The 229170-nt window shown below is 41.3% G+C and overlaps 2 protein-coding genes across 6 annotated transcripts; both read right to left on the bottom strand.

Annotated features, from left to right (window-relative positions):
• Window positions 1-34737: 34737 nt before the first annotated feature.
• Window positions 34738-88871, bottom strand: LOC140726746 (transmembrane protein 182-like). 2 transcript variants are annotated; one of them, XM_073043528.1, is made up of 7 exons: window positions 88760-88871; window positions 56253-56348; window positions 55515-55652; window positions 42314-42410; window positions 39347-39442; window positions 38129-38266; window positions 34738-36243 (listed from the first exon to the last, which is right to left on the bottom strand). In XM_073043528.1, the coding sequence occupies exons 2-7, from the start codon at window positions 56337-56339 to the stop codon at window positions 36008-36010; spliced, it is 792 nt and encodes a 263-aa protein (XP_072899629.1). In that variant the 5' UTR covers window positions 56340-56348; window positions 88760-88871; the 3' UTR covers window positions 34738-36007. The 2 variants fall into 2 exon arrangements, with proteins under 2 accessions (XP_072899629.1, XP_072899628.1); XM_073043527.1 differs by lacking the exon at window positions 88760-88871 and adding an exon at window positions 65318-65761.
• Window positions 88872-108888: 20017 nt separating this feature from the next.
• LOC140726745 (transmembrane protein 182-like) lies at window positions 108889-214083 on the bottom strand. Of its 4 annotated transcripts, XM_073043523.1 has the most exons (8): window positions 213697-214083; window positions 183418-183600; window positions 177542-177635; window positions 171391-171486; window positions 168705-168842; window positions 111750-111809; window positions 111419-111521; window positions 108889-110238 (listed from the first exon to the last, which is right to left on the bottom strand). In XM_073043523.1, the coding sequence occupies exons 1-8, from the start codon at window positions 213850-213852 to the stop codon at window positions 110184-110186; spliced, it is 885 nt and encodes a 294-aa protein (XP_072899624.1). In that variant the 5' UTR covers window positions 213853-214083; the 3' UTR covers window positions 108889-110183. The 4 variants fall into 4 exon arrangements, with proteins under 4 accessions (XP_072899624.1, XP_072899627.1, XP_072899623.1 ...); XM_073043526.1 differs by lacking the exons at window positions 108889-110238; window positions 111419-111521 and adding an exon at window positions 111087-111121 and having other exon boundaries at window positions 213697-214065; XM_073043522.1 differs by lacking the exons at window positions 108889-110238; window positions 111419-111521; window positions 111750-111809 and adding an exon at window positions 156729-157575 and having other exon boundaries at window positions 213697-214050.
• Between the last annotated feature and the right edge of the window lie 15087 nt (window positions 214084-229170).

Raw genomic sequence — 229170 nt, 5'->3', positions numbered from 1 at the left:
CTATACAAACAATCCAATTTACTTCCATGCCCTGGGCTTGTTAAAGAGGGGAATGAATCAAGGTGCTGCAGTCTGATTACAATACAGAATGCAGAACGGCACTCATATATGGATGTTGTATGAGGCCAAATGAACCTTCATCAGCATTAATTCCTTACACTCAATTATACACAATAGTGAGAAGAATGAGGGCTGCAAGTATTTACTGAATGTGACTTCTGGAGAAATGGGGAAAAATTGGAGAAAAAGGGAATTGCAACATGAAAATGCAATTAGAGTTCATCATCACCGACTTTCTCGAATGGCATGGAATACGTTATATTCTTTTTTTTTCTTAGAGCAGTGCATCCAACCTGAAAGAAAAGTAAGCCTGCAAGTATAGAAGCGAATGCACCAATAGGAGCTGCCATGAAGGACCAACCATACAGAACTTTAACCATTGGGTATGGGCACACTTTACTTGGCACAATGATCCGACCCATCACAACGATAAGAGCTTGAATCCAATAGATGTACATAACAATGGAAAATGTGGATAAAATACCTGTAAATAAAATGATATGACTTCAGTACACATATATCCTTAATTTCTCTATAAAGATTTCTAGCAACTACTAATGATGTGAGGATGTGATTACAAAGATCCAAGTGAGTGCCAGCACTTTTTTTTTTATCAAGGAGACTAAATTACTGTTTTGTTTTATTTTCTGAAGACACTCTTACATATACTCAATATCTACATGCCAAAATACATCACACTTTGCTATGCTTGAAATATTCATTGATTGTATAGATTTACACTTTGTAATTTGATTTTTTAGGTTGAATGAAACTAAGTAGACACAATAGATGTGGGGTTTATGCAAAACATTGTAAATATATATATTTTCACTTATGATTTCTGTTCACTGCAGTCTTCACAACAACTATCACTGGCAAGGTGACCGCAAGATCATCAGGGTCTGACTGATAGAATCTGTCTGCTTTTGGTGGGCACCTCATTAACTGATGTACAAGAATAGTGGAGCTGATGTTTAATCTGTTCTATTTTAGAAACTTCTCCTTTCATTCTTGATCAACATATTACCTACTAGTTGGATGTCTGTGGAATCCAAAATGCAATAGTATATCTATATTTTCTCAGATAAAAACCAAAATATGATTAGATTCATGGCTTAAGTACACCAAATAAACAAAAGTCATAAAAGTTCAAACTAGCAGAAAGCTAAGAATATTTCTCAGAGAACTCCAAATCTACTTCTATCATTAACTTCATCCTATTTGTTATTCCTTTAAAATAATCCCAAGGTCACTACTTTCAAATTGATGAGTATTTTGGCATCTACAATCTACATCTATAATAATAATCAATAAGAAATAGCTCTATCGTTGTCTAGGGGATAATGTATTGTCCGATGGAAATATAAAAGTCACTCAGTTCATTCAGGCTGCAGCCTTTGGTTGGAGTCAAGAGAGAGATTTTTAGAAACTTGCCGGCTTTTCCTTTTATGATTTCGATCCTTCGAGAGTTCCGTTGGTGTGGCCGGTCACTTGTGGCCTCTCCTTTAGCTAAAGCCATTCTTCCATGGCGAGCCCACCAATTCCCAGGCAAGGGAAAAGGACGCACACGAGCCCCCCACCGGCTGTCGCTATTAAACTCTGTCACGGGATTTCTAGCATTTCTCCTGGTGCGTCTGAAGGGGTTGTTCCCCAGACCCTCTTTTATCCTTACTCATGGGGTCTCAGATGTCAATCAGGTTGGGATGATGCAATCCCTCAACCAGCCCACTCTGGTCATCCCCTGAGGGCTTCAATGAATAGTACAGTACTCAATACATAATTCCGTCTCCAAGAGACAATGGCTGTTATCCGTGGCTTTGTCTTGCTGAGGCCAGGACACATTCCAAAACGTTGAGGATTCTCTCTCATTTCCTGGGTCCCAAACCCAAATTAATAGCGATCTTGCGATTCTCAAGAAGGAGGGGGCTACTTTGCACCCTTCGGCCCCTCAGAGTTGTGGCACATTTGGAACACCCCAATCTATCCAAGTCTCTCTGCAGACTCTCTGTTTCCTCAGCACTACCGGCCCCTCCACCTATCTTTGTATCATCAGCAAACTTAGCCACAAAGCCATCTATTCCATAATCCAAATCGTTGATATACAACGTAAAAAGAAGTGGCCCCAACACGGACCTCTGTGGAACACCACTTGTAACAAGCAGCCAACCAGAATGGGATCCCTTTATTCGCACTCTCTGGTTCCTGCCAATCAACCAACACTCTATTCACGTATGTAACTTTCCCATAATTCCATGGGCTCTTATCTTGTTTAGCAGCCTCATGTGCGGCACCTTGTCAAAGGCCTTCTGAAAATCCAAATACATAACATCCACTGCATCTCCCTTGTCTAGCCTACTTGTAATTTCCTCAAAAAATTGCACTAGGTTTGTCAGGCAGGATTTTCCTTTAAGGAAACCATGCTGAGTTCTGCCTATCTTGTCATATGCCTCCAGGTACTCCATAACCTCATCCTTGACAATGGACTCCAACAACTTCCCAACCACCGATGTCAAGCTAACAGGTCTATAATTTCCTTTTTCCTTCCTTGCCCCCTTCTTAAATAGCGGAGTGACATTTGCGATCTTCCAGTCCTCCGGAACCAGGCCAATATCTATCGACTTTTGAAAGGTCATTGCTAATGCCTCCACAATCTCCACTGCTACTTCCTTCATAACATGAGTGTGCATTCCATCTGGTCCAGGAGATTTATCTACCCTTAGACTATTCAGCTTCCTGAGTACTTCCTCTTTCATAATTGTGATTACGCATATTTCTCTTCCCTGCCACCCTTGAATATCCGGTATATGGGCGACGTCACGTGATGACGTAGGATCGAGACGTGGAAATCCAGCTCTCCTGTAAAAAACTAATAAATTAATGTTTAAATGAAGAAAATTTAGTAAATATTTTCTAAAAACTATGTCTAAACAACTCAGGATTTTCCTTACATATGCCTCCTAAACAGACGCAGAAGAAAAATACTGCTTCGAAGACAGTACAAGCTGGGCCGGCTGCTATAAAGGAGCCTCGGACTCAAGTGCATCTTACCTCCGGCGATACAGAACAGGAATCGGCGGCAACATCAACAGTCTCCAAGAAGGAATAACAGGAACTGCGTGTGCGCGAAGGAAGGGGCATGTGCAAACACGAGCAATTTGAACTACAAATCCCAGCTAGGATTGGAAGTGGAAATGAAAATGAATCCGAGGTGGATTCGGATTCTCTGGAACATACAGATGAAGATGAGGAGGCAAAAGAAGAACAACAGGAAGAGGTTGGAGGTGGAAGATCTTCTGGAGACATAAGAAAAGCTTTGGTGCAAATAATGCATGAATTAAAAGAATTAAAAACATTAAAAATAATAAAAGAAGATATTAAAAATATGAAGACTATGTTTGATAAAATGGTGAAAAAACAGGAGAAAATGGACAAGAAAGTTAAAAAGTCGGAAGAAATAACGGGAGACACTATTGATAGAGTGAATAAAATGGAAGATAATATTCTTGCCAGGACATCAGAAAGAAAACAACTGTTGGAAAAAATAGACGTGCTTCAAAATCTTAGTAGGTGAAATAATATTAAAATTGTTGGTCTTAAAGAAAGGATGGAGGAAGAGGATCCAATAAAATTTTTTCAAAAATGGATCCCGGAAAATTTGGAAATAGAAGAGGGAACCCAGTTGATTGAAATCGAAAGGGCCCACAGAGCCTTAAGACCAAATCCTCAACCTGATCAAAACCCACGACCAATCTTGATAAAATGCTTAAGATATCAAGATAAAGAAAAGATCCTGAAGGCGGCTGCCCAATGTGCCAGAAAGAGAAATGAGCTATTGATGATAGAAGGGAAAGCAGTTCTTTTCTATCCTGATATAAGTTATGACCTTTTGAAGAGAAAGAAGGAATTTAATCCAGCGAAAAAAGTTTTATGCGAAAAAGGTTATAAGTTTATATTGCGCCACCCGGCAACACTGATAATTTTTTTGGATGACGGAAAAAGAAGATTTTTTACTGATCATCGGGATGCAGAGGAATTTGCACAAGAACTCCCAAATATTCACTAGACACAGTAAAGATTTAAAAGTGAAACAGATTAAAGATGAAGACGGGGACAGTGAAGTGAGTTGATGGACATTAAGGACAGAAGAATATTTAAATATACTTTTAATTATATGATACAGGGGAGAAAGGTAAAAATTTGAGAAATATTAATTGAGAGTAGTGATATTTTTTCTTCTCTCACATACACTTTTTTCATGCTACGGGGGAGCTGGGGGAACTTTGGATCGATCGCTACAGGATTCATGTGTGTAATCATGGCGTTTGCCATGACCCGCACAACAGAGGGGGTAATGTTTTTTTTCATTCACAACATTAGCAGGGGGGTTTTTGTTGTTTTTTTTCTTTATAATCTATTTTTCTATTATCTTTCTTTCTTTGCCTGGATGGTCAGAGGGGAGACACATAGCAACATGGAGAATTTTAAAATAATTCCCCAAGGTACTACGAGAGTTGAAATATTATGTATTATTATAGATTGGAGTAACCCCATTAAAAATAATGACTAATTTAATGAATTTTTAAAGTTTTAATGTTAATGGGCTTAATGGACCAGTGAAAAGAAAAAGAATTTTAACATACATTAAGAAAATGAAAATAGATATAGCTTTTTTACAAGAAACACATTTAACAGAGATAGAACATCAGAAATTAAAGAGAGATTGGGTCGGAAATGTTATTGCAGCTTCATTTAATTCAAAAGCGAGGGGAGTTGCAATTTTGGTTAACAAAACTTTACCAATTAAAATACAAAATGTATTAATTGATTCTGCGGGAAGATATGTAATTATACATTGTCAACTCTTTTCAGAACTATGGACTCTTATGAATATTTATGCACCAAATGAAAACGATGTAAAATTTATACAAGAGGCTTTTTTGAATTTGGCTGACGCACACAATAAAATATTAATAGGTGGAGACTTTAACTTTTGTCTAGACCCAGTTTTAGATAGGTCAACAAAGGTTGTTACAAAACCAAAAGTAGCAAAATTAACTTTATCATTGATGAAAGATTTATATTTGATTGATATATGGAGAAGAATTAACCCAAGAGAAAGAGATTATTCATTTTATTCAAATAGACATAAACCTTATTCAAGGATAGATTTTTTCCTACTATCAGCGAATATTCAAGACAGAGTGAAAAATATGGAATATAAAGCAAGAATATTGTTAGATCATTCCCCGTTGATAATGACAATGATAATGATGGATAAGGAGGAATCGACTTACAGATGGAGATTTAATTCAATATTATTAAAACGTCAAGATTTTTGTGATTTTATGAAAAAACAGATTCAGTTTTTTTTTAGATACAAACTCACATTCAGTTGATGATAAATTTATATTATGGGAAGCGATGAAGACATATTTGAGGGGCCAGATAATAAGTTATACTTCTAAAATTAAGAAGGAATATATGGTAGAAATAGATCAATTGGAAAAAGAGATTACAAAATTAGAAAAAGAATCTCAAAGATATATGACAGAAGAAAAACAAAGACAACTTGTTAATAAGAAGTTACAATATAATACATTTCAGACATACCGAACAGAAAAAGCAATTATGAGAACTAAACAGAGATATTATGAACTAGGTGAAAGATCACACAAGATTCTTGCTTGGCAGTTAAAAACAGACCAGGCTTCCGAAACAATAAATGCAATTAGAACAAGTGTAAATAAAACTACTTATAAACCTTCAGAAATCAATGAAACTTTATTTTTTTTTATTCTGAACTGTATCAATCAGAATCACAAAATGATATTGTTGAGATAGAAAGGTTTTTATCACAAATAACTCTCCCAAAATTGAATTCGGAAGAACAGAAGGGATTAGATATGCCTTTTACATTAAAAGAGGTCGAAGAAGCTCTAGGATCACTTCAGAGTAATAAATCTCCAGGAGAAGATGGTTTTCCACCTGAATTTTACAAAAAGTTTAAAGATTTATTAATTCCTCCCTTTATGGAGCTAATACACCAAGCAGAAAGAATGCATAAACTTCCAGAATCTTTTTTGATGTCTATTTCAATAGTATTGCCAAAAAAAGACAGAGATCTTTTAAAGCCAACGTCATATAGACCTATTTCTTTGTTGAACACGGACTACACTATAAAATAATAGCAAACATGATTTATTTTTATAAATCCAAACAGGATTTATTAAAAATAGACAATCGCCAGATGATGTAACTCGGTTACTTAGCATAATTCATTTGGCACAAAAGAGGGAAGAAATGAGTGTGGCAGTTGCTTTGGATGCAGAAAAAGCATTTGATAGATTGGAATGGGATTTTTTATTTAAGGTATTGGAAAAATATGGATTAGGAGTATCTTTTATAAAATGGATTAAAACCTTAAATACTAACCCCAAAGCTAAAGTGGTGACAAATGGCCAAATTTCAACATCATTTCAGTTAACAAGGTCAACTAGACAAGGTTGTCCATTATCACCTGCTTTATTTGTGTTGGCGATAGAACCATTAGCTGAATTAATTAGAACTGACTCAGATATTATGGGTTTCAGAGTTAATCAGGAGGAATATAAGATTAACTTATTTGCTGATGATGTTCTGATTTATCTAACTAACTCATTGCATTCGTTGCATAAATTATCTTCTAGATTGGAAGAATATGGGAAAATATCAGGGTACAAAATAAATTGGGATAAAAGTGAAATTCTACCCCTTACTAAAGGAGATTATAGTCAATGTCGATTAATAACTCAATTTAGATGGCCGATAAATGGTATAAAGTATTTAGGTATAAGATTTGATAATGATATAAAGAATTTATATAAACTAAATTATTTGCCATTATTGAAAAAAATTCAAGAGGATCTTGACAAATGGATGATGTTACCAATAACATTAGTAGGTAGAGTCAATGCTGTAAAAATGAATATATTCCCTAGATTACAATATTTATTCCAAACACTACCAATACAATTACCACAGAAGTTTTTTCAAGAGTTAAATAAATGTGTGAGGAAGTTCCTTTGGAAAGGTAAGATGTCAAGAATATTGTTGGAAAAATTGACATGTAAATTTGACCTAGGAGGGTTACAATTACCAAATTTTAAGAATTATTACAAAGCAAATCAACTTAGATATATTGCATCTTTTTTTGATGAAGATAAACCAGCATGGATTAGAATAGAATTAGATAAAATAGGAGAAAATATACCAGAAGATTTTATATATAAATGGGAATCTAAATAGATATGGGAAAAGAAAGAATCTCCTATACTAAAACATTTGATTGATTTATGGAATAAGATAAATGTTGATGATGAGATAAAGAAATCTTTATTAGCAAAGAGACCTTTAATTCAAAATAAACTTATTCCTTTTACAATGGATAATCAACTTTTATATAACTGGTTTCACAAAGGGATTAGATATATAGGAGACTGTTCTGAAGGAGGTATATTAATGTCATTTGACAAATTAAAGAATAAATACAAAATATCAAATACCACTCTTTTCTGTTATTTCCAATTAAGGGCTTATTTAAGAGATAAACTGGGTCAAACAATGTTATTGTCGAAACCTAATGAAATAGAAACTTTAATTCAAAGGAAAAATTTTAAAAATTATTTCTGGTATGTATAATTTGATTCAAAAACAGGCAATTAAACAAGGAATTCATAAGTCAAGACAAAAATGGGAAACTGATTTGAATATTAAAATTGATGAAACAAGTTGATCAAGATTATGTCTTGACAGTATGACAAATACAATAAATGTTCGACTAAGATTAGTTCAATATAACTTTTTACATCAAATTGTAATTATATATTACACCACAAAAAATAAATAGATTAAACTCAAATTTATCTGATCCATGTTTTCGATGTAATCAAGAAATTGGTACTTTTTTAAACTCTACTTGGTCTTGTTTTAAAATTCAACCTTTTTGAATAAATTTAAGAGTTTTACTGGAACAAATTATTGGAATACAACTTCCACATAATCCAACATTATTTTTACTAGGCGATATTGAAGGGATAAAATCAAAATCCAAATTGAATAAATATCAGAAATAATTCATAAAAATTGCATTGGCAGTAGCCAAAAAGGCTATTGCAGTTACTTGGAAATTGGATTCATACTTAAGTATAGATCATTGGAAGAATGAAATTTTTAGCTGCATTCCACTTGAAAAAATTACTTATAATTTAAGAGATAAATATGAAATATTTCTGAAAATTTGGTGCCCTTATTTACAAAAGATAGGATTAATTATATAGGTGCTCCAAAGATAAAATTATTGGTTATCTGGGGAAAGAAATAAATATACATATTAAAGCTATTATGAACTCCATGGAGCATGTGGGGATCTTCAGATGCCCAGGCATTCTTTATTTCTTTTTCTTTCTTTCTTTTTTCTTCTCTTTTTTTTCTATAGGGATATGTTAGGGGGGAGGGAGGAAGGATTGATATTTTTTTTTCTTTCTGTAACCTATTTGAAAATTCAATTAAAAAAATTTATAAAAATAACAAAAAAAGAATATCCGGTATATTGCTGATATCTTCCTCAGTGAAGACTGATGCAAAATACTTGTTCTGTTCCTCCGCCATCTCCTTATCTCCCATTACAATTTCTCCAGCATTATTTTCTATCGGTCCTATATCTACTCTCACCTGTCTTTTACTCTTTATATACTTGAAAAAGCTGTTAGTATCCTCTTTGATATTATTTGCTAGCTTCCTTTCATAGTTCATCTTTTCCCTCTTAATAACCTTCTTAGTTTCCTTTTGTAAGCTTTTAAAAACTTCCCAATCCTTTGTCTTCCCACTAATTTTTGCTTCCTTGTATGCCCTCTCCTTTGCTTTTACTTTGGTTTTGACTTCTCTTGTCAGCCACGGTTGTATCCTTTTTTCATTCAAAAATTTATTCTTCTTTGCAATAAATCTGTCTTGCACCTTCCTCACTTCTTGCATAAACTCCAGCCACTGCTGCTCTGCTGTCCTTCCTGCTAGTGTCCTTTCCAGTCAACCTTGCCCAGTTCCTCTCTCATGCCACTGTAGTTTCCTTTACTCCACTGAAATACCGACACATCGGATTTCGGCTTCTCTTTCTCAAATTTCACAGTGAACTCAATCATGTTGTGATCACTGCCTTCTAAGGGTTCCTTCACTTCCATCTCTCTAATCATCTCTGGTTCATTACACAATACCCAATCCAGCACAGCTAATCCTCTAGTGGGCTCAACAACAAGCTAAAAAGCCATCTCATAGACATTCTACAAATTCTCTCTCTTGAGATCCAGTGCCAACCTGATTTTCCCAATCCACTCACATGTTAAAATCCCCTACAATTATCATAACACTGCCCTTCTGGCAAGCCTTTTCTATTTCCTGTTGTAATTTGTAGTCCACATCACTGCAGCTGTTTGGAGGCCTGTAGATAACTGCCATCAGGGTCCTTTTACCCCTGCAATTTCTTAGCTCAACCCATAAAGATTCTGTACCTTCTGATCCTATGTCAACTCTTTCTAATGATTTAATATCATTTCTTACTATTAAAGCCACACCACCCCCTCTACCTACCTGCCTATCCTTCCAATACACCGTGTATCCTTGGACGTTCAGCTCCCAGAGACATGCATCCTTTAGCCATGTCTCAGTGATGGACACAATATCATACCTGCCAATCTGTAACTGTACAACAAGATCATCCACCTTATTCCTTATGCTGTGTGCATTTAAGTATAACACCTTAAGTCCAGTATTTGGCACTTTTTGCATTGATTGCACTGCAACTCATCCCAATGGCTGCAAATTTGCTCCATCTCCTGCCTGTCCTTCCTGACATCCTTACTGCTCACTACCTTAAATCTATTTCTGTTTTCCCTCTCCTCCGCTCCATCATTCCGGTTCCCATCCCCCTGCCAAATTAGTTTAAACCCCCCCCCCCACCCCCCAACAGCTCTATTAAACCTTCCCGCCAGGATATTGGTCCCCCTAGGATTCAAGTGTAACCTGTCCTTTATGTACAGGTCACACCTGCCCCAAAAGAGGTCCCAATGATCCAGAAACTTGAATCCCTGACCCCTGCTCCAATCCCCCAGCCATGCATTTATCCTGCACCTCATTCCATTCCTACTCTCACTGTCGCTTGGCATAGGCATTAATCCCAAGATTACTACCTTTGATGTCCTTCTTCTCAACTGCCTTCCTAACTCCCTATATTCTCCTTTCAGGACCTCTTCCCTTTTCCTACCTATGTCATTGGTACCTATATGTACCATGACCTCTGGCTCCTCACACTCCCACTTCAGGATATCTTGGATGTGATCAGAAACATCCCGGACACTGGCACCAGGGAGGCAAACTACCATCCGGGTCTCCTGATTGAGTCCACAGAATCGCCTATCTGACCCCCTAACTATTGAGTCCACTATTACTACTGCCTTCCTCTTCCTTACCCTACCCTTCTCAGCTACAGGGCTGGACTCTGTGCCGGAGGCACGGCCACTGTTGCTTCCCCCAGGTAGGCTGTCCCCCCCTCAACAGTACTTAAACAGGAGTACTTATTGTCAAGGGGTACAGCCACTGGGGTACTCTCCAGTACCTGACTCTTCCCCTTCCCCCTCCTAACCGTGACCCACCTGTCTGCCTCCCGTGGACCCAGAGTGACCACCTGCCTGTAACTCCCCTCTATCAACTCCTCACTCTCCCTGACCAGACGAATGTCATCGAGCTGCAGCTCCAGTTCCCTAACACGGTCCCTTAGGAGCTGTAGCTCGACTCACCTGGCGCAGATGTGGATGTCTGAGAGGCTAGGATACTCCAGGGCCTCCCACATCCAACACCGAGAACAACAAGCTGCTCTCACACTCATACATCCCCTTTCTTCAAATAACAGGGAAAAACTGAAATCTAAACCTACCTTGCCTCGCCCGCCTCTGCTTAAGCCCGTTGAGCTAAAGCCCTTAAGCCTACACTCTGCTCCCGGCTCACTCCGTTGCCTGCAAATGACGCTGCCCACTGTTTAAGGCTGTGTCCTTTTTAAATCTTCCCCACTTCACTGCCCAACGTCACACACCTGCTCAGTCCCACCTCTCTTAACTCTGATGAGAATAAGAAAAAATCAAAATGGCTGCTGTCGCTCTCCCATTCTGATCCTCGACTTCCTTTTCCGAACGAACTTTGGAAAGTTTAGCAAAGGGGAATTAATATTATGTTTACAATTGATATGTAATTTAGTCAAATTAAATCATCTAATAATTTTCCAGGAAACTTGCAGCAATGAAACAGACCGAGCAGGAAACTCTCTAAATTCTCAGACTACACCTCAGCTTTTGACAATGTAATCTAATGGTCACATCTGGATACGACAGAGTTCCAGTGGTTGCAGGTCACATGCATAAACTCTCACAATTCAGCTGTAGAGAGCAAATATTCAGAGACATTTGCAGTAACTAACACTGAAATTATGAAGCAAGGACCAAAAATAATGAATAAAAACATAAAGAAACACAGGAGTAAAAATATAGTTATAAACAAGTAAATTTTGCCCCTTTATCCTCAGGCTTAGAATCCCAATGAAGCCAGCGTAGTCTCTAATCATGAACTGTCTGATCTGGGAAATCACCTAACAGGCAGTCACTGTGTATAAGACCATACAATGCCTCCTCTCATTCAGTAAGCTCTGGGCTTCTGCAGGTGTCAGTGTATATTCACAGGTCCAAGACCAACTGATAGTCAGTGTCTGGAGGCTGACAGTTCCAGCATCAGCTACTACCCACCAGATTGATATCAGTAAAACAATTGATGCGATATGTCTAAAATCACGAAACGGCCAAAAACAATCGTGGAAGCATCCTTGTGTGTCAATTTGTTGTTTGCGAGTGCTGTTGGGGAGGTTTTAAACTAATATGGCAGGAGGATGGGAACCAACACAGAAGAGGGAAGTGATGCAGAGACCAAAGCTAGAGTTAGTGAAGAAAAAAGTAAGAGTAGACTGCATAAAAGTAAAAAGCAAAAACCGCATAGGCCACTAGATTCTAAAAGGGCAATGAGTATAAGGGCACTTTATCTAAATGCCCATAGTATTAGAAACAAGGCTAGCGCACCTGTGGCACAGATCAGTACCAAGGCATATGATTTACCGGCCATTACAGAAACCTAGTTGAAAGGTGGAGATGACTGGGAATTAAATATCCAAGGGTATCAGGTAATACGGAAAGATAGGCAGGAAGGCAAAGGAGGTGGGGTGGCGCTCTTAATTAAGGATGAGATCAAGCCGATTGTGAGAGACGATATAAGATCTACGGAGCAGAATGTTGAGTCCATCTGGGTAGAAATTAAGAATAGTAAAGGGAAAAAAACACTGGTGAGAGTTGTCTATAGGCCACCTAATAAACATATTGCAGTGACAGAGGCAATTAACCAAGAAATAACTGAGGCTTGTAAGAACGGAATGGCAGTTGTCATGGGGGATTTTAACTTGCACAGATATTGGGTGAATCAGGTTGGTCAAGGAAGTCTTGAGGAGGACTTCATAGAATCATCCGTAATGGCTTTGCTGAGCAGCATGTTAGTGAACCTACAAGGGAAAATGCTACCTTAGATCTAGACCTGTGCAATGAGACAGGTAAGAGTAACAATCTTGTAGTCAGGGATCCTCTTGGAAAGAGTGATCATAGTATGATTGAATTTCGCATACAGATGTAAGGATGAAATATTTAGATCTAAAACTAGTGTATTATGCTTGAACAATGGAGACTACAACAGGATGAGGGAGGAGTTGGCTAATGTGGATTGGGAGCACAGGCTATTTGGTAGGACAGTTGAGGAACAGTGGAATACTTTCAGAGAGATTTTTCACAGTGCTCAACAAAACTATATTCCAGTCAAAAGTAAGGATAGTAAGTGTGGGGAGAGCCAGCCTTGGATAACTAAGGAAATAAAAGATAGTATCAAATTACAAGCTCATGTGTACAAAGTCGCAAAGAGTAGTCGGAGACTGGAGGATAGGGAAAACTTTAAAGAGCAACAAAGAACAACTAAACAAGAAATAAGGAAATGGAAGATGGAGTATGAGAGTAAATTAGCATAAAATATAAAAACAGATAGCAAAAGTTTTTATAAATATATAAAGTGGAAGAAGGTGGCTAAAGTCACCGTAGGTCCCTTGAAAGACAAGAAAGGGAAATTGATATTGGGTGATAAGAAAGTGGCTGAGGTATTGAACGACTATTTTGTGTCGCTCTTCACGGTGGTGAACACGTCTAATATGCCAAAGAATGATGTTATGGATGAAATAGGAGGTGAGGACCTCGATAAGATCACTGTCAATAAAGAGGTAGTGATGAGCAAGCTAGAGGAGCTGAAGGTAGATAAGTACCCTGGTCCTGATGGGATGCATCCCAGAGTGCTGAGGGAATTGGCGGATGTTATAGAAAAAGCGTTGATAATCATTTACCAAAATTCTCTGGATTCTGGGTAGGTCCCGGCAGATTGGAAGACAGCAAATGTCACGCCACTTTTTAAAAGAGGGTGTAGGCCAAAGACGGGCAACTATAGGCCAATTAGCTCAACATCCATAGTCGGGAAAATGCTTGAAGCTGTCACTAAGGAAGAAATAGCAAAACATTTAAAGAGGTGTGGTTCCATTAGACAGATGCGGCATGGATTCAGAAAGGGCAGGTCCTGTTGGACAAACTTACTGGAGTTCTTTGAGGACATAATGAGTGCAGTGGATAGAGGGGAGCAGGTGGATGTCATAAACTTGGATTTCCAGAAGGCATTTGATAAGGTACCACACAAAAGATTTATAAATAAGATATGGATGCATGGAGTCGGAGGAAGTGTACTGGCATGGATAGTGGATTGGTTAACCGATAGAAGGCAGAGAGTTGGTATAAATGGGTGTTTCTCCAGTTGGCAGTCAGTGGTGAGTGGGGTGCCGCAGAGGTCAGTGCTGGGCCGACAGCGGTTTACCATTTACATTGATGACTTGGAAGAGGGGACTGAGTGTAGCGTAGCAAAATTTGCTGATGACACTAAACTGAGTGGAAAAGCAAATTGTACCGAGGATGTGGAGAGGCTGCGGAGTGATATAGATAGGTTAAGTGAGTGGGCCAAGGTCCGGCAGATGGAATACAACGTTGGTAAATGCGAGATCATCCACTTTGGAAGGAATAATAGAAGAGCTGATAATTATGTAAATGGTGAAAGATTGCAACATGCTGTTGAGCAAAGGGACTTGGGAGTGCTTGTGCATGAATCACAAAAAGTTGGCTTGCAGGTACCACAGTTTATTAAGAAGGCAAACAGAATGTTGGCCTTTATTGCTAGAGGGATTGAATTCAAGAGCAGGGAGGTCATGCTGCAACTACACAGGGTACTGGTGAGGCCGCACCTGGAGTACTGTGTGCAGTTCTGGTCTCCATACTTGAGGAAGGATATACTGGCTTTGGAGCAGTGCAGAGGAGGTTCACCAGGTTGATTCCAGAGATGAAGGAGTTAACCTATGAGGAGAGATTGAGTCACCTGGGACTATACTTTCTGAAATTCAGAAAAATGAAAGGGGATCTTATAGAAACATACAAAATTTTGGAAGGGATAGATAAGATAGAAGTAGGAAAGTTGTTTCCATTGGTAAGTGAGACTAGAACTAGGGGACATTGCCTCAAGATTTAGGGGAGAAGATGTAGGATGGAGAAGCGGAGAAACTGTTTTTCCCAGAGAGTGGTGAATCAGTGGAATTCTCTGCCCAGGGAAGCAGTTGAGGCTTCCTCACTAAATATATTTAAAATACAGTTAGATAGATTTTTACATAGTAGGGGCATTAAGGGTTATGGGGAAAAGGCACATAGATGGAGCTGTGTTTACGGACAGATCAGTTATGATGTTATTGAATGGCTGGGCAGGTTCGATGGGCCGGATGGCCTACTCCTGCTCCTATTTCTTATGTTCTTATGTATATGAAGATTAACACTGTTGACCCAGCAAATAAGGTCATTATAATCAATTATTGACCACGGGAAGAAATAGAACTGAACTTGCTAAAAGAGTAGAAATGAATATCGTATTCAAGTACTCAGATGCTACTGTGGTAGAGGACTAGGTCACAACTGGCTACAACAAAAATGCTGGGAAATGTGAGACATGTTTGTGATAGCACAGAGGAGCCATTGAACCAGAGATGCAGCTTCATTCCTGACCGCTGGTGCTGTCTCCATGGAGTTTGCACATTCTCCCTCTCACTCTGTGGCTTCATCCAAGTGATCCAGTTTCACCCACATTCTCAAAATAGTAAGAAGGTTAATTAGGCACCGCAGATTGTCCTAAATATGGAGGTGAATCATAGATTCTGAGGAGGGGGTATGTGAATGAGGGAAAATTAATCAAAACTAATCATGGGATTGATGTAGGATTGTGTAATTGAGTGGTTAATGGTGAGCCAAAGGGCCCATTTCTGCCCTTTGTCAATGAGCTCTGTGACCTATGACCTAAATGGAAGAATGAAAGGAAATCCTACTGTACTTCAGAGTTGAGAGGGTCTGAGAATTATGAAAACTACGGTAATTTCTGAGGATGGAGACACAGGCAAGTGATCTGATTCGTTTGCAGCCTCAAAATAATACCAGGCTAAAGGTATTATTCATCATTCCAAGCCCTGCATTTACCCCACTCAAAAATGGAGTGTCATTAGTAGAAAGGCTGGGAAGGGCCTACTCCTTGCTGTATTGCTGAATGTTCATGTTCGGTATACACCATGAAAGACCAAACAGAAAATTCAGAGCATGAATGGAAGATAAGACAAAGTAAATGGCACAAAGGATGCTAATATGAAGTAAAAGGCATTGATGATATGATACACAGAGAAAACAAAGGAGATAGGAAATTGGAATACCGATATCATTATCAAAATTCTTAAAATTTTTCAATATTTCCAATTATTGTACGGTGCCAGGTTAAAGGATGAAATGAAATTTCTTTTGCTTAAATTGAACTTCACTGAAATAACTTACACAAAAGGATCTAATGCTTTCCTGAATTATATAACAAATAAACTCTTCTCAGGCTTCCAGCCAGGTACAAGTATCGATTATAACCAACGTTTTAATGACAAACTCTGCCATCTTCATCACGGATGATGTTTAGGCACATCTAGTCAGGTTGTATATATACTTGTCCCTGTCGTCCATCTCCCATGCATTTGCAATGGCTATAGGATTGACTTTGACAGCACAAAACTGCTGTGGCATGCCAATAGCTTTTGGGACTACCTGGTGAAGGAAGCCATTGAAATAAGACTAGAGAATAAGAATTTTAACAAAGACGAAGGTCTTGATCTCAGTAAGAACGGAATTTGATTGTAAACAAAGTGGGACAGCTGGAACATGACTGGTTGAGGAATAACCAACCAGGAGGTACTGACAATATATATAAAGCAGAACTGTTTTTATTTTAGGAAGTTAATGCGAATCTTCAGGAAATGAAAACAATAATGAGAGGTAAAGAGAAAAGTTTGCTCCTGAATGTAATGTCTAGAAGTAATGTCCATTTCTGGATTGGATTCCAAACTGGGGTGTCATCAGACAACCAAGCTATACAGTGATGGGGGGTTCTGAAAGGCCTGGCACATTCTTTGAGATGTGTTTGCTTCCACGCATGATTGTCATGTGTGCTTCACAGTGAAAGCTCCCTTCCAACAAAGAGCCAGGTAAAACTGATGCTAGCACTCTGAAGTATTTAATTCACTGAGAATATTCTATTTATTTGAGATGAAATGTGCATTTTACTCTTTGCTTTTAATTAACTGTTAGATGCAACTTAAATTAAAATTTCAGGCACAGAAGTAGTTTAGGTAAACTACAGAAGAAAGTTGGCCAATAATAACATTGACCAGAATAATATTATGTGATGACTATTACCTGTGAATTTGTTCATATGTATCTGTATGATTTAGCTAAAAGGAGTATAATGATGTTTAAAGAATTTGTATCATGATGTAAATTGATATCTACTCCAGTTAAACACTTACAGATTAACAATTGGTTCTTAATCAAATGCACACTGAGCTGTACATAACACAAAAAAACTGTATACAATGGTAAGATCCATGGCATTATTTACAAACAAAGTAATTATGATTACTTCATATAACTTAAATGCCAAGCCCAGGATTCTTTATAAAATATCTCCCTTTCAAAATAGACATGGCCTTGGGAAAAAACACTTCCAAAATGTATCATCTAATACTCTGTCTTCAGCTTCACTTGCCATTCTCCAGCTAAATAAACATCCCATTTCTTTTGCTAACTTATTGATCCAGTCTGTCTTGGTGCTAAGCAACAGCAAGGCTTACTCCTTTTTCATAACAAAGCTGCATTTAACAAGGCTTGTGTTTTGAATTTTAACAGACCAGGCACTGGACTGAAGCAGGAAACTTGATTTCTCCCACCTAACGGGACTGCTGCTGTAACTGAGAATGAGAAAAAATTCCACTTGTGGAGATTGAACTATTGAGGTAATGGTGGTTTTATTATCCTCCTCATTTCCTGGCTTCTACAATAGCTAAGCCAAGTGTACTCACAGTTGTCAGGTGGGGAGGGGTGATGCTGCTTGAGGATAGTAAAATGCCAGAGCCAATATATTTTGGTCGCCAGAAGAACATAAAAATCAAGTGCAAGAATAGACCACCTGGCCCTTTATGAAGACCATTCTACCTCAGTACCATTTTCCCCCAATATTCCCCATCCCAGTCTATTTATTATCCTGAAATCAATTGCTCTCAGCTATAAATGATTCTGTGAATGAGCAGCCACAGTCACTGGTAGACAACTCCAAAATTCACCATCTGTGTGGCCTCTTCTCAACCCTAAGTAGCCTATAATTTAACTGAGATTGTGACCCCTTGTTATACGTTCCATAGCAGAGAAAAATTTCTCTTTGCATCCCCCACCCACACCGATTCAAACCCTGGTATCAGTGAGATCACCCCTCATTTCCCTAAACTCAGGTAAATAAGACCTAGAATTCTCAGTTTTTTTTAATCATTTACAGTAAACCCACCAAATCTGGAACAAGTCCACTGAATCTTTGTTGCACTCCCTCCATGACAAGTATGTCAATTTTTAAAGGAGGAGTCAAAATATTTTGGTACATGCTGATCAAGACACTACATATCCACAATAACTCATCTTTATACTTGTACGTACTCAAACCTATTAAAAAATGGGTTAATATTTGTCTTCCTAATTGCATGCTGCACCAGCATCTTAACTTTCAGTGACCTTTTGACATCAGAATCTGCTTTTCCATTCCACATTATATTCTACCTGCCACATTATTGTCCTCCCACTCAGCTTACCAACTTCCATTTGAATCATTTTGAAATTGTCCTCCCTGACTGCAATTTTATTATCATCAACTAACTTCAAAATTTGACAATATAGTCATTCTTCCCTAAAACCCCCTTAAGGTTAACATTATGTTTATCATGTTTGCTGTTGTGTGCTGGGGCAGCAGGCTGAGGGTAGCAGACACCAACAGAATCAACAAACTCATTTGTAAGGCCAGTGATGTTGTGGGGGTGGAACTGGACTCTTTGAAGGTGGTGTCTGAAAAGAGGATGCTGTCCAAGTCAATGTAGTCATTTACAATATGATAATCATCAATTTAAAAATTTACTGCAAAGTGTTTATTTTGTATTATAGAATATTAAAAATAGAGCCCCTAATGCATTTCACAATGAAGACTACAACTGTATAGTGCACAGAATTCAACTTATTTTCTCGGATGCAATTCATAAGTCCGGACAGTGCATTCAGTCTGTTGCTTTGGATGTCTTTTGATGAGGTATCCAGTTATACTCATTGTTAGAACTCCCTCACTCAACCCAAACACCTCAACACACTGAGGTGCTTTTCAAAACTCTCTGTTCTTTCCATCCCTACACTCTCCAAACTCAGCCACTCTTTGCCCCTCGCCAAGCAACTTACCCCTTTTATATTCCATTACCTATTAAATCTTCCTTTACATCTTCTGGGAGTACATTTAAGATTCAGATATGTTGTTTAATATAAATTTGTTTCAGATAACATTGTATTATAACTGACTTTGTTATGATGCAAACTGTAACTGCAGAGAACAATAGGAAAGTTTTGCCAAAAGAGCCATTCTAGTTTGAAGTCCTGACCTGTTAGAATTCCTGTTGAACAACATAAGGATATCCGCAGGATATATCTCTATGCAATTACAAGGGTAGACAGAGTAAACAAATGGAAACCATGGATATGCAAAAAGTAAAACTGTGAATTCTGAGTCACTCTATAACAGAGGAATGTGGGGATCTACATGCTGAGCCATCAGGTCATGGGTGAGAAAAGGTGATCTTAAACTGATCGTTTTCAGTCATAATGATCCATAATCTACTGGATGCAGTATATTACCTCCGATGGGATCCCACCACCAAGCACATCTTTCCCTTCCCCCCCCCCCCCTTTCTGCTTTCTGCAGGGATCGCTCCCTACATGAGTCCCTTGTCCATTCGTCCCCTCCATTCGTTCCTACCGATCTCCCTCCCGGCACTTGTCCTTGTAAGTGGAACAAGTGCTACACTTGCCCTTACACTTCCTCCCTCACCACCATTCAGGGCCCCAGACAGTCCTTCCAGGTGAGGCGACACTTCACCTGTGAGTCGGCTGGTGTGGTATACAGCGTCTGGTGCTCCTGGTGCGGCATTCTATAAATTGGTGAGACTGGAAGCAGACTGGGAGACTGTTTCACAGAACACCTATGGTCTGTCTGCCAGAGAAAGCAGGATCTCCCAGTGACCATACATTTTAATTCCATGTCCCATTCCCATTCCGATATGTCTATCCATGGCCTCCTCTACTGTCAAGATGAAGCCAGACTCAGGTTGGAGGAACAACACCTTATATTCTTTCTGCGTAGCCTCCAACCTGATGGCATGAACATTGATTACTCTAACTTCCATTAATGCCCCTCATCCCCTTCTTACCCCATCCTTTATTTATTTATTTATTTATTTATTTACTATTTTTTTTCTCCCTTTTTTTTCTCTCTCTCTCTCTCTCTCTGTCCCTCTCACAATCACTCTTTGCCTGCTCAGCATCTCCCTCTGGTGCTCCCCTCCCCCTTTTTTTCTCCCTAGGCCTCCCATCCCATGATCCTCTCCCTTCTCTGGCCTTGTATCCCTTTTTGCCAATCACCTTTCCAGCTCTTAGCTTCATCCCTCCCCCTCCTGTCTTCTCCTATCATTTTGGATCTCCCCCTCCCACTTTCAAATCTCTTACTATCTCTTCTTTCAGATAGTCCTGACGAAGGGTCTTGGCCCAAAATGTTGACTGTACTTCTTCAGTAGATGCTGTTTGGGCTGCTGCATTGCACCAGCATTTTGTGTGTGTTACTTGCTTATTGAGGTCAAAAACACCATTCAAATGAACAAAAGCATAATTAGATGTGCCAAGCCAGGCGAGTACAGCTGGCTACAGACACATAGATAAAAGAGGGTGAGAGGGGTTTGGGCCAAACATAGACAAATTGGACCAGTTGTAGATGGGATTCTTGGTTAGCAGGGACTAGTTAGATTAGAGGACCAGTTTCCATGACTTTATAACTATAAAATGTTACTTAAGCAAAGAGGTAACAGCAATGTTGACTGAAGCGATCCTCCCAGTCTAAGAGATGAAATTACACACACAATTGGAATGCTTGATTAGTGGGAATTATGCTTTTGTTCATTTGAATGTTTTTTTTACTTCAATAAGCAAATAACACACACAAAAGCATTCTGTCTGAGTCAATAGGTAGAGGGCCAAATGTAGTTTGCATCAACCCCCCCAGATTAAGATATCTGTGCTCTGCCTCTGAACTCAGTGATGAATCCAGTGTTGAAATGGAGCTGATACTCAACCTCCTCACTACAATGCACAGATGCAGAAATCAGGGACAGGGTGATCTGGGATGAAGGATTCACTGAAAACTCCCAGCAGAACTGCCAGAGTCAAAAAGTCTGATATTGGAGGGCATGCATTAAAGTAGAACATTTCAAATGAAGTTAAATAACAAAGTCATTTCTCAATATATTCCAGGCATGCCCACTAGAGGGAGCTGTTGCATATCTTTCACAGCAATGGGAGGGGATCTGGAATTTGTTGGGTTGGATTCCACTTAGTTCATAAAAACTTGTAGATCACTCATGCTCCATGCTTCATTACCGGGCTGTGAATTGGAACTACGTGGTACCAATGTGGTAAGTACTCACAAACTGCAGATCTTGAAGAGCTACAGTATCTCCAAACCACAAAGGTGGCCTTTTCTCAGCTCATTACTGATTTTAAAAGTCTCTAGTGATAATAAAAACTTAAAATCATTAAAAAAGATGTAAATAAATGAACAAGTAATAAACATACTTTAAAATACCTTTAATCGTTAGAAAGTATTTAAAATAATAACATTAAATATTAAAGCCAAGGACTTGCTTATTGACGCAAACACGAGGAAATCTGCAGATGTTGGAAATTCAAGTAATACACACAAAATGCTGGTGGAACGCAGCAGGCCAGGCAGCATCTATAGGAAGAAGTACAGTACATCTATAGGAAGAAGACGTTTTGGGCCGAGACCCTTCATCAGGACTAACTGAAAGAAGAGATAGTAAGAGATTTGAAAGTGGGAGAGCGAGGGGGAGATCCAAAATGATAGGAGAAGACAGGAGGGGGAGGGATGAAGCTAAGAGCTGGAAAGGTGATTGGCAAAAGAGATACAAGGCTGGAAAAGGGAGAGGATCATGGGACGGGAGGCCTAGGGAGAAAGAAAGGGGGAGGGGAGCAACAGAGGAAGACGGTGAGCAGGCAAGGAGTGATTGTGAGAGGGACAGAGTGAGAAAAAAGAGAGAAAAATAAGGGCAAAAAATAATAAATAAATAAATAAATAAATAGATTAGGGGTGGGGTAAGAAGGGGAGGAAGGGCATTAACGGAAGTTAGAGAAATCAGTGTTCATGCCATCAGGTTGGAGGCTACCCAGCCGGTATATAAGGTGTTGTTCCTCCAACCTGAGTGTGGCTTCATCTTGACAGTAGAGGAGGCCATGGATAGACATGTCAGAATGGGAATGGGACATGGAATTAAAATGTGTGGCCACTGGAAGATCCCAATTTCTCTGGCGGACAGAGCATAGGAGTTCAGTGAAACGTCTCCCAGTCTGTGTCGGGTCTCACCAATATATAGAAGGCCGCACCCGGAGCACCGGACGCAGTATATCACCTCCAATGGGATCCCACCATCAAGCACATCTTTCCCTACCCCCCTTTCTGCTTTCCGTAGTGATCTCTCCCGACGCGATTCCCTTGTCCATTCGTCTCCCCATCCCTGCCCACCGATCTCCTTCCTGGCACTTGTCCTTGTAAGCGGAACAAGTGCTACACCTGCCCTTACAATTCCTCCCTCACCACCATTCTGGGCCCCAGACAGTCCTTCCAGGTGAGGCAACACGTCACCTGTGAGTCGGCTGGTGTGGTATACTATGTCCGGTGCTCCCAGTGTGGCCTTTTATATATTTGTGAGACCCAACGCAGACTGGGAGACCATTTCGCTGAACACCTATGCTCCGTCCGCCAGAGAAAGCAGGATCTCCCCATGGCCACACATTTTAATTCCACGTCCCATTCCCATTCCGATATGTCAATCCATGGTCTCCTCTACTGTCAAGATGAAGCCACACTCAGGTTGGAGGAACAACACCTTATATTCCTTCTAGGTAGCCTCCAACCTGATGGCATGAACATTGATTTCTCTAACTTCTATTAATGTCCTTCCTCCCCTTCTTACCCCTTCCCTTATCTATCTATCTATTTATTTATTATTTTTTCCCTTTTTTCTCTTTTTTCTCTCTCTGTCCCTCTCACAATCACTCCTTGCCTGCTCACCATCTTCCTCTGTTGCTCCCCTCCCCCTTTCTTTCTTCCTAGGCCTCCCGTCCCATGATCCTCTCCCTTCTCTGGCCTTGTATCCCTTTTGCCGATCACCTTTCCAGCTCTTAGCTTCATCCCTCCCCCTCCTGTCTTCTCCTATCATTTCGGATCTCCCCCTCCCCCTCCCACTTTCAAACCTCTTACTATCTCTTCTTTCAGATAGTCCTGACGAAGGGTCTTGGCCCTAAACGTTGACTGTACTATGACTGTACTATATACTATGCTGCATTTTGTGTGTGTTACTTGCTTATTGAGGTCAAAAACACCATTCAAATGAACAAAAGCATAATTAGATGTGCCAAGCCAGGCGAGTACAGCTGGCTACAGGCACATAGATAAAAGAGGGTGAGAGGGGTTTGGGCCAAACATAGACAGATTGGACCAGTTGTAGATGGGATTCTTGGTCAGCAGTGACGAGTTAGATTGGAGGACCAGTTTCCATGCTCTATGAATTTATAACTATAAAATGTTACTTAAGCAAAGAGGTAACAGCAATGTTGACTGAAGCGATCCTGCCAGTCTAAGAGATGAATTTACACACACAATTGGAATGTTTGATTAGTGGGAATTAGGTTCAGTTCCCTCATTCTGTCTGAGTCAATAGGTAGAGGGCCAAATGTAGTTTGCATCAACCCCCCAGATTAAGATATCTGTGCTCTGCCTCTGAACTCAGTGATGAATCCAGTGTTGGAATGGAGCTGATACTCAACCTCCTCACTACAATGCACAGATGCAGAAATCAGGGACAGAGTGATCTGGGTTGAATGATTCACTGAAAACTCCCAGCAGAACTGCCAGAGTCAAAAAGTCTGATATTGGAGGGCATGCATTAAAAGTGAGTGGGGAAGTTCAAAGGAGATGTGTGGGTCAAGCTTTTCTACACAGAGAATTGTGTGTGCATGGAATACACTGTCGGGGTAGTAGTTGAGACACGATAAGGGCATTTGAGAGGCTCTTAGATAGGTGCATGAATGTGCAGAAAATGGAGGGGTATGAACCAAGTGAAGGCAAAAGGGATTGGTTTAATTAGGCATCATTAGATTAATTAGTTCAGCACAACATTGTGGGGTAAGAGCCTGCTCCTGCACTACACAGTTCTATATGTTATGCTCAGAAGGGAAACATAATAACGGCAATGAAAAAAGCTATTAAACTAGCATCAGATGGAGATAGAATATTGCATATATGGTTCTTCTCACATCACATCTCAGCCAACAGAGATTTTCCCTTTGTCCTTTTTACATTTGTCCCTCCTTCTCTGTAATCTGAAACAAATTTATTTTCTCTCTTTCCCAGTTCTAACCAAAGATCTTCAACCTGAAACATTAGCTCCATTTTCTTTCCACAGATGCTGGCTGTACTTCCAAGATTTTTTTTTTGTTTAAGCAAGTGCAGAAGTACACTTTGTACAATGAACACACAGACTTCTCCCACTGCTGGACATCTTGAGCAGCACACTCAAAGTTCCGGAGAAGCTCAGCAAGTCGGGCAGCATCTACAGAGCGGAATAAACTGTCGATATTTTGGGCTGAGACCCTTCATCAGGACTGGAAAGGAAAAGGGCAGAAGCCAGAATAAGAAGGTGGGGGGTGGGAGGGGAAAGTTCAATCTGAAGGTGATAGCTGAGACTAAGTGAGGGGGAAGGTGGGCGGGTTGGAGGAGGAGGGGAATGAACTGCAGACAGAGAGTCAGTAGACGAGGCTATGGACAGATATGTTTGTACGGGAATGGGAAGATCAACTGAAATGTGCTGCAGAAAAAGTCTACATCAGTAACATTGCCCAACTCTTTATCTGTTGCATTAATGACTACATTGATGCTGCTTTCTACACTCATGCATCACCTTTGCCTCCAATTGCCACCCTGACCTCAAATTTACTTGGTTTATCTCTGATATCTTTCTCTCCTTTCTCAATCCCTCTGTCTTCATCTCTGGAGGGAGAATATCTACTGACATCCTTTACAACCTGCTGCCTCTCACAGCTATCTTGACACTGCCTCAGCCAAACCTGTCACTTGTAAAAATGCAGTTCCCTTCACTCAGTTCCTCTATGTCTACTGCATCTATTCTCAGGATACGTTTCCATTCTAGAACATCTGAGATGTCTTCTTTTTGAAAGACACAGGGTTTGCCTTCCACCATTATCAAAGCTGCCATCACCTGCATTTCCTCCATTTCTTGCACAGCAGACCTCACCCCATCCTCTTTCCATCATAACGGAGATAGGGGTTATCTTCTTACCTACCACCCCACTAGCCTCCACATCCAGGGCATGATTTGCCAAGACTTCTGCCCATCTCCAATGGGATTCTACCACTACGCACATCTTTTCCTCCAAGCTCGTTTTCTCCAGTCCCCCACTGAGAATGTGAAGAGGGGAAGGGGTACGTGTAGAAGGGGTGGGCGAAGGGCAAGTGTAGCAAAATATGTAGACAGGACCAGGGAGAGGATACGTCATTGCGGAAGTGTAGGAGGACAGGGAAGAGGTAGCTAAAATAAGATGCCAGACAGCATGTGGCAACCACAAAGAAGAGGAACCTTGCGACCGCAAGACAATGTGTTCAGCAAAGTATTTTGAGCTATATACATATTTCGAGTGTTTTGCTTGTGTCCATACCCATTCCAAGTAGTACGCTTGGTCCATGCTTATTCCGAGTATTTTGTGTGCTTAGCTATGCAATAGCCAATCAATTGATGAATTTGAATCAGTAACCATATTTGCGAATGTAGTACCCTGCTTTTGGGTATAAGTATGACCTTTGTAAACTGACAAATTGGGAGTTGGCTACCTTACGCCCGAAGTGCGTGGGGCTGCGAACTCCTCTCTGAACAAAAACCGTTTCAGCGGTAATTTCGTGTCTCTAGTGTTTTTCCTCAACTGAGCAGGTTAATAATTTCAGGTTGACACCACCCCCCTCTCCCCACCCCCACAGTGGACCACCCACTATGTTCCTTCTTTGTCCAATGAGGTCAAACTCAGATTGGAGCAGCAAGTAGCCTTCAACTTGCTGGAATGAACTTCGATTTCTCTAACTTCAAATAATTACTCCCTTCTCGCCACTTCTCTCTTTTGTCAATCTGCATTCTGGATAACCCCTCACCCCTTCCATTCTCTTTACTTGTCCATCACCTTCCTCTGGTTCCCCTCCTCCTTCCCTTTATTCCATGGTCCACCATCCTCTCTGATAAGATGCCTTCTTCTTCTGCCCTTTACTTCCTCATCTACCACCTCCTAACTTCTTACTTCATTCCCTCTTGCTCACCCACCCACCTTCCCCTTCATAAGGTTTGCCCTATTGCCTGCCAACTTGTGCTTCTTCCCCTCCCCCACCTTCTTATTTTGGCTTCTTCCCCCTTTCTTTCCAGTCCTGATTATGGACCTTGGCCTGAAACATCAACTGCTTATTCCCTCCATCAATTTTACAGAATAGTCTGGAATAGAAAAAGTTACAACTAGTTGTGTAAACCATATTTGGATCTACATTACTGCTAAAAATGTTAATTTAGTCAAACACTGAGTAATTCTCAAAATATCCCTTGTGTTTCTTTGATATTTTGCCACAAGACTGGATGTAAAGGAAGGCTCGGATGAATAAAATTAAGGCAAGTAAGAAGAACCTGGAAGTTCCTAGAACACAACTTTGTATAATAGATTGGACCCATCTATAAATTAGTGTGACTTTATTCAGAAATAATGTTGGAAATAAACTCCACTGCTGGTCTCCACTGGGTCTCGGCCAACTGGTTAGATTAGTGATCTGTGCTGGCCCATATCCCTGGATAGTGGACATTGTGAATATTGGTTCCTCAGGTGTCTGTGGGTCACCCCTCGGTCCTGATCCCACACGGAGCCGAGGAGGAGGTGTTTGCTGTCATGAGACAAATCGGGTGGATAAATCCCCAGGGCCTGAAAGGGAGTTCCTTTAGACCCTGGAGGAGTCAAGTGCAGAAGCTGTAGAGGAGATATTTAAATCATCATTAGCAATCATAAGATCATAAGATGTAGGAGCAGAATGAGGCCATTTGTCACATTGAGTCTGCTCCACCATTTCATCATTGCTGATCCAATTTTCCTCTCAGCCCCAATTTCCTGCCTTCCCCACATAGTCCTTCATCTCCTGACCAATGCAAAATCTATCAACCTCTGCCTTATATTTCCATAAAGACTTGGCCTCTACAGCTGCCTGTGGCAAAGAATTCCACAGATTCTCCACTGACTGGCTAAGAATTTCCTCCTCAGCTCTGTTCTAAAAGAACACCCCTTTATTCTGAGGCTGTGTCCTCTGGTCTTAGACTCTTCCACCATCCTCTCCACATCCACTCCATCAAGATCTTTCACCATTTGATAGGTTTCAATGTCAGCCCTCGTTCTTCTAAATTCTGGTGAATAGAGGCCTAGAGCCAACAAATGCTCTTCCTCTGACAAGCCATTCAATCCTGAATCATTTGCATGAATCTCCTTCAGCCCTCTCCAGTTTCAGCACATCCTTTATAAGATAAGGGGCTTGATTTTATATTTTATATTCTAGGCCTATTGAAATTAATGCTAACATTCCATTTGCCCTCCTCACAGATTCAACCTACAAATGAACATTTAGGGCATCCTGCACAAGGACTCTCAAGCCCCTTTGCATCTCAGTTTTTGTATTTCTCTGCATTTAGAAACTAGGAAACCCTTTAATTTCTCTACCAATGTGGATGACCATGTAGTTTTCGACACTGTATTCCATTTGCCATTTCTTTGCTCATTCTCCTGATCTGTCTAAGTCCTTCTGTAGTCTCTCTAGTTCCTCAAAGATACCTGCCCCTCCAGCATTTCAGACTGACTGAAACTTTGCAACAAAGTCATCAATTCCATCATCCAAATCATTGACATATAATGTAAAATGAATTGGTGCAAACACAGACCCCTGTGGAACACTGCTAGTCACCGGCAGCCAGTCAGAAAAGGCTCCCTATATTCCCACTCTGTGCCTCCTGTCAATCAGCCACCACATTATCCATGCTAGAATCTTTCTTGTAATACCCGGGGCTCGTAACCTGTTATATAGTCTCATGTGTGGTATCTTGTCAAAGGCCTTCTGCAAATCCAAGTGCACAACATCAACTGATTCTCCTTTGTCTATCCTACTTATCACATCTTCTTCCACGAATTCCAACAGATTTGACAGGCAAGATTTCCCTTGTGGAAACCTTCCTGACTATGGCTTATTTTATCATGTGCCTCCAAGTATCTTTGAGACCTCATCATTAATAATCGACTCCAACATCTTCTCAACCATTGAGATCAGGCTAACTTGCCTATAGTTTTATTTCTTCTGCCTGTCTCCCTTCTTGAAGAGTGGAATGACATTTGTAATTTTCCGGTCTTCTGGAACCATTCCAGTTTCAATTGATTGTTGAAAGATCATTACTAATGTCTCCACGATCTCTGCAGTGACCTGTTTCAGAACTCAGGGGTGTACACCATCTGGTGCAGGTGACTTATCTACCTTCAGACCTTCCAGTTTTCCAAGAACCTTCTCTTTAGTTATGGTAACTTCACACACTTCATGCTCCCTGACACTTGGAAGTTCCGCCATATTACTAGTGTCTTCCACAGTGAAGATTGATGCAAAATAATTATTCAGTTCATCTGCTATTTTGTTGTCCTCCATTTCTATCTCTCCAGCATTGTTTTCCAGCAGTCTAATATCCATTCTCACCTCTCTTTTACATTTTATGTATCTGAAGAAACTTTTGGTATTATCTTTAATATTACTAGCTAACTTACTTTTGTATTCCATCTTTACTTTCTTAATGATTTTTTTTAGTTGCTGTCTGTTGATTTTTAAAAACTTCCCAGTCCTCTAACTTTTCACTAATCTTTGGTCTATTACATGCCCTTTCTTTGGTTTTTATGTTGGCTTTGACTTTTCTTGTTAGCCATGATTATGTCATCTTTCCTTTAGAATACTTCTTTCTCTTTTAGATGTATATACCTTGTGCCTTCCAAATTGTTTCCAGAAATTCCAGCCATTGCTGCTCTGCCATCACCCCTGCCAGTGTTCTTTTCCAATCAACTCTGGACAACTCATCTTTCACGGGCTCCATAATTCCCTTTAGTCTGCTGTAATACTGATACATGTGACAGTGACTGGAAAGGTACCGGAGGATTGGAGGATAACTAATATACTTCTATTGTTTAAGAAAGGCTTTAAAATATAAACCGTGAAATTATAGACCAATAATCCTGACATCAGTAGTGGGAGAGTTGTTGGAAGATATTCTAAGGGACTGGATGTATGAGTATTTGGATAGATATGGACTGATTAGAGATAGTTAGCATGGCTTTCTGCATGGTAGATGGTGTTTAACCAACAACTCAGCAGCAGTGCTATTCCTGGCTCATCCCTTGTGCTCACGTTTGGATCTCCTGTAACCCAACATCAGAAGGAGTATGCAGGACAATCAATTGAATCAAATTGAGGGATGCTTCACTCCTGGGCAGGCAGTCCCGGTGAGAGTCTACAGAGATGATCAACAGTGGGCACTTGGATAAATTAAGGACAGTACTGGACCATTCTGCTACACAGTGGAGATTGTCTCTGATGTCATCTGGAGATGGCACGTCAATCAATGGAGGAGAATAGAGTTAATTGTTTGAGAAGAAAGGGATCCTTTCTGTCAGAACCACTTCCTGCAGTCCCAGAGCCAACTCTACAACCACCATGGAGGAGGTCCCAGAACCTCAGATTATTTTACAGCTACAAGTGAAATAATTTTTCACAGCCAAGCAGAGTGACAGCATTGTCAGGAAAGAAATTATTCAACAAGAGTAAGAAGTACTCCACAGCAATTAAATATTTAGCTCTAAATAAGATAATTAATAACTTACTATGCTGTGGATATTGATATTGTAGCTGTATTATATAGCATACTCATATTTATATAAGTTGAAATGTATTCTATATAGTGTTGGAGTTTTTAGCTAAGCAGGGAAGAGTGTTGTGTATTTAATATTTAAGTAATATTTGAGTATTATTATAAATGTATTGTTTAATTAGGCATTCTTTGTTGTAGGATTGCTGCCTTGCAGTTCCAATGACTCAGAATCATTTCTGACCCTTGTTGCTGTTTGTGCGGAGTCTGCAGGTTCCCCCTGTGATTGTATGGTTTCCCTTTGGATGCTCCAGTTTCTTTCTATGTCCCAAAGGCATGCAGGTTGGTAGATTACATTCCCACTGTAAATTTTCCTCAGTGTGGGTAGGTAGTAGGAAAATCGGGAGAAGGCTAAAGATGTTCATGTGAAAGAGAATATGTTAGAATGAAATGTAAGAGGGAATAAGACTGTTGGCTTTGTTTTGCTAGGAGCTGGCATAGTTTAGGTGAATGATATAATCTGGGAGAATTTACTAGTTGGTTTGTTCGAATGAGTTGCCAGTGGACAACTGGAAGAGAAGAGCATAAAGGAAGAAGGAATTCATGTAGTCAAGAAGTATTATACAGATAGGCATGGTGGTAATAGCCTGTTTCTATGCTGTTCAAGTCTATCATTAAATGGTTGAAAAAATGAGTGGCAAATTGGGTTAAAATATGGGCAAATATTAGAGCAAAATTTAAGAAAATATTTGAAAGCACACAGTATTTACAACAACTTGGATGAATTGATAACTAAATTAGAACTAAGAAGCTATGATCTAGACATTATTATGACTGGGCGGCAGTGTTAGCTGTGAGGAGGATGCTAAGAGGATGCAGGGTGACTTGGATAGGTTAGGTGAGTGGGCAAATGCATGGCAGATGCAATTTAATGTGGATAAATGTGAGGTTATCCACTTTGGTTGCAAGAACAGGAAAACAGATTATTATCTGAACGGTGGCCAGTTAGGAAAAGGGGAGATGCAACGAGACCTGGGTGTCATTGTACAACAGTCATTGAAGGTGCCATGCAGGTACAGCAGGTGGTGAAAAAGACAAATGGTATGTTGGCATTCATAGCAAAAGGATTTGAGTACAGGAGCAGGGAGGTTTTACTGCAGTTGTACAAGGCCTTGGTGAGACCGCACCTAGAATATTGTGTGCAGTTTTGGTCCCCTAATCTGAGGAAAGACATTCTTGCCATAGAGGAAGTACAGAGAAGATTCACCAGATTGATTCCTCGGATGGCAGGACTTTCATATGAAGAAAGACTGGATCGACTAGGCTTATACTCACTCGAATTTAGAAGATTGAGGGGGGATCTTATTAAAACGTATAAAATTCTAAAGGGATTGAACAGGCTAGATGCAGGAAGATTTTTTTCCGATGTTGGGGAAGTCCAGAACGAGGGGTCACAGTTTAAGGATAAAGGGGAAGCCTTTTAGGACCGAGACGAGGAAAAACTTCTTCACACAGAGAGTGGTGAATCTGTGGATTTCTCTGCCACAGGAAACAGTTGAGGCCGGTTCATTGGCTATATTTAAGAGGAAGTTAGATATGGCCCTTGTGGCTAAAGGGATTAGGGGGGATGGAGAGAAAACAGGTACAGGGTTCTGAGTTGGATGATCAGCCATGATCATACTGAATGGCAGTGCAGGCTCAAAGGGCCAAATGGCCTACTCCTGCACCTATTTTCTATGTTTCTATGAAAGGTGGTGACATAGTAACCAAAACTGGGAGCTGAATGCTCAAGAGCTTTTGGCACTTTGGATAGTTGGCAAAAATGATAAAGAGGTAGGGAATTGCAATTAATTGTTGGAACCAGCACAGTAGTGAGACCAGGCTGATCATCATGACAGAATTACATCAACCTATGTGAATGAATCTAATAACAGCAAAGAGAAGAAAACATTGGAGTGAGTTATTTATGGGCATCAAACAATAGTTGCAATATTAGAGCCCACAAAATCAGAAAATCAGGAAGTTATGAACTAGGGATAATGCAGTGTTTATTTTCATTTTAGTGCTGTGGGGAGAGTTGATGTCCTTTCTATCATCAATATCCATGGTTGTTCTATATTTAATGGTTATCCAGAGAAGATAAATATCAGAGTTGTATTGTACATGTGTACTTTGACAATAAAATGAACCTTTGAACCTTTGAATTTATTCAACATAAAGACAGGACAGTTTAAATTTTGGTAACATAGTGGGATGTTTGGGAATAGTTTTCCAGATTAATATGTTGAGAAACAACTAGGAAAATGCATTTTAGATCTAGTGTTGCATAATGAGAATTGATTAATAACAGACAGACAGACATACTTTATTGATCCCGAGGGAAATTGGGTTTCATTACAGCTGCGCCAACCAAGAATAGTGTAGAAATATAGCAATATAAAACCATAAATAATTAAATAATGATGAGTCAATCATGCCAAGTGGAAATAAGTCCAGGACCAGCATATTGGCTCAGGGTGTCTGACACTCTGAGGGAGGAGTTGTAAAGTCTGATGGCCACAGGCAGGAATGACTTCCTATGACGCTCAATGTTGCATCTCGGTGGAATGAGTCTGTGGCTGAACGTACTCCTGAGCCTAACCAGTACATTATGGAGTGGATGGGAGTCATTGTCCAAGATGGCATGCAACTTCAAACTAGAATAGAACATGGCTCTTTTGGCAAAACTTTCCTATTGTTCTCTGCAGTTACAGTTTGCATCATAACAAAGTCAGTTATAATACAATGTTACCTGAAACAAATTTATATTAAACAACATATCTGAATCTTAAATGTACTCCCAGGAGATGTAAAGGAAGATTTAATAGGTAATGGAATATAAAAGGGGTAAGTTGCTTGGCGAGGGGCAAAGAGTGGCTGAGTTTGGAGAGTGTAGGGATGGAAAGAACAGAGAGTTTTGAAAAGCACCTCAGTGTGTTGAGGTGTTTGGGTTGAGTGAGGGAGTTCTAACAATGAGTATAACTGGATACCTCATCAAAAGACATCCAAAGCAACAGACTGAATGCACTGTCCAGACTTATGAATTGCATCCGAGAAAATAATTTGAATTATGTGCACTATACAGTTGTAGTATTCATTGTGAAATGCATTAGGAGCTCTATTTTTATTATTTTATAATACAAAAAAACACTTTGCAGTAAATTTTTAAATTGATGATTATCATATCGTAAAAGAATCAAAGACACATTCAGGATTTCGTAGGATGTATTTTTCGGAAAGAATGATTTAACATAGAACATGGAACAGTACGGCATAGGAACAGGCCTTTCAGCCCACAATGTAGTGCTGAACCAATTAAATGAGTAATCAAATAGCTAACTAATTGTATCTCTTCTGACTACACAGTGTCTATATCCTTCAATTTTCCTCACATTCATGTGCCAATCTACATCTCTCTTAAAAGTCTCTAATGTATCAGCCTCTACCACCACCCAGACAGCATATTCCAGACACCCATGGTGAAAAAAACTTGCCCCTCACAGCTCTTTTGAAATGACCCCCTCTCACCTTAAATACATGCCCTCTGAAATTCGACATTTCAAACGTTGGGAAAAGACATTGTCTGGTGTGTGTGTGTGTGTGTGTGTGTGTGTGTGTGTGTGTGTGTGTGTGTGTGTGTGTGTGTGTGTGTGTGTGTGTGTGTGTGTGTGTGTGTGTGTGTGTGTGTGTGTGTGTTCCCTTAACTCCTGGTGGAGTCGTCGGGGTGCCGTCATGACAAGCTTTTTGCACCGATCTTTTTGGTGAATGCTCATTGTACAGCATGTCTTGGGCATCTGAAACCTGGTGGAGCCCACCCCTTGCTAGGTTGTTTCTTATGAGGTTGAGTTGCTAGCTCGACACTCAATCCAGGCACAGATGGAGAGCGTGCAAGGGAGCCAGCCAGATTCAAAACTCTGGAACTCTCACCCCAAAGTCCAGTGCTGATGCCACTATGCCACTACCTGTGCCTCTCATAATCTTATAAACCTTTATCAGGTCTCCCCCCAGTCTCTGGGACTCTGGAAAAAACAGCCCTCTTGTTATAGTACATGCCCTTTAATCCAAGCAAGGTCATGATATACCTCTTCTGCATTCTCTTCAAAGCCTTGACATCTTTCCTATAATGGTGCGACTAGAACTATATGCAATACTCCAGATGCTGCCTAACTAAAATTTTATAACACCTCAGGGTAACTTCCTGACTTTTGAAGTCAATGCTGCGACTAATAAAGGCAAGCATGCCATATAACTTCTTAACCACCCTATCAACCTGTGCAGCCATTTCCAGGGAGCTATGAACTTGAACCCAAAGATCCCTCTGTTCATCAACACTGCTAAGGGTCTTGCTCTTAACAGTGTACTGCCTGGTTACATTTGACCTACCAAGGAGCAACACTTCACATTTGGCTGAGCTAAACTCCATCTGCCATTTCTCTGCCCATATTTGCAACTGATCCATATCCCGCTGTATTCCTTTCCAAACTTCTATCGACACCACCAGCAATCTTTGAATCATCTGCAGAATTAATACATTAGATGTTTATAATTATGAATACAATTAAAGCTAAATGTTAAATTTATGAAAGTTTGATTCATGATCATGTTTGTATTAATTGTTGAACCTCTAATTTCTATGAAAAGCTCAATATATTGGCTAATCACAGAACAGTGACCATAATGATAATGTGAAAGATGAACTGTAGGTCAGTGGACTGGAACTATATCATGCTACAGAGTGAACCAAATGTAGATAGATAGATAGATAGATACTTTATTCATCCCCATGGGGAAATTCAACATTTTTTCCAATGTCCCATACACTTATTGTAGCAAAACTAATCACATACAATACTTAACTCAGTAAAAGTATGATATGCATCTAAAGTCACCCTCTCAAAAAGCATTAATAAATAGCTTTTAAAAAGTTCTTAAATACATTGAATGGTAACTTAAGCTCAGTCCTAACCCTGGCACTTTAACATATCTTAATCCTGGTGGTTGAATTGTAAAGCCGAATGGCATTGGGGAGTATTGATCTCTTCATCCTGTCTGAGGAGCATTGCATCGATAGCAACCTGTCGCTGAAACTGCTTCTCTGTCTCTGGATGGTGCTATGCAGAGGATGTTCAGGGTTTTCCATGATTGACCGTAGCCTACTCAGCGCCCTTCGCTCTGCTACCGATGTTATACTCTCCAGTTCTTTGCCCACGACAGAGCCCGCCTTCCTTACCAGCTTATTAAGACGTGAGGCATGATTGAGACATGAGGTATAACATGATTGGATTAGTTAAAGAGTGGCCAGATAGATTTCAACATTGATAAAGCAAATAAAATACCTTAAGTGTACTTGTGGAATCTGAAGTATAACAAAACGTGTGAAATACAATAAAGTATCAAAGATAGAGCCTTGAACCTGCCTGCTTCTTTGCATCGGCATTTTGTTCAGTGGTATAAGTAGTAGCCAAAAACGCTTGAAGTCAGAGGACCGGATCTTCAATCAACATCAATGCACATCATAGGAAACCAAAGAGGATTTGTCAACTGAGACTAGTAACAGCTCAGTTTTAAACTAACTGATGATTGTAACAAAAAATTAGTTTGAAATTACCTTGCAGTTTTGATTATTTAAAAGCAACATTCTTTTGGAAATTTGTTACAAACCCTTTGTAGAGTCCCTTATCAATTTATAAATCGAATTGTCACTATAAGAAATAATGTACCACTCTTTGCACGTAGGAAAGTGCAGCATCAAAGTAGTATTTGCATATTGCCCAATCTTTTATATTTCTGAAAAAACAGCAGTTTCTCAGAGTGCAAACCTTTCATAAAAGATGAAAGGTTATGGGCACATTAGAAAATTCATAATGTAGAGATGCAGTTTAAAATTACCTCCGATTATAAATTGATTAATATAAGGGGTCTCCAAATTATAATGTCTCAACATTGCTATATTTTAATATATTTTAATGCATACAATTATGATTTTTTAATTCTTTTTTAGATAGTTGTTTACAAAAATGCTTAAAAGATGTTATCACTTTCCTTGCATTTCATACCTGCAATTTTAATGAAAAGTAAGCCAGAAATTAAAGAGAACAATACTGCAAAAGGAGCTGCCATAAAAGACCAGCCATAATTTACACCAAAATTCAAGTTGGTTATAATGGAAGTGCAATTAGCAATGTTTCCCGCAATCATCTGAGATACCGCTGAAATCCAAACGGCGTACATGATAATTGACACGGTGAAATTCACACCTAAGTACAAAAGTGATAAAATGAACTCAGTTAAAACATTTTTAGTAAAACTTATATAAAATAAAATGTACATTAACTTGAGTTAATAAAATAAACTTATACAAAATAAAACAGGCTGCATCACTGTCTGCTATGAGAGGACTACTGCACAGGATTGGAAGAAGCTGCAAAGGGTTGTAAATTTAGTCAGCTCCATCTTAGGTACTAGCCTACAAAGTACCCTGGCCATCTTCAAGGCGCAGTGACTCAGAAAGGCAGCGTTAAGGACCTCCAGCACCCAGGGCATGCCCTTCTATCACTGTTACCATCAGGTAGGAGGTACAGAAGCCTGAAGGCACACACTCAGTGATTCAGGAACAGCTTCTTACCCTCTGCCATCTGATTCCTAAATGGACAATAAAACCTTGAACACTACCTCAATTTTTTAATACGTATTAGTTCTGTTTGTTGCACCATTGTATTCTATTCAATATACATATTCTATTCTTGATTTACTTATCATCTTTTTTTCTTCTACATTATGTGTGGCATTGAACTGCTGCTGCTAAGTTGACAAATTTCATGACACAAGCCGATGACAATAAACCTGATTCTGATTCTGATGTTTCACTGTTTTTTTAAAGACTTGATGCACCATCAATAACCCTCTGAGACATGAGGCGAGATATCGGCTTTTATTGACTGGAAGAAAGAACAAGCAGTAGTTGACCACCATACTACATCCTGGAGACTGAAGGCAGGGATCAGGCCCCAATCGCCTTTATACCGGGGTCCGTGGGAGGAGCCACAGGAGCAGTCAGCAGGGGGCGTGTCCAGACAGGTATATGTAGTTCACCACAAGACTGCAATTTTTTCTGATAAATTTTAAGCAGCTAACTTTAATCTAGTTGATGTCTCTAGTAAATATCACTCTCATTATTAAAATGTAAAATATATATTTAATATCTAGTATTTGCCACATTATACATTAAACATTGGGAAGTTATTAACCACTTATATTTATATAGGTTTGTCTCAGATGGGTTTGTGTCCATAAAAGAGGGGTCAACCCCAGTCCCAGTGACGATCTGGTGAGATACTGGGGCTTTTCAGTCACTGATATTGGACAGTGTTTTGAAATTTGGTGCCAAGACAAAAACTGACGAAGTAAATATTGTTAAAAGTATTGGAAAGGGGACCGTGTCCGTACCTTTGCATAAGGCGATTTTGAATTGTGGATTGTTATCAGGACCTGTTAAGATAGGGGTACAATCTGAATTACCGATGAAGAATGTGGATGTGCTGTTGGTAATGACCTTGCAGGTGGTGATGTTTCTCCGGCAGTGCAGCTAACAAGCAAGCCTGCTGCTGACGATCCACACCTGGATACTGATATTTAATCCGCATGCGCAGTAACCCAAAGCATGACTAAAAGTCTGATAACGCAGGTAGTTCTGGGCAGGGGGATTTTGATGCCCATGATAGCCAAAATAGGGGTTCAGATCATGATGATTTATCAGAGACTTTTCTACCCACCATGTTTCAACAAGATTTGAGTAGCAAGGCTCATGAGAAATGTTTATGTTTGTCCAGGAGACAATTTATAGCGGAACAAAACCGAGATCCTGAGATTGCAGCTTTAAAAGAAACAGCTCTCTCCGATGATGAGGTTCAGAGGGAGTCAGTAGGCTATTATCTCAAGGACAGGGTTGCACGTACGTGACGAGGGATGCCACTTGGTTCGGCCAAAATGTACTAGTCTCGATGTGTCCCAAGTCCACTGTACTCAAATGTGAAGCGGTCATATTTTTCACTAAAGATTTAGAGCAAACAATATGAACCAATGTGAAAATATTTGAGAAGGTTTGAAGTGTAAATAAATGAGATATATAAGACTTTCAGTTACCAGCAATCAAGAATATTACTCCAGTTGTTTTATACATGTTGTAGTTCTGACAGCATGCAGAGTAGATGATGCAGAGGAATCCAATTGTTACAAATGTTACTCCCAAGAACATCAGTGCACTCCACAATTTACGGTACGCTAGAAAAACAAGCACATGGTGTTAATAATCTAATAAAATTTAGTGCAGCAACTAGCAAATGAACAAACTGACTCATTGTAAAAAGTAAAATGTAGTGGTGAGCAAGATGTTACCTCATGATAGTACAGACTAATTATTTCCTTCAGGTACAGTCAAATACCATCAGCAAGAATACAAGACACATACTGAATCCAACATTGACTGCATTTCTTATCCTGAGGTATTGTGGAGATTCAGCATCAGTACTCAACAATTTAAACAAATTGCAAACCAAAAAATAAATTCTGCCGGGTTTCTTTATGAAGCATCCCTCTATGTGACAATGCCACCAAGTCAATGAGTTATCAGTAAGGTGGCATTGACATCAAAGTGTACACAACAGAAGAAATAGCCAACAGTACATACAGAATAAGCTGGTAAGTTGTAATAAGCTGTTAACAGAATATTTTGATTTTTGCAGAGAGGGGAGAAAGGGGTGGAAGGGGTGAGGGAGGGAGAGGGAGGGTGAGGGAGGGAGAGGGGGAGGGAGAGATGAAGAATGTGATATTTAACTGTAGCAGTGGGGGGAGAGGTCTAGGACTGGAAGGAAGGAAAGAAAATGGGGAGAGAGGGGGAGACAGGAGGAGGGGAGGTGGAGGGGGGTGGGAGATGGAGAGAGAGGAAAGAAAGAGGGGGCAGAGGCAGTAAGACATGTTTTAGCCAATGTTTTATTTGTATTACTTAATTTGTAGCTTTTTTCAGGTTTTAGCAAATGCTTTTTAAAAAACCTGTTTTTTATGCTGTTCTGTGAGGCTAAACCTGTTTTTTGCCATCCAGAGATTTCCGCCCAAACTCAGAGAACAATGGTAGAAGAATCTGCTGGGCAAATGACTAAACCCTTAGCCTTAAGAGTGTGGTAAATAGTGAATGTGTATAGTCATCTTAATTCACATGTAAAGCTCTTTGATTTATGAATGTAGATACCTGAAATATTGCTCCATCTGATAAAGCTGAGCTAACCACAAATACCAGTTGTTATGTAAGAAAAAATACTCCTTATTGCCAGTTATATAATAGTTTGCTTAATGAAAAGTACTTACAGATTGAGGATTCAAATTCTTTTGTGGTTCTCCCTTCAACGTTTGGAAATGGGGAATGAAAGGCGTGCACGCAGCATTTTAAAGGTGGTTGGTAAACTAAACGGAGAAAGCAAGAAATCATTTTCGGAATCACTTAAACAATAAGTCCACAATATCAATGGCATACCACATTAAAAGCAGGATTGGAAGTTGACGTAGCAGCTCATGGTTTCCTTACTATTTAACGGCTTCACAATTGGAAATGTACTGCTTAATTAGAAATAAACCTTTTCCTGGGAATTCTGTCCAAGTTCTGTCGCTGGTATGTGTTTACTGCCAGAATATGTGGCAACACTTGTAGGTTGCCCCAGCATACCCTTGGGATGTTGGTTGTTAACACAAACAACACGTTTCATTATGTACTTTGATGTACACATGACAAATAAACTTAGATATGGAAATCTTGGGTCAATTATCATGTCAAACTCTTAAAAACTCAATTAATAGTGTTGCTTGCACAGTCTGATGCCAATTCCAGTGAAAGCACATATATTTAAATAATTACAACCAGATATTAAAAGCTATTAAAGAAGGCATGACACGGTAACATAGGAGTTAGTACATAGTGTTACAGCACCAGTGACTAGGGTTCAATTCTCATTGTTGTCTGTAAAGAGTTTGTATGCTCTCCCCGGGCATTTCTTCCAGATGCTCTGGTTTCCTCCCACATTGCAAAGTTAAACAGCTAATCGGTCACAGGGGTTCTAATAGGATGGTGCAGGTGCATTGGGCCAGAAAGGACTGTTACTGTGCTGTATCTCTAAATTAAATTAGGTTAAATTAAAGCCACCGCAAGTTTAACAGCGACATGATCTAAATTTGAAAATGATGAAGTAACTGTTTATTTCTTTACCTCAATATTTCTTTGCATTTTTTTCCATCTGGGTGCAAACTGGCAGCGTGAAATTGTCACATTGTTCAAGAAGAAGTTTTGATGCCAACACCTTTCCTACTTTTCCCCTGGTTCCTCACAGGTAATCTGTTGCACACTAGTTGTGGACTGAGATGGATTTTGAAGGAGAACTCCACTAATATGCACTTGAATTGAATAAATGGATAAAAGCTGACTGTTTTATTCATAAGCAGTGAAGATGTATCGAGTAAGTCTCTGTTCATGTGATATCACATGATGTCTGTTCATGAGACAGCCTCTTGCAGATGGGAATATATTCAACTCTTTTGATTTCTGGATTATTACTCAAATATATCTTTACTACAGAATCTGACTGATCAGGAGATTTAACGTGTGGGCTAGAAGATGGATACAGAAAAGAGACATTACTTTGTATTCGACAGCAACACTTTTCAGGGACATTGTAGCATTGATAAGATGACCTACACCTGCACAAGAAATTTTAAAATAAAAGTATGAAGGCTTTTGTTCAGTTACATAGGATGCTCACTAGACCATATTTGAAGTGCTATCTATGCTAGAAGTGGATTCACTTGGTCTAGGACAAGGTCCTGTAAATTGCTGAGTGGAGGGAAGGGGAGACATTAGAGAGGGCCTGACCATAAACATACAAATATCTTTAGGACCAACCTTTTTTATGCCATGGACCAATACCATTAAGCAAGTGGCCCGTGAACCCAGGTTGGGAACCCCTGCATTAGATTCTGGGATGATGCCCAAGGACTGTATATCTCTTCAAGGACTCAGGTGCCATTGAGATTGAAGGCCATGGAATAAAACCCGTTGTGTCACCATCAATAGAAAATTAGTTACAAGGAAACAGAGCAGTAATGCAATTTTCTTCTCAGGATTGAAAGAAGTGTATAGTGCAGTTCCCCAGGGCCAACATTACTCTTAATATATATATGTTTTACGATTTGTACATGGCTACACAGGGTATAATTTCCAAATCTGCAGATTACATAATCCTAGGAGTCCTATTGAAGTAGGAGGTGGCTCATCATGGGCACAGACCTTCCCATCACTGAAAGCATCTGCATGAGGAGCTGCCTCAGCAAGGCTGCATCTATTAGCAATGATCCCCACCATCTGAGGCATGTCCTCACTTGCTGCTGCCACCAGGAATTACAGCAACCTGTAGCCAAGTGGCTAAGGCGTCGGTCTAGTGATCTGAAGGTCGCTAGTTCGAGCCTCTGCTGAGGCAGTGTATTGTGCCCTTGAGCAAGGCACTTAACCACACATTGCTCTGTGACGACACCAGTTCCAAGCTATATCAGCCTAGTGCCCTTCCCTTGGACAACATCGGTGGCGTGGAGAAGGGGAGACTTGCAGCATGGGCAACTGCCTGTCTCCCATACAACCTTGCCCAGGCCTCAGTCAAACATTGAAATTGATGGACAGCCGAAGAAGAAGAAAGACAGGATTAGGATCCGAGAACAGATTTGGAGGCAGATTCTTTTGAAAGAGAGCTTGCTGAAAGTACAGTAGGAAAAGATTTGCAGGGCTTGTTGAGACAGTGTAGCTGAATTGCTCTTCTATAGTTGAATATCCACCCTGCTTAGTCATTTCTACAATTGTGTATTGCCTGAATAATTAAAGTCTAATGGTGACAGTCCTGTGTGAATCCTGTTCCAGTAATCATTACAGAGGCAATATTACCAGTTGACTGGTGTTGAAAGTAACAACTGATGAGATTGCAATGGAAGAGTCCAGATGAGTCCAACAGGGAATTGATGCCAAGATCAGGGTAGAATACTATGGGTAGACAAGCTTTGGACTATTCTCATGGATTTCCCAGTACGTCACTCACCATATACTGGAAATTGAAATGATGAAACAAAATGTTGCAGTTAGCACCTAATCCTGGAAGGTTAGAGCAGCATCATACTATCAGATCCCAATCAACTTAAAGAGATTCTACAAAACATAAATGTTCATCATCAGCACAATTACCATGGGCCAAAAGCCTGTTGCTGTGCTGTACTGCCCAATGTTCAATATTTATATTCACTTACTGTAAATGAATTTTTTAAGTTGATACTTCTCTTCCTTGTCGCTAAATGAACATCTCCAGAAGAAACCCTCATGATGGTAATTTAACCTGTAATCCTTCTGTAACAGCACACAAAGTAAAGATAAGCCATTTATTAGCAGAAAGATTTACAATTTTACTTAAGCTTTTTACTTCAGTATTTTAGTTAAAACAATTAGTTTTACACAGTTTGCTGATTTCCAGTTAAGGAAATATTAATCTGTGTATACAACACTGTCATCTGTAAAGCGTACAACTGATGGCCAAATATGCAGCTGGATTGTATGACTGAGATACTTAGAGGGAGAACAGAGTAAAAACAATATAAACTCCAGATGCTAGAAATCAGAAATTAAAATAAACGTCGGGAAATACCTTGTAGATCTGACATGATCTGTGGAGAGAGAAACAAGCTAAATGTCTGAAGCTAATCCTGTGAGGTCAGTTTCTCTGTCCACTGATGCTAGCTGACCCACAGAGCGCTTCTAATAAGTTTTTCATATGTTGTTGCAGCAAGTGTTTATTGATTCCATGTTAATATGCATTCGAGGTAGCTAAGGTGAAAGCACGTCTCCACAGTTAGACATGTAGAAACACAGTAGCAGTTACAAAATGGAGACTAGTCACTCATTAAATTACAAAATGGAGAAATGACTAGGTATCCTGTGATGCAACCATAATTCTATTTCTATGGTCTGACAGACATAACTGGCCAGCTAAGCATACCTTATCAGTACTGAGGCAATTTGTGCTGGATACACTAGATCATAGAATGCTACAGCAATTTCTGACTCAGAGAGTGAACGTGGCATCTGGTTCAAATAATGGGACAACCCAGAGCCAATCAACTGCCCATCAGGTAGTTGAATCATGGTGCTGCTTGACCTGCTGATTTCCTCCAGTATTTTGTGTGTGTTGCCTTGGATTGCCAGCATCTGCAGATCTGCCTCTGACACCTAAGGCAAGCTCCTGGCATTCACATGTGGCAGCACCATCAAACCAGTCGCTCTAGGCAGATGGAGCTCACCAGCTGTGGTTGGCAGCTCATGTAGGAGAAGAAAGACTCTGATCTCAGAGTTCTGCTGTCAGTCATGAGGAAGGCTTCAGGAATAAACACAGAGGTAACATTTAGACCTGAAGTCCCTAAGGCAGTACTACGCTGAGTTCAATGCTGACTGGCAACTGCTGCAACACTGCTGGTGCCAGACTGTACTGGTCTCTGCTGTTCCTTTGGATTCATCAGCTGCATAGAGAAGGAAGCCTGCTACATGGGCAATAGCTTGCTCTCCATATTGTACTGCCCTGGCTTGTGGATCATGTAGGCAGCTGGGATGCAGCATCCGTGACCGACCCTGACCAATGGAGGGCCTCTCTTCACTTGCAATAAAAATAATAAATCTTTGGCACTTGAAACAAAGCTAAGTAACCATGAGTTTTCAACCATTCAATTTCCCTAACAGTAATTTATAAAACAGATGCACTCCTGGCAAATGCATTGTTAATTGAGATTACGTAAATCAAACAGACTGGCTGAGAGAGTTAGGAAAACCAAGGTTCTGGGAGTTCACATAACAGACAATCTTAGCTGGTCCCTCAACACCACCACGTTGGTGAAGAAAACACAGCAGTGCCTCCATTTCCTGAGGAGATTGAGATGAGTGAAGCTTCCCCAGCACTGCCCCCCCCCCCATTATAACTAACTTTTACAAGAGCACCATCAAAAGTGTCCTATATCTGATACAGAAAATGTGACGCATCTGACCAGCAGTCCCTACAAAAGATTGCAAGGACTGCTGATGGGATCATCTGGGTCGGTCTTCCATCCATCAGAGATATTTATCAGGAGCACCGTGTACACAGGCCACTTAGCAGTGCGAATGTCTTTTCCATCTATCCAACAATCTCTTTGACCACCACACCCCTCCTCCCACCACAATTAGGTAGGATGTATCTGAGCATTAGGACAAGAACTGCTGGATCTGAAACAGCTTTCAATAATACTACTGAACTCCCTACCACTGCCAAGATCTCATCAGGCATGAAGCACCAGTAACTTTATAATATTTACTTTTTAAACTTGTGTTGTAAATGCCTCTTATTGTTGTTAATTTACTTGTGGCAAAATTACTTTATATGTTGTGTGTGTGAATTACATGTACTGTGTTGTGCACCTTGGTCTGGAGGAATATTGTTTCACTTTGCAGCAAACAGGTATATGGTTGAATGACAATAAACTGAACTTCATCTTGGAATACATTATGGACATCTTGGTGCAGTGTATTCCTGTGAATGCACTGTACACTTTAGCCAGAGGGTGGTGAATCTGCGGTATTCATTGTCTGAGGAGGCCAAGTCTTCCTATATAGTTAAAGTGGAGGTTGATAGGTTCTTGATTGCTAGGGGTGTGAAAAGTTACGGGGAAAAGGCAGGAGAATGGGTTTGAGAAGGATAATAAAACAGCGATGATCAAATAGTAGAGCAGACTCAATGGGCCAAATGGCCTAATTCTGATCCTCTGTCTTATGGTCTTATGGAATGGAGAATAACATGTCATAGCTGCAGTATAACTTCAAACTCTACACCATAGTCCTCCAGATGCAAGTCCAACAAGTTCTTCATCTCTTTATCAATCTTTTTATTGATTCAAAAAGAGCATATATACAAGCAAGAGAATTATCTCAAATACATATCAACAACAATACATACAGAAGGTGAAATAAACATTAGCAAAATCATATATAGTATTAATCTGATATAGAATGTATAATCAAGAAAAAGATAATTAATTCTCCTCTTATCAATTCATAAAAAGAAAAAAAGACTTTTTGAATTTTTTATATGAAAAAAACCCGACTATTCTCCACAGACAAAAACAAAAAAAAAAGGACTGGGCAGTCCATCCTGAGAGTAAAACCAAGAAAAGAAAGACTTTCTGATCAATTCAAAAACTTCGAAAAAAAAATAACTGGAAGAGAGGCAGTACAAAATCAATAAATCAAATCATATGAAAATATCGAATATAACTTAAACAGGACATGATGGAGGAAAGCCAATATAAACAGTAGGTGAATTAGGGTCCTTCCATTTAAGCAAAATGGCTCTCCTAGCCAATAAAGTTGAAAAGGCTATCATCCGCTGAGTGGAAACAGGAATATATCCTGTTTCCGATGGAATAATCCCAAAAATTGCTGTAAGTAAATTTGGTTGTAGGTCCAGATCCAAGACTTTTGATAAAGTTTTAAAGACATCTTTCCAAAAATTGTCCACCTTTATGCAAGACCAAAACATGTGAGTTAAAGTGGCCACCTCAATTTTGCATCTATCGCAAACAGGATTGATACTGGGAAAAATACGGGCTAATTTATCCTCTTCATCAATTTGATCATTTAATGTTAATGATATGTTAATAATATTAGAATGTGCACATCCAAACCTCTATTGATCATCAGTGCTTCCAATTTTTGTTAATATTCTGAAGCCTGGGTCGCACTCTTAACTGCAAATGTGCTGCTTCCAATGCCAAGTTTCTAGATCGTTAAACCTGACGTAGTAAAGCCAGAACAGAACTTGCATTCCTTTCCAATTATTGAACAAGTCAGTAAAATTAAATACCAATCTTTGATTATATTTGTTCATGGGTGTACATTTAATAATATAAATTCACAAGGATACTTTTTCGACCTCTACATTTAATTGTATTTCACCAGTTAAGTTATATAATTGTAATCCAAGATATTACTTCAGTGTACGATAGGATGGCTCACTGAAGTAATAACACCTTGCAGTTTCACACTAGTTGTTCTCAACCTTATGATGTTCACAATGTAGTCAGATAGGAAACATGATTATGCGGTTCCTCATCCCATCACCAAAAAGTCAACCATTGCATACACACATGCAAAATACGTTGATAGTCTCTCTCTCCTTTGTGGAATGAGGTTGCTTTCCTGCAGAAGAATTGGAGACAATCTCTGCAGTTATGTTTACTCAGTCAGAGGAGCGTGTGGTACAGTTCATGGGCTCAAACGTCACAGAACCAGTGAATGGAATTCAATGGAATTCACAAGGATCCCAGGGTGCACTCGTATACAATCTCACATCCATCTTCCACTTCTACCATAAACTGACCAAACGGTAGAAAGAGGCACCTCTCACCTGCCCTCCTTCTAACCTGAACATGCTCTTTGGATCATTCCCAAGTCAGGAGCATAACACACACCTTTTGAGTGTGTTCCATCTCTTATCATATGAGTGATTAGATATGAGGATATAAATTGCTATCTTTTGCCCAGGGAAAAGAAATCAACAAACAAGAGTGAATGGTTTAAAGACGAGAGGGAAAGCACTTAAAAGGGATTTGAAGGGCAACTTCACACAGAAGGTGGTGTGTTTATGGAGCGAGCTCCGAGAGGAAGTAGATGACACAGATACAATAACATGTAAAAGACATTTTAAACTATGGATCAAACACAGACAAACTGGACTAACTCAGATGGACATCTTGGTTAGTATGAATGAGTTGGACAGAAGTGTCTGTTTTTGTGCTGTATTACTCTATAACCCCATGACAACAGAGCACCAGTTCATCTGAAAGTCAATCCATAAAGTGTTTCTGGATGGTGGATTTAAAATGGGATCTGTACTTAGTGAATTCGCAGCAGCAAATGGTGCTGGGCTAGGGGAAAGAGTAACCTGTGTGCCATCTCATTGATTGGGAAGAATGTTGTGAGCAATAGATTTGTCCTCATAAAGGGGAAAACTTAGATTGGGGGTGTGAGTGAGGAATTGAGGATATAGAAATAATCATTTTGAACCTATGTAACCTCTGCCTAAAAGAATAATTGGAACTGAATCAGAATTTTTGAATTGAAGTAAACTCTGTCTTCAGCATCCGGCTAAGACAGACTGATTACCAGTTCTCCCCGGCTAGCAGAGAGACATTGAGAGTTTGCTAACATTGTACATTGCACCCTCGAGTAGAGAGGAGGAGGGCTCAGCGATAACGACAGGAAGGAACATCCAGCTGTAATTAAGTCAAGGCCAAGCAAAGGGAATAACTGATAAGGATTAGACAGCACATCCATCTGTAATTAAGCCTTGATCTAGCAGACTCTCTTGTCTGTAACTAAGTTTTGCACCAACAGACTCGGTGGGCTTACCAGTTCAAATAACATCCTGCAACAGTAATGAATGGGGCTTACTATGTATAAATATACGGTCGTAACCTGAGGGAACGGGCCCACTTGTCGAATGGTGGCAGTACGTACGTGCCTTCCCTTTGACAACTGGGTCTCACACTCCTGCAGGAGGGTGCACAATAAACTGTTGTAATTATAAAAAGCTAGTCTCCTGAGTTTTATTCAGATTCGACTTCAACAGGGGAGGAACAAGTTATCAGGAACTGAAAGTACAGGACAAGTACAGAAAAAATGAAATCTAAGGTTTTGCTGAGAGTGCTTCTTGCAATACATTTCTTAATAATATAAATCACATCTCAGCAAATAATTTCCGGATTGTTGCTTGAATCATAAAGAAATTCCAATCTACAAAAAGATTAGCATCTTAAGGAGAATGTTATGGGAGCAGTGATTTCTGTTTCTAGGACAAACCAAACCAAACTGTAGAGTACACCTCTCAATTTTGGCAAACAGAAACTTGAATCCATATTTCATTTTGTACATAATGGCACACAATCTAAGACACTAGACAAATTTTCTCAATTGACCCAACGTTATTGCAAACTGGTGTTAGGTAAAGCAGTGCTATTCCTCTAACTTCTTTCTGAATCTTTCTCCCTGAGGCACTGTAACATTTCTCCAACATACTTCGGTCAGTGTGGAGCTATTCTACAGGGCAAATGGCACTGCTCAACCAACAATGCTTCTATTCCAGAGCTAAACTCATCTCATCCAATACAGAAATGATGCTGGTGTTTGTGTATTTTTGTAGGCCAAGCTCTAAGTCATCAATTTGTTTGCTCAAACAGATGGCAAAATAGGTGTAATATTTAAATCAATGGAAAAAAGTCTCTCCTATTCTGTCAGACCCACCCAGGCAGACACCACCCTGCTGACAGGAGTCACCTGTCACTTGTTTACAACTCATCACTGCAGGCTTTTTAATCCCAGTTCTTATCCACCGTCACTTGTTCACCTATCAAACCAGCCAGCCTCAACCAGTTGCTCCTGGCTTTTAGTTACCCTGTCGGGTTAAATATCTGTTCCCTCTTATTTTGTGCCCCCCCCCCCCCTTTTGGCTTGTAAGATTATACTGTTAAATCATCTCCACTGCTCTACTTTTGGCTCAAGCCTCCCCTACATTTCCTGACAGGATGGGTTGACCCAGCAGAGTACATTCACCTAAAGGAAGTCATCCATCAACTGCAGTACATGATCTCAAAAAAGCACAAAACCATTAACCATCTGTTCCCCACTTTCAACCAACTCTCTGTCTCAATTCAGCAACACCTCACCAGTCAACCACTTCTTGTGGGACCCCGGATTATGGTGCTCGGATGCTTCAATGATCCCCAACCCAATGCCCTAACTTGCTGTCCCAATCCATGTTACAATTTGAGTTTCAGCCATCTCTGTATTCTCCGGACTGAGCCAAGATTGCCTTCGTCATCTCTCTCCTGACTGGGCGAGCTCTGACTGACTGGGGCAATAAAACTACCGTTTGCAAAAAATATGAGGAACTCTCCACTCAGATGTATCAGGTCTTCGACTATACCAGACGTGGAAGGGGGGCAGTAGATCGAACACTTCATCTTCATCAGGCCTCATGCTGATGGAATTCAGGATCCTCGCAGTGGAGAATGGCCGGAATGCAAAAGCGCTGCAGGCTCACTGCTGTTACGGCCTCTCAGAGTGCTTGAAAGACAAGCTGTCCAGCCAGGAAATACCCACCATCTTCAAAAGCATCAATACTCTGCCCCTCTGAATTGACAAGCATCTCACAGAACAACCCTGTCGATCATCAGCCAGAACCCCATTCCTAGAACCCTTTCAGGTGGCAGGACCAACATCATCAACATGACCACAGTCAGAGAGAGCTCCTTCAACACCACCCCCCTCCCCAAGAGCATGAGCTCTTCTAATGTGGCCATGGTGACCATGACAGTGATTGAACAGTTCTCCAAGGCAGCCCGCTTCATTACCCTTCCCAAACTGTATCAGCCACTGAGACAAGGACCTGGTTCTCCTGCATGAAGTTCACTTCCATGGTTTCCCTCAGGACATTGTGTCGGACCCCGGCTCACAATTCATTGCCCATTTCTGGCAAGCCTTCTGCTCCCTGCTCTGCAGCTCAGTGAGTTTGTCCTCTGGCCATCATCCACAGACCAATGGTCAATCAGATAGAGCCAATCAACAAGTGGTGAAGTTTGAATGGTGTTTCGCCAGCTCTAACCCTTCCACGTGAAAGAAAAATCTGTCCTAGGCCGAACTGTCCCCCAATCTACACACCTCCTCTGCCACAGGTGTGTCACCCTTTGAAGTGCTTCATGGCTACCAACTCCTGTTGAACTCCATAGAGGAGCCAAAAGTGCAGGTTCCATCCATCAGGGCCCTGGTTCACCGATGCCAGAATGCTTGGAAGAGGATAAGGGGCATCATCCAAGCTGCCAATGGTGCCTACTGCCACTAGGCCAACTGCCAATGGCATCCCACCAGACTACTCTGGCCTGAGGACCTTGTCTGCTATTCCTCCAAGATCTGCCCCAGCACATCAACTGCTGAAAGCTCTCGCCCCAGTTCACCGGTCCCTTTAAAATTACCCATTTCATCAATTGAGTCACTTGCTGTCTCCACTAGCACCATCCCTTAGGATCACACCTATCTCCCATGTGTCCTGCCTTAGGCCCATTTTCCACAGATCATTCAATCCAGCTGAGTCTGTACCTCCAGAGCCAATGATGCTGTAAGGTGGTCCCATGCACATGATTCACGTCACCAAGGATGGGGTGTGCAGTACCTGGTGAACTGAGAAGGATATGGCCTGAAAGGGAGATCTTCAATGCTGTCCAGTTTAATCTTGCATCCATCGTTCATTGAGGTGTTCCACCAGACCATTTGGATCATCCTGGCCATCAGATGTGGCCTCAGGGGCAGGAGGGGTCCTGTCAGACCTACACAGGCGTGTACCTCCCAGTCTCCACCCAGTTGGTAAAAGTTACCTGCCACTTATTTTTATGAGGCATTTATTTCATTGATTCCTAAAAAAGGAAAAGACCCACTGGAATGTGTATCCTGTAGACCTATTTCTTTATTGAATGTAGTTTTTTAAATTCTCTCTAATATTCTAGCTAATAGTCTTGAGAATATTTTGCCTAATATTATTTCAAATGATCAAACAGGATTTATTAAAAATAGGTACTCACATTTTAATATTTGAAGGTTGTTAAATATCATTTATTCCCCCTCAGTCAAAGAATCTGAATGTATTGTATCTCTGGATGCAGAGAAAGCCTTTGATAGGGTGGAGTGGCCTTATTTATTTTAGGTTTTGAAGAGGTTTAATTTTGGCCTGGGATTTATTTCCCCAAATTCCAACAGTATGTGGACTTTGCAATGAGGAGGGAGAACGCATAGGACCTGGTTTACACAAACATCCCCGACGCGTACCAGGCAGAGCCCCACCCCCACCTCGGATACTCAGACCACATCTCCGTAATGCTAATCCCAGAATACAGACCGCTGGTCAGGCGCTCTAGACCAGTTCAGAAGCAGGTGAAAACCTGGCCAGCAGGAGCCATCTCTGCTCTTCAAGACTGCTTTGAGCACACTGACTGGCACATGTTCAGGGAAGCTGCCACCGATGGCAACTCTACCAACTTAGAGGAGTACAAAGCATCAGTGACCAGCTACATCAGAAAGTGCATTGATGATGTTACTCTGTCCAAGACCACCACTATACGTGCCAACCAGAAGCCATGGATAACCGCAGAGGTGCGTGTGCTGCTGAGGTCCCGTGACTCCGCCTTCAGAGCAGGCGACAAGGCAGCTCTAACAACAGCAAGGACCAAACTGTCCCGAACCATCAGAGGGGCAAAGCGTGCACACGCCCAGCTAATCCACAGCCACTTCCAGGACAGCGGCGACACGCGGCGCATGTGGAAGGGCATCCAGGACATCACCAATTACAAGACAACATCACCTGACTGTGCAGGTGATGCCTCCCTCCCAAATGCGCTGAATAACTTCTACGCCCGGTTTGAGGCGGAAAATGACGTGGCAGCGAGAACGTCAACCCCTCCTACAAATGACCAGGTGCTGTGTCTCACCGTGGCCGAAGTGAGAAGAACCCTGTGCAGGGTCAACCCACGGAAGACTGCTGGACCAGTCAACATCCCTGGTAGAGTGCTCAGAGGATGTGCAGACCAGCTAGCAGATGTTCTCACTGACATCTTCAACATCTGCCTGAGCAGCACCACCATTCCAATGTGCTTCAAGGCCGCCACCATCGTCCCCGTGCCGAAGAAGTCTTCAGTGTCCTGCCTAAATGACTACCATCCCGTTGCACTCACATCCATCATCATGAAGTGTTTCGAGAGGCTCGTCATGAGGCATATCAAGACCCTGCTGCCCCCCTCACTGGAACCCCTGCAATTTGCGTACCATCCCAACCGCTCAACAGATGACGCCATTGCCATCACCCTCCACCTGGCCCTAACCCACCTGGACAAAAAAGACACATACGTTCAAATGCTGTTTATAGACTTCCGTTCAGCATTCAACACAATCATCCCTCAGAAACTGATTGGAAAGCTGAGCCTACTGGGCCTGAACACCTCCCTCTGCAACTGGATCCTAGACTTCCTGACCTGGAGACCTCAGTCAGTCCAGATTGGGAGCAGCATCTCCAACACCATCACACTGAGCACGGGGGCTCCCCAGAGTTGTGTGCTCAGTCCACTGCTGTTCACTCTGCTGACCCATGACTGTGCTGCAACACACAGCTCGAACCATATCATCAAGTTCGCTGATGACACGACCGTGGTGGGTCTCATCAGCAAGAAGGACGAGTCAGCTTACAGAGAAGAGGTGCAGCAGCTAACGGACTGGTGCAGAGCCAACAATCTGTCTCTTAATGTGAACAAAACAAAAGAGATGGTTGTTGACTTTAGGAGGGCACAGAGCAACCACTCCCCGCTGAACATCGACGGCTCCGCAGTAGGGATCGTAAAGAGCACCAAATTTCTTGGTGTTCACCTGAAGGAGAATCTCACCTGGTCCCTCAACACCAGCTCTTAGCAAATAAAGCCCAGCAGCATCTCTACTTTTTGTGAAGGCTGAGGGAAGTCCATCTTCCATCCCCCCCATCCTCATCACATTCTACAGGGGCTGATTGAGAGCATCCTGAGCAGCTGCATCACTGCCTGGTGTCTTGATTTGACTTGACTTGACTTGACTTGATTTCCTGGATTAAATTGATTTACCATGCCCCGGAGGCTGCAGTTATAACTAATAATCAAAAGTCACCTTATTTTAGATAATATAGAGGAACCCGTCAGGGTTGTCCTCTTAGTCCTTTATTATTTAATTCGGCTTTAGAACCACTTGCTATCACTCTTAGGGATTCTAATTCTGTGCAGGGTATTAAGAGAGGGGATAAATTACATAAGGTTTCATTATACGCGGATGATTTATTAGTTAACATTTCAAATCCTAGGAAATCTATTCCTTTTATGCTATCTATATTTATGGAATTTAGTATTTTCTCTGGATATAAACTTAATTTATACAAAACTGAATTCTTTTCTATTAATAATTATTCTGATTATTATGATCAAAGACTTTTTAATATTGCTAAAAACCATTTCACTTACCTTGGTATCAAAATTACTAAAAATTTTAAAGACCTATATAAGTATAATTTCTCCCCTCTAATTGAATATACTCATAAGCACTTTCTAAATGGTTGCCTATGTCGATGTCATTGATAGATGGAATAAATGCTATAAAGATGGTTATTTTACTGAAATTTTTATACTGAAATGTTCCAAAAACATTTTTTGATAAGATAGATTCTATGATTCTGTCTTATGTTTGGAATAACAAAAGCTCTAGAGTGAATAAACTTTTATTGCAAAAATCAAAAAAAGATGGAAGACTGGTCTTACCAAACCTTAGATTTTATTACTGGGCAATTAATATTCATTATATTACTTTTTGGATTTATAATATAGATAACCAGGATTGCCCTTCATGGTTACATTTGGAGGAAAATTTGGTAATGGGGTTTTCTTTAGCTTCTTTATTTAGAACTCCCCTTCCTATTTTGTTCTCCAGAATAGGTAGACAAGCTCTCAACCCTATTGTTAGACATACTTTAAAAATCTGGTTTCAGTTTCGTAGATTTTTTGAATTGAATAATTTTCTACTCTAGTAATATTTATTCTAATTATTTTTAAACCATCAACTCTGGATAAGGCTTTTTTAACATGGAAAACTAAGGGAATAAAAACGTTTTTAGATTTGTTCTTACAGGATTGTTTAATGTCTTTTTCCCAGTTAATGGATAAATATGACATCTCTAATACACATATTTTTAGATACTTACAGGTTAAGAATTTTTTATGTGATTTTCTCCCTTGGCCTACTCTTCAAATTTGGCTTATGCTATTTTTCAGCTTAAACCTTTTCAAAAACAATTAATAGCTATCATTTATAAATAGTTAATGAATGCTCGCATGTCGCCTCACGATAGGGTTCAACACACTTGGGAAATAGAACTTCAAAATTCACTTTCAGATGATCAATGGAGCAAAATTTATTATCTAGTTAATAATTCATCTATTTGTGCACGCTATTCCTTAATTCAGTTTAAGATAGTACACAGGGCCCATAAGTCCAAAGATAAATTGGTGCATATTTTTCCTAATATAAGCCCTATTTGTGACAGATGTAACACAGAAGTAGCTACTCTAACTCATATGTTTTGGTCCTGTGTAAGCTTAAATAATTTTTGGAGGGATGTGTTTAGAATACTATCTAAAGTTTTGGATGTGGATGTTCAACCCAATTCACTTACTGCAATTTTTGGGATTATTCCAGAGGAAGTAGGTAGAGTATCTGCTTCCATTCAACATGTGATAGCCTTTTCAACTTTACTGGCTAGGAGAGCTATCTTGTTATACTGGAAAGATTCTAATCTGCCTACTGTTTTTTATTGGCTCTCCTCCATTAGGTCATGTCTAAGCTTGGAGAACATTAGTAGCCAGATGTTTGATATACCTTTTAATTTTGAGCAAGTCTGGTGACCCTTTATTCAATATTTTCATATCATTTAACTTATTTTTAATTATTTATTTTTCTTTATTCTCTTTAGGGAAAATCCTTATCCGTGAAGGTTCGGAGGTGACGGGAAGGATGTTTTTTCTCTTTCTTTTTCTTCTATTTTTCTCCTCAAGTGGACTGCCCAATCTTTCTTTTTTTCTTTTTTTTATTCCAATTTACAAATGTTGTAGTTTAGTGGGTTTTTCCTTTTATTAAATAAAATTTTCTAATCTTTTTTTTACAATTTGTTAAGAGGAGTTGTGGTTTCTTGATTATATTGTATATATAACAGCCTAACATTATACCTATCTGATTTTGATAATATATACTTTGCTCTACTGCTGTTTATACGTCTTTTGTATTATCTGTTTGCTAAACTTCTCCTCTGATTTGTATTTTTTACTGGAAAATCAATAAAAAGATTGAAAAATGAAATGAAATGAAACCATATAGTACTTACAACAAAATAATGAAATTCAACATTGCCTTAAGTACAACATCACAGCCTGTGGCTCTCTGAGGAAAAATATGTTTGAATATCAGGTCATTAAACCAGACACAAAACCAAGACATAGACAAGACAGCAGTGCTGTCCCATGTACTGCCTACAATACACAGCCCAAAGAAATGAAGACATATCACCAATGTTCACTCTGCAAGAACCTCCAAATCTACAGACAAGCTAAGCAATACAATCTCAGTGCCTTAATCAAAGAGTTAATTCCACTAAATGGACTTAGACTGGCAACACACACAAAATGCTGGAGGAACACAACAGGCCAAGCAGCATCTGCGGAAAAGAGTACAGTCAACATCTTAGCCTGAAACATCCACTGTCACTATGTCTAAGGAGATGAATATGTAAATTTGTAAACCACATTTCATTTATTTGGCTATTTTACTCACCAACGCAGCAGAAGTGTGAACACCGAAGCAACCCCCTAAGCAACCCTTACGTCTCTTACGTTTCCGATTTTGAGTAGGTTCATTTCTAGGCAACACTGCTTCCTTTCCACTTGATTTGGGGCTGCTATTGAAAGTTTCCTGAAACAGAGCTAAGTTTAATTAAGCATTGCAACACCATCAGTCACTTTCACATTCCTTAAGTGCCCTCCCAATTCCCCTTTGAAAGCCCAAACTGATGTTGTAACAAAAACTTTAAAAAATATGGTTATTTTGGTTAAAAGGTTACATTCCAAGAAGTATCCCAATCTTGGATATGGAGCCCATCCAGTATCAAAATAAGTTTTATTGTCTTTGCATCTACAAAATTACTCATGCTGTTAGTTTATTCGAATACATTTCCATCCCAACTTTATTAGTAATTTAATTTTGTTAGGTCCACTAGTAAAATAGCTTATGATTCTATGCTTTACTTCTTTGACAACTACAAAGTGTATATAGGATACAGACTTCTATGAAGGTTGGATGGTGAATACATGTTTAACTGTTTAGTAAAGGAAAGTTTTAAAAAGCAGGATTTTGGGCAGCAAATGAAACTAAATCATGGAGAATTACTTGCAGTAGTTTGTTAACAGTGTTGTTCACTGAAGGGACCAGTGTCAATTCATTTGTAACTAGTCTACGAACACAAAAAGAGGCAAGACATAAATATTCAAAAAAAACTAAAAATGCAAACCCTACCGTGGAAACGGTTGACACTGTGCCAGATGTCAGATCAGTTGCGTTGTCAACAGATTCGGTCAGATGCTTAGGTGAACCTCGCAACATACCAACTTCCTGAATTTCATAAAAGGAATGTGTACAAGACAAGACACTCATTAAAAGCACAGAGACAAAGCGACATAATGAAATGTTAAATAGTGAGACCATGGATTTAGGGTGAAGTTTGGATTTCAAACTATGAACTGCCTTATGTAACAACCTCAACCAAAGGTGTAGTCATTGACATTCAAGTGGGCCTGTCTACGCCTGCCTTTTCATTCACCACATGAAATAGCCCATGTTTCAAATATAACAGAACACTACTATCCAATTATTTTCCGTGACATTGTAGACAGCTTTTGAGCTGTATCCTGCACGAGTTGTGGGAGCTCACTAAATTTTATCAACCACCACCCCATCCTCAAATTCACTTGACCCATTTCTGATATCTTTCTCCACTTTCTGGATCTCTCTGTCACTCAAGAGATAGACTATTTACTACAAACCCACTGACTCCCACAGCTACCTTGATCCACCTGCTCTCTAACTGCTCCCATTCACTCCAAGATAATCTGGTTTACCGCTAATCCTCTTGGTTACCCCGCTTTTACCCTATTAGATACACACCTTCTTGTCAACCTTCCTTGCATCTAAACAAGCTTCTTTTGTCTCCTCCCCAGTTCTGACAAAGGATCTTTCGCCTTTGTCAACTCTTCATGCCCTGTCCAATCTTGAATCTATAAACATCTGCCTTGCATATACGCAATGACTTGGCCTTCACAGCTGCCTGTGGCAATGCATTCCACAGATATACCATCCTCTGGCCAAAGAAATTCCTCCACATCTCCATTCTAAATGGATGTCCCTCTATTCTGAGGCTCTGCCCTCTAATCCTAGACTCTCCCACACCATAGATAAATTCCTTTCCACATCCACACAATAGAGCTCTTTCAAAATTTGAAAGGTTTCAGTGAGATTCCACATCATTCTTCTGAATTCTAGGGAGTACAGGCCCAGAGCCATCAAACACTCCTCATGAGATAAGCCTTTCAATCCTGGAATTATTTTCATGAACATCCTTTGAAACCTCTCCAATGTTAGCATATCCTTTCTTAGATAAGGCACCCAAAACTGCTCACAATAATCCAAGTGAGACTTCACCAGTGTCATATAAATCCTCAATGTTACATCCTTTTTTATATTCTAGTCCTCTCAAAATGAATGCTAACATTGCATTCTTCTTCCTCACTACCAAGTCAACTTGCAAATTAACCTTCAGAGAATCCTGCATGAGGACTCCCAAGTCACTTTGTACCTCAGATTTTTGAATTTCTCTCCATTTAGAAAACAGTCTACGCTTTTATTTCTTCTACCAAAGTGCATGACTACTTCCTTATACTGTATTCCATCTGCCATTTCTTTGTCCATTATCCTAATCTGTGTAAGTCCTTCTGCAGTCTTGGTGATTTATCTCACTTCAGAACTTTCAGTTTCCCAAGCACCTTTCCCTAGTAATGGCAACTTCACTCACTTGTGTCCCCTGACACTCACAAACTTCCGGCATACTGCAAATGTCTTCCTCAATGAAGACAGGTGCAAAATACTTATTCAGTTCATCTGCCATTTCCTTGTTCCCTCATTACTACCTCTCCAGCATTGTTTTCTAGAAATCCAATATCTACTCTCACCTCTCTTTTACTCTTTATATATTATTATCTGGCTTACCTTTGTATTCCATATTTCCCTCCTTATGACTTCTTTAGTTGCCTTCTGTTGGTTTCCAAAGAATTTCCAGTCCACTAACTTCCCACCAATTTTTGCTCTATTATATGCCCTCTCGTTGGCTTTGATGTTGGTTTTTACTTCCCTTGTAAGCCACGGTGGCCTCATCCTGCCTTTAGAACACGTCTTCTTCCTTGGGATGTATCTATCCTGTGCCATCGAAATTGCTCCCAGAAATTCCAGTAATTTCTGCTCTGTCATTATCCATGCTTATATCCCCTTCCAGCCAACTTTGGCTAGCTCCTCTCTCATGCCTCTGTAATTCCCTTTACTCCACTGTAATACTGATATATAAAACCAAAAGACCATAATATATAGGAGCAGAATTAGGCCATTAAGTCTGCTCCACCATTTCATCACGGTTGGTTCATTTTCCGCTCAGTCCCAATCTCCTGCCTTCTCCTCATAACCCTCATGCACTGACCAATCAAGAGCCTATCAAACTCTGCCTTAAACATACCAGCACCAACTTGATTTTCCCAGTTTATCTGAATATTGAAATCCCCCATGACTCTCATAACAGTGCCCTTTTGACATGCATTTTCTAGCTCCCATTGTAATTTACACCTCACATTTATGCTGTTCAGATGTCTGCATATAATTCCCATCAGGGTCTTTTTACCCTTGCAGTTTCTTAGCACTTATCTACAATGATTCTACAACTTCCAATCCAATGTCACCTCTCTCTAAAGATTTGATTTCATTTTTTACCAACAGAGCCACCCCACTCCCTCTGCCTACCTGCCTGTCCTTTGTGTATCCTTGAATGTTAAGCTCCCAACCACAATTCAGTGATGCCCACAACATCATTTATGCCGATCTCTATCTATGCTACAAGTTCATCTACCTTACTCAAATATACAATCAAATATAACTCTTTCAGTCCTGTATTCATCACCCTTTTTGATTTTGTACCCCTTTTACATTACAACTCATCCAGTCTTTGCCCTGTCATTAGCCTGCCCTTGCTAGCAGTCTCACTGGACACTGCCTCACTTTGTAAACCATAAGACCATAAGACATAAGAGCAGAGTTAGGCCACCTTGCCCATCATGTCTGATCCTTTTCTTTATATCCCATTCCCAACCGAGGTTCCTGACCTTCTCCCCATAACCTTTGATGCCATGTCCTATCAAGAAACTATCAATCTCTGCCCTAAATACTCCCAATGACCTAGCCTCCAGAGCTGCATATAGCAACAAATTCGACAAATTTATCACCCTTTGGCTAAAGAAATTTTTCCGCATCTCTGCTTTGAAAGAGTGCCCCCTCTATGCTAAGGCTGTGCCCTCCTGCCCTAAACTCTCCCACCATGGGAAACAGCTTTTTTACATCTACTCTGCCTAGGCCTTTCAACATTCAAAACTTTTCGATGAGATCACCCCTCATCATTCTGAACTTCTTTTCGTTCACATGCTACAACATCAAGCATACTGCTAGTGTCTTCCACAGCGAAGACTTCACATCCACTTCTGCGGCCAAAGGCTTCCCTAGTGCAAGTATGCAAGGTTTTTTCTAAAGTGCATGATTATCTAGCACTTATGCTGTATTGTGCCAACATCTGAACATTCAATGGACCATCTACAGTAAGTACTAGTTGAAGAACTAGCAATATCTCTCTATGCCAGAATAGTGCAAATGTTGTGCAGATGATATTTCTATGCTTTGATTCTACATGGCTATAGAGGGCATGAGTTTGGAATTTACTATGATAATTATTGAAATTGTAGTGCCTTCAAATCCTCATTTCACCCTCGGATTGACATCAAATAACTGACATTATTTTAAGAGTTTATTAATATATCATGGAGAATCTACAGCAGTCTCCACCGCCACCAGAGCTTTGATTTTTAGTTTAAACAGAGTTCATATTTATACAGCAAGACAAACAACTTCACATATCTTTGTTTAATATCCCACAGTCAGTACATGATCAATCATTTACGATAAGTCAATTATCTCTCATTGCAACTCTAATAGTTCTCTTTGTTCCCTGTTATCGGGACTCATGATTTATCTCTGAGCACATGTCCAGCAGTCCTCTCTGTTCCCAGATTCCAACATTTTCAGTTTCTCTTGTTGCAATTGTCACTTCTTGACTTTCAGCTCCCCCTAGCAACTGTAGGGAACAGAATTGCATTTAAACAACAATTTTTAACAATCTCTAATTCTCTCAAAGTACATTCCATTGAAAGCAGCAGATGCACAGAAAAAGTACGCCTACTCTTTTTATATATGCAATGACTTGCCCCCCCCCCCCCCACGGGCATCTGTGGCAATGATTCCACGGATTCACCATCCTCTGGCTAAAGAAATACTTGATCTCTGTTCAGCCCAAAATGTCAACTGTACTATTTTCCATAGATGCTACCTGGCCTGCTGAGTTCTTCCAGCATTTTGTGTGTGTTGTTCCGTCCTCTCTGCCCATCTTTCTCCTTTAGTATCTTCTCCCTTCCTTCCTAGTCCTGATCATGGTAGAACTGGTTAAAACTGGTGTATGACCGGATACTTGACCACTCTGGAGCAGCTGGACTTAAGACTGCTGATGCGAGTCAGGAATAACCTTGTATGATAAGTGCAGTGACAAGAATTCAAATGAACAAGATACTAAGCCTCTGGAACCAGGAGGGAGGATGCATCTGGGAAGACTGTTAGACTTGTGCTCAGAGATAAATCATGAGTCCTGATAATGAAGAACACTGTTAGATTTGTGTTGAGAGATAATTGACATGTCTTTTAAACAATTGATCATGTGCAGATGTGGGATGCTAAACAATGTTACGTGAAGTTGTTTGTTTTGCTCTATAAATACGAGCTCTTTATAACCAAATAGTCAGAGTTCTGGTGGTGGTGGAGACTACTGCAGACTCTCCATGATGTCATGTTAATAAACTCTTAAAATGAAACTCAAAGTCGCTCTGGTGTTCTTAGTATCTCCATGACACTGATGAAGCGTCTTAGTGCGAAATATCAACAGCTTATTATCTCCATATATGCTGCTGGGCCTGCTGAGTTCCTTCAACATTTTGTGTGTGTTGCTCTGGATTCCAGCATCTGAAGAATCTGTGTTTATAAATCCTGTCCCGTAGAATCATCTCCAGAATCTTCCCTATGCTGATCTAAGACTCACAGCAGAAGTTTCCAGATTTATCCTTACTGCCCCTTTAGTTCATGGACACAACATCAGCTATCCGCAATTTGCCTGGAACCACACCCTGGCTAACAAAGACATAAAAACTTTGTCAGAGCCACAGCAATCGCCACCCCCCACCCCCCATTTCCCTTTACCTTTTATCATCTTGGGCTAGATCCCATCAGGCTCTGGGGATTATCCACCATTATGCGCTCTAATAATTCTCGCATTTCATCCTTCCTGATAAACAGCATCTCCAGAATATTACTGAACCTAACCTCCTAACTCTCCAATCTCGGCATCTTTCTTCTTGGTGAACACTGATGAGAAGAATTCATTGACTACCTCCACGCACAGGATACTTATTTGTTCCTCAAGAGAACCTATTTGTGTATGACATCATTGTGCTTTCAGATCACGCGCCTTTAAAGTTAACCCTTAAGCTTTCGGATAGATTTTTGAAAATCTCACAGTGGAGATTGAATCCCGTATTGTTACAGGATCCAGCTTTTGTTAATTTTATTAAGGAGCAAATTTCTATATTTTTTGAATTTAATACAACTGAAGGAATGTCAAATCTGGTTATATGGGACACCTTAAAATCTTTTCTTAGGGGACAGATAATCTCATATTCAGCAGCCTTGAGAAAGAAAACTAAAGTGGAACTGTCAGTGCTTATTAATAAAATTAAACAGATAAAGCCTATTCAGTTAAACCTACTGAAGACCTATATAAAGAAAGGGTCGAACTTCAATCACAGAATGATTTACTTCTGACCTTTCCCATTGAACAGCAAATTTTTAAATCTAAAAGTTTATTTTATATACATGGGGAGAAATCTGCTAAACTTTTAGCGGGTCAGTTAAAGGCTGGGATGGTCAGAAGACAGATTTTAAAAATTCACCGACCAGATAGAACAGAAACTTTCGATCCTTATGAAATTAAGATATTTATGGACTTTTATTCTAATCTTTATAAATCTGAATTCTCTGATAGTACTATGACTATGAATAAATTTTTGCAAACATACCCCAAATTTCAATTCAAGATGCCGATATGTTAGATGCACCTATTAAACAAGAGGAGATAGACAAGGCTATATCCTCTATGCAATTAGGTAAAGCTCCGGGACCTGATGGTTATACGGTAGAATTTTATAAGACCTTTCATGAAATGCTTATACTACATCTTCATCAAACATTTACCGATTCTACATCCTCTGGGAACCTTCCTAAAACTTTTTATGAAGCACTAATTTCATTGATTCCAAAAAAAAGGAAAAGACCCACTGGGATGTGTATCCTATAGACCTATTTCTTTACTGAATGTAGATTTTAAAATTCTCTCTAAGATTCTAGCAAATAGGCTTTAGACTGTCTTGCCTAATGTTATCTTAAATGATCAAACAGGATTTATTAAAAATAGGTATTCACATTTTAATATTTGAAGATTATTAAATATCATTTATTCCCCCTCAGTCAAAGAATCAGAATGTATTGTATCTTTGGATGCAGAGAAAGCCTTTGATAGGGTGGAGTGGCCTTATCTATTCCAGGTTTTGAAGAGGTTTACTTTTGGTCCAGGATTTATTTCCTGGATTAAATTGATTTATCATGCCCCGGTAGCTGCAGTTTTAACTAATAATCAAAAGTCTCCTTACTTTAGATTATATAGAGGTACCCGTCATGGTTGTCCCCTTAGTCCTTTATTATTTAATTTGGCTTTAGAACCACTTGCTATTGCTCTTAGGGATTCTAATTCTGTGCAGGGTATTAGGAGAGGGGATAAATTACATTTCGTTATACGCGGATGATTTATTAGTTTACATTTCAAATCCTAAGAAATCTATTCCTTCTATGTTATCTATATTTATGTAATCTGGTACTTTTTCTGGATATAAACTTAATTTACATTAAAGTGGATTATTTCCTATTAATAATTACTCTGATTATTATGATCAAATACCTTTTAATATTGCCAAAAACCATTTTACTTACCTTGGTATCAAAATTACAAAAATTTTTAAAGACCTATATAGGTATAATTTTTTCCCTTTAGTTGAATATACTCAACAGGCGCTTTCTAAATGGTCACCTATGTCGATGTCATTGATAGGTCGGATAAGTGCTATAAAAATGGTTATTCTACTGAAATGTTTATATATATTTCAAGCAGTTCCCTCTTTTGTTTCAAAAACATTTTTTTATAAAAATAGATTCTTTGATTTTATCTTATGTTTGGAATAATAAAAGCTCTAGAGTGAATAAACTTTTATTGCAAAAATCAAAAAAAGATGGAGGACTGGCTTTACCAAACTTTAGATTTTATTATTGGGCAATTAATATTCATTATATTACTTTTTGGATTTATGATATAGACAACCAAGATCGCCGTTCATGGTTACAGTTGGAGGAAAATTCAGTAATGGGGTTTTCGTTAGCTTCTTTATTAGGAGCTCCTCTTCCATTTTCGTTCTCCAGAATAGGTAGACAAGCTCTTAACCCTATTGTTAAACATACTTTAAAAATTTGGTTTCAATTTCGTAAATTTTTTGAATTAAATGATTTTTTACTAACTAGTAATATTTATTCTAATTTCTTTTTTAAACCATCAACTTTGGATAAGGCTTTTTTAACATGGAAAATTAAGGGAATTAAAACTTTTTTTAGATTTGTTTTAGATAGTTATAGATATGGATGTTCAATCTAATCCACTTACAGCAATTTTTGGGATTATTCCAGAGGAAGCAAGCAAAGTGTCTGCTTCCGCCCAACATGTGATAGCTTTTTCAACTTTACTGGCTAGGAGAGCTATTTTGCTACATTGGAAAGAATCTAATCCACCTACTGTTTTCTATTGGCTCTCCTCCATTATGTCATGTCTAAGCTTGGAGAAAATTAGAAGCCGGACATTTGATACATCCTTTAATTTTGAACAAGTCTGGCGACCTTTTATTCAATATTTTCACATGATTTAATTTATTTTTATTTATTTATTTTTGTTTATTCTCTTTGGGGAAAATCCTTATCCATGAAGGTTCGGAGATGTGTTTTTTTCTCTCTCTCTTTTTTTTCTAATTTTATCCTCAATTGGACTGCCCAAGCTTTCTTTTTCTTTCCTTTTTTTCTCTTTTTTTTGTTTTTTGTTTCAGTTTAGTTAGTGGGTCTTTTTTTTCCCTTATCAATAAAATTTCCAATTTTTTTTAATGATTGTTATGAGGAGTTGTAGTTTTTTTTACCATTGTATATATAACAGCATAATATTTTACTTACTTGATTTTGATATTATATACTTTTTGTTTTTACTATTGCTGTTTATATGTCTTTTATATTATCTACTTGTTAAACTCCTCTTCTGATTTGTATATTCTTTATTTGAAAATCAATAAAAAAGATTGAAAAATGAAGAGAACCTATTACTTCCTGAGCTTTTCTTCTACTTCTAATATACTGATAAAAGTTTGCTAAAGGGAATTAAGAAAATTCTCCTTAATCATACTTGACACAATCATTTCATGTCACTGCCCACCCAATTTATTAATTACGGCCTTCTTTATATCCCCTTTAATCTTCAAGTGACTGATTCAAAACCAAAGTTGATATAGGCTCGCCTTTCTCTTTTGCCTCACTATCTTCAATATCCTTCGTTCACCGGGGTTCTCAATACCTCTTACTATTACCGGGACAAGGAGACTCCGAGTTCTTTCTCTGTGCCTTTTAAATGCCTCATACTGATCAGATGTTGTTTTCCCTCTGCCGATTGTAACGCCGCAGCCCCACCTCCCCATTAAGTGAACTAACTCAAAGTGAAACGTTTATGTTTGTCCTTGCAACTTGACGGAATAGAGTTTAGAGAAAGTGGTTAAGGGGAACTCAGAAATCAAACCCCAATCCAACTTTTAAACCCCTTGTGAGAATCATCACACACACACACACACACACACACACACACACACATCTGGCTCAGAGATTTAAACCTTTTAAAACTTTTAAAACAGCAAGATTAAATAACCTGTTGAAAGATTCAGCACAAACCACACCATACTCGATGGACCGCAGGGATACTCGCCCAGTGATAAAGTGACAAACCTACTCCTTGCCCCAAACCGCCCCACGTCCCCTGATTTTACCGCACGAATCGGTAGGCTTTCATCTTCCAGCGTGTCGTTCACGGTCCGACAGGTTATAGCGTGAAGCCAGTAGTTGGTGCACGAAGTTACGAAGTAGAAGATCAACGCGGCTGCAGCGAAGAATCGAGCACAATACAAAAGCCGTCTGTACTGTTCCATGCTGCTGGGTCCCGAGCTCTGTGGCACACACAGAGTGTAGAGAGAGAAACCGGATTCCCCAACGCCCTCCTCTTCACATCCTCAAGTCTGATGCCTTAGAAATTCTCGGAAACCGATTTCCAAGGAGGCTGTGTTGTGAATAGCGACACTGAAGCGTCAGACGCAGTAGAATGTAAATACGATTTCTATCTTAAAGAGCAGATTGGATATGATATGTTTACACTCCCCTTTCTATAGAGCTTTCGAACCTCTCCAGCAGCTGCAGTTTGCTTACGTCCAACCCACACGTTAATGGCCATGGAAAAGCAGACGCCGCGCACAAAATACTGGATGAACTCACTCAAAGTGAAACTTTTATGTTTGTCCTTGAAACTTGACGGAATAGAGTTTAGAGAAGGTGGTTAAGGGGAACTCAGAAATCAAACCCCAATCTAATTTTTAAACTCCTTGTGAAATTCATCCAGCGGCCAACTTTGAAGGGCTAGGAGGAGTTGTGCAGAGAAGCGCTACTAGACACACACACACACACACCACACACACACACACACACACACACACACACACACACACACACACACACACACACACACACACACAATCTTTAATATGTCAAAAGGACAAATAAAAAGAGTTCAATTATTCCTGTCTATGAAAATTATGTCATGCTGTACTGTATGTTTCTCTTTCAACAGTCATTCACAGAAATGATACTGGAAAAATGACAAAGATTACCAGATCTTAAAGTGAAATGTTTACTCCATATCAGCAGGAAGTGCTATCACTAAAAAATTAAGATTAAGGTTAAGATTTTTAAAAAACCTGTTGAAAGATTCAGCAGAAATTTCACAGTTAGTTCTTACTTAGTTCAAACTTCAAACTTAGTTCCTGAGAAGATCCTGAGAGGCAGGATTTATGAACATTTGGAGAGGTATAGTATGATTAGGAGTAGTCAGCATGGCTTTTTCAAGGGCAGGCCGTGCCTTACGAGCCTGATTGAATTTTTTGAGGATGTGACTAAATACATTGATGAAGGAAGAGCAGTAGATGTAGTGTATATGGATTTCAGCAAGGCATTTGATAATGTACCCCATGCCAGGCTTATTGAGAAAGTAAGGAGCCATGGGATCCAAGGAGACATTGCTTTTTGGATCCAGAACTGGCTTGCCCACAGAAAGGAAAGAGTGGACTGACGTGTCAGAATGGGAAGTGGAAGTAAAAATAGGTGGCTACTGGGAGATCCCGCTTTTTCTGGCAGGGCCTAGTGAAGTGATCTCCCAATCTGTCAGGTCCCACTGATATACAGGAGTCCACACCAGGAGCACCGGATTTAGTAGATGACCTCCAACAGACACACAGGTGAAGTGTTACCTCACCTGGAAGGAGTACTTGGGGCCCTGAATGGTAGTGAGGGAGGAGGTGTAGGGGCAGGTGTAGCACTTTTCCACTTGCAACCCCACCAATTATAGGGTTCCTCTCATCCTCACCCAACACCCCACCAAACTCCACATCCAGCACATAATTCTCCATAATTTCCACCACCATCTCCAACGGGATCCCACCACCAGCCACATCTTTCCCTCCCTTCCCCCAACTTTCTGCTTTCCGCAGGGATCGCTCCCTGTGTGACTCCCTTGTCCATTTATGGACCCCCCAGCACCGATCTCCCTCCTGGGATTTGTCCTAACAAGTGCTACACCTGCCACTACATCTCCCCTCACTACCATTCAGCACCCCAAACAGTCCTTCCTAGGGAGGCGACACTTCACCTGTGAGTCTGTTGGGATCCAGTGGCCTCCTGTATATAGGTGAGACCTGACACAGATTGCGAGACCACTTTACTGAGCATGATGAGGTCACACTCATGTTGGAGGAGCAACACATTGTATTCCATTTGGGTAGCCTCCAAATTAATGGCATGAACATCAATTTCTTGAACTTCTCATAATGCCCATCCCCTTCACCATTTCCTTTCTCACCTTATCTCCTTACCTGCCCAAAACTTCCTTCTGGTACTCTTACCCCTTCCCATTTTCCATGGCCATCTGCTCTTCTGTCATTTATCTTTTACCAATCAACTTCAACACTTCCCCTCTGGTTCCACCTGTCACCTACAACCTTGTATTTTTTTCCTCCCCTCCTTCCACCTTCTTACTTTGACTTTTCATCTTTTTTCTCTCCAGTCTTTAAGAAGAGTCTCAGCACAAAACATCAACTTTTTACTCTTTTCCATAGATGCTGCCTGTCCTGCTGATTTTTTTTCCAGCATTTTGTGTGTGTGTTGCTTGGAATTCTAGCATCTGCAGAATTTTTTTCTTGTCAGCACTGACAGCAGACACTGTCAGCTCTTGCTGCTGACAACAGGGAGGGGGTTCCCTCTCCTCGCTGAGTGGCTACGTTAAAAATATGTACAGCGCACAATGGTTTTATTGAAGGGCTGGTGAGTGGTTGCAATGGGATTGGTCAGGAAGACGGTGGTGAAGAGGGAAGGTGAAGAATGGAAGGGGAGAGACGGTTCTGAGATGGAACAAGAGACCAGGTGATAGGATATCACAATTTTTAAATCGAAGCAAGAGGCGGAGAGGGAAGGGGTAAAAGAAGCTCGGAGAGAAACTGTTTTTGACAGACTTTATTGATCCCCAAGAGAAATTGGGTTTTTTAGTTTTTTTTAATTGATCGGGGCAAAGAGGCTAGACTGCACAGGCATGTGATGTAGCGCGCCAAAAGTTTAAAAGAAAGACCGCCATAATACATCAGCCATCGTCGGAGTGGACTGAGGCAGAGTGGGTCGGCTTTGGCTCAATCAGGCTTCGGCAAGAACAGGCAGAGGTGAGGTTTGAACGGGGCACGACTGCGCAAGTGCGCAAAAGTCGGCCTCTGAGATCAGCGGGGTAATTTAAAAAGCAAGCAGAGGCTGAGTACGAGCTTCACTCCAGGTGAGGTAAGGCCAGGTAAGCGCCTTGTTTTATGGGAAGGATGTAATAGAGAAATGGAGGTCATTTCAAGGTGAAATTTTGAGGGTACAGTATCTTTATGTTCCTGTTAGGTTGAAAGGAAAGGTTAGAAGTTTGAGAGAGCCATGGTTTTCAAGGGATATTGGAAACTTGGTTAGGAAAAAGAGAGAGATCTACAATAAATATAGGCAGCATGGAGTAAATGAGGTGCTGGAGGAATATAAAGATGTAAAAAGAATCTTAAGAAAGAAATTAGAAAAGCTAAAAGAAGATACGAGGTTGCTTTGGCAAGTAAGGTGAAAATAAATCCAAAGGGTTTCTACAGTTCTATTAACAGCAAAAGGATAGTGAGGGATAAAATTTGTCCCTTAGAGAATCAGAGTGGACAGCTATGTGTGGAGCCGGAAGAGATGGGGGAGATTTTGAACAATTTCTTCGGTATACACTAAGGAGAAGGATATTGAATTGTGTAAGGTAAGGGAAACAAGTAGGGAAGTTATGGAAACTATGACGATTAAAGAGGAGGAAGTACTGGCACTTTTAAGGAATTTAGAAGTGGATAAATCTCCGGGTCCTGACAGGATATTCCCTAGGACCTTGAGGGAAGTTAGTGTAGAAATAGCAGGGGCTCTGACAGAAATATTTCAGATGTCATTAGAAACGGGGATGGTGCTGGAGGATTGGCGTATTGCTCATGTGGTTCCATTGTTTAAAAAGGGCTCTAAGAGTAAACCTAGCAATTATAGGCTTGTCAGTTTGATGTCAGTGGTGGGTAAATTAATAGAAAGTATTCTTAGAGATGGTATATATAATTATCTGGATAGACAGGGTCTGATTAGGAACAGTCAGCATGGATTTGTGCATGGAAGGTCATGTTTGACAAATCTTATTGAATTTTTTGAAGAGGTAACAAGGAAAGTTGATGAGCGTAAAGCAGTGGATGTTGTCTATATGGACTTCATTAAGGCCTTTGACAAGGTTCTGCACGGAAGGTTAGTTAGGAAGGTTCAATCCTTAGGTATTAATATTGAAGTAGTAAAATGGATTCAATAGTGACTGGATGGGAGATGCCAGAGAGTAGTGGTGGATAACTGTTTGTCATGTTGGAGGCTGGTGACTAGTGGTGTGCCTCAGTGATCTGTACTTGGTCCAATGTTTGTCATATACATTAATGATCTGGATGATGGGGTGGTAAATTGGATTAGTAAGTATGCAGATGATACTAAGGTAGGTGGCATTGTGGATAATGAAGTAGGTTTTCAAAGCTAGCAGACAGATTTAGGCCAGAGTGGGCTGAAAGATGGCAGATGGAGTTTAATGCTGATGTGTGAGGTGCTACATTTTGGTAGGAATAATCCAAATAGGACATACATGGTAAATGGTAGGGATTTGAAGAATGCAGTAGAACAGAGTGATCTGGGAATAATGGTGCATAGTTCCCTGAAGGTGGAATCTCATGTGGATAGGGTGGTGAAGAAAGCTTTTGGTATGCTAGCTTTTATAAATCAGAGCATTGAGTATAAGAGTTGGGATGTAATGTTAAAATTGTACAAGGCATTGGTAAGGCAGAATTTGGAGTATTGTGTACAGTTCTGATCACCAAATTATAGGAAAGATGTCAACAAAATAGAGAGAGTACAGAGAAGATTTACTAGAATGTTACCTGGGTGTCAGCACTTAAGTTACAGAGAAAGGTTAAACAAGTTAGGCCTTTATTCTTTGGAACGCAGAAGGTTGGGGGGGGGACTTGATTGAGGTATTTAAAATTATGAGGGGGGGATAGATAGAGTTGATGTGGATAGGCTTTTTCCATTGAGAGTAGAGGAGATTCAAACAAGAAGACATGAGTTGAGAGTTAGGGGCAAAAGTTTAGGGGCAACATGAGGGGGAATTTCTTTACTCAGAGAGTGGTAGCTGTGTGGAACGAGCTTCCAGTAGAAGTGGTAGAGGCAGGATCAGTATTGTCATTTAAAGTAAAATTGGATAGGTATATGGACAGGAAAGGAATGGAGGGTTATCCGCGGGTCAGTGGGACTAGGTGAGAGTAAGCGTTCAGCACAGACTAGAAAGGCCGAGATGGCCTGTTTCCGTGCTGTAATTGTTATATGGTTATAAAAAGTGAGGTAGTGTCCAAAGCTTCAATGCTCATTTAGGAATCAGGTGGCAGAGGGGAAGAAGCTGTTCTGAACATATAATGTGAATGATAACTTATTGTTGTTATCTCTTCAGGCATCTTGTGAGTTCTTCTAATAACTAAATACTAAATTTGCATCTGAGAACAAAATAATTAACATTTTTGTACCCTAACAATAAAAAGAAAACTACTACCATTAGCTGTCATAAATTAACATCTTTTGGCTTTCAGGATGTTGTGCAGGACCTGCAGAGTTGTTGCCAAGCTGAACTGACTGGGGTCTGCCAGAGATAAAATCGAGGATGAAATTGCACAAAGAGTTATTGAAGCCATGGCATTTTTGGATTTGGCTTGCCCATATAAGACAAAGTGTACTGATTATTTGGAGTTATTCCAGCTGGAAGCCTGTGACTAGTGGTATTCTGTGGGATCTATACTGGACTTGTGTTGTTTGTGGTGTGTGTATTACACAGACACGCACATATATCTATGATCTGGATGAAAATATAGATGGGTGGATTGGAAAATACTGTATTGTACTTGTCAACATGGAGCAGATAGTGAGCTTGTTAATCTGGTGATCAATATCATTCACATAAGTCACGAAATTTGTCTTCTTTTCACGGACAGCAGTGTAGTGCAATACATCAAATTACTGTAGTACAGTGCAAAAGTCTGAGGCACACTAATTACATATATGTGCTTAAAACTTTTGTACAATACTGTTCAAAAAGATCAAAGTTCAAAGCAAATTTATCTATGTCCATCTACAGGGATAAAAGAAATACAATAGAATTTTTATGGAAGTCTAAAAGTACACAAAGACTGGCAAACACCTATGTGTAAAATAAGACAAATAATTCAAAGAAAAATAATACTGAGAACAGGAGATGTAAAGAGTCTTTGAAAGTGAGTCTGTAGGTTGTAAATCATAGAATCACTTCAGAGTAGTGGTGAATGAAGTTATTCACACAAGTTCAGGAGCAACATAAAAAGACAGAGTGCAGAATAATGTGTCATGGTTACAGAGTAAGTGGGGTGTAGGAGGGCAAACAAAGTGTGTGGACCATGATTTGGTAGAGTAATGGATCAAGAGTTCATCTTTAGCTAATGAGAGGTCAGTTCAGGAGTCTAGTAACAGTGGGATAGAAGTTGTCCTTGAGTCTGGTGGGAAATGTTCTCTCACTTTTGTGTCTTCTACCTGATGGGAGTGGAGAGAAGAGAGAATGACCAGGGTAGTAAGGGTCCATAAGTTCATTCTTTATTTATTCCACCAGATACTCTTTTGCATGTGGAGTGAGATCTTGAATGAATCCCAGATGTTCTTAATCATCTTATCTATAAGGTTCTCATTTTTATCAACTAACTCCTCTCTCATTTACCCTTCAGGCCTCAACTGGAATTTCCTTACTCGTGGTATTAGATTGCTTGTCAGGGTTTATTTGAGCAGCCATTTGCTTACCCAGCTCCCTCCTGAGCCCTAACATGCAATTTATGACCGATACCAGTTAAACAATCTCAAGTCCTGACGAAGGGTCTCGGCCCGAAACGTCGACAGTGCTTCTCCCTATAGATGCTGCCTGGCCTGCTGTGTTCCACCAGCATTTTGTGTGTGTTGTTTGAATTTCCAGCATCAGCAGATTTCTTCGTGTTTGCTAAACAATCACAAGAATTCATGACAGCCAGACCATTCTGTCCTGATGTTAACCTTCACCTCTCTTACCCCCTTGAACTGGACCATTTAGATTCTTGATCCGTGATGAGCCTTGCAATCCTGAGTAGGTCTAATTTAGCATGAATGCACAGATTCTCATAGAAACAAGCATGTGAATATCCAGTGGGATGGATTTGCTATCTACTCGCTCTTGCATGCATCTTTTGCTCTTTGGGATGTTGGTTTACAGCGATTTCTAAAGAGTTGAGTTAAACACCCTGGTTTAACTACATGTTATCCTTGGTTGGCCTCTGTTTTATTTAAATGTATTGCCAAAGGGCCACATTTCCAACTTGCAAACCGTTCATTTTATAAGCAGTTCTCAGGAACGGAACCCCATCATAAACTTGGGAGGGCATGTACATGATACACAAATAGCAACTTGTCCTTATTTCCCCCAGTGACCAATGAAGCCACAGAGTCCTGTCGTCCAGACCAAACTGTTAAACTGAGTAGACAGTGAACATATTGGAGAGAACATTTAGCAGTTCAGTCTCAAAGTTAAGGCAATTTATTTACATATTCATACATGGGGAAACAATTCAGAGACATTTCCACCAAGTTACAAGTACAGTAATTGTTTTTGACAGCTACTAACCCCTGTACTCACCCTAAAAAGCTCCTCAATTGCGGCTTTGATTTTGACATGATTCTCCTTGACTCGATTCCATGGCAAAATATGGAATTTATTCTCACCGTCAGCCTGATTTGGAATGCCAGAAGAGCCATATGACAATGAAATACAAAAAGTGTCATGGTCCGGTCCGTGAAGTCTGTGTTCCGGTTCTCAGTCCGGTCGGTGGACTCTGGACTCCGGACTCTGGGTCTTCTGGCCGTCTGTTGTTTCAGTTGGGCTTAATCACAGGCACCTGATTCTCACATAGGGCTGGAATAAATGGCCCTGGGTTCAAGTGTGGTTGCTGGTTCATCTTGTCAGTATCCTGTCCTTGCCTCTGTGGTGTAAGTCAGGCTGTTCTTGCTGTTACCCTACGGTGGGAACTGTCCCTTCCTGTCCTTGCCTCTGTTGGGTAAGTCAGGCCGTCTTTGCCATTACGCTGAGGCTGGACTGCTCCCTGCCTTCCCTCTGAAGCCTGGCCTTTAGCCCTGCTGGCTACCCACGTCTGCGTCCTCACCTGTTTCGCCGTCAAGTTCAGCTGGAACCTTGCCACGCCAACAGAAAGAATTATCTATCGTTGAGCTTGGTCCCTTTGTGACCCTATGTTTAGTGGCCAGCCCTATGTCCTGTCCCCAAGGAGGAGTTCTGACTCCGTGTCAAGCCCCGGCCCTACGTCCTGTTCCCGAGGAGGTGTCCTGGTTCTGTGTTCCTGTGCTCCAGTCCAAGGCTCAGTGTTCCTGTGCTCAAGTCCAAGGCTCCGTGGAGGTTCCATTCCGTGTCCAAGGCTCCAAGGAGATTAGGAGGTTCCAGTCTGTGTCCAAGTTGTAGCCTAGGCCCTGAGTCCTGGTCCTGGGCTAGTGTCCGTGTCCAGCTACGCCTCTCCCCACTTCTGCTTTGCTCTCCCTCAACCTAGGCTCTCGGCTCTGCATTCCTACTCTCCCTCAACCTAGGCTCTGCGTTCCTGCTCTCCCTCGATCAAGACCAAGTCTGAGCTTCACGTCCTCGGTCCAGCCCTGGAGTCCCACGTCCTTCCCCCCACATCCAGTCCTGTTGCCTTGCCACGTCCAGTCCTCACCTGGATCCGGAGCCCGAGTCAAGACACAGGTTCTGGGTCCCTGTCCAGTCTGAGTCCTTGTCCAGGTTCCCAGTTCCTCGTCCAGGTCCCACTTTCCTGCTCTAGTCCTAGCCCATGCCCTGTCTCCTAGTCTTGTCCAGGATTGTTTCTTCCCCACTTCCCTTGCATTCTTGATACACCTAGTCCTCTTCCTAGTACTTCAGTGTCTGTGTCTAGCTTTTGGGTCCGTTCCCAAAACCCACCTTATGACAAAAAGTTCTTAGGTCGGATTGTATCTCTACCAAAGATGGTGGAGAGAAAATTACCACTTACAGAGTTATCACACCAGACTTATCACTGTTTAATAGGCATTAAAGAAACATCTTTGGAAGCTAAGTTTATCTGCACAATCAGCTTTATCATATACAAATTCCAAAATTGTCTTGTTAAATCTTGTTATGTTTTGGTTTTGTGTTTTTCTCTAAATGAAGAAAGCGATTGTTACAGTAAGTTTTGTCAAATTATATTTAACTTCCCAACTCAAGACTTGCATTCTGATATACAGCAAGCCTCCAGAATGCACTTTCTCTTTTTAAAGTTGTGATCAAGCTTTGATAGTTTCTTTAGATTTCAGGTAAATTTCTCATTGTATATTTTAGAACATAGAACAGTACAGAACAAAGATTTGACCTATGATATTGTGGACACAGTTCAGCACACCTCAGAAACCAGTGTCCCATCTAAGGACTCTGTGTACACATCTCACTGTCTTGATAAAGCAGCCAACATAATTAACAACCCCACCTACCCCAAACATTCTCTCTTCCCCCATTTCCCATAGGGCAAAAGCAATAAAGCACATTCCAGCAGCCTCAAGTACAGCTTCTATCTTGCTGATATAAAACTATTGAATGGTTCCGAATCTTGACCTCACAATCTAACTTGTTATGATCTTGCACCTTATTATTCACCAACATTGCACTTACTACTCTGATAATATTGTATTACATATTCTGTTATCGTTTGACCATGTAATACATTAATACATTGTTTGTAATGAACTGACCTGTATGAGCCATATGCAAGACAAGTTTTTCCACTGTACTTTAGCTTATGTGACAATAATAAATGGATTTAACAAATTTGCTTTAAGGACCTACCTAAACATACCCCTTTTGTCTATACAATGTCCATATCCCTCCATTCTCTGCACTTTCCTGTGCCCATTTAAGAGCCATTTAAACATCTCTATTGCACTTGTCTCCAACCAGCCCCAGCAGCACATTTCAGGCACCAACCAATCTTGATCTGCACATGGCCTTTGAACTTACCACCTCTCATTTTAAATACATGCACTCCAGTAATAAACATTTTGAACCTGGGAAAGAAATTCAAACTATTTATGCCTCTCATAATTTTATAAACTTCCATAAGATCTCCCCTAAATCTCTGCCACACCAGAGTGAACAAACAAAGTTTGACCAACCTCTACTTACAGCACATGTCCTCTAATCCAGGCAGCATCCTGATAAGCCTGCACTCTCTTGAAAGCCTCCATGTCTCTCCTGCATGCAGAATTGAATGTCACACTCCAGATGTGGCCTACGCAGAGTTTTATAAAGCTGCAATATAATTTCTTGACTCACGAATTTAGAGCTTCAGCTAATAAAGGCAAATATACCATATGCTTTTTTTTTTAACTACCCTATCAACTTGTGCAGCCACCTATGTAGATCTGTGGACTTTGACCCCAAGATCCTTCTGCATATCAGCATCATTAAAGGTACTGCCAGTAACTGTGCATTGTCTCTTTGCATTTGATCTTCCAAGTTGGAGCACTTCATACTTTGCCAGTTTAAACTAAATTTGCCATTTGCATCTGACATATACTGCAGCTTTGGCAATCTTCTATGCAATCCACAACACAGCCAATATTTGTGCCGTCGGCAAGCGTAATCTCCCACCTCAACACATCTTTATCCAAATTAGTTATACATTTCACAACACCACCAATCTTCATATAATTTGCAAACTTACTAACCCACCCATCTACATTTTCATCCAGGTCATCTATACACATCTCAAACAGCACAGGTCCCAGTATAGATCCACAACTACCCTCTGTCTTCTAAAGGCAACCCAGTCCTGAATCCAGTCCTGGTGGTGCAGGCTCGAAGGGCCGAATGGTCTAATTCTGCACCTATTGTCTATTGTCAAACAGCCAAGGCATCTTTTCGATGAGACTACCTTAAGGGACCACGGTGTCCAGTGTTAAATCCGAACCTCAGAAGGAAAAGTCTCAAGTCCAAGCTGTCACAATACATCATCTGGCAAGTTATTATAGATTCATAGAGTCACAAAAAATTACAGCACAGAAACCGGCCATACCAAGCCATTGAAACAGCTTACTCCCAATGACCTGCACCAAGACCACAGCCCTCCATACATCTGCCATCCATTTACCTATCCAAACTTCTCTTAAATGTTGAAATCAAGCTTGCATACACCATGAACCAGTAGCTCGTTCTACACTCTCACAACCCTCTGAGTGAAGAAGGCTTTCCTCATATTCCCCTTAAACTTTTCACCTTTCATCCTTAGCCCATGACCTCTTTTTGTAGTGTCTCCAAACCTTAGTGGAAAAAAACCCTATCTATACCTTGTATAACTTTGTATACCTCAATCTACCTTGTCAAGTACCTCTCTCAACCTTCTACATTCCAAGGAATATAGTCCTAAGCTATTCAATCTTTCCACATAACTCAGGTCCATATAAATTAGGCCTTATCAATGTTTTATGCAACTTCAACATAACATCACATCGCCTGTACTCAATACTTTGAATTTTGAAGGCCAATATGCCAATAACTTTCTTTGTGACCCTATCAACCTATGACATCATTTTCAATGAATTAAGGACTTGTATTCCCAGATCCATTTGTTCCACCAAACTGCTCAGTGCTCTACCATTCACTGTATAAGACCTATCCTGGCTGGTCCTATGGAACTGCAACACCTCACACTTGTCTACATTAAATTTCATCTGCCATTTTTCAGTCCTTTTTTTCAGGTGTTCCTGCTACCATTCACTGCAAGCCATGATATTCTTTCTCTTTGTCCACTACACCCTCAATCTTAGTGTCATCTGCAAATTTGCTGATCCAGTTAACCACATTATTATCCCGGTCATTGATATAGATGACAAACAACAATGGACCTAGCACCAATCCCTGTGATACTCCAATAGTCACAGGTCTCCAGACAACCATCTACTGCCACTTTCTGGCTTCTCCCATAAAGCCAATGTCTAATCCAATTTACTACCTCATCCTGAATGCCAAATGACTGAACCTTCTTGATGAACCTCCCATGCAAAACCTTGTCAAATGACCTATCACATATGAAGAATTATATTCTTAAAGCTTCTGGATCTCTTGCTCTACCTCTTGTAATTTAATTGACATAGTGTGATTATCTTTCAAAAGGATGAAAATAACAGAGTCCATTGTGCTCTGCTTCAGAGTTGATAGGGGTTACCTTGTCATTTTTAGGGGAAAGAATGACCCTTAGATGATTGTGAAATAATCATAAAAATCATTGTGGAATACTATTTGAGATACATATTTATTAAGTGGTAACACAAAGCCAATAATAAATGTAAAAGGGCACAGATGTGTTAAGTATTCACTTCCTGGACCAAGGGGACTCTTCTTTTTTTCCAAGCACAGCTTTCTAAACACAATAGCGGACACTTCGAGAAATTGAAGTGTTGATTTTGAGTAAGTTAAACTTCCAAACCAATGTTCTTTGTTTAGCTTCTTCTTGTAAACTTGAGCCAGTCTTCAGTTCTTAACGTAAATTGCAAGCAATAATCAGTTTGAAATTGGAAGGACAGCTTTGCAAACAGATGCAGCATCTATAAAAATGGATTCTGGCCATAGTACCTGCACTCACTTCTCAAGAGTTGCAGGGTAAGACAGTGGGTTATTTATTTGGGCCTGTTTCAAACAAGACAAGCTGGCTAAATTATTCAATTCAAGGAAGCTTGTAGACCAGATAGAAAATATTACTTAGGATATCAAATAGCTGATCTGTTAATAGTTGGGAGGTTTGTATGCTTAAAGAGTCAGCTTTACAGCATTAGTTCTTGGGAATCCGGGAACTGTGTCTCCAGGAAGATTCTAGACTTTTTGCATAAAACTGTATCTGAAAAAATTATCATAAACATGTGAACGTTCTGCCAAGTGGCAGGAAAACAGTTTCAATGTAGACAGCAGTTCAGACGATCAGAAATGGCTAAAGAATATCAAGACTGACAGATGATGGGGTGACTAGAATCCCTCCCTTTGCCTTTGATTACTGCGGCGGACGATTGATCATCTGCATATTGCTGTGTTTTTTTTCGTTTATAGAACTTGTATTTGTGTTTTGGAAATCCTTTGTGTTTTAGAAATTGTTTGTGAGTTTGAAATGTTCTTTAAGATAAAAATCCTCTGTAAGTTTTAATTGTGTTTTAGAGTATTTTCTGGATGTAAATTTGTAGTTTAAAATAAATGAATGGTGTTTAAGCTACTTTGTTAGCTAGAAGTATCTCCTCAATGCACATAAAATGCTGGAGGAACTCAGCAGGCCAGGCGGCATCTATGGAAAAGAGTAAACAGTTAATGTTTCGGTACAAGACCCTTCATCAGAACTGGAGAAAAAAGATGAGAAGTCAGAATAAGAATTTGGGGGAGGAGAGGAAGAAACACAAGATTGGATGAAACCAGGAGTTGAGGATGGCTTAAGTAAAAAGCTGGGAAGAAGACTGGTGAAAGAGATAAAGGGCTGGAGAAGGGGGACTCAGATGGGAGAGGACAGAAGGCCATGTTAGAAAGGGAAAGGGTAGGAACACCAGAGGATGATAATGGGCAGGTAAGGAGGTAAAGTGAGAAACGGAAATGGGAACAGGGAATGGTAAAGGGGAGAGGGGCATTACCAGAAGTTCAATAAATCAATGTTCATGCCTTCAGGTTGGAGACTACCCAGAATGAATATAAGGTGTTGCTCCTTCAAACTGAGTATGATCTCATCTCCTCCTTGGTAAGGTGAAGGGCAGCCTCTGCTCAAGTAGTGGCTATTGGCAGCTAAACACATCATGGATGATAAACAGGGAAGTGACCTAGTTTATGAAGAGTAGATAGTTGCACTATAACCTCCTTTTAGTGAGTGCACCCGTAGCTATCTATATCAGATAAGGCAATGTATTTGAGTTTAGGACCTCAGCAAACTCAATATCATCATGTTATATCAAATGTATTATTTCAGAAATAATTATTACTTAGCAGTAGTCCAACTCAGAGAGCTCCAAACAAATGTTAGGGAATCCACCCAGTACTATAAAATGGCTGACATCTTGGTTCCAAGAGGTGCACAGGCAAATGCAGATCAGTGTTATGAATGTCTTAATAACATAGCAGAAATATGGGATGATCCTTGAAGAGAATCACAATGTTATCCTGCTTTGGAGGCTTGAGTGCCTCAATGACCCAGAGAGCTATGCTAACTGGAAACAGGGCTTTATGCTTTGGCTCTTGGAAGGGTCATGCCAGACAAGTCGAAGAGTGTAGGCCAGACTAAGATTGGTTCACTCGTCCTCCAGGTTTTGAGGGTTCAACCCTGCCTAGTCAAACAAAACTGTTATGGAAACAGCATTGAGGAATCCTCCTACATCTGTGTGTGACAGTATTCCTGACTCTCCATCTGGGACTTGCATGGTTGACAGTAGTGAAAACCGAGTGGAAGATATTAGCATTATGAAGGAGGCTCTGAATACTGCCAAGGCCAATACCAAAATTGTTTTCTGTTCAAGGAGACAGAGATTGAGGACCTTCACTGCTGCCCTAAACATTAGCGGTGTAACAGACAATAAGTAAGTATGGGATAATACCTTGACTGCTTCTGGAATTGAACATGATGAATATTTTATTCCTCAAGTCAGATACTGGAATGATGAAGGGACAGAACATAGAGTAGGATGCAGATTAGACAGACCAATCCCCCCTGTACAATCTACTGGACTCAGACCATCACAGTTTGTAACAGATCCCAACAAACAGCAATAACTTTTACCTGGAGACTTTTTGGCCACTTTTTACCAAGCACCTGTGTTGGGACCACATGGTAATATGTTAGAATATGGTGACCCGTATCTTAATCTTGATGCATGGGGACATTGTGTGTCCCTTCTAGGCACACATGAGGTAGCACTCACACTATTAAACTCCAAAATTACTAATGAAGCCTGGAGAACACATGATTGGGAACATGCACTAAAATTACTAGAAAGATCGACTCTAGCTAGTAAAAGAAGAATACCGCGACCTGTTCCTGTACAGGGAGCTGCTGTAGCTTCCTCAGTACAAACTTCCTGTTAAGTATTTGGACCTTTGACTATTTAGAGTTTGCAGGCAATATGTGCCATTCCTCTAGCTGATGCTGAAGGAATTCTGAAGTGGCTACTTTAGAATGCTGGAAGGTTAGTGGCCTTCTAGGCCAGGCATACTCCCCAACATATTCAGCAATTCTTATGAATTCTATTTCTCATACCACCTCCACACCAGTGTGGAAATTCATATCAGACATATGTGTGGGTTTATAAACAAATAAATGGTGGAGACATCAGAGTTCAAAGTATGAAGTTTGTTTATTACCCAAGTATGGATACTATATACAACTTTGAGATTCGTCTTCTAACAGGCAAAGAAATACAAAAGAACCCATTAAAAAGAAGACTGTCAAACACCCAATTTACAGAAAAAACCCAAATTGTGCAAACAATAGAAGTAAGCAAATAACATTCAGAACTGAACTTCATGAAAGTGAGTCCACAGCCACGAAGCCAGTTATCATTGTAGTAGATCCAGCAGCCTACTAGTTGCTGGCCACAGCCTCAGGTCAGCACAAGGATGAGTAAATCTTGTAGACAGCAAGCTGAACGAACACCGGACCCAACACCTTGAACTTTTTTAATTGGCCCCAGCACTTGGTACTGTATTCAAAGCTCAAAATTCAAAGTTCAAAGTGAATTTATTATTAAAGTACATAAATGTCACCATATACAACCCCGAGATTCATTTCCATGCAAGGACACAGTAAATTCGAGAGACAGAACAGCATCAAAGAAAGACCACACTCAACAGGACAGACAACAACCAATGTGCAAAACACAACAAACTGTAAATACAAAAGAAAAGAATAAATAAACAAACAAATAAGCAAACAAGCAACTGAATAAATACATACATAAGTGAGTGAAATTACCCTGATGGTTGAAGGTAACAATTGCTCCTGAACCTGGCGGTGTGGGTCCTGAAGCTCCTGTTTCTTCTTCCTGATAGCATTAGTGAGAAGGGAGCATGTCCTGGATGGTAGGGGTCCTTGATGATAGATGCTGCTTTTCTGTGACAGCACCCCATGTCGATGTGCTCACTGGTGGCTAGGGCTTGATGGACTGAGTAAAATAGTCAAAAGCCAGGGTTTGTTAACAGTTAATAAGATAAGAGAACAAATAGCAATGGCAGACAGGGACCTAGTTCATTTTATATGTTATCCCTTTATCCTAGTGAAACCCTTTCCACCATGAGCGGGATTATCCTTATTTAACTCCAACTTCATGAACAATTTGCTGGATTGCTTCTTTTTGCCACATAATGGCAATGAGATGCTGGCACAGAGGTCCCCCTTTTCCCTCTAAAGGGAATATAGGGTTGGAAACAAAGCCATCAAGCTAACCTCATTCCTCAGCTCGATCATATTCACAGCATTCTCCTACACCTTGCCCCTCAGCATGGAAGACATAATCAACAAACCAAGTAAGTTTCCTGGAGACCACCTGCCTTAGGAAGGAATATTCACCCATAGCATAGATGTCTATGCACCAGGCACAGGCTATGGCTTTTAGCTCCACCTCCTTTCTTTGAGATAAAAAGTCTTACACCAAACTACTCCTTCCAAGACAGAAGGAACATTTAGAGATATTATGGAGAGCAGTATGAAACTGAGCACACACCACAAGGCCTGCCTCATCCTACACTCTCTAAACAGAAAATGGGACAGGGCCCATCCCAAATGTCCACTCCCTCCCCTGAAGTTCAGGGTGAACAAAATGTGAAGAAGCAGAAGACCAATATTAATGTAACAGGAATTGTACAGAATTCCAGCAGCAATTCTACTCAAATACTCCATCTGACAAATAGAACAGACAAACCCAGTCTTGCCTTTCCATATGTCAAAGCTCACATTTTTGGCAAAATTCAACACTGTGTTTTGTTACAGGTGCAGATATTTCAACATTAAATGCTGATATTATTTAAGGTCATCAACTCGGGGAGCGACTTGGAAAATTAAAATTGTAAGCATACAGGGTATAAGGTAGAGTACACAATTTATAATGTTCTTGTGCAGGTATGCAGGATTAAACAAAGAATAGAAATAGCCATAAAGTCTTTACACCACCTTCCCCCAGATTGTACTAGCAGCAACACCAGATGTTTCCTATTGGTTTCATACAATTAAACCAACAACAGTTGCAACTGCACCAGATGAAAGAGACATACATATTCAGAAAGAGCTAGATTGCAGTCAGGGTAAAATGACCAGAGTGAAATTCAAACACATGTTATACAAATATTATGACAACCTGCTGCAACATCCTAACCACTGAGGGATGGTTGATATTGAACCAACCAAATAAGGATTAAATCCTTTCCCACATCACAAACTGTTGCATATTCCCGACAATAGAGGAAAGCCAAATCTGCAGGAAACTGTGAACTCTCTTTATATACAAGGCGTTTTGATAAAAGAATATTCTCAATCTAATTTGCTCACATTCGGCATAACAAAGCCCGATGGACAATGGCAACTCATCATCAACTACATTGGCCTGAATAAACACACAGCACCTAATTCAGCCCTGCAACAGGCAGTATAACAAATGCTGGAAGAATTGACTCTTAAAAAGTATAAATCTTACATTGCTTTGCCCAATGGCTTTTAGTCACACCCAATTCTTGAAAGGTTGAGAGAGAGAGAGGATATGCAATAAACATTAAAAAATCTCAACTCTATTGCTGAGAGTTAAATTTCCTCGGCATTCCAATTATTAAATCAGAGACAGGGTTTAAATCCTGAATTTAGACAATAAGTCACTCATGTAGGATATCTAAAGACCCTAAAAGACTTACAATCAATCCTAGGCCTATAGAATTATGTTTGAATTTTCATACCTTTATATGCTCATTTAGCAAATCCATTATATGAAAGATATACACCAAAAAGTGAAAAACTTCACTTTTACCCCTGAAAATTCAGAGGCACTAGAGGAATTGATGAATGCAATTCAGCAAGAAATAGACCTCCCATAAGCAACCTAACAAGATCTCTTCTTCTGCAAATTCGTATTTCTCCAAAAAACCGCTGTGGCCGTCTACTATAATGAGGGAGAAGGAACACAAGCCCTCATCCACTATGCCTCATATAGTTTCACCCCAGCAGAACAGAAATTTACTGCCTCACAACAGTGTGTTACTATGGTATTCCACACAATTATTGCAGCACTGCCAGGGCACAAAGCACTCATTATACCAACAGAGCTTGCGGCTTTGAAAAATGACAGAAAATTACCAGCAAATGAATAGAGAGCTAGCAAAGCTAGATATAGGAAGTGGCAAATACTTTTACAAGATGACACCTTAGAGTGGGAATACGAACCTGAGAGCTATGACATACATGTCTTAGCTTTCATGGATGATGCAGAACTATCTTCTCCAAATTCCAATGTAGCACAGTATTCTCTAGAACACTATTCCCAAATATGGTACTTACAGTATATGGGTCTACAGTGAAGCTCCTGAAAGATGGATCCATTCAGTTACAGGCAGGAACAGGGATTATAAGAGGATTTTTTTTTACAGGACACTGAATTGGAACCATGAGTTTCAAGCACGCCCCTTAAGGAATCATACAGCTCAATCTGCAGAAGCTAAATCCCTAAAATTAAGTCTAAAACAAGTAAATACAACAGAACCGGTCTTGATACGTACTAACACTAATTATGATAGGAATGCAATAAATTTAACAATAGCCAGTATGATGTTTTAAAAATTCTCCTAGATACTACTAAACCCAATCCCAAAGACTTTCCAACATGGTACAAATACGAAGTTGATGGTTTAGATATGATGTCCTAAAAAACTAGGAAGCAAATACTTCCTACTCATAAGCAAGGAACATTGATTCAAGAAGCCTACCAAGGAATCAGACACAATAATGATGTTAGACAAGCCACTCATGTGAAAGTAGCCATTTTATACTGGTGGCCTTGCATCCTGAGGGACTGTAAGCAACTTGTTCCAAATTGTAAGAATGTCTGGCCTATAATAAAGGAGTAGTCGCAAGACGATCTTCTATAAGACAAACAAAACAATCTACACCAATGCAGGCTTGGCACATTGATTATACCGGCCCGTTTCTGGCATCCCATTCTGACTTTACCAGAAATCCAATAGGAATATTCTTCTGAAAGCTGATCTTTGTATGGTTCGCCCTCTCAGCTTCTTGCAGTGAAGCTGCAAGACTCCATATTCCCATTTGCTGGTAACCCTGCTTGCGAACATGCTGACTGAGATTCTTCCTTTATTATTAAAGGCTTTCCGGCTGTGTGTGAACAAACAGCTGTACAGGTAGAGTACAGCACTCCATTCTACCCACAATCCAGTAGCAAGGTGAATCAGGAAATAAAGCAATGCCTGGCAAATCTGATCTACACTAGAGGCCAAAAGTGGGCTACACTTGTCCCTGAAGTGCAAATTTCCATAAACAATATGCCAATTGTAAAAATACAAGTACATAAGATTGTTATTCCTTTTTTTTAATGCACAGTGTCTACCTACTGTAACATCCTAACCACTGGAGGGATGGATGATATTGAAACAACCAAATAAGGATTAAATCCTTTCCCACATCACAAACAGTTGCATATTCCCGATCATAGAGGAAAGCCAAATCTGCAGGAAACAGCAGACTCCCTTTTATATAAGGAGTATATAAAATAGTAGCTTGGATATAGGGTGAAAGTTGAATCAAGAGCTAAAATTAGCATGTCGCAAAGGTAATGTTACTGTTGTAATGGGGGATTTCAACATGCAGGTAGACTGGGAAAATCAGGTTGTTACTGGACCCTAAGAAAGGGAGTTTGTGGAGTGCCTCCGAGATGGATTCTTGTACTGGATCCTACCAGGGAGAAGACAATTCTGGATCTAGTGTTGTGTAATGAACCAGATTTGATAAGGGAACTTAAGGTAAAGAAGCCATTAGGAGGTAGTGACCATAATATGATAAGTTTTAATCTACAATTTGAGAGGGAGAAGAGAAAATCGGAAGTGTCAGTACTACTGTTGAACAAAGGGGACTATGGAGCCACGAGGGAGGAACTAGCCAAAGTTGACTGGAAGGATACCCTAGCAGGGGTGACAATGGAACAACAATGGCAGGTATTTCTGGGAATAATACAGAAGGTGCAGGATCAGTTCATTCCAATGAGGAAGAAAGATTCTAAGGGGAGTAGGGAGTGACCGTGGCTAACAAGGGAAGTCAAGGACAGTATAAAAATAAAAGTATAACATAGCAAAGATGAGCGGGAAGCCAGAGGATTGGGAAACTTTTAAGGAGCAACAGAAGATAACTAAAAAGGCAATGCGGGGAGAAAAGATGAGGTATGAAGGTAAGCTAGCCAAGAATATAAAGGAGGATAGTAAAAACTTCTTTAGGTATGTGAAGAGGAAAAAATTAGTTAAGACCAAAGTTGGGTCCTTGAAGGCAGAAACAGGTAAATTCATTATGGGGAACAGGAAAATGGCAGACAAGTTGAACAGGTACTTTGGATCTGTCTTCGCTAGGGAAGACATAGACAATCTCCCAGATGTAATAGTGGCCAGAGGACCTAGGGTAACAGAAGAACTGAAGGAAATTCACATTAGGCAGAAAATGGTGTTGGGTAGACAGATGGGACTGAAGGCTGATAAATCCTCAGGGCCTGATGGTCTGCATCCCAGGGTACTTAAGGAGGTGGCTCTAGAAATCATGGACGCATTGGTAATCATTATCCAATGTTCTATAGATTCAGGATCAGTTCCTGAGGATTGGAGGGTAGCTAATGTTATCCCTCCCACTTTTTAAGAAGGGAGGGAGAGAGAAAACAGGGAATTATAGACCAGTTAGCCTGACATCAGTGGTGGGGAAGATGCTGGAGTCAATTATAAAAGATGAAATAGCGGCACATTTGGATAGCAGTAACAGGATCGGTCCGAGTCAGCATGGATTTATGAAGGGAAATCATGCTTGACTAAGCTTCTGAAATTTTTTGAGGATGTAACTATGAAAACGGACAAGGGAGAGCCAGTGGATGTAGTGTACCTGGACTTTCAGAAAGCCTTTGATAAGGTCCCACATAGGAGATTAGTGGGCAAAATTAGAGCACATGGTATTGGGGGTAGGGTACTAACATGGATAGAAAATTGGTTGGCAGACAGGAAACAAAGAGTACGGATTAATGGGTCCTTTTCAGAATGGCAGGCAGTGACTAGTGGGGTATCGCAAGGCTCAGTGCTGGGACCGCAGCTATTTACAATATACATTCATGATTTAGATGAAGGGATTAAAAGTAACATTAGCAAATTTGCAGATGACACAAAGCTGGGTGGCAGTGTGAAATATTAGGAGGATGTTAGGAGAATGCAGGGTGACTTGGACAGATTGGGTGAGTGGGCAGATGCATGGCAGATGCAGTTTAATGTGGATAAATGTGAGGTTATCCACTTTGGTGGCAAGAACAGGAAGGCAGGTTACTATCTGAATGGTGTCAAGTTAGGAAAAGGGGAAGTAGAATGAGATCTAGGTGTCCTTGCTCATCAGTCACTGAAAGTATGCATACAGGTACAGCAAGCAATGAAGAAAGGTAACAGCATGTTGGCCTTCATAACAAGGGGAGTTGAGTATAGGAGCAAAGAGATCCTTCTGCAGTTATACAGGGCCCTGATGAGACCACACCTGGAGTATTGTGTTCAATTTTGGTCTCCAAATTTGAGGAAGGACATTTTTGCTATTGAGGGAGTACAGCGTAGGTTCATGAGTTTGATTCCCGGGATGGCGGGACTGTCATATGTTGAAAGATTGGAGCGACTGGGCTTGTATACACTGGAATTTAGAAGGATGAAAGGGGATCTGATTGAAACATATAAGACTATTAAGGGATTGGACATGCTAGAGGCAGGAAACATGTTCCCAAAGTTGGGGGAGTCCAGAACCAGAGGCCATAGTTTAAGAATAGGACATTTAGAACAGAGTTCAGGAAAAACTTTTTCACCCAGAGAGTTTTGGATCTATGGAATCCAAAGTGGAGGCCAATTCTCTGGATGTTTTCAAGAAAGATTTAGAGCTCTTAAAGATAGCGGAGTCAAGGGATATGGAGAGAAGGCAGGAATGGGGTACTGATTGTGGATGATCAGCCATGATCACATTGAATGGCGGTGCTAGCTCGAAGGGCCAAATGACCTACTCCTGCACCTATTGTCTATTTTCTATTGTCTATTGCCTATTGAGTAGTGAAGAGTTACTAGGTGAATCGCAATTATTATAAATTGGGTTTCAGTTTGTTTCTGCAATATTCCGAAGGAAAATTCCCCAGCCATTGGAATGAATACCTCTTAGTGTTCCTTCTGTTGAGCATTGAAGCTTGCAAAGACTGATGTTTGGTGACTTCTGCTTTTGTGTAGCAGTTCCACTCCTAAAACCCTCTTAACTCAGTTACCTAACCAGCACTACAATGGATTATCTTTCATATGACTGCTTCGCTCTCTCTTACCTCATACTCGCCTTTTATCTATTCCTTTGGTTCACCTTCAACACAGCAAGAGTGAAGAGCAGGGACTGCCCTAACCATGTTATCCTTGCTCCTGTCCTTTTCCTAGTCCTTATCACTAATGATGTGCACAAGTCTGCGTGTTTCTCGCCTCAAATTGAGGGGAGTCGGGATGTGTCCATCTAATATGGGAAGATAAGTCAACAAATTTTTTCACTCACCTATTTGGATATTATATATTTGCTTTTTAACAATGGTAACTTCTTTATATAATATTGTTCTTCAGACTTTAAATAATTTACTTCGTAAGTATGTTGTTCACTGTTAATGATCGTACTTTCAAGGTTTACACCTTTGATATTCAAACCAACCTGTCTTATTATATCCTGTGTGTTATGTTATGCAATGTTAAAAGCCTTACCAGAAAGAAGAAGGTGAAAATCTCTGGGCAATGCTATACTGCTGATAACATTTTAACCTATTCTGTTATGACTTCTTTGGAAACAGCGATCTAATCCTAGAGCCTTCAAGGTCTACAAAGAATTATTGTTACAAGGTAGAGCTATTAGAATGTGTTTTACTTACTATTGGGTATAAACATATATTACATTTGTGGTGCTCCTAAAATGCAAGAAGCAGGATCACCAATACGGGAATTTGTGTTAGATTTAATGTTACCAGAACAATCCATATCATCAGGTGAAAAAATTCCCAGAGTCTGACAGAGTCTGACAGAATCCCAGACTTGGTATCCTTTGCTCAATTAAACTTCTCTGGAAAAACACAAAAGTTGGGAAGATGTATCACTTCTTCTCAATCAGGTCCAACCAAACCTTAACAAAGCAAAGGGAGGAGATCTGGACAGTTATACCCAGAGTCCAGAATCACCAAAATGGGAAGAAACTTATACATACCTTATGGTTAGTATCAGAATGACAAGTTACAGCAAACCAATTGGTGTTCACTCACATGGGGGGAGTATAACAATCCCACTGTTCTGAGGTCTTTTTTCTGGAAGCACAGAATCAAATGTACAGACAAAATCCTCAACAGAATTGCACTCTTCCTTACCTCTATAAGTGTTTCACATTCTATGTTATTATTTGTGAAATTATGTAACTAATTAATATAATTTTTAATAACTAAAATGTGAGATTACTAAACCGTAGGCAAAAGAAGACAGCAATACACAATTGGTAACTTATTTACTAGACTTGTTTTCGGAGAACTTCAATACTATTGTGCACCACATCAAAAGCAATACAAACACCCCGTGAAGGAAATAATCTAACTTCAGTTCAGTGAAAGACATTAGCAGCTCACCTGATGAACTAACAGCAACAACAACAGTGATCAACTTGCATCAAAGAAATGGCAAGAGATGTTTGTGAAGAAGAAAATCTTAAAGACGGACTTTAAGTATGGACATTGATGCATCTGTTCAACGTTCATGAGAAAATGATAATCGTAACAATACTTTGAGGCTTTAGAAATGTGTACAACGGAGATTAAGGAAGTGAATACTCTAGCAAGAGAGTTATACAGAAACACCTATATTGGGAAGTATTCAATCAATTTTTTTTGAACATCAAATTGACGAGAGCTTTTCTAGCAATGGTAACTTACTGGAATGGTTGGTGGAGTGATAGTTTGCTCCCAAGACGAGTATTGGCTGGAGTTCACTCTCAAAACGGGTCCATAGAGAGGAGCTGAGTCAGAAATCTTCACTTAGAATAGTAGGGGGGGGGGGGGGGTGACAGTTTTTCATTTCCTGGGCCAGGGAGCCTCTTTTCACATGCTCATCTTTCTAAACACAGTAGCTTGTCATAAATGGGAGCTAGTCATCAGTTTTTAACGTAAGTTGCAAATAATAATCAGTCTGAAATTGAAAGGACAATTTTACAAACAAAAACTATCTAGAAAACACAGGATGTTGGTTCACAGACAAAGGGTTAGTTAATTGCGGTTGTTTCAAACCAGATAAACTGGTCAAGTTACACAATAAATAGGAATGTGAGCTGGTTTTTGAAGAGTTGGTAGTTATAGTATAACCTTCCTATTGTGAATGAACTCATAGCTGTATCAGGGTTAATGTGTTAGTTGGTGTTCAAAGTTTGCTGAACTTCAAACTAGTCAGCTAGTCAAACATCGTCACACAGAGAGACAAAGAGTACATGATTGTATATCAGTCCAGTAAATCACAGTGCATTGCTGTTCTTTAAAATTACTTTTTAGGAAATGGAAGAAACTGAAACAAAAAAAAACTTTGAAGATAATTAACTGACATCAGCAAAGTCTTCATGTTCTTGTCCAAGAAGGTTTAAAAAGAAAGACTAGAGCTTTACATAGCTTCTGAACTCTTTGAAAAGCGGTAACTATTTTAGAGATTTGTCCCTAAAATTATGTTCATAAAACTGATCTTACAAACTTCGGAAAGGAAAGAAATAAGTTTTATCTTTGAGACTGTCTTGTAGATGTTGTACTTCCTTTTGCCCGAAAAAAAATGATTCCTTCTTTGCTGAAAAATCTCCTAAGTGAAGATATGGGAGGAGTCAATCCAAAGCCCAGCTCAGACTTGCAGTACTTGCATTAAACAATGCTTAATGTCTGAATACATACCAAAACACAGTAATGGGATCATTTTAATTTAGATTGCATCAAATGAAAACTGCTTCTTAATTGTGAAAAAATTAAAGCACTTTCTACGAACTTAGTTGAATTTAAACAGCCTCTTCAAGCTTGAATTTTGAACTCTGCGTACTGGCTAAAAGAAAGTGTGCTTTTGGCTGCAATAATTTGTTAATCATTAGTTTAAAATTTCTTTGAAGAGTGCGTACTGTATATGAACTTTAAAAGTTAAATATCAAGAGAAAGACGTCATGACTCTTTATAAAGTTTAGAATCATTAATCAAAATCGGGTATTAGGTGCTCAAACATTTGCCTGCTTTTAAGGAATATTTGATGTCACAATATCATAAAACTTGTTAACAATGATTCAAGAATGACAACAATTTCAGTGTTCTGGGTATTGATGCTTCCAATGCAATGGAGAGGAAATAAGAGAGAAAGGAGAATTGCACTATTGATTAGATAGATCAGCAAAAATTATTTAGAGAGGATATTTTGGTGGTGGTGGGGTGCGCAGGATGTTCAAGCGAGGCCATAGGAAAATAATTTAGAAATGAAATTGCAGTTGTCTCATTGATAGATTTATACTAGAGGCTCTGCAAAGGTGATGTGGAATTACAGACATACATACGTAGGGAGATTGCTGATATGAGTAAGAATAATAGGGATGTGATAGTTGGCACTTTTAACATCCCTAATACTAAGTAGGACTGCTACAGAGATGAGGGATTAGATAGGACCAAATTTGTTAAGTGTGTCCAGAAAGGTTTTCTGAAGAGGTGCATTGATTGCCCTTATACGGATGGGATCACACTCAACCTCCTCTTGGGAAAAGCGGCTGGCAAGAACACGTTGGGACCAATTACAATAATTCTATTAATTTCAAGACAGTCATGGAAGTACATAGAAATAGTTCAATGTTTCAATGGTTCCATTTAATATTAATAATTCAATATACACTAATTCAACCTGAAATTCTTACTCTTCACAGACATCCACAAAACAGAAGAAAAACCTCAAAGAATGAAAGACAAACACACACAAACAGCAGCAAAGCATCAACCTCCCCCCCAATAGGAGGATAGGGTCTGTATATTACTGAGTGAAGCACAAGGCAGGCAAGGTGAGAGAACCTTGTTTGAAGAGGGATCTTGAGAGTGAATGAAGCAGGCATATAACAGGTATATGTAGTTGGGATCAAATGAGTCCCTTGAGGAGTATTAAAGATGCAAGAGTACACTTATGAGCAATATCAAGACATCAAAATGAAACTCTGAGATGTTTGTAGTGGATAAGATAATGGAAAATCCTAAAATATTTCAGAGGTACAGTATGAGTGAAAAAGTAGGGAGTAAGTAGATCCCCAAGAATCTATGTGCAGAACGAGAAGAAATGGGCGTGGCCTTAATACTTCTCTTTTCTATTTTAGAGAAAGAATGCAGTTAGTGAATTCAAGCTTAGAAATAGTGATACTCTGAAGCATATCAGCATTACAAACGAGGAGGTTTGAGATATCCTGGAACATAGGACAGTATAGCTCATGAACAGGTCCTTCAGCCTGCAATATTGTGCTGAACCAAATAAATTAATAATCAAATGACCAGCTAAGCTAACATCTTACGCCTCCACAACGTCCATATCCCTCCATTTTCCTCACATTCAAAATCAGAGTCAGGTTTCTTATCACTGGCATGTGTCGTGAAATTTGTTAACTTGGCAGCAGAGAAAGAAAGAAAGAAAGAAAGAAAAGGAAGGAAGGAAGGAAAGAAAGAAAGAATAAACTGCAGTAAGTATATGTATGTATATGAAATACATTTAAAATAGTGCAAAAACCGAAATAATGCATACTTTAAAAAAGTGAGTTAATGTTCATGGGTTCAATGTCCATTTAGAAATTGCATTGCAGAGGGGAAGAAGCTGTTCCTGAATCACTGAGTATGTGCGTTCAGGCTTCTGTACCTCTTTCCTGATGGTAATAATGAGAAGAGGGCATGCCCTGGGTGCTGGGGGTCCTTAATAATGGACAACACCTTTCTGAGGCATTGCTCCTTGAAGCACTATGGAGGCTAGTACCCAAGATGGAGCTGACTAATTTTACAACTTCTTATACATGAGTAAAAATCTTCACGTTACATCTCCATCTAAATATGCAATGTGCAATTTATAGTAATTTATAATAAATAGTATGTACACATAGGACAGTCAATACAACATAGAAATACAGCTGTGTCAGCATGAATTAAGCAGTCTGATGGCCTGGTGGAAGAGGCTGTCCTGGAGCCTGTTGGTCCTAGACTTTATGCTGTGGTACCGTTTCCCGGATGGTAGCAGCTGGAACAGTTTGTGTTGAGGTGACCCGGGTCCCCAATGATCCTTCAGGCCCTTTTCACACACCTGTCTTTGTAAATGTTCTGAATAGTAGGAAGTTCACATCTACAGATGCACTGGGCTGTCCGCACCACTCTCTGCAGAGTACTGCGATTGAGGGAAGTGCAGCTCCCATACCAGCCAGTCAGGATGCTCTCAGTCGTGCGCCTATAGAAAGTTCTTAAGATTTGGGGGGCCCATACCAAACTTCTTCAACCGTCTGAGGTGAAAGAGGCCACAATCATCTTACTGACACTGAGTGCAAGGTTGTTGCTACAACACTGCTCAACTAGCTGGTACATCTCAGTTCTGTATGCCCTCTCATCTCCATTTGATAATCTACCAACAAAGGTTGTATCATCAGCAAATTTATAGATGGTATTTGAGCTATACGTAGCCACTCAGTCACGGGTATAGGAAGAGTTGAGCAGTGGGATAAACACACACCCGAGAGATGCACCAAAGTTGATCGTCAGCAAGGAGGAGACATTACCACTAATTGACACAGATTGAGGCTTCCGCTTAGGAAGTCGAGGATCCAATTGCACAGGGAGGTACAGAGGCCCAGGTTCTGTAACACATCAATCAGGATTTTGGGAATGATAGTGTTAAATGTTGAGCTATAGTCGATGAACAGCATCCTGACATTAGTGTTTGCACTGCTGAGGTGATCTAAAGCCCTGTAAAGAACCACTGAGACTGCGCCTGCCCTTAGACCTATTGTGGCAATAGGCAAATTGCAGTGGGTCCAGGTCCTTGTTGAAGCAAGAGTTGATTCTAGCCATAACCAACCTCTCAAAGCATTTTATCACTGTAGATATGAGTGCAACTGGGTTATAGTCATTAAGGCAGCTCACACAACTCTTCTTAGGCACTGGTATAATTGTTGCCTTTCTGAAGCAGGTGGGAAGTTCTGACCATAGCAGTGAGAGGTTGAAAATGCCCCTGAATACCTCAGTAAGTTGGTTACCACAGGTTTTCCAAGCCTTACCAGATACAGGTTTCCCCCGCTATCCGAAGGTAGAGCGTTCCTATGAAATGGTTCATAGGCCGGAACGTCGTAAAGTGAAGAAGCAATTACCATTTACTTATATGCGAATAATTTGTAAGCGTTCGCAGACCCAAAAAATAACCTACCAATTCATGCCAAATAACATATAAAACCTAAAATAACAGTAACATATAGTAAAAGCAGGAATGATCTAATACACAGCCTACATAATGTAGGAATACTTTTCTGCAATTATTGCAGCACTGTCCACCGCAACGAAAATTTCACGCAAGTGCTCCCGGCAGAAACACACGGCGCAAGCGCTCCCGGCAGAAACACACGGCGCTAGCACTCCCGGCAGAAGCACTCTTTCCAGTAACCTTTAAGCTATGAAGCTACCAAATAACACATAAAAATGCACAGCCTACATAAAGTAGAAATAATGTACGCTCAGTGTAGTTTCACTTACCGGAATTGGGAAGACAGTGAGGACACTGATGATGGTGTGTTAGGCTGAGTCGTTGGAGGTTGGGGTGTTGGGAAGTAGAGGAGGCTGGAGTGTCACCTCATCGTCATCTGTTTCCATCAGGACAGGCAGGTCACCTTCTATGTCTGCCTGCCTCGATGTCAAAGGTCGAGTTTCGTCGTCTGCTGTGGCTGATGTGGAAGGCTTGAAAAATGACAGTATGCTTGACTGCTTAGCCTTGCACATTTTTTCTATCATACAGTTCTTTGTAAGCACTCAAACCATCCTGCAAACCTGCCCTAAACCTACGTACCCTTACAAAATTAAAGTCATATTTTTCTCCAATCATTGCAGCATTGTCAATCGCAACGAAAATCTCACACAATTGCTTCCTTTTCAGTTCCTGGATGTCTTCACTTTCGGGCCATTTGCTACTGCGTTCCATTTCAATTGTTATCCTTTCCTCTTCATCAGCTCTTCATCTCTCAGTTCTTGGTCATAGGATGCCAAAACCTCTTCAACATCATATTTGTCAACTTCCACAAACCCTTAGCCAAACTCACTATGTCCTTACTTCATTCACCACAATCGAACACTTAATTATGTCTAGTTTTACACTAAGTGTAACACCCTTACGCACTCTTTTAGGCTTTTCCGATACCTTAGAACTCATCTTGCTAATGGATGCACAAAATAAATCGACATAAAGCACAGATGCTCACAGGCACATGTTTAAGCAATGCCGGCTAGAATTTAGTTCCAGGGGAGGAGCTCGGCTGCTCGGCTCGAGCTGCTTGTTATCGTAACAGTGAAAACACCTTCTGTTAGCGAAAACAGGTAACTAATGTAGGCCTTTCATAACAGCGAGGTGTCGTAAAGCAAACATTCGAAAAACGGAGGACACCTGTACTCCATTGGGGCTTGAGAGGGTACCCCCTCCTTAAAAATAGCCTAACATCGACCTCTGAGGCAGAGATCACAGTTACCAGGTGCAGTAGAGAACTTCACATCTGTAGTTATATTCTTACTTTCAAAGCAGGCACAGAAGGCATTGAGCTCATCTAATAGTGAAGCATCGCTGCCGTTCATGCTATTGGGTTTCACTTTGTAGGAAATAATGTCTTGCAAATCCTGCCAGAGTTGATATGCATCCAATTTCACCTTCAACCACATTCAGAATTGTCACTTTGCACTTGAAGAAGCCCTCCACACGTCATACCTGGCATTCTTAAACGGACCTGAGTCACCAGACTTAAATGCCATAGATCCAGCCCTCAGTAGACGATGTACATCTTAGTTCATTTACGGCTTTTGGTTTGGGAATGTACAGAAAATTTTCATAGGCACACACTCATCCACACAGGTTTTAATGAAGTCGGTGATGACTGCAGCATACTCATCCAGATTCAAAGATGAATCCCTGAATACAGTCCAGTCCACCGATTCAAAGCAGTCCTGTAATCGCTCTTGGGCTTCTCTTGTCCATACCTTCTTGGACCTCATTACTAATGCTTCAGTCTTCTGTCTCTGCCTATACTCAGGGAGTAAAAGTACAGCCTGATGACCAGACCTTCTGAAGACAGGGCGTGGAACAGGACAGTAGGCATTCTTGATGGAGGTGTAACAGTGATCCACTGTGTTGTTTCCTATGGTACTACAAGTGATTTGTTGATGGTATGTATTTAGTGCCTGTACTATCACCACAGGGCACACACATCAGTCACTCATTGCTCTCTGTGTATTCACATTTGGCCATGTTAAACTCCATCTGCCATCTCTCTATCCATATCTGAAACTGATCAAAATCCCACTGTATTCCTTGCCAGACACTACCAATTGTCATATCATCTGCAAACTTACTAACCCACCCATCTATATTTTCATCCAGGTCATTTATATACATCGCAAACAGCAGAAGTCCCAGTACAGATCCCTGGGGACCCCCAGCTAAAATAAGTTCCTTCAACCATTAACATCTGTCTTCTATGGTAAAACCAGTTCTGAATCCAAGCAGCCAATTCACCATGCATCTTAACCTTCTGGATGAGCCTCCCATTAGGGACCTTGTCAATTGCCTTACGAAAACCATGAGGACAACATCTAGAGTTCTGACTTATCAATCACCTGTATAAACTCATCAAAAACTCAATCAAGTTAGTAAGACACAACATGCCCAATACAAAGCCACGCTGACTCTCCCTGATTAGGTCAAGGCTTTCCAAATGCTTATAAATGCTATCGCTAAGAATTCTCTCCAGTTTCTTCTCTACCAGTGATATGCAAATCCTAGAACCACAAAGGTGGATAAATCCCCAGAGTCTGTCTAGGTATACACTAGGATGTTGTGAGATGCATAAGCAAAGCTTGCTAGGGCCCTGGAGGAGATTTTTGGAACTCTGTCAATGACATTGAGGAACTGAATAATTGGATGATAGCTAAAAATAGGATGATGCCGAATTTTTATTTTAAAAGGGCTTGTTTATCCTGGATCCCATGTAAACTCACATGCTGGACCAATCTATCATGCTGGACCTCATCAAAGACCTTGCAAAAGTTCATGAAGATGCCTACCAACCTTCACCAAAGCAACTGAAGGCTTGTGAGCTTTACATCAGTGGTAGGATAGTTACTGGAAGAGATTCTAAGAGGTAGGCTTTATTTCTTTCTGGAAAGTCATAAACCATTCACAAATAGACAGCATTGAATTATGTGAAAATCATGCCTACAAATTTGGTTCAGATTTCTGAAGAGACAACTGATGAGAGAAGGGTGGTAGACATCTTCATGGATGTCTTTGATGAGATCCAGCATGGTAGATTAGTCCAACACATGAGATTACATAGGATCCAGAATGAGCAAGCCAACTTAATACAAAATTAGGTTGGTTGTAGAAGGCAGGGGCAGGTACTGGTTAGACAGCAGTGGTATGCTACAGAGAATGTTGCTGGGTCCTGTTCTTTGTCATATATTTTAATGATTTGCTGGAGGCAGTGGACACTGACAAAGGATTTTTAAGGTTACAACAGAATACTTATCAACTGGGAAAGTGGGTAAAGGAATGGCAAATTGAATTTAACTCAAACAGGGGTGAAATGATGCATTCTGGGAAGTTACATCAGGCTAGGACATACAGTGAATAGCGGGGCCTTGAGGATTGTGGTTAAAAAGGGAGACCTGGGGCTAAGAATACATTGTTCCCTGGAAGTAACAACAAAGTTAAGCGAGGTTGGGAAGGCAATATATGGCTTGCTTACCTTCAACAGTCAAAACATCATGGGAAGCGGAATTAAAATGGGTGGCCACTGGGAGATCTCGCTTGTTCGGCGAAGCAGTCTCACCGATATAAAAGAAGCCACACCGGGAGCACCAAACACAGTATATGATCCCTATAGACTCACAGGTAAAGTGTCGCCTCACCTGGAAGGATTATTTGGGGCCCTGAATGGTAGTGAGGGAGGAGGTGTAGAGGCAGGTGAAGCACTTGTTTTGCTTGCAAGGATAAATGCCAGGAGGGAAATCAATGAGGAGGGATGAATGGACAAGGGAGTGATCCCTTCAGCAAGCAGAAATTGGGGGTGGAAGAAAGATATGTTTGGTGGGGGGATCGAGTTGGGGGTGGCGAAAGTTTCGGAGAATTATGTGCTGGATGCACAGGCTGGTGGGGTGGTAGGTGAGGACAAGAGGAACCCTATCCCTGGTAGCATGGCGGGAGGATGGGGTAAGAGCAGAAATGTGTGAAATGGAAGAGATGTGGTTTGAGGGCAGCATTGATGGTGGATGAAGGGAAGCCCCTTTCTTTGAAAAAGGAGGCTACCTCCATCACCTCCAACTGGATCCCACCACCACCCCCCCAATTTCTGCTTGTCAAAGGGATCGCTCCCTATGGAATTCCCTTGTCCATTCGTCCCTCCCCACTGCTCTCCCTCCTAACACATCCTTGCAATCTGAAGAAGTGCTTCACTTGCCCCTGCACCTCCTCCCTCACTACCATTCAGGGCTTCAAATAATCCTTCCAGGTGAGAAGCCATTTCACCTTTGACTCTTTTGGGATCATATACTGTCTTCGGTGCTCCCGGTGTGGTCTCTTGTATATCAGTGCAACCCAACGTAGATTGGGAGACTTGTTCGCTGAACACCTATGCTCCGTCTGTCAGAATAAGCAGGATCTCCCAGTGGCCACCCATTTTAATTCCACTTCCCATTCCAATATATCCATCCAAGGCCCCATCCAATGTCAGGATAATGCCACACTTATGTTGAAGGAATACCTTATATTCTGTTTGGGTAGCCTCCAACCTTATGGCATAAATATCGATTTTCTCAACTTTCCAGTAATATTCCGCCCTCCTCTCACCATTTTACATCCCTTTATCCCGCTCTCATGTTATCTCCTTGCCCACCCTTCTCCTCCCTCTGGTCCTCCTCCCCCGCCCCCATTTCTTCTTTCTTCCATGGCCTTCTGTTTCTTTCACCAATCAACTTCCTAGCTCTTTGCTTCATCCCTTCCCCGGTGTTTCTCCCTTCCCTACCCCCACCTTTCAAACCTACTCCTCAGCTTTTTATCTCCAGTCTGCTGAAGGGTTTTGGCCCGAAACTTCAACTCTACTTTCTTCCACAGACGCTGCCTGACCTGCTGAGTTCCTCCAACATTTTTTGTGTGTTGCTCGGATTTCCAGCACCTGCAGATTTTCGGTTGTTTGTGATAGAACACTGAATGTTCGGCACTGTACAGGCCTTTAGGCCATGACATTGTGCTGACCTTTTAACCTACTCTAAGATTAATCTAAACCTTCCCTTCCACAAGGCCCTCCATATTGCTATCACCCATGTGCCTTTCTAAGAGTTTCTGAAATGTCCTTAATGTATCTGCCTCCACGCAGCCGCCACTCTCTGTGTAAAATACTTACCTCTGACATCACCTTTATATTCCCCTCCAATCACCCTAAACTTATGCCACTTCTCAGTCCAGCTCTGTGCATCCTGTCAAAGTCCTGTTGCGTTCTCCGACAACTTTCTATACTATCCGCAACTCAACCAGCCTTCATGTCATCTACAAACTTACTGACCTACCCTTCCACTTCCTCATCCAAGTCATTGATAAAAATCGGAAAGCAGGGGTCCCTGAACAAGATCCCTATAGAACAGCACTGGTTACTGATTTACCATACAGCTTTCATATCTGAAAAGTGTCAGCAACCCAAAACGCTATCACGCTTAGCATGGAAGGAAGGTGACTGGAGTAGGCACAAATTCTGCCAGCTTTTTTAAATTCTTGGCTGCATTCAACTCAAGGGTCCCCACTAGTCACTACACCACAGCAGCAGAAATCCACAATTTTTTGAATAATGGCTTGCTTCTGCCTGTTATTCACATGTCCTTTGGAGTGCTGGAGAGCTCTAAAAGCTCCCTGTGAATATTTTAGCAACAGAGAGAGAATATTGTTACCAGACACCAGGCTGACGTCCTGACGAAGGGTCTCGGCCCGAAATGTCGACAGTGCTTCTCCTATAGATGCTGCCTGGTCTGCTGTGTTCCAACAGCATTTTGTGTGTGTTGCTTGAATTTCCAGCATCTGCAGATTTTGTCTCTGCTTCTGCTGCACATCTTTATCCCCATTTGCATTTTGCGGTCACAATAAGGGGTAATCTCATTATCCTACTGTGCATAACATACGCCAGTGCACATTAGCAAACTCACTGCCCTATCTAACCTCCACCTTCTCCTTCTTCATTTTACTGCAATCAATTCCACTACCACCTTGCTATCTGCAACTTACATGCTCCTCTTCTCATTATTTTCTACCCAAGGATACACCCTGCACCCCTGCCCCAGCCTCTACAGTCAGCATCTCAATTTACTTGAAGGGATATTGTCAGTCATTGAACCAACATGTCACCTATGTAGATATCAAAGCGATCAGCTATGATCCTGGGAATGCCTAGGTGGCCAATCAGACAAACTTTCAAATAAGCTTGAGCTGGATTCTTTTTATTACATTGATTTTCAAACATTATGTCTGGTTTTACTTGTTAATCAGGTTACAACTGAGTCACTCCTGTAAGCTTCCAGCATTCTAACTTAATTTACTTTCAAAATTCAGTTCCATTAAACAGAGAAGATTTGTTATGATACAACAAACCCCTCAAGTTCATGCACATGAGTTTTAAATATGAGATAAATTACAACAAAAACAAAGTAACATTACTTGAAACAATAGTTTCAGAGAACTTTGGAGGTTCATCTCTGGCAGGGTCTCTTTTCTTCTGTTTTCTGCCAACTACAGATGTTTTTGAAATGCATACTATCTCTCACTCTCACCCCGTCCCCCACCCCTCCTCTCTCTCTCAAAAACACACACACACACTCCTTTCATACACTGACACTGTCTTTTCTCTTCGATATAGCAGCCTTCTAAGTTAGCTCATCCCTTCACTCAATGCTCCATTTTTGTTCTTTATTTTGACTGCAGAGCATTCACATAACTGGTGGCGTACTTTGCCAGGAATGACCTTGTTCTAATAATAAAGCCATGAATTTCCTTATTATTCTGGGAACTACTTGGAGGTGTAATCATGATCCATTACATCTAATGTTGAACTTAGGCATTTGAAACTTATATCAATATATTTCTGCTTCAGTCTTCCTCTATTTAATCATCATGCTCTGCTTCTTGACTCCAACAGTACCTACTGTAGTTACAATGCATTTTATTTAATCTGCTGAACAGATATGGTGGTTATATATTTAGTTAATACATGCTATTGCTGTCTTATTGATATATTGGAATGTTTCCCAATGCCAATAATGATTACAACAATATGAGGATGCTAGAAGCCATCTACTGGTGAGGTGGCACCAGAATGGAGAGAGAACACTGATATTTAAGGTCAAAGACTCTGAATTCATAAAGTGAAAAAAACAGGTCTGTTAAGTTACAGAGAGGGACAGGGATAGAGAAAACGGGGGAATGCCTGTTATAGGATGCAGATTAATGTTACCAAAGTAGGAATTACTTTAAGCATTAATAGCTGAAGATAGAAAAGGAAGAAGAACTCAATTGAACAATTAAGGAGGGCGAAAGAAGATTGAGTGGTTATCTGAAATTGTCAAATTTAAAATTAAGTCCCAAGTGTTTCAAAATACCTAGAAGAAAGATAAAAGTGCTCTTTTTCAAGTTTATGTTGTCATCAATTAAACAATGCAGGAAGCCAAAGTGCAAGAAACTAGAAATGGCTAAAGAATTAAAGTGACCTATGACAGGAAGGTCTGGATCACCATTGCTATTGATAAATGAATGGAGATATTCTGTAATTATGTCATATGATCTGCATCAACTTTTAATATAAGTTTGGATAAGTACATATAGTAAAGGTATGAAGGACTATAGTCCAAGTATGGGTTGATGTGACTAGACAGAACAACATTCAAGAACAGACGAGATACGCTGAAGGGCTAATTTTTGTGCTATAGTGCTCTTGGCTCTATGACTCTATAACAACCCAGACCTGAATTGATAAAGTGCCAAGTAAAGTTCATGCTATGGCAATTGCCATTTCCAATAGAAAAGTGTCCAACTTATTATTCTTGATACCTAATGGCAATACAATCATGAGATCGTTCAATATCGACATAGACTGGGTCATCATTGACCAGAACTTTCACTTGATTTGGTGTGCACTGTTTACAAAATGCATGATTTTCACCACCAGAAGGGGATAAATGTAGCATGTATCTAGGAACACCACCACATGTTGTGGTATCACAAATCAACTCCTGCCTGAAAAGTGACCTGGATCCACTCCAGTATGTTTACCATCACAACAGGCCAGCAGCAGATGTCATTTCACTGTCTCTTCACTCAACCCTGGAACATCTGGACAGCAAAGAAGCACACATCAGGATACTCTTCATTGACTACACCTTGGCATTCAATAGTATCATCCTCTCAATACTAGTCAATAAGCTTTAAGTCCTAAGCTTTAATACATCCTTGTGCAAACGGATTCTCAATCTCCTCACTTGCAGACCTCAGTCAGTTCGGATTGTCAACACTTCTCCACCACAATTTCATTCAGCTCAGGTGGACCATAAGGCTGTGTGCTTAACCCCCTGTTCTACTCACTTTATACTTAGGACTGTGAGGCTAAGCATAATTCCAATGCCATATTTAAGTTTACCGACAACACCACTGTCATTGGTTTAATCAAGGATAGTGATGGATCATCATATCAGAATCAGAAATCAAAATCAGATTTAATATCACTGGCATATGTCATGAAATTTGTTAAATTTGCAATGCAATGCATAATAGAGAGAAAAAGAAAACTGAATTACAGTAAATATATATATATATAATATTAAATTAGTGAAAAAATAGGAAATAAAAAAAGTAGTGAGATAGTGTTCATGGATTCAATGTCCATTCAGAAATTGGATGGCAGAGGGGAAGAAGCTGCTCCTGAATCATTGGATCATGTACTCGTGGGAAGAGCATGGAAACTCCTTACAGACGGCGCCGGATTTGAACTCCGAACTCTGGAATTCCCCAACTTGTAATAGCGTCCCACTAACTGCTAGGTGACCATGGCACTCTTACTCTGGAGCATACAATGTAAGCTATGGAAATGGGGGAAATTGAGTGTCCTATAGACTCAGACCCCAAGATCCCTCTGATCCTCCACACTGCCAAGACTCTCACCATTAATATTATATTCTGCCATCATATTTGACCTACCAAAATGAACCACCTCACACCTATCTGGGTTGAACTCTATCTGCCACATCTCAGCCCAGTTTTGCATCCAATTCATGTCCTGCTGTAAACAGCCCTCCACACTATCCACAACTCCCACAACCTTTCTGTAATCAGCAAATTTACTAACCCATCTCTCCACTTCCTCATCCAGGTCACTTAAAAAAATCACCAAGAGAAGGAATCCCAAAACAGATCACTGAGGCACACCGGTGGTCACCGACCTCCATGCAGAATATGACCCATCTGCAACCACTCTGCATTCTGTTGGCAACCCAATTTTGGATCCACAGAGCAAGGTCCCTTGGATCCCATGGCCTCCTTACTTTCTTAATAAGCCTTGCATGAGGAACCTTATTATATGCCTTGCTGAAATCCTTATACACTACATCTACTACTCTACGTTCATCAATGTGTTTAGTGACATCCTCAAAAAATTCAATCAGGGTTGTAAGGCATGACGTGCCTTTGACAAACCATGCTGACTATTCCTAGTCATATTATACCTTTCCAAATGTTCATAAATCCTGCCTCTCAGGATCTTTTCCATCAACATACCAAACACTGAAGTAAGACTCACTGGTCTACAATTTCCGGGGCTATCTCTACTGTACTTCCTTTCTTGAATAAGGGAACAACCTCTGCAACCCTCAGATTTTCCAGAAACTCTCCCATCCCCATTGATGATGCAAAGATCATTGCCAGATGCTCAGCAATCTCCTCCCTCACCTCCTACTGTAGCCTGGAGTATATCTCGTCCAATCCCGGGAACTTATCCAACTTCGTGCTTTCCAAAAGCTCCTACACATCCTCTTTCTTAATGTCTATTTGCGCAAGCTTTTCAATCCATTGTAGGTCATACCTACAATCACCAAGATCCATTTCTGCATTGAATACTGAAGCAAAGTATTCATTAAGTATCTCTGTTATTTCCTCTGGTTCCACACACATTTGTCCACTGTCACACTTTATTGATCCTATTTCTCACATCTTATCCTCTAGCTCTTCACATACTTGTAGAATGCCTTGGGGTGTTCCTTAATCCTGTTTGCCAAGGCCTTCTTATGGCCCCTTCTGGCTCTCCTAATTTCATTCTTAAACTCCGTCCTGCTAGCCTTATAATCTTCTAGCTTTCTATTATTACCTAGTTTTCTAAACCTTTCATAAGCTTTTCTTTTCTTCTTGACTAGATTTTCAACAGCCTCTGTACACCACTGTTCCTGTACCCTACCATCCTTTCGCTGTCTCATTGGAACATACCTATGCTGAATGCCACGCAAATATCCCCTGATTGTTTGCCACATTTCTTCCAGATGTTTCCCTGAGAACATCTGTTTCCAATTTATATTTCCAAGTTCCTGCCTGATAGCCTCATATTTCCCCTTACTCCAATTAAATGTTTCCCTAACATGTCTGTTCCTATCCCTCTCCAATGCCATGGTAAAACTAATAGAATTGTGATCACTATCTCCAAAATGCTCTCCCACTGAGAGATCTGACACCAGACCAGGTTCATTTCCCAATACCAGATCAAGTAAAGCCTCTCCTCTTGTAGGCTTATCTACATATTGTGTCAGGAAACCTTCCTGAACACACCTAACAAACTCCAGCTCATCTAAACCCCTTGCTCTATGGAGAGGCCAATCAATATTGGGGAAATAAAGATCTCCCACTATGACAATCCTGTTATTATTAAACCTTTCCAGAATCTGTCTCCTTATCTGCTCCTCAATGTCCCCGTTACTATTGGGTGGTCTGCAAAAATCATCCAGTAGAGTTATTGACCACTTCCTGTTTCTAACGTCCACCCACAGAGACTCAGAAGACAATCCCTCCATGACTTCCTCCTTTTCTGCAGCCGTGACACTACCTCTGATCAGCACTGCCACGTGCCCTCCTCTTTTGACTCCTCCTCTGCCCTTTCTGAAACACCTAAAGCCTGGCACTCTAAGCAGCCATTCCTGTTCCTGAGCCATCCAAGTCCCTGTAATAGCCACAACATCATAGCTCCAAGTACTGATCCACACTCAAAGCTCATCCACTTTGTTCATGATGCTTCTTGCATTAAAATAGACACATCTCAAACCATCAGTCTGAGCGCATCCCTTCTTTATCACATGCCTATCCTCACTTTCGCACTGCCTCCAAGCTTTCTCTATTTGTGATCCAACCGCCCTTTCCTCTGTCTCTTCAGTTCAGTTCCCAACCCTCAGCAATTCTAGTTTAAACTCTCCGCAATACCCTTAGCAATCCTCCCTGCCAGGATATTGGTCCCCCTTGGATTCCAGTGCAACCTGTCCTTTTTTACATGTCACGCCTGCCCCAAAAATGTTCCCAATGATCCAGAAACCTGAATCCCTGTCCCCTGCTCCAATCCCTCAGCCACACATTTATCCTCCATCTCCCTCTATTCCTATACTCACTGTTACGTGGCACAGGCAGTAATGTGGAGATGACTACCTTTGAGGTCCTACTTCTCAACTTCCTTCTAACTCCCGGTAGTCTGTTTTCAGGACTTCCTCCCTTTTCCTACCTATGTCATTGGTACCAATATGTACCACAACCTCTGCTGTTCTCCTTTCCACTTCAAGATATCGTGGATGCGATCAGAAACATCCTAGACCCTGGCACTTGGGAGGCAAATTACCATCTATGCTTCTTTCCTGCATCCACAGAATCATCTGTCTGACCCCCTAACTATAGAGTTGCCTATTACTGCTGCCTGCCTTTCCCTGCCCTTCTGAGCCACAGGGCCAGACTGTGCTTTCCCCGGGTAGGCCGTTCCCCCCCCAACAGTACTCAAGCAGGAGTAGTTATTGTTAAAGGGGACAGCCACAGGGGTACTCTCTAGTATCTGACTCCTTCCCTTCCCTCTCCTGACTGTAACCCACTTATCAGTCTCCCGAGGCCCCGGTGTGATAATTTGCCTATAGCTCCTGTCTATCACCTCCTCACTTACCCTGACCAGATGAAGTTCTTTGAGCTGCATCTCCAGTTCCCTAACTGAGTCTCTAAGGAGCTACAGCTCGACACACCTGGCGCAGCAGTGGCCATCCGGGAGGCTGGAAGTCTCCTGGACATCCCATATCTGATACCCTGTACAGAATACCAGTCTCACTGACATACTTTCTGTTTCTTTTCTACACAAGTAATGTACCTTGCCTTGACCTGCTATCGCCAAAGCCCTCCAAATCTAAACTCAAACAGGAAATAATTTGAGAAAACCACTGAAATACAGATGGAGGGTTAATTTCTTTCCAATTCAGTAAAATAGATCTTCTAGCCATTAATGTAACAAATGCAATCATTCGTTGGGATGAAGCGGATAAACGCTTATTATCTATCATTGGTAGACCAAAAATTGTGGTAAAAGGATGTGGTTGGAAATTAATATTTAAAACTCTTGAAATAATATTAAAAATATTTTTCCAATAGTTTTGTAAACAAGGACAAGACCAAAACATATGGGTCAATGAAGCAACATCAGAATGACATCTATCACAGGTTGGATTAACATAAGAATAAAATCGAGCAAGTTTATCTTTAGACATGTGAGCTCTATGTACAACCTTAAATTGTATTAGAGCATGTTTAGCACAGATAGAGGATGAGTTTACCAATGATAAAATTTTTTCCCATTGTTCAGTAGATATAGGACAATGCAATTTTTCCTGCCATTCCTTCTTAATTTTTTCTGATATATCTGGCTGTACATTCATAATCATATTATAAATGATAGCTACTAAACCCTTTTGACAAGGATTGAGAGCTAAAATTCTTTCTGTAATGTCCAATGGACATTCTTTCGAGAAAGACTTTAATTCATTATATAGAAAATTTCTAACTTGCAAATATCTAAAAAAATGGGTTTTAGATAAATTATATTTATTAGATAACTGTTCAAAGGACATAATGTTATCATCCAAAAACAGATCACGAAAACATGTTATACCTTTTGTTTTCCATAAAAGAAAAGCTTGATCTATAGATGATGGTCGGAAGAAGTAGTTAGATATTATAGGACTTAACAGCACAAACTTATTCAAGCCAAAAAATTTACGAAATTGAAACCAGATTCATAATGTATACTTAACTATGGGATTAGTTATCTGTTTATTCATTTTGAGTAACGAAAAAGGAAGTGAAGATCCTAAGATTGAGATCAATGAGAAATCTTGCACAGATTTACATTCCAAATTTACCCATTGTGGGCCAGCAACTGTAGTCGATTCTTGTGTCCAAAATATCAAATACCGTATATTAACTGCCCAATAGTAAAATCTTAAATTTGGTAGAGCCAAACCGCCCTCCTTCTTAGGCTTCTGTAAATATTTTTTACCTAGTCTAGGATTTTTGTTCTGCCACAAATACGAAGATATTTTAGAGTCAACCATATCAAAAAAACGATTTAGGAATAAAAATTGGTAATGCTTGAAATAGATATAGAAATTTAGGTAGTATCATCATCTTAATGGCATTAACTCTGCCTACCAAAGACAAAGATAGTGGGGACCACCTATTAGCAAGTTGCTTAATTTGATCTATTAAAGGTAAAAAATTAGTTTTAAATAAATCTTTATGTTTTTTAGTAATTTTAATACCTAAATAAGTAAAATAATCTGGAACAATTCTATATGGTACATGATTATAAATTGAAACATGCATATTTAATGGAAATAGTTCACTCTTATTAAAATTCAATTTATATCCAGAAAAATTACTAAATTGAGCAAGCAAAGAAGAAATAGCAGGAATAGATCTTTCAGGGTCAGATATATATAATAACAAGTCATCCGCATATAATGATACCTTATACATCGTCTCCCCACGGGTAATACCTAAAATATTGGGTGATTCACGAATGGCTATAGCCAAGGGTTCTAAAGCAATGTCAAATAATAAAGGGCTTAAAGGACAACCTTGCCTTGTACCCCGAAATAATTGAAAAAAAAGGGGATCTTTGATTATTGGTAAAGACCGAAGCTAAAGGTTTATGGTATATTAATTTAATCCATGATATAAATTTTGAACTAAAATTAAAATGTTGCAATGTATTAAATAAATATGACCATTCGACTATCAAATGCTTTTTCGGCATCTAAAGAAATGACACATTCTGGGATTTTAGATGAAGAGGTATAAACAATATTAATTAATTTTCTAATGTTAAAAGATGAATAGCGATTTTTAATAAATCCAGTCTGATCCTCAGAAATAATCCGAGGCAATATATTTTCTAATCTAATAGCCAAAATTTTACTAAAAATCTTAAAATCCGTATTCAGTAAAGATATAGGCCGATAGGATGCACATTCAGTAGGGTCTTTATCTTTTTTAAGAATTAAAGAAATAGAAGCTTCATAAAAAGATTGTGGTAGTTTGCCTATACTTAATGCATCTTTAAAAATTTTACAAAGCCAAGGAGAAAGTATGGAAGAAAAGGATTTAAAAAATTCTGCAGAAAAACCATCTGGACCCGAAGCTTTACCCGAGTTCATTGAAAAAATAGCCTTTTCTATTTCAGACTCCGTAATAGGTGTATCCAAAAATACACTATCCTCAACAGTTACTTTTGGAATATTCAATTTCCTTAAAAATTCATTCATTATAGAAGAGTCCTTAGTACATTCTGATTGATATAAGGAATTATAAAAATCTTGAAAGGCTTTATTTATCTCTTTATGATCAATCGTCAGAGTACCATCTTGTTTGCGAATCCTAGTAATCTGTCGCTTATCCGAAGCAATTTTCAATTGGTTAGCTAGTAGTTTACCATACTTATCTCCATATGTATAGAATTGAGCTTTCGATTTAATTAACTGACTTTCAATCGAAGAGGATAATAATAAACTATGCTCCATTTGAAGTTCCACTCTTTCTTTATAAAGTTCTTTACTAGGGGTCAATGAGTAGATCTTGTCAATTGCCTTAATTTTATCAACTAATGTTAATATTTTAGAATTAGTTCGTTTCCTAACTCCGGCAGAATATGAAATAATCTGTCCACGAATATATGCCTTAAAAGTATCCCACAAAATTCCACTAGAGATCTCTGCTGTAGAATTTATTGAGAAAAACAAATCAATTTGCTGTTTAATAAAGTTGACAAAGTCAGAGTCCTGCAGTAAAACAGGATTAAACCTCCAACCTTTAGTACTAATATATGAATCCGTCATCTTAATAGATAACTTCAAAGGTGCATGATCAGATATAGTAATAGAGTCATATTTACAATCCATAACATCTGTAAGTAAATGCTGATCAATGAAAAAGTAATCAATTCTTGAGTAATTATGATACACATGGGAAAAGTATGAGAACTCTTTGTCATTAGGGTGTAAAAAACGCCAATTTCACAAATAGCTGAATCAAAAAGCCCTCCAAATCTGACTCCTTCTACTCTCACACCTTCTCCATAAAGCTGACTTCTTTTAAAATTCTTCTTGCTAGTCTATAGAGGTTTGTCTATGATTTTAGAGACATGCCAAATTTACGCAAACTTCTAGAAAGTAGACACTACTGTGCCTTCTTTGTGTTGACTCTTATGTGCTGGTCCCAGAATGCATCATTTGATATAATTTAAGGTTATTGACCGTCTCTTTCCAATGAGGACTGGCTCACTGACTTCTACCTTCTTCCTCCTGTAGTCAATAGCTCTTTGGTAGTGTAAAAAGAGAGCAAAGATACTGAGGTAGTGTTCGTTGCTTAACTCATTGTCTATTCGGACAATAATATTGGGCTATCGTGATAGTCATTGAGGCAGGTTACCAGATTCTTCTTGGGTCCTGGTATAACTGAAGGCAGCTTGAAGCAGATGGGTACCTCAGATTGCCAAAGCATGAGGCTGAAGGTGTCAGTAAACATTCTGTACAGTTGATTAGCACAGATCTGTAGTACTCAGCCAGGCATGCTGTCAATATTAAATAACGAAGATCAAAGCCTGAAGGTCAACCGAAAGTCCAGATCAAAGCACAAACGTCAATCAGATGCCTAGATTGAAGTCTGAATATCAATCAGAGGTCTGGATCGAAGTCTGAAGGGCAATCGGATTTCTAAATTGCAGCCTGAAGGTTGATAGGAGGTCTTGATCGAAGCTTGAAGTTCAAACGGAGGCCTAGATCAAAGCCCTAGGGTCAAATGGAGGTCTGGATTGAAGCCTGAAGGTTAATCAGAAGTCCAAATTGAAACCTGAAGGACAAACAAAGGTCAAGATCAAAGCTTGAAGATCATCGGTGGTCTGGATTGAAGCCTGAAGGTCAATCAGAGGTCTACATCAAAACCTGAAGGTCGAATGGAGTCCAGGTCAAAGACCAAAGGTCAATCATGGGTTTGGGTCAAAACCAGAAGGTCAAATGGAGGCCCAGATGTCGAGGCCCAATGGCTGGAGCCTGACTATGAATATCTGCGAGTCCACTGGGGAAGTCATGGCTCAGAGTCTGAAAATCCATGAGTCTACTGGAGGCCAAAGAAGGTGACATATCCAGGGTTTCAAGCTCTGTCTATGCGTGTGGGAGGAATGGGGCTTTTTTCCCCACTGTTGTTGCTTTCTTGCTTAGTATATTCTGTTTTGTTGTGTTCTGTGTTGTTCTGCAAAGAACTGTGAGCATGCTATTTGGCACCGGAGTATGTGGTGACACTTGTCAGAGGCTCCCAGAATAGCCTCGCGTGTTTTGCTTGTTATCGCAAATGACACATTTCAATATAGTGTGTTTTAATGCACTTGTGATAAATATATCTAGATCTGAATCTGAATTCCTGCCAAATGGTCAAATCTAAATGCACAGTGACCTCCAACATCATGAGTTCATATTATGATACCAACTTTATAACACTTTCTTGACCGTCTTCAAGAAACACTATACCTCAACTGGTTCTCTTCCATTCATTCAAGGTGCTATTTCTTCAAAGCTCTAATAAATTCATCAAATGTTCATTTTCGCTGTAGTGTTCTTGTACACTGTGTTGAAACTCTGACTAAACACTAAGTTAAACTGGAGCCAATGAAGACAAAGTCGCAGTAAGATTAACCGTTTGCTGTTCACTCTTCCACATTAATATCGTATGGTGAAAACTGTTGATAAATAATACAAAACGTATAGTGTCTGCTTCCTTCTTGACTACCACATTTGCATCATAAATATTTGTAAAAATAAAACTATAACAAACTGTATTACATTAAAGTCTCATTAAAGTACAACATACAGGCAGAATCCGCTTCAGCCATCAACAGTTTTCGGTAGACTCCAACACAATTTTTCCAGCAATGCTTTCAATGGCACAGAAAATAAACCTCAGCAACCATCATTTCGTTTAACAGAATCAGTGTTAATATTTTTACTTCAACATATTGACTGTCATATGAATTTACAGCGTTGCTTCTATGATGTTTCTTTGTGGGTAGAAATGGAGCTTTTCACGTTGGTCCTTCACGTGCAGGTCCCAACTTCCTGTTTCTCCGAACCGGAACTTACCTATAAGATATGGCGAAACCAGGGGTGACATCATCACATGCCATCACATATCATAGACAGTGAATTTTACCTTTGTTAAACTGTAACGTAGTTATCAACCTTTAACTTTAACTAGAAATAGTTACAAACAAATCATTTAAAGCAGAAATTTAATAGTTAAATAAATGCCGTAAGGTCAACACACACCCTGCCTAACCTTTGTAAGGTCACTATGAACATGGTACAGACCTTTAATCTCTAGATCAGTCTTTAGGTAGAAGTAGAACTGCTTCTGCAAATGGTCTCGGTCTGGAATAGAACATGACAAGAGTTTGACATTGTTTAGGTCAATTAATGTCTTAGAAAACAAACATAGTACTGAAATTTTGTTAGCATCTGCAGGAGTTTAAAAAAATAACTTTTTGCACTCAACAAATTAAATCTTAAAAACTGCAGCTTACTGTACTTGGTTAGAATCAAGCCAAAACAAATTGTCAATTTGGCAGCAATATCCCAATTCCACTTATCACTGATGCTACAGATGTGGCTGGGTTCAGTTTTAATGTTTTGACATCACCCTTTTTACACTTATCTCTGAAAACATAAATGCACCCGTTGCAGCTGGCAATCTTCCACAGGGAGGGCACAGGACTCCAAACCTCTGGGAAGCGCAGTCTGGTGAAGCTGTCAAACAGTGGATTGTAACATACCAGAGAATCTCTCTCAGCTACTGTAAATATCAGGTCCTTGTGAATAGCAGTATGCATACGGCCTGCAAAGGGGAGGTGATATGACTTTAACTGGCATGTCCTGGAGCTCGAAGTTAAGTTCCCAGAGCAGGGCTCTTTGCTGGATCGCATCCAGCACCAGTAGAACCAGGGGATCGAAAACACCATTGACAGTGGGGAGAACTCCACGGTGGGTGAATAGTTTGTTTGTGGTCGGCACAGAGAACGTGAATGTGTCGGTCGTGATCTTCCAAAGGAGACCCAAACTCCTTTGTGTGGCTATAGTTTCTCCACCTAGATCTAGGTCCTTGATTGCTGGAGCACAGTCATCAGGTGGGCAGGCCTCCATGACTGCCTGCTCTTTGTTGTTTGGCAAGCGCTGCTGTGGTCCTCTGAACAGTAGTGGTGCAACCCAATTGTTTGCTTCGGCTCTAAAGCCCTTGGTGTTCATTATTTTTAAGAAGAATGTCACTGATGGAGCAGGTTTATTGTTGTGCTCAGTCTGGGCGAAGACTGACTGTCTCAGTGTCTTCTCAGTTACTTGACTATGCTTGTGCCTTTGCTGTGCTTCTTTGATACACGTACCGCTTGTGAAGGGCTGAAAAATTGAATGGCAGCCACTCTCTTGCATGTTAGTCTTGAGCGTGTTAACTGTCAGTTTGTGTACGTTGCCAGGGCACACCTCCCCTATCACCACCCAGCCCAAATCCAGACGTTAGGCGAAGGAGGCGTCGTGTGGTCCACTGACCTGCTGCCTGACTTTGTGCATCCTAAGAACATCTCTTCTGAGTAGCAGGAGTATTTCTGCTTCTGGATCCAGTTCTGGGATGTGCTTAGCAATGTGGTGGAGATGCGGCTGGTGTAGCACTGCGCTTGGCGTCAGAATCTCAGATCGGTTATTCAAGATCTCATTGCACTCCAAGAGTGGAGGGAGACAGATGACGACTTTACCATCGAATGACTCGAGCTGGAACCCTTCTGCCTTCCTGCCAGATGTTTCTGTGATGTCAGAGCAAGTTCTGAGGTAGTATGGGAATGGATTACTCTCTACGCTGAACAACTCGAAGAACTCTGGTCTGACTAGTGAGCGGTTGCTCTGGTCATCCAGAATTACATAGGCTTTGATGGCCTTGTCTTTGGCTCCCTTAGGGTATACCTTAGTGAGGCGGATCTTTGAGCACGAACGGCTTGACTGACCTGAACCGTGAACTTCTGTGCAGCTCGAGCTGACAATAGTTGTTATCGGGGTGATGCTCTCCCTCCCCGCCATCTTCTTGTGAGGGTGAAGGAGCCTTGGCAATTTGTGGGGACGGGCCGGGATGCATGGCCCCATCGTGATTAGTGCTGTTGTATTCCGAGCATTTTATGGGGAACGTACACTCTTTAGCAAGGTGGGAGGTAAAGGAACAGCACTTAAAACATACTCATTTTTTTCTTGAGAAGGGCCTTTCTTTCGTCAAAGGGTTTGTTTCTAAACATTCTGTATTTTTTGAGGGGATGGGGTTTTTTGAGCAATGAACAATTCTTGCTAGTAAGAATCATTGTTGGTTGTGGAAAGTTTGGTTTTATGCACTGAGATGGGTTTATTGATGTCAAAATTGTTCAAAGTGGATTTGACTGGCTTGGTGTGAGTTGTGGTGCTCCCTTGATTCATGAAGCTAAGGTCGTTTCGCTTCTTCACCTCCTTGCACACAAACCTACTATAATACTTAAAGGGAGGGAATCTACCACTGATCTCTTCCTTGTACTCTGAGCCAATAGACACCCACTTTTCCTACAGCCCAAATGGAAGTTTGTCCACAATTGGTCCAATTACATGTGAAGTATCTAGTTACAACAGGCCAGTTAAATAGCCGTCTTCTTTAGCACCTTCAATCTCCATGAGTAAATCTTCGAGTTCTCATAGTTTAGTGTGGTCCTTGGCTGACACCCTAGGAAAATAGTCCGGCCGTTGAAATTGCACCCTTTCAATAATTTCAGGGGCCACATAGCACTCCCGAATTCTCTCCCACGCTTTGCATAAGGCTAGCTTGGGGTTGTTGACGTACACTGAGCGTATGCATTTCACCTGTTCACTTGATTCCTTGCCCAGCCATTTAGTCATAAGATCCAACTCTTGGGTTGCTGTGAGCTGGACTCCGCTGGCTACGCTGGTGAATGAGGAGTACCATGCATGGTCATTTTCAGGCTTATCGTCAAACTGGTATAGTCCTGAATTGACAGGGTCTCATCATGCTAGATACTGTTCCAAGGGTTCTGCTGCAGGTGGCGTGTTAGCTGGGGTAACATGCTGGGGGGCATCTGACTGAGCAAGTACGTTCATGATGGGATTTAATGTTCTGACTTCAGCCTTTGTCTCTGTTCTCGCCGGATCTGGTAAGTTTGGTGTTGGAAAGTATTTGTAGTAGCCCTTTCATACTTGAGTTTGTTGCAAGGTTGCAATTGTGAGTTGCCTTCCCTAGGTAGATACGATGCAACAAAGCTTCCCTGTGATTTCAGATGAGATAGGACACCAACAGGCAAGTATGGAGAGGGAGAACGAATCTGCAGGTCAATTTGAGATTGGACGTGGTCGCTGGTGTGTTCCTATTTGCCCTTTCTGATGTAGATTTTACTGTTTCATCTAGAACATGCATTTCTTCAGTGTTTTCGAATATTTCTGCTTCCACCACAGCTGCATCAGCTTCTCATTGTAGCGTCAGCACTTCTAATTCTGCATCTATCCTTGCCTTTTCTTGTGCGTCTCTTGTGGTACTTTCCGCTTCTCTGGCAGCCTTTTCCATCTGGTTTTCTGCTTCTCTGGCAGCCTTTTCCATTTTCAGTTTTGCTTCTTGCTTAGCATATGACGCTCGCACCTTGGCGGCTTCTGCTTTAGCTCTTGCAAAGGCAGCTAGACTTGCTGATGTCCTACTGCTCTTGGCGCTGCATGCAAACGACTTGATGCTTGATCGCGAAGACATTGTACCACTTGTCGAAACATCTAATGATTCCGCCTTTTCACTGTAGTGTTTACATGCAGTGTGTTGAATCTCTGACTAAACACCAAGTTAAACCGGAGCCAATGAAGACAGAGTCACAGTAAGATTAACTGTTTACTGTTCACTCTTCCACATTAACATCGTATGGTGAAAGCTGTTGATAAAATAACACAGAACATATACAGTGTCTGTTTCCTTCTTGACACTACATTTGCATCATAAATATTTGTTAAAATAAAACTGTAACAAACTGTATTACATTAAAGTCTCTTTAAAGTACAACATACAGGCAGAATCTGCTTAAGCGTAATTAGTTTTAGGTAGACTCCAACACAATCTTTCCAGCAATGCTTTCAATGCCACAAGAAAATAAACCTCAGCAACCGTCATTTCTTTTTAACAGAATCAGTGTTAATATTTTTACTTCAACATATCAACTGTCATATGAACTTACGGCATTGCTTCTATGATGTTTCTTTGCGGGTAGAAATGGAGCTTTTCATGTTGGTCCTGCACGTGCAGGCCCCAACTTCCTGTTTCTCCGAACCGGAACTTACCCATAAGATGCGGCGAAACCGGGGGTTATGTCATCATACACAGTGATATATCATACACAGTGAATTTTACCTTTGTTAAACTGTAACGTAGTTATCAACCTTTTAACTTTAACTAGAAATAGTTACAAACAAATTATTTCAGGTGGAAATTTAATAAAGTAAAATAAATGCCTTAAGGGCAACACAGCATGGTGTGGGTGGTGAGGCTCTCTGATGCTGGACACTGCTTTCCTACAGCAGCTCTTCATGTAGATGTGCTCAATGGTTGCTCCAGTAGGCAAATTGGAGTGGGTCCAAGTCACCTCTTAGGCAGGAGCTAATATGTTTCATCACTAACCTCTCAAAACACTTTCTCACTGTGGATGTAATCGATGGTTGACAGTCATCGAGGCAGGTCACCATGATCTTCTTGGCAACTGGGATAATTGAAGCCTGCTTGAAGCAGATGGGTACCACATTACTGCTGAACTGTCAACATAACGAAGGCATGACAGTGCCCCAACTTTCTTAGAAGTTTGCAAAGATTTTGTATGTCATCTAAAACTTGGGTGAACTTCATGGGTAACATTGGTCCTCTTGAAGATCAGAGTGGTCGGCTATGTAAGGAATCAAAAGAAATGGGGGAGATCTTAAAATGGGGTTTTTGTGTCTGTATTTACTAAGGAAACTGGTATGAAGTCAATGGAAATGAGGCAAACAGGTAGTGAGGTCATGGAACCTATATAGATTGAAGAGGAGGAGGTGCTTGCTATCTTGAGGCAAATCAGAGTAGATAAATCCCCAGGACCTGACAGGGTATTCCCTGGGACCTTGAAGGAGACTAGTGTTGAAATTGCAGGGGCCCTGGCAGATATATTTAAAATGTTGGTATCTACGGGTGAGGTGCCGGAGGATTGGAGGATAGCTCATGTTGTTCCATTGTTTAAAAACGACTCAAAGAGTAAGCCGGGAAATTATAGGCCAGTAAGTTTGATTCTGTAGTAGGTAAATTATTGGAAGGAGTACTAAGAGATAGGATCTACAAGTATTTGGATGGACGGGGACTTATTGGGGAGAGTCAACATGGTTTTGTGCGTGATAGGTCATGTTTAACAAATCTATTAGAGTTTTTCGAGGAGGTTACCAGGAAAGTGGATGAAGGGAAGGCAGTGGATGTTGTCCACGTGGACTTCAGTAAGGCCTTTGACAAGGCCCCGCATGGGGGGTTAGATAGGAAGATTCAGTTGCTAGGTATACATGGTGAGGTAGTAAATTGGATTAGACATTGGCTCAATGGGAGAAGTCAGAGAGTGGTAGTGGAGGATTGCTTCTCTGAGTGGAGGCCTGTGACTTGTGGTGTGCCACGGGGATCAGTGCTGGGTCGATTGTTATTTGTCATCATATCAATGATCTGGATAATAACGTGGTAAATTGGATCAGCAAATTTGCTGATGATACAAAGATTGGAGGTGTAGTGGATAGTGAGGAAGGTTTTCAAAGCTTGCAGAGGGATCTGGACCAGCTGGGAAAATGGGCTGAAAAATGGCAGATGGAGTTTAATACAGACAAGTGTGAGGTATTGCACTTTGGAAGGACAAACCAAGGTAGAACATACAAGGTAAATGGTAGGACACTGAGGGGTGCAGTAGAACAGAGGGATCTAGGAATACAGATAAAAAATTCCCTAAAAGTGGTGTCACAGGTAGATAGGGTAGTAAAGAGAGCTATTGGTGCATTGGCCTTTACAAATCAAAGTATTGAGTATAAGAGTTGGAATGTTATATAGTGAGGTTGTATAAGGCATTGGTGAGGCTGAATTTGGAGTATTGTGTACAGTTTTGGTCACTGAATTGCAGGAAGGATATCAATAAAGTTGAAAGAGTGCAGAGAAGGTTTACAAGGATGTTGCCGGGACTTGAGAAACTGAGTTACAGAGAAAGGTTGAATAGGTTAGGACTTTATTCCCTGGAGCATAGAAGAATGAGGAGAGACTTGATAGAGGTATATAAAATTATGATGGGTATAGATAGAGTGAATACAAGCAGGCTTTTCCCACTGAGACTAGGTGAGAAAAAAACCAGACGACATGGGTTAAGGCTGAAGGGGAAAAGCTTAAAGGGAACATTGAGGGGGCTTCTTCACACAGAAAGTGATGGGAGTGTAGAATGAGCTGCCAGATGAAGTGGTGAATGCGGGCTCACTTTTGACATTTAAGAAAAACTTGGACAGGTATATATGGATGAGAGGGGTTTGGAGGGATATGGTCCAGGTGCAGGTCAGTGGGACTAGGCAGAAAAACGTTTCGGCACAGCCACGAAGGGCCAAAAGGCCTGTTTCTGTGCCGTAATGTTCTATGGTTCTACAGATGCACAGTATAGAGTACCCTGATTGGAACGAGTGTGTCATGGTTCAGTATGGAAACAGTAATGCCCAAGACGACAAATGTCTGTGGAAAGTAATAGACACAGTCCAGACCATCGCAGCAAAGCCCTTCACAAAATTGAGCACATCTATAAGGAGCTCTGCCACAAAAGAAGCAACATCCATCATCATCAGAGTTTATAATCTAATATAGATCAGAAATTGGAATGTGATAAAACTTAGAAAATTTTGAATAGTGCAAGTCACTAAGTAAAAGGAGCTCGTTCTGAAAGGGGAGAAAAAAGACCACAGGTGCTGGAAAGAGCAAGATTTATCCAGAAAAGTGGTCATCACCTTCATGAAAGCTGCACTTGTGAGGCATGGAATTCATGTGAAGTGGTATCAGATAATGGTCCACAATTTTTGAGCTGTGAATTTGAGTCCTTTGCCAATGATTGCCAGTTTTGACATATAACTTCAAGTCCACGTCACCCAAAATTTCATGACGTAGCACCAAGTTTGGCCAAGGTAGTGAAGGGCCTCATGAAGAAGGCACAAGATGGATGTGAGGATTTCCACAAAGTCTAATGATTTACAGAAGTGCACCACTGCAGGATGGCCTTACACCAAATCAAATGTTGATGGGTCAACACATACGCCCTAACTCTCTAATCCAGGAAAACCTGTTGATAACTAGCCCTGTGTGCTAGTGAAAGGAAAAGAAAAAGAAAAGCAGTTTCATACAAGACTGTGAAAAGCCTACGAGTCCTGAAGCCTGGAGATCGTGCAAATCTGAGATCACAATTCCAGCACATGGTCTGTGTAAGGACATATACAAGAGGACAATGATCCACATTCCTACTAGGTTCAGATGGAGTGAGGAACACCTTTGGGAAGGAAACATGTGGATCTTTTACCATAAGCTCCTACCCACAGCTGTGACACGTCACCTGTCAGTACACCAAAGGGTCCTGCAGATGTGAAAGATAAACCTGTTCAGAGTTCTCAGAAATATACTAATATTAACACAACAAGTGAAGGTACTACATCTGTGGAAACAAATAGCAAATGAAAATGTGTCATCAAACCACCTCAGAGGCTGATACAGAGTTGTGAGTGAATAAGGGGCTGCATTTGCTCATTACAGTTATAGTTAATGTGTTGGAAATTATTATTGCTTCTTGCAGGTTTATCAGACATAGTATTATGTTTGTTATTTTCTTTAAAGAGGGAAGATATGCTATTATGTGTGTGCATAATAAAGAACTTAAGTATGCAGTGTAGATGGTTCACCTGGAACCAGAAGAGATGTTGGTGGGATGGTTGCACATGTCGTGTTGTAGTGTTCTGTAAACAATTATGTATTAGTTTTACCACCCTAAGTTTGTATTTTTTTAATGAAGAACAAACATAACATGGGGATGTCATATTTTAATCATATTAAATGGTTACTTGTGCGTAATCAATAATTTCCATCATTCTTTTGATTTTTAAGATCTGGAGTTCCATTAAAGTGTCTATGATCGTATTTTTGTTTCATTAAGGTCATAACATTTGTGGGCCTGTTTCTGTGTTTTTATGACTATGTGTTAGAGTGGGGTTTCTCCACTGGGGTTCCATGAAAGGCCACTAAGGGTTCCACAAGAGATTGTAATAAAAAAAACATTGTCTTTTGAACTTCATGCAACGCGCAATGTTAACACTTGCAGTGACAGGCAGTGACTCAGCAGACCTGTTAGGAATCTCGTTAGCAGTCTCTCAGCCCAGTATCACAGTGCACAGTAGGACTGTGTTTAATTGCTTGAGTCCATTCTCAGTTTTTTGATGTGAAGTAAGGGATGCTGTTGATAATTGTTAAGCGCTGTATTGCCCTGAGGGGGAGGACGATAGGCTGAAGATTGGTGAGAGCAATATTGCATGGAGGGAGGACATTAGGCTGATAACTGGGGAGCACTGTATTGGCCGGAGGGAGAATGGTAGGCGGTGACCACTGTATTGCCCGGAGGGAGAACAGTAGGCTGATAACTGCTAAGTACTGTTTTCACGGAGGGAGAACATTGTCCAAGCATTGAGTGGACTCGCCAAACTGGGCTGTGACGTCAGCTTCTCCCTTCTAAATTACCTCCCCTAACGTACGCCACTGACTGACTTACAGAAACGAATGAACTACCAGTGTAGTAGAAAATTGGAGGGAAATTTCATTCCAAATATAGTCCAGTGGAGGTGTGAGATGGAAGAGAAGGATTCTACGGACAATTTTGATAAACGTTAATGATGAAGAATTACAACATCCTGAGTCATTTCACTATACTAATGCAAGAATGGACATCAAAACGTTCGTCTTTTTTTACAAAACTATAAAAGTTTATTTACACAACAAATACATAAAGCACAGACAGTCAATATTTTCAAGACAGTGTATAAATTCAAATTAAGATATTAATACTGTCTACAAAACAGTCAATTCCTTTGAGGGCCCACCACTCCCAGTAAGCCCCCACTATACCCATTGTGACAGCATGCTCCCTCTCCAAGGACTGCTCGGCATAAACATATCCTCAGAAGTGGAGCAGGCAGTAGGCCCTGGAAGAGCCTTCAACTTCCAGCTGCCTAGACCCATGAATGGCCATCTTGGCCAAGTCTGCCAGTAAATCCTGCTCGCAACCCGTCCCCTTCTGTACTGGGTGCCCGTATATGAGGAGTGCAGGGTAAAAGTAGAACCAGAACCTGAGCAGCAGCCCCTTCAGATACTCAAACAGGGGCTGGAACCTCTCACACTCTATATAAACTTGATTCACTGACTCCACTCAGCCACAGAATGGACAGGTGAACCTGCTTAAAGACCTGATGTACGGTACTGCCCAATGCAACACCCTTCATCCCAGGTCGCCAATGTACAATGCAAGGACCCCTGCATAAAAATATTTCCACTGGGGTCCTCCACTGCCTAATGGTAAAACAGACTGCCAAGGTCAGTCTGGTCGGCAGAAAAATGCAATCAATTGAAGGTTGTGCAAGAGCAGCCCATACAAGAAACACTTTGGAACATCATGGAACAGTACAGTGGGCTTCCCAGTGAGACAGCTCATGTTGTCCGGAACCCCCTCCCGCGTGATATCACAAAGCCTGGGTGCGACAACCACTTCCAGCCGATCAGGTGGCGGTGCAGCCAGAACCCTCCACTTCCCAGAGACCCCTCAGCACCCACCATGATAGGATGAGGACCAGACCCCCTCACAGCCAGAGCACCGTCCCCCACCGGCACAGGGGCACCCTGCCTGGCTGAAACTAGACCCCACAGGCAGATCCCTCAAAGCAGAGTGGCTGATGCTGTTGGCTGGAAGCCCCGTGCCCTCCTGCAGGCAGTGTCCCTATCGGAGAACATGCATCGCCAGCACATGCCATCTTGGAGAGTGGTTACTGTACAGATACCTCTGCAGGGTCCTGAGGTGGAGAGTCGCCAGCTGGGTGCGTGCATACACACCAGTGACTGACTGCCCTCTGTGATCAGAAAACTTAGGACCATAGCAGACACCCAATATCTCCTGTTCCCCCAGCAAAAGTCCACCTGCCTCTTCGGGGTCCTAGAGACATAGGCAATGGGCGACACTAAAATAATCAGCTGGTACAAAATCTTTACAATGAAAGCTACTTATCAATGGGTTTTACATGGACTGGTGATCTAAGTTATTCTATTTCATTGTGCCTAGTCTGTGGTAAACATCTTACACATGTAGCAATGACTCCAGCAATATTGAAAAGACGATTAACGACAAATCACAGCTATATGACATGTAAAAGTGCTGATAATTTTGGACAACTTTAGGAATCCCAAAACAACAGATTAAAGTTTTTTTGAAAATAAAGTCATAGTCAGTAAAAGAATCCAGGAAGAAAGCTATTTAGTAGCTTTAAGACCAGTTCACTTGAGAATGTTTTAAAAAACTGCATGAAAACCTGGACAAAGAGCACACCAGTCTCCTGTTCCATACAGAATTCTGGTGGCTGAGCAGAGGAAGAGTTCTCTTTGAGAAGAAAGGTGAATTGCAGGAATATTTTCAAGAAAGTAATAGGCCAGATTTTGCCTAATGTTCTGAAGATGAAGAATGGCTGTAGACACTAGCCTACTTAACAGATATTTTCAGCATATGAACCACTTGAACAATTCTCTGCAAGACCCTGGAGATACTGTTTTGATTCCAAGTGACAAAATTCTTGGATTTAAAAGGGAACGGAATCTTTAGAAAAAAGCATGTTGCAGAAAGAAATCTTGAAATGTTTCCATTGCTGCTTGGGTTTGAGAGTGAGCAGATAGCAGAAAGTCTCGAGTCTTATTGAAAACCATTTGGAAGAACTGTAGAACAAAATTAAACAGTATTCGACCCCCCCCCCCCCCAACACAAGTGCATGACTGGCAGAGGGACACTTTCACTGAATCTTCTGCTCAACTCCAGAACTTGTCTTGAGAGAAGAGAAGGAACTTTGTGAGATGCAGTCTGTTCATGCACTCATGATGAGATTTACTGATGTGCCCCTGGACAAGTTCTGGATATAGAAACATAGAAAACCTGCAGCACAATACAGGCCCTTCGGCCCACAAAGTTGTGCCGAACATGTTCCTACCTTAGAAATTACTAGGCTTACCTATAGCCCTCTATTTTACTAAGCTCCATGTACCTATCTAAAAATCACTTAAAAGACCCTGTCATCATCTTGTACACCTCTATCAGATCACCTCTCATCCTCCGTCACTCCAAGGAGAAAAGGCCAAGTTCACTCAACCTGTTCTCCTAAGGCATGCTCCCCAATCCAGGCAACATCCTTGTAAATCTCCTCTGCACCCTTTCTATGGTTTACACATCTTTCCTGTAATGAAGCGACCAGAACTGAGCACAGTACTCCAAGTGGGGTCTGACCAGGGTCCTATATAGCTGCAACATTACCTCTTGGCTCCTAAATTCAATTACATGATTGATGAAGGCCAATACACCGTACACTGCCTTAACCACAGAGTCAACCTGCGCAGGTGCTTTGAGCATTCTATGGATTCAGATGCCAAGATCTCTCTGATCCTCCGCACTGCCAAGAGTCTTACCATTAATAATATATTCTGCCATCATATTTGACCTACCAAAATGAACCACTTTACACTTATCTGGGTTGAACTCCATCTACTACTTCTCAGCCCAGTTTTGCATCCTATCAATGTCCCGCTGTAACCCCTAACAGCCATCCACACTATCCACAACACCTCCAACCTTTGTGTCATCAGTAAACTTACCAACCCATCCCTCCACTTCCTCATCCATATCTTTGAAAGAAGGATATCCTGCCATTCACAGGAAAGCAATAAACATTTTGCTGCAGTTTTAAACTTTTTTTAACTCTCATTTTAGAGAGATTGGAATTTGGGGAAATTAATGATTAATATTTTGGATTAGAAATTAGTGTTTTGGGAGATTTTGCAACAGATCAGGAAAAACATCCAGACTCTGTAAATTAGTGGTCGCCAACCTGTCGATTGCGATCGACTGGTCGATCTTTGAGACTTCCCCAGTAGATCCCAAAAAAAAATCAAAAATAAATACACAAATACTGTTGAGAGATTGTTTCCGGGTTGCGGGGTTTTAGTTCTGTTCTTTCTGCCCAGTGCATATGCGTGTAGCTCCTCACACTACACAGTGTAATTCAACATGTACAAACAAGCTGGATGAACTCAGCAGGTCGGACAACATCCATTGAAATGAGCAGTCAACCTGCTGACTGCTGAGTTTATTCAGCTTGTTTGTGCGTGTTGATTTGACCACAGCATCTGCAGTGTACTTTGTGCTTATGCAGTGTAATTCAGTGGTCCCCAACCACTGCGAGGAAACAATATGAGTCAGCTGCACATTTCCTCATTCCGTCTCGCCCACTGTTGAACTTGAACGCACGTGAGGTCATCAGTTGCCTAGACACGGTAATACCCTCACGCCAGGGATCACTGGTTCGCCTCGGGCGGCCGGCGAGAACCGCCAATGATACTGGCCCGGAGCACAGCCGGCGGGAAGTGCCGTTGCTACTGCCTGGAGCGCAGATTGATGGGCGCTGCCTCTAAACCTGTTCACCACACCGAATGTTCGTGGGCAACCCGGTGTTAAAATATTCGCAGACGATCTAATTCGGGCTCAGGTTTCCATAAGTATCAGAGCAGCTACCGTGCTGCAATCTACTGAAACAAACTTTGGTCGGCCGATAGACCCTACAAGGGGGGCGGGGGGGGGTACCCTGTCGCACTCCTCGCTCGGTAGCTCTCTCTGGACTGGAACCGCCGTGGCTCCGGCACAGGGACCTCCGGCCCCGACCTTTTCCTCTCACCCCACCCACGACCAGCCGCGTCTAGCCGCAGGCGGGCGGAGGCTGTCTAATGAGGCAACTAAGTTCTCAAAACTGCTTCAGTACCCTGAGTCCAAGCACCTCGCACTTAAAGACAAACCCGCTGAGTTTTTTGAGCAGAAAAAATGTAGGCAAGTGGGACAGAAGCTAAGTGTTGAAAGCCGCTAAAACTACATTGCAGAATAGACTGGGCATAAGGAACCTGCTTCGAGTATTGCTATATTCCAGTCGTGTTTAACACCCCCCCCCCCCCCCCCCGTCGGCAAGAATATTGTCAATATTAAACCAGCCCGCAGTGCAAAAAAAGGGTGGGTAACCCTGGTGTTTATACATTATTTCTACTTCTGGATGGTGGGGTTTTACTTCCGGTCTCTTCTGCCCCGGTGCACATGCGTGTAACTAATCAATCTGGGGGTCGATCTCGCCTTTGACTATGGCCGAGGTAGGGGATCTTGGGCTTAAAAAGTTTGGTGACCACTACTGTAAATGGTGGTCACAGTTAGTATGGGACAAAGAAAGAAGTGCAGTGAAGTACAGTTCAATGGCAAATCAGTGCTCATCCAATACAAGGTGGAACAGAAAGTTATGCTCAGGATTTATCAGCCGGGTACCTTTCTGTCTCTCAAGTATTCTAGACCCCACATAAAGCAAGCCCCTCAGTATACAAGGCTTTGCTAGATTTTGGCAAAGTGGGATGGCATCACACCAATCTATCAGATGCAGAATCAGGTTTAATATCACTGGCATATGTCATGATTTGTTGTTTTGTGGCAGTACTACACTACTATTGATGATAATAACACAAACTAATGAAACCCCCTGGTTTCCTTGGCTGCATCAGTCTAGGGAAAACACTCTCCAGTCCTGCCAAACTTGTGAGATTAAAATGGCTCTCCCGCCCCAAACCCCGGTTTGTGAGGATGCTGTGTAATTTGCTACCCTGTTGCAAATTAGCGACACAAATTAACAGGCACTGCATACGATTAAAGGAATTATATTTATGAATCTTAACTTAATTAAAGGGTTAGCAAAGAAAAACAAAAATAAAAGGGCCCATTTTAATGAAACAAAGTGCACAAATGGGAGCTCATCTTGAACTTCTCTGTCACTCACCTGTTTGGCTCTCAGTGAAAACACACACCACTTTCCGAATGTTGCTCGCATCAATCTCAAACAAACAGGTCTCCTACCAGGTCATATCCTACAACGAGTTCTCACCAAGAAAACCTCCCCCTAATTCTACCATCCTAACTGGATGGCACATGTTCCATATTTTCAACATTAGAGCCAGCCGTACAGACTGCTCATACAGATCTGCTAAATGAAATACATATAGCATAGCAGTAAAAATATGAACCAGAGTATTACACTACAAACAACAGTAAGAAATGTATAAAAAAGTTGTGCAAATGGAGAGGAGAAGGTAAATAGCAAGGATTCATTATCCATTCAGAAATCTGATGGAGGAGAGAAGAAGCTGTTTCTGAAACACGAGGGCATCTGCTGTGTGATGGGCATCCTTAATGATGGATGCTGCCTTTGTGAGAATTGTTCAGAGAACAGAATAACCACCAGCATCACATATTGGTACTGCTTCTGGGATATTATCCCCTTCTCTGTCCACCACCACCATCACAAATGTTCCAGGTGCAACACAAAATTATGATCAGGCAATGCCATCGCAAAACCCACCTCAAAGAAGTAAGAGAGAACAGAAAGCTAAGAGTTAGAGTGTTAGACAACTGTAAAGTACTAGGTTATTGCTCATGAAGCCCACCAACCCCACCCCCACCAGGCTCATGTAGAAACTTGACTTGTTAACAGCCACTGGACTGAGCAGTGAGAAGGCCACCTTTCTTAAACAATAGACGTCTAGGGCAGTGGTCCCCAACCACCCGGCCACAAGGAAACGATATGAGTCAACTGCACCTTATTGAACTTGAACGCAGGCGAGATTATAACCCACACGAGGCCATCAGCCGCCTGAACGCAGTGATACCCTCGCGCCAGGGATCAGCGGTTGGCCTCGCGCGGCCGGCGGGAAGCGCCGTTGGCACCGGCCCGGAGCGCGGACAGATGGGCAACGCCTCCGAACCCGTTTAGCACACCGAATGTTCGTGGGGAAACCGGTGCTAAAATATTCGCAGACGACCTAATTCGGGCTCAGGGATTCGTAAGTAACAGATGTTACGTAATCCCGTAACCAGGTAACTTACCAGCAAAGATAGAGGGATCAGCTGAGTCGGATGCTACTATTTTCAAACGTTTTATTCGAAAAGGGCGCAAACGTATGGTTAATACAAAACATTCAGATCATATACATCGTCAAACTCAATCTAAAACACCGGTGTAACCATAATCAATCAGAAATAAGCTCTACAGTTGTCTAGGGGTTAATACAGAGTCCAATTGAAATATAAAGAGTCACTCAGAAGTTTGCAGGCTTTTCCCTTTTGGGAACCGCTGGGGTTTTCACGTTGTAGAGAGAAAGAGATGATTTGGAAAAGATAAACACTTGCCCGTCGTCTTGGCAGAGCAAAGCCTTGGAATCGGGAGCAGACTTCCCCGTTGTTAGCTAAAAGCAGTCTTTCGTTGGTTCTAGCCACAGATTCAAAAGTTGGAATCTAACGCACATGGCTTCCTTCAGAATGGCTTCCCGCTCCCACGGGAATCGATATCGTGCTTCCTTCGTCTCCTGGGTGCGTCTGAGGGTTCGCCCCCCCCCCCTCAGACCCTCCTTTATACTTCTTCACTGAATCGCAGGTGTCAATCAGGTTGCAGGTGATGCGATCTCTCTCTCAACCAGCCCACTTTGCCCGAGGGCTTTTCACGTGGTCTCCATGAGACAATAGTCAAGGTCACCTTTATTCTGCTTCTTGGGAGAACGTGGTCTCTCTCTCTCTCTCCCATTTCCCTGGGTCTATTCAGCACCTCCCTTCCTCTTTTGGGTCAGCTGACCCCCCTCTTGACTCAGGTTCTTGAGATTCTCACAAAGGAGGGGGCCGATGGCATAACACCTCCCCCCATAACGGGTTTTTAACCAGCGGTTAAAAACAGGTTGGTACCGGGTTTTGTTTTTGAATCTACATGCTACACAAGCTTTTCTCTTCACAGAGTACTATTGTCATACATTCAAGTCAGGATCTAAACAGGTAACAAGTACAGTGCCCCTTTTCTTTAATACCTTAACCTCACGTGCCATACTAACGCCTGGTAGCATCAAACTTCAGCTCAATAACCACCTTATTTATTTGCTTTCTTCAGCAACATAACTAAGGAGGTGTGATCTTAGCTTACATACATCTACAAAGGTTCATGCAAAATACTAATTTTTTTATGTTACTTTCAAACTTAACAGTCAAGCTTCCATGGGTGTTGTCTTTATTATTCACATACTTTGTCAAAATCCCTTAAAACCGGCTTCTGCTATTTAAAAATCGCGTCCCCATTAACCCTCGCCTCTTTTCCGGTTAATTCCCTCGTGGTGATCTTGGGCACCCTGGCGAAATAGGCTTTCACCCGCTCCTTTCATAGAAGTTGTTTTATCAGCGTGTTCCAAACTTAGACCACCTTCCGGATTTCCACCCAATTCCTTAATTTTAGGCAATTTGTCATTTTTCTCTTCAGGACCCGTCATGCTATTAGTTTCCAAGTTAAGATCTGCAAGCGATCCCGCTTTGTTCAGACAGCATTTCAAATTCTGCCTTTTCACACCACACTCTGGAATAACAATAGCGTGTGCGGCCCCTTTACCTTCCAACTCAACCTGTAATTGATTCACAGGCTTTGTGGTACCAAGCCATTGTCTCTGTAGCCTGGTTGCTGCTTCTGGTATCAGTCCAGCCTTTAAATTTTCTTCATTCAATTTGGGAGCTCCGTGACTAGGTTCAGCACCACGTGCATCCCCATCTTGGACACACTCAAACGGGACATTGGCCTCTTCCAGGCTTTCAACATCCGTACCTTTTTCAAATTCTAACGTCCCCCGATCCTTCCAGTTACTCTCTAGGCAGCCCCCCGTTGGGGAAGGCGCAACCCTGCGAGCTGAAACAACCTCCTCGGCCATTTCAGCTGACTTCTCCACAGCAAGGATACCCTTCTCCTCTAAGACTGCCCTCATTTCACTCTCGGGACCATCGAGAACACCTTTAGAACTCTCAACTTCTCCAAACAATTCTGCTAAACCAGACAGATCAACCACGTCCAACTCTGGACGTTTTAACAGCTTCATCCGTTTCTCATCTTTATTTCCTACCTCTAGGACCTTTATCTTCACTAAGGGGGGGGGCTATCTCCTCGCCCTTACCCCCTTTTACTTTACTACCTTCTGTTTTACCACCCTCTGAACCCTCGTGGTATAGGGTTGGTAAAAACGTCTTGGCCAAGTCACTACTGGCGCGATTTAAACTGCTCTGGTTCTCAGCTGCTTTTCTCGACAGGCCGTGAGTGACCGCGCATGCGCGATAGCTCGGGGACTCCATGGGCGGGGCCGCAACTATCAGGGCGGTTCCCATCTTCCCACCCACGAGGTCATTACCCAAAAGGAGGTCCACGCCCTCCCCCGGTAACTCCGGCAGGACTCCTAGTTCCACAGGTCCCGACACCAACTCGCAATCGAGAAGGACCCTATGCAAAGGCACGACCTCGGTCAGGTTCCCGATGCCTCTCAGGGCTACCTCGCCCGTGCGAGGGCCGAATTTTAACACATTACGGCTAATTAACGATAGTTCCGCCCCCGTGTCTCTCCAAATTCGTACGGGGTTGGGGGGGGTCCCCTTCCCTCAAAGACACGGTTCCTTCGGAACTAAATGTCTCCCGCCCCTCCGGTACTCCATCTACCTGGGGCCCTCTTGTCCATTTCCTGATTACCACTGCACGCCCAATAGGGATCGCTGCTCTCTCCCTCTCTGGCTCCTTTCTCGGAGCAAAGCAGTTTGATGCAATATGACCCACCTTCCCACAATTAAAGCAGGTTAAACCAGGAGATCTCCAGGTCTCCTGTCTGTTATCCTCACTTTTTCTGCTAGCTCCCGGCGGGATCTCCGCCTCAGCCGGCGGGCTTTCCCTACCATTCCGACGGTCTCTCGGGTAACTTTTTGGCGAGGAAAACTTTGTCTTGTGGGTTAGGGCATATTCATCTGTGACCCTAGCCATCTCTGAGATGGACTGATTCGTCCTCTCATTTAAATACATTCGGATCTCTTCCGGAACGCAACCTTTAAATTCCTCAATCAAAATTAACTCCCTGAGACGCCCATAGTTCTCGGCCACCTTGTCAGCGGTGCACCAACGGTCCAAGAGCACACCCTTCTCATGGGCTAGCTCGGTATATGTTTGATTCCACCCTTTCCTTAAATTTCGGAACCTCTGTCTATACACCTCAGGTACTAACTCGTAACCTCGGAGAATGGCTTCCTTTACTTGATCATAATTCCCGTCCCTTTCTGGGGGCAGCGCGGCATATACCTGCTGTGCTTTCCCTCGTAACACACTTTGTAACAACGCCACCCACTGCTCTCTGGGCCACTTTTGATTCCTTGCCACCTTCTCAAAAATCAAGAAATAACTATCAACATCCGTCTCCTCGAACGGGGGGACCAACCTCAACGCCCGACTAACATCAAACCCTTCCTCTCTCTCTTCCCCTTGAGCTCTTCGCTCCTGCTTTCGCCTGTTCAGCTCCAATTCATGGCTCCTTTGTTTCTCTTTCTCTTCTGCTTCTAGCTGCTTTAGCTGGAGCTCACGATCCCGTTCTATCTCTAATTCCTTTAGTTTGAACACATGCTCTCTCTCCGCAGCCTTCTCAGCTGCTTCTACTTCAAGCTGCTTTACTTTAAGCTCATGGTCCAGCCTTGCTTTCTCCAACTCTACCTGATCTGTCCCACTCGCTAATCTCTTTTCGGGAATATTTTTCCAAATCCTCAGCTACAAACACCTTCTTCCCAACGTAATGCTGTTGTATGACCCTTCGCACTTCCTGCTTTTTCATTGCTGGCTTCACCGCTGTGAGGTCTAACGCCTGCGCCAAATTTACCAAGTCTGATTTTGTAGCCTTCCCTAGCGCCTCTACCGTCGGGTTTCTCATAAATTCACCCACATCCATCTTTGCTGGTTTTCCGTCTGGCTACCTGCGTAACCAGATTTAAGTTTGGACTTAGAGCCCGATTCACTGACCCTCCCGTTTGGTTTCAAATCCCGGATGAGCCCCCACTTGTTACGTAACCCCGTAACCAGCTAACTTACCAGCAAAGATAGAGGGATCAGCTGAGTCGGATGCTACTATTTTCAAACGTTTTATTCGAAAAGGGCGCAAACGTATGGTTAATACAAAACATTCAGATCATATACATCGTCAAACTCAATCTAAAACACCGGTGTAATAATAATCAATCAGAAATAAGCTCTACAGTTGTCTAGGGGTTAATACAGAGTCCAATTGAAATATAAAGAGTCACTCAGAAGTTTGCAGGCTTTTCCCTTTTGGGAACCGCTGGGGTTTTCACGTTGTAGAGAGAAAGAGATGATTTGGAAAAGATAAACACTTGCCCGTCGTCTTGGCAGAGCAAATCCTTGGAATCAGGGGAGGAGACTTCCCCGTTGTTAGCTAAAAGCAGTCTTTCGTAGGTTCTAGCCACAGATTCAAAAGTTGGAATCTAACGCACGTGGCTTCCTTCAGAATGGCTTCCCGCTCCCACGGGAATCGATATCGTGCTTCCTTCGTCTCCTGGGTGCATCTGAGGGTTCCCCCCCCCCCTCAGACCCTCCTTTATACTTCTTCACTGAATCGCAGGTGTCAATCAGGTTGCAGGTGATGCGATCTCTCTCTCAACCAGCCCACTTTGCCTGAGGGCTTTTCACGTGGTCTCCATGAGACAATAGTCAAGGTCACCTTTATTCTGCTTCTTGGGAGAATGTGGTCTCTCTCTCTCTCCCATTTCCCTGGGTCTATTCAGCACGTCCCTTCCTCTTTTGGGTCAGCTGACCCCCCTCTTGACTCGGGTTCTTGAGATTCTCACAAAGGAGGGGGCCGATGGCATAACACAGAGCAGTTACCTGGCTGCAATGGGTGAAAGTCATCCCTCAAGCCAAACTTTTGTCGGCCGATAGATCCTATAAGGGGTGTGGGTATCCACCCTGTCGCATGCCTCGGTCGGTCGGTCGGTCGCTCTCGCCAGACTGTGACTGCCGCGGCCCTGACATTGTCCTCTCACCCCACCCACGATCAGCCGCACCTAGCGGCGGGTGGGGAGGCTCTCTAATGAGGCAATGAAAACTGCTTCGGTACCTTGAGTCCAAGCATCCTTGCACTTAAAGACAAACCCATTAAGTTTTTTGAGCGGAAAAAAACGTGAACAAGCGGGACAGAAGCAAGTGCTGAAAACCACGTAAACTAAATTGCAGAACAAACTGCACATAAGGAACCTCCTTCAAGTATCGCTGTATTCCGGCTTAACACCTCCCCGCCCCCCCCCCCTTCTGGTGGTCCATAAGGATATTGTCAATATTAAACTGGGACCCCCGGTCTAGGGTTGGTATGATTTCGATACAACCAAGCAGCAGAGTTAGGATGTTTCAATTAAGGGAACCCCAATTTGAGCAAATGGTGTGTAAGTATTGCCCATACACAATTACCCATCGGCAAGAAATAACAGATCGTACACCACATACAATTATAAAGAAAATATATTTACTAATTTCAGCTTTATCAACCAGTTATTAAAAGGAATATAAAAGGAATAAAAAGGCCCATTGCAATTAAACCAGTCTAAATGTGCACATTGTTGGAGCTTGTATTGTCCGAAAGCTGAGTATGACCATTACTCACAGTGCTGAATTCTTATCACTATTCACTTCCCATCTTGGATTCCTTTGACTCGCGAAGGACTCCTTGCAATCCCATCTGTCCATCAGATCGAATCCTACAGCCGTCTGTCCCGATCTTCTCCATCTCCCACCAAAAAGACTATGAGGAGCACCAGTGTCCATCACAAATCTCTCTCCACTCAGGTTTCTCTAGAACCTTTACCTAATTTCACCATCCTGACTGGCTGACACAATATTCCTAAGTTGAATGTCACAGCCCTTTATCTTTATCCGAAACCCAAACGTTATCAGCAGGGCATACTGCTTCTACAGAAAACTACTAAAAGGTCTTTGTAAAAAAAAAAATCCCTCGGACAGCTGCAGCTCATTCAGAACGCTGCTGCTAGAATCCTCACTGAGACCAAGAAAGTAGAACACATCACTCCAGTTCTCAGATCACTACACTGGCTTCCTGTCCGTCAGAGGATTGACTTTAAAACATTATTATTGGTTTCTAAAGCATTGAATGGTCTAGGGCCAAAATACATCTCTGATCTCCTGCTGCGTTATGAACCTTCCCAAGCTCTCGGGTTGTCTGGGAAGGGTCTGCTTACTGTCCCCAGAGGTCACAACTAAACATGGGGAGGCAGCTTTTAGCTACTACGCTCCACATATCTGGAATAACCTTCCAGATGATCTGAAGTCTGCCCCAACTTTAAGCTCTTTTAAATTGAGGCTTCACACTACATGGTTTACTGGAGCTTTAAAATAGAATCTCCTGCACTGTGACCTGTAGTTCTTTATTTTTATGTGTAATTTTCTTTTCTTTTACATTGTCTAGAATTAGATCTTTGATTTTTATATCTTGTTTTATCTAAAGCACTTTGAACTGCCGTGTTTAACAAGTGTTATACAAGTAAACTTGTCTTGCCTAAATGAAATGCCCTACAGCATTAGCAGTAAAAATCTCAACCACAGCATTATATTCTCCTGCCCACCAAAAATAGTCATATCCTCGTGATCTTGAAATTTATCAAACCATTATTAATAACACAGTATATAAAGGAACTTTGTAATTTCAGGACCCCCAACTCATTTGTAAATGGTAGTAACATATCTCACTATGAGGACAGGTGCAATACTCTGTTTCCCCAGTGCATCATATGCTAGCCTATCTGGGGGTTTCCTGACTCCCTGAGAACTTCTTTACTCACCTTCAGTTTCTTCAGCCTCAGGCACTCCTTGGGACATTTCCTGTCTACTTGGAGATGTCTCCCCCTGTCCATTACTCATGCCTCCCAGTAACTCAGGTCCCCTGTCACCTGACTGAGCTCAGCTTCATCCCCAATTACATTGGAGCTCAGCTTCCCTCTCTTGTCAATTATTGCATCCTCTTGTCCATTGCTAGTATCCCCACTGTATCTGAGTCAGGGTTGGGAGATTCTGGAATCTCTTCATCAATACTGGGGAGTGTGCATAGGGGAACGTATACCACACCCCTATTTCCTCATCCTCTGAGTCTGGATAGCATTTAGTGGTTGGGTCCTTTTTAGGCCTTTCCACTGATTGCTTTTCTGTTCTCCTCCTGTGCAGAGTTCTACTAGGTGTAGGTTCCATGTCAGGTTCTGGGTCAACACGTACCTCCTGCCCTTAGGGTAAAAGGTGATTCCGATGGAGAATTCTGACGGGGCCATTCGTGTCTTCTGGCTTCACCCGGAAAACTTCACCCACGTTTGGCATCAAGCTCTCACTACATAAGGTGTAGACACCAGTGGTCAGCGAACCTATGTTTCCCTGGTAGCCCCAAATTCCTTATTAAAATGCGGTCTCCAGTCATCAGTTGAAGAAACCTAATCTTTTGATCATATATCCTCTTGATTCCGTGATTTTGTTTGGTAGCAGAGACCACTGCCAGTTTGTAAGGCTTTTGCAGTTCTTTCCTCATGTCAGGCACATACTTAAGATAAATTCTCTGTGGCAAGTCTTAACCGCTGGCTCCAAAACAGAGATCTACAGGCAATCTCGCTTTGTACCCAAACATCAACTAGCATGACGAGTATCCAGTAGCTTCATTCTGTGCACAGTTGTATCAGTGGACCAAATCCCCAATATGCTGACTCCATTTGTTCTTTATGCTGATATCCAGGGTTCTGAGCAAGTCTAACAATGTCCGATTGAACCTTTCATGCTGAGAATCACCCTGAGGGGGGTGTGGCATGGTCCTCGACTTCTCAACTGCAAGCATGCTCAGTAATTCATGTATGAGCTGACTCTCAAAGTCCCTTCCCTGTCACTGTGTAGTCTTCTTGGGAGGCCATAATGAACCAAGTACTTTTCCCGTAACACTTGGGTGGCTGTGGACGCCCTCTAATCCTCTATGGGGAAGGCTTGAGCATATTTGGTAAAGCAATCAGTGATGAGCAAGGCATTCGCAGAATTGCTGGAATCAGGCTCTATGGAAAGGAAATCAAGCAAAGGGTAAATGGGGTAATGGACAACTCTCAGAGGCAGTGTCTTCCGCCGACTACATCAAATGCATGACTTACAGTATTCTTCAATGTCAAACTTCAATTGGGGCCAATAGAACTGATCTCAGACCAATCTGTAGGTCTTTTCAAACCCCAGATGACCTGAATCATCATGAAATGACTTCAATATGATCCGCTGATGCTTTTCAGGCTGGAGGAGACCTGACCCTGTACTAAACCTAGTTCCTTAACTCCGGTTTGTTCCAGTCTCTCAACAGTAGGGGTAACTTGGGCAATATCCCCTTCTGCAACAAATGACCAAATGGCACCTATGCAGGGGTCACCTTGCAGGGCTACTACCAATTTCACAGGACTCAAGGCAGGCAACTGCTTCGTATCCAGAGCAGTCAAGTTGCAATATGCTTGTGGAGTGGTGCAACCAAAAGCTCTCAAATCATCCACAACTCTTTCATGCCATAGCCTTGCCTCTGATTTCCCCATTGCAGAAAACTGGCTCATTGCTTTAACACCAGAGGTAGGAATGCTCTTTCACTCTCGGTCCATTTCCAGCACCTCATGCAAACGTCATGACAACACATCTACATTCCAGCTCCCCTGCCAATATTTCAGGCCAAAATCATAAGCAGACAATGCTGCCAACCAACAATGACCTTTGGCATCCGGCTTCATTGAGGGCAACGTGTACTCTAAGTCAGTGGATTGTTGTCAGTCCTCACCTCGAACTTGGCACCACATAGATTGTCACTTAACTTATCCACCCGAGCCCTTTTCAATCCCAGAAAAATCAACTTCTGCATTGGGAAGTTTTGTTCAGAGGGTGACAGACTCCAGCTGATGAAAGGTCTCACCCCTTTTCCCTGGTCCTGATATAGAACACCACATAAAACCTCATGATTGGCATCAGTATGCAGTACGTATGGCAACTGGGGGTTTCCAAAAGCCAACACAGGTGCTTTAGATAGATAGATAGATAGATAGATAGATAGATAGATACTTTATTCATCCCCATGGGGAAATTCAACATTTTTTCCAATGTCCCATACACTTGTTGTAGCAAAAACTCATTACATACAATACTTAACTCAGTAATAATATGATATGCATCTAAATCACTAACTCAAAAAGCATTAATAATAGCTTTAAAAAAAAGTTCTTAAGTCCTGGCAGTTGAATTGTAAAGCCTAATGGCATTGGGGAGTATTGACCTCTTCATCCTGTCTGAGGAGCATTGCATCGACAGTAACCTGTCGCTGAAACTGCTTCTCTGTCTCTGGATGGTGCTATGTAGAGGATGTTCAGGGTTTTCCATAATTGACCGTAGCCTACTCAGCGCCCTTCGCTCAGCTACCGATGTTAAACTCTCCAGTACTTTGCCCACGACAGAGCCCGCCTTCCTTATCAGCTTATTAAGACGTGAGGCATCCTTCTTCTTAATGCTTTCTCCCCAACACGCCACCACAAAGAAGAGGGCGCTCTCAACAACTGACCTATAGAACATCATCAGCATCTCACTGCAGACATTGAATGACGCCAACCTTCTAAGGAAGTACAGTCGACTCTGTGCCTTCCTGCACAAGGCATCTGTGTTGGCAGTCCAGTCTAGCTTCTCGTCCAACTGTACTCCCAGATACTTGTAGGTCTTAACCTGCTCCACACATTCTCCATTAATGATCACTGGCTCCATATGAGGCCTAGATCTCCTAAAGTCCACCACCATCTCCTTGGTCTTGGTGATATTGAGACGCAGGTAGTTTGAGTTGCACCATATCACAAAGTCCTGTATCAGTTTCCTATACTCCTCCTCCTGTCCATTCCTGACACACCCCACTATGGCCGTGTCATCAGCGAACTTCTGCACATGGCAGGACTCCGAGTTATATTGGAAGTCAGATGTGTACAGGGTGAACAGGACCGGAGAGAGTACGGTTCCCTGTGGCGCTCCTGTGCTGCTGACCACTGTGTCAGACCTACAGTCTCCCAACCGCACATACTGAGGTCTATCTGTCAAGTAGTCCACTATCCAATCCACCATGTGAGAGTCTACTCCCATCTCCGTTAGTTTGTGCTTTAAGATCTTGGGCTGGATGGTGTTAAAGGCACTAGAAAAGTCAAGGAATGTAATCCTCACAGCACAACTGACCCCATCTAGGTGAGAGAGTGATTTGTGCAGCAAATACGTGATAGCATCCTCCACTCCCACCTTCTCCTTATACGCAAACTGAAGCGGATCCCGGGCGTGCCTGGTTTGTGGCCTCAGATTCTGTATTATCAGCCGCTCCATGGTCTTCATCACGTGCGACGTCAAGGCAACAGGTCTGAAGTCATTCAACTCCTTTGGTTGTGGTTTCTTCGGTACCGGGACAATACAAGATGTTTTCCACTGTCTGGGTACTCTTCTCTGATCTAGACTCATGTTGAAGATGCGCTGTAGTGGTTCTCCCAGTTCAGTTGCACAGGCCCTCAGTAATCGTGGGGAAACTCCATCCGGTCCAGCCGCCTTGCTGGTACAGATTTAGTCAGTAATTCTTTCAGCAGCTGAAAGGCCTTTTCACATTTTCCATCCCATCTTTCCCCAAAAGGCTCGGAAGTGCTAAGATAAACTTTGCAACCTTCTCCTTTTGTTCTCCTCCCTTTCTTCTCAAGGGAGGGTAACCACATAGAAGCTGACTCAAAGAGTGGCTTACTTTGGAGTAGTCCTTCACAAATCTCCGGTAGTACCAACAGAACCCAAGGAATGAGCACAGAGCACTCCCACTCCTGGGCCATGTGGTCACCATCTCTATTTTAGACAGATCCATAGTTACTCCTCTATGACTCTATGTGCCCTACATAGTTGACTGACATCTTGCATAACTGGCACTTGTCTTGTGACAGTTTTAGTCTTTCAGCTTTCAGGCAGTCTGGTACCTTCAGTAGCCACAGCTCGTGCTCCTCCAGCATGGACCCGAACACTATGAGATCATCCAAGTACACCAGTGCCTCGATCAAGTTCATGTCCCCAACAGTCTTTTCCATGTCAAGTTGGGAAGTAGCCAGAGCTCCTGATATACCCTGGGGCATTCTTTCAAACTGATAGAATCCAAGTGAACATAAAAAATGCTATCTTCTCTTTGTCAGCTTCACTCATGGGCATCTGACAATTTTCACTCCTTAGATCTAGCACACTGAACTATTTCGCTCCACTCAGACAGGCCAGAGCATCCTCAATCTGTGGAGCAGTATATTGGTCAGGGACTATATGTCAGTTCAGTGTCCAATAGTTAACACACATTCATACCTTCCCAGTCTTCTTCCTCACTACCACTGTGGGTGATGCATATAGGCTCCTTCACTCAATTATAATTCCAGCTTCCTTCAGTTTCAGCAGATGCTGCCGAACAGCTTCCATCTCCGCTGGTTCGAACAGTCTCTGAAAGGAATTGCTGAAACTAAAGGAAATTTGTCACTCAGACAGTGTGACGAGTACTGTTGTAGCAACCCACATCAATCTCATCAGTAGAAAAGACATCTTCAAACTTCACTATCTTCACCGTTTGTCTCCTTTTCCATCCCTTGGGTACTCAGCAGTCACCAAAGTTGAATGACTTTTGCTCTTAACTTACCCGATCCAGGAGATTGTCTCCCTCCCTGTTTTCTCACCAGAAAACTAGACATTATGGTCACTGGGAAAAGATGTGCCATCGACATCCTACTTTTGAGGTGACCTTTCTCTCTGAGGTGTTCCTGACAATCACTGTCATCCGGTTTGCATGTACAGCCGAATGCTTCCGCAGTTTCATTCGCATCAGCACCCTAGCACATAAGCGTGACTCTTCTTCATGATCCTCTGGAGCATCCACCAGGATGGCCTCGGCATTCTGGGAAATCTGGGCTATCCCACAACTCTAGCTACTTCCCCAGGATGTAACACGATGAGCTTGGGCTTGGGTGTACCACACAGTTCCTTGCTTATGCTCTTCACCCTTCTTAGGAAGAACTTGCAACTTTTCAAAAACAGCTCTGAACACTGGGTGAATAGACAAGGATTTCAAAAAATTCTCTCCATTTCTCTCCTTGCAGGCTCCCGGGAGCCTTCTCACAATAGGTGTATTTGTTCACACAATAATGGAAACTCCACCTCAGCTACTCTAACACCTGTTTCTGAAAACTCCAACTTCAATAACAAGTAACCATCATATGGGTAATCATCAGTACTAAAGCCACAGATTTTTATGTCACTGAGTGGAGTCAATGGTAAATGCATCAGATACACCCTGTAAAAGGATCTGTACAGTAACCTGAGAACCTGTGTCAAATATGGCTCTAGCATAAAAACCCTTTATCTGCATAGATGAACCAGAGCTTGGCCCTACAAAGCCTTCAGGAATAGGTTTTGCACTTTAGTGTATTCCTTGATACATTGATTGGAACGTGTTCTCTCTGAGACGCCAGGCTGTTTCCTTACTGGGTGTCTCTGAAGTTTCCTGACTTCCTTTTCTGTTTAAATAACTGTTGGGTCACTTTCCCGAAGCTTTTCCTTCACACTCCTGCTTGAAATATCCATCTTCACCACGGTTGTAACAGAAAATACTGGTCGCTTCTCTTGTCAAGAGACCCTGGTCAGTAGCAGCCCTCTGTTTAGTATGTGTGATCAAGAAACCATTGCAGCAGGAAGAGGAGGAGCAAAGGGCTCGCGAGAGCACTGAGTGCTAGGAAGCGGCTGAGGTGAGCGTGCTTTAAAAAGGCGCGTGCAGTGGGTTCCTGGGACAGTATGATCGAGAAACCATTGCAGCAGGAAGAGGAGGAGCAAAGGGCTCGTGAGGTAATTGGCAGGGACAAATAAAAGGATGGGCAACTGAAGGGGAGTGGCAGGTGGTGTGAGTGGCTCAGGGTAGGAGTGAAGTTTTGAGGCTTTGGCAAGCAGAGGCTGAAGACGAGCTTGTTCCAAGTGAGGTAAGGCCGGGAAAGTTCCTTTAATTAATTTAATTAACTTAGGAGTAGGTAATGGAGGCAGCAATTAGGGCAATCAAGTGCTCTGTATGCAGGATGTGGAAGTCAGGGACAGCACAATTGTCCCTGATGACTACACCTGTAAAAGGTGCATCCAGCTGCAGCTCCTGACAAACCGAGTTAGGGAACTAGAGCTGGAGCTGGATGAACTTCAGATCATTCATGAGGCAGAGGTAAAAATAGACTGGAGTTTCAGGGAGATAGTCATGCCTAAGAGTCAGGAGGCAGGTAGCTGGGTGACTGTCAGGAGAGGGAAGGGGAATAGACAGGAAGAGCAGAGCACCCCTGTGGTCGTTCCCATCAACAATAATTATAGCATTTTGGATACTGTTGGTGGGCAACGACCTACCAGGGACAATTTGTAGTGGTCACGTCTTTGATACCGAGACTGGACCCTCAGCTTGGAAAGGAAGGAGGGAGAAGAGGAGAGCAGTAGTGATAGGGGAATCAATAGTTAGGGGGACAGATAAAAGTTTCTGTGGGAGAGATCGAGAATCTTGGATGGTCTGGTGCCAGGGTCCATGATATCTCGAATCAAGTTCTCGGTATTCTCAGAATGGAAGGTGAGCAGCCAGATGTCGTGATCCATATAGGGACCAATGACATGGATAGGAAGAAGGAGGAGGTCCTGCAAAGAGAGTTTAGAGAGTTAGGTGCAAAGTTGAAGGACAGAACTCCAGGGTTGTAATCTCAGGATTGCTCCCCATGCCACGTGCAAGTAAGGCTAGAAATAGGAAGATATGCAGCTAAATATGCGGCTAAGGAGATGGTGCAGAAGGGAGGGCTTCATGTTCCAGCGAAGGTGGGACCTGTTCTGACAGGACGATTTGCACCTGAACTGGAAGGGGACTAACATTCTTGCAGGTAGGCTGGCTAGTGCTGCTCCGGGGGGTTTAAACTGGATTTGCAGGGGGAGGGGAACCAAAGTGTTAGAGCAGATTGGTTAGGTGGAGAAGGATAAAGGTCATGAGAGGACTGCTTGTGTGGACAGAAATCAAAGGTTTGTATGTGATAGAAATGTTCTCAGGTGCCAAACTGAAGAGATTGGGGAAGAATGTGACTGGCTCTCAAATAGAGAAAGATAGGAGACAGCATGTGACGGAGGATAGGCAGGTGATAGAGAAGGGACACGCTCAGACCAAAGGTTTGAGATGTGTCTATTTTAATGCAAGGAGTGTTGTGAACAAAGTGGATGAGCTTAGAGTGTGGATCAGTACTTGGAGATATGATGTGGTGGCTATTACAGAGACTTGGATGGCTTAGGGTCAGGAATGGTTACTTCAACTGCTGGGTTTTAGGTGTTTCAGAAAGGGCAGGGAGGGAGGCAAAAGAGGTGGGGGCATGGCACTGTTGATCAGAGATAGTGTCACGGCTGCAGAAAAGGTGGATATCATGGAGGGATTGATACAAAGTCTCTGTGGGTGGAAAGTAGGAACAGCAAGGGGTCAATAACTTTACTGGGTGTTTTTTATAGGCCGCCCAATAGTAACAGGGATATCAAGGAGCAGATAGGGAAACAGATCCTGGAAAGGTGTAATAATAACAGAGTTGTCGTGATGGGAGATTTTAATTTCCCAAATATAGATTGGCATCTCCCTAGAACAAGGGAGTTAGATGGGGTGAAATTTGTTAGGTGTGTTCAGGAAGGTTTCTTGACACAATATGTAGATAAGCCTACAAGAGGAGAGGCTGTACTTGATTTGGTCTTGGGAAATGAAGCTGGTCAGGTGTCAGATCTCTCAGTGGGAGAGCATTTTGGAGATAGTGATCATAATTCTGTATGTTCCAATGAGACGGGGAAGTTATAGTAGAGTTCAGGAACCGTGGTGTACAAAGACTGTAATAAATCTGATCAAGAAGGAAAGAAAAGTTTACAAAAGTTTCAGAGAGCCAGGTAGTGTTAGAGATCTAGAAGATTACAGGGCTAACAGGAAGGAGCTTAAGAAAGAAATTAAGAGAGCCAGAAGGGGTCATGAGAAGGTCTTGGCAGGCAGGATTAAGGAAAACCCCAAAGCATTCTACAAGTATGTGAAGAGCAGGAGGATAAGACGTGGAAGAATAGGACCTATCAAATGTGACAGGTACTTAATGAATATGGAAAACGCTCTTGGTGACAATAGTGATGACTTGCAGCAGATTGAAAAGCTTGAGCATTTAGATATTAAGAAAGAGGATGTGCTGGAGCTTTTGGAAAGCATCAAGTTGGATAAGTTGCCGGGCCCGGATGAGATGTACCCCAGGCTACTGTGGGAGGCGAGGGAGGAGATTGCTGAGCCTCTGGTGATGATCTTTGCATCATCAATGGGGACGGGTGAGGCTCCAGAGGAATGTTGTTCCTTTATTCAAGAAAGGGAGTAGAGGTAGACCAGGAAATTATAGACCAGTGAGTCTTACCTCAGTGGTTGGTAAGTTGATGGAGAAGATCCTGAGAGGCAGGATTTATGAACATTTGGAGAGGTATAATATGATTAGGAATAGTCAGCATGGCTTTTTCAAGGGCAGGTAGTGCCTTACGAGCCTGATTGAATTTTTTGAGGATGTGACTAAACATATTGATGAAGGAAGAGCAGTAAATGTAGTGTACTGCATATGGATTTCAGCAAGGCATTTGGTAAGGTAACCCATGCAAGACTTATTGAGAAAACCAACAGAAGGCAACTAAACAAGTCATTTAAGAAGGTAAGATGGAATATGAAGGTAAGCTAGCCAATGATATTAAAGAGGATGCCAGAGGTTTCTTCAGATACATGAAATGTAAAACAGAGATGAGAATTTTTTATTGGACCATTGTAAAATGATGCTGGAGAGGTAGTAAAGCTATGAAATGGCTGACAAACTGAAGAAGTATTTTGCATCAGTCTTCACCATGGAATACACTAGCAGTATGGTGGAAGATCCAGGTGTCAGGGCACATGAAGTGTGTGAAGCTATCATTACTAGAGAGAAGATTCTTGGGAAATTGCAAGGTCTGAAGATAGATAAGCCACCATGACCAGACGATCTACACCCAAGAGTTCTGAAGGAGGTGGCTGAAGAGACTGTGGAGGTATTAGTCATGATCTTTCAAGATCCACTTGATTCTGAAATAGTTCCAGAAGACCAAAAAATTACAAATGTCACTCCACTCTTCAAGAAGGGAGAGAGGCAGAAGAAGGGAGAGTCTAGTTAGTATGACCTCAGTGGTTGAGAAGATGTTTGAGTTGATTGTTATGGATCTGGTTTCAGGGTACAGTACTTGGAGGTACACGATAGATTAGGCCGTATGGGCACAGTTTTTTCAGGGGAAAATCTTGCCTGAAAAATCTGTTGGAATTCTTTATACAAAAATGCAAGCAGGATAGACAAAGGAGAAAACACGAGGACCTCTGCAGATGCTGGAAATTCAAACAACACACACAAAATGCTGGTGGAACACAGCAGGCCAGGCAGCATCTATAAGGAGAAGCACTGTTGACGTTTCGGGCTGAGACCCTTCATCTGTTCCCACACTTTTTTTTCACCAGTATGACTTGACCAAAGGAACCTCATATAGAGAATCACATTCCATTCTGTTGAACTACAATCATACTAAATAGGATAGATTCAGAACCATCACAATGTGTAATCTTTCAGCTCAGCATATACTTTGGTCTACCATTATAATCAGTGAGGAGTGTAGAAGTCAAAGTCGAAGTAAATTTTTTATCAAAGTACATGTATGTCACCATATACTATCCTGAGTTTTATTTTCTTGCAAGCATTCATTGTAAGTACACAATAAAATCAATGAAAATCTGCACTTAGTTGAAGGGCATTACAGAACAATTGCCTGTGTAATTAAATGGTTATTGTTGAAACTCAATTTTTCCAAGCCTGTATACATTGCTGCAGGTTTTCTTCAGCTTTGTATCCTCAACCCCAGCATCTTCTAAGGGTTCGCCTGTCAAATCCATGCTGACTTTCCATCATCCAATAACAGCAAACCTAGTCTAGTTCTACTTTATTAGCTGTAGAAGGAAAAACAAGGAAATCTACTTGACCAGTTTTGAAGTATTAATGAAATGTATTGATGAAGGCTGTGCAGTGAATGCACAGTGGGCATGGGTTTATGCTAGAATATTTTATTACTAAATACTTACTTAACACTGAGTATGTGCTACCAGGAAACCACCGTCACTTCTGGTTCCAGGTGAAGTGCCCACATTGCCTACAAACACGAGGCTGTGCCCTCATCAACCTGGAAGGAAAAATAATATTTTCCAACAAATATATCTACACTCCTTTTCTTTAATACGATTCTATCCCTTTCCTTTGTTTTGAATTTTCAATTTCAATCATAATGAGCAAATACCATCCCTAATCCATTCAGCAACATTCTATTAGTTTCTGAGGTAGTTCAAAGATCCTTTTTGGTTTGCTATTTGTTTCCACAGGAGTTGTGCTTGCACTTGCAGCATTAATAATTGTTTCTGAGTTCTTTCTGAGAACTGTGATCAACATGTGATATCTGCTGGCCGCTTTGGTGTACTGACAGATGACATGTCACAGCTATGGGTTGGAGTTTGTTGCTGTAGACTCACATTGTTGCTTCTCAGAGGTGTCCTTCACTCCATCTGGATCTGTTAGGAATGTACAGCTTCATCCTCTTGCACATATCCTTGCACGGACCATGTGCCAGAATCGTGATCTTGGATTTGCACTTGATCTCCAGAGTTTGGGACTGGTAAGCTTTTTGCAGTCTTTTTCTAATACCGTTTCTTTCCCTTTCACCTTGCATGCTCCTTTAGGTGTCAACAAGTTTTCATGCACTAGAAGGTTAGTACACATGTTTCAAGCCATCAGCATTTGGGTTGGTAAAAGGCTAATCTGCAAAGGAGCCCTTCTGTAAATCCTCTCTTCCATCTTTCGCTTTCTTCCTGACGCCCTGCACTACCTTGACCAAACTCTCTGTTAGACCATTACATTTTGGGTGATGTGGGCTTGAAGTTATATGTCAAAACCTCCAATCATTGGCAAAGAACTCAAATACACAGCTCAAAAACTGTGGACCATTTTCTGATATTACCTCACACGGTAATATCAGAATGCCTTACCAGCACAGATTTCAGAAAGATGATGCCTGCTTTGCTGGGTGTTGATTGTAGTGTTGCAACCTCTAGGTAATTGGAAAAGCATTCTGTTACAACAATATGACTCTTCCCATTACAATCAATCAAATCCACTTCAACTTTGAAGTATGGCCTGTCTGGTACAGTACATGGTGTAAGTGGTTCTGCTTGCTGCTTTTGGTCTGTAGCTAAAGCATATTTCATATGAAGCAGTGGTCTGGCCGATGTCTTGGTTCATTTTTGGCCAGTACATCAAGTAATGTTTCCTCACCAAAATGCCTTTCATGTATCTTCTGGAGAATTTCCTTGCATAGTTGCAGTAGAATCACAAACTGTTCCCTTTGAAGACTATATCTTTCACTACTGACAGTTCAGCTCTGCATGCCCAATAATCCCGAATACATATTGGGCAGTCATTCTTAGCTGCTACCCACCCTTTCCATATTGTATCTTTGAGTACTTTCATTATTTTCTCTGACCTTACTGCTTTCCTAATCTATTCTATCAGGTGATACTGGAATGGAGATGACAATCATGTCAACATAGGCCTGTATATCTGTATTAACCCTGATGCACCATCAATAACTCACTCTGAGACATAAAAGCGAGGTATCGGCTTTTATTGACTGGAAGAAGGAACAAGCAGTGAGTGACCATCATACTACATCCTGGAGACTGAGAGGCCGGGCTCAGACCTCCATCACCTTTATACAGGGGTCTGTGGGAGGAGCCACAGGAGCAGTCATCAGGGGGCGTGTCCAGACAGGTATATGTAGTTCACCACATTCACCCCTTGGACACTCTTTTCTTTCTCGTTGACTGCTTAAGACAGTCCATCAGCAGCAAACATATTTTCCTGGTTTGTAGATATTCTTTACATCATATTTCTACAACCTTATCGACATGCATTATATCCTCATGACAGAGTCATTCAGAGGCTTGGACATAATTGGGATCTGTGGTTTATCGTCTGTTTCCACTTCAAAAGCTTGTCCATAGATGTACTGATGGAACATTTCATAAGCATTTGTGCAGGCGAGAAGCCCTTTCTCTGTATGTGCATAGATAGTTTCCACACTTGTTAAAGCCCTTGACACAGGTTGCCATGTATCATCATGCTCTACAGTCGTACTGTTCCAAGGTCTTACTAGGACGCATCGGCCAAGGTTCTAGTACACTTTTCTGGATCATAAATCTTCAGCATGGGCTCTTCAGTTATGACTCTTTTCAGTGCCTAGAAACATTTGCCTTGCTTATGAGACCAAATCCACTCATTTCACTGCTCAAGGAGTAACCTAAGTGGTGCTGACACGGCAGGGATGAACTTTGCCAGGATAATCACCATCCACAAGAAACCTCTGAACTCCATTTTGTGTTGGGACTTCTCCATGTTCTCAATAGCTGATGTCTTTCTTGGATTAGGCTTCACTCCCTCTTCAGATAGGATATCTATTACAAAGATCAGTGTCTTAACACCAAACTCACATTTTTCTTAATTTAATTTCAAATTGTCATTCCATGTCACATCAGGAACTTGTCTCAGATGTGCATCATATTCGTCCTTAGTGGATCCCCAGAATGATGATATCATCCTTCATGAACTCGACAACAGGTATGCCTTCTCAGATAATGTGGATGGTTCCTGGTGTGGACAGAATCCGATATGGTAGCCAAAGATAGCAATATCTACCATGTGATGTGTTAAATGTACACAGTCTAGAACTTGCCTCATCAAGCTTTATCTGCCAAAACCTAGAGGATGCATTGAGCTTACTAAACCACTTGACACCTGAAAACCGGGACATGATTTCCACCCATGTTCGCAAATTAAAATGCTCCCTCTTGATGGCTTTATTGAGATTTCTTGGGTCTAGACATTTGGGCTGTGCTTCATTTTTCTTTTATGCAATGACCTGTGAACTCACTGAGACTGCTGGTTCTAATTTCTGTATGATATTTAACTTTTCCATGCATGCTAGCTTTTGTTTAGGTTTGTGGAAATAGAACTTTTCTGCATGCACGGACATCAGGAGCCTTGTCTCATCTATATGAATTTTGTGTACACCAGGTAAGCATCCGAGCCCCTCAAAGATATCTGCGTACTCTTCCATAAGTGTGAGATAGCTATCTTTGGTCTGTGAATCCACTGCAAAAACTATTTTCACCAGGTAGAGCTTTTCATGCATACTCAGACCTTTTCAGTGATCAGTAGCTGTTCCTTTAGGTGCTGCCTCTTGTGCTTGAAGGTCACTATACAACCTCCATTTACTGAAATGTTCTCTCTGGTATAGCCTGTCGCTTTTAACTCTACTGGGTAAATCTTACTCTTTACTTTTGAGAGTCTTGTGATCATCAATAGGGGATAGATTTACCTGGGCTCCAGTATCAGGCTTGAGTGGAACTACTGTCTCATTCACAGTCACTGGAATAATCTATTCTGTTTCAACAGCACCCACAGTCTATAGAATCCACAATCATTTCCTTTATTTCTTCATCAACTGTGTGCCTTTCTCTTGACAACCCAGCTTTGAAGTACTTTGCAAAATTATTCTTCTTCCCACAATTATTGCAGGACATGTCTTAGCTGCACATTTGCTGTTTGAACCTTCATCCTTGCTTTGCTGTTGCTTTGGGAAATGCCTTGAGCAGTGCTCCTCAGCTTGTGCTCATGTGGTCTCTGCTGCCCTCCACATATTCACAGCCTTTTCCTGGATCAGATCTTTTTCATACAGCAGTCTTTCCCTAAGACCATTATCTGAAGTTCCACTAATTATTCTGTCTCTAACTAGTGAGTTTCTCAAAGCTCCAAATACACAGGAATTACTCATTGAGAAGCTCAGCTTAGCATTGGTCGAAGCTGACAGCTTGTTTCTGGTCATACGGAAAAAAACGTATCTCTCAAATATGATGTTTTTACTTGGGACAAAATACTCCTCAAATTTTGAAATGTAATGTAAAAGCTATCTGAAAGCTGTTATAAATGTCCAAAGCATCTTCAGCAATTAAATGCAGAAAAATAGATACTTTCAAATTTTCATCAGTGTCTTCCGCTCTACTAGCAGCTAAAAATAGACTGATTCGCTGTTTGAAGTGTTTACAGTTATCAGAATGATTGTTGGTAAACTGCACAAATACGGGTGGACTTAGCTTATCCATGATGAGATCTTGCAGCCTCTCATGTGAATGTTTCTTGTGATTCTGGTGAACTTCGGGAACAAGGTGCTCTCTTGCCTCGCTTCCCTCTGTCACCTGCTGCTAGCACCTTTCGTACTCATGCAGCCTCTTTCTCAATCGCGTACGGTATTTATTTACTCTCCATGTTTTACTCTCACACTGACCTCTGACACCATGTTATGTTTGTCCTTAATAAAGATTAACTTGGCGTGGGTTTAGGCTAGAACAGAGGTAGGCAACCTTAAGCACAAATGATTTTCAAGCATGCGTTATTCATTAATTTGAAGCAAAGCATAACTAGATGTATTTAAATGGGTAATTCCCATATTGCAAGTTTTCTATGGCATTCATCTGACCCACTGTCCGCTCATTAATACATGATCCGGCCCACAGAGACAAATAGGTTGCCGACCCCAGGGCTAGAACATTTTATCACTGAACTGCTCTACTCTGAGCACCTGCCGACAGGTCACCATCGTTACTTCCAGTTCTGGGTGAACCACCCACATGGCCCACTGGGAACTAAAGTTTTTTATCATGTACACACTAAAAAAAAGTACTTCTGACTTCCTTCCTATAATTTCTTCCATCACCCTCTCATATTCGCTGTCTGGGAAAATGATGCTGGCTGTTGACTTTGTCTATGCTTCTTATCATCTTATACACTGCTTACCAATTCAGCTCCTTCACTCCAAAAAGAAAGGCTGTCACTCACTCAAACTTTCCTCATATCTCTAATCCAGTCTGACATAATTAATTGGGACATATGAGGTTATGTTAAAGTATTATACAATATTGGTTAAGCCACAGCTGGAATACTATATATAGTTCTTTTGCCTTACCCTAGAAAGGGCATGATTGCACTGGAGAGATTGTAGATGATATTAACTAGGATGTCAGCTGGGATTCAGTATTTCCGTCATGAGGAAATATAAGTTTTCTTTGAATTAGGAGACATTGAGGTGGTTCCTGATCAGTATAAGACTTGAAAGGGCATATAATGGGCATATAGCAGGAAATCATTCTCCATAGGAGAGCTATTTAAATCTACAGGGCACAGGTTTATGGTAAGAGACGCAAAGTTTGGAGAAAATCTGAGAAGGAATTGCTCTCCGTGAGTGGGTGGAATCTGGTACGTCCTCTCTGAATGGGTGGTGGAGACAAATGCTGTCATTATATTAATTATCTAAATGAGTATTTGCATCTTAAATGCAGCGAAGGCTATGGACCAAATGCAGGGAAATGGGGTTGGTATAAATGTTTGGCATGTGTTACGTACCCCATAACTGGGTGTCTGACCAGCAGAGAAAGAAGAATCCGCTGGAGTCTGGTGGTACAATACTTAAAGGTGTTTATTAGTAAACTACTCAATACAATATCAAAAATGCAAATATACATATAAAACAAGTTAGCAGTAATAAACCTAAAAGTGTAGGAATAATAATAAGCAATAATAAACAAGCTCTATCGATGTCTAGGGGTAAATGAATTGTCATAGACAAGTATAAAGTTCAGTTCATAATTGCTGAAGTAGTTATGGTTGTTGTGTTGAAATCATTGGAGAGAGAGAGAGAGAGCGAGCGAGATGTTATTAGCTACAGGAGCCAAACCTTCCTTTGCTTTCTTAATCCGTCGTATCGTTGTGGTCATTCAGTTATGACCCCTCTGGTCTTCAGCTAGACCATTCTTCTGTGGTGGACTCGTCACTCTGGCATGAGTGGACACACACACAAGTCCCCACCGGCCCTGCTGTAACACTGTGAGCTTTACTGACCGATCTCCTGGTTCGGTCTTCGAAGCCCCCACCTTTCTGTGGGTTCCCAACACTCAATCAGTGTCCACTGGTGTGTCTTAAGGGTGTCTCTCCAGACCTGTCTTTTTATCCCCACTCACGGGGTCTCAGCTATCCATCAACTCTGAATGACCGTGTCCATCAAATCAGGCCACTCCTGCTATCTCCTGAGGAATGTTAACGAGCCAAGTACAGTCCTTGTAGTAGAAAGTAAATCATCCAGGAAGAGTCATAATACAGTTAATCAACAGTCTCTCTCCCCCTCTTATCTGTAGCAAATGTTCTTGCCTGTGTTTCGTCTCTCTCTATCATGAGCAGCATAGCAACAGCTATAGTTCATGGTTCTCGGGGGGGATGGGTAACTCTGCATCCCATATAATGGGCTGAAGTGCCTGTTCGCATGCAGCAAACTCTAAATCTGTAACAGCTTGTCAGGCCAATAGTTTCTCTTGTATAGCTGAATCAGAATCACCAGCATGTGATAACTTAGCAGCAGCAGTACAATGCAATACATAATATATAAGGTTGTTGGGTGTACTTAAGGCAGAGATTGATAGGTTCTGGACTGGACATGTCATCAAAGGTTACGGGGAGCGGGGCCAGGGAGTGGGGCTGAGGAGGGGGAAAATGATCAGCCATGATTGAATGGCAGAGCAGACTCAATGGGCCAAATGACCTAATTCTGATCCTATGCCTTATTGTCTTATGGTTTTTTTTTCGAACTGTGGTCTCCCTGCTCATGTTCTAAAACTTGTTAGAGAGGAACTGGAATAAGAAATTCCTGGCCTCATTGCCAAAATCGTGGAAGTGCGGGACAACTCAAAAGATCTTGATGACCTTAATTGCACCCAACTTCAAGAAAGATGAAATTCAAAAGCAGTAACAACTGAAGGATCTTTTATTCTGTGCTATGAAATAGTAAAAATTTTCACAGCCATCTATAACTACATCACAATATTGATTCTATTCATCTGGAAGCACAATGGATATATTTTCTACCGTGCAATAAGTCCAAGAGACCATATACTTCCCAACACCGTATGCCACTTCTTTGCCCATTCTCCTAATTTGTCTAAAACCTTCTGTAGCCTGTCTACTTCCACACAGCTACCTGCCCCTCCACCTATCTTCATATCATCTGCAAACTTTGTAACAAAACCATCAATTCGATCATCCAAATCGTTGACATACAATGTGAAAAGAATCCAACCAGAAAAGGCTCCCTTTATTCCCATTCTTTCCCTCCTGCCAGTCATTGCTTTATTCGTGCTAGAATCTTCCCTGTAATACCGTTTTCCAGAATAGCTTGTTAAGCAGCATCTTATGTGGCACCCTCTCAAAGGCCTTCTGAAAATACAAGTACACATCATCAACTTATTCTCCTTTGTCTACATCACACACAAAATGCTTGTGGAACACAGCAGGCCAGGTAGCATCTATAAGGAGAAGCACTGTCAACGTTTCGGGCTGAGACCCTTCATCAGGATCTCAGGAACAGACTTATGTTTATTAAAAATAAATTTCAATTATCTTATATTTTCCAGACTTTATTGTGAAATTGAACCATAAACAGATTTCTGTATACATTTGAGTACTACAGATACAACAAATATTAATAGACAAAAAATTAATTCATAATCTGCATCAGTAAAATACAATTCCTTTTGTGGAAGGGATCAGATTTACAGCCCAATCACTTCTAAGGGATGCTCATGAAAAATGCATTTGATTTTGTCCAATTAATTAAGAAAAATGCACAAAACACAGTGTTTTGGCTTACAAATCTAGGGTATTGACATCTTTCTGCAGTCAAACATCATACATTTCAAGAATAGAAAGAAGGTTTCTTCCTTCCTCCCTGAATAACCAGAATACAATATATCATTTCATGTACACATGTCTGCCTCTAACAAAGCCTGGAGTGGAGCACCTGGTGGGTGGGTAATACAAACTCTTACAGTCCTCAGTGCCTGCCCCAGCTTTACAAAACATAGTAATGCCAGTGAGAATTGGCGACAGCTGCACATTGACAGATCTTAGCCTGAACACTACTGTACCCAAATCTTGCACACGGAACTGTCCCCAGTGTTACATCCATATTATTAGTAACAGACCTGTGCTTACCAGTACTGTACCTCAATGTTAAATAATGTCAGATCAGTACCTATTAGTACTATCCCTATGTTATACAATAACAGACCTGTGACAACTAGTGACAATCTGTATACATTGACAGACCTTGCTCACTGTTTGTTGTCCCAGTATTATTCAGTTACAAAGATTTGTCTACCAGTGCTATACCCATTTTATATGGAGAGAAAGCTGTGCTCACCAATACGGTACAGAGTGGCATTCAGCAAGAGACCTGGCCCACAAGTGTTATGAAAGTAGTGTTATACAGTATCAGATATATATCCAACTGTACATTTCATCTGCTGGATATGAACCTGAATCTGGAGTCAGACCCAGAATGTTGACCCAAGTAGGTCAGCATCCCTGTGATTTTGGTCCATGCTGTATCTGCTAACTCCCAGGGACAGGGGCTTGACATTCACAGGATGAATTGCCCTTCCTCCTGGCTGCAAATGAAGCCTCCTCCCAATTCTGCCAGACAACACACTTGCTGCTCTTTTAAAGAAGTTCTGGCTGTGATGACAATTTGTCAAAGGTGTTGAAAACCCCACATGATAAGTCAGTAAATGGGCTCTTGGTATGGCATGTTGTGTCGTACAGACCATTCTGCAAGTAACCCATCACAGATTCACATGACCACATACAAATAAAATGCAGTCATCGGAAACAGGACAGCAAAATTTGAAAGTTCCTTAAAAACATTTCACTATGAAGATAATACACAAAACAATTTCATTCATAGCAGAACTATTGTATAAAATGACCTTTTCATGAAAACATGACCTATGCCATTACTTGCAGTGGAAATCCTCCATAAAATTTCATACTTATTAGGCTAGTAGATTTTCAAGAAATGATAATACATTTTAGTCTACTAATGTTTTTGGAAAGCAGTCTTTATTGGCATTCCAAACAGGTTTCCATCACTGAACTGATTTTTTAAACAGGAGTTACAGCTTTTTTCTCCCTTTTTAGTGCCTAACCATAAATTAACAGATTTGTTCAATTCCATTCAACATATTACAAAGAGTCTTTCACTTTTAGGAATTTGTGTTGCTGCCCTAGCTATCTGATGTTGTGGTGTTGCATAAAAAATGTCTCATATGCTTGGATGATTTTGGAAATGAAAGCAGAGTTACGTTAAATTAATTTACTCCTTAATATAGGTCACATTTTAAATTGCTGTGTCAGCCACTCAAATTGGGTCAGCCAATTAGCTTTAAATTTCCTTTTTTTCTAGCAACAAAATGCCCTTTCACATCTCGTGTTTATGATTTGCCCTTTATCATTATTGCTAGGCGCACCAGAACATGCCTTACATAAAATTTTCTTTTCATTCCAATGTGACATTTTGAGCCTTTTTTTAAACTTCCAACTATCTATATTGCCCCAACATGTTAGGCCTGGATTTGCTATGTAGGAGGCGAAGCGTTATTCCAAACACCAGTCATTCAGCTTGTACCAACTATTTTATTATCCAAGGTCACAATCTCTACTGCTTCCTGACTTCAAATGTCATCTCTGGTCTGAAATATTGGGTTTTTTTTGCCCCTAGTGAGTTGAAGGCTATTTAAAACATCTAAATTACTTATCCTTAGAAATCAGGAAATCATCATTCTGGGTTTCAGTTCATCCCACTGAGCAGAAAGTAAAAAGAATAAGCTGAGGGGATTTTTCCTATACATGTATTGTAGATTGAGAGCAGCTGCCAGAGGTGAATGATTTAAAAGTAAGAGTTCAGAGACAAGATGTCCTTGTAAGGGTAAAAAACAAAGATGGTAATGTTGTGGAACTTGGTTATTGAAGAGTATTGAAGTGTGATCAGGGAACCCTTGTTAGGTATAGGAAATTGGTATTGATCAGGTCCATTCAGATTCATAGGGATATAGGAGTAAACTTAAGAAAGAAATTAAGAGGGCAAAAAGGGTCCAAAAAACAACTTTAGCAAGTCGGAGTATGGAAAATCCTAAATTCTTTTGTGAGTATATTAGAAACAACAAAGCAGTTAAGGAAAGAGTGGGTCCTCAAAGGGACCAAAGAGGTCATCTATGTATGGAACCAGAGGACATGAGTGAGGTCGTAGATGAATTCTTTCCATCTGTATTTACCAAGAAGATAGATGTGGAGGCTGAAGAGTTATGAGAGTGGTGCATTGATATTCTAGAGCATGTCATCAGAAAGGAGGAACTGCTGAAAGTACTGGTGCACACGAGGGTGAGAGCTTGAGAGGATCTATCCAAGGATGCTAAGCAGATCAAGGGAGGAGATTGCTGCCGAACTGATGGAAATCTCTGCAACTTTATCAGCTGTAGAAGACTGTGGGATAGCTATAGTTTTACTTTTATTCAAAAAAAAGCAGTAGGTATAAGCCTGGAAACTACAAGCCAGTAAGCCTTTCATCATTGATAGGCAAGTTAGTTCAGGATTTATGCTCACTGAGAAAAGCAGGAAGTCATTAGCAGTCAACATGGTTTTGTGATGAGAGGTCAAGACTCACAAATCTGATCAAGCTTTTTTTTTAGGAGATAGCTATCAAATTTGCTGAAGGGAGCACAGCAGCTATGGCGTACAGAGACTTCAATAAGGCATTTGACTATGGCCCTTGTGGTAAGTTGTCCAGAAGTTTAAGGCATAAGGGATCTGAGGCATGTTGACAAACCTGGATCTAAAGCTACCTTCTGATGAGAGGAAAGGTGTGGTTGTAGATGTGTTATTTTCTGACAGTGAGTCTATAACATTTGGTGTAATATTAAGATCGGAGCTGAAAGGTACAGATGAAGGTTGCCTAATTAGTTAGTTTGCAGTTGATGTGAATGGTAGTGGAGTCATAGATAAGAAGGCTGTCCAACATACAGTAGGACATCAATCAGCAGGAAAGATGGGCAAAGGGGCATAGCAAAAGCAAACAGAATTTGATGCAGACAAGAGTGTATGCATTCTGAGACATAAATTGCTGGTAGAGACATCTAAGCTAAATGGCAGGGATCTTAGGAGTGTTAATAAACAGGGATACCTTATGGTACAAGACCATAGCTCACTGGAAGATGAATAGGGAGGTGAAGAAAGCATTTGGTATGCTTGCCTTCATAAGTCAAGGCACTGAACATAAGAGTTGGGATATTATGTTGCAGCTCTACAAAACAATAATAAATCGCATTTAAAGTATTGTGTACAGAAACAATGTGGAAGCATTACAGCAGGTGCAGTAAACAATGGTGCAGGTGCAGGTCGATGGGACAAGGCAGAATAATAGTTCAGCTTGAACTAGATGGACTGAAGAGCCTGTTTCTGTGCTGTAGTACTCGAAAACTCTATGACTCTGAGAGATTTGTGAGCATGCTGCTGGGATGGGTGGCTGTACTGTAAGGGAAGATTGGATCAGCTGGGTTTATTCTCACTGGTCACAGGGGGCTGGTAAGTGACCATAAAGTGGTTTATAAAATTAAGGAAGGAACAGATGGGATAGCCAGCTGGAGTCTTTATTCCAGGTTTGGAGTATCTAGAACTAGAGGGTACAGTTTTAAGTTAAGAAGGAAGACATTCAAAGAAATTTTAAATTTAAACTCTGTGAGGAGTAAAGTCTTCATTCAGTGGGTGGTGGTGATATGAAAAGAGCTGACAGAGAAACTGATGTAGGCGCCTGCAGTTACAATGTTTAATCAGTCATTCCAGTCCGCAGAGCATCACCCAGTGAGGAGGTTACTCGTAGTTTGGCGGCACTCATTTAAAAGGAGAGCTTTGAGGGCATTCGGAGTAGAGGGGCATCCATTTAAAACAGAGAGGTGGAGAAATTTCTTTAGCCAGAGGGTGGTGATTTGTAGAATTTGTTACCCCAGGCAGCTGTGGAGGTCAGGTCGTTGTGTGTATTTAAGGCAGAGATTAATAGGTTCTCGATTGGCCACAGGTTCAAAGGTTTCAGGGAGAAAGCTGGGGAGTGGGGCTGAGGAGGGGAAAAATAAAAGAATCAGCCATGATTGAATGGCAGAGAAGACTCAATGAGCCAAATAACCTAATTCTGCGCCTATGTCTTATGGTCAGTATTTGGAACAGATAGTTAGATAGGAAAAGCGTGGAGCATAAGGGCTAAAATGCCAGCAAATGGGATTGGCATGGCTAGGCATCCCAGTTGGCACGAACAAGAGCCCTGTTTCTGTGCGATGATTTAAAATCAAGGCTGGGTAAATTAGTTGTTGTCATTGTTAGAAGAGCATATGGAAACCGTAGAATACTCCAATGGAATATTATTTACTAATAGTCAATTAGTCTCTCATTATGCAAATGGTTTCATAGATAACAGAGAATAAAATCACTTCACCAAACTTCCAACTCTTTTCAAATATACTGCAGCTTCCCACTCATAACAGGATTGGTGAACATACTCTTACATCCACATTGGCAAAGTTTAAAGATATCAATAGCAGTTTTGGACTTTATTACCTACTTGATGAGATTTTTTTCCTAAATTTTAATTTTATGGCTTAGTCATTTGGACCAAAAGGTCTCATTCTGTTCATGTGTCTAATAGTCTAGTCACCCAGAAGATAAAAGATTTTCAATATTTTAGTTTCACTAGCAGTGGTGAAAACAAATGATTGAACTAAATTTTCTCACTATATTAATTAATATTTTTCAGAATCTTGCTAAATGCTCAAAATAGAATGATGACATTCAAATGAATATCAGTAGAGATGATGACATTGAGTTGTGTACAGTATCTGCTGGAAGGAAGTGTGCGCAGACAGAACAATATTTTTCTGAATACCCTTGTAAATACCAGGATTAGATCCAGCACAATTAAATACAGAATGAGATTATTTCTATTAAGTATATTTTTCATTTCCCTGCTATAACTATAAAGTCTTGTGTCTTGTGAGCATCTGTTGTAGTAGTTAGTGCCTTCTACTAATTTAACTCGAGATTTAAAAAATTCAAATATAGGATACAGTTTTCACTTTAAAATGTTTGAAAGTTCTAAAGTTGTTTCTAGTTGTTCAAAGGAAAAAATATATAATCATGAATAATTCAGTCTAAGAAGATCACAGGTCTAGCAGTCTACATTGTGTAAGCTAAAAAAATCTATACAAACAATCCAATTTACTTCCATGCCCTGGGCTTGTTAAAGAGGGGAATGAATCAAGGTGCTGCAGTCTGATTACAATACAGAATGCAGAACGGCACTCATATATGGATGTTGTATGAGGCCAAATGAACCTTCATCAGCATTAATTCCTTACACTCAATTATACACAATAGTGAGAGGAATGAGGGACAAGAGGGCTGCAAGTATTTACTGAATGTGACTTCTGGAGAAATGGAGAAAAAATTAGAGAAAAAGGGAATTGCAATATAAAAATGCAATTACAGTTCATCATCACCGACTTTCTCGAATGGCATGGAATACGTTATATCCTTTTTTTTTCTTAGAGCAGTGCATCCAACCTGAAAGAAAAGTAAGCCTGCAAGTATAGAAGCGAATGCACCAATAGGAGCTGCCATGAAGGACCAACCATACAGAACTTTAACCATTGGGTATGGGCACACTTTACTTGGCACAATGATCCGACCCATCACAACGATAAGAGCTTGAATCCAATAGATGTACATAACAATGGAAAATGTGGATAAAATACCTGTAAATAAAATGATATGACTTCAGTACACATATATACAATTTCTCTATAAAGATTTCTAGCAACTACTAATGATGTGAGGATGTGATTACAAAGATCCAAGTGAATGCCAGCACTTTTTTTTAATCAAGGAGCCTAAATTACTGTTTTGTTTTATTTTCTGAAGAGACTCTTCCATATATTCAATATCTACATGCCAAAATACAAACGCACTTCACACTTTGCTACACTTGAAATATTCATTGATTGTATAGATTTACATTTTGTAGTTTGATTTTTTAGGTTGAATGAAACTAACTAGACACAATAGATGTGGGGTTTATGCAAAACATTGTAAATATATATATTTTCACTTATGATTTCTGTTCACTGCAGTCTTCACAACAACTATCACTGGCAGGGTGACTGCAAGATCATCAGGGTCTGACTGATAGAATCTGTCTGCTTTTGGTGGGCACCTCATTAACTGATGTACAAGAATAGCGGAGCTGATGTTTAATCTGTTCTATTTTAGAAACTTCTCCTTTCATTCTTGATCAACATATTACCTACTAGTTGGATGTCTGTGGAACCCAAAACACAATACTACATCTATGCTTTCTCAGATAAAAACCAAAATATGATTAGAATCATGGCTTAAGTACACCAAATAAACAAAAGTCATAAAAGTTCAAACTAGCAGAAAGCTAAGAATATTTCTCAGAGAACTCCAAATCTACTTCTATAATTAACTTCATCCTACTTGTTATTCCTTTAAAATAATCCCAAGGTCACTACTTTCAAATTGATGAGTATTTTGCCATCTGCAACAAAGGACAGCTTCAAACATAATGTTTCCAATAGAAATAATGATTGTTTGAGAATGCAGCACTTACAAATTTCAAAAGCACAAGAGGTTCTGCAGATGCTGCAAATCACACACACAAAATTCTGGAGGAATTCAACAGGTCAGGCAGCTTCTATAGAAGGAACGGACAGTTGATATTTTGGACCAAGGCCCTTCATCAGGACTGAGGAAGGTTGTGGGGAGAGGGAAAGGAGTGCAAGCTGGCAGGTGATTGGGGAAGCTGGATGAATAGGGGAGGTGGGGTGAAGTGAGAAGCTTCAAGGTGACGGGTGGAAAAGGTAAAGGGCTGAAGGAGAAGGAATCTGACAGCTGACGAGAGTGGACCATGGGAGAAAGGGAAGGAGGTAATGGACAGATGCAATGAAGAGAAGGGGTATGAGGAGCAACAGATTGGGGAATGAAAAAAGAGAGAAGGGGAGGGGAGAAATGCCCAGAAATTAGATAAATTAATGTTCATACTGTCAGATTAGAGGCTACCCAGATAGAATATGAGGTGTTGTCCCTCTAATCTGAGAGTGGCCTCATTGTGATGGCAGAGGAGGCCATGCAACTTGTGTTAAGTAACTGATCTCCACTCTCCATTTACACTTCAAATGTAGGTTAAGTGCATATGCTGCTTCTTCCATGAGAAGCACCTGCCTAGCAGACGATCTCCTGCACTGGAAATTTACTATGAGTGCCCCCTTTTTTCTCTGATTAGCTGTAAGATCCAGTGAAACATTGTTTAATCAAGGAGCATCATTGTTATCTCAAACAGTCCACATCAGGGGACTCAATATGCTAACTCTCGTGAAGAAATCTGAAAAACTGGATCATTGTGATATATGAAAAAATACAACATCATGTAAGAAGTTAAAGATTGAGGCTATTCTTCACTTTCTTTTCTTGAGTTAGTGTCCGAGGAAAGATGAGGAACTCTGCAGGATATCCTGGAATGCTATTTGTTGGACATCTTGAGCATCCATGAGGTGCTGTAAGTCAATGCAGCAGTAGAACTGTATTCCACCATTATTTCTAAACTCATTGCCTAACATGCTCCTCACACTTATGCCACCATCAGGCAAAGGGACCTAGCCTGGCTTAGGAAGGGTGATGAGGAATATGTTAGGAGAAACAGAGGGTGCAAGTATAACAAAAAATGAGGTGCTATCATGGACAGCGGGAAAAACTGAACACAAGCTCCCAAGACACTGAAAGCAACATTGAAAGGCAGTGCTAAGCAATACCTCAACCCCAGGATCTTAGAAAAACTCTGCAGTGCTTCTGTAATCAACTGTGAGTGGTAGTGAACAAGTGTTTAGCTTACAAGAGAAGGGGTTTCCAAGATCATTACTGTTATCAACAATGTAAGAGTCTAGGATATCAGTGCCAAGCACTGAAATGTTTGTAACCATCTTGAGCCAGAAGTACTGTGGAGCATTCCATCTCAGATTCCATCTGAGATTCCTGTCATCATGGAAGGTAGTGTTCAACCAGTTCAAATTACTCCAAAGATATTAAGAAATTGCTGACAAAACTAGATACAGTAAATGATATTGGACAGACAACATGCCAATGGTAGTGCCAGAACAGAACACTTGCTTTCTAGAACCAGCCGAGCCAGCATTTGTTCAAGGACAGCCAATTCACAAAACGAAGATAAATCTAACCAGGTTAGTCAATTACTGCACCACCAGCCTCATCTCAATCAAGAGCAAAGTCATTGAAAAGGTGCTGTAAAGTGGCACTTACTAAAATCTGCTCTCCATCAGCCAGGGTGGGGTTTGTCAGGGTCACATAGCTTCGAACTTCATCACAGCCATGTTCTAAAATCTAGACAAAGGAGCTGACTTCAAGCTGTAAAGTGAGAGTAGCTGCTCTTACCATTTACAATGAAATGATTACAACAATAAACCCTGGAATTATTGGGCAACAAGTGGAGTTACATCCTGCACAAATGAGGATGGTTATGATAAATTGAGATCAATCATCTCAGCCCCAGGACACTACTTCAAGTATTTCTCAGGATACTGTCTTAGGTCCAGCCATCTTCAGATCAAAGATGGGGTGGTTGCAAATAATTACAGCATGTTCAGACCCATTTGCAGTTCTTCAAGGAGTATCTGCATGCAGCAAGACCCAAGCAATGACAGAGGCACCATACAAGTTCCAGGCATTGACCATCTTAAAAAGACATGATATTACCTTCAATGTATCCCAAATCATTGGTACCCAAAGGTTACCAAAGACTAAATATTTACTGTATCTGAATCGGCCACATAAATTTATTACAAATCAGCACTGGACATGCTGTGGCAAGTGACTCACCTCCTAATTCACAAGCGCTTTTCCACCAACAATAATGAAAGATTGTAATGGAATACTCTTCACTTGGACACGAGGAGATCTGCAGATGCTGGAAATTCAAGCAACACACACAAAATGCTGGTGGAATCCAGCAGGCCAGGCAGCATCTATAGGAAGAAGTACAGTATAGTTGATGTTTTGGGCCGAGACCCTTCGTCGACTGTACTTCTTCCTAAAGGTGCTGCCTGGCCTGCTGTATTCCACCAGCATTTTGTGTGTGTTACTCTTCACTTGGCATTGGGAGTGTATTGAAGTATTTGCCAACAAAACCCTGGTGGCTTAGCACCATGTAAGATGAAGCAACTCACTACTAGATAACTCTTCCACTACTTAAAACATTCACTTTCTCCACCGGTGATGCATCATGGCTGCAGTAGTGTGCACCATCTACAAAATACACTGCAGTTACTCACCCAGGCTGCCCTAACTACACTCCCCAAACCTGCTGCTTCTACCTCCAAGAAGCGCAAGGGCAGCTGATTTAAGAAAACATTGCTTGCACATTTCCTTCCAAGTTAGACACTTCTATGCATTGGAAATGTATTGCAGTTCCATCTAAGTCACGGAACTCCCTTTTCAGTATGTTATGCAGCTGTTTATTAAACAGGCAAAATGAACGGCATAAGGAATATGTTTTACAATGGCTCTTCAGAAGACTTATTAAAGCTGCTTTGTGTGGGGAATCCATACTGTTTGGCGGAGATCCTACAGAAGGGAGCATCTACTATTAAAGAGCCTCAAGGCATCAACTGCGTGAGATTAGATCTTGTGCTCTGGGTTTTCCTTCTTTACTTGTGCCAGAGCAATAGTTGTGAGAGCTTCTGAGTGGATTGTATGGGTGGACTGGAAAAGAGGTGGAGGGTAAAAGATCACTGGAGTATGCAGGAACCAGTGGGGGGGGGGGCATGGCTGTGGAGAAACATCAGTGGTCAGAAAGGGGACAGAGGTAGCAGTCATGGAGTGTGAGGATGGAAGAAGTTCTGAGTGATGGAAGGTACAGACTAGGCACAGGAGATGAAGCTCAAACAACATCAGCACTGAGGGTGTGGACATCAAGGAACATACATAAATAAGTGACCAACCCTTTGGACACAGCAGCTGTGTCATTAACATCAAAGAGAGGTCAGACTTCGCTGTAGCCTGTTCTGGTGAGCTGAGCTCTGAATGTACAGATATATTAAGATATGCATTGTATGATCTTTTCCACGGCTGTATATTCCAAGAAATCTAAATGCACATGGAGAACCTGGATCAAGTTTACAGAAGTGTGTTAAACTGCAAAATGCGCGCAATCAACCATATCTTATTCAGTAAACAGGGTTTGGATAAAACTTCAGTCATATAGTATACAAAATGCAATGAAAATGTATTTCCCGCACAAAATCTGAAAGCTATTTTCTTTGTATACTATTGAACCATTAACGGTGCTGTTTGTCAGTAAAGTTATTTCTGTGCACTCCATCATCACATGGTTCTCTAGCTGACAAAGTGAAGTAGAATCCTGAGGCCTTCTACAGGATTATTAAGAACAAAAGGAAAGCAAGGGACAAAATTGGTTCTTGGGTTGATCAGAGTGGTCATCAATGCATAGAGCTGAAAGAAATGTTGATACTAAGTGAAGTTTTTGCACCTGTTTCCTATGAAAGTTTTCACAGATTCTATAGAAGTGAGGCAAATCAACAGCAGACTATATACAGATTACAGAGGAGGAGGTGGCTGCTTTCTTAAGGAATATTAGGGTGGATAAATCCCCAAGGCCTGGAAAAATGTTCCCTCGGATCCTGTGGGAGGCAAGTGCAGAAATCCCATAGGCCCCAGCAGAGATATTTGAAACATCCTTAGCAATGGGCGAAGTGCCAGAGGATTGGAGGATAGCTAATGTTGTTTTGTTGTTTAAGAAAGGCTCTCAGAATAAGCCAGAAAATTATAGATCAGTGAGCCTGACTTCAGTGGAAGGTATTCAGAAGGACTGGATATAAAAGTATTTGGACAGATGAAAATGATTCGGGTAGTCAAATCACAAACAAGAGAAAATCCAAGCAACACACCCAAAATGCTGGTGGAACTCAGCAGGCCAGGCAGCATCTGTGGAAAAGAATACAGTCAACCTTTCAGGCCAAGACCCTTCAGCAGGACTGGAGAAAAAATCCTGAGGAGTAGATTTAAAAGGTGGTGGGAGGGAAGAGAGAAACACAAGGTGAGGCACACTGTGGAGATAGAGGATTCAATAGAGAATGGACAGGAGATCCTGTGGGTGAGAACAAGATTCCCAGATGGCACGATGAGCAGCCGGTGGTCCATGTAGGTACCAATGACATAGGTAGGACAAGTGACAAGGTTTTGCATAGGGAGTTCAGAGAGTTAGGTGCTAAGGTAAAGGGCAGGATCTCCAGAGCTGTGTTCTCGGGACTGTTATCTATGCCACGTGCTAGTTAGGCCAGAGATAAGAAGATTATACAGTTTAGTAGGTGGATAAGGAGTTGGTGTAGGAGGGAGGGCATAAGATCTTTGGATCATTGGGCTCTCTTCCAGGGGTGGTGGAACCTGTTCAGAAGAGACTGTTTGCAACTGAACCGGAGGGGGACTAATATCCTCGTGGTAAGGTTTGTTAATGCTACACAGAGGGGTTTAAACTAGAGCTGCAGAGCATGGGAACCAGAGTGCCAGAAGAGTTCATAGAGAGGTTGTGGAGACAGATGTTGGTAAGACCTCAGACAAAGTCAGGAAACAAAAGATTTAGCCTAGTACGACTAGTGTCCTGAGCTGGGCATATTTCAATGCAAGAAGTATTGTAGGAAAGGCGGATGAGCTCAGATCATGGATCAACATCTTAAATTATGATGTTGTAGCCATTAGTGAGACTTGGTTTCAGAAGGGTCAGGACCAACAGCTCAATATTCCAAGGTTCTGCTATTTTAGAGGTGACAGGGTGGGATAAGCGAAGAATGGGGTGGCGTTACTAGTCAGGGAAAACGTCACAACAGTGCTCTGTGAGGACAGACTGCAGAATTCGACTAGTGAAGCATTATGGGTGGAACTGAGAAATAAGAAAAGTATGACTACGTTAATGGGGCTATTTTACAGACCATCAAACAATCCTAGAGATTAAAAAGAACAAATTTGTAGAGAGATTGCAAACTGTTGCAAAAAACATAAGGTTGTTATAGTAGGTGATTTTACCTTTCCACATATTCTCAATTTTGATGGTACCAGAAATGATCTGGCAAGTGTGCAGTGGGCCAGGCTGTTTTCGGGCTAAGGTGTACCCCGAAACTGGGAGGACTTCCAAGGCAAATCAAGGTGGATAATTCCCTTGGGCCTGACAAGGTGTTCCCTCAAACCCTACGAGAAGCAAGTGCAGCAATTGTCAGGGCCCTAGCAGAGATATTTAAAACAAACTTAGTGACAGGAGAGGTACCAGAGGATTGGAGGGCAGCAAATATTGTTACACTGTTTAAAAAATGCTCTAAACAGAAAACAGAAAATTATAGGTCAGTGAGACTGGAATCAGTTGTGGGAAATTTATTGGAAGGTATTCTAAGGGACTGGATATATAAGTATTTTGATAGACATAGATTGATTAATTATGGTCAGCGTGGCTTTGTGTGTGGTAGGTGTGCTGCAGGGATCGGTGCTGTGTCCTTTGTTGTTTGTCATCTCTATCAATGATCTGGATGATAATATGGTTAACTGGATCAACAAATTTGCAGATGACACCAAGAATGGAGGGTAGGGGTAGCAAGGAAGGCTATCATGGCTTGCAAAGGGATCTGGTTCAGCTGGAAAAATGGCAGAAGGAATTTAATGCCAACAAGTGTGAGGTTTTGCATTTCAGTAGGAACAACCAGGGTAGGTCTTACATTGTGAGTGGTAGAGCGCTGCGGAGTGTGGTAGAACAAAGGGATCTGGGAATACAGACATATAATTTATTGAAAAGAAAGCTTCTGCTACAGTGGCTTTCTGTCACAGTCAGGTCCGTGGACTCCGCATTCCAGTTCACGGTCCGGTCTATGGACTCCGCATTCTAGTTATTTCCTGTTCCCCATGTTTTGTTGGGCGCTTTGATTGAGGCACCTCATCCTCATTTCGAGCCTGCAACATAAATAGCTCCGGGGTTCAGCTATTCCTTTGCCGGACCGTCACCAGAAACACACACCCAGAAGCCAGTTACCAGAAGCCAGGCTGGTGGATTCAGGCTCTGGGCTGCCGAGAAGTCTGAACCATCATCGGAGCTGCTGAGAATCGTGGACTCTAAGTTGCTTCGGTACCTATGGCTGCTTAGCGAATTCAATCAACTTCGTGTCCAACTGTGTTGCCAGCTGTTTGCTACTGCTCTGAGTAAGGTACGAATTCTGTCATTTTTGTGGCCGGCTGAGCCTTGCTGGTCGTTGGCTGCCACTCCGAGCAAAGATACATATGGACTGTCTTCGTGTGGTTTTGTCTCCTTGTTGTCCAAGTCCTTTCCGGCTGAGTAGGTCTGGCGGTTTGCCACTGCTCTGAGTTGGGTATTCTGTCTCTTCATTGTCCAAGTCTGTGTTCCAGTCCAGTCACATCCGAGTTCCAAGTCAAGTCAAATCAAGTCCGAGTTCCAAGTCAAGTCAAGTCAAGCCCAAGTCTCAAGCCATTGAGATCCAAGTCCTGTGTCCAAGTCAAGATCCAAATCCCGTGTCCAAGTCAAGATGCAAGTCCCAAGTCCGAGTCAAGTCCAGGTTTTACTGGCTTGTTCTCCAGCGTTTACGTCCACATTGACATTTTGTCCTCATTCCTGGACGTCCTTGTAATTCTGAATAAACACAGTTCAGTTTATACTATCGCAGTGACTGTGTCTTGCACTTGGGTCTGCTCCTTGCAGCACTTTCATAAATGAATGTATTGAGTAAAGAAGACGGGATATTATGTTGAATGTATAAGACATCAGCGAGGCCTAATTTGGAGATTTTGCACGCAATTTTTGTCACCTACATATGGGAAAGATGTAAAAAAGATTGAAAGAGTGTAGAGAAAATTTACAGTGGCTATAAAAAGTATTGACCCTCCTTGGAAGTTTTACAACATTAAATCACAGTGGATTTAATTTGGCTTTTTTGAGACTCATTACCAGGAAAGACTCTTTTGTGTCAAAGTGAAAAATAATTTCTATAAATTGGTCTAACTTCATTATCATTATTAAACACAAAATAATTGATTGCATAATTACACACCCATTTCAAGTCAGTATTTAATAGTTACAGCCTTGAGTGTCTATGGATAGGTCTCTGGAAACTGTAATTTGTTCCCATTCTTCTTTACAAAGCTACTAAAACTCTGTTTGATTGCATGGGGATTGTGAGTGAACAGCCCTTTTCAATTTCATCCACAAAATCTCAATTGGATTGAGGTCTGGACTCAGACTTGGCCACACCAGGACATTAACTTTATGTAGCTTTGGCTTTATGTTTGGGGTCATTGTCTTACTGGAAAACAAATCTCCCAAGTCGCAATACTCTTGCAGACTGCACCTAGTTATCCTCCCAAATTTCCCTGTATCTTGCTGCATTCATTTACCCTGTACCTTCACAAGCCTTCCAGGGTCTGCTGCATTCCACAGCTTGATGCAGCCTCTACCACGCTTCATGGCAGGGATGGTGTGTTTTTGATGACGTGCAGCGTTTAGCTTATGTCAAACATAATGTTTAGTCTGATGGCCTATCAGCTCAATTTTGGTTTCATCAGAACATAGAAACTTCTTCCAACTGATTTCAGGGTCTCCAAATGCCTTCTGGCAAACTCTAGCTGAGATTTCATGTGAGTTTCTTTCAACAGTGGCTTTCTCCTTGCCACTCTCCCATAAAGCTGCGGCTGGTGAACCCCTGGGAAAATAGTTGTTGTATGTGCAATCTCTCCCATCTCAGCCACTGAAGCTTGTAACTCCTCTGGAGTTGTCATAGGTCTCTTGGTGGACTCCCTCACTAGCCCCATTTTGCATGGTGACTCAGTTTTTGGCAGATTTTGGCAGAATTACAGCTGGTCCATATTTTTTCCATTTCTTGATGATTGACTTAACTGTACTCCAAGGGATATTCAGTTACTTGGAAATTCTCTTGCATTCATCTCCTGACTTGTGCTTTTCTGTATCCTTTTTGTGGAGTTTCTTGGAATGTTCTTTTGTCTATATGATGTCGTTATTGCTAGAAAACTGACTCACCAGCAGTTGGACCTTCCAGATACAGGTGTATGATTACTACAATCAGTTGAAACACCTTGACTGCACACAGGTCTCAAAAACAGATCTCTATTTAACTAATCACATGACTTCTAAAACCAATAGGCTGCACCAGTGATGATTTGGTTTGCCATACTAAAGGGCTGAGTACTTATGCAATCAATTATTTTGTGTTTTATATTTCTTATTCATTTAGATCACTTTGTCGCAATCTGTTTGCACTTTGACGCGAAAAACTCTTTTTCTGTTGATTCGTGTAAAAAAAAAGCCAAAGTTGATCTACCATGATTCAATGTTGTAAAACAATAAAACATGAAAACTTACAAGGGCAGGAAATACTTTTTATAGGCACTGTACGAGAATGCTGCCATGTCTCAATGATCTGAGGTAGAAGGAAGAATTGAATAGCTCAAGACTGTATTCTTTAGGATGTGGAAGATTGAGAGGAAATTTGATAGATGTATACAAAACTATAAGCAGTACAGATAGAGTAAATGCAAGCTTGCTTTTTCCACTGAGGATGTGTGGAACTACAACGAGAGGACATGGCTTAAGGGCAAATGGTGAGAAGTTTAAGGGGAACATGAGGGGAAACATCTTCACTATCCCAAAGGGTCTTGGGAGTTTTGGAAAGAGCAGCTAGCACCACTGGTGCATGCAAGCTTGATTCCAACATTTAGGAGATGTTAAATGGATAGTAAGGATTTAGGTGGCTATGGTCTCTGTGCAGGTTGTTGGGAGTAGGCAGATTAAATGGTTCCAGCATAAAGTAGATGGGCCAAAAGGCCTGTTTCTGTGCTGTACTTTTCTATGACTCTATATTATGTTTTTCCAGTTATCAAATAACACTTAATAATACTGAGCTAATAGAAAGCTATGTGCTCTTACTTCTGTTTTCCAACCATCTTCCTATTATAACCAATAGGCAGTACTGTCTGAAAGTCTTGGAAATCCTAGCTACTTATTTTGCACAGTACTGTTAATAGGATCCTAAAGAAAGCTTTGGCACATTGGCCTTAACTCAAAGTATTGAGTGTAGGAGTTGATATGTTATGTTAACATTGTATAAGATGTCGCTGAGGCCTAAGTTGGAGTATTGTGTGTAGTTTTGCTCACCTACCTACAGGGAAGATGTCAGTAGATTGAAAGAGTGCAGAGAAAATTTCCAAGGATTTTGAGGACTTGAGTTACAAGGAAAGATTGAATATGTTGAGGCTTTATTTTCGAGAGCATAGAGAATGAGAACAAACTGATAGGGTAAATGCAAACAGGCTTTTTTCCACTGAGGTTGGGTGGACTAGAACTAGAGGTCATGGGTTAAAGGTGAAATGTTTAAGGGGAACAAGAAGAGAGCTTCTTCCCTTAGAGGGTGTTGAGAGTGTGGAATGAGCTACCAGAGCAAGTGATGGATGTGGGTTTGATTGCAACTTTTAAGGGAAATATGAATAGGAATAGATTATGGGTCTAGGCAGATTGATAGTTCAGCATGGAATAGATGGGCCAAAGGGCCAGCTTCTGTGCTGTAGTGTTCTTTGACTCTTAATGCCCTCTGCTAAGACAAGCATGATTGCTCAGAGCCAGAGAAAGAAATTTTGAATCGTTTCACTAAAATGAAACAATATCGTCAAAACACGTTTGCTTCTTTCCAAAGAAAAGTAAAATTTTACACATCAAGGAATTTCATTTTTATCTCCTGTTTTAGTATTTAATTTGCAAAAATCTAAATTTATTTACCAGCCAAAAGAAAAAATCCTCCTCCTAGTATGTACATAGAGTCATGCCCTTGGAATGCTTCATAAACAATGAGCCCAAATCCGATTCCAATGGTTAGTACAGACAACACGATCAGCACACTCCAGGAATGGCGATAACCTACAAAAGACAATTAATAGCATTGGTTTCATGCAGAAGAAATCAGAAGCTGTAAATTTTCAGTTAAATAATATAGTAATTTATTTCTAGCATTCATTTAGCAAAGAACTAAAATTAAAATCTTCATCAATTGTGGGATTGAGTTTAGGAGCCAAGAGGTAATGTTGCAGCTATAAATGACCCTGGTCAGAACCCACGGAGTACTGTGCTCAGTTCTGGTCGCCCCACTATAGAAAGGATGTGGAAACCATAGAAAGGATGCAGAGGAGATTTACAAGGATGTTGTCTGGATTGGGGTGCATGCCTTATAAGAATAGGTTGAGTGAACTTGGCTTTTTTTTCTTGGAGTGATGGAGGATGAGAGGCTACCTGATAGAGGTGTATAAGATGCTGAGAGGCATTGATCATGTGGGTAGTCAGAGGCTTTTTCCCAGGGCTGAAATAGCTAGCACAAGATGGCACAGTTTTAAGATGCTGGTGAGCAGATACAGAGGAGATGGTAAGTTTTTTACGCAGAGAGTGGTGAGTGCGTGGAATGGGCTGCCAGCAACAGTGGTGGAGGCGGATACGATAGGGTCTTTTAAGAGACTCCTGGACAGGTACATGGAGCTCAGAAAAATAGAGGGCTATGGGTAATCCTAGGTAATTTCTAAGGTAAGGACATGTTCGTCACAGCTTTGTGGGCCGAAGGGCCTGTATTGTGCTGTAGGTTTTCTATGCTATGTTTCTAAAATAGATCAAATCTTGTTCTGGAATCTATTGGTAGGCCCAAATATTGTCTCCATGCTCAAAATAACTCTCAATTAATCAGGTTAAAAACATGAAAAGGAAATTACCTAATTATTATTCTTCCTTAATGAAGGAAACACTATTCCTCCAGACTGAGGAGAACGGGCTCAGATTATCCCATGGTTGCAGGTACAGTGCAGTTGAGCTGCTCCTTGACAAGCCATTTCTCAAAGTACTGCACACGGCTACCAAATTAAGTCTGGTGCAAATGATTGAGATTGTATGAGCAAAAACTTGTTGGAAAAGTTGAACTGAGATTTGACATTCAAGATGAGGAAGTAAATTGGATTAGACATTGGCTTAATGGGAGAGGCTAGATGGCTGTCTCCCTGATTGGAGATCTATGACTCGTGTCGCAGGGATCAGAGTTGAACTAAGAGCAGAGTACTTTGGCGATTAACCTAAACAGCAGACAAAACATAATCCACTGGAATTTAAAACTAGCCAGCTAAAACAGGAGATCATATCAGAGAGCATAGATTAATTTCCTATCAAGTTGCACCAATACACTTTCAGACATTGATGGTGGTGGTGGGGTGAGTGTAGGGATTAACTTTCCTTTCTCACTCTTTCCCTAACTACCTCATTTTTGACTTTCCTGTGTGAGATTCATAACATACTAGAAAATAACATGCAGTAAGATACATCACTTGGGATATTTGGACATGGGACCTTGATTTGGACAGGAAACCTCAAATCGGTGTTCCAAGGATCAATAAGGACCACGTAACTCAGTGGGAGAGGCAGACAAATAAATAACAACTGTGAGAGCGCTGACCAAAAGTCATTATGTGTATTTGTTTTTAATGTAGTCATTTGTCTTATCAAAAATAAGGATTGAGCCTTAAGATTGCAATCTAAAATGTTTTTGTTTTATAAATTACAGGCACGTGCTATATTTACATATATTTACCCTGTGCTTTATTTTAATCCAGTCAGGATAATAAATAATTACTCATAAAATAAATGAGATAGGCTATCAATGCCCTAAATTACTCATAGTATCTCTCTGTACTCCAGGAGCTCTGTAACAGAATTGCTTGGATGATGACATCACATGATTGGTGTACGCTATTAGTAATTAAAACATATAATCGACTGGAAGTATGCAGATATCAGGGCTGCATTGGAGCATTACTTTATATAAAAGTTAAAGCATTATGCACCTTTATAAAAAACTGTTTCCTGTCCAAATCAAGGCCCCATGTCTAAATATCCCATTATTTTGTTCTTCTTCCAAGAATGAGCTAAGACTTCTTTAAGGTATAACTTACTTACTCATTTTATTGTTCCTTTCATTTATCTTATAGTTGGATTGCTCAAAATTATATAAGCAAATCTTGATGCATCTGCCAATCAGCAATTATGTAAGTATCATAAACTTAGTTATTTAATTTTTTAAAGATCACATGTTATAGAGAGTGGTGGGGGTGGAGAGAAAGGTAGGAGTTGGCAAGCAACCTAGCAAGATGGAAGACTGTTTTTATTAGACCACTCTCATTCGATATTACACAGGAATCCTGACCCCAAGAAATAAACCAAATCATGTTTTTTGCAGGAGCTGGTCTACTTATGTGGTATCATATAACCATCACATTTCAGATACTGAGGTGGTGAGTTCACATTGCTCACACAGTGAATGCATGATTAATTAAAATGGTGCATCATCTATGTAATAATTATGCAGCAATTCCACATTCATTTGGGTAGCTTGAATAAAATTAGTTTTCATGTACAATATGTCTCTTGCTATACTTACCAATGGCAAAGTCATAAGCAGAGCTGTTCTGGTTCACCCTTGTTGGGAAAGGGAGATGGTAAGCTCCTATACAACTTTTTGAAACTGCATGCTCAACTAAATGAGAGAAAAGTGAAAAACATTCATTCAAATCAATCATAAAACAAGTTTCAAAGTAGCCATTAATAATCTCCAATATCAATTTCAAAATAATATTCAAAATGCACTAACAACTTTCTATAGGAGTACCATCAAGGGTATCCTGTTTGGCTATATTATTGTGTGGTATGGAAGCTGCAAGGTGAGGCACTGCTGACAATAGTAAAAACCAAGAGAGGATCAACAGGTTCTCCCTCCCCCCATCTGTGGCATTTACCAGGAGTTTTGCAGACGAAGCATAGTTAAGGATCCCTACCAGCAATCCCACAATCTCCTTGACCCGCTACCATCAGGAAGGAGATACAGAAGCATCAGGACTTGGACAGCCAGATTAGGTAACAGCTTCTTTCTCAGACCAAAGAGTAATGAATACCCTGCCGTCACTGAGGTCTCGTCACTCGGACTCTGAGCTGCTTACTGCTCACTGAACTTTTCAGCTGTGCTGCACACTACATGCATTTTAAATTATATTTTATTAACTTATGGCAATATTTTGGTTTATGCACAATAAACACAAAGTATGCTGCAGATGCTGTGGTCAAATCAACACATACAAACAAGCTGGATGAACTCAGCAGGTTGGGCAGCATCCGTTGAAATGAGCAGTCAACATTTTGGGCCGAGACCCTTCGTCAGGACTGAAGAAGGAGGGGGCAGGGGCTCCATAAAGAAGATGGGGGGAGGGTGAAAAACCAATCAGAGGAAAGATCAAGGGGTGCGGGAGGGGAAGCAGGGAGGGGATAGGCAGGAGAGGTGAAGAAGGAATGAAAGGGGAAAGCACTATGGGTAGTAGAAGAAGCCAGAATCATGAGAGAGGTGATAGGCAGCTGGAAGAAGAGACAGAGTGAAAGTGGGATGGGGGAAGGGAGAGGGAGGGAAATACCGGAAGTTGGAGAATTCGATGTTCATACCAAGGGGCTGGAGACTACCCAGACGTATATTTATGCACTGTGTGTTATATATATTTTTGTGGGTGCACCATGGTCCAGAGGAATGTTGTTTCTTATGGTTGTATGTATGTACAGTTACATAACAATACACTTGAACTTGAACTTTATTAGCTTCTATCTAACTTGCATAGAATAGGATCAAGTGCCTCAGAGTTAGTCATTAGCTACTTGTGGTTATCACAATGCCACCATTCAATGCAGTAAAACATTCAGTTAAAACATCAAAATTTAGAAGTTAGAACATATGGAGCTCGATGTAAGAAGGCATTTTATTTGCATCCATCAATTAAAGGCATTATTAACAACAGCATTACTACAGTGGATCCACATAGATTCAAAATTCCAAGCATTATATCTCTTCCCCTGAGCATGGATGAAAACATGCATAAAATTTATTTAAAATACCACTTTCAACTGGACTGTAAATTTAATATGTATAAATTTTATCTATTGGTGGATTTCTTGCTGGTTGCTAATGACATAATTCAGTTTGCACTGGTATATCACCAGAAGATGATAATATCGCATTTTGAGTTATGTCCTCCATCACGACATCATTGTCAGAAGAATGTGAGGAAATTTCTGTTTTCAGCACATTCAGATCTGCTTTGAAGCAATAACCATAAACTCTTATTTTGTGTTTTTCCTTCTGCTTTGGAAGAATGAAACACACAGTGGTGCTTAGCTCTGACTTCTCCAAATCAGAACGTCCATCAGTAGCTCAGCAACTGTAACAACTAAATCCTCTTCCTCTAGTTGTGAATAACATTGCTCTGCCCTCAATGAACTTATGATGCAAAACCTATCAGTTATCTCCCACTCTCCTTAGAAGGTGACAAAATGGCACCATCATTTTAAAGCGATGTATCACAGGATCATAGCTTCTCTATGTCAAAATGAACAAAGTACTACAAATTCAACACCAATTGCTTTCTTGTTCAGAAAGCTGCTTCCTACTTATTTGTTCATTTCGCTTTTCTCTTTTGACATAATGGCTCAAGTAGAGGCAAAGGCACTCCGTCTAAATGAGACAGGAAGCATTCATAGAAAACATAACATAGAACAAAGAAATTACAGCACATTACAGGCCTTTCAGCCCACAATGTCATACCGAACATGTAACCTACTTTAGAAACTGCCTAGAATTACCCTACTGAATAGTCCTCTATTTTTCTAGGTTCCAAGTACCTATCTAAGAGTCTTTTAAAAGTCCCTATTGTATCCAGCTCTACCAATGTTGCTGGCAGTATATTCCATGCACCCACCACTCTCTGTGTGATATCCCTTCTGTACCTACTTCTAAATACCATAAAGCTATGCCCCTTTGATTTAGCCACCTCAGCCCTGGGAAAAAAATTCTCTGAGTAACCACACGATCAATACATCTCATCATAGTAGGAGTTCTAACTAGACCATATAACTTGGCATGGAACGGGCTGCTCTGCCACAGTCTTGGCCTCCACAGCAGTCTGTGGCAGAGCATTCCACAGATTCGCTACTCTCTAGCTAAAAAAAAATCCTCCTTATCTCTGTTTTATGAGGTCTCCCCTCAATTTTCAGTCTGTGCCCTCTAGTTCTGGATACCCCCACCATAGGAATCATCCTCTCCACATCCACCTCATCTAGTCCTTTCAACATCTGAAAGGTCTTTCAACATCTGCTTTAAATTTACCCAATGACTGGACCTCTACACCTAGCACTGGCAATGAATTCCACAAATTCACAACCCTCTGGCGAAAGACATTTCTCCTCATTTCCTTGTATACCAAAATTGTGCCCTCTGGTGATAGATTACCCTACTGAAGGAAATATACAGTAGTCTCCACATCCACTCCATCCAGACATTCTAATATTCAATTGTTACCCCTTCGTTCTTCTAAGCTACACCAAGTACAGGCGTGGAGCCATCAAACATGCATTATTCATTAACCCTTTCATTCCTGAGATTAATCTTGTGAAAATTCTCTGGACCCTCTCCAATGCCAGTACGTCCTTTCTTAGATAAACAGCCCAAAGCCAGTCACAATTCTCCTTGTGCAGTCTGATGAATACATTATAAAGCTTCACCATCACATCCTCACTTTTATATTCTAGTCCTCTCGAAATAAATGCAAACACTGCATTTTCCTTCCTTACCACCAATGCAACCAGCAAGTGAAATTCTAATCCTCCCAACTCCAATCCCACAAGCTCAAGATGGAGTGACAAGAGATCTCAGGGGTAGTGGATCATCTGTCACTGTTTCCTGCTTTTACTTAGCAAAGGCATTACCTTCAAGGGTTTCATTTGAAATATGCAGGATATCACCATAAACAGTGTGTTTACCTCATGTAGCAACTTTTAATGTCAGACCAATCAGTATTCATAATAAATAAAAAGAGAAAAGATACCCAACATTGTTTCAGAATTCTGTTAATTTTATGAATAAGGTCACTTAACAGCTGAGTTAAAGGCTAAATTGCATAATACTAAGCCAAAAAAAACTGGATTGCAGCAGATAGGTGGAACAATTTTTTTCACATGATTTTGCCAACTAGTCACAATCTGATCGAGTTCAGTGGGGCTCAATGGTCAATGCATCATGCAAAAATTAGCAGAGAATGTGTTACAGATAAACTACAAGGATTAACTATTTTGGAAACTCAAGAAATTAAGGGTTAAATTTAGTAAACCAAGCTTTAACAGTTAATTTCCAAAAACACTGGCACCATCGCCAAAGAACACTGAACCATAAATATATGTCCATTGGTTAAAACAAGGGTAAATGTGATTCCAAACAAGAGAAATTCTGAAGATGCTGGAAATCCTAGCAACACACACAAAATGCTGGAGGAACTGAGGAGGTCAGGCAGCATCTGTAGAAAAAAATACAGTCAAAGTTTCGAGCCGAAACCCTTCATCAGGACTGGGAAAAAAGGATGAGGAGTCAAAGAAAGAAAGTGGGGGAAGAGGAGGAAGAACCAGAAGGTGATAGGGAAAACAGGCGAGGGAGGGAGGGTGAAGTAAAGAACTGGGAAGTTGATTGTGATGAAAGAGATACAGGGCTGGAGAAGGAGGAGTCTGATAGGTACTTCATAGAGCACCTATGTTCCGCCCACCAGAAAAAGTGGGTTCACCCAGTGGCCGCTCATTTTAATTTCACTTCTCATTCCCATTCCAACATGTCAGTTCACAGCCTCCTCTGCCGTTGCAAACACTTTATATTCCGTCAGGTAGCCTCCAAACTGAAGGCATGAACTTCAATTTCTTGAATTTCCAGTTATGCACCCCCACCATTCCCCACTCCCATTTCCCTCTCTCACCTTATCTGCCTATCACCTCCCTCTCCCCTTTTTCTTTCCTCCATGGCCTTCTGTCCTCTCCTATCGGATTCCCCTTTCTCCAGCCCTGAATCTCTTTCACCAATCAACTTCCCAGCTCTTTACTTCACCCCCCCCCCCCCCACCCTCCCCTCCTGTTTTCCCTATCACTTTATGGTTCTTCCTCCTGTCCCTCCACTTTCATTTTAAGAATCTTTTTATTGATATATAATCTTCAACAGCTATAAAATGATACAAAACTTCAACAGATTAATATGTATACAATTAATAAAGCTGAAGAAAAAAACTGATCTTAAAATATAAAAATGGAAAAAAAAATTATATATAGGAAAAAGAACGGAAAAAAAACCCATCTAACTAGGGGAAAAAACCCACTAACTACAAAAAAAAACACCCATTAGGAATCAACCCCCCCCCCCCCCGGAGCAATACATTTGACCATCATCTAAATATATATTTAAAAAGTCATCAACCGCTATTTCATATTTATGAAAAAAATAAAATTGGAAGGATACCATATAACTTAATTCAAATTAAATGATAATATTTGGCAAAAGAACCCCATCTTCTCTCAAAATCAAATCGAGGATCAAAAATTCTACTAATTTTTTCCAAACTAAGACATAACATCACTTGAGAAAATCATTCAATTAATGTAGAGGAAGAAATATCTTTCCATTTTAATAAGATAGCTCTTCTTGCCAGTAGTGTAACAAATGTGATTACATGTTGATCTGAAAATGAGATACCCTGAATATGATGCAGAACAATTCCAAATAGAACAGTCAGTCTATTAGGTTGTAAATTAATTTTCAAAGCTTTAGGGATTGTAGAAAATAAAGATTTCCAGAACAATTTTAATGCAGAACATATGTGACAAAGTAGCTACTTCAGTTTTACATCTATCGCAATAGTTATCTATACTAGGAAATATTTTAGATAGTCTCTCCTTTGTTAAGTAATAACGGTGTACAATTTTAAATTGAATTAAACAGTGGTTGGCACATACAGAAGAAGAATTTATGTTTTTCAAAACTCGAAGCCAACCTTCATTAACAAAGGTCATATTAAGTTCTCTCTCCCAATCTTGTTTAATCTTTAGTGATAGGTTCTCTTTTTGAAATAAAAATAAATTATAAATTCTACTAATGGAACCTTTCACTAAGGGATTCAATTTCAAAATGGTATCCAACAAATCAGATTCTTGTAAATATGGAAACTTAGGTAAGTATTGTTGCCACTTTCTTAGTCTGACTCTTCATCATTTTTTCCAGTCCTGATGAAGGGTCTTGGCCCAAAATGTTGACTGCATTCTTTTAAAAAATGTGATACCATCAGGTTTGTCAGATTTGGATCCAGGGTAAAAGAAAACTTATTAGGGTATTCCATTTGGTAAAGAAAGAGCAGTATTTCTATAGTGCCCATTGTGGCTTTGGGTAATTACAAACCAAATCTAAAGAATTAATTTGAAGCACATTTGTCTGTTGTGTAAGCTAATGAAAGAAGCAATGCTATATATGAGCATTTAAGTCATTCCAATGCTACAAATGTGGCCAGTACTACATATGGCATTATGCCATACCTGGCAAAACTTTTATGTTAGTTACTAGGCCCAAAAGGAAATTGCAATGAAATTTGCTGCAGGTGTTAGTATCTATCAGATTTCAAATATTTTCAGCTTTCTTTTCTATCTGGACGAGACTGTGTAAACCCAATGTAATGTAAAAGGTTCAGTTCACTCACAAAATACATATGTTGAAAAACTGTCGTCAATATCTCGTACACTCATTGCACAACTCCAGAAGAAACCCTCATAGTGAAAAGTCTTCGCAGATGCCTGGGGAGAAACAACTGCAACTTCAAAAGGCAATAAAATTAAGCATCCTGCAATTGAAGTCAAAATTTCCTGCACTACATTTCCACCCTACATATAGCATCAAGTATTACTTAATTGGCTTTTGCAATAAAATGAGAAGTTTGATAGGGTTAGATTTCACACAAAACAATCTTAAGTAAAAAGTGAAATACAGAGAAAGTGCTTTCTTTTTTGCCTTGACCATTGCATTGCAATGGTGTAATTTGGAAAAGGTTGGGGAAAAAAAATGAAAGTTCTTGCACCCAATAATATGCAATGAAAATCAATCATGGAAGAAAGCTGGAACAGTGAAAATATGCATTTGTTCTACAGCCTCAGTTAGGGAGATTTATTGTTGTTTATATGAGGACAAGGTCCACACCAATCAAACATATATCATGTACCAGTTTTGTCATTAGTGAAAAGAAACACTGAAATAATGTCCATACTGAATTAAATAAAAAGTATGAATAGTATTCTAATCATAAATTTAAAGTAATTTAAATTTATTCAGGAGACTTCCACTTTTTGGCAGTTGCTGTAGCAGATTTTTAAACCACGAACTATCACTAGGTGTTAACATGCACAAATTTTGTTTGAATTTAGAATTGATCACTTTCTTTGTCCTCCGTGTTTTGTAGGCCTCTTGCCTTAAAATTAAATAAAATCAAATACGCCTGAATGAAACCACAAAACTAAATCCAAACAATGTGCATATCTTGTGTTAGTCCAGTTCAAAACCTGCTCCTAAGTACAACATTCAAATCTGAAATACACTTGTATGAAAAGTAATAGTGTTTTGGTGAACACACCAGAGGTTAGGTGCCAGCTGGAGTGGTATGTATAGGTAGTTCGGCTCCCGAACATACTGGAAAGTCACAATTGTATTCTAGATGATGCAGATACGATACATCAGGACATTGCCTGAGATGGAAATGTTCCATTACAAGGTGGGTCTGGATAGATCTTCCTTGGAGCACATGAGGCTGAGAGGGGAGCAGATAAATTAGGGACTTAATTAACAGAGATAACACTCGAGTGCATAGGTTCATAACAAGACTCAAGAGTTTTACAGGGGATCTGAAGAGGAACTTTTGCATCCAGAAGATGGATGATATCTGAAATGCAGTTTGCGGACTTTCAAAGTATTTGAGAACAACTTAGGCAAATACTTTAATTGCCAATGTAGAAGTGTGAGAAATGTAATTAGTATAGTTAGGTACTGGATGGCAAGTATAAACATAAAATGCTAGAGAGTTTGTTTCTGTGACATATGGCTTGGTGAATCCATAACAGTTCATACCAGTTTGTACAGATTTTCCTGAAGTAACAGTAATTAGCAGGATCCGTGAAGACAGACAATGCCTATAAAAAAGTATTCAACCCCACCTCCCAGAAGTTTTCATGTTTTATTCGTTTACAGCATTGAATTACAGTTGATTTATTTTGGCCTTTTTGATACTGATCAACAGAATGACCCTTTCATGTCAAAGTATAAATACATTCCAACAAATTGATCTAAATTTATTACATTTATTAAACACAAAATAACTGATTGCATAATTACACATGAGTCTGTGTGGATAAGTCTCCATCAGCCTTGCACATCTGGACTCTGCAAGTTTTCTACATTCTTCTTTACAAAACTGCTTAAGCTCTGTCAGATCACATGGAGATCATTAGTGACCAGCCCTTTTCGAGTCCAGTCACAAATTCTCAATTGGATTGAGGTCTGGACTCTGACTTGGCCACGCCAAGGCATTAGCTTTGTTGTTTTTAAGCCACTCCTGTGTAGCGTTGGCTTTATGCTTGGGGTCATTGTCTTGCTGGAAAGTAAATCTTCTCCCATGTTGCAATTCTCTTGAGACTTCATCAGGTTTTTCTCCAGGATTTTTCTGCATTCAGTTTACTGTTTAGTTTCACAAGCCTTCCAGGTCCTGCTGCAGTGAAGCATCCGCACAGCATGATGCAGCCACCACCATGCTTCACAATTGGGATGGTGTGTTTATGATGATGTGTTGTGTTTGGCCTTTAACACCATCCAGCCCAAGATCTTAAAGCACAAACTAACGGAGATGGGAGTAGACTCTCACATGGTGGATTGGATAGTGGACTACTTGACAGATAGACCTCAGTATGTGCGGTTGGGAGACTGTAGGTCTGACACAGTGGTCAGCAGCACAGGAGCGCCACAGGGAACCGTACTCTCTCCGGTCCTGTTCACCCTGTACACATCTGACTTCCAATATAACTCGGAGTCCTGCCATGTGCAGAAGTTCGCTGATGACACGGCCATAGTGGGGTGTGTCAGGAATGGACAGGAGGAGGAGTATAGGAAACTGATACAGGACTTTGTGATATGGTGCAACTCAAACTACCTGCGTCTCAATGTCACCAAGACCAAGGAGATGGTGGTGGACTTTAGGAGATCTAGGCCTCATATGGAGCCAGTGATCATTAATGGAGAATGTGTGGAGCAGGTTAAGACCTACAAGTATCTGGGAGTACAGTTGGACGAGAAGCTAGACTGGACTGCCAACACAGATGCCTTGTGCAGGAAGGCACAGAGTCGACTGTACTTCCTTAGAAGGTTGGCGTCATTCAATGTCTGCAGTGAGATGCTGAAGATGTTCTATAGGTCAGTTGTTGAGAGCGCCCTCTTCTTTGTGGTGGCGTGTTGGGGAGGAAGCATTAAGAAGAAGGACGCCTCACGTCTTAATAAGCTGATAAGGAAGGCGGGCTCTGTCGTGGGCAAAGTACTGGAGAGTTTAACATCGGTAGCTGAGCGAAGGGCGCTGAGTAGGCTACGGTCAATTATGGAAAACCCTGAACATCCTCTACATAGCACCATCCAGAGACAGAGAAGCAGTTTCAGCGACAGGTTACTGTCGATGCAATGCTCCTCAGACAGGATGAAGAGGTCAATACTCCCCAATGCCATTAGGCTTTACAATTCAACTGCCAGGACTTAAGAACTTTTTTTTAAAGCTATTATTAATGCTTTTTGAGTTAGTGATTTAGATGCATATCATATTATTACTGAGTTAAGTATTGTATGTAATGAGTTTTTGCTACAACAAGTGTATGGGACATTGGAAAAAAATGCTGAATTTCCCCATGGGGATGAATAAAGTATCTATCTATCTATCTATCTAGCATTTAGTCTGATGGCCAGAAAGATCAATTTAGGTTTCATCAGACCATAGTACCCTCTTCCCGCTGATTTCAGAGTCCTCCACATGCCTTCTGGCGTACTCTAGCCGAGATTCCATGTGAGTTTCTTTCACCGGTGGCTTTCTCTTTGCCACTCTCCCATAAAGCTGTGACCAGTGAAGCACCTGGGCAACAGTGCTTGTATGCGCAGTTTCTCCCATCTCAACTACTGAAGCTTGTAACTCCTCCAGAGTTGCCAAACATCTCTTGGTGGCCTCCCTCACTAGTCCTTTTCTTTCTTTGTGAGGACAGTCTACTCTAAGCAGATTTACAGCTGCTCCATATTCTTTCCATTTCTTGATGATTGACTTAACTGTACTCCAAGGGAAATTCAGTGACTTCAAAATGTTCTTGTATCCATCTCCTGACTTCTGCTTTTCAATAACCTTTTCACAGAGTTGCTTGGAGTGTTCTTTTGTTTTCGTGGTATAGTTTTTGCCAGAATACTTACTCACCAGCTGTTGGACCTTCCAGATACAGGTATATTTTTACTACAATCAATTGAAATATCCTGACTGCACACAGTGATTTCTATTTAACTAATTATGTGACTTTTAAAACCAATTGGCTGCACCAGTGATGATTTGGTGTATCATATTAAAGTTGAATGTTAGTGCAATCAATTATTTTGTGTTTTATGTTTGTGATTAATTTAGATCACTTTGTAGAGATTCGCTTTCACTTTGACATGAGTCTTTTTTTGTTGATCAGTGTTAAAAAAGCCAAGTTAAATCCACTGTGCATCAATATTGTAAAACAATAAACTTTTTATAGGGACTGTATGGGAACACTCTGGGGCCAAAATACGATCAACAGCTGAAGGAAGTTCCACCCATAATGAACTTTCAGTTCTGCACTAAAGGAGTCAGTTAAAGGGAAGAGTGTATTCCAGACAGCATCTCCTAAGCCCAAGCTCAGTACTCACAGGACAAATGAAAATATTTGCACTCTGCTAGTTTCTATCGTTTCAGGGTTCATTCTAAACATTGCTATTATCATCATGATCGTTGGAGGAAGGCTGTTTCTTTCATCACTCTGTAGTCACTGAATGGCTCTTGGGCCAGTAATGCTCCTTAATTGAAAATTTTCTCTCTGTATTCAAATCTATACAGTTTGCAGCATCCAACACCCCCTGTAAACTCTACATTACACAATTTAAGACTATACTCTGCATTTTAGACATTTAAATGTTCTTCTATCTGTGCCCCAACCCTGAAATTCCATCCTTAAATCCTTCCATCTCTGCATATTTTTTTCTTTTCCTTTAGCAAAGTAACTCTGGGCAAGTGTAGTTCTAGTTGACACACTACAGGAGGGATGTGGAGGCTTTGTAGAGAATGCAGATGAGATTCATCAGGATGTTGCCCGGATTAGAGAGTGTTAGTTGTAAGAAAAGATTGGACAAATTTGGACTGTTTTCTCTGGAGTGTCAGAAATTGAGGGGAGTCATAATAGAGATCTCCAAAATTATGCAAGATATAGATAGAGCAGATTGACTCTTCTTAGAGTGGAAATGTGAAATACTTGAAGACAACTTTAAGGTTAGTGGAGGAAAGATTAAAAGGGACTTGAGAGGCAATTTTTTTTTCACATGGTGTCAAGTACCTAGAACGCACTGTCAAGTAAGGTGTTAAAAGTAAATAGGATAACAGTGTTGAAATGTCATTTAGACAGATACATGAACTGGCAGAGCTTTGAGAGATAGATACTATGTGCAGGCAGAATGGATTGTTTAGTCTGACATTATGATTAGCACAGAGATGGCAAGTCAAATGCCTGTACCTGCACCATACTCTTCTACATCCTATCCTATAATCTCCTGATGTGAAGTTAATTCTACTTAGGTTTGCAGACTATCAAATTAAAGTCATTATATCAAACATACATTGTTTTTTCCAACTAGAAATATAGATCACAATTGAACAATGAGGTTGGGAAAAAACACAATTCGTGCTTTGGCCGAGACCAACTTCTTTTCTGAATGCAAGCAAGGAGGTAGTCATTCACTGGCCCTTCTTCACGACTTTACTTCTACCTAATATTGTTAATGATGTGAGAACTGGACCCTAGTCCATATCCCTCTCACTGAAGACTTGCACTCTGCCAAATTCATTCAAGCTTGAGTTAATCAAAAACCCAGGCCAAAATATCTATGATGTGGGATGTTTATGTCACAACTCCGGCAGGACTTCAGAAAGACGTGCATGGGGAGTATCTCGGTTAGCCTTCTGATAACTATCATGTAATCCTTTGTTTATGACTTTTATTGTAAGTTGGAAGTGCCACTGAGTGCCAGGAAATTTCAGGATCTGCACTTTAATTCTGTAGTTAATTTTAACTTTTTAATGATGAAAGGAGAGTTGAATTCCCTTAAGTTGTTTTGCACATGAAAAAGTGCTTATGCTTGGTCACAATAAAGTTCCTGATAAATTTAACTGTTTCAATCATCTCCATGGGAATAATTTGAGTGCTAATAGTTACCAGTGACCAGTCTGGACTTCAATTCTTCCAAAAACACATCTTAACATCAATAATGCAGATCAGTTCTTACTTTGCTGTAGAAGCTGTACTTTACAGGAAAATATTTAATTTTTGTCATCATTTCTGCAATACTCCGCCGTTGAATGTGTCGTTCAGTTTGGTCTCCATGTCCACTTTGATTCCACAAATTCTTTGGCAATTTATTTATTTCTAACATTTGAGTTGGTTTCAGTTTTATCCCAACTTGACCTTCCTGCAAAGGATACATAAAGTTACTAGGATTATATCCCATTGTGTAAAATGCCACTTTCTCAATAATTTAGGCAATTTATAAAAATTTGGTAAAAGCTGCACTGTCTGCATTTGTTTCCTTGTGTTTAAACAGTTATAAAGCCATACAGTTGTGTATTGTGAGAAAGTTTTCATGACATTGAACTATCCTGCAGCAGCAGAAACAATACTTATTGCCCAGAGGTTAGACCTTGCTGATTATTTACTGGAGGTATTATCATCCTTCCAAGAGGGAATTTTGCAAGATTTGGCTGCTTAACAGAAGTATTCATTGCATTCACCATTCTAAAGATCAGCAAATTATATGCAAAGGTAAAGTTAGTGATACTCCTCAATCTTACCAATAATATATATGCTCTTAACGACCATTTGGAGCTGAAACTAAACACAGCATACTATAAATCTACAAATTGTAGCTTCATTCTCACTAGCCATTCCAATTCCAGACAGCACTATAGTTTTTAGTTTGTAAGTCAGAGTTCTACAGTACAGAACATTCCATGGTTTACTGCCTGCTTAGAACTGGAAGTTAATTGCATCTGGCCAGGTAGAAAGTGCTCTACCTGCTCCTTCATTCGAGATATGTATAGTCAAATCATCAAGTAGCCAAACTGCAACTCATGCTCTGACAAGTGTCTACTGATAATTATTACATTAGGATGAGAAATCACATCTGCAAGCAATCCCAACAAACAACTGGACAGCATGGAACCCTTTTGAAATGACTAAAGTGAGACCAATCATTTCCCCATCCACTACTGCTTCTTCACCTATCTGAACATGTTCTTCTGTTGTACAGTTTTTCTTCAACCTCACTCACTTTCTGGAAACAAAAGATGTAACTACAGGAACCTTTATAAGTCACATTTTGCCTTGAGGGCTATACAAAATACTCTGTGTTTTAACCCTATCTATCCTCTTCCCTCATTACTTTTCTTGGTACACTAATGACAGGTTTAGTACTGCTTCGTGCTCTTATATAGTATTTGAAAGTTTTATCACCGCTCCTACAAGTTTCCATCTTTTTTCTCAAATTAACACCATCCATTGTGCCTTTTCTTTCCTCTTGCTACCCATCTACTTCCTTCTCAGAACAATCAGTGGCCACTGTCTATTATAAGCCCACAAAGACACACCAAGTTATTTCCCAAACACAGGAGATTCTGCAGATGCTGGAAATACAGAGTAATGCACACATGTTAGAGAAACTCAGCAGGTCAGGCAGCTTCTATGGAGAGAAATAAACAGTCGATGTTTCTGTCCCAAAATGTCAACTGTTTATTCTTTTCCAGAGATGCTCCCTGACCAACTGATTTCCTCCAGAATTTTGTGTTTGTTACCCAAATTATTTCCCACCCTGTGAATTAATTCCTGCCTGAGCAAAGGTCTGATCTGCTGTAATTTGCCTTATGCCACAATAGATCTACAACAGATACAATCTCCCTGGCTCTCCACTCTGCTTTGGAGCACCTAAACACCACAAATCAGGCATCAGGCTGTTATTCAGTTACAACCTGGCCTTCTACACCATCAATCCAATACTACTGATCAACAAGTTTCAAAACCTGGGTCTCTGCACGTCCCTCTCCAGCTGGATCATCAGCTTCTGTATCAGGAGATGGCAATCAATGCAAGACAGTGATAGCATCTCTTCAATGATAATCACTGTGGGCACACCTCAGGGATAGGTGCCAGGTAAAGCCGAAATTCCACCTACAAGTTCACCGATGGCACCACTGTTGTTGGCAGAATCTCAGACAGAATGAAGAGGTGTACAGGAGTGAGGTCAATCAGCTGGTTAAGTGGTGTCACAATAATACCTCGCACTCAGCATCAGCAAAACCAAACAACTGATTGCAAAATTCAGGAAGGGGAAGTCAAGGTGACACATAACAGTCTTCACTGATGGGTCAGCAGTGGAAAGGGTGAGTTCTTGGGTGCCAATATCTCAGAGGATCTATCATGTGCCCAACACAATGATACAATCATCAAGAGGGCACACCAGCAGCTCAGCAGCTATACTTCACTCGGAGTTTAAGGAGATTCAGTATTTCACCAAATACCCTTAGAAGTTTCCACAGGTTTACCGGGGAAAGCTTTCTGACTGGTTGCATCACAGCCTGTTAGAGTTATACAGGCTCCAATGCACAGGAACACAAGAAGATGTAAAAGGTTATTAACTCAGCCATCTCCATTAAGACACAACCCTCCCCACCACTAAGGACACGTTCAAGAGGTAGTGCTCAAGAAGGCAGCATCCATCACGAAGAAACCTCTGTGATGTGCCCTCTTCTCCTTACTACCATCAAGAAGGTGGTACAGGAGCCTGAAGATCCACACTTAGAGGTTCAAGAACAGCTTCTTACCCTCCACCATCAGATTTCTGAAAGGTCCATAAAAATTGTCCCATTATTCCTTCATATAGCACTATTTTGTAATTTACAGCAATTTTATGTCTGCTCTGTAATGCTGATGCAAAACAACATATTTCATGTCATTTACGTCAATGTGATAATAAATCTAATTCTGATTCCTGTAAGTACTGTGACCAATTCTCCCCATTTTTCATCTCCAGTGTGTCACTTTGCACATTGGTGCTCCTGAAAAGTCTTTTTATTTCCTCCACTATGGTTTCCCTTCTACCACAGTTGACGGATTTTCAACCACGTCTGTCCCATTAGCTATACATCTGCTCTACCAACCCAGAAAAAAAAGGGTTCTCCTTGTCCTCACCTTCCACATTCACAATACCATGTTCAGTCATTTCTGACACCTCCACTATGACACCACACCACAAAAACTGTATATCTCTTTCTCCACGTTCTGAAGGGAGAATCCCTTCCAAACCACTGGTTTAATCTTCCATTCCTATTAGTAATCATTTCTCTTCTCTTTGCACCTTCCTGCAGATGCAGCATCTGCCTTGTAATCTTTTCCCTTTCCACTATCCAGTCCCAAACATTGTTTCCAGGTGAAGCAGTGATTCTCTTGCACATTTTCAATGTAGACTCAGAAAGTGATTCAATTAATTTAAATGCAGCCTTAGAGAACAGCACCTCATCTTCCAGCTGCCACATTGTAGCCTTTTGAGTGGAACCCTGAAATCAACAATTTCAGAAAATCAACCATTCCATTCCAGTCTTGCATCTCACAGTTCTATCGATCATCTGGTAAATTTAGTTCTTGTCTCCTCCAACTGCACCTCTCTCAGATGTACCTTCTGTTCACTACAAACTTTTAACAGCCAGTTTCTTTCAGAACCTTCACAATTCGTTCTATTTTTTCTCTCACATCCTCCAAATCCATCTTTTGACCTCCCTGCCCACTGTCCCTTTCTCTGCAGCTTAATACTTTATATAATCACTAACTTTTTCCATTTACGAGATCTGAAATAGTAACTGCTTCTCTCTCCAAAGGCACTGTCCAACCTATTTAATCTTTCTTTTTATAAAAAAAATTGTGGTCAGAGTACCCAGTAGTTTCCATTACAAATAATTAACAGAGAACAGCTTGGCAAACTGATTAACAGAAGTTTTAAAAGCATCTAATTGTATAACCATAGTTCACCATTAACTGATTCAGTGACCATTATATTATTATCATTGCCTGAGTCTTCAAAATTGATGTACATGAAGTAGTATCTACGGCAAGCAGCGAGTTCGATAATCTGGCTGTACCTGTACTCCTGGTATACAAGCAGAGGCTGAGGACCATATCACCAGTAGTGAGGACCACAAAGATATGGTGAAGGGAGGCAGAGGAGGACTTACAGGACAGCTTTGAACTGGTATTGAACTATATTGAGAGATTCATCTTCAGATCTGAATGAATATGCCACAGCTGTCACCAACTTTATCGAGACCTGTGTGGATGAGTGTGTGCCTTCAAGAACATAGCAGACATGCCCAAACCAGAAGCTGTGGATAAACCATACAATTCACAGTTTGCTGTGGGCTAGATATATGGTGTTCAAGGCCAATGATACAGAACTCTACAAGTTGCTCAGGTAAAATCTACAGAAAGCTACATTAAGAGTGATAAAGCAAGTGAAACTAGAGTTGGAATTGAATGTATGTAAGCCATAACTTCCTTCAAAGTGAAACACAACATCATAAATGCTTCACTCCTCAATGAGTTAAAGATTTTGAAAAGGAGAATAATACCCTCATTCTGCTGAACTCCAGGGAATACAGCCCAAGGGTTACCACATGTTCCTCCTGTGGAACATTCTTGGAATCTTTCTTGTGAATCTTCTCTGAACCTTCTCCAATGTCAGTATATCCTTTCTAAAATAAGGAGCATTGGTATAATTCAAAGAGGTGACCTGTATCTAATGCCTGTGTTATGAGCAAGGCAGATATCCACAGCCCAGATGAAATGTTGATTAGGGTTTTAAATACTGTTAGAGAATTAGGGAAAGCTACGTTCATGAAACAGCAGTTTGACCAAATGGCGGGCAAAGGTTTTGTTTTAGTTCAGACTAGCACTGATGTAACGGGAGTGAATCTGCCTGGTACCATTGGAATACCCGGAAAGGCAGGGCCATGGCCCATTCATACTTTCACAAAGGAGGTGAGTGTAGGCGAGGGAGCAGAATTGGAAGTTGATATTCCCGTAGCTGAGGATGGAGACTTTAAAGAAAAGTTGCTCTCGTTTCTGCGGAGTGAGGGAAAGGAGTTGTCTGATGTGATAGGTTTACTGAGTCCTTCAGCTGCTGATTTAAATTCTGAGTTCATTTTGACAATTACATCATTGGTTGATAAATGCAGAAATATATCTGTGGAGAGCCAAAGTTATTGTCGACAGCAAGTGTTCTCTGGGGTCAAGCCCACACCCGATGGGGAAAAAGAAAATGAGGCTTGGGCTGAGTAAACATCTCAGTTACTGGATGAATGACAGTGCTCAGATAATATGAGAAAACAGAGACTGATAGAGAGGGGCCAGCGACTGATGTAGTGAGGTTCCTCGAGGCAGAAAACCCACTGGCTCCGTCAGCTAATTATCTGCAAGCTCTGGAAGATGCTTTTGGCACTGCTGGAACTGCAGCTGATTTTAGGATGAAGTTTAGGCACACATTCCAGGAGGAAAGAGAGAAGTTGTCTGCCTACAGTTTCAGATTGGAGAACCTGCTGCACTGGTTGTGCCACAAAGAGGGCATTCAATTGTCTAAGAGAAATTGCTTGGAGATGGAGCAAATTGTGAAGGACGAGCTGTCACACGATGTGATTGCTCTACATATTCAAGTGACCCACAAGATGTGCCCTCCTGCATCTTTTATTGAGATACTCAGAGACATTAGAGAGGAGGAAAGCACAATGGAGGAGCAGGAGACTTCCATCAGCAGTGCTCAGTCCTCAGTAGTAGCTTCTGTTCCCACACAAGCAGGGGTTTTGGAGGATGTCAGGAAAGATCTGAGGGCTGAGGTATTTTGGATATTGGCTAGTGCTGCCACCAATCCTGATGAGGCCAATAGGAAGCTGAACTCACTGATGGGATGTACGAAGGTGAAGGCAGCTACTGAGCAAGGTCCCTTCACAGGAAAAGTGTCCAGTATTTTCTGTTACCACTGTGGTGAAGGACAGTTCAGGAAAGTAAATCACCGGTTAACCAAACTGAGGAGAAAAGTGGTAAAACTATAGAGAGACCCAGTAAAGAAACTGGCTGATGTTTCAGAAAGGATACATTCCTATTAGTGTGTCAAGGGAAATACTGAAGTACTAAACCCTGGTCCTGAAGGTTTAGTGGGACCAAGCTCTGATGTTATCCATATAGATTGAAGGTGTTTATGCTACAGCCATACTTGACACAGGTTCTCAAGTTACTCGGCTTTATAGATCCTTTTACAACTAGTATCTGATGCATTTACCATTGATGACACGCAGTCTCCTTCAGATCCGGGGGCTTGGTACTGATGAGTACCCATGTGACAGTTACTTGTCATTGAAATAACAATGGAGTTTTTGGAACAGGTGTTGGAGTAACTGAGACTATTGACACACACCGGTGTTGGTCTGCCTGGATCCAGTTACAAAGGGTTACAAAGTATTCTGTGGGAACAAATACTCCTCTGGTGAGAAGGTTCCTGGCAGCATGCAAGGAGAGAAATGTAAGGAACCTTGTCCATGAATCTGTGATCAGAACCCATTTTGAGAAGGTGCAAGCTTCTAAGCAGAAACGAGGAACTGTGTGGTGCACCCAGACTAAACCTGTCAAATTACACCCTGGAGGAGTAGCTGGAGTGACAGGACCATCAGAATATGCCGGAATATCTGAGGAATGAAAAAGAAGATTACTGTGAAAGTGTTGGGACATGAAAATGTGTTTTCTACTGACGAAGCTGATGTTGGTCACTTCAGGAGTACTTGCCTCACTATCAGAGCGACCGAGGACACCCCTTTCCCAGAGAGGTCTCGCTGGTTAGCACAAGCGGAGGTTGAAGATGTTTGGCAGTACCTGCTTAAACTTAAGGAAGTTAAGTTTGGTCATGGAGCAGGGGGCATGAGTCACTGATAGTCATGAGTGATAGACAAGGGAGGCACCCTCTCGAAGACAGGAAGGGTCATATGGGATGGTTGAGGCTGGAGGGGCTGAAGATAGGACAAGGAGGTCTCAGGAAACCCCTGATAGGCTGGCCTATGACACACTGGGGGAATAGAGTGCTGTGTCTATCGCCCTAGTGAAATATGTCACTACCATTCTCAAATGGATTGGAGGTCCTGACATTACAAAATTCCATTGAAAGCTGTGTTATTAATGATGGTTTGATAAGTTTCAAAGCCATGAGAACATGACTATTTCTGGTGGGAAGAGAGTGTAATGCACTGGTTAAGATTGTTACTGCTATGCTGTAGGTATTCCATCTCAGCAAGTCTGTAAGAACAGTCTGTTCTGCTTTCAGCTTGTTTGGTTTGACCTGAAACAAGAGGTTTTGCTGTTCAGCTTAGGAACATGGTGTCAGCCAATCAGGATGGCAGAATTGGGAGAAGGGTCTGGAGAACGTGGGTGTGGGGAGGTCTTTCTTGGCCGAAGCAGAGAGAAGACAGGATCGTGAATGGCTGAGGTTGCACAAGCTGCTTTGTGCAGATGAATGGTTTCAAGGAGGAAGGACCAATACTCCCGTGGGAGATCCGTTTGTTTGAGACGGATTTCGAACAACATTCTGTAGGTGGTCAGTAATTTCACACAGATCGAGGGTCCAGCGTGTGAGTGACAGACTAGTTCAAGATGAGCTCCAACTTAAGTGCACATTTGACTCTTTAAGAATAATGGGCCATTTTGCTTTTTGCTTTTCTTTAATAACTGGTTGCTTAAGTTAACAATCTTAAAGATACTCCAATTATCCATTAATGGATAATTGTATCCATTATAATTGTATACATTATATAATCTGTTATTTCTTGCCAACAGGAAATTGCCCAGGGCAGTAAATCACACAGCATAGACCCAAACTGGGTGAAAGACATCCCAATCTCAGGGATTTGGCGGGATAAAAACTGTAAACACTGTAGATGTATGAAGTCCGAAATATGTGAGTTTCTGGACATGGAATGCAATGGCTGTTAGCGAGGGGCTAATGAGCCATATTTCCAGAGATGCCCAGTAAAAGGGGACTTCAGTAATATAATATAAAGTTTGGCAAACAAGGACTGAAATCCAAAATGATTGAGTTTTATGAATATGTTGCAACTGAGAATTTAGGAACATACATTCAGTGGCCACTTTATTAGGTACACCTTTATGCATTAATGCAAATATCTAATTAGCCAATTATGTGTCATCAAGTCATGCACAAAAACAAGCAGACATGATCACAAGGTTCACTTGTTCTTCAGACCAAACGTCAGAATGGGGAAAAATAGGATCTAAGTGACTTTGACCATGGAATGATTGTTAGTTCTGGATGTGGTGGTTTGAGATCACAGAAGCTACTGATCTCCAGGGATTTTCATGCATAATAGTCTCTAGATTTTACAGAGAATGGTGCAAAAAGTATAAGTTTCCAGTTCTGTGGGCAAAAACACCTTGTTCATGAAAGAGGTCTGAGGAGAATGACCAGACTTCTTCAAGCAGACAGGAAGGTGACAGTAACACGTTACAACAGCGGTGTGCAGAAGAGCATCTCTGAATGCACAATACATCGAACCTTGAAGTGGATGGGCTACAGCAGCAGAAGACCTTGAACATACACTCAGTAACCACTTTATTGGGTTCAGGGGACACTGAATAAAGTGGCCACAGCCTCCATGATTTGGCTGTTTAGTACAAAGGCTCTTGATGGATTGAATGATTCAGCTTTCATGTTTATTAAATTTGCATAAGATTTGCATAACTACCTTCAAAAACATGGTTTGCCAGAAATTTTCTCCAGCTCCTATCCTTTATCTTGTTTCAGCACTAACTGTAAAGGCAAAGCTTCTGGCTTAACTTCTTCTCTTCATACAAATGCTCTTTTGAATAGAATGCAGCCTCCAAGAGCAATGAACTTGCCAAAGCAGTCTTGTCTGTGCCTGTGGATACAGTTTTAATGGAAACATAGGGTCGTGGCTAACTATCTCCAGTGCTATTTCATCTGGCAGCATTGTTTTCATCGACGGGGAGGAATCTATCACACTTCAAGCTCTGAGGCAGGTAACAGCAAATCAATGCTTTCCAGAGTCTGCAATGATAAATTAGATGTGGAATATTGAAATAAGTGCATGATCCATCAAAAATGTAAATCTGGAAAAATAATGTTTGAATACCAACAGATTGTGACGTGCTTAGGGATTAACGGCTGTAAGTCAGTAAAAATGAAATAGTTCAAAATTACTAAAGAGGAAGATAACCTTGAAAGAGGATCTGATACTGCGAAGCAATGAGAAAGGAAAGGAATTGTCATGAGTAATTTGAAACAATTCTTTCCCTGTCTTTATTCTAATGCAACATCATAAGGGCCTTACTCAGAACAAATGTGCTGAATACAGCATTAAGTCTGTTTTGACAAGATAGGAACTTTGGAAAGTTTAGCAAAGGGGAATTAATATTATGTTTACAATTGATATGTAATTTAGTCAAATTAAATCAGCTAATAATTTTCCAGGAAACTTGCAGCAATGAAACAGACCGAGCAGGAAACTGTCTAAATTCTCAGACTACACCTCAGCTTTTGACAATGTAATCTAATGGTCACATCTGGATACGACGGAGTTCCAGTGGTTGCTAGTCACATGCATAAACTCTCACAATTCAGCTGTAGAGAGCAAATATTCAGAGACATTTGCAGTAACTAACACTGAAATTATGAAGCAAGGACCAAAAATAATGAATAAAAACATAAAGAAACACAGGAGTAAAAATATAGTTATAAACAAGTAAATTTTGCCCCTTTATCCTCAGGCTTAGAATCCCAATGAAGCCAGCGTAGTCTCTAATCATGAACTGTCTGATCTGGGAAATCACCTAACAGGCAGTCACTGTGTATAAGACCATACAATGCCTCCTCTCATTCAGTAAGCTCTGGGCTTCTGCAGGTGTCAGTGTATATTCACAGGTCCAAGACCAACTGATAGTCAGTGTCTGGAGGCTGACAGTTCCAGCATCAGCTACTACCCACCAGATTGATATCAGTAAAACAATTGATGCGATATATCTAAAATCACGAAACAGCCAAAAACAATTGTGGAAGCTAGTGCCGTTGGGGAGGTTTTAAACTAATATGGCAGGAGGATGGGAACCAACACAGAAGAGGGAAGTGATGCAGAGACCAAAGCTAGAGTTAGTGAAGAAAAAAGTAAGAGTAGACTGCATAAAAGTAAAAAGCAAAAACCGCATAGGCCACTAGATTCTAAAAGGGCAATGAGTATAAGGGCACTTTATCTAAATGCCTGTAGTATTAGAAACAAGGCTAGCGCACCTGTGGCACAGATCAGTACCAAGGCATACGATTTAGTGGCCATTACAGAAACCTGTAAGATGGAGATGACCTGGAATTAAACATCCAAGGGTATCAGGTAATACGGAAAGATAGGCAGGAAGGCAAAGGAGGTGGGGTGGCGCTCTTAATTAAGGATGAGATCAAGGCGATTGTGAGAGACGATATAAGATCTACGGAGCAGAATGTTGAGTCCATCTGGGTAGAAATTAAGAATAGTAAAGGGAAAAAACCACTGGTGAGAGTTGTCTATAGGCCACCTAATAAACATATTGCAGAGGCAGAGGCAATTAACCAAGAAATAACTGAGACTTATAAGAATGGAACGGCAGTTGTCATGGGGGATTTTAACTTGCACAGATATTGGGTGAATCAGGTTGGTCAAGGAAGTCTTGAGGAGGACTTCATAGAATCATCCGTGATGGCTTTGCTGAGCAGCATGTCAGTGAACCTACAAGGGAAAATGCTACCTTAGATCTAGACCTGTGCAATGAGACAGGTAAGAGTAACAATCTTGTAGTCAGGGATCCTCTTGGAAAGAGTGATCATAGTATGATTCAATTTCGCATACAGATGTAAGGATGAAATATTCAGATCTAAAACAAGTGCATTATGCTTGAACAAGGGAGACTACAACAGGATGAGGGAGGAGTTGACTAATGTGGATTGGGAGCACAGGCTATTTGGTAGGACAGTTGAGGAACAGTGGAATACTTTCAAAGAGATTTTTCACAGTGCTCAACAAAACTATATTCCAGTCAAAAGTAAGGACAGTAAGTGTGGGGAGAGCCAGCCTTGGATAACTAAGGAAATAAAAGATAGTATGAAATTACAAGCTCATGTGTACAAAGTCACAAAGAGTAGTGGGAGACTGGAGGATAGGGAAAACTTTAAAGAGCAACAAAGAACAACTAAACAAAAAATAAGGAAAGGGAAGATAGAGTATGAAAATAAATTAGCATAAAATATAAAAACAGATAGCAAAAGTATTTATAAATATATAAAGCAGAAGAGGGTGGCTAAGTCAACGTAGGTCCCTTGGAAGACAAGAAAGGAAAATTGATATTGGGTGATAAGGAAATGGCTGAGGCATTGAACAACTATTTTGTGTCAGTCTTCGTGGTGGAGGACATGTCTAATATGCCAAAGAAGGATGTTATGGACAAAATGGGAGGTGAAGACCTCGATAAAATCACTGTCATTAAAGAGGTAGTGATGAGAAAACTAGAGGGCCTGAAGGTAGTTAAGTACCCTGGTCCTGATGGAATGCATCCCAGAGTGCTGAGGGAATTGGCGGATGTTATAGTAGATGCATTGGTAATCATTTACCAAAATTCTCTAGACTCTGGGCAGGTCCCAGCAGACTGGAAGACAGCAAATGTCACGGTACTTTTTAAAAGAGGGTGTAGGCCAAAGATCGGCAGCTATAGGCCAGTTAGCTTAACATCCATAGTCTGGAAAATGCTTGAAGCTGTCATTAAGGAAGAAATAGCAAAACATTTAAAAAGGAGAGGTTCCATTAGACAAGACAGATGCAGCATGGATTCAGAAAGGGCAGGTCCTGCTGGACAAACTTACTGGAGTTCTTTGAGGACATAATGAGTGCAGTGGATAGAGGGGAACAGATGGATATCGTATACTTCGATATCCAGAAGGCGTTCAATAAGGTGCCGCACAAAAGACATAAATAAGATACGGATGCATGGAGTCGGAGGAAGTGTACTGGCATGGATAGTGGATCGGTTAACCGATAGAAGGCAGAGAGTTGGAATAAATGGGTGTTTCTCCCGTTGATAGTCGGTGGTGGGTGGGGTGCCGCAGGGGTTGGTGCTGAGCCCACAGCTGTTTACCATTTATGCTGATGATTTGGATGAGGTGACTGAGAGTAGTGTAGCAAAATTTGCTGATGACACCGAACTGAGTGGAAAAGCAAATTGTACAGAGGATGTGGAGAGTCTGCAGAGGGATATTGATAGGTTAGTGAGTGGACCAAGGTCTGGCAGATGGAATACAACATTGGTAAATGCGAGATCATCCATTTTGGAAGGAATAATAGAAGAGCAGATTATTATTTAAATGCTGAAAGATTGCAGCAAGCTGCTGTGCAGAGGGACTTGGGAGTGCTTGTGCATGAATCACAAAAATTTGCCTTGCAGGTACCATAGTTCATTAAGAAGGCAAACAGAATGTTAGCCTTCATTACTAGAGGGATTGAAATCAAGAGCAGGGAGGTCATGCTGCAACTATACAGGATACTGGTGCTGGCACACCTCGAGTACTGTGTGCAGTTCTGGTCTCCGTACTTGAGGAAGGCTATACTGGCTTTAGAGGCAGTGCAGGAAAGGTTCACCAGGTTGATTCCAGAGATGAAGGGGTTAACCTATGAGGCGAGATTGAGTTGCCTGGGACAATACTCTCTGAAATTCAGAAGAATGAGAGGGGATCTTATAGAAACATAAAACATTTTGAAAGGGATAGATAAGATAGAAGAATTTTAACAACAACGAAGGTCTTGATCTAAGCAGGAACTGGAATTTGATTGTAAACAAAGTGGGACAGCTGGAACATGACTGGTTGAGGAATAACCAATCAGGAGGTACTGACAATATATATAAAGCAGAACTGTTTTTATTTTAGGAAGTTAATGCGAATCTTCAGGAAATGAAAACAAAAATAAGAGGTAAAGAGGAAAATTTGCTCCTGAATATACATTACAACTAGAAGTAATATCCATTTCTGGATTGGATTCCAAACTGGGGTGTCATTGGAAAACCAAGCTATACAGTGATGGGGGGTTCTGAAAGGCTTGGCACATTCTTTGAGATGTGTTTGCTTCCACGCATGATTGTCATGTGTGCTTCACAGTGAAAACTCCCTTCCAACAAAGAGCCAGGTAAAACTGATGCTAGCACTCTGAAGTATTTAATTCACTGAGAATATTCTATTTATTTGAGATGAAATGTGCATTTTACTCTTTGCTTTTAATTAACTGTTAGATGCAACTTAAATTAAAATTTCAGGCACAGAAGTAGTTTAGGTGAACTACAGAAGAAAGTTGGCCAATAATAACATTGACCAGAATAATATTATGTGATGACTATTACCTGTGAATTTGTTCATATGTATCTGTATGATTTAGCTAAAAGGAGTATAATGATGTTTAAAGAATTTGTATCATGATGTAAATTGATATCTACTCCAGTTAAACACTTACAGATTAACAATTGGTTCTTAATCAAATGCACACTGAGCTGTACATAACACAAAAAAACTGTATACAATGGTAAGATCCATGGCATTATTTACAAACAAAGTAATTATGATTACTTCATATAACTTAAATGCCAAGCCCAGGATTCTTTATAAAATATCTCCCTTTCAAAATAGACATGGCCTTGGGAAAAAACACTTCCAAAATGTATCATCTAATACTCTGTCTTCAGCTTCACTTGCCATTCTCCAGCTAAATAAACATCCCATTTCTTTTGCTAACTTATTGATCCAATCTGTCTTGGTGCTAAGCAACAGCAAGGCTTACTCCTTTTTCATAACAAAGCTGCATTTAACAAGGCTTGTGTTTTGAATTTTAACAGACCAGGCACTGGACTGAAGCAGGAAACTTGATTTCTCCCACCTAACAGGACTGCTGTGACTGAGAATGAAAAAAAATTCCACTTGTGGAGATTGAACTATTGAGGTAATGGTGGTTTTATTATCCTACTCATTTCCTGGCTTCTACAACAGCTAAGCCAAGTGTACTCACAATTGTCAGGCGGGGAGGGGTGATGATGGTTGAGGATAGTAAGATGCCAGAGCCAATATATTTTGGTCGTCAGAAGAACATAAAAATCAAGTGCACAAATAGACCACCTGGCCCTTTATGAAGACCATACTACCTCAGTATCATTTTCCACCAATATTCCCCATCCCAGTCTCTTTATTATCCTGAAATCAATTGCTCTCAGCTATAAATGATTCTGTGAATGAGCAGCCACAGTCACTGGTAGACAACTCCAAAATTCACCATCTGTGTGGCCTCTTCTCAACCCTAAGCAGCCTATAATTTAACTGAGATTGTGACCCCTTGTTATACGTTCCATAGCAGAGAAAAATTTCTCTTTGCATCCCCCACTCACACCGATTCAAACCCTGGTATCAGTGAGATCACCCCTCATTTCCCTAAACTCAGGTAAATAAGACCTAGAATTCTCAGTTTTTTTTATCATTTACAGTAAACCCACCAAATCTGGAACAAGTCCACTGAATCTTTGTTGCACTCCCTCCATGACAAGTATGTCAATTTTTAAATGAGGAGTCAAAATATTTTGGTACATGCTGATCAAGACACTACATATCCACAATAACTCATCTTTATACTTGTACGTACTCAAACCTATAAAAAATGGGTTAACATTTGTCTTCCTAAATGCATGCTGCACCAGCATCTTAACTTTCAGTGACCTTTTGACATCAGAATCTGCTTTTCCATTCCACATTATATTCTACCTGCCACATTATTGTCCTACCACTCAGCTTGTCAACTGCCCCTTGAATCCTTTTGAAATTGTCCTCCCTGACTACAATTTTATTGTCATCAACTAACTTAAAAAGTTGATAATATGGTCACTGTTCCCTAAAACCCCTTAAGGTTAATATTATTAATCAATCCATTCTCATTATGCATTTTCCTCGTCATTTCTCAACATATTAATCTGGAAAACCATTCCCAAACATCCCACTGTGTTACCAAAATTTAAACTGTCCTGTCTATATGTTGAATAAATTCAAAGGTTCAAAGGTTCATTTTATTGTCAAAGTACACATGTACAATACAACTCTGATATTTATCTTCTCCAGATAGCCATTAAATACAGAAAGACCATGGATGTTGATGATAGAAAGGATATTAACTCTCCCCATGGAACTAAAATGACAAGAAACACTGCATTATCCCTATTTCATAACTTCTAATTTCCTGAGTTTGTAGGCTCCAAAATTGCAACTATTGTTTGATGCCCATAAATAACTCACTCCAATGTTTTCTTCTCTTTGCTATTATTAGATTCATTGACATAAGCTGATGTAATTCTGTCACGATCATCAGCCCAGTCTCACTACTCTACCAGTTCCAACAATTAATATCAATTCCTTACCTCTTTATCATTTCTCCCAACCATTCAAAATGTCAAAAGCTCTTGAGTGTTCAGCTCCCAGTTTTCATTACTATGTCACCACCTTTCATAATAATGACTAGGTCATAGCTTCTAAGTTTTATTTTAGCTATTGATTCTTCCAAATTGTTGTAATACTGTGTGCCTTTAAATATTAACTTAAATTTTGCTCTTAATATTTGCCCATACTTTAACCCAATTTGCCACTCATTTTTGAGCCATTTAATGATAGACTTGAACAGCGTAGAAACAGGCTATTCAGCCCACCATGTATATGATTACCATCATTCCTATCTGTACTAATACTTCTTGACTACATGTACTCCTTCTTCCTTTATGCTCTATTCTTCCAGTTGTCGACTGGTAATTCATTAAAAAAAAAACAACTAGTAAATTCTCCCAGATTATATGATTCAACTAGCAAGCTCCTAGCAAAACAAAGCCAACAGCCTTATTCCCTCTTATATTTCATTCTAACATATTCTCTTTCACGTGAACATCTTTAGCCCTCTCCCGATTTTCCTGCTATCTACCTACACGGGGAAAATTTACAGTGGGAATGTAACCTACCAACCTGCATGCCTTTGGGATGTAGAAAGAAACTGGAGCATCCAAAGGGAAACCATACAATCACAGGGGGAACCTGCAGACTCTGCACAAACAGCAACAAGGGTCAGAAATGAATCTGGGTCATTGGAACTGTGAGGCAGCAATCCTACTAGGTGTACCTCTACATCACCCCTTTTAACAGTTGTTAGCTCACTTTAATTCAGCTGAGCAAGTCCTATGTCTCAGGACCCTCACTGCACTCTTGCAAGAAGCTATCACTCCAAACAGGAAAGCTTGATGGTGAACATGATGGAACCCATCCACCCATTCCTAGTTTGTATTGCATTACTCCTTTTCTCCCCATTGGGTTTTAAGCTGTGGGTCACCAATTCCCCAGACATTCTGTCCCTGGAGTTCTTACACCTTGCAGATGCACCACAGTAACTCCAGATGCCAGTCTTGCTTCAAAACCCAAAGTTCAAGCTGCTGCAGCTGGAGATTCTTTCTGCTCACAACTAGGTCATTGGGTTACTATTGGGTCTCACACCATTTCACAGGGCTAAGATATCATTGCACACTTACTGTCTGGGTTGATGCCAGCTCCCAGCAAAACAAACCCATTAATTTTATTCTTCACATTAGTTCCTTGTAACTTATTCTTTTGGACCTGCATGTCATCTCCCTCTGCAATTCTCCGGTTGCATATTTACAATAGGAGTGATCTACAGCAAGGAGTTAGTTACCAGTAGGTTTGAAGAGAGAAACTAAAAGAAGATCTGAGGGAAAAGTTATTTTACACAGTGGGTGTTGAATCTCTGGAATGAGGTGACAAAGAAAATACAATTACACCATGTAAAGGACATTCAGACAGGTAATTAGATAGAAAAGGTGTAGGAGGATACAGAACTAATCTGGGCAAATTATATTAGCACAGATAGGCACTGCCATCAGCACTGATGCAGTGAGCCAAAAGAGCATATTTCTCTGAGATGTATAATTATGTTTATATATGATTCTAGTTACATATAAAAGCTTTCAAATACCATTGTGACTTGCTGCTGGCCAAGAGCTGAGGAAATAAATTACTAGAAAACACAACTTTTCCCAAAACCAGATGCTTAAAAATCAACACGTATTAATACCATGAAACCGTTTTCTCAGAATCTTGTGTTTATTATTTATGAGCTCCAAGACACATTTCAGGAAGATGGCTGAGATCCAATTGATAGAAAGTATGCTGACATGTTTCCTGGTCTGCTGTTGGTTACTGTTTCACACAGTGCTGATGAGTGAGACTAACCAAGAGTTACAGCAACTTTTATTACTGAGTAATTATAACTTTGAAAGGCGGTGTCATGCCAAATGAAAGAAAGAACAGAAATGATAAAGCAAAGTCCTGCTTAGTGGTTTGATTTTCACCGGAGTAGAGAATTAACAGAAGAAATTCTGAAGCACAGCCTCATTTTTCTGAAAGCCAGATCACAGAAAATGAGTTGTGGGGAATCAGCAGTATCCATATTCAGAGGGAAATAAGCTCTGGAAAAGGTGGGAGAAACGGAGAAGGATACTATTATATTTTGTAACCCTAAGAGATTAAGCTAATCAATAGAAAAACGTGGGCAGATCAGCAGAATATATGTTCTTCATTTTTTACTTAAAACGAGGTGCACAGTAATGATGTAGTGATGTAATGAAGAATGCATATAAAACATAATTATTTAAACAACAAAGAATGCCTAATTAAACAATATATTCATAATAATACTCAAGTATTACTTAAATATTAAATACACAACTTCCTGCTCAGCTAAAAACTCCAACACTATATAGAATGCATCTCAACTTATATGAGTATACTATATAATAAAGCTACAATATCAATATCCACAGCATAGTAAGTTATAAATGATCTTATTTAGACCTAAAAATTTAATTGCTGTGGAGGACTTCTTACTCTTGTGGAATAATTTCTTCCCTGACAATGCTGGCACTCTGTTTGACTGTGAAACACTTGTGGCTGTGAAATAATCTGAGGTTCTGGGACCTCCTCCATGGTGGTTGTAGAGTTGGCTCTGGGACTACAGGAAGTGGTTTTGACAGAAAGGATCCCTTTCTTCTCAAACAATTGACTCTATTCTCCTCCACTGATTGACGTGCCATCTCCAGATGACATCAGACACAATCTCCACTGTGTAGCAGAATGGTCCGGTTCTGTCCTTAATTTATCCAAGTGCCCACTTTTGCTTATAGAAACATAGAAAATAGGTGCAGGAGTAGGCCATTCGGCCCATCAAGCCTGCACCACCATTCAGTATGATCATGGCTGATCATCCAACTCAGAACCCTGTACCAGCTTTCTCTCCATACCCCCGATCCCTTTAGCCACAAGGGCCATACCTAACTTCCTCTTAGATATAGCCAATGAACCGGCCTCAACTGTTTCCTGTGGCAGAGAATTCCACGGGTTCACCACTCTCTGTGTGAAGAAGTTTTTCCTCATCTTGGTCCTAAAAGGCTTCCCCTTTATCCTTAAACTGTGACCCCTCGTTCTGGACTTCCCCAACGTCGGAAACAATCTTCTTATGTCTAGCCTGTCCAATCCCCTTAGAATTTCATACATTTCAATAAGATCCCCCCTCAATCTTCTAAATTCCAGTGAGTATAAGCCTAGTCAATCCAGTCTTTCTTCATATGAAAGTCCTGCCATCCCAGGAATCAATCTGGTGAACCTTCTCTGTACTCCCTCTATGGCAAGAATGTCTTTCCTCAGATTAGGGGACCCAAACTGCACACAATACTCTAGGTGCGGTCTCACCAAGGCCTTGTACAACTGCAGTGGAACCTCCCTGCTCCTGTACTCAAATCCTTTTGCTAGGAATGCCAACATACCATTTGCCTTTTTCACCGCTTGCTGTACCTGCATGCCCACCTTCAATGACTGGTGTACAATGACACCCGGGTCTCGTTGCACCTCCCCTTTTCCTAATCGGCCACCATTCAGATAATAATCTGTTTTCCTGTTCTTGTAACCAAAGTGGATAACCTCACATTTATCCACATTAAATTGCATCTGCCATGAATTAGTCCACTCACCTATCCAAGTCACCCTGCATCCTCTTAGCATCCTCCTCACAGCTAACACCGCCGCCCAGCTTCGTGTCATCCGCAAACTTGGAGATGCTGCATTTAATTCCCTTGTTTAAATCATTAATATATATTGTAAACAACTGGGGTCCCAGCACTGAACCTTGCGGTACCCCACTAGTCACTGCCTGCCATTCTGAAAAGGTCCCATTTACTCCCACTCTTTGCTTCCTGTCTGCCAACCAATTCTCTATCCACATCAATACCATACCCCAGAGTCTCTGTAGACTCTCACCAGGACTGCCTGCCCAGGAGTGAAACATCGATCATCCTTGTTTGATTGAAACCCTCAATCTGATTCAACTGATTGTCCTGCATACTCCTTCTGAGGTTGGGTTAGAGGAGATCCAAACGTGAGCACAAGGGATGAGCCAGGAGCAGCACTGCTGCAGAGTTGTTGGTTGTTATCATGCTCCAAGACCATAAGCTTCTAATCTTTTTAACACTGTCTTGAGATTTGAGAGGTGTTCCTTGTCATGCTTACCGGTAACAATGATGTCATCCAGGTAACACTGAGGGCTTCAGCAGCCTTGCAGCACCTGGTCCAGAGCTTCCTGCCAGAGTGCAGGTGCAGGTGCTACTCCAAAAATAGCTTCTATTGCGATAAAGTCCTTTGTGGGTGTTTATGGTGAGAATCACTTAGGTCTCTTCTTCTATCTCTATACGTAGGTCTCAGCTAAGTGCACTTTGCTGAAGTGCTTTCCTCCAGAAAGTTTTGCAAAGATATCCTCTATCCTGGGCTGATGGTGACCTTAAAATCAACACAGATTCTGAGAGACCCATTCTTCCTGGCAACTGGGACCACTGGCGGTGCCCAAAAGCTCCACTCAACCTTGGAAAGAATTCTTTCAGCCTCCATGTGATCTTGTTCACTGGCTACTTTATCATGGATGTTATAAGGAACCAGACAGGCTTTATCACAATTTTACCCTTAATATGTTTGAGTTTTCCAATTCCATCCTTGAATACTGCTGTGACATCATCCAATACCTTTTTTAACTTGCTTTCAGTTGATTCTATTGTGGGGATACAGATGCAAATGGTGGATGGATCTCTAATCAAGTTCTAGTTGCCTCAACCAATCATTCCCCACAACACGGGCCCTCTTGTTTGTACCACACCAAGCCCAATGTGCCTTGTTGATTGTTGTATTTCACTGTTACGAATGCTGTTCCCACAGAAGTTATCATTTCTCAAATACAAGTTCTTAGTTGGACATCTGCAGGCTTCAGTTCAGTATCTTTGAAATGATGTTCAAAGTTATTTTGTGGAATGACTGAAAAGCTGAGCCAGTGTCAATTCCATTTCAATTAATTTGGCATTCATTTCTGGTGTAAGCCATATTACTTGTCTCTTGTTAGGTTTCCCATTGTACATTTCAAGGCTACGCAGTCCTGGGTCATTCTCACCTTAATTGTAGTTTTTCATTAATAGCATGCAGATCATTTCCCTTTATGAAACTGGAACTCAATTTTTTATCTCAATCACTTCCCTGTGCAGTCCATTTATTTTTGTCTGCTTGACATACTCCTTATATATGTCCTACTTTGTTGCATTTTCTGCAAGTTTCATCTTTAAACGTGCATTGGTCTGATGTATATAAGCCACAATGTTAACACAATTTGTTCAGCCAGGCAGGTTTCTGTGTAGATGCCGCAATTTTGTTCACACTCACTCTCATTCCTAACTGCAACTCAATTGCATCTCTGTCAGTTGTTTCCATTGATACTGCTGTTTGAAGTCTTTTTTAAAGTTGTGCTTCAGTGAGAAGCCATTTTTGAATGCTTTCTTGTAAGATTCCATAAAGTAACTGATTCTCTTAATGCATCATTCAGCCCATCACTGAAATGACAATGCTCAGACAATCTCTTCAATTCAGCCACATATGCTGAAATAGTCCCCCTTTCCTTTTGATATCACTTATGAATCTTAAAGCATTCTGCAATCAACAATGGTTTTGGTTCTAAATGCTCATGCATTAATTTCACGATATCAGCAAAGCTTATTTCATCTGGTTTGGTTGGCGCAGTTAAACTTCTAAGCAAACTATATGCTTTTCCAACTACTACACTCAGCAAAACTAACAGTCACTTTGCATTGGCTCTTTCATTTGCTTCAAAATACTGCTTAATTTGCTCAATATTCAATATCCAGTTAACTCTTGTCAATCGAATATATCCATCTTTCTGATGTGCCATTTCTGCTTGCTTTTGCTTTCTTTATTATTATTAGCACCTGGTACTCACTGTTTATGAAGCCACGAATGTGTCCGTTTTCTGCCTTTTTTTTTACTTGACTGACTCAGTCCCTTCCTGAAGTAGAACATGCTGCACTTTTTTTTTAACTCCAGCATCTCACTGCAATTTTTAAAAAATGTAAATAGCTTCAACAGATAGGCAGTTGTCTCAGGTTCATTTCAGACTTCCTTGAAAGAAAATCACAGGGAGACCAGGAGAATGTGTACAATTTGTTTTTTACTTTATACAAGGTGTACCCTTATTAAGTGGTGACTTAATGCCAGTAATAAACCACAATGCATTATTTAAACAAAGAATACCTAATCAAACAATATATTTTACAATATAATTCCAATGTTACTGAAATATTAAATATACTTTAGGTAGGACCACAGCTGGTTGAGGAACAGAGCAGAACCATGGTAACACTGGGGGGAAGGGGGTCAAAGGCATAAATGGGCCAGACGATGAGGGCAGAGCTGTAGTTGAGCCATGCAAAGAAGAGATAGCTGCAGCTATACTAAGAGAAGGATCAGAGTGATATTTGTGCTGAGGGCAAAGGGGCAGAGCCATGGGTGTATCAAAATTGAGAAGAAGAGCAATGGTAGAGCTAAGAGGGAAGGATCAGAGCTTTGTCGTTGCTGAGAGGAGAGATAAAGAGCCCCATCTGGGCTGAGGTTGGGGAGAAAGAACCATATCTTGCTTGAGAGGGAACAGAAGAAACGAATCACAGTTGGATTTAGTCAACATTCCATGCTTAAGGCAAAGTATTGCTGGCAATTTTTTGGTAAAACATCAACTGTATTCTGCAGGTAAATACATTACCCAGTTCAAGTTACCTAGTTTCTTAAACCTGCCTAATTTATCTGGCATTTTATTGGTTAATGTACTAACCCTTCCTGCGTCCTTCTGCCAATGAAAGGCTCTTTTGAAATATGTAGACAAACGAGATTCATATCTACAGAGGTACAACAATATGAAACCCAATCTAGGGCTAGAATCTGGCTGTTTGTTTTAAGTGTTGTTTTGCTTCTTCACCAATTTCAGTCTCCAATTGAAAATTTGCTAAGTTGGAAAAAGAAAATGCACATGCCATTAAGCTCTTGATCATTTTAACTGACTTGTTGTGGTATCAGTTTCAATTGCAGGTAATGCTAAGCCATGTTTGTTGTTATGCACACACTCCCACACTGCTAAATTAACAATAAGACAATTATCACAAATAAAGTAACAATAAAATAACGAACACCACCAAAACCTGTCATAGAAATCATTCGGCATCCTTTCATCCAGGGGAAGAAAGAAAGAGAAGAGGAAAGAACAAGAGACACTAGAAGGAAAGATAAAGAGAATCAGAAAAAGATACTCAGAAACAGTTTCTTGTAACAACATGATAGAGGCATAGATTGACCTTTTCTCAGGGTGAAAATGGTTAATACTAGGGGACATAATTATATGGTAATTGAAAGAAAGTATAGATGGAATGTGAGATGTAAGTTTTTTTTACACAGAGTAGTGAGTGCATGAAATGCCCTGCCAAGGGTGTGGTTAAAGGCAGATACATTAAAGATAGATGATAGAAAAATATAGGGCTATGTATGAGAGAAGGACTAGGTTAATCTTGGAGTAGGTGGGCTGAAAGCTTTGTACTATGCTAAAACGTTTTATGGTCAATGTTCTAATACTTTTAAAGCTACAGCAATAATTGTATCTGTTACAAGCAGATAACAAAATTATTAAAGTCAATTATCAATGATTAAGATACACTCAGTGTCCACTTTATGTATATTTTGATCGTTTGCTGCAGTATTTTCATCCATTTCAAGGTTTGAAGATGCTCTTCTGCATACCACTCTTGTAACGTGGTCATTTGAGTTACTGTCACCTTTCTGTCAGCTTGAAGCAATCTGGCCATTCTCCTCTGACCACTCTCACTAGCAAGCCATTTTGCCCACAGAACAGCTGCTCACTGGATTTTTTTTTTTGTTGCGCATGAAAATCCCAGCAAATCAACAGTTTCTGAGATACTCAAACCACCCTCTCTGGCTCCAGCCATCATTTAACGGTCAAAGTCACTTAGATCACATTTGTTCCCTCATTCTGATGTTTGGGCTGAACAACTGAACTTTTTGACCATATCTGCATGATTGTTAGGGTCCGGTCTAGAGCCCGCCTTCCGGGTCTCGCTCCGGTCCGCAGACTCCAGACTCTGGGCCTTGCAGCCAGCCCTCCTGTCACCCGGAGCCATTGGATAATCTTGGCTTGAGGAGGTACACCTGTCGCCTATTAGGGGGCAGGTGTTTATCAGGGGCTCGGGGACTGAGCCTAGTTGGGGGGGTTGTCCTGCTCCAAAGTTGGTTTAACCTACTCCGCACCTGGTCCGGTGGTTCTGAATCCTGGTCCGGCAGCTCTGAATCCTGCTCTGTCCCTGGTGGGCCGGCTCTGAATCCTGCTCCGTCGCTGGTCTGGTGGATCTGAATCCTGGTCCGGCGGCTCTGAATCCTGCTCCGTCCCTGGTGGGCCGGCGGCTCTGAATCCTGCTCCGTCCCTGGTGGGCCGGCGGCTCTGAATCCTGCTCCGTCCCTGGTGGGCCGGCTCTGAATCCTGCTCCGTCCCTGGTGGGCCGGCTCTGAATCCTGCTCCGTACCTGGTGGGCCGGCTCTGAATCCTGCTCCGTACCTGGTGGGACAGCTCTGAATCCTGCTCCGTCCCTGGTGGGCCGGCTCTGAATCCTGCTCCGTCCCTGGTGGGACAGCTCTGAATCCTGCTCCGTCCCTGGTGGGACAGCTCTGAATCCTGCTCCGTCCCTGGTGGGCCGGCTCTGAATCCTGCTCCGTCCCTGGTGGGCCAGCTCTGAATCCTGCTCTGTACCTGGTGGGCCGGCGGCTCTGAATCCTGCTCCGTACATGGTGAGCCGGCTCTGAATCCTGCTCCATCCCTGGTGGGACAGCTCTGAATCCTGCTCCGTCCCTGGTGGGACAGCTCTGAATCCTGCTCCGTCCCTGATGGGACAGCTCTGAATCCTGCTCCGTACCTGGTGGGCCGGCTCTGAATCCTGCTCCGTCCCTGGTGGGCCGGCTCTGAATCCTGCTCCGTCCCTGGTGGGCCGGCGGCTCTGAATCCTGCTCCGTCCCTGGTGGGACAGCTCTGAATCCTGCTCCGTCCCTGGTGGGCCGGCTCTGAATCCTGCTCCGTCCCTGGTGGGCCGGCTCTGAATCCTGCTCCGTCCCTGGTGGGCCGGCTCTGAATCCTGCTCCGTCCCTGGTGGGACAGCTCTGAATCCTGCTCCGTCCCTGGTGGGACAGCTCTGAATCCTGCTCCGTCCCTGGTGGGCTGGCGGCTCTGAATCCTGCTCCGTCCCTGGTGGGCCGGCGGCTCTGAATCCTGCTCCGTACCTGGTGAGCCGGCTCTGAATCCTGCTCCGTCCCTGGTGGGCCGGCGGCTCTGAATCCTGCTCCGTCCCTGGTGGGCCGGCTCTGAATCCTGCTCCGTCCCTGGTGGGCCGGCGGCTCTGAATCCTGCTCCGTCCCTGGTGGGCCGGCTCTGAATCCTGCTCCGTCCCTGGTGGGCCGGCTCTGAATCCTGCTCCGTACCTGGTGAGCCGGCTCTGAATCCTGCTCCGTCCCTGGTGGGCCGGCGGCTCGGAATCCTGCTCCGTCCCTGGTGGGCCGGCTCTGAATCGTGCTCCGTCCCTGGTGGGCCGGCTCTGAATCCTGCTCCGTACCTGTTTCACCCGCTCTGTATCCTGCTCTGCCCTGGTTGCTGGCCTGTTCTGTATCAGTCTGTCTGGTTGGTCTTGTTCCCCTGCTTCTCTCGTGTGCGCTGGTCCCGCTGTTCGCCTTATTCGCCTTGCCTGCGCTGTCACAATGTCAGTTGCCTTTCCCAATTTACCCAGTGTATCACGGTAGTCCTGCTGCTCATCCTGGACCCAGCTCCCTTCTGTTCCCTCGCCTCCGTCGGGTTAGCCAGGCCATCGCCGTTACCCCTCGGGTGGTTCTGTCCCTTCCTGTCCCTTGCCCCTGTCAGGTAAGTCAGGCCATTGCCATTACCCTACAGGTGGTTCTGCCCCTTCCTGCCCCTTGCCTCCATCAGGGAAGTCAGGCCATCTGCCGTTGCCCGGCAGAGGGACTCTGTTCCCCTCCTTACCCCTCACCTCTGATGGGTTGTGCCCCGCACCTGCCCAGGCATCTGTGTTTCCACCTGGAAGGCGGCCCTGCCTGGGATCCATGCAGCCCACCCTGAGGACTCCGACCCTTTACACCCATTGCTCCCTACGGGTTGTGCCAGCACCTGCCCAGGGTTCCGCGTCTTGCCCGAGCCTCCAAGTTCCTGCCTGGGAGGCGGCCCTGCCCAGGAGTTATGTGCCCGTCCCAGAGGGCTCTTCTATCTGCCACGAACTCTGGGATCCCCCTGTCTCGCCTGAACTCTGAGATCCCCCTGTCTCGCCTGAACTCTGGGATCCCCCTGCCTCGCCCGAACTCTGAGATCCCCCTGCCTCACGTGAACTCTGAGATACCCTTGTCTCGCCTGAACTCTGAGATACCCCTGTCTCACCTGAACTCTGGGATCCCCCTGTCTGCCACGAACTCTGGGATCCCCCTGCCTCGCCTGAACTCTGGGATACCCCTGTCTCGCCTGAACTCTGAGATCCCCCTGCCTCGCCTGAACTCTGGGATCCCCCTGCCTCGCCCGAACTCTGAGATCCCCCTGCCTCACGTGAACTCTGAGATACCCTTGTCTCGCCTGAACTCTGAGATACCCCTGTCTCACCTGAACTCTGGGATCCTCCTGTCTCGCCTGAACTCTGGGATCCCCCTGTCTCGCCTGAACTCTGGGATCCTCCTGTCTCGCCTGAACTCTGGGATCCCCCTGCCTCGCCTGAACTCTGGGATCCTCCTGCCCCGCCTGAACTCTGGGATCCCCCTGTCTCACCTGAACTCTGGGATCCTCCTGTCTCACCTGAACTCTGAGATCCCCCTGCCTCGCCTGAACTCTGGGATCCTCCTGCCTCGCCTGAACTCTGGGATCCCCCTGCCTCGCCTGAACTCTGGGATCCCCCTGCCTCACCTGAACTCTGGGATCCCCCTGTCTGCCACGAACTCTGGGATCCCCCTTCCTCGCCTGAACTCTGGGATCCCCCTGTCTGCCACGAACTCTGGGATCCCCCTTCCTCGCCTGAACTCTGAGATCCCCCTGCCTCGCCTGAACTCTGGGATCCCCCTGCCTCGCCTGAACTCTGGGATCCCCCTACCTCGCCTGAACTCTGGGATCCCCCTGCCTCACCTGAACTCTGGGATCCTCCTGCCTCGCCTGAACTCTGGGATCCTCCTGCCTCGCCTGAACTCTGGGATCCCCCTGTCTGCCACGAACTCTGGGATCCCCCTTCCTCGCCTGAACTCTGAGATCCCCTGCCTCGCCTGAACTCTGGGATCCCCCTGCCTCGCCTGAACTCTGGGATCCCCCTGCCTCGCCTGAACTCTGGGATCCCCCTGCCTCGCCTGAACTCTGGGATCCCCCTGCCTCGCCTGATCTCTGGGATCCCCCTGCCTCGCCTGAACTCTGGGATCCCCCTGTCTGCCACGAACTCTGGGATCCCCCTTCCTCGCCTGAACTCTGAGATCCCCCTGCCTCGCCTGAACTCTGGGATCCCCCTGCCTCGCCTGAACTCCGGGATCCCCCTGCCTCACCTGAACTCTGGGATCCCCCTGCCTCACCTGAACTCTGGGATCCCCCTGCCTCGCCTGAACTCTGAGATCCCCCTGCCTCGCCTGAACTCTGAGATCCCCCTGCCTCGCCTGAACTCTGAGATCCCCCTGCCTCGCCTGAACTCTGGGATCCCCCTGCCTCGCCTGATCTCTGGGATCTTCCTGCCTCGCCTGAACTCTGGGATCCCCCTGCCTCGCCTGATCTCTGAGATCCCCCTGCCTCACCTGAACTCTGGGATCCCCCTGCCTCGCCTGAACTCCGGGATCCCCCTGCCTCACCTGAACTCCGGGATCCCCCTGCCTCGCCTGAACTCCGGGATCCCCCTGTCTGCCACGAACTCTGGGATCCCCCTGTCTGCCACGAACTCTGAGATCCCTCTGCCTCGCCTGAACTCTGGGATCCCCCTGTCTGCCACGAACTCTGAGATCCCTCTGCCTCGCCTGAACTCTGGGATCCCCCTGTCTGCCACGAACTCTGAGATCCCTCTGCCTCGCCTGAACTCTGGGATCCCTCTGCCTCGCCTGAACTCTGGGATCCCCCTGTCTGCCACGAACTCTGAGATCCCTCTGCCTCGCCTGAACTCTGGGATCCCTCTGCCTCGCCTGAACTCTGGGATCCAGCCCCACCTGCATTACACCTTGCATGCCGTGGTATCCCCATCCCATCCTACCCCTAGTACTTTAGTGCCCGTGTCCTGCATTTGGGTCCATTCCATGTCCGCTCCTGACAATGGTTTTATATATCGGCTGATTAAATATTTGCATTATTGAGCAGATGTACCAGTGTATCTAATAAAGTGGCACTGAGTGTACATCAAGTGAATGTCATTTCAATTAGACTGCAGAGGGCAAGTCCTAACTTTCAATGATGAGTTTTCATCATTGCTTCATGCTGTGCTATCTTCTTCAGTATCAGCTGATTCAATATCATACTGTCATTTGTCTGTTTTTGGAAAAGCAGGACAACTTAGTCAGTATCTTCCAGATTACTGTATTTAAATTCACATATGCAACAACTAAAAATACACTTTTTTTTCTTAAATTGCAAGTTATTCTAAGTAGATGAAAGACTGTCTAACACATTAATATTTATGAATTCTAATGTTTAGAGAAAACTGAATAGAGAAAGTTCAATTTTATGAATGTACATTCTCAATACAGAAACTTATTTAGAGTATCTAACATAACTAATCACTCCCCTAAAGTTGGCTTTATTAACTTGATACTGTTGTTTTTGTTATTATCATTTGCCTTCTTCTTCTTCATTGTCTTGATTTTCTTCACCCTCCAGCAGTTCCTCAGCTTCCAGGACAACTTTCTCCCAATCCATTTCTGTGCATCAATTCTTTTATTGTGGGGTGGGTCTTAGGACACCAGCTTCCATATGTATCTAATGGAGTTTAATTGGCTCTGACAAGCAGGGCCAAGAGGGCCAAAGACCAGATCAGCCTCTTCTCACAAACAAGAGAAAATCTGCAGATGCTGGAAATCCAAGCAACGCACACAAAATACTGGAGGAAGTCAGCAAGCCAGGCAGCATCTATGGAAAAGAGTACAGTTCTGCTGAAGGGTCTTGGCCCAAAACATCAACTGTGCTCTTTTCCATAGATGCTGCCTGGCCTGCTCAGCTCCCCCAGCATTTTGTGTGTATTCAGGCATTTTACACAGATATTGCATACATAGTCACGTGGACGCATATACATGGATGCATAATTATGTGTGTTTTCTCTCTCTCTCTCTCTCTCTCTCTCTCTCTCTCTCTCTCTCTCTCTCTCTCTCTCTCCCTCCTCTCTCTCTCTCTCTCTCTCTCTCTCTCTCTCTCTCTCTCTCTCTCTCTCTCTCTCTCTCTCTCTCTCTCTCTCTCTCTCTCTCTCTCCTCCCCCCCCCTCCCTCCATCACATCATCCATGTGGGCCAGCATAGCCCAGCATTATATCCATTCATAAACAAGGGTATATGGTTACTACATTGGAAAGTTACATCTTTTGCAGGCAGAGTTCTTAAAACTGACACAAGTATCAAGTTTTAAACTATGGACTCAAGTTATCTTTATCTTGGTCACAAGTGTAACTTAACACTGAAGTGGGCATGGGTTGCTCAAAATAATTTTGTATCTACATTTGGCTTCCAAATATCTTTGCATTTTTTTTGCAAATGCCATTATGTCTTACTGCATTTAAATGGAATATATCAGAATATTCAGATCTTAATCCGGCAAGTGTTAACAAGACAATGCCAAAAGAAGTTTTATCTATTTGAAACAGGGTTTTTTTTTAGCTCAGTCTAAGACAGTCTCAACTTATTCTGATATGAAGCAGTCATGTCCCCATTTATCCGATAAATCTGTTGTCTAACTGTTATACATTAACCAATCTCAAACAGTAAACCTAAATGCACCTTTATGACTAGGATTTGAAGGTTTTTTTCTCATTCCTAAACATTACACAGACACATCTTTGATAAAGAATTCTGCTTTTAAAGTTCATTAGCAATTTTTTCCTCATTCTTTTAGTTAGTAAGAGATGAGCTCTCTGCAGATAATGCTCATAGAGTTCGGTATATAAACTTGTTTAATTTCTTCTACCTTCAATAGGTAAATTTAATGTCGGAGAAATGTACACAATATACATCCTAAAATTATTTTTCTTTGCAAACATCCATGAAAACAGAGGAGTGCCCCCAAAGAATGGATGAGTTAAATGTTAGACCCCCAAAGCACCCCAGCTCCTTCCATGCATAAGCAGCAGAAAAGCAACGAACCCCACCCCCAGCCAAAAAAAACATCTACACCCTCCACCCTTTGGCCAACAGCAGTCTCATCCTTCCATTTGCAAGTCACTTAACTCATCAACAGTTCAGCATTCTCACATTTCCAAAATATTCTGAATTTCGGCTGCAGTATTTCCTACATATCTTGACCCAGTCATTGAGTGGCTCCAGCAGCCCCCCTCCCACCATCGTCCCCTCACCGCACACCGCCCCGGTGCTTTGAGGGGCGATAGACGGATAGACAGATTATCGATGAAAATCCGTGTCTGGTGTCTGGGTTACTTGAGAACGAAATACTGGCAGACCATCTTTGATAACCTAATGCTTGGAGTTGCTTTCAGCAGAGAGTAAGTGATGCAACTGGAAACTCGCGCCCAGCAGTGATCACTCCTACTTACAGAAACCTATTACAACAATTTCACTACACTCAGTAACAGTAAACAAGTGCCCGTTTCCATTACACTTAAATTCCAAATCTCTTACAATTAATAATGATCAGTCTACACTTTGCATTCAACTTCCCTTCCTCACAATCTGCGTGTTTTGACTACAAATTGAGCTGTAACTCACTGACCTGCCTGAATTCCGGTTTAGTACCATTTTGTGGCAGTGCACAGGTTTCGATCGCGAGTAGCCAGTAGTTGGTGCAGAAAGTCAACAGGGAAAAAATTATCCCCAGAGTACTGAGAAACCTAGCGACGGATATCACTTTTGAACTGGAACTTTTCATGACTTCCCGAAGAGAGCGGCAAGCGAGCGGCAGCTGCGTCTTGCTCTGGGTGAAGAGTGGCGGTCTCTGAATGTACCACTGCCCAGCACTGCGAGTTTTCGATCAGCATTAAATGTGAAGATTGATGAACTACATGGGGCGCTGGTGAGGGGTGGGGGTGGTGTCGTGTCGGTGTTCAACCTATTAATAATTAGAGATGCGAAGTGCTGAGTTTACGTTTGCCGATCTTAAAGGTTATAAGCACGAGAAATTCTGCAGATGCTGGAAATCCAAAGCTACACACACAAAATGCTTGAGCAACTCAATAGGTCAAATTTCATCTATGTATAGGAATAAACAGTGGACGATTTTTACAGGCATTTCTGTATCGCAACAACATGCACGGACATTCCAATTGTGGGAATCTTGGGTGGTGATACAGAGTGTTACAATTGGGATTATTTTTGAAATCACCTTTATATTACAGTACTTGTTTCTGCTCTCATACACTGGGAAAAGTGCTCCGTTCGCTCCAGCCGGCCTGTCCGTACATACTCGCTGGTCATGTTCATTACCTGTGGCTGTTTATATATATATAAATATATTTTTAAAAATACGCTGGAAATTTCCAGCAGAATGAGCAGTATTAGCAAACAACTGCCAAAATTATCAAACAATAACAGCTACACTGACTCATTTCAAGTCATTGCCAAGTTTGCTTGTAAATTATTATTATCATCATTAACATCTCATCTGCAACACTAAGGGTCCCAACACACTTGACCACTACTGCACTACCAGAAGGCATCTGGCCCAAATGGAGTGTTTGGCCAAGTATTGAGGACCTGTGCTGATCAGCTGGTCAGAGGGTTTACTGATATCTTTAACCTCACACTTCATCTGTTTAAGGTGCCCACTTGTTTCAAGCAGGCTTTAATTATACTGGTAAACCAAGAAGGAAATGGTAACCTTTCCCAATGACTATGATCCAGTAGCACTTCCATCCGTGATGATAAATTGCTTTGTGATGTGGGTGATGAAACATATCAACTCCTGCCTGAGGGGTAACTTGTATCCACTCCAATATACCTACTGTTACAAACAGGTCAACAGCGAATGTTATTTTATTGGCACTTCACTCAACCCTGGAAAAATATGGACAGTAAATTTAAAAAAAACATTATGGGATTCATATATAGGCCTCCAAATAGTAGCCAAGATCTGTGGCTGAGATTGCAAAGGGAGCTGGAAAAGGCATGTAATTAGTGTAATGACACAATTGTATTGGGGGCTTCAGCTGAGAAGATCATCGGGGTCTCTCTTCCTGCCATCACGGACATTTACACTACACGCTCCATCCGCAAAGCAAGCAGGATTATGACGGACCCCATGCACCCCTCATACAATCTCTTCTCCCTCCTGCCTTCTGGGAAAAGGCTCCAAAGCATTCGGGCTCTCATGACCAGACTATGTAACAGTTTCTTCCCCCAAGCTATCAGACTCCTCAATACCCAGAGCCTGGACTGACACCTTGCCCTACTGTCCTGTTTATTATTTATTGTAAATGCCTGCACTTTTTTGTGCACTTTATGCAGTCCTGTGTAGGTCTGTAGTCTAGTGTAGCTTTCTCTGTTATGTTTTTTTTATTACATAGTTCAGTCTAGTTTTTTGTACTGTGTCATGTAACACCATGGTCCTGAAAAACGTTGTCTCATTTTTACTATGTACTGTACCAGCACTTATGGTCGAAATGACAATAAAAGTGACTTGACTTGACTGGACTTGATATGCAAGGGGATTGGGAAAATCAGGTTGGTGTCGGATCACAAGAGAGGGAATTTGTTGAATGCCTATGAGATGGCTTTTTAGATCAGCTTGTGCTGGACCTACTCAGGGAAAGGCTATCTTAGACTGGATGCTGTGTAATAACCCAAATCTTATCAGGGAGCTTAACGTAAAGAAACCCTGAGGAGACAATGATTTTAATATGATTGATTTCATACTGCAATTCGAGAGGGAGAGTTTAAGTTACATGTATCAATATGGCACTGGAATAAAGGGAATTACAGAGGCATGAGAGAGGAACTTGCCCAGGTGGATTGGAGGAAGATACTGGTGGGGATGATGGCAGAGCAGAGGTGGCTGAAGTTTCCAGGAATAGTTCACAAGATGCAGGATAGATTTGTCCCACAGAAGAAGTTGTTCTCAAATGGCAGGGATAGGCAGCCGTGGCTGATAAGTGAGGTTAAGGACTGCATAAAAGCCCAGGAAAGCATATATAAGGTAGCAAAAGTGAGTGGGAAGTTGGATGATTGGAAAGCTTTTAAAATCCAACTGAAGGCAACTAATAAAGCTATAAGAAGGGAAAGGATGAAATATGAGGGCAAACTAGCCAAAAATACAAAGCAGTATACCAAGTTTTTTTCAGTTGTAAATGGGGAGGGGGGTTGAGTTGATACTGGACCACTGGAAAATGATGCTGGTGAGGTAGTAATGGGGGACAAAGAAATGGCAGTTGAACTTAATGGGTACTTTACATCTGTCTTCACTGTGGAAGACACTAGCAGTGTGCCAGAGGTCGGTGAGTGTCAGGGAGTAAGAGTGTGTACTATTGCTATCACAAAGAAAAGTTGCTAGGCAAACTCAAAGGTCTTAAGGTGGATAAGTTACAAGGACCAGATGGACTACATCCCAGAGTCCTGAGAGAGGTTGCTGAAGAGATAACGGATGCATTGGTCATGATCTTTCAAGAATCACTTGATTCTGGCATGGTCCTGGAAGACTGGAAGATTGCAAATGCCACTCCACTCCACTTAAGAAGGGAGGAAGACAAACAAAAAACAATTAGACACCAGTTAACCTAACCTCAGTGGTTGGGAATGTCTTGGAGTTTATCATTAAGGATATAGTTTCAGGGTACTTGGAGACGAATGATAAAATAAGTCAAAGTCGGCATGGTTTCTGTGAAGGGAAATCTTTCCTGACAAATCTGTTAAAGTTCTTCGAGGAAGTAACAAGCAGGGTGGACAAAGGAGAGGCAGTGAATGTCATTTACTTGAATTTTCAGAAGGCATTTGATAAGGTTCCACACATGAGGCTGCTAAACAGGATAAAATCCTATGGTGTTACAGGAAAGATACCAGCATGGATAGCGGAATGGCTGACAGGAAGGAGGCAGTGAGTGAGAATAAAAGGGACTTTTCTGATTGGCTGCCAGTGACTAGTGGTGTTCCTCAGAGGTCAGTATTGAGATCGCTACTTTTCACATTGCTTGTCAATGATTTGAATAATGGAATTGAAGGCTTTATGGCAAAGTTTGTGATAATATAAATATAAGTGGAAAGGTAGGTAATGCTGAGGAAGCAATACAATTGCAGCAGGACTTATACAAATTGGAATAATGGGCAAAAAAGTGACAGATGGAATACAGTGTTGGGAAATGTATGATAATGCATTTGGCAAAAGGAACAATAGTGTGGGCTATTATCTAAATGGGGAGAAGATTCAGACATCAGAAATGCAGAGGGACTTTGGAGTTCTTTTGCAAGACACTAGATTGTTCATTTACAGATTGAGTCTGTGGTAAAGAAGACAAATGCAGTGAATCAGAATCAGAATCAGGTTTATTATCACCGGCATGTGACATGAAATTTGTTAACTTAGCAGCAGCAGTTCAATGCAAAATGTAATATAGAAGAAGAAGAAAAAAAATAAAAGTATAATAATAAATAAATATATCAATTACTATATATATAGAGTAGATTAAAAATTGCACAAAAGCAGGAATAATATATATTAAAAACGTGAGGTAGTGTCCAAGGGTTTAATGCCCATTTTGGAATCGGATGGCAGAGGGGAAGAAGCTGTTCCTGATTCACTGAGTGTGTGCCTTCAGGCTTCTGTACCTCCTACCTGATGGTAACAGTGAGAAAAGGGCATGCCCTGGGTGCTGGAGTTCCTTAATAACAGACACTGCCTTTCCGAGACACCTCTCCTTGAAGATGTCCTAGGTACTTTGTAGGCTAGTACCCAAGATGGAACAGACTAAATTTACAACCCTCTGCAGCTTCTTTCGGTCCTGTGTAGTAGCCCCTCCATACCAGGTAGTAATGCAGCCTGTGAGAATGCTCTCCACAGTACATCTACAGAAGTTTATGAGTGTTTTTGTTGACATAACTAATCTCTTCAAACTCCTAATGAAGTATAGTTGCTGTCTTGCCTTCTTTAAGCTGCATCGATCCATTGGAACCAGGTCAGGTCCTCAGAGATCTTGACACCCAGGAACTTGAAACTGCTCACTCTCTCCACTTCTGATCCCTCTATGAGGATCGGTATCTGTTCCTTCGTCTTTCCCTTCCTGAAGTCCACAATCAGCTCTTTTGTCTTACTGACGTGTAGTGCCAGGTTGTTACTGCGACTCCATTCCACTAGTTGGCATATCTCACTCCTGTATACTCTCTTATCACCACCTGAGATTCTACCAACAATGGTTGTATTGTCAGCAAATTTATAGATGGTAATTGAGCTATGCCTAGCCACACAGTTATATATATATTTGGGGGTGGGGGGGGGGGAGAGAGAGAGAGAGAGAGAGAGAGCACTGGGCTAAACACATACCCCTGAAGTGTGCCAATGTTGATCATCAGTGAGGAGAATATGTTATCACCAATCCACACAGATTGTGGTCTTCTGGTTAGGAAGTCAAAGATCCAATTGCAGAGGGAGGTACAGAGGCCTAGATTCTGCAACTTCTCAATCAGGACTGTGGGAATGATGGTAATAAATGCTGAGCGATAGTCATTGAACAGCATCCTGACGTAGGTGTTTGTGTTGTCCAGGTGGTCTAAAGCCGTGTAGAGAGCCATTAAGATTGCATCTGCAGTTGACCTATTGTAGCGATAGGCAAATTGCAATGGGTCTAGGTCCTTGCTGAAGTAGGGGTCCAGTCTATTCATGACCAACCCCTCAAAGCATTTCATCACTGTAGGTGTGAGTGCTACTGGGTGAATGTTGGCATTTATTTCAAGGAGAATAGAATATAAAAGCAAGGAGATAATGCTGAGCCTTTATAAGATACTAGTCATGTTGCACTTGGAGTATTATCAACAGTGTTGGGCCCATATCTCAGAAAAGATGTGTTGTCATTAGAGGGAGTCCAGAGGAGGTTCACAAGGATGGTTTCAAGAATGGAGGCCTTAACATATGAAGAGCGTTTAGCAGCTTTGGGCCTGTACTCACAGGAATTTAGAAGAATATGCGTGGATCTCATTGAAACCTACCAAATGTTGAAAGGATTATGTAGGTTGAATGTGGAGAGGATGTTTCTTATGATGGGGGTATCCAGAACTAGAAGGCACAGCCTCAAAATTGAGGGGCGACCTTTTAGAACAGAGGTAAGGAGGAATTTTTTAAACCAGAGAATAGTGAATCCATGGAATGATCTGCTACAGATTGCAGTGGAGGGTATATTTAAGGTGGAAGTTGATCATTTTCTGATCGGTCAGGGCATTAAAGTTATGTTGAGAAGGCCGCTAAATGAGGTTGAGTGGGATCTGGGATCAGCCATGATGGAATGGCAGAGCAGACTCAATGGGCTGAATGGCCTAATTCTGCTTCTATGCCGTATGGTCTTATGGTCTAAATATGCATACATCCTGATGCTCTTCATTGACTACACTTCAGCATTTTACACTATCATACCCTCAAAACCAGTCAATAAGATCCAAGACCTGAGCCCCAATACCTCATTGCACAATTGGATTCTCAATTTCCTCACTTGCAGACTCCAGTCATTTTAGATTAGCAACATCTCCTCCACATTCACCATCAGATTACAAAGAATGTAATCATCCAATAACTAGGTAACTGAGTACAAGAGTTGGGATGTTCTGCAATAGCTGTTGGTCAGACTACACCTAAAATATTGTGTGCAGCAATTGTCACCTTACTATAAGCAAGATATTACTAAACCAGGGTGGGTACAGGAAAGATTCACAGGGACATTGCCAGGACTGGCAGTTTTGAGTTATGAGGAAGGACTGGATAAGCTGGCAATATTTACCATGGAGTGAAGGAGGCTAAGTGGTGATCCCCTACAGGTTTATTAAAATCACGTCGGAAGCATAGCTAAGGTAGATCATTGCAGTCTATTTTACACTGGGTGGGGGAGTCTAAAACTAGAGGGCATTGTTTTGAGGTGAGTGAGAAAAGATTTAAATGGGACCTGAGAGGCAATTTCTTCACACACAGGGTGATAGGTATGTGGATCGAGCTACCAGAGGAGCTAGTGGAGGCAAGTATCAAGGCAGTTACACTTGAATAGGTACAGAGGGATATGGGCCAAAATGCAAGCAAATGGAACTTACTCAACAAGGTATGTGGATCAGCCTGATCTTTTTCCATGTGGTATAAAATTTCCCTACTACCTGAGGGATAGAGAAAGGTTGAACAGGTTCGGACTTTATTCCCTGGAGTGTAGGAGAACGAGGGGAGATTCGACAAAGGTATACAAAATTATGAGGGGTGTAGATAGGGTTAATGCAAACAGGCTTTTTTCCGCTGAGGTTGAGTGAGACTAAAACTAGAGGTCATGGGTTAAGGGTGAAAGGTTTAAGGGAAAGATAAGGAAGAATCTTCATTCAGAAGGTGGTGAGAGCAGAAGTGGTGGATGTGGGGTTGATTTCAACTTTAAGAAAAATTTGGATATGTACTTGGATGGGAGGGGTATGGAAGGCTACGGCCTGGATGCAGGTTGATGGGGCTAGGCAGCATGATAGTTTGGCATGGACTAGATGGGCCAAAAGGCCTGCATCTGTGTTGCAGTGCTCTATGACTCTACGACTCTAAAACAAGTGTGTTAAGAACAGAGAATACTACAGCACAATACAGGCCCTTCAGCCCACAATGTTGTGCTGACCTTTTAACCTACTCTAAGATGAATATAACTTTCCTCCTCCGTAGATATTACAAATGACATAGAACTTAAAATTGTTCAGCTGCAGAGAATTTGTGGGTGGCTTGTTGAGTAAAGAGAAAATGTATATGATAGAATGCAGACAACAGTTGTCAAGGTAACAAAATCATTAAGGTTACAACATAACAAGGTACAACCACATGTGGAGAGGAGCAAATGGGCACTGAAATTGTTAATTTCAATGCCACATCCACATGTGTTAACTCATGTCATTCAATATAGTGTATGCAGAGCTGCTTTTTCAGAATTTACGCTGGGTACCATTAGAACAGTGTAGGATGTCAAATATAGAGAGCTCAGAATGTAAATGGAAGGATAGTTAAAATAACTGGCCACTGTTTCAATTTGATTCATTTTGATTTCTGTTTCCAACTTCTATTTCTTTAGCTGGCTGTTTCCTTGACAACTTGGTCTCTAGCCTTTGCAGGCATTCCATCTGTTCCCTCCTCTCTCCTACCACCACCTGAAACTTAACACACTACATTAAACACTTTTGCTTTAAAGGAAAATGCTTCTATTGAAATGTTTCTAATTCCACAATCATTTCATAATACCCTAAGTAAGCTGATGCTAGAAATGCTGATAAAGTTGTTGGTCAAAATCTGCACTTGACTATTTCATGTAAAGAAACTGAAAGACCATGATATAGAATGATATTAGATAACACCAGCAATTCCCCTGTACCAGCTCTACTGATGTCACTATTGTTGAGATCATGGTTTAGGTTCCTTGGATGAAGATATTGGCCCTCAGCTACAATGCTACCTTCTTCAACAAACCAGGGAATCAATTATTGGATGATTTGGTAACATCCACACTGAGTCCATAACAGTATTTATTTCCTCTGCATGAATAGTTTTGAACTTCTGTTGAACATAAATGTAAAACCAAAGCATCCACCACAAATTTATCATATATGGCAATGAAGAAAGTAACAGGACCTGAGAGAAATGCATCGCAAAGCTGATAAATTGTATCCAAATTTATGAAAGCAAGTGGGTGAAAAATTAAGGGTAATTTGACCAACTTTATATTTATCAGTCATACTAACAGAATTAATTTTATATTCATGCATTTATACTTATTTTATTACATTCCTATGAAGTAGAGAACAACATCAGTTCACCTCTTGAGAATTTCATTAAGCAGACATATCTTCACATATTTCTCTCTCACATGGCCAAACCACAAAATATGTTCATGGAAGCAATTACTTTGGATACCAATTAAGAGGTCAGAGAAAAGAAAGGAGGAGAGAGAGGGAGAGACAGGGGGAGGGGAGTGGGGAGGGGGAGGAAGAGTGACTGAGGGGGAGAGAGAGAGGGGGAGGGAAGGGTGAGAAGGGGGAGTGGGAGAGGGGGAGCGGGAGAGGGAGGGGAGGGGAAGGAGAGGGGGGCAGAGAGGGGGGAAAGAGGGGAGCGGAGAGGGAGAGAGACTGAGAGGGGAGGGGGAGGGCAAGGGAGATTACAAAGGAAAAAAGTTGAACTACTGCCCAATCATGATGAAAGGAGAGGTCCAATATCTCTTGTGGCTGTTGAACTTCAGCCGAGTGATCTTTTAAAAATATATATGCCGCCTATTAAAACTAAAGCAGCATATGTACTTGGTGAAAACTTACTATACTTTGCAGGCTTGTTGTTGATGGAATTATTTATTGTTTGCCTGAATGGTAGGTCTCAAATCCTGAAATCAGCATAACTCCTTCAACATTGCCCATGAAGAGTCAAACTAAAAAAGAGATCTCATCATCATTGAATCCCAATGGAAAAGTCAAAATATTGTGTAACTTGGAAGGAATTGATGAGAAAAATTATGTTAAAAAGGTAGAAGATGCATAACATTTGTTGCAAACCACAACAAGGACACAGTGACTAAATTAAGTTGTGAATAATGTTATGATTACAGCTTGAAACTAACCACAATAATCAGTTATCAAAACTATCAAAATGGAGGAAGTTACAAGTTCTGGCCACAAATGCTGAGACACAGAAAACAAAGCTGGAATATGTAACAAGTAACTTCCAAGAAATCCATGAACATAGATTGCCACCACAAGATTGCACTGATGAAACCTAATGGGAATTTCTGTCATTAAAAAGAAAAGAGAAGTTTGAATGAAAGAGTGCACTAGTATTTTTGTGAATGTAGATGAGAACAGAAAAAGCAGAGGTGACATTGACTTGAATTTTCCCAGTTAGCAGAGAGACTGTAATAAGTCCAATGTTGATCTATTCCCTAATCCATCTGACCCCATATCTGCAACCATATTGACACTATTTTCAGAAAAAAATGCTATGAGAATTATTCTGAAGTCTCTGTCATTTCACAAGGGCCAATAATACCACACATGGGATGACATGGTAGTGTAGCAGTTAGTGTAACTCTTTACAGCGCCAGCAACCTGGGTTCAATTCCTGCTGCTGGCTGTAATGAGTTTGTACGTTCTGCCCATGACCGCGTCAGTTTCCACCCACGTTCCAAAGTCGTTGGGGTTAGTAAATTAACTTGGTTTAGCTTGTTGGACCAGAAAGGCCTGTTACCGTGTTACCGTGCTGAATCTCTAAGTAAATAAATAATAAGATAAGTGATTGGAGAATTGGGGCCAATACACTGGTGCCAGTCTGATTGCTGAAACTCATTGGCACACATTTCCTTTCTTTCCACCCTGATCTAGAAGGTACGCAACATTATTAAATAAACACTGTTACTCCGGTTATAGTGATCATATGACTAAGTTTGATATTTTTGTATTGAGTCAGCCTTTTGGGCATACACTTCTCCCAAATATTATTTTGTTATTTTTAATTCATTTTAAGTAAAGGATTAGCTTTCTTCCTAGCAAAATGCAGGCATAGTTGTTGACTGAAGTGATATTGAATACTATCCTTAGCAGGCAGATGAGATTGTTTGAAGCAAGCTTCACTTTATTTTAGTGAATAGAGAATATATAAAATTGCCAATGACACAACTGTTGTTGGAAGAATCCCATCGGTGAAGAAGAGGCTTACAGGAATGAGATAGATCAGTTAGTTGAGTGCAATTGCAACAACAATGTCAGTAAAACCAAGGAAAAGACTGTTAACTTCAGGAAAGGGAAGTTGGGAGAACACACACCACTATCCATTGATGTATCAGCAGTGGAAAGGGTGAGCAGATTCTAGTTCCTGGGCAGCAACATCTCAGAGAATTTATCCTGGGCCCAACATATTGAAGCAATCACAAAGAAGGCGTGCCAGTGGTTATACTTCACTTGGGAGTTTGAGGAGATTTGGTATGTCACCAGAGACTCAAACAAATTTCTATGATGTATCATGGAGAGTATTCTGACTGGCTGGATCAATGTCTGGTGTGGATGTGGCATTACACAGGACTGAAAAAAACTCCAACAAAGACTCAGCCTACACCATTGTGTCCACTAGCCTGCCCTTCATAAAAGTCATCTTTAAAAGGAATTGTCTCAAGACAGCATCTATCATTAAGGAGCCTTACCATCCAAGACGTGCCTTCTTTTCATTATTATGATCAGGGTGGAGGTACAAGAGCCTGAAGATACAAACTCAACATATTAGGAATAGCTTCTTTCCCTCCATCATCAAATTTCTGAACGGTCCATGAACCCATGAACACTGCTTGACTATTCTGCTTTCTTTATGCAGTATTTTTATCTGTCTTTATATTTCTTATTGTAAATAATAGTTATTACATTTCTCTTGCACTGCATTGCTACTGCAGTGTAACAAATTTCATACCAAATACCAATGGTAATAAACTTCATTCTGATTCTGATCTTGGAGAGGGCTGGTTAATTCAAATTTAAACTTTAACTGGAGTTCAAATAAAACTGTGTTCTGTAATTGATTGCATTTGGAAGTCTTGCTGCATTCCAATAAGCTCTCAAAATAGATGTAGAATATTGCAGCAATGTGGAGGATGTTCTGGTTAAACAGTTCTTCAGAAGTATTAACTTGATTGTCAGGGGTAGGAAGCATAGAACAACATTATGAGGGTGTGAGAGTGGAGAGTGTGAATTTAATGTTATTACTGCAGAGGTATCACTCAGAGATGAACTCCTGCTTCTAGGTGCAAAGAAGTTTACACTGAGAAACTGGCTTGACCTTAGAGAAAACAGCTGGGATTTGCCAAGCGGCAGAGAGAATGGATGGTCAGCCGAAACACAACCATGAATCACCTAAACAGGATGTGAGTCCACTGTGTAAACCCAAGGAAATCAACAAGGATGGCATAAAGAAGTTTCATAATAGGGTTAAAAATTCCAGAAAGATAGAAGTATAGCAGGAATCATAAGAGAATCGCAAGGGTGAACTGTGTCCTGCTTTTAGCAAAGTATGGAAGTACTGAAGAGTAATTGATTTCCAAAGATATGTAGTGAAAAGAATCACATTTAGATTTATGATATCTGAATTTGCTGCCCATTTTGAAAATGGCCTACACCTTTATTCCTTCCACCAAAGTGCATGACCATACACTTCCCTATACCGTATTCCATTGCCACTTCTTTGCCTATTCTCCCTATCTGTTCAAGTCCTTCTGCAGACACTCAACTTTCTCAACACCTTCTGCTCCTCCACCTATCTTTGTGTCATCCATAAAGTTAGCCACAAGGCTATAAATTCTGTTATCCGGCTCTTTGACATACAATATGAAAATAAGCAGTCACAACACCGACCCCTTGCAAAACACCACTTGTCACCAGCAGCCAACCAATAAAGCCCTCCTTTATTCTCACTCTTTGTCTCCTTCCAGTTAGCCAATCTTCTGTCCATGTTCGTATCCTTCCTGTAATCTGGGGGCTCTTGTTGAGCAGCCTCATGTGTGGCACCTTGTAAAAAGCCTTCTGAAAATTCAAGTAAACAACATCTACCAACTCTCCTTTGTCTGACCTGGCAGTGATTTCCTCAAAGAGTTCCAACAGACTTGTCAGGTGCTACTTCTCCTTCAAGAAAGCTTACTGTCTTCGGCCTATTTTATTGTGTGCCTCCAAGTATCGTAAAGCCTCATCCTTACTAATGGACTCCAACATCTTGCCAACCACTAAAGTCAGGCTAACCGGCCTATAATATTCTGTCTATTGTTTTCCTCAATTCTTAAAGAGTGAAGTGACATTTGCAATTTTCCAGGCCTCCAGACCCATTCCAGAATCTAATGATTCTTAAAAGTGATTCAATAATCAGGCATCCAAGATTCCTGAAGCAAATCAGTGCCTCATAGAACCAATTATCCAGCACAATTTCACCGACTATACTCAGGAAATAAGGGATAATTCAAATGAGAGTTTGTGTGCCAGGTTAAGCATTTAGAAAAAGTATTATTTAACTCAGTCAGTGTAATAATATCATTGTATGTGGTTTTTACAAACACTTAGACAAGGATGATCGAAAAATATAGGGCTATGTATGCAAGAAGGGCTAGATTGATCTTAGAGTAGGTTAAAAGGTGACGTTTCATACTTATTTGCTTTGTTTAATTTTATTATGATTCGTTCTAATTGTCAAATGTACATTGAAGCACACAGTGTTGTTTGCATCAAATCAAATCAGCAAATACTGTGCTGGGCTGCCTGCAGGTATCACCGTGCTTCCAGTGGTAACATAGTATGCCCAAAGCTCACTAACCCTAACATGAATGCCTTTGGAATGTGAGTGGAAACTGGACCGCTGGAGGAAACCCATGCAGTCACAGGGAGAACTTAGAAACTCCTTACAGACAATGGTGGGAACTGAAACCCGAACTTACAGCCAGTGGTTTAAACGGCTATTAAACCCGTACCCAGTCAAATACTCAGTTCAGGGAACACAGTGGCCACCCAGTTCACTTCAACACTTAGAAACGGTTCTGCAAATTCTAAGAAGCATTATTGTTTTCACTAATAAAAAATGTTGTTTTCCCATTAGGCCTACGCTTCAGTCCACACATGGAGCAAGTAGTAAGATGAACTCCAGCTGACCTAAGGACTTTTTGGACTTCCTTATTTGGCAATTTGTTCACAAAAGTCCAAGATTTCTCGAAGTAAATAATTTCCTCAAAGAACCAATCACAATTACACTGACTATACTCAGGAAATAAGAGGTACAAAGTAAAATGAGAGGTTGTGTGCTAAGTTTAGTGCTTGTTTTGCTCTGCCGAGATTAAGTCACAGATCAACAGATGATGAAAACAACTTTACAGTTGAAACTGGGACTGCAGTTGTCATAAGGGGGGCGTTGGGAATGGACCCAAATGCAAGACACAGACACTGAAGTATTAGGAACAGGACAAGACAAAGCTAAAGGACAGGACAGGTCGCAGACTAGGCTAGGGAAGAAGGATTGGGAACAAGGAGCCTGGACGTGGACTCCAAGCCCGAGATTGGACAAGGATCCAGAACCCGGGTCTTGACTCAGGCTCAGACCCCAAACCAGGCAAAGACGTGACAAGGCCTGGGTTCTTGGAGCTCGAGGCTTGAGCCTCGGGTTCTTGAGGCTCGAGGCTTGAGGCTCGGGGTCTTGAGGCTGGAGACTTGAGGCTGGGGTCTTGAGTCTGGGGTCTTGAGGCTGGAGACTTGAGGCTGGAGACTTGAGGCTGGAGTCTTAAGGCTTGAGGCTTGCATAACTTGGAGGCTGGAGCTTGGAGGCAGACTAGGAACTGTACATCAACATAGAGCCGGGGCTTCTCCTTCGACAAGCCGGGACTCATCTTTAACAAGACACTAACAAGGCACTGGACAGTACATAGACATAGAGCCGGGACTTATCCTTCAACAAACCAGGACTCAACTTTCACTCCACACCAAGTTGGGGCAGGTCCATCCATCAAGTAACGGCAGAATGGCCTGACTTACCCGACAGAGACAAAGACAAGACAGATTCCTTCTGTAGGGCAATGGCAGAACTGCCTGACTTAATCAACAGAGGCAAAGACAAGACAAGACAGATTCCCTCTGCAGGGCAACAGCAGAACTGCCAGACCTACCCCACGGGGCGAGGACAGGACGAGACAAACACCAAAGAACGACAGACAGCTCCATATCTGCATCGGGGTCGCTCCGAGTCGCAGTTACGGCCAGCAACCTCGGCTGGCTATGGAAACAACCAGATCCCTACCAAGCTCGGAGTGGCTGACGGCCACCCAGCTGGCCCAGGAAACGGCCGAATCCATACCACAATGACAGCTCCAACTACTGACAGCAAGGCTCCAAGAAGCAATGGTTCTCCAATGCGGCCTAAAGATGGCAAGTGGCCGTTCTAGCCTTCCACCGGCCATTTGCTCCCAGGGAATCTTGACAAGATGACGACTACGACGACTACGATGACGACTACGACTACGACGACGACGACGACGACGACGACGACGACGACGACGACGACGACGACGACGACTACTACTACTACTACTACTACTACTACCCCCAACCCCCCAACCACACTCAATCCCAGGGCCACTTATATTCCCAGCCCCAAGATGAGCATCAGGTGCTTATGATTAAGTTCAACCGAAACAAGGGACAGCCGGAGGACCCGGAGTCTGGAGTCCGCAGACCGGACCGTGAACCTGAATGCGGCCTTCGGACTGGACCATGACAGTAGTAGATGATTGTCCTTCTATGCTGAGAAAAATAAAACTTAAAGAATCATTGAAGGAATGGAGACTTGCAGACTGATGAAAGTTTTAGTTTGTGGCAAGAACATCCTACATTTTGTTATTTGAAAGTTGTTTTCAAAAGATAATTTTATGCTTCTATTCACCAAATTTAAAAAATAAACTCACTAAAAGACTTAGCTTTGATGTGGAAATACTAAGCATTTTCATTCATCTTCACTTCAAATCTGGAGTTAAGATAAATCACTAGAAAGAATATTAACACTTAAAGTGGATAAATATTCTAATATAGAGGTATGCATTCTAGATTACTGAGGAAAGAAAGGAAACTGCACAGGTTGCAACCTTAACCTTTGAAATGGCTGTAGACTCTAAAATATATCCATGTACAAAGAAAAAGTCTGTGGTGATAAATCTAAAAATCAAGGCTTATCAATTTAATCTCAGCAATGGAGAAAGTTCTGAAAATAATCATCAGTGCCATAATTAGTAATTGCCTCCACAAGTAAGAATTGTATAGAGAAAATCACTACGGATTTTTTAAACATAGATGTCCTCAATTGTTGTTATAGAGACTTTCTTATAAGGTCAAAAGTCCAGGCTTTGGGGATGTTTGGTTATTGTTGAGGGGGTTAGTAGTGATCAGATAGGACACCTTCTTGGTGAAGGAGACTGAGAGAATAAAATATGAAGACCGGGGCAGCATTTCTGTGGGAAAGATTTTTCCAGTATGTGGAGAAATTGTGTCCAGTTGCAGCTCCTGGCAGGCT

This window comes from Hemitrygon akajei, chromosome 4 (assembly GCF_048418815.1).
Source record: "Hemitrygon akajei chromosome 4, sHemAka1.3, whole genome shotgun sequence".
Classification (NCBI taxonomy): domain Eukaryota; kingdom Metazoa; phylum Chordata; class Chondrichthyes; order Myliobatiformes; family Dasyatidae; genus Hemitrygon; species Hemitrygon akajei.
Note: the sequence above shows the minus strand (reverse complement) of the source record. Positions and strands in the feature narration are given on the sequence as shown.

What these genes read in the sequence shown, in the direction of transcription:
- LOC140726746 (XM_073043527.1), bottom strand. Translation starts at nt 65,476, where the DNA reads ATGGAACAGTACAGACGGCTTTTGTATTGTGCTCGATTCTTCGCTGCA. An exon ending in ACTTAAAAAATTCATTTACA is followed by an intron (nt 39,443 to 42,313) that starts GTAAGTGAATAT and finishes TTCTCCGTTTAG; the next exon opens with TTTACCAACCACCTTTAAAA. An exon ending in AGAATTTGAATCCTCAATCT is followed by an intron (nt 38,267 to 39,346) that starts GTAAGTACTTTT and finishes TTGTTTTTCTAG; the next exon opens with CGTACCGTAAATTGTGGAGT.
- LOC140726745 (XM_073043522.1), bottom strand. Translation starts at nt 213,852, where the DNA reads ATGAAAAGTTCCAGTTCAAAAGTGATATCCGTCGCTAGGTTTCTCAGT. An exon ending in CTAAACCGGAATTCAGGCAG is followed by an intron (nt 183,601 to 213,696) that starts GTCAGTGAGTTA and finishes TATCCTTTGCAG; the next exon opens with GAAGGTCAAGTTGGGATAAA. An exon ending in TTTTTCAACATATGTATTTT is followed by an intron (nt 171,487 to 177,541) that starts GTGAGTGAACTG and finishes TCTCTCATTTAG; the next exon opens with TTGAGCATGCAGTTTCAAAA.